This window comes from Lepidochelys kempii, chromosome 9, assembly GCF_965140285.1.
Source record: "Lepidochelys kempii isolate rLepKem1 chromosome 9, rLepKem1.hap1, whole genome shotgun sequence".
Taxonomy (NCBI): Eukaryota; Metazoa; Chordata; order Testudines; family Cheloniidae; genus Lepidochelys; species Lepidochelys kempii.
Window position 1 is genome coordinate 71,787,876 of NC_136388.1, and position 288,358 is coordinate 72,076,233.

Sequence of the window (288,358 nt, forward strand, 5' to 3'; positions counted from 1 at the left end):
CTGTCGTTTCTATTGTAAGTATTCAAATGGCTAAGTAATTGTGGGGAAATGCATGTATATTTTAGGCTATAAGAAAAATAGTATTGCTTAATAATATGACTTTGAAGATACATTATAGGCACTTGTATATAGTCCAAACAGATACATATGCAAGAAGCATGGTGTGTTGTTCTGTTTTGGCCCAATTCATCCCTGTGTTACCAGAGTACAACTCCAGAAAATTAGAGGTAAAAATCAATGGGAGATGCAAAATGAAACCAAGGGCAGGATTGGACGAAGTTTATATTCCATTACCTATGACAAGTATTTAGTTTCATAGAATATCAGGGTTGGAAGGGACCTCAGGAGGTCATCTAGTCCAAACCCCTGCTCAAAGCAGGACCAATACCCAACTAAATCATCCCAGCCAGGGCTTTGTCAAGCCTGACCTTAAAAACTTCTAAGGAAGGAGATTCCACCACCTCCCTAGGTAATGTATTCCAGTGTTTCACCACCCTCCTAGTGAAAAAGTTTTTTCCTAATATCCAGCCTAAACCTCCTCCACTGCAACTTTGTGGTGTTTTTTTTTTTTTTTTTTTTTTCCTGAAGAAATTCCTATTTTACTTTGAAAAGAAAATAACTAGGCTAGTTTGCTGCTCTGGAGGTGAAAGTAGATTTGAACATATGTGGTACTTTTTATATCCAAGTATTTAAGAAGTTTTAAACCATGGCATTCTACCATATCACACGAACAGCACCAGTTGTAATCAATAGGATACATTTATCTGGATTTAAAAACTTGTCAACTTTGCCTTAAATGGAACACACAAACTTTTCTATTTGCAACCTATTAATCCCTATATTTATAGCAGGGAATCTGACCGCTATTGAGGTAACATTATTTATGGCAAAAATGGCAAGTTTTTGAGGGTGACCACATACTGGTTTTTTTTTTAATTCTAAAAAGTGATACATCAAATGGTACTACATTATATATCAACAAATCCACCAGTTTATTTTCATATACTTGATGAAATCCTGGTTCTATTAAAGTCAGTGGAAGTCTTGCCATTGACTTGAACGGCACCAGGATTTTTCCCACTGTAAGTAGATAAATTGTTTTCCCCCTTGTTGTCAGCAGCTATCCCTCAATATGAGGATGTCTGCCAGTGGGGAGGGTGATGAGACTCTCATTGATGAGACTTAAGATGGCTGAGGAATCCAAAACATGCTCTACAGGTTTTTCCACATTATGACGGGGTTGCTTGGAGAGCGCACAACAGCTGGCTGGGATGCTGTACACTTTCCTTTCTCCTGTGCCATTTCTCAGCCTCTTGAGCAAGGCAATTCTCTTCAAGACGGGCTGAGGCTTGATGTATGTTGCAATGCCATTGCAATCTATTGTCAACCAGCTCTTCCCAATTCAAGGGGTCAGTGCCTCTCTTGAGATATACTTTCAGGGTGTCCTTGTAGCATCCCCCAGATTCCTGTTATGATAACTAAGTTGAGAAAAGGCTTGCTTGAGAAGACAAGTATCAGCTATCTGCACACAATGAACTGTTTCATATTTGCCGGGGGGGGGGGAGGGAACAGCTGTACTGTTGTTGCTCAGACTTTTTGAAATAAAAATTTGAAAGTTCAAAAATGTTATCACTGATATCAAGAGGTAATAATGGAAACTACTGGGTAACCTTAACTACAGAATAAATCTGGCTTATATTGCCATCTATGAACATTTTAATGCTTTTCCGGACTAGATCTACATAACTTTTGAGGTTTGTGTCTTATGAATATGAAAATGAGATGGAAATAGTTCCTTAATTATCAGGATATAAGGTAGTGGTATTACTTAAAATGTCACTTTAAGACACAGTAGTCACTATTAACCATTGTAGTTGTTGGATTTGTTAATTACACATAATTAGTCACAGTTAATATTTAACCTATTCTACCTAGCCAAGGTATTTCACGGAATTCATCAGTAGCCTTTACAATCAACAGGAGATCATAGTGAAAACAGTAGCAGGTGAGAATGAGTGGCTTCCCATTGGGCAAAGTGCAAAACAATGCTGTATTTTTGTCCAAAAACTTTTTCAGTGTATATACCAAACATATTATGAGAATAGGCCTTCATGTCTTTGACAAAGTGGGTGGAGCTGGTATATACATTAGTGGATATCTCTTAACTGACCTCAGAAAGGCCAATATGACGCTACTTTGCCACACCACTGACGTAATGCAACAAATGTTGCAGTTTGTTAAAACAGGTAGGGAGGAATATGGATTATCTTTAAATGATAACAAAACACATGTACATTGATACAATTAATAAAAATAAGATGCAAGAGGACATTATAGAAACAGTCCAGATGTAGAGGCATTAGATGAATTCAGTTATCTGGGATCTTAAGAAATCAGAAGACTGTGGTTGAGTGGGAGATTACTAGCTTCCCTTATGAAAGTTGGGGGGAAATGTGTGATCTCTAAACGTGTGACCTTTTGAGATGGAGTGCTGGTGAAGACCCTTGCATATCTCCTAGACAGAAAAGTAGATGAATGCTTGTTAGAAATATATGGGAGAAAAGCGGACCCTGCTGTTGAAAATCAACAGACACAAACATGTACTAGAGATGGAAATAACCTCAAGAAATGTATCATGGAAAGAATGGGGACAGGTCCTTGTAGCAGGGGACAGTCATCAAAGAGATTGATGGAGGATATGCAGCAGATCACTAAGAGGTCAGCTGCTGAGTGTTTAAAGCTAGCAATGGATAGAGAAGGCTTCCAAAATTATATTTTGTCTTCAGTGTTCAGACATGAATAAATGGATTTTACTTCCTTAATCATTTTATCAAACCTGAATGAATGGTATACAGGAGCTAACTGAAGGTGTAACTCGGGGAATTATAGACCAGTCAGCTTAACTTTCATACTCTGAATGATAAAGAAGCAAACAATTAATTTGTAAGCACATGCATGAAAAAAGATATATCTAACAGTCAACATAGATTTATCAAGAACAAATCTTGTCAAACCAACCTAATATCCTTGTTTGACAGGGTGACAAACCTTGTGGATGAGGGGAAGCTGTGTATGTGATGATCTCCACTTTAGTAACAATTTTGATGCTCTCACATGACCTTCTCATAAACTAGAAAAATATACGTAAATGAAACTATAAGGTGGCTACACAACTCATTTGAAAAACATACTCAGAGTAGTTACCAATGGTTCATAGTTAAACTGGAAGGCCTATTGAGCGGGATCCTATTGGGATCTATCCTGGGTCCAGTTCTATTCATTATCTTCATCAATGATTTGGATAATGGAATAGAGAGTACTCATATACAGCTTGTGGTTGATACCAAGCAGGGAGGGATTTCAAGCATGTGAGAGGATAGGACTGGAATTCAAAATGATCTTAACAAACTGAAGTGACGTGAAGTAAATAGGATTAAATCCAATAAGGACAAATGCAAAGTACTATACTTTGTGAAACTGATTATTCCTTCCTAATACAAAAAGGGGAAATGACTGCCTAGGAAGGAGTATTGCAGAAGAGGATCTGTGGGTTGCAGTGCATCACAAATTAAATGAGTCAACAATGTGATACTGTTGCAGTAAAAGCAAACACAATTCTGGGATGTATTAGTAAGAGCGTTGTAAGCAAGACATGAGGTAATTCTTCCACATAGCACTGATAAGGGCTTATTTGTATTATTGTGTCCATTTCTGGGCACCACACATGGAGAAAGAGGTGGACAAATTGAAGAAAGTCCATAAGAGAGCAACAAGAATGATTAAATGTCTAAAAAAAAAAAAAGAGCTATCAGGAAAGATTGGGGGGGGGGGTTGTATAGTCTGGAGAAGAGAAGGAACAGAACAGTTTTCAAGTACATAAAAAGCATTACAAAGAGGAGGACATGACCACTGAGGACAGGACAAGAAATAATGGGTTTAAATTGTAACCCAGGGAGGAAGATTTAGGTCAGACATTAGGAAAAATTTCCTGGTTAGTAAGGGTAGTTAGATAAACACTAGATTAAATTACCTCTATCACTGGAAGCTTTTAAAAACCGGTTATACACCTCTTAGGGATGATCTAGGTAATACTTAATCCTGCCTCAGAGCAGGGCACTGGACTAGATAATGTATTGATATCCCTTCCAGTCTTATGTTTCTATGATTCTGTGTTAAAATCTTTATAGGCAAGATTTCTTTACTCTTGAAACTTTGTGAAATCACATAATTAATTTTGAACAATGACCCAGGTGAGAAGCTATATTTTTAGGACATAAAATATGAAGTGTTGAGTACATTGCCAGACATCTCTGTCCTCTATCCAACAAGCTGACATCTTTGTGCAGAAGCATTAGGTTTCTGGAAACTACCTTGCACTTAATGTACTTTTGGAGACTACAAAGGATGTAACATGAGATCCTGTTGTGAGAGCTCAAATTGCTGGCATAACAGCTCAAATGTAAACATTTAACTTCTACTTTTTATATTGAAATATGTCAAAAAAATCCTGAAGCTGTCCAAATTACTGAGAACATTGGACATTTAAGCAACAGAAAGTCAACTTCATCCGATGAAGTGAGCTGTAGCTCACAAAAGCTTATGCTCAAATATATTGGTTAGTCTCTAAGGTGCACTAGTACTCCTTGGTTTTTTTTTGCGAATACAGACTAACATGGCTGCTACTCTGAAACTCACTTCAGTCCATCCAATGAGATGAAAGCTGAGTTATTCAGGATCAAATAAACTAGAAGAGTTTAAAGTTGGTGTGACACTGCGTGTATAATGACATGACATAATGTACAGTTTACCGCTTTAACTGGAATTAACCCTTTAAACAAAGCACTGTTTATAAATAAGTTTATTAACAAAAAGAAAATAGGATTTAAGTGAGATCAAGTACAAGATATAGAGATTGCATTGATCACAAGCAAATAAAAGTGAAATCATGTATCTAAAAGTTTACAACTTAATCTAGAAAGTTACAGGTTTTGTTCAAAATGGTTTCTCCCACCATGCCGTGGCTGACTTTCCCTCAGGACCTTCTACAAAAGTACAAGATGCTGGCTTCCTTCGTCTTCCTAGGTGAAAGACGTTAGCTTCTCCCTTATATTCAGTTCTCAAAAACTTCAACCCTCCCTTAATTGAACGACCCAACTTTCTCAGCTTGAAAGAGCTCTGGCCTCTTGTGTCCGTCTAGTGATGGGTGCCAAAGATGGCTTCTCTCCTTGTTGAAGACATTAACGTTCAATGACCTTGTTTCAAGAAGCAGGATGACCTCATACTATTCTTTCTCTCCTGGAGTCTTCCCATTTCTGCTGATTCCTATGCAAATGGGGCTGGCATTGATTTTGGTCACACCTTGCTTAATTTATTTAGCTGCCTTCCCTCCTGTCTCCATCTACCTGTGTAAGGGAAATCCTGTGTCTCCCTTTCTTTGGTCACAGACTGTGAAGCATAATATCAATAAACATTTGTCATTTTAATACATACAATACACAATGATATCACCATTGTCACAGGTTTCCATAAAAGACCTCTCTATGTACACTTTTTATAATATTGTATACAGTCAGTTGATTCAATTGCTTATCATTTGTGGTTCAGGCTTCCAGTTTTTGCCAAGTTTTACTAGTCTATAATGTATTCTTTGAAAAGTAAAACCCAGACCAAGCATCTCTCTTCTGCTGGGAATAGACACCATGCTGTCTACTCCCCTATTTGTTTGCTTGATAGCTTTGTTTGCCTAATGTGCAAATAGACTTTCATTGTCTTTGCCTGATGACCAGCGTCCTCAAAGAAGAAAATACACATTCCTTTGTCTAGGGCAGACCTGTTTGCCAACTGCCCCTGATGTGGCTGACTTAACCACATTTTAGTTGTCATTCTAACATATTTCTAGAACTCTTAATGCACACCACATACATACATACATACATACATACATACATACATACATACATACATACATACATACATACATACATCATGCAGGATTATTAATGATCAGGAAGTTATTAATTTTTCCATGACATAACCCCTTTTAGACACAGATTATAACCATAGTGAGTTGTGGTACATTGAATTGGTCAGGCGAAATGAAACTCATTACCTGATATCAGTAAACCACCTGCCCTCTGGCACTGGCATGCTCTTAGGGTTACACCACCCCTGTTACAAAGCTGAAGGAGGGTTATCCCCTGGCTGATCCAGAGACAGCAGGTCAGAGCCATTTTTCCTGGACAAGGCATCTGCTATGATATTTATTTTCTTCTTTGTATAGGAGAAACTTGTTTTATCTTTTTCTGTTTAGCCTCCCGGACATAATATGAAAGTATCCATAATTTCACCTACAGAGTTGTTACATGCACTTCAGAGCGACACGACTGACCAGTGTGGTGGTGGTTTTCAAACTATATATTATATGTCACCTTTTTAAATAAATATGACACCAGTGTCAGAGAGGTATAATGAGCATGCCAGGTCTGACCAGAGTTGCTGGCACATCTTAGTGAATCACAAATGCGTCTGTGTGTCAAAACTATATTATGGAAAAACCTAGTGGTGTGGCAATCTTTATTACACAGTCTAGATCTTTTGTTCAAAGCATAAACTAATGCACATTTTTATACTGAGGAGATGGGGTGTCAACAATTCATTAATTACAAGCCTAGCGTATTATAATTTATGGGAATAAGAGTTTATCTTTTCAGAGCCACAAAGTGCTACTGAGGGGCTACTGGCAAAGAGACAGCACTGGTGCATGAATTGTAAATTTGCAGAAAAAGGACAGGATTGTGTACTACACATGTTCATTATAGTCTTTATTGGGTGGGAGAAGAGAAGGCAAATATGAATTGATGCTATATGTACTTGGAAAATACAGTTTAGAACCTTGTCTTTTCTTTTAACCTTATCTCTAGTGTTGTGGCACTTTTGGGAGATGCAGTAACTGGTCAGTGAGTTGTGTATTTCAGATGCTTGAAGAATATTTTAATGCCTCTTCTTAAGTTCCCATATTTCATTTTTTTGAATTCCCAACTGCTTAAATAGGTCTACTTTTTCCCAAATAGTTGAATAGTATTGCAAATACAGAGAGTTGAGATCAGGTCTCCCTGAAAAAAGCTTTATTTCCATTATAACAGAATACATGCATTTGGTTTTATTACTCAAGCAATAAAAATGCTAATGATAAACTGCTGTGGGATGCTTATCTAGGTAAAACATGCTATCCTTTTGTTTTAAGTGTATATCTGTTGTTTTGGGGGGCATCAAAGGAACTAGAGCATGTGGAGTGTTAAATAAAGCTGACATACAACTTGCAGCATACGTCTTAAAATTCCAGGCCTTCCTACAGAAATGTTAAAAAGAGGGTGGTGGGGTTTTTTTGTTTTTGCTGTTTGTTAGCATGACAAAAGTCTAAGTCAATATGAAGTTGTTGAAACAAGAATATACCAAGTTGCTGATATTTATGTTCACTTTCAAAGCATTGTCAGAGTGCTCGTTTCTGAAATTTTGAAATTTGAAATGAAAATCATCATTTAATCAGTTAGAACTATTTTCTTTTCTTTTACAAGAAAGGCTTTTGGAAAGACTTTGAACTATTCTTCCTTTTTTGTTCTAAACTAGAATATAAACTGTCTAACAGTAAGTTACAAATAATTGCCATCAAACAACCTGAAAATAAATTATCTCAAGGTGATTGATCCTGCTTTGATGAAGTCTGTTCTCAACACTTCCACTGATATATGCTGTAATTAATCTAATTTAGGACCTGAAGTAGAAGGTTGGAGGATATTTTACACTGTATAGGAGTATTTGTAACTGTAGTCAATACTATCAGTTCTTGCTTATTGTTTTGTTAATGGTGGAAACCTTATAAGTCTGGCTGCAATTCTGCAGTACATACCTATTTAGCAAAATATTTAATATGTGCCTAATAGCTTTAATGAATAGGTGGGGACTTAAGCAGTTACTTAAATGCCTTCCTGAGGGAAAATGTTGCCATTATTGTAATATAAGGGAGATATTACATTTTATTATTTTGTTTTTAAATTTCTGCTTCCAGTGGTCAGTGTCCAAACTTAGTTATGATTATAAATTTCCTTTTAATCTCAATATACAGGAATCTGTTACCTCCAAGATATAGAGCTAAAGACTGCCATCCGTACATTCACAACCTCTCACTGATAGCAATGAGAGTTCAATCTGTGGATCACAAATGCTGTATAATAGAAACTATGATGTGAAGTGGTCGTGTGAAACTGATCTTCCTATTGTAAATTCTAAAATTGTCACTGTCTTATATATAGTTTAATAGAGGAATAGATGAAATATAAACAACCAAAAAGTGAGTTAGTCTCCCAAAATTTAGGAGTAAATTAATGAGGAATAAATAGATTTCATGGGAGGATGGGGGCAGAGAAAGAGGGAGTGACTTTGGCTAATTAAAATTAAAACTATTACTCTATGGACTTTTGCTTTAATTGGGGATTTTTTTATTGTAGGAGCATATGACTGTATTATGATATACACTTACATTAGCATTCTACAGTAGTGTTGTAGAAGTTTCAGAGCACAATAAGTAAAATGTGCAGTGTCTGTGGTTGAGTTTTAGACTGTCTGCTTGCTAAGATCCAGGAAAGGATGCAGAGTTCAGAATTGCTCTCTGTGTAATAGACTCATAGTTTCTTGGTTTTGAAACCCAGCAGTGAGTCTCTGGTTTGTTTTGTAGGTGAGTGGGGGTTGGGAAGGTTATATTTCATTCCGAAAGGGCGGTTTAGCTACATGGCTTAAATATGCAGAGGTTCATCCATTGTTTCAAATCTTGGTGTGAATGCCTCAACTAATCAGCAGCCTCTCCTTTTTGAGAAAGTTATTGGCAGTGCCGTGATAGTACCAAGTACATCTGGATTGGATAGGCTGCTTTGAATTCTCTTATTTCATAGCACTAGAACAGTCTGACTTAATGGAGCTGTTTTTTTTTCCCCTTGGTAACAAAGACTACAAGAAATGTTCTTTGTGGATTTCTGATCTCCGATCTCCAACCTCTTTTGATAACTCTGTGGTCCATGTTTGAAGATGCAGTACCTGGTGTGGATGGGCGGGCTGCTCTTAAATGGTTGTGTTCATTCTTGAAGGGAGTAGAAAGGTTGAACTTCCAGGACAGCTACAGATACTTCCATCCTTTTATCTGGGTTCTACTTTTAATGGAATGTAGCACAGTTCTTTCTTTCTATCCCGTCCCTCCCCCACAAGCCCACCCACTGCTATTCAGTATTGATACTTAGCTGGTGGAGGTGGATTATATTAAATGCATAGGCCATGGTATCATCATTATGGCTGTGCACCTTGTTCTTTATCAAAATGTTATGGGCTTTATTATCAAAATTATCTAGCTGACATTTTTATTTGGATCATAGGGGTAGAAGAGATCACAAGGATGAGAGATGCTGGTCAAAACTCCACCCTGACAAAACTGAGGGTGATGCTTGTGGTTAGAGAAAAGTGTTATGAGAGTTTGTTTCAATGAAATGCTCATATGTGCAATATTTGCAGGTGAAATAGTTCTAGAAATAAAAATGTCTCTGTTTCAAATGAAAATATACAATTGCCTTCAGTTTTTCTGGATAATAAATAACAAGGTTTGAAATCTAGAATCCTCTGTTCATTGGCTGAGCCTTAGTCGGGGGCGGGGCTCTCAAGGAGGCCAGGGCTTTATAAAACAGTGAGCAAGTGACATGGGGCAGCTAACAGGGAGTTTCAAGAGGGAGTTGGGAAGGGGGCAAGGTACACTTGCCATTCTTAAAATCTTTACACTAAACTATAATCAATCATTCTTGATTTTAAACAAACCCCTATCTTTAACTTACGTAAATGCAGGCAGAAGCCCAGCAGCAGAGTGGGGGCTATCCTGTTTGTTCATTCAGTGTAACATGTGGACAAGGGGGATCCAGTGGACACAGCGTACTTAGATTTCCTGAAAGCCTTTGTCCCTCACGAAAGGCTCTTACATAAATTAAGTTGTCATGGGATAAGAGCGAAGATCGTTTCATGGATTGAGAACTGGGTAAAAGACAAGGAACAAAGGGTAGGAATAAATGGTAAATGTTCAGAATGGAGAGGGGTAACTAGTGGTGTTCCCCAATGGTCAGTCCTAGGACCAATCCTATTCAACCTATTCATAAATGATCTGGAGAAAGAGGTAAACAGTGAGGTGGCAAAGTTTGCAGATGATAATAAACTGCTCAAGATAGTTAAGACCAAAGCAGACTGTGAAGAACTTCAAAAAGATCTCACAAAACTGAGTGATTGGGCAATAAAATGGCAAATGAAATTTAACATGGATAAATGTAAAATAATGCACATTGGAAAAAATAACCCCAACTATACATACATACAATATGATGGGGGCTAATTTAGCTACAACAAATCAGGAGAAAGATCTTGGAGTCATTGTGGATAGTTCTCTGAAGACATCCACGCAGTGTGCAGCAGTGGTCGAAAAAGCAAACTGGATGTTAAGAATCATTTAAAAAGGGATAGAGAATAAGACCGAGAATATCTTATTGCCCTTATATAAATCCATGGTACATCCACATCCAGAATACTGCGTACAGATGTGGTCCCCTTGTCTCAAAAAAAGATATACTGGCATGAGAAAAGGTTCAGAAAAGGGCAACTAAAATGATTAGGGGGTTGGAACTGGTCCCATATGAGGAGAGATTAAAGAGGCTAGGACTTTTCAGCTTGGAAAAGAGAAGATTAAAGGGAAATATGATAGAGGTATATAAAATCATGAGTGGTGTGGAGAAAGTGAATAAGGAAAAGCTATTTACTTGTTCCCATAATATAAGAACTAGGGGTCACCAAATGAAATTAATGGGCAGCAGGTTTAAAACAAATAAAAGGAAGTTCTTCTTCACTCAGTGCACGGTCAACCTGTGGAACTCCTTGCCTGAGGAGGTTGTGAAGGCTAGGACTATAACAGGGTTTAAAAGAGAACTGGATAAATTCATGGAGGTTAAATCCATTGATGGGTATTAGCCAGGATGGGTAAGGAATGGTGTCCCTAGCCTCTGTTTGTTAGAGGGTGGAGATGGATGGCAGGAGAGAGATCGTTGGCCGCTGTCGGCAGACAGGATACTGGACTGGATGGCCCAGTGTGACAATTTTTATGTTCTAATTCACTTTCTTTGGTCTTGGACGTGGAATTTACCAGCCTCAGTTATCCATATCATCTTACATTGAAGATATTCAACAATGAAGTGATACAGAAACTGCAGCTGTTAGAGAATATATTCATGCTTGTTTGCTGGCTCCTGGGACAGAAGTGTGGGAATCAGAAATGCTCACTCTTGGTGATTTACGTTGGCAGATAGTATGCTATGTAGTACAATTCAGGGGCTAGATATTCATATATAAAGCCCTTTAAAATAATCTTAAATATGAAAACTAACACACTCTCTCCCCTGACTCTACCTGGCTGTTATGGTTGTCCAGGACAGGTTTTCTCCTGATGCCCATATTCAGTCAGAATTGGGCTGCAGTTAGGTCTGTCTTTGTGGAAAATCCTTTTCTGTGGAACTTAATCACGGAGAAAATCAGCCAAGTATAACACATACATGACTTAGTGTACATGGGTACCTGGTATTTTATACAATAACTACTTATATATAATAAAAGGTGGGAAAAGATTAAATATTTGTTCCCTTCCTCCACTAATTCAGGAAAAAATGGTTTGGTATTTAATGTTAATGCTAACAAATCCATAACATTATGTTTCATCTTTGATTATGAAAGCTATGAAGTAAACAATGACTATATTGTCAGAGCCCAATCTCCCGTTGTTATGCACACAAGTGCTTGTGCATGCTTGTAAACGAACAGTTGTATGTTCAACCTTTACATTAACACCCATCCGCAATCATAAGTTAAACTATTCAAAGGACTCACAGAGATGTTAGATGGGGCTTAAAGAGTGAGTATTAGCCTAGATAAATTTAAAGTTAATCCAGCAACTGAATAGATCTCCCATAGAGGAGGAATAGCAAGTGATGCAAAATAGCTCTTACAAACCCCAAATCAGAGCATAGAAACAATGTTAGAATGAAACAATTAAGCTCTTTCAGAGAGTTAAAAGAGGAGGAAGAAAATATTGAATTTAAGGTCAGAAAACCTGAAACAAAGCAAACCTAGGGGGTATCAAAATGTTTGTATGAAACCCTGACAACAGAAAAGGGTGTTTTTCAGCTTTGTTGCCTGGACTGTAATTTTTGGCAAATTAACCGTTTTCTTACAGTAAGAGATTAGAAGCAAGTGTGAAGTGATTAGGCTGTTGTTCTTTATAAAAAATCTGAATATTTTCAATTGTCATCCACTTCAATCACACACACATTTTATACAAATAGCAAAAATTGTTCCGAAACAATGATTAGTGGTGAGCATTTGGATATTATCCCTGCACAAACATAGATTCTACAATATTTTTTTTTTCTTTAAATATCTAGTATTTAAACCCATTTTACAGCCAAATTTCCTCTTGCTTCCAAAACTGTCTCCGGGGATGTATTGTCTTGTGATATGCCTCATTAGGTTGTCAGGTCCATTCACATCACATTAATTGATGTGATGGCTCGTATGACTGAACTGATAAATGTTTTCCCCATAAATAAGTCTCTGCATTTTAAAAGGGTGTGTTTTTTTTTGTGTGTGTGTGCTCAGTCAGTTTATTTTGAAGTAAGAAACAGAAGCATTGAAAGAAAAATAACAAGTAACTGTGTCAAGGTGTATTGAAGAAGCCACCAACTAGTACCTTTAGGCTAGATCCTCATGAGCCCTACATCACCCACACAAGGGAGTTAAATGGGCTGAAGATCACTGTTACTCTCTTGCATTGACTGTCTCTACCATGGGTAGCAGTACTAGAGGGAAATCCTAAGGGGACATCGTAACTGGATCTTAACCCAGTATACTGCATCTGTCACAAAGATTTGATATAATTATAGGGTAGACGCCAAATACAATGCAAGTCCTGATTTTCAGTGGGAGTTGTAGATACTCAGCAACTTAGGCCACAAAAATAAAAATTCCAGCCAGCTAAGTACACATCAGCCAACACCACCCAAAACTCTCACAAGGGCACATTTTAAAACTTCTTTGGCAAACTTCCTACCCCCACAAAATGATCAACCTACATTTAGTACAAACAATGCAGGAAAATAAGAGGCAACTAGTGGCAAAAACTGGAGGAGACTGAAAAATGGTGAATAGGCCAACTGAAATAAATGCCACTTGCAAGCAGTGTAGATGAAATAAATGCAACTTACGAGCAGTATAGATGGATAAAGTAGTGTCTTGTGCACGAGTTTCCAACTGGTTTGGACCTAAAACGATACATTAATACTTTACTCAGGATTAATCCAAAGGTTTGAGAACTTGGGCTGAGTGTTAAGTTTGTAACAAAAGCTGGAAACAATTGATTGGTGGCATTGCATTTGTAATGAAAGTTCTATACAGTATAGGTCAACAATGTTGAGTTAACCTCTAGTTACTACTGTCATAGATCAAAAACTGATCCAGGGAAAGAACCACGCAGCCACCTATGCAGGGTTCCCCATATACTTGAGAGAAGTATTCTAACCAGTCTGCTACTGAACACGTCTGTTATTGCCCCCACCCCCAGCAAATTTATTCTAGTTCCTGACTGATCTCATTGCTAACATTTTTTTCCAATTATCCAAGTTAACACTTTTTTTAAGTCTGAACAAGAACAATTTTTAGAATCAAAAACAAATGGGGTTTCATAGGATTCCTCAATTAACTCCAGAGGAAAAAAAAAATCATAATATATCCCCTTAAATATTTTTTCTTGAGAATTGGGAGCTGCACTGAGTTTTCTTTAGCTGCGTCTGTTTAAAATTACTGCAGTGTATATTGTCTCTGTGCCTTTAGTTGGAAGTTAGTTGTTCGCTTCCTTCAACTTCTTGTGGTACCACAGTCATGTCATACATACACAAATAGAAGAAATTCAGAAATTGAAGGATTTTATTATGAAATTTAGTAGTATCTGTGTGTAGACATCAGTTTTAATTTTACTACAAGTTGCACTAATAACTGTACTTCACTATTCAAGAAAGCCAAAGTTGCTGCTGACATAAAATTTGACATTACACTTAATTTACTCGGGAGAGACTCTATTGCAGGGGTTGGCAAACTTTTTGGCCTGAGGGCCACACTGGGTTTTGGAAATTGTATGGAGGACTGGTTAGGGGAGGCTGTGCCTCCCCAAACAGCCATGTGTGGCCCTCCCCAGGACTCTTGCCCCAACCAATCCCCCCTCCTTCCTGACTGCCCCCCTGGGATCCTTGCCCCCATTCAGTCCCCCTGTTCCCTGCTCTCTGACAGCCCTGACCCCATCCACACCCAGGCCCCCTGACCAACTCCCCTGCCCTCTATCAAACCCCTCCCCCGCCCCCTTACTGCACTGCCTGGTGCACCGGTGGCTGGGGCGCTACAGCCTTGCTGCCCAGAGCACCAGGACAGGCAGCCGTGCCGCCCGGCTGGAGCCAGCCAAGGCACCGTGCACACAGAGCACCGGGTCAGGCCATGGCTCTGCAGCTGTGCTGCCCCAGGAGCTTGCCACCCAGAGCATTGCGCCGGCAGTGCAGTGAGCTGAAGCTGCTGGGGAGAGGGAACTGTGTGGAAGGGGCCGGGGGCTAACCTCCCAGGCTAGGAGTTCAGGGACCGGGTAGGAGGATCCCATGGGCTATTGTTTGCCCACCTCTGCTCAGTTGGCTTGAATGAGGTTGGGATAAGACCCAGAGTCTCCATGTGGATCACAGAGAGGAGGGGGAGATAGGAGCAAATATAGTCCTAGGAAGAGGGGTAAAATAGGAATTCCTGAAAGTGAAAGGGTATATATTGCTTCTGTTTGTTCAAAGTAGTGACAATAGCCAGCCATAGTATCAATGTGTTTCTGGTGTCCAAAACCACATGCCCAACAAATATTAAGAATTCAGAAGGGTGATTCACATGTTCTGAGTACAGAATTTGAGGAATATGGACAAAATTCTGCCCTCAGTTACTAATATCTACACATTTTATCAGTCGTGTCTCCCTCTCTCTATGCATATGTTTAAACCTTTCATATCTGAGAACAAGTGGCTAGCTACAAAAGGGTTATTTTCTCTGACTGTTTATAGGTAATGAGATTTCAGAAAAGAGAGGCTCAGATAAGGGATCTAGCTGGCCAGATGTGAGGGAGCTCAACAGAGGGCAGGAGATGAGGCGTGGAGTACAGTGGAATGGCTGAAGACTTTGTGTATTTCCACATATGCAACTGTATGGAAGGAGGTGTGACAAGGATGAATGCAGAGAGCTGAAGCCAGCACATTGTTCTTCTTTATCTCTGTAATAAATACAATTATGAAGCCTTTAAATACTCTGTTTCAGGTGGGAATGCTTCCCTCAAAGCACCCTTCCCCGCAGAAGCTTCAACTCATTTGGTTCCTCTTTGCTCAGCCAGCCAATGTAGTTCTGAAAATCTTTCTAAACACTTTTAAAATAGTTCTTCTGTTACATCGTTGGCAGACTTGCATGATGGCGTTATGATTTTAAAGGTTGCATAAGCATTCATTGGGAATAGTCTGCATGATTCACTAGTGATCTTGCAAATATTACAATTAGAAAGCACTTAAATGAGTCGTGATCTAGCTGTAATCCAGGATGAGCACTGTAATGTGTGAAATTCTGCATTGGCTTACTTGGAGTATTATATCCTTGCAAGAGGGAGGAGGAGGACAGAAATAGTTCCACAAAAAGGTTCAAAGCAAAGGTTCAAAGCTTGGCTCTGATTGATTCATCTCAGTTTATTCTGCATTGCCCCTGAAACAATACTGTAAAAAGAGCTTAAGAACAAAGGGAAAGTCGCAGAAAATTATCCAGGTCACTTCTTTTGCTTTTTCTATTCCTCGTTAGGTGAGAAAACACAAAACATTATTAGGATATCTCACTGTTCATTATGAACTCATGAATAGAATAATTTCCTTATTCACACATCTCTACAAATTACCTGCTTGATTTCCTGTCATCTAAAACTACAAATGTGCTTAACAAAGAAAATAATGGAATCATAATAATTACTGCAGCCATTACTGTAATCTGCAAAGTTTATTGGTTTAATTGAAAGCTGATTACTTCAAAGGGAAAGGCCTGGGTTGCATCAACCAGAAAGTATAGGGGAAAAGTACTTGGCAACTTCATGTTCAAAACTTCAAAGTAAAGTTTAAACAGAAGGTAGAACCATTTATATATTTATTCAGTTTGTTTATATATGTTGTTTATACTTGGTTTATATATTTTTCCATAACCTTTGTGTTGTTTTGCCAGTATTATTCTAAGCTTTCTTAAAAGAATTGGCAAAAACAACAAAAAAGTTACGAAAAAAATGACCTAATTCTGCCTTCATCTGCAGATATGGGGCTTCCATTTAGTCTATAGGAATCCTAAATGCATATATCATGACTGAATACAGCCTACAATATGCAAAGACGTCACCCTCCAAGGTCCTGAGTAATCTGCCCCAATCCAATATAGCACTGAAGCCTGTGCTTAACATTAAGCACATGAAAAGTCCAATGCACTTAAGTGATTTGCTGATGACCAGAGGTTCAGCAGTGCAGGATCAAGCTCTAAATGCAGAAGTATGAACTCTTTTAAAAAAAAAATACTATCTTCCTGTATTTTTAGTAATTTAGAAGGACAGGTGTCCATAGACATCAATGTTTGTCCTGAACTTGTACTTTGAAAGCCAAAATACTGTCCTTCATAAACCTATTAAAACAATGCACACCTTTCCGAGTTAAAGCTTTTGTTAGCATTTCCATTGTGTAGATCTAGTTCCTGGGAACTACAACAGCAATGGCCATTTGCCTGAGACTTAAACTTTGTTAGGTCTCAACCACCTGAGCCAATTGCTGATTGAGTTGATATTGCAGCACTGTCTGGCTAGTTGCAGTCCTCCTGAGTTAAGGGTTCTTGGTGAATACTGACTAGAGCTGGGCAAGTAACTGACTTTTTTTTTTTTTTTAATTTGTCCACAGAAACCAAACATATGAGGGGGAGGGATATTGTTTTGATCAACCTGAAACACACACTTTTTTGGATCTCTTGACAAAGCTACATTAAAAAAAAATCATTTAGGTTAGAAAACCAATATTTTGTTGCGGGGGGGCGGGTTAAAATGTGGTGGTGTGGGTTTTTAGATAAAATTGAGGGAAATTCCAAAATGAAATGTTAATTTTTGGTTCAAAAAAAAATCATGTTGGAAATGACCAAACAAATCTCTTTGCCTTCTCCTTGCCCAGTTTCTGCAAAATGTACCTCCCTCCCTTATAGATGAATGATTGCAAGTGTCAAAATCAATTTCTTTTGGTACAAGGGATTATGTGGTATACCTCAGATTATTTTATTGTTATGCAGATTGTCAGGGTAAATGAGTATTTTTGACTACAAGAACAGATGGTGTGGTAAATTTTAAGGCTTGTTTTTTCACATGATCGTTATTCTAGGTCACTTCTACTGAAGTTAGTTTATAGGATTGGAATTATGGGATACTGGGAGATGGGGTAATGCTTTTTCTTGTGAATTAGGCATCAAGCCACTTTTCCATGCTGAAGAAAATGGAAGCTGCAGGCATGCCTGAGTTCTCGTTGCAAGGTCTAGGGTTTCCTGTTGCAGAACTCTGCAAGGAGGTTGCAGGCTTGTTCTAGGAATTGCATGAGCCTAGGAGAGCCTTGTGTTTCAGCAAAGTGTTTAAGCTTTAAGTCGTTAGAATGTTCAGGATCTGAAAAAGGCAAGAAATGATAGGCCACTGACAGTTTATGGTAGCTGTTGCTTCATATCATTCACTGCTGTCACACTTAAAAAAACATTCAGTTCTATAGCAATTAGGAAGTAAGAGGCAGACTTCTCCCCCGCCCCTTCCCTCAACCTGTGAAAATATTTTTCACCCTGTATGCACAATACAAGAGTGTTGATCCCCTGTTTTTTTCTGCTAGGGACTTGTAAAAGAGTTAGTGTAGTATGCACTTGGCAGCAGCAAAGGAAAGAGTGGGGAGTATTCTTTCAGTAAGGGTGTGTTGGGTGGGTGAGCAATTTCATTACTATACAGTCAAAAAGCTACGGAGCTAGATGCAGAATTCCTCTGCTTCCCCAAAATAGAGCTAATGTTAAACATTGTTTCTACCTTTTTAAGGACAGTATGAGTGTGGGGCTTCATCTTTGAATATTTACTTATTAAGGACCAGATTATGTATGTTAATGTTTCATTGTAACTTTGCCTTTAAAAATGTAAATCCCACAACAACCAACTTAAGTAACACTAAAAGTCCTAATTAAACCACCAGAAATATGAAGCTGAGTTTTTGGAAAATACACTCTTCTCTATCTATGGTCCTCCTCTGCTTGCCCTTTCCTATACAGAGTCTCTTAGATGAACTACAGAACACCACATACATCAGCTTTCATATCAAACTACGTGTCATCTCTAGTAGAGACACTACAAGGTATTGAGGTGGTGTGGTGTCTGCTATAAAGTAAAGGAGGATGTTGTGGGTGGGGGGAGGGTGCAGGGGAATAACCTGGATAAAAATAAATTAAACCAACGCTGTGAATGAGTTATGAGTTAACCAGAATTTTGCTCAGTAGAGCCCTTGTCAATGTTGTTTATATCAATTTCTAGAGAAAAATGTAATAAAATGAACACTCTCTAAGAATAAAAAAGAACATTACGTACCCCTCAGGCAATCAAAATTCCCCGACTTTCTCCAACAGAGTTCTTTAGAGCTCACATTGACAATAAAGTTAAACAATTCTTTGATCAGATTTATCAATTTTGATTCCTTACAGCATTGTGATTTAATGTTCTGCAAATTCAGTTGCACAGAATTGCATCACAGTTTGGTACTACTTCCATAAATGCAAACATAGCATCCCTGTAGCTGGGTCAACTGGAAATAAGAGTGCAAAATATATATATAGAGAGAGAGAGAGAGAGAGAGAGACTAACTGACACATTCTGGTGGGCTCTAATGAACGTAAAATAATGAATACACTTTCTGCTTATGTTCCAATTGGACTTCTGCAATGTAACATCAGAGTCTAAGAGAAATATGTAATGGTTTTTAAGGGAAGAGGTATCAATATGGCCCAGTCCTACAGTTAATTTCTATGCACAAATAATAGATGGACATTTTTAGTCTGAATTAACAGTATTTTAGATTGTAAATGACAAAGTGGAATGTGGAAAAAGATATATAATGGCAGCCTAATTCTGTACTCGGAAATATAAAGCAGAAGATTTCTTTATTCATTCCTCCCTCTTGTCCCATTCTGTGGAACATTCCAGATAATCACTGTTATCTTCCACGAAGCAGTGAGGCAAAGCATAATGAAAGGTGGAGGAAAGATAAGGGTGGGCCACATCCCCAAAGGTAGGGTTACCACATGTTCCGATTTTCAATGGACAGTACTGAAATTACATGTACTATGTCTAATTGAGACTGTTCACGTCCTAATCGTGATTAAAAGGAGCTTGATGAGGTTTCAAAACCCTGCTGTGCAGGCATGGGGTTAGGGTAGATTTGAGGATCAGCTCATTGGTCAGTAATGACCGCTAAATGGTGGAATGCATAGGGTGGTGGGAGACCTTGCCTCCTTCACTGTCACATGATGGTAAAGGGTGGTGTTTCCCTGAGGGTGGGAAGTGGGAAAGCAAGAGAACAGAATGGGAGGCTCAAAAGGGGCAGAATGTGGGGGAATTTAATTCGCTAGCACTGTCAAGCTAATGTCTGTACTAGCAGGACATCCAAAACATTTTTTTATTAAAGTTTAGGGTTATAGGCATATTTCTCTTTCTCTTTGCTCCTGGGTGGCTAGTTTCCCTTTGACATTTGTCTTGTTCTCCCTCTTTTGCAGCAGAAGGTTCCTTTTGAATTCCATCAGTGAGCCACACTGCCCCCATCTTAGCTTTTATTTATTTGGGTTTCCATTACTGGGACGCTTAGCTGAGTGAGAGTTAATAGATTCTGTCCCTTTAATCCTTACTTGCCTGCTGCCTGAGATAACAACATGATGTCGAAAAACACTTACATTCTGGTTGCTTCCTGCACAGACATTGTGTCTTTGACTGTATGTGGCTGCCCTTCCTGTTTCTCAGACCTATCCAGTGTCTAGGCATGCTATTCCTGTAACACCCTGTGTCAAGCTGGAAAGTGGTTTCTTCAGAGTGAGATGATGCTGAGGAACTGATCCTGAAGGGTGACTATTGCATAGAAGGGGTGGGAATAATTTTCCTGCAAGGAAATTCTGAATTATTTTCATAGAATCATAGAAGATTAGGGTTGGAAGAGACCTCAGGAAGTCATCAAGTCCAGTCCCTTGCTCAAAGCAGGACCAACCCGAACTAAATCATCCCAGTCAGGGCTTTTTCAAGCCAGGCCTTAAAAACCTCTAAGAATAGCGATTCCACCAACTCCCTGGGTAACCCATTCCAGTGCTTCACCACCCTCCGAGTGAAATAGTTTTTCCTAATATCTAACCTAGACCTCCCCCACTGCCACTTGAAACCATTGCTTCTTGTTCTGTCATCTGCCACCACTGAGACCAGCCTAACTCCATCCTCTTTGGAACCCTCATTCATGTAGTTGAAGGCTGCTATCAAATCCCCCCTCGCTCTTCTCTTCTGCAGACTAAATAAGCCCAGTTCCCTCAGCCTCTCCTCATAAGTCATGTGCCCTCCACTGGACTTGCTCCAGTTTTTCCACATCCTTTCTGTAGCGGGCGGCACAAAACTGGGCACAATACTCCAGATGTGGCCTCACCATGCCGAATAGAGGGGAACAATCACTTCCCTCGATCTGCTGGCAATGCTCCTACTAATGCAGCCCAATATGTTGTTAGCCTTCTTGGCAACAAGGGCATGCTGTTGACTCATATCCAGCTTCTCGTCCACTGTAATCCCCTGCTCCTTTTCTGCAAAACTACTGCTTAGCCAGTCAATCACCAGCCTGTAGCAAAAAGAAAAGGAGTACTTGTGGCACCTTAGAGACTAACCAATTTATTTGAGCATGAGCTTTCGTGAGCTACAGCTCACTTCATCGGATGCATGCCGTGGAAACTGCAGCAGACTTTATTTATACACAGAGAATATGAAAAAAATACCTCCTCCCACCCCACTGTCCTGCTGGTAATCACTTTAGATAAGCTATTACCAGCAGGACAGTGGGGTGGGAGGAGGTATTTTTTTCATATTCTCTGTGTATAAATAAAGTCTGCTGCAGTTTCCACGGCATGCATCCGATGAAGTGAGCTGTAGCTCACGAAAGCTCATGCTCAAATAAATTGGTTAGTCTCTAAGGTGCCACAAGTACTCCTTTTCTTTTTGCGAATACAGACTAACACGGCTGTTACTCTGAAACCAGCCTGTAGCAGTGCATGGGATTCTTCGGTCTTAAGTGCAGGACTCTGCATTTGTCCTTGTTGAACCTCACCAGATTTCTTTTATCCCAGTTCTCCAATTTGTTTAAGTCACCCTGGACCCTATTCCTACCCTCCAGCATATCTATCTCTCCTCACAGCTTAGTGTCATCCATAAACTTGCTGAGGGTGCAATCCATCCCATCATCTAGATCATTCATGAAGATGTTGAACAAAACCAGCCCCAGGACAGACCTCTGGAGAACTTCACTTGATACCGGCTGCCAACTAGACATCAAACTGTTGATCACTACCCATTGAGCCCGATGGTCTAGCCAGCTTTCTATCCACATTATAGTCCATTTATCCAATCTATACTTTTTTTAACTTGCTGGCAAGAATACTGTGAGAGACCATATCAAAAGCTTTGCTAAAGTCAAGATATATCATGTTCCCGCTTTCCCAATAGCCACAGAGCCAGTTATCTCATCATAGAATGGAATCAGGTTGGTGAGGCATGACTTGCCCTTGGTGAATCCATGTTGATTGTTCCTGATCACCTTCCTCTCCTCCAAGTGCTTCTAAATGGATTCCTTGAGGACCTGCTCTGTGACTTTTCCAGGGACTGAGGTGAGGCTGATCAGTCTGTAGTTCCCCAGATTCTCCTTCTTCCCTTTTTTAAAGATGGGCACTATATTTGCCTTTTTCCAATCCTCCGGGATCTCCCCCAATTGCCATAAGTTTTCAAAGATAATGTCCAGTGGCTCTGCAATCATATCCGCCAACTCCCTCAGCACCCTTGGATGCATTAGATCTGGACCCATGGACTTGTTCATGTCCAGCTTTTCTAAATAGTCCTTAACCTGTTCTTTTACCACTGAGGGCAGTTTGCCTCCTCCCCATACTGTGTTGCCAGTGCAGCAGTCTGGGAGCTGACCTTGTCTGTGAACACCAATGCTAAAAAAGCATTGAGTACTTCTGCTTTTTCCACATCATCTGTCACTAGGTTGCCGCCTCCATTCAGTAAAGGTCCCACACTTTCCCTAACCACCTTTTTGTTGCTTACATACCTGTAGAAATCCTTCTTGTTACCTTTCACGCCCCTTGCTAGCTGCAACTCCACTTGTGTTTTGGCCTTCCTGATTACACCCCTGCATGCTCAAGCAATATTTTTATACTCCTCCCTAGTCATCTGTCAAAGTTTCCACTTCTGGTAAGCTTCCTTTTTGTGTTTTAAGCTCACCAAAGATTTCTCTGTTAAGCCAAGCTGGTCGCCTGCCATATTTGCTATTCTTTCTGCACATTGGGTAGTTTGTTCCTGTGCCCTCAATAAAGCTTCTTTAAAATACAGCCAGCTCTCCTGGACTCCTTTCTCCCTCATATTAGCCTCCCAAGGGAGCCCATCCGTTCCCTGAGGGAGTCAAAGTCTGCTTTTCTGAAGTCCAGGGTCCGTATTCTGCAGCTCTCCTTCCTTCCTTCTTCCTTTTGTCAGGATCCTGAACTCAACCATCTCATGGTCACTGCTGTCCAGGTTGCCATCCACTTCTACTTTCCCTACCAATTCATACCTGTTTGTGAGCAGCAGATCAAGAGGACCACAGCCCCAGTTGATTCCTCCAGCACTTGCACCAGGAAGTTGTCCCCAACACACTCCAAAAACTTCCTGGATTGTTTGTGTACTGCTGTATTGCTCTCTCAGCAGATGTCAGGGTGATTTGAAGTCCCCCATGAGAAACAGGGCCTGTGATCTGGGAACTTCTGTTAATTGTCCTAATTTTCTGTTCAGAACCCTGGAAACTCTAATCTCTAGGTGCTGGCCATGTTAACCATACTTCCCTTGAGTTGGGAACATGTTGTTCCTCATTGATGGGGTAAAGGGAGGCCCTGAGAGCTCATATAACTATCTTGGAGTCTCTCGGGATTGCATATCACGGGGCCAAGGACAAGAATGCTTGAGAGTCTGTGGTGAGTCAGATGTTAGTATTGCAGTCTTGTAAGATATTTTGAATCCAAATACCCTTCCTCCCAGAAGCACTGAGTGTAGCCTCTGTCGGAGGTCTATTTCTATGTTGTGCCCCCCCCCTTCCCCCCCCGGTACAACAGAAAAAGAATGGGAATTTGGCTTCTCAAAAAACTGCAGGCCTGACCCAAAAATAATTACAGGTGCCTGATAGTGATCTTAAAGTTGGGATTTCATTTTAAAATAGGCTTAAAAGGTTTTCTAAAAGGGGGTGGCCAATTCATGTGAAATGTCACACAGGGATAATTTTTCTGCCCTTAAAAATTCTGTGTAGTTTTAGTTTGATTTCTATCATATCCTTTTGATAGGAAGGGTTTGGATTTGGACTTGGCTGAATTTTTTCTCCTCCGCAGTCCTGTTTTTCATTGTTGGCTGATTATCGCTTTAAAAAAGCATTCTGTCCGCACAAAAGCAATGTGTGTGACAACTGGTGTAGGGTTTTTAATGTTGGATCTAGAAGCACTTTAGTCATTACTCTCATTAAAACTGAAAGATTATGCAATGTGTAAGCAAACTTGATTGATGGAGGCTGGATACAAACTAACCTGGTTGCATGGGTGCCCCAATCAACCTAGTAGTTGGGGGTGGGGCAGGGTTGATGCTAGGTGCATGAAAGCTTGAATGATGGGGAAGTGTATAAGCCAACCTAATTGATGGGGGGCAGGGCTCACAGAGACTTTTTTTCCCTCAGGAAACTATGGTTGACTGTCAGATTTCATCTTATAACAGAGGACTTGTGCATGGCTTCTAACAGAATGGTTTCCCATTACACTATTATTCCCATTGATTGGCTCTGCTGACTTTCATCACCAATTAAGCATTACAAAAACCCCTATGAAATTACTACATTAAAAAGTTAAGATTGCTACACTAACATGTTTGACAAAAATCCTCAGAGGCAAGGAAATGAAAAGTTAAGCCACCAAACAGTACATTCCATTAAATTACATCTCTGTTCATCAGCACATTCCTTTCTATTACCACAACACTATACACTGCCAACTTAACTCTGCTGCTGCCCCCTCCCCAGGGACTTCTGCCGTACATCACCCCCTTCAACAACGCATCTTCACACAACATTTTAACCAAATGACCCTGCACCAAACATCACAGCTGCTTCGGGGGGGGGGGGGGGAGAGAATAAACTGGCAAAGAGCAGAAAGATTAATACGTGGGAGAGAGAATATTTATGGTGCATGATCTGTGGTGTACAGTAGCTGTGGTAATAAGGTGTGTGCTTGTAGATGGTTGGAGGAATAGATATGTACTGTTAAGTGGGTTAACTTTCAAAGTCTTGCTTTTATAGACTTGTGAATGATATGTTGTATGTAGCAACCCAAACTACTTCAACATGTTTATGCGTTAATATAAATTAATATTACCTAACGTACCTATTTTACCAGCAAAGAGAGCAATTCAAAAGACCAATATTAACTACCATATGTACATTCTAGGATCTCATTGATTAAGATTGAGGTGTAGTTTTAAAAAGTGTTTCTAAAATACTGTTGTGTACTCTATTTTTCCTTCACTGTAGTAGGTGTCATATTAGTTTGTTTATATAAAATATACTCTCCTAATTTTTTAACCATCAATAATGTACATTAGCAGTGCAAAATTTTAGGTTGGTTAGAAACTAAGGGCTTGCTTTCACTACCTAAGTTATGCTACTGCAGCTACCTTGTCAAGGTTCCTCCCCCACTCTGAACTCTAGGGTACAGATGTGGGGACCTGCATGAAAAACCTCCTAAGCTTATCTTTACCAGCTTAGGTCAAAACTTCCCCAAGGTACAAAATATTCCACCCGTTGTCCTTGGATTGGCCGCTACCACCACCAAACTAATACTGGTTACTGGGGAAGAGCTGTTTGGACGCGTCTTTCCCCCCAAAATACTTCCCAAAACCTTGCACCCCACTTCCTGGGCAAGATTTGCTAAAAAGCCTCACCAATTTGCCTAGGTGACTGCAGACCCAGACCCTTGGATCTTAAGAACAATGAACAATCCTCCCAACACTGGCACCCCCCATTTCCTGGGAAATGTTGGATAAAAAGCCTCACCAATTTGCATAGGTGACCACAGACCCAAACCCTTGGATCTGAGAACAATGAAAAAGCATTCAGTTTTCTTACAAGAAGACTTTTAATAGAAATAAAGTAAATAGAAATAAAGAAATCCCCCCCTGTAAAATCAGGATGATAGTTATCTTACAGGGTAATTAGATTAAAAAAACATAGAGAACCCCTCTAGGCAAAACCTTAAGTTACAAAAAAGATACACAGACAGAAATAGTTATTCTATTCAGCACAATTCTTTTCTCAGCCATTTAAAGAAATCATAATCTAACACATACCTAGCTAGATTACTTACTAAAAGTTCTAAGACTCCATTCCTGGTCTATCCCCGGCAGAAAACCAGCATATAGACAGACACACAGACCCTTTGTTTCTCTCCCTCCTCTCAGCTTTTGAAAGTATCTTGTCTCCTCATTGGTCATTTTGGTCAGGTGCCAGCGAGGTTACCTTTAGCTTCTTAACCCTTTACAGGTGAGAGGAGCTTTCCCCTGGCCAGGAGGGATTTCAAAGGGGTTTACCCTTCCCTTTATATTTGACATACCTGAATTACGTAGCTGGAGTCTATGTAGCTTAGGTCGACTTACCCTGGTGTCTTCACTGCACTGTGTCGATGGGCGATGCTCTTCAGTCAGCTTCCCTTACTCTTCTCTGGGAGCTAGAGTACCGGGTTCGACTGGAGAGCACCCTGCAGCAGCATTGATCTCCCCAAAGTGAAGACCTGCCCGAGGATGTGTAGAGTATATATGGGGAAATATAACACCTTTTCTCTGAGACAGAATCTTCCGTATAGAAATCTATATGTAGCTATATAAATAAAATAGGCTTTTTTGATAGGTGTTCTCTGAAATAGTTACACCTTTCTCCCCTCCTCTCTGAAAAAAAGTTGCTAAAATATCGCCAGGCTTTTAGGAGGTGTGGGGAAATACTAATGAAATATGTAGTTGGTAGTCTGCCAAAAACGACCTGAGACTTTAATGTAGTAATACATGTATTGTTGTTGTTTCATAATTCTATATTTTTAAATAATAAAAAAAAATTGACAGAATTTTGGAGAGTGAAAACTAAGAGGGAGTGAAATCATGCGGGAAGAAGGTATACTGCAATGCAACATAACAAGTAAGTGTGCACATGCACACTCGGGTAAAAAGGAGGGCATATAAACTAAGCTGCTCAAGACAGACTGTTCAAAGTGGCTTTTATGGAAACTGCCTCATTGTGAGCTCATATTCATTCTGAATCAAATCATTTTAATAACTTTTCAGGTTTTTCTCATGATTTTTATCAGCTAGAAAGTAAAGAGGACCCATCACTATTAATCCTAAAAGACTGAGGATAGAAACTGTTAAATCAATCATTCCAGTTTGGTACACTCGATCATGCAATCCAGCCCATTATATGTATGAGGAAACCTATCCCTCTGATCATTCCGTGTCTATCACTTTCCATGCAGTTCTTCAGTTCCATACCGTCTAAAACACATTTTCTTTCTGATGAAGTAGAGAGATCTTATCTTCTGAAAAAACCTCAGACTCAATTTAGCTGCAATATAACTGAGGACTCTTATATTTTGCAGAGGCTACTCTGCCACCCTCTGGGCGCTAAAGGTTGAACTGTTCAACCTGTTTCCTTGATTTTTTTTTTTTTTTTTTGGGAAGTGAATTAAACTAAACTGAAGTAAATCCATTTTACTTCTGAAAGTGTGTCTGCACAGGAGTTTCATATAGTTCAATTAATCCACTTTAACACTTTTTAGTTAAAATTCAGATGAACGTCCCTAAGTCTCTCTTGTAGACAAGCCCTTACAAATATTACAATTTTAAGCTTTTAAAGATAACTTCAGTTATTGCTAATGATTTTGGTGGAAGTGTAATCTGTTTTGGAAGCAACAGCCATGGGTTGCTATTTAGGTCAGACCACTTAGAACTTGTATACGTAATACAGTCTACGGGAGTGTGATTTCTAAAGTGCAGTAATATGCTGCACATTAATTGGGCCATATAGACCCTGCTGGTGCACCCTAAAGGTCCCCCAGTGTGCTTTAATGTAGTACTGTTTCAAATAGCACTACATGAAAGTGAAACAGCAGGATCTATATGGACCAATTAATGCACAACACTTTACATCATACCCCTGTAGAGCACATTACCCCACCATGTAGACAAGCTTTGAGGATTATGATAATTTTCTATCATTCAGCTGTCACCCATTTGGAATATATTGCGGAAACTGAATCAAGAGCTGATGTAGCCAGACATCTGGGTGTTCTTAAGGAGATATACAGGTTTGTGGGCCTGTGGGTTCTGCCTGTCAACTTAATTGTGACTGAAATGTCTCATATTTTTCAAGGAGAGGGCTGTTGAATCAGGTCTGCCTGCCTGCCTGTCTGTCACTGTGGTGGGGGAAGCTAAAAAGGTTTATTCTCAAATTGCTAGAAATGAAAGACAATCTGAACCCTCAATTGTCAATTTATTCATAGATTCATAGATATTTAGGCCAGAAGGGACCATTATGATCATCTAGTCTGACCTCCTGCACAATGCAGGCCACAGAATTTCACCCACCACTCCTAAAAAAGACCTCACACCTATATCTGTGGTATTGAAGTCCTCAAATTGTAGTTTGAAGACCTCAAGGAGCAGAGAATCCTCCAGCAAGTGACCCGTGCCCCATGCTACAGAGGAAGGCGAAAAACCTCCAGGGCCTTCCAATCTGCCCTGGAGGAAAATTCCTTCCCGACCCCAAATATGGCGATCAGCTAAACCCTGAGCATATGGGCAAGATTCATCAGCCAGATACTACAGAAAATTCTTTCCCGGGTAACTTGGATCTTACCCCATCTAAAAACCCATCACAGGCCATTGGGCCTATTTACCATGAATATTTAATTACCAAAACCATGTTATCCCATCATACCATCTCCTCCATAAACTTATCGAGTTTAATCTTAAAGCAAGATAGATCTTTTGCCCCCACTACTTCCCTCGGAAGGCTATTCCAAAACTTCACTCCTCTGATGGTTAGAAACCTTCGTCTAATTTCTAATCTAAATTTCCTAGTGGCCAGTTTATATCCATTTGTTCTTGTGTCCACACTGGTACTGAGTTTAAATAATTCCTCTCCCTCTCTGGTATTTATCCCTCTGATATATTTATAGAGAGCAATCATATCTCCCCTCAACCTTCTTTTAGTTAGGCTAAACAAGCCAAGCTCCCTGAGTCTCCTTTCATAAGACAAGTTTTCCATTCCTCGGATCATCCTAGTAGCCCTTCTCTGTACCTGTTCCAGTTTAAATTCATCCTTCTTAAACATGGGAGACCAGAACTGCACACAGTATTCCAGGTGAGGTCTCACCAGTGCCTTATATAACGGTACTAAAACCTCCTTATCCCTACTGGAAATACCTCTCCTGATGCATCCCAAGACGACATTAGCTTTTTTCACAGCCATATCACATTGGCAGCTCATAGTCATCCTATGATCAACCAATACTCCAAGGTCCTTTTCCTCCTCCGTTACTTCTAGTTGATGCGTCCCTAGCTTATAACTAAAATTCTTGTTATTAATCCCTAAATGCATGACCTTACACTTCTCACTATTAAATTTCATCCTATTCCTATTACTCCAGTTTACAAGGTCATCCAGATCCTCCTGTAGGGTATCCCTGTCCTTCTCTAAATTAGCAATACCTCCCAGCTTTGTATCATCTGCAAACTTTATTAGCACACTCCCACTTTTTGTGCCCAGGTCAGTAATAAAAAAGATTAAATAAGATTGGTCCCAAAACTGATCCTTGAGGAACTCCACTGGTAACCTCCCTCCAACTTGACAGTTCACCTTTCAGTAGGACCCGTTGTAGTCTCCCCTTTAACCAATTCCCTATCCACCTTTCAATTTTCCTATTGATGCCCATCTTATCCAATTTAACTAATAATTCCCCATGTGGCACAGTATCAAATGCCTTACTAAAATCTAAGTAAATTAGATCCACTGTGTTTCCTTTATCTAAAAAATCTGTTACTCTCTCAAAGGAGGAGATCAGGTTGGTTTGGCACGATCTACCTTTTGTAAAACCATGTTGTATTTTGTCCCATTTACCATTGACTTCAATGTCCTTAACTACCTTCTCCTTCAAAATTTTTTCCAAGACCTTGCATACTAAGGATGGCGAATTTAAACGGGTAAATAATTTTGTATATTTAGCAGTAGAAGAGGCTAGAAAATGGACATCTCCTTCCCACAAAAATATTTCATGCTTTTACAAACTGAGAACATGGAACTTCCACAATCTATCAAAACAATCCCATGTGTATGTATGGAATAAAGCATGATCCCTGACCTGATGCAGATTCAAGTGAATGAGAAGTATGCAGTTGCTTTCCAGACTATTTCCTGTTGCCTTGAAGGTATACCAGAAACAAAACATTTTGATACAGTCAAAGTTAGCACTCTACATCAACAACAGACACCACTAATGGACTAGAGCTCTTCTGTACAATTTAGAGCTGCATTTCAAACAAGGAAGACTGTCATAAATATAAAGGGAAGGGTAATCACCTTTAAAATCCCTCCTGGCCAGAGGAAAAACCCTTTCACCTGTAAAGAGTTAAGAAGCTAGGATAACCTCGCTGGCACTTGACCAACGAGGAGACAAGATACTTTCAAAAGCTGGGAGGAGGGAGAAAAACAAAGGGTCTCTGTCTGCGTGATGCTTTTGCCACGGACAGAACAGGAATGGAGTCTTAGAACTTAGTAAGTAATCTAGCTAGATATGCGTTAGATTATGATTTCTTTAAATGGCTGAGAAAATTAAGCTGAGCTGAATAGAATCAATATTCCTGTCTGTGTGTCTTTTTTGTAACTTAAGGTTTTGCCTAGAGGGATTCTCTATGTTTTGAATCTAATTACCCTGTAAGGTATTTACCATCCTGATTTTACAGAGGTGATTCCTTTTTACTGTTTCTTCTATTAAAATGGTTCTTTTCAAGAACTGAATGTTTTTTTCATTGTTCTAAGATCCAAGGGTTTGGGTCTGTGGTCACCTATGCAAATTGGTGAGGATTTTTACCAAACCTTCCCCAGGAAGTCGGGTGAAAGGGTTGGGAGGATTTTGGGAAGAAAGACGTTTCCAAACAACGCTTTCCCAATAAACCCAGATAAATGTTTGGTGGTGGCAGTGGAAGTCCAAGGGAAAAGGGTAAAATAGTTTGTACCTTGGGGAAATTTTAACCTAAGCTGGTAAAAGTAAGCTTAGGAGGATGCATCCGATGAAGTGAGCTGTAGCTCATGAAAGCTTATGCTCAAATTGGTTAACCTCTAAGGTGCCACAAGTACTCCTTTTTCTTTTTATTTAGGAGCTCTTACTGCTCCCGTTCACTTTCAATTTTGCATAAATCTTGTTTCTTGTAAAATATGTACAGTCTAGAATTCCCAACAAGTGAATAGCTGCTGCCCTGAAGAATGAGTATTTAATTGTTCCTTATAACTTCTCTTGGATACTATTCTGCATTATATCCCTTTCTACATTTTATTACCACACCTGGGAGCATCTTGCACAGCAAGCCATTGATTCTGCCAAAATACCTGAAAATAATCAGGAAACCTGATATGTGATACCTGAAAAACGGCAGATGAATTGTTCTGCTCTCTGAAATCAATAAGCATGAAAAACTTATTTTGAATTAATAGCCCTCCACACAAACACCTCTCACTATTACTTGTCCTTATTTTCTATCTTTGTAGTTTTCAGAATTTAACATCTTTAGAGATGCCTGTTTTCAAATCGCAACTAGTTGTTGATATTCTTGTTGTGTGGTATTTCCTTTTGTTTTAAGTCTTATCCCTGGTCTACACTGGGGGATGGGGATCGATCTAAGTTACACAACTTCAGCTACATGAATAACGTAGCTGAAGTCGATGTACTAGATCGACTTACCGTGGTTTCTTCACTGCGGTGAGCTGACTGCTGCTGCTCCCCTGTCAACTCTGCCTGTGCCTCTCGCAGTGCTGGAGTACAGGAGTTGATGGGACAGTGCTCGGGGATTGATTTATTGCATCTAGACCCGCGATCCGGTGGGTAGAGAAGACATACCCTTAGTCTTTACTGAAAGCTTTTAGCAGTTAAAGTCAATGACTATTAATCTTGTATCCATTTTTCATGTGACGGTTTTGTGAGCAGAACTGTCTTTGAGCCAAGGCATCACTTCTAAACTTTTAGTTTTACAGAAACCAAAATAGTCTATTGAGGGAATATCCAGACTGTGTTTGCACTTAGGAATGGATGTGGGTTTTGCCGCGGGTGGTTAGCTGTACAAATGACTAACTATATAAGTGTCCATGAACAGGAGAGCTAAGAAAGTCCCCATTTATTAATTCTCAGTTGCCTTTATCTGTACAATATGTACACAAGCTTAAATTGTGACTGAAGAGTGTTTCCCAGATAAGTCTGGAAAGTGGCTAAACCTGTTTCTCAAAGACAAAGGGCAAGTGATGACCTAAGCAGGCATCAGCAAAGCTGATGGCCCATCACCTATCAAGTGCCCATTCTTTGGCAAGAAAGGGGGACGGGCACAAAAGATTTACATCTTAGCAAAGAAGCAGCATGATATCTCCTTCCTCCACCAGACCCCCTGTCTCTTGGGCCTTATCTGGATTTTTTTTTCCCAAAGAGGGGCTGGAACTATAAAAAGTAGGGGTGAACACTCCAAGACACCCCTCTTTCTCTCCCTGCTAATCTCATTCTCCGCACCTGAGAAGACAAAGGAAATACCCATTGAATTCTGGGGGAGGAATCCTGACATGAAGTTTGGTCAGTAATGCTTCTGGAAGCATGTGGTGAGAAACTTTGCTTTAAATCTTCTATAGTTTGTTAGGCACTGAAAAGCATTTTATCTTGTAACTGTTTCTGACTCTTAGGCCTCATTTCTTGTACTGACTGGAGGGTGTGGCTTGCATGCTGGAAAACTGTTGAAGTGGCCCAAGTGGGAGTTACTTCAGCAAAGCATTACAAGGCACCCAAGGTTGTGAGGTGGGGGGTAACACACATCCTTCTCAGGTGTCTGGTATAGTTAAATGACTTCTCTTGACATCATGCTATGACCAGCTTAGAACATAGTAAAAGAGAGAATATCATTGCATTACAGTTACATTCTAGGAATAGCAAAAATCACAGTTTATTGCCATGTCCCTGTCAGAGAAATATAACTGTTTCCCTTTTAAGGTAAGTCAATGCACATATTTACAAATAGTCCCACTTTAGGATTAGCCCAGAATTCATTAAGGTTCCATGGTTTGGTATATGACACTGGGTTCTTCTGTCTCAATTATTTTGATCAGCAGGGAGATGACCAATTACTATTTGGGATTTCCTCACTCTGTTATGTAAGCCTCCTGGATTTAAAGAGAAATGCCTAATATTTAACCTGCTAACCTTAGGTTAACCTCCGTAGTGGTTAACATTCTGAAATATGCTCTGTTCAGCATGTGCGAGTAAGCATTTAAATAAGAACAGTGTGAGTTAGGTAAAACAGATTTATGAGAAAATGTTAAAAGCTGATGTGTGCAGCGGATAACAGTTGAATTATTTAGTTATCCTAAGCCTTTGGGGGAACCCTGAGCAATTTTTGTCCAACTACTTGATTAGCATAAAATAAATAACTCTGACTTAAATAGATCAAGTCTAGTATCCATGCAGCAACAGGAACGACCAAGAGCTATATAAAGAAGTACAAATATGACCATGTTCTATTTTGAAGCATACAATTATTAAATATAGAAGTTGGATATGTAAAAGTCGACTTGGTTATCCAGTGTATTTCTCTGACTGTGGAAGACTTTTCCCTGTTGTAAGCTCACTAGCTCTGTTTTTTCAATGATGATTGAATATAACCCATGTTAACATAATGTGGTGCTGTGTCACCCTATAGTGGTTGGGCCATGCATGTAGGTTTGCGAAATGCTACAGTTTTTAGCTAACAAACTTGAGTAGTTTAGCCTAGGAAGTAGTGGTTCATGCTTTTGGAATCAGAGCTTCCAGTTTGAATCCCTGCTGCCTATGACCCTCCTAAGGGGCATGATGTTATACTTGCATATGGAAAACAAGTGGGAGACTCTTCAACAGTCTGAGGAAGAAACATGTCCCTCTTGCTGATTTCCCTTGGTAGTTATACCAATTTAAATGCTTTTTCAAGTTTCACCCCCCCAACTGCATGACTGGTAAACCCCATGTACCATCATAAATTATTCTTTTCTCTTTTAGTTGCTTTTATTATTGAGTAAGGCAAGTAGGAATTGCCTGCTGGGGTTTTTCCTTTTAAATAGCTGTACCCTGTAACTGTGTTCCTCCTATGCCCCCATCACAGCTGTTGCTTAGCCAAACTCTACAGGTGGGTATAATAATTTGTAATTGTTCCTGTATATTTTTTTCCTAATCAGTGAATCCTTTATCACTTCTCTAAGAAACTTCTCTAATTTATCCATAAAATTGTGGTAATGAAGCACACACTACTGAACACATCATTCCTAGATGTGGCCACCTCAGAGTCGTATAGAGAGGAGCTATTTGATTTATAAATCACTGACATTGAATTTGTTTGGATTGGTTTAGCTTTTTAAAAATAAATATGCTTATAAAAACAGAACAATGGAAGGGAATGTATTTTCATATTGTGCCTTATATTCATTGTCTCCCTAACTACTTTATGATGAGAATATTTCTTCTTAACATGTTTGAGCTGTTTAAAACTCAGCAGTTTGTTTTTGATGCTTCATGTAAACTTTGGTTTCAGTTCTCTTGGGTTCTACTCCTCTGGTGTTTTCTTAAAGGGCTGAATTTGAAGAATCCAAAAAGTCATTTGAACCTATCAAGTTTTGCGTGATTTCACATAAACCACAAACAGAATTAAAACTGGCTGCAGATTTCTTCCACAAACCTTAGTGGCTCTTTTTGAAGAACCTCAGCCCTGGTCTACACGAGGAGTTTAGGTCAAATTTAGCAGTGTTACATCAATTTAACCCTGCACCTGCCCACACAATGAAGCCATTTTTGTCGACTTAATGGGCTCTTAAAATCAATTTTGTATTCCTCCCTGACTAGAGGATTAGTGCTGAAATCGACATCACTGGGTCGAATTTGGGGTAATGTGGACACAATTCGATGGTATTGGCCTCCGGGAGCTATCCCAGAGTGTTCCATTGTGACCGCTTTGGACAGCACTCTCAACTCAGATGCACTGGCCAGGTAGACAGGAAAAGCCCCAGGAACTTCTGAATTTCATTTCCTGTTTGGCCAGTGTGGCAAGCTGATCTGCACAGGTGACCGTGCAGATCTCATCAGCAGAGGTGACCATGGAGTCCCAGAATCACAAAAGAGCTCCAGCATGGACCAAACGGGAGGTACTGGATCTGATCGCTGTATGGGGAAACGAATCCGTGCTATCAGAACTCTGTTCCAAAAGATGAAATGCCAAATTATTTGAAAAAATCTCCAAGGGCATGAAGAACAGAGGCTATAACAGGGACCCGCAGCAGTTAAAGAACTCAGGCAAGTGCACCAAAAAAACAGAGGCAGACGGTCACTCTGGGTTAGAGCCCCAAACATGCAACTTCTATGATGAGCTGCATGCAATTCTAGGTGGTGCCCCTACAACTACCCCACACCTGTATGTGGACTCCTGCAAGGGAGTCTCACACAATAGGGATGAGGATTTTGGGGACCAGGAAAATAGTACACACCAGGCAAGCGGAAAAACCATTCTCCCCAACAGCCAGGAACCGTTTATCACCCTGGAGCCAATACCCTCCCAACCCAGGCTCCTGGACCTTGAAGGCGGAGAAGGCACCTCTGGTGAGTGTACCTTTGTAAATATAATACACGGTTTATAAGCAAGCATGTTTAAAGATTGATTTGCCCTGAAGACTTGGGATGCATTCGCGGCCAATACAACTACAGAAAAAGTCTGTTAACGTGTCTGGGGATGGAGCTGAAATCCTCCAGGGACATCTCCATGAACCTCTCCTGGATGTACTCCCAAAGGCTTTGCAAAAGGTTTCTGGGGAGGGCAGCCTTATTGCGTCCTCCATGACAGGACACTTTACCACAGCAGGCCAGTAGCATATAGTCTGGAATCATTGCATAAGAAAGCATGGCAGCGTGTGGTCCCGGTGTTTGCTGGCATTCAAGCAACATGCATTCTTTATCTCTCTGTGTTATCCTTGGGAGAGTGATAAATAATTCATGGTCACCTGGTTGAAATAGGGGAATTTTATTAAGGGGACATTCAGAGGTGGCCGTTCCTGCTGGGCTGTTTGCCTGTGGCTGGAAAGAAATCATCCCCGCTGTTAGCCACGCGGTGGGGGGAGGGGTGAAGCGATCATCCCAGAGAATTGGGTGTGTGTGTGCGGGGGGTTAGGGTGCCTGTGTACGGCTTCATGAGCCATGGTATTAAGGGGTAGGCTGGGTCCCCAAGGATAGCTATAGGCATTTCAACATCCCCAACATTACTTTCTAGACCAGAAAATAAAGTCCCTTGCTGCAGCTGCTCATACAGACCAGAGTTCCTGAAGATGCGAGCTTCATGTACCTTTTCCGGCCATCCCACATTGATGTTGGTGAACTGTCCCTTGTGATCCACCAGTGCTTGCAACACCATTGAAAAGTACCTCCTTGCGGTTTATGTGCTGGCTGTCTTGGTGCTCCAGTCCCAAGATAGGGATATGGGTTCCGTCTATTGCCCCACCACAGTTAGGGAATCTCATTGCAGCAAAGCCATCCACTATGACCTGCACATTTCCAAGAGTCACTACCCTTGCTAGCAGCAGCTCAGTGATTGTGTTGGCTACTTGCATCACAGCAGCCCCCACAGTAGATTTGCCCACTCCAAATTGATTCCTGACTGACCGGTAGCTGTCTGGTGTTGCAAGCTTCCAGAGGGCTATCTCCACTCACTTGTGAACTGTGAGGGCTTCTCTCATCTTGGTATACTTGCGCTTTGGGGCAGGGGAAAGCAAGTCACAAAGTTCCATGAAAGTGCCCTTACGCCTGTGAAAGTTTCGCAGTCACTGGGAATCATCCCAGATCCGCAACACTCTGCAGTCCCACCAGTCTGTGGTTGTTTCCTGGGCCCAGAATCAGCATTCCATGGCATGAGCCTGCCCCATTGCCACCAGGATGGCCAAATTGCCGGGGCCCGTACTTTGAGAGAAGTCTGTGTCCATGTCCTCATCACACTCGTCACTGCGCCGCCGTCTCCTCCTCGCCTGCTTTTGCAGGTTCTGGTTCCACATATACTGCATGATGATGCGCGAGGTGTTTACAATGCTTATAACTGCGACGGTGATCTGAGCAGGCTCCATGCTTGCCGTGGTATGGCATCGGCAGGAGAGTAGAGTGACAGGGGAAGCTGTGGTTGGATGACCAGTTTTGCAGACTTACTGCACCATCTGCTGCCAGGACACAACAGCTGAGCGGGCGGCACACTTGCCATGGTATGGTGAGACAAGAGCAGCTGAGCAGAGTTGCAGTGGAAGTGGCCCTGTGAGACCAGCAAGAGAGCAGAGTGGCAGTGGAAGCGGTGGATGATGACGGTCATGTAGAGGACCTGCAAGGTGGATCCATAGCAGCAGGAGAGCAGAGTGGCAGCAGAAGTGGTCGTTCGATGATGATGGTTTGCAACCCTACTGCACCGTCTGCTGAAAGCAGTATGGCGCCTGCACGGAAAAAAGGCACGAAACGATTGTCTGTCTGCCATTGCTTTCACGGAGGGAGGGGCGACTGACGACATGTACCCGAAACCATCTGTGACAATGTGTTTGCCCCATCAGGCATTGGGAGCTTAACCCAGAATTCCAATGGGCGGCAGAGACTGCAGGAACTGTGGGATAGCTACTCACAGTGCAACGCTCCGAAAGTCGACGCTAGCCTCGGTACTGTGGACACACTCTGCCAACTTAATGCGCTTAGTGGGGACACACACAACTGACTATAAAATCGCTTTCTAAAAAATCGACTTCTATAAATTCGACCTAATTCTGTAGTGTAGACCCTCAGTTATGTTTGGAGTGTGTAAACAAATCTCAAAACCAGATATTTTGTTTTCAGTCTTCCAAACTACAGTTGTGTGCAGTTCTAATTAATGACACAATGTTTCTGGCTTCTGAAACACAACAGAAGATCTTGTTAAGGTATCGCTTATAAATACATAAAATTGAAGACTGCAAAAACGCATGTTCTGTAAAAGATGTGGTTAGGGTGCACTAGGGTCTTGCCAAAAATGCTGTAGACTGTGCTTGACAGCTGATATTTAAGCTAAAAGTGTAAAAATTACTTGATCCATGAGATAAATAACATTGCTGAACAGAATATGTACTGAACACGGACACTGTAGACATTAATGACAAGGAAATAGGAACGCATCTTTTGCCTGCCCATTAAAAATGTTTGTGATATGCTGCTTTACGAGACTGCATTGTTAATTTTTCTAGGTAGGTCTGGGTAAACCAATAACATGATTCTTTTTCCAGGTTCGTGCTGACACACATTCTTGTCCCCGCTTTTGAGCAAGGTCAAGTGTGCTTGCCATTGATTTAATTTTGTATAAATTAAACCTTGTTCATAATGCTAAGACGTATAGTTACTTTCACACACACACACAACTGATGGTAGCTTGGGTTTAAATGCCTTCTTTTCGGCAGCTACTTATTGATGCTACAAAATATGTAAGGAGATATCAATATACAAGATAGGATTTTGTTTTTCTTTAATTTTAATATTTAAAACTCAAGAGACTCCCATTAAAAAGGAGAGGGGACAGATAGAGATCAGGATTGAAAACCATCAAGGTACCTTGTTTATATACTAGACCCCTTAAAATGCTCACCATGATCTGAGTTTATTCCCCTTTACAGCTTTATATATGCCCTTTTACAGCTTTATGGAAGAAATATATGCTCAACTCTGATGTATCTCTAGAATCACAAATAGAGATGTGATGTGTCAAACTAACATAGTACTCAGAGCTAAGTTAAATACAATAAAAATGTGTTCAGAAACATGCTACCTCAATCAAACATGTGATTGATTCTGTTTATGCAGTTGCCCCAAATCACAAATATGCAAATTTGTTTGCACAATAGTTTGGAAAGTGGTGGCTGTTAGCATGAATACCTCTATTTGCTTCTTGCCATGGGTATTTGTGCTATTCATTGTTCCCTTGTATAAATAGTTTGCAATATAGGACCAAAAACAATGCTGGGGGGCGGTGGTTGTTTAGTAACGTAGTGGCACACGGTGGCCCAACTCAGGATGCAAGTTTCGTGATTGACTTGAATGGGGTCAGGATTTCACCTTCCCAACTCCTCCTAGCTTAGTGTAAACGTGTCATTTATGTGCCCATTACATAATAAGAATAGCACAAACTTGAAGCGAACAACCCATGGGCTGGAAATTTTGATATAATTGACCAAACAGTTCTGACTAACAAATACACGTTAGCAAAATGTCAGAATTTGTTAATGAAAAAAATGGGCTACATTTGAAGGGACTATTCATTTCAAATAATTTGACCAACAGGGCTGCCCAGAAAGCACCCAACCAGAGGGTTCCAACCTGACACGCAGGGTCATAGCACCAATCCAGGGTTGCCAACTTTCTTCTCACAAATCTGAACGCTCTTGCCCCACCCTGCCTCCCACCCCTGCTCACTCCATTCCCCCCACTCTTAGTCACTCGTTCTCCTCACCCTCCCTCACTTGCTCATTTTAACCGAGCTGGCTCAGGGGGTTGGGGTGCGGGAGGGGGTGAGGGCTCTGGCTGGCAGTGTGGGCTCTGGTATGGGGCCAGGGATGAAGGGTATGGGGCTCTGGTCTTGGGAGGGGGTGGGCTCTGGGGTGTGGCTAGGCATGAGACCTTTGGGGTGCATGAAGGGACTCTGGGCTAGGATTGAGGGATTTGGAGGGCAGAAGGGCAATCAGGGAAGGGGGTTCGGGCACAGGAGGGGGTCATGGGTGCATTCTCTGGGTGGTACTTACCTCAAGCAGCTCCCGGAAGCAGCGGCATGTCCCTACACAGAGTAGTGGACAGGCGGCTCTGTACGCTGCCCCATCAGCGCCCATTGGCCACAGTTCCCAGCCAATGGGAACTGCAGAGCCGGTGCCTGTGGCGGGGGCAGCATATGGAGCCCCTGGCTGCACCCTCTGCATCGGAGCTGGAGGGGGTACAAGCCGCTGCTTCTGACAGCTGTGCAGAGCCATGGCAGGCAGAGAGCCTGCCTTAGCCCTGCTGCACTGCCGACCGGACTTTTAACAGCCGGTCAGCGGTGCTGACTGGAGCCACCAGGTTCCCTTTTCGACCAGATGTTTCAGTTGAAAACTGGACACTTGGCAACCATACACCACTCAGGTTTGACATGGTTGCTCCAAGGACAGGAGTCACCATTCTGGGGAGAGTGCAGACAGCGTTCTCAAACAGTGCCCACTCCCTCTGTTTTTGCACGTTGGTTTTGGTAAAAGGATGGGGTGGGGCTCATTTTCAAAGTTTGCCCTGCCCTGTCCCCCCCCCCCCCCGCCCCAAACCTTTGTGCAACCCTGTTGACCAGTTTGTAGTCCCACAAGTAACCTTTAGGATAAATGCAAGAAAATTCACCACTGTCTTCTATATGATTTGCCTGTTCTGTGTGCGCATGCAGTATGTTGGCTTTGTGTCAAATATTGAGTTGGTGGCTGAAACTCAAGCCTAGCTTTACAAATTCTCTTGACCCTTGGTATCTTTTTAAAAATACTGTAAATCAGAGTTAGCAAACTGAGTAACACATACATTAGAAAACAAAAAATAGCAGAGCTATTCAGTGACCTCTTTTCCAGTAGCTACCCTTTATCCTCTTGGCAATTTGATTTCCAAACACATTTCTGGATTTATTTTAGCAGACAAATAGCAGAGTCTGCAGTAAACCAAAGAAATGCCCATTATTTCATGTTTCATGTTCTCTGTGTGTGTACATATATCTTCCTACTGTATTTTCCACTGCATGCATCCAGTGAAGTGGGTTTTAGCCCACAAAAGTTTATGCTCAAATAAATTTGTTAGTCTCTAAGGTGCCACAAGTACTCCTATTCTTTTTGCAGATACAGACAAACATCACTGCTACTCTGAAACCTGTCAAAGAAACAAAGGGACTGGTTGTTCCAAACTTCACCAAATAATCTAATCAACCAACCAGCCTAAAATAAACCTTTTTTTGTGGAAATGCTCCAGTTGAAAAAGACAAAGATAGATATTCAAAATAGCAGCAATGGCAAGAAAAGGCATCCCCACTCTATGGCTCATAAGAGACATGTCTGTGATTACAATGTAGCTAAGCAAAATATGCATAATGCATGGTGTGTGGTAGATCACAGCTCAGTTAAATAGTCCCAAGACTGGTTTGATTAGTGAGGTACTTAGTTTAGGAGCTACTTGTAATGCTAAAGAAATGCCACAATGATTCATGTGAATTAAAACAAAAAACATGTACAAATCTCTAGAAACCCAGTTGTTTCTTTAAGTTTTATTGAATTTGTTCCTCTACCAAAGTAGAATTAAAATGACTGTGCTATGCACAGGGGTCTGTCAGCATGGAGTATACCTGGTTCTTTCCTTTCAAGTCTGACTCAAATTAGTAGCTTTAGAAGAGTGGAAATAGGTCTTTGCCCTCTGGGGTCAGTTGTTAAGGTGTCACTATGAGGAAATAAGGGCATCTGTCACAGTAGCAAAATAGCGCTGCTTATGTCAATCACTGCCCTGCACTTTAAGCCAGAGAGGGGTTTCGCTGGCTGGCTGGCGGGGAGAAGAGGTCAATGCTTTCTGGCTTGGCAGAGGAGAGGAGACATAAAACTGCTGGAAGAGCAGTCAGTGTGCTGGATGACTCACCACCTACAAAAGAAAAGGAGGACTTGTGGTACCTTAGAGACTAACCGATTTATTTGAGCATAAGCTTTTGTGAGCTACAGCTCACTTCATCGAATGCATTCAGTGGGGTCAGCCTGGGCCTGGCCACCCTCATTCACTCGTAACAGGCTGGGCAGCAGTCTCCGGTGCATGGCTTGCTGCAGGACCACGTGCAGTCAAATGTTGAGCGGGGATAGTGGGGGGTGGAGGAACCCCTTCCCATTTCAGAACATAAAAACAGGCAGGAATTGCGCACGGTGGCAGGGGGGAGTGGGCAAAGGTTCCCTGCTCCATAGAAACCCCGCATGGAAGCAATCCGGATGATCAGTGGGGGATAGGGTGGGGAAACACCTTCCCTCACTGCAGGGCGTAAAAGTAGGCAGTAGTTTGGGACATGACAGCAGTGGGGGAGCAGGCACTGGTTCCCTGCTCCATAGATCCCATGTGGAATCATGGTGAACAGGAACAGCAAGGGGGGAGCAGCCCCTTCCCCAATTCAGGCAATAGGAACAGGGTTTAGTTGGGACAGGGTGGCAAGGGGCAGCAGAAACCCCATGGAAGGCAGAAGGGAGGGGCCAAAAAATAGTGCTCAATCCACTCCCACATAGAGCCAGACAGTGTCAGGTGGGCAAAGGCAGGAACCTCCCCCGCCGCCACACACTCCAAGTCACTACAGGAGGGACAAAGAGGGCACTGGAACCAGCATAATTTCTCAAATAGCCCATATAATGGAGGGGGGGGGGAACCTCCCACTCTCTGGGAAAGCGGTGGTTGGGATGCACTGGGGAATAAGAAGTGCATAAGGGGCTACAAGCCGTTCCCTGTTTCAATCAAGAATGCAGAAGGGGCAAAAGCTATTAAGCAGTTTCAGCATGACTCCGGGGGAATCAAAAAGGGAAAGGAGGGGGGGTGCACAAAAGGGAAGATTTCTTTCTCCTTTCCCTCTAGCTTCAGTGGAGTGGGGTAGCAATAGCAGAACAGATTCACAAAGGGAGGTAGCATTCTTTATAGGGGGTATAGGTACACGAAAGAAAAGGAGGGGGGAGTGGGCCCCTCTCATAGCAGTTGCAATGTACATGAACGTTTAGGAAATTATGGTGCAGTTTTTCCCTGCGGTAGTCAGAACACAACAGGATGGAGGAATTTCCATCACTCCCCCTCACCCAGTTAGTTTCATTACCACAGGAACCCAGAAAGCAATCAAATCACACACAGAGTGGACCCAGTGCAGTTGGTTGGCCCCAGGGCAAGCCAGCGGCAGAGTCCATACAGTAAGGGCAAGTGCCTTTGTGGGAGGCTGGGGTAGTGCGCTGGAAATGGGAGCACCGGGTGCAGCATTTGCTCACCCAAGGGCATTGGATTGTCACAGACAGCCTATCGGACTTGGGGAAGTGGGGGCTCCAGGTACAGTTCTCGCTCACCCAACTGTGCTAGCAGCATCTGATGGGGGGCCAGTTAACATGTAGCTGATAGGATTAATTAAAAGTATTGTGTATGAGGTGGTTTCCACAGCACTACTGGCTGTGCAAAGCAGAAAAGGTCACGCAGATCCAGGACATCCCACTCAGGTGATTTCAGGAGGGGATTGCCATCCACAAACCCAGACAAATGCTGTTTATGGAGCAGGAAGGCCAGTCAGCAATGTGGCCCATTACAGAGGAACAGGTGCTGCTGTACATGCTGTCATGGGCAACCAGTCAGCTGGCATCCTCCACAATTTTGAATAGTCATTTGGCCATTATATCTGTCAGTAGGCTAAATGGCTACCCAGATCCTTGTGGCGGTTTCTTAGTTCGAAGGTTTTTGGCGGCATGGTCACGTAGTGGTGGACCCAGGGAGGATTCCTGTTGTCCCATCAGGGTTTCCATGCTCAGGGGCCTCCTTCACATCCTTGGTGTCATATGTAATAGTGCACAGGAGGTCCCTATTCAGGGCAATATTCTTGACAGCAATTTTTGGTGCTTTCAGGATCAGTGAGCTAGTGCCTGGGTCCATCAGGGATTCTACAGGAAAGGCTTTGGAATTTCGTGATGTAAACTGGCACAAGCATGCAGTGGTATTACACTTGTGAAGGTCAAAGACTGATCAAGTTGATCAGGGTGCATTTGTTACGCTATGGGAGTGTGGTGAGCCTGGGGTCTGCCTCGTTCGGGCTTTGAGGGCCGACATGGCAATACGGTGGAAGGGAGAGATCCCCCTTTTTGTACATGGAGATGGGAATCCCCTCATGGCATATCAATTGATTACCATGTTGAGATGGGAGCTAATGAGGTTGGGGCTGCCAGCCCATGAATTTGGTTTGCACTCATTCAGAATAGCAGTGGCTATGGCAGCAGTGTAGATAGGTATGGAAGCAGAGGCTATTCAGGCAATCGGGCACTGGCAGTCTTGAACGTATGCAAGACCGCTGGTCGAAAATTAACATTAATCGGTTGTGTTCTCATTTCAGATATGGGACAGCCAGGCGATACACACGAAGGTGTGGATCTGTGGGCACATTATTGTGTTTTGGGTGCATAGGCATGCATCCAGGTTGCCCGAGGGCTCCCAGCTGGGATTTGGTGGTAAAGCATTACTCAGTTGGCACGCACAGAGGGGCATGTTATGGGATCAACTGATACCACTGTTGCATGCTGTGCGGGCGCATCAGCGGCCACCAGATATATTGGTGATACGCCTGGCAGAAAATGATCTGGGAACACTTAAAGGGGGGGGATTAATGCTTCGAACTAGGAGGGACCTGATGCAGATCCTGGCAGTTTTTCCAGGCGTTAACATTGTCTGGTCAGATATGCTTCAGCGCAGGGTCTGGTAGGGAGACATGAACCCTGCCAGGGTAGACAAAACCAGGAAGTATGTGAACAGGGAAGTAGCCAAATTCTTGTTACTCTTGGAGGGCCCAGTAATTTCACATCCTGGGATATTCTATGGGGCACCGGAGTTATTTCGGGAGGATGGGGTGCGGATGTTCAGTGCAGGTACTCCATAAATTAAGGCATAAAAGAATGGAAAAATGGCTTAGAAAAGGAATTAAGGAGAGGTGCTTGATAATTGAGCAAGCTGGGGGCAGTTGGGGACTCCTCTGATTGATGAAGCAGGGAGCCAACCCCCTCATCATTATAACCCACCTTAACCTCTCCTACGAGGGTGGGTGGTTGGTAAGTCCCCGGAAAGGGAATTGCTGGAGGGACCTGGATGAAAAGTGGAGGGGGGGAAGAGCTGGTGGAAGCCCCTCCTTCCCCAATGGCTGGAATTGGTAGGATCCCGGCAAGGAAATTGCTGGAGGGACCTGAATGGAAAGCAGGGGAGCCGGTGGAAGCCCATCCCCCGCCCCACCAAAAAAAAATGGCTGGAATTGTAGGGTCCCAGCAGTAGATCTGCTGGAGGGACATAAATTTTGCAGCTGCACTCCATATTTTGTCTGCCGGGTTAGTCCCAGACATCCATCTAATAATAAAGTTGCAGCCTGATTAAACCCATGTCTACTGTCTCCTGTCATTCTTTCGGCATAGCCAGACAACAGTCTTTATCTACAAATGATAGCAATTATGTAAATATTGTCAGTGCTTAAGTATCTAAAGGTAACAGTTTTTCATCCCACCTGCCATCATTTGGCACCAATAAAAATGAAAGCTCTCCTATTTTAGACTTAGTTGGGTACAACCCACAGCTGCTGCACTTCAGTGTTGCTAAAACTCCAGTAATCTTGTCCATAAACAGTGTTTTTACTTTATATAATATTTGCCTGGGCAAAAACTGTGAGGTGAAAGGAGTCACACCACACAATTGCCTTTTTATTTTTGTCCCCATAAATGGAGGTCTGTACAATAAGACTAGCAGCTTTTCTCCCCCCCCCCCCCAATATGTAACAGTGCTTATACTGGAAATTTGAGCTCTATATTTAAAAACTATGCTTCAGACTAAAGTAATCAGATGTTTGAGATCCACCCGATTCCTTCTGCAACTTTTTCCAGGTTCAATGAGCATTCAGAAAAATGACTTTGGGGGGAGTGGGAGTGGGAGAAGGGGTGAGGGGAAACACTTGGTTCATTACTTCACCAATAAACCCAGCAGACAGCAAGATCACCTAGTACTCAACTGAGATTCTCAGTTAGTGGTATGGCAATGGGAAAAGTGTGGAATTCACATGTAACACTGCATAATATACATGACTTTATCCCTGATCCTGCAAACCTTTAGGCAAGTACATAATTTTACTTGCATGAATAATCTCATGGACTTAAACTGGGACCTGACTGGCTTTCAGTTTTCATGTGAGTTAGTCTGGTTTGCCTTTATTTCTTTGACTTGGTGGGCTACTGACGTAAGTGAAGTTATGAGTGTCTAAGTGTTTGGTCTTACTGGCTTTTCTAAGCACTGCAGAAAAATTAATGCATTCATCCTTACAACACTTCTTTGGGGAAAGGAAGTATTATTGCCACTATACAGATGGGGGATTGAGATGCAAAGTAAATAACAAAGCCAGGAATAGAACAAAAATCTCCTGAGTCTCAGAATAGTATCATAAGCACTTTGGTCCTAATTCTGCTATCAGACCTGCATGGACAGACCTTTTCACCCATGTAGATATGATTGCAGGATCTGGGCCTTAAATATGAAGACATGTCTGTGTCTCAAAGAGCTTGCAATCTGTTTGTATAGCTCCTTGCCCCACTGGTGTGCCCGATCCTAGTCAAGGACTCTGGCACTATAGTGCCATAAATAAGTTTTCCCCAAAGCTGTCTTGTCATGTTTGCAGCCTGTACAAAACCTTGCCCACAAATTACTGAATTGGCCAATATTTATTTCTTGGAAGACAGATTTTAATTAACTTGACTCATCCTAAATCTAAGCACCAGCAGAAGTAGATCAGTACTTTTTGCATTCTGACCACATTCCAGCTGTACAAAATTAACCATGCAGAGGTCAGTGGATTGTTAAAGTGCCATCCTGTTTCATTATCTTTGTGTTTATTGGTGTTTTCCAATGGCTGTTTGAAAGGAAGGCAATGGTGGAGGAAAGGAGGAAGTAGTGTGAGAGAAAAATGCCATCATCCAAACAGGAAGGAGTTGAATAGCTTTGCCAGATGCTCAACTCTAGTTCAATTTGTAAATGACATTTAATGCTTTAAAAAGAAAATGCATTCAGATATGGTGTGTAAAATCAATATGATTATTATGAGAAATAAAATGGCTATACTTGAGGCAGTAAAAGGTGTTTTGTTTTGTTTTTTTAAGGATTTCAGTAAAAACTTAATGGGATTACAGGAATAATAAATGACCACACAATTTAATCACTTTGTAAGTTGCAAGAGTGATCTTTGAATAAAGATCATATCACTAATTCAGCCATGTCAGCTATTGTTGGGAAATTAAAGTGGTGCTGATTCAGAAATTTATCAATTACTCTTTTTTTTTTCTTTCCTGCATATGAAATCTCAACATGCCTTTGTTACTGGTACACCTAGATCAACAGTTATAGTTTGTTCTATGGTGGGGATGGGCTTCAGAGCCTGACCTGCAACTTCAAAACACTGGCCACACAGTTATTTCGAGAGAGATTGTATGAGCCCCACTAGCCCAAGTCTGTCAACCCAGGCTGGGAGGCTCCCTTCCACAGGCTTTGTAGACATAGCCTGAGGGAAAAATTATAGCTGCTTCACCAACACAGCGGGCAGTGATGATTTGGATGCTATGCATAAGGCAGTACAAGGTGTGTTTTGGGAGTGTGTATGGATGTGTGTGGTGCACCTGGCAGCACTTGTGGTACCACTAGAGGTATGTCCGGGTAAGACCATGGTGCCCTGGGATAATTGTGCCGCATGGAGTACAAGCTACATCTGTTGCCTGCGTGAAGAGAAAAATGGTGAATTTGAAAGAAAAATGGTGCATGCCTAATTCAAAATAGGGTGCATATTCTTCTTCCTGGTATTTATTGTGCTTCTTGGGATGCTTGCCTGCAAAGGTGGTGATGTATTAAGGGGAGATATGTGTGCAGTACCCAACTAGTCCCAACTCTTGCTTTTGATCCTGGTCCAGCAGACACCATTAGGCCAGTCACCTTTGTCCTGGCCCTTTAAACCTGCATTAGCAAATGGCTATACACTGTCGGCTTCATTGAACTAGACGGATTATACAGGGGCCACTGTCACATGGATTCATTTAAGCCAAATGCCTAAAGACATTTTCAGCATAATATACATTCTTCTAACGCCAGCCAGCCATATTTCCTTTTTTACATCTGATCTGCCACACCAAAAAAGGATGCTTATTATGGTCATCTGTCATTCTGAGTATACCTCTCAACCTTCTTTTTTTTTTTTTTTTTTTTTTTTTCAAAAATTTGATACCATAGACTTGTCAATTTTATTTTTTCCCCAGCAATAGCTTTTCGTTTTAGGTTGGAATGAGGACTGCATATGAAGACCCAGTATTCTTGTTTCATCTTTCAGGGTGGCTATTCATTAGCAGCAGTAGCATATTAGTTAGAAGCAGCAGATTTGGTGTATGTGAGGGAAGGGTTATTACAAATAACAAGGGCTTAGGAACATCAACCAATAGAGATTATGCTGGAGCATAATCAAAACCTTTCCTTGAATGCAGCATTTCTTCTACAGAGCCTAAACTGTGCAGGGTAAGATAATATCAAGTGAAGTATACAAGAGAGGGACCCTTGAACATCTCCCACATTAAGTAGTAATAATCCCAAACCAGGGTTTGCTTGTTTTAAAAAATATACGTATTTGAAATGCATACGCGATCATCTGAAATTCATGTTCAATCATAGGAAAGTATGATTTAGTGTTAGAACACAGGACTGAGACATGAGTCCAGAGCTTCTGTTCTTGGTTCAGCCATAGACTAGTCAGAGAGTATACGGCCTATCCAGTGCCTTTAAAACTTCTGTGTTGTGTTTGGAGGGCGGGGGTTTACCTGCTATGAAATGATTGTTCTACCCCAGTTTTACTGCAAATGGAAACACTGTTTAGTATTAATTTAAACAAATATAATCTTTTCTGTTTATAATTGTTTGTGTACCAGTAGTGCTGTGTTCCCCTTCTAGCTACATGCTTATGCTACGATCTTGTTTACGTTCCTATATAAGAAGTGTGTGTCTTACAGAGAAAACAACTTCTCCAAGTGAATTGCTGCTCTTTTGCAATGATTTCAATTGACAGCTTGAGAGCAGGACCAGAGCAAAGCACTGGGTGATTTCAGTAGCTTCTCTTACACCCAGCTGAAGCAATCAAAGAAACTCAGCATAAAAGAGCAAGGCTTGTCAGACACAAGCTAATATATAAACAGAAATCTATACCTCTGTTTTTTTTTATAGAAACTGCAGGCTTGCAAATCAGATTTGTCAAATATTATGCTCCCATTCTTTTTTTTAAGGGGGACCACTACTTGTAGTCAGTATCTCACAGCAATCTCTTTTCTTCTGATGATCTTCCCTGGTTACATTTTATGGTTTTGATCTTCTAATCAGCTTCTTAAATGTTTGATTAAAATTAAAAAGGACACCAAGAGATGGCCATAGCCAGAGATGGGACACTGGATGGGGGGTGCTAGTGCTCTGAGGTGGTACTGAGAAGCCTCTCTCAGGTACTTGTCTGGCTGGTTATTGTTCATATGCTCAGAGTCTAACCATAATTGCCTTATGTAGAGTTGGGAAGCAATTTCCCCACAGATCAGATGGACAGGGTTCTCCTTCCTCTCCTGTGTGGAGGTTGGGTCACTTTCCAAGATGCCCCTGCCCTGTGGACCTACCCAGCCATCACACCCCTTTACCATGAGCTGGCTGGCCAAATTGCAGCCAGTTCGGTTTCATACTGTGCCAAGAAACAATCTGTACACACTCGTGCTCCACACTCCATGTCCTCACCCTCGTGTCCTGCCCTGACACGAAGTGTCGGGACCTCCTGCGATTTCTCGAGGGTGAGGAGCCCTGGTGGGCCAGCCTATATTCCACCCTGGTCCCGAGGCCTGCCAGGGACATCAGCTGGCGGCTCCTTCATGTACTTGGCGTGGTTCACTCCCCTCCCAGACACCTGCCCCTTTTGAGGTGTGAGGGAGACCCTGGCACATGTATATCTGGAGTGCGCCAGGTTGCAGCCCCTATTCCAGCTCCTCCTAGATACGTTATTACATTTTTGGTTGCACTTTTCCCCTCACCTTCTAATCTATGCGCTCCCTATCCGTGACCGCACAAAGTCGCGGGATCTCCTTGTCAACCTTCCCTTAGCCCTGACCAAAATGGCCATCTACAAAACCTGGGAGAGGAGGTTGGCAGATGGGGTTTCCTGCGACTGTGGCGCCTATTTCCTCTCCTCAGTCCAGTCACACATCTGGGCAGAGTTCCTCTGGGCGGCATTCCCTGGCTCCCTTGACACCTTCAAGGAGCAGTGGGAGCTGTCCGAGGTCCTCTGCTCGATGTCCTCGTCAGGTTCCCTTCGTTTAGCCCTGTGACCTTATTCCTGTTCCTGTTATATCTTTAGTTGCCCCCCACAATCATTTGGAATCCCGGATATGTGGATCCTCCCCTTAGGCTGGGAGAGGTCCTTTAGCAGTGGGCTTCTGCCTTCCCGTTTCTTGGCTCCCAGCAGGACTTTCCAAGACCAGTTCCCTGCCATTGCTGGGGCTTCAGGCATTGGTGCATCTTGCTCCCTCCTGTTCTCTGCCTGTGGCACACAATACTTCAGTCTCCTAATGGATGTAATACTTTGGTCTAATTGCAGCAGCTGTATGGATGACAGGGTAGTGTTGGTGGCCTGTGATATACAGGAGGTCAGACTGGATGGTCTGGTGGTCCCTTCTCACCTTAAACTATATAATTATATAGGACAAATGCTTGTTAATAGTAAAATGTGAGCAATGGTACAATAGTGTGCAAATGGGAAGCAGAATGGCCTAGTGGTTAAAGAAACAGAGTCCTGGGTTCTATTGTCAACCCAACCACTCTTTAATGCTAGACCCATCTTTGCCTTACCTATAAATAATAGTACTTCCTCTTTTGAAAGTGTTTTTACGTCCTCAGATGCAAAGACCTAGAGGATGATAAAGTAGCATTGGCACTGTAACATTGCCCATATTCAGTAAGACTGTCATTTCGACCCTGTCCGTCAGTCAGCATTTTCGTATGTTCGTACCTGCAGTACTAGCGATGCATTCTGCTATGATTGAAATGACTTGTACCTTCAAAAGATAAACTTGCGTCATTATCTACAGTGTTATTTTTAACCAATCCTTCTCATTTAAAAACAAGCACACGACCACAGTAGGTGTGGCAATGACCCTAATCATTGCAGTGCACACTAGTATTGCTTTAATTACATTCATTACTCCATGCTTTCATAGTGGTTTATGTCGGTTTTGGTGCTCTTATTCCCAGATGTCAACCCTGAAGCCGTAGGCAGCTCACTATTCACATTGGTTTGTGAACGGGGCGGGGGAAAGCAACCCAGAACTGCTTCAGAATTTCAGGTGGGCAGGGACTCCTAAAGAGAGGGTGCTGTCTGCCGGCATCTGGCGGTGAGCAAGGGGAAATGACTGAATGGGCCAAGCCTTGCATTTCTGTTACTTGACAGTTTGTGGCATTTGGGTCAAAATTCAGTTACATTTTGAGTTTGAGATAATAAAGTGCTATTATACCTCTCAGGAAATGAAAGGACAAAAGAACTGCAATAAATGTGTCTGGATTTCAGGCGAGGGTGTTACCCTGGCCAAATCCTCTTCCATCCCTGGATTGTGAAGATGGATCTGCCCAAACTCCAGACTCCTCCAGCCCGGGGCCACAAAGAGTCAATAGCGTTGCAAAGGACGGGGAGGAGTGAAGTGGCTATTGTAGGAGCACATTCCTTATTGGATACTCACACCACAAGCAGAGGACTGATTTTGCCAAGGCATTCTAGGATGTGAGTCTTACTTTATATAGTCAGATATTGTTGATTGACTATTGCAGGCTTTTCCAAACTTCTTATGTGTTCCATTGCTACTCCAAACAGTGTAAACTCTTCCAGTGTGTGCTGCCTGCTGCAACATATACCTAAGGTCTTTGGTCAGCCAGCAAGTGATAAGTGGGGAGGAGTTCTATTTGCAGCCATGGAGCTCCAACAGACTAATTAGGCTTCTCCAGCAGCTTTGTACTCAAGGGGGCACTGGGCTGGAATGCTGCCCAGCTGGTCTGCAAGTCCACAGAAGGAGTCATCATCCACACTTTACCCATGCAACACTAGGCAAGATTTAATCCTTAATCAACCATTTCAGAGGACAGCATCAGTACTATCATAGTTTAATTATAACCTTGTTTTAGAAAAAGTTCACAAACCCCTTGAGTTCTTTTTGGTTGGACAATGCAAATAAAAGGAAGAAAAAATCAATCTAATGTAGTTGATGGTTTAGTGTGCATATTATTTAATCACGGTTACTGCATAAATCATAGAATTTGTGGAGAAATTGGCTGAAGGGTATCCATAAATGGATTTTTCCAGGATTAAACGTGGTCATCTCAAAATACTTGTTAGCAATAGCATTTATTGTTTGATTTGGTATAATCAAGATATTTTACTGCAAAATTGCCTACAATTCTTCTCTATATTCACAAGAAGCTTTTTGTTAACAGATTCAGATACTCCTGGCATGCTATGCTCTTCAGGTCTGCAAAAGCCCTTCATGAGTGCTTCATAAAGTGCTCCATAACTAGCTGGAATCACCTTATTTTCATGAGACAATCTCCGACTGGGCACAGGCTAAAAAGAATCTGTTCAAGCCATGGGTTTCTGGAGTAATTTCTTGACATAATAGTAAATGGCAATATCCGTTTTTTTTATATGGTTTGCAACTTTCCTTTTCCAACCCTCGGCAGCTGTGTGATTTAGATACTTCTTGATATTCAAAGCCATGGCTGCAAGTAGTAGCAGCTGCCTTTTCTCAAAATAGTTTATAAGATAAATGTTTTGTTTTTCTTTATTTCACATTTAAGGTTCTCTCTGTGGTGTTAGTATACTTACTTAGAATGGCCAGTGTTCTTCTGAAAGGTGTTCTCTTGATTCTGTCAGTTATCAGACCTGCTTACTATCATCTCTGAGGCAATGAGAGCTCCACACACACTTTTGAGGGCAGAATTTGGCTGTGGTAGGGTGTTGGAAAGTATGGGGATCTTTTGAAAATAATAAGTTTCAAAAGCTATTAAAAGATATAACTATAGTAATACAATGGTATCATATAAAATACAGATAATCAATTTACTGTTTGCTTGTGCTCTGTAGTCTACATCTCTGGCCCCTGATTGGGTCCTTGGGTATTGACACACCGCAATTAGTAATTAATAATAAATGTCAAGAAAAAATGATTCACATATAAGCCCTACGTTGAGTAAAGACAAGAGACCTGAGACATTAAACCTAGTAAGTTTACAAAGGTTTAAGGAAAGTGAAAACTTATGAAATATGTATTCCTATCCACCAAAAGAAGAGGCAATGTAGAAGTGTGTCAACCAAAATTGCAATTATATGTCCTGGGGAATAACGTTATCACAAATTCTTTCTGCCTGTGAAATGAAATAATACGCATAATTAGATGTTTAGGTAGCCAGAAAATAACAATCATATGCAAACACACACCTTACGTGGAGAAGGAGACTAGCTAATTGGGTCTTGGATCCAACAAACTTTGAGAGAAAACTAAACCCTTTGTTTCAGTCAGTCCTTAAGATCAGTTGTGTGGTCAGCAGGATATGCAGAACAAGGGTCACTATCTTCCCTTGCTGAATTGTATAAGGTATGATTTGCCTCCTAATTTAGAGATTTTTTTTTTGTCCCTTTCATTACTTAACTAAGGCCAACTCCTTAGACACGTTGAACCTCTGCAAGCCCCACTGAAATTGGTTGACTTCCATTGAAGTCAATAGAGAGATGTGGGTCCTCAGCACTTTTCATGGTCCCGTCTGTACTGAGAGATGTTTTTTGTCCCATACTTCCAAGCACATTTTGGTTTATCAGAAAAATACACACATTAGTATATAATGCACTGTATTTCCTTCCAGCAATAATATATATATGATGAGGTGCTAAACATTAGAGCTACTCTTTGAGTACCAGGCAAAGAATGTTATGTGATTAGCTGTGCTCTTTTCATGGTGTCTCTTGGGTATTCCTTCAAGTCTCTTTGTTTAAATCTCCTGTTGTTGAATACACTCTCTCTACTTTGCCCTGTGTGAATATTGTAGTTTTAGCATGGCTGAGGTTTTTTTGTTTTGGTTTGTTTTTTTTTACTACTCAGCCATCACACTGCCTTGTTTTGATAAATATCCTGAAGATCCCAAGTGTCCACTGTCTTCCCTAGGCTGACACTTCTATGGAACTGAATGTGACTTCATGCATATGCTCAATATCGATGTAAAAGTGTGTGTGTATCTATTTATCTATCTATTGGGACTGTTTGCTGGCAGATGGTGGCAGACAGAAGTGTTGATATGTCTGGCACTTCCTTCTTGTTGTTGTGACTGGTAGCATGAATGAATGCTAAGGAAGAATAACACGGCATGAATGTTTTCTTGTCAAACTGCTACCAACAGAAGCATTTGTTTACTTTGGGCAGGGGAAGGACAATGCTGATGGTGTGGTATTCAATTTGCTTTTTTAAAATCTTTTAGACTTTTTGCAGTAGTCACTGCTTCCTGCTGCTACTCTTATCTTGAGCTCTTTGTCTCCATAAAGAAACAGATTCCATGTGCAATTTTGCATGTCCATAACATGCTTGAGGATGAAAATTCAGCTGTCATGTCTGTGAACTGATGACCAAAATCTCCAAAATACCATATAATTAAAAAAACATTTTACAAATCTATAATAGTGTCTTACCTCACTATACATGATTAGGAAAAAGGACTTGGTCTCTAGCCTTTCTGAGATGAGTGGTAGCAGAATTAAAACTGCACTGATAAGAACATCTATAGAAATAGCTTCCTTCATCTGAGAGAGAAAAAAACTTGTTCTGTATGCAAATTAAGTTTTGTAAACCTCAGTGAAACAGACGACAGCAGATATTGACTTGAGGTTTCTCATCTTAGTCTATAACCATCAACCACCAGGCTCACAATCTAAATCTGATTTCTCTGCCAGTGTTTCCTCACCAGCAAACCACTATGGAGGATATCCAATGTACCATGCAGACTTCCTCCATTGCAAATTCTTGTTTTGTCCTTTCTGTTGTCTCGTTTTGCTTAACAGCACTACTTCCCTTCATTGACTCTTGACTTCATTAAATGCTGGGTTTGGAGAGAGAGAACTTTCATAAACAAATGAAAAAGGAACCATACAAGCTCTGTTAGGACCAGAAGTGCCAGTGAAACACAGCTATAGTTGTTGTTCATAGTTGAAAACACAAATTAGACACAGATTTGGGATGCTAATGAGTCTTTCAAGGCTTCCACATCCTAACTTTCTATCTGCTTTTTCCACAGAAATTTGGGTTAAATTTGCATTAAAGAGTTTGGTTAAATATATGCTCTAGAATTTTGCTGTGTAACTGTTCGATTTTTTTTATTTTTCTAATCTTCAGCAGAGCAAGAAGTACATAAAGTGTAAAAGGTATTAGGTGTCACCAATGTTCAGGGAAAAACTTGGAAAACTATAAAATACTCTGTAGTCATGTAGGCCACAAATCTAAAATCAAAACTTTTTTATCTTGTGTTATATCTAGTTTCTTTGTAGATGAATACCAGTTGCATTTGGCTACTTTTTGGTCATGAAAATGGCTTTCATGAGAGTAGATGAGTTGTTCCATTTTTTTCTTTTGATATATTGCACTTGTTTGTCAGTGAAACTTATTTTATTTTTGAAACATCTTTGATACCGTATTGTAGAGAAGTGAACAATATCCATTGTTGCTATGTATGTAAACATTTAAGGTAAAACATTTTAATTGCCTCGAATCATTAAAATGAAATTTTGGTTGCAAAACTTCATGAAACAACATGGACTATTGTTGTCATTTTTCATTATCAAGTTCTAATTTATCTAACCAAATACGCAGGAAATATATAAGTAAGAAACTTCATGCAAAAGTCTTGATGTTTTGAATTTGTGTGTATAAAATGCAGGTTTGTGCAGAGGGTGGGGCTCTCATTTAAGGATCTCGCAAAAGGGAGAAGTGGCTTTGCTGTTTCTTGTGGCACCATAAGCTTCTTCAGCCAAGACTTGTGTGGAGTCAGGGACCTATGTCCCTGTGTGGACATAGGTCCCTGACTCCAGGGTGGCTGAGCAGAGCAGAGCAGGTGCCCTATACTCGCTATCATTGGGATGTTTATCCTGTAAAGTTAACACAGTGTAAACGCGTATTAACCTGTCTTCCAGAGTTCCCTCTGCTTCACCCTGCAACACCTCTCAAAGGGGTTTGGGGGGCTATGCTGTCAGGGATCCAAAGTCAGAAAAGGGGGCCTTGAAGAGAGTGTGAAGGCATAGACCCTCCTTGCAATTTGTTTTGAGGCAATCCATCAAACCCCTAAGAACTGTGCCTTCTGGGACATGAACCAGGGATGGGGGATCAAACCCTGCTTCCCTCTCCAAATGAAACAACCCGGGGAAACTTAGTGAACCTCCAGGTGCATTCTGTTATGTCTCTTTATGGAAGATGGAGAGCAATACTATTGCAGTGGTTCCATGTTAATGCAATATGAAGAATGAGCCATTAAAAATGGGAAGCTATAGAAGCCAAGGCCAGAAGGGACCATTCTGATCGTCTAGTCTGACCTCCTGTAGTAACAGTGGCCACAGAACTTCCCCCAAAATAATTCCTAAAGCAGATCTTTTAGGAAAACATTCAATCTTGATTTAAACATAGTGAGTGATGGAGGGGATTCTACCCACTACTACCACTACATGGACCAGACCCTAAAGTGAAATGAGGCACGCACTTTTTGCCAGTGGGTTTCACAGATATTTGGTGACAGTAGAGGAATGATGAGACTCAAGAATCCTGAGTTCTATTCCAGGTTCTGAGAGGACTGTACTCTACTGGCCATAGATCCTTCTGTACCTAGCTCCTCCAGCTTTTTCTTGTCCCTGTACTCTGCTCAGCTCCTCATCCAAATCCCAGTCTCCTTCTTGTCCCTCCCCACCATCCAATTACTGCTAGGCTTTGAGGAAAGGATGCTTAATCCTGTCTGTACCACCTTTCTGCTACCTTGAGGAATCCTAAATAGGATTTCCCTTCAGATAGCTTTAGAAGGGAAATGAGCTTATTTCTGAAACCAAGAAGAAAGTAGGAAATGTTCTGTTGGAGTCACAAATTGCTACCCCTTTCCACCCCCTCAAGGCAAAAAATGTTATTTGTGTGGCAGTCTTGAGCATAAATAACCACATCAAGTAAACTACATTTTTATTTTTTCTCTCTCAAAACTCTTAAAGCTTGTTCTCTGTATCTGAGATGAACCCCTCTAGTCTCAAATTAAACAAAAATATAGTATGAGGGCTTTGCCAGTATCCTTTGTGATTAGCTGTTTAAGCCGGTCAGTAAAAAGAAAATGTAACATTTTTAACATGGTAACAAACTCTAAAGAAGTCATTTCACTCCGTCCATGCTCTCTCTCTCTCTCGCAAGTTGTACAGAAGAATAGTGTAGCACAGCTCAGCACTGCAGAACAAGATTTCATAGAGCCCTTTCCAGACTAAAATGGTCTTCCTGGGTCTCCTTAAAACAAAAACCCCCACCTGCTACGTAAAGGTGCGGAGAAGTAAGCACTCATAAAATCACCAAGTTAAGGTTACTTTGGTAACGCTGTCAGCCACTTGGCACACATGTAGCATTTTCTGTTACTTTTTTCTTTTGTAAACTATACATTTTAGTAGATTATGCTTGGTTAGTCACTTATGCCATAAAATATATAGTCTGTGCCCAAATTACTGTTGCCAGTTTGTTTTGGAATTGCCAGACTTGTGCTGCTTTGCTTGCTTACTCATATTTGATGTTGCAGTAACAGTAGTTTCATTTGCTTATAAATATTTATACTATATGTTTAACTAGAATGCCTTCAGTCATATTGAAACAACTATGCTCTCGAGTATTTTTATTAAGATTTTTATGATTTCCTATGCATATTTTGTTTAAAAATGTGAAAAATTCTTAAAGCCATGAAGTCATGTAAAATTTATTTCACTATAATCCCACTATTTCAGAATATTTTCTTTTAAAAATAATAGTTTAAATAACGCACAATTTGGAGACAAATCATACCATGGTTGTGACTTACATTTTGTGGAATGATGAGGTGTGGCAATTTTAACAGAAAATCACAGCTTTACCTAGTAAATTGAAAATCCTGCAGGAAGACAAGATAGAGTAGTAAATAGCAGTGCTGCAATATATCCTTTCTATGAAACTAGAAACCATGGGATAAGTAATGCAGGCTCACAATGGTGAAAAACAGGTTTATGCACTCGGACAAATGTTTCAGTGAAAATGTCTTTGAGCCAAACAGTTCTAAACCCAGTTTTAATTGTATTGTGCACTGAAGACTGACAATGCACCTGTTATGGACTTTTAGCACATTGTGCTAAAGTATATTGCCAACTGTAGGATGACTACTAGTGATAATATATTCGAACAAATTTAGTAGTCTTTGCAAATATCCAACAGCCTTGAGAACAATGACATTTTATGACCTAAAGTAGAGATTCAATGCTGAACTATATAGCAGTGATTCTGTCACAAGCTGAACAAATGGCTTATACAAACTTCATGCTAATGGAAGTAACAGTGTTTTGCTAGTCATGGAGCTGGCAAAAAAGTAATGTTTAATTTGATGGTGAAAATATTTTCACACATTTCTTCTTAGCAAAACCCACACATCCTATTTTTCAAATTCTCTGCAAAGCTAAGACACTATGCCAAGTTAGAGACCAAAGTAAATATCAATGACCAAATTATAAAACTACAAAGAGAAGTCTTAACCACCATCACAAAGCTCAGTTTCTCGGTTTGGTCCATGGACCACTGATGGGCTGCAGAGATTTGGCTGGTCATATAGTGCTGGTTGTTTTTGTTTCTAGCAGCTAACTTTCATAAAAGAAACCTAAAATACAATATATACTCTTCCACATAAGCTGTAGTTTATAGTGGTCACAGAGGTGCTATGCAATAACAAATAGGGGGAGTCATGAATGAGAAGTTAGATGGTCCATGTGATAACTTTATTAAAATGTGATGCACACTATGAAAAAATTCCATAGTCCTGGCACAACACGTTCCACCCTAACAACGTACTGGGCAAAAGAAGTGCAACTGAATATTCTTTACCAAGGACTAATTTTTCCTGAACTCTTTCCATTTCATGACAACTTACCATTTCAGTATATTTAAAATATATCTAAGGTAGCTGGCGACAATATAATGAAAGATTAATGCTCAGTGAGAAAATGTCATCCATATAAAACAAAGGTAAAAAAGGAACGATCACTTTTGAGACTTTAGTAAATCAAATTAATCAAAGGTCAGGTTTCAGAAACTCTGACTACAGATCTAGATCTCATCAGACACTGAGGGTAAAGTTAAAAAGAGAATGAAATAAGGAGTAACATATTACTGATGTAACTTGTTTTTTGTAGAAATTGCTCATAAAAAACATGTAACAGGAAAAAAAGGTTGTGCCATCTTGTGTTATACTAGAGCTATGGCCATTTGACTGCTGAAGCTGCAAAAGACAGTATAGACCCTGTGATTGTAGAAAATATGGAACACAGAGTTAAAATATTTCCCCGCAAAATCCAGTGTCTTCAGAATTTTCAATATGTGTAGAGGATATTTTAACAGTGGTATGCTGGATGGTGTACTTTTCTTTACTATTAATATCACTTTTTTTCTAACTGAAGGTATCTAGCAATTCAAATATTGCCCCATGCAACAAATCTATTTTACTGTTGTGAGAGTGGTTTTGTGGTTAATTAACTTTCATCAATTTTATTATTCAGTGGGTGTGAAAAATTAGCATAAGGGAGAAGGCTAAAAGATTATAGTGTACAAGGAATAGCAACTAACAGGAAAGTTAAATGATTTCTGTGGTAGATACCAACTTGAATCCATCTTTACCCTAGGTATTAGTATAAGCCCAATACTGCAAGGCCCACTGAATCACAACTTTAGCCATTGACATAGGAGTAGATGTGTAGCACATCTCCATTCTTTTCTATAATCAATTGACAGCAATTTTGGATGAAAGTGACTTTCTTTAGGACTTGAGGTAGAATGATCACTCTCTCCTTTCTTTGTTCTTGTGCTAGCTATCAGCTGGTTGAAGTGTTGCCTCATCCTTGATCACTCACCCCTGAATAGCTCATTATTCTGTGCTTGGGAGCTCATTACAGCATCAGATCCATAATAAAATATTGTACCTGCCCTGAAGAGCTTGCAGCTGCATGAGACACTGTAAACCGAGAACCCTACTGAAAGCATTATTGCTAATGATTACTTTGACTTAGTTTTTAATGAGTTTGCAGTGCTTTATGGTGAGCCTGATCTTGCATTCCTTTTACATGACTGACTATATAGCTATATAAAGGATTGTGTCCAGTAGTTATAGCAGTAACACTATGAAGTAGCTTATTTTTAGCAAAAGTGTGAGCTTTAATACTCCAGCTATGTATTTATGTCGTGAGCCAGACTTTTTCTGTTACTTACCAATTAAATATTTTTTTCATTCCTGCCAATTTTTCTGCTGATTTAATGAAACACAAAGTACAGACGAGTATTTGTAGGCAATTTCCTTTTAATAAATCTTCCTTCAACTAATTAGTCTCAGGAACAATCAAGAACAGTGCAATAACTTAAAGTGAACAACATGGCAAGGACTCTAGATAAGAGTAGTATACAATGTTCTTCCAATTCCCAGAAACTTAGGTCTTTATTTGTCAATAGGAAATGAATGCCCACAACAATATTTGGTTTTAATTCATTAAAAGTTTCCTTCACTGACACAGGGCAAAAAGGTTGACTTTTCCCAGGCACCAAACCCAACACTGATCAGCTCTTTTCTTATTCAACACCCATATGGAGAAGAAATGTGAGGGTCATGTTTTAGAACTATGTAGGCCACATTTTGTCCCAGAGACAGCACTTTGAGCATTTCTGGTCTAGTAGAAGCAAATGGGATTATAACGGATGAGAAATGTATGTAGATAATTTTAGCTCATCATGGTATATAGCAGCAGCAGATTCACATGGCTATGATGTAGCCATGGTGGTGTGTAGAATAGACTTCCATCTTGAATGGTCCCTTACAAGTCTCCTTCCCTTGGCAAGAGTCCATCTGGAAGGATTTAGGCTTCTTAAATCCCTGAAAGTTGCAACTTCCAAATTCATTGATGGCCACCCTCACTCTCTTCCTTCAACCTCTGCTGTATAAACCTTTTGTAAAAGCATACCTTATTCTGCACATTGGACGTGACCCCCACTATTGCAGATGTCTTGTTCTGAACTGGTACAAGACTGCAACTTGCCAGGATCATCTAAGTGTCTAATCTGTGATAAAATCAAAACAATGGCTGTTAGGAATACACTGTAACTTTTGAGACTGGAAACTGTATTTTTCTCTCCTCATCCATTTTTAACAGCCATGTTTCTGCTCCATATTACAGGTTTGTCATTACCGCCTCATTGAATATGCATGTCTTAGTTGTCACACAGACATCCCATCGCCCAAACAGAGGCTTTAGAAGATGCTGAAATGTTATAGACACAAGACCTATTGAAACAGGGGACTTCTTTGGTTATAAAGCCACGTCCAGTCAACTGACTAACTAGATACATAAACTATTCACCCATTCAAATAAGTATAAAAACCAGCTTGTGTGTGTTTGAGTATATTATTATTATTTGATGTGCTTTTTAGCTTAATCTATCTGTGGACATTTTGCTATGAAACCTTTGGAGACTTAGTTCACTAATTTCACTGAAAAGAGTTGGTGATTTTATTAATTTGTTTCTTCATGTGTGTTCAATATATTCATCAGATCAGCATTGCATCAGAAGGCACAACTTGCATTTTCCTAAAACTTGTGATAGTCTCTCCTTGTATTTCCATGAAGCTGTCTGAGATTTGCCAAAACAATTTGGATTACAGATAGTAACCTGAAGAACTACTTATAGATTATTCATAAAATGTTTCCTCTTCTGTAGATCTTTGGCTCCAACCCAATTTAAGTGTTTAATACTCATTTTAATGTTAATGGAAATACAAAAAACAAACCAAAAACCTGTCAAAGAATGTGTTCTCCAGGGGCGTCCAGCTGATACCCTGGGATGGAGTGGATAAATCTACAGTGGCAAAGGTTAATGGTCTATCTTGGAGACATCAACTGAAGCCACACCTCCCTTACAATGACATGCAACAACTTCAAGCCTGGAGGAAAGGCCCACAAGATGGAGATATTAAAAATGGAGGTAACCAACTTCTAAACTGGGTTGCCCTGCAATAGTTTTCTTTTCCCTAATGTTCCCTTGAATTTTCCTAATTAACATTTTATCTTGATTCAGTTATTTTATTTTTTACTGCAGTTTTGTCTAACTTGTTGTTGGCCTTTAAAAATGAATACATGCATAGCAGAAAATGAGTAAAGCCAGATGGGAGTGAAGATACAAGAACCTTTTTTAACAGAGTAAATACTCCCAACGTATTGTAATTTTGCAAAGAGGAAGTTTGTGAACATATCATAGAATTCTGAAGCTTTAGGGATTCAGTCTTTCATCCACTAAATTTTATTACTCTGAGGGCATTAACTTTGTGAAGAGTTTGGTATATGAAAGAGTTGTCATTCTGACAACCTTGAGACAAAAGAGGAAAATACCCAAGAATTTCTGATAAAAGAACATGAAGACATTTGATGTAGATAAATAACACATGCATATTCATATGTAAAGTTTTACAAGTTTGACAAGATAGCAATGAAAATAAATAACTGAATCAAGATAAGATGTTAATTAGGAAAAGGAAAACAAAACTTCGAAACTTGAACCAGGGAATATTTTAGTAGAAGATATCAGCCCTATTGGAAAAGGTTCTGCATCTTGTCCTTAGTTAAGATTAAGTAAAATATCTATAAGAGTTGCTGGGTTTTGCCATGATAGGAAACAAATACCATTGTTTGAGGAGTGAATATTTCCCCCTTCCATCTAAAATTGTGTTTTACTGAGGGCAATATTAATGAATGTCTACCATACCTTACCAAACCAGTTGTCTTCAAATTAAACTCATGTACAAGGTCAATGTTCCTGCATTACTATTACAGTTACTTTTTTTTTAAAGTTCCATTAGAAATAGAATTCCAAATTGTTTTCAAAGTCCGTAAATCCTTAAAGACTAGTCGACAGGAAGACGGGATCAATACTGCTATATAAATACCTGTGTTTGAAAATTCTACAACACATTCCGGTAGTTGGAATCAGATAGTCTTATCTGTCCTTGTTACATGCCAAGTGATTCACTACTGTAAATATAAATAACTTGTAATTAATAGCACCAATTTAAAATAGTCATTATAGCTTTAAGCTTTACATCTTTAGAGTGTGATCCTGCATAACTTTCATATGAAAGCAATTTAAATGTGGGATGCAACAACAACCATTCGTCCCAGCAGGTGAATTAGAACCATCATAAACTTTAATCTATTTTGAAAGCTAGTTCTGCACTTAGCAGTTGGTGAAGCACAAAGAGCTGCAGTGGCATACGTTCTCATCATTTACATTGCTGCAACAGACTATTTATATGCACATCAAATTGAATGTATTCATTTCTATACCGTAACAGATTTTAGCATATGGCAAATAACATTTTGATGTGATACAACCCTCCTTCTCTCCCTCCAAACCCCATAATTTCTGATGAGGTACAGTAGATCCTGTTTTTCAAAATCTGTAAGATTGGTGGACATCTCATTGACCTTAGGCTTTAAACTAAATGTCTTTGTTCTATCTCAGTCTCTAGTGATCGAGTTGCTTCACAGAAGCCACCCGTTATATAGTTTGCCATAATTTAGCATCTTTAGTAGTCCTTGATCAGGAGCCTAAAAGACTAACCCACAGTAGCATGGAAATCAAATTGCCTTTTCATGCTACTCACGTTCTCCTGCACATATAATAATCAAACTTTGGGGAGAAAAAGTGGTAAATTGCCTTGTGCCAAGTTACTGCAGTTTGTCAGTTTCAGTTGCCTTTTTTTTCTTTAGAACCAATTGCTTCCAATTATTATATCTCATTATGACAAAGTATTCCAGAATTGTTACTAGATACCATGGCAGTCCTGACTCAATTAAACTGTATGAAGAAGGATCTTCGCTTAATACTCCAATAAGTTGAGCTTCTTCAGCACAGCCAATAATCCTTTATAATAGAGAACACGTTGTAATTTACTGTCATGTAGGACCATATTCTCTTTTACACCACTGAAGTCAGTGTTGCACAATTGTAACTAGAGAATTTGGCTTATTAAATATAAAGAAATTTTCTCACATTAGTGCAGTAGAAAGTTACTTGTAGCTTTGTTGCACAGTGTCTTTAATATATTTATTAAAAAGATATTTTACAGCAATTTATTATGATTTATATGATGTATATGATTTTCCACATTAATATTTTCATTAAATAAATATGATCTAGAACATGTTTGCTTGAGTCCTGTATGAAAACAGAAAGCCAGAGACCAGAAGCTTCTTTTTAGGACTATGAAATCAAGTATGTTATCAAAGTGGGCATGAAGTCTGAACCACCAAATCTTTTAAAACCATGCATGAAACTATGCTAAGTACTGTCGAGCTTATCATCCTGGCACATCACGGCCTGCTACACAAACAAAATCCATTTTGAAAGCTTTTCAGAGCTTATTTTCTCAACAGCAAGACTCTTCATTCGATAATACCTTGGAGAGGTACGCCCTACATTCCCCAACAACTGTGCACTTATCCCTGTCGTTCTCTCAGACCTTATGGACTTCATTGAGTGTCAGTTGTTGCTGCTATATTGGTAACACCAACAGTAAGCTAAGCTTGCTATTATGCAAAAGAAAGCACAGGCACCATAAAACACACATCATTTTAAATACTGTGCTCAGGTAAGATCTATTACTTAGTTGCCCATTTGGATTGAGGGGATTTTTGTCCTTTCTTCCTCCTTGAATGCACTTATTGAGAAAATTAATGTTCTCTTGTCCTCAACCAATTCCAAAAGGTACACAGTCAATTAAAAAAAATCACACTTCTGTCTGATTTTTTATAACCTATTCTTGTAGTTATTGACGCTTTGCTATAACTGAAAGGGATTGAAGAGAGACAATTTCTTTATTTTCAGTTTAGTTACTTTGTACATTTGAAAGTACTTTGTGTAGTCAGTTTCGCTGCTTTACTCTCTCTCTATAAAACAGTCTTAACGGCTCATGTGGGTTTTTGCAGACAGCAAAAGGAAAGGAAAACAGTTAAAGTGGGAAATGTTGGCTGTACTTCCTCAAAATAATTGGTAGGAGGACTTAGGAACAAGTGTAGACAGATACTAAGTAAATTTGAGAAGATTTAATATCATTTTTTTAAAATTGAGTAAATATCTAGTTGTATCTCTTTACATTCTCTAGTGGCTGATATCAAAAGCAGGAACAAGATTATATGACCGCTTTTCTTCCCCTCTCTAACCCCAAGGCAATATTTTAGTATGCAAAATACCTTGTATCATCCATTAGTTGTACAGTACCATGGTCCAGAAGAAAACAGAAGATACTCTGGAGTTATCTCTCTAAATATATGATTCACATTCCCAGTCAGAGCTTCCTTAGCTTGAACTAACTCAAAAAACAGAACTCTGAAACCATTGTTTCAATTAACCAATGGTAATAAATCTTAGTACTTGGGTCCAAATTCCAGAATGGTCATCACCTTCACAGAAAGTCAATATACTTAATAAGACACAAGGAGTTCACCAGTCTGGAATGGACTATGCCTAGGAGCACCCTGGGTTATCTCTGGGCAGGCTCATTGAGAATTCTTCAATTTCCTGGGTGTTACGAAGAAATTGAACCATGTTCAGATTTAAGACTAGATAGGGATCTCCTAGTGTCTTTGGTACTCAGCAGAGAGTGGACTTCTATATAGCACTTCCTCTTTGATACTCCTAAGACAGCATTGCTGTCTGGAAGATTACATATAGCCTAGGCCAGTGGTTCTCAAACTAGGGCCACCGCTTGTTCAGGGAAAGCCCCTGGCGGGCTGGGCCAGTTTGTTTATCTGCCGCGTCCGCAGGTTCGGCTGATCATGGCTCCCACTGGCTGTGGTTCGCCTCTCCAGGCCAATGGGGGCCGCGGGAAGGGCAGCCAGCACATCCCTCGGCCCGCACCACTTCCCGCAGCCCCCATTGGCCTGGAGCGGCAAACTGCAGCCAGTGGGAGCCACGATCAGCCAAACCTGTGAACGCAGCAGGTAAACAAACCAGCCCAGCCCCCCAGGGGCTTTTCCTGAACAAGCGGCGGCCCTAGTTCAAGAACCACTGGCCTACGTCATTGCCCTTTATTGAGTCTGGCCTAGTATCAGACTTTTATACCCAGTTTGCTTGAAGGAGAGCTCAGTGGGTTTGCAGATCTGTGGAACAGTATCAAAGGGAAAAACTGAGTTCCCATTTATATTTGGAAGGGCTACTAGCAGAAACTTGACACGGTAAAACCAATATGTTCATATCTTTGTTTTGTTTTGCCATGAGTGATGTGCAAAAGAAGCTATTACCAACAGATATGCTGTCATTTACACCCAAGATGGACCACCCTTAAGAACTTTCCTATACACCCCATGGGGAAACTCTGTTCTCCACTAACTACACCAGTGGTAAAGGTGAAATAAGTTATTGATGAAGATTAATGTATGAAAGGGACTGTTGATATTATAAAGTAGAACTCTGAAATGTCAGACCGTGAAACTTTTGCAAATTACACGATGGAACTATACCACTAAAAGTTTATTTTTTGGTATTCTTTCAGATTGCTATGGGAATAGTAAATATTCTGAACTAGCTTTTGTCCCCAGATAATTTTAATGTAAGTATTATGGGTACATCTTTCCTGACAATTTTCCCTTTTTACTTTTGTTTTTTAACTGAAGGGATATAATATGTGTTCAGTGTCATTTGGGGCATAGGAAAAGATGTTAGTTAATTTTAGCCTACCAAGAGTTTGTTTTATCATGTGCAGTCCTTTAGAATAGTTTGCATGCCAATTACAATCACACTAGTATTTCACAGCCCTTAATACAATGATTTCCTTAATATTTGTTTGGGTGGGAAAAACACCAAGTGTGTTTTCGAAATGAATGTATCATCTAAGGTCCTATTGAGTCATTGCACCCTGGGCCCTGATGTTCTTCCCCAATAGGACTTCCTGGAAAGAAAAGTTTCTGGAGTTGTAGCAGATTTTTGTTTTAATTTTAGATGGTGACAAGTTGAGGTTCTGTAGTTAACAAAACCATTTGTATTTCAGTTGATTTAATGCTATTAGTTCCAGAATGTTGAGTAGTGTTAAGAAAATGAAGTTTGCCTTGTCCATTCTTGAACTGGCATATACTGATTTGTTTTTAGTGCTGACATTAGAGTTTTGTTCCAATTACCCTTGTTCAAAATAATTGTCCGAATACTTATGGTACATAGGCAAGTTTCTTTCCTTAATCTTTGACTTCTTGCTTAGCTTCTCAAACTGTTGTTGGGAGAATTCTATTCCTTTCCATGCTGTGTCATACCACAATGATAACCTGCTTAGTCTCCTTCAGGCATGCCAAGTCTCAAGGTTTCGCTGTGTGACACATGGATTCCATGTCATTCACACAGTCACTCACTGAAACCAGTATCCGTGACCTTCTGCTCTGTTCCTTAAAAGACCTCTGGACCGTTACGGTCTGTGTTTTCCCCAACTGCTCTTCTGCTCCTGCGTGTGAGATAAGCCACCAGGGCAACAGAGTGGCAAGGGAAAAAGAGAACAGACTGGCACATTGCAACAACAGCCTTTGGTGAATCAGCTGGCAGGCAGAAGTCTTAAAAAAAAAAATCACACAAGCAATGAAGGATGCATAAAAGTCATGGACAAGCAAAATGAGTTTGGGGATCCACTTGCAATGTTCCTAAAGGATGCTTCTCTTATAAAGAACTTGTGATATTTTGTCAAAACCAAGAAAACAGCATTTTTGCTTTTCAAACTTTATCCTTCTCATCAACCCTGTGCAGTAAAAATCTTCAGTCTCTAGGTCTGTTAATCTAGAGGGAATACATTTTTAAGTGGGCCTCAAATATCCATATAAGTATTGTATGTACACATGTACATTCCCCCACGCACAATCATGTAGGGATAGTTGAGGTCCACCTAAAAATGCTCGCTTTCTCTTTACCTTTTTCTTCTTTTTGTCATCTTAAATGTATAATGGTACTCCATATTCTGGCACTACTTCTGGTTGCCATTTAATGAAAAAAAACCTACATGAAACCACTTAAACAGTCTCCCTCTGTCCCTACAAATGGATCCCACCTTCAAGTATAATGATCCCATAGTAATAAATAATGGTGCCCAACCCTCATCCTCTCCACTTGCCAAATACACTGCAAAGGCAAACTTTCTTGGCTATCTGGAAAGTTAACACATTTTCGCTCTAGTGGACCACATCTGAGGAAGCACATTTGAGTGCTGAGTCACGTTCTGGAGAATGCCCTGCTGGCAGCTTCAATGCCTCTGTTGACCATGGCTGCAGTATTACATCATCTGAAGGAATGCAGTGTCTCAGACAACCGGATCCAAACCATTTGTGGCTTTGAAGGTCAATTCCACCACTTTGATATTCACACAGAAGACTATAAATAACCAGTGAAGCTCAAAAAAGAGATCTTGGAGTCATTGTGGATAGTTCTCTGAAAACATCCAGTCAATGTGCAGCGACAGTCAAAAAAGCAAATAGAATGTTGGGAATCATTAAGAAAGGGATAGATAATAATACAGAAAATATCATATTGCCTTTATATAAATCCATGGTACGCCCACATCTTGAATACTGCATGTAGATGTGGTCACCCCATCTCAAAAAAGATATATTTGAATTGGAAAAGGTTCAGAAAAGGGCAACAACAATGATTAGGGGTATGAAATGGCTTCTGTATGAGAATAAGAATTAATAAGACTGGGACTTTTCAGCTTGGAAAAGAGATGGCTAAGGGGAAATATGATTGAGGTCTATAAAATTGTGACTGGTGTAGAGAAAGTAGATAAGGAAATGCTTACTACTTCTCATAACACAAGAACTAGGGCTCACCAAATGAAATTAGTAGGCAGCAGGTTTAAAACAAATAAAAAGAAGTATTTCTTCACACAATGCAGCATCAACTTGTGGAACTCCTTGCCAGAGGATGTTGTGAAGTCCAAGACCATAACGGGTTTCAGAAAAGGACTAGATACATTCATGGAGGATAGATCCATCAATGGCTATTAGCCAGGATGGGCAGGAATGGTGTCCCTAGCCTCTGTTTGTCAGAAGCTGGGAATGAGCGAAAGGGGATGGATCACTTGATAACTACCTGTTCTGTTTATTCCCTCTGCTGCACCTGGCACTGGCCACTGTCAGAAGACAGGATACTGGGCAAGATGGACCTTTGGTCTGACCCAGTGGGGCCATTCTTATGTTAAGCACCTGAGTTTTGTCATTTAATAATGGGGCTGTGCATTCGGATTAGCTTCAGCTTCTGAATATTCTGAAGGTATAACCCCAAGTACAGTACACTGTAGCCGTCAATTCTCAAGACATGGATGCCCATAGTAAGACTTGCATCCACAACAAATGGTCACAGTTACTTTATGATTGAGGGCATATTAGATGCATCTGGTTTTTTTTTCTATTTGTGCTACCGAGGCATCCAGTTGCAAGCTTGGCTCTGATAAATTGTGAACCTGATACACCAAAAAGCTGTATGCTATCTATTAGAGGGGTTGGTTTAACTAGCCAAATCTTCTGGTGGTGTCTCACATGCTAATATTATCTTCATCTTGTCTGGACTGAGCCGTTCTACAAAATCCTCTATTCCACTCCACCAGTGGGGCCAGCTGTAATGGAACTGTGCCAGTGGATATCACCTTCGTGGTACACACACTGTAAGCCAACTCTTCTTAGCAGCCACATACATACACACATTAAACAACTGGGGGGACAGAGCAGAACCTTACAATGACGTGCAAAAGAGACTTTGGAGTTTCAAGTCATCAGAAAATAGGTTATGATTAAAAAAGCATGCCTGTGGTGTTTAAATACAAGATACAGCTGATCATTCAGTGATCCTTGTAGCACTAATTGTTTTCCTTCTATCACTACCAAATGTTTGGGGCTTTTAATGCCTAACTACAGAAGGATGTACCTGAATCACTAAAAAAATGGACTGGAATACATCTGATTTATGTACTGTTCTCTACTAATGCTTACAGTGAGATGGCTGTTCCAGGTTATACAGGTATATCTGTTCAAGCATATCTAGGAAGATATGAAACTTATGTATTGCTTGCTGACTCTTTGGATCTGATAAACACACAATTGAGGGCCCAGTTTGCATGCATTATTAACAGGATCAGTAACTGTAGTTCAAAAAGGAACGCTTGTTTTTTTAAAAAATCTGTCTCTTCTATTTTATATAATAATATTCATAACTTGGTGATTTTAGATCTACTCCTCTTTCCCAGTCTTCCAAATTAGTGATACACTCAAAAAAAAACCTCAGGAAGATTCTTCAGACACCTTTTAATCAAGAAATATTGTAAACTATCAGATGATGATTAAAGGTGAACACCAGATCCACCAAAACAAAGGAGCCCCGAATTTGCTTGTGAATTTGCTAGAAGTGTTCAGTGACACCATTTCCAAAGCCTGCCTATATACCTCTGTGTGTGTGTACCACTGGAGTTCTAAAATGAGTACTTATGTTGCAGTACAGGACTCTTTAGTATTACTTTTTCAAATTTAATTTCTAAATTGTCACTCTTGTTCCTGATTGACTACCAATATTTCCCCCACACCTCAAGAAATTTAGAAAACCAGTTACATGGTTTCCATCTCTCTATTTTTGTTAGTTACAATATGGAAACAGTTATCACTGACTCCAGAGATTCTCTGTTTACTACAAAAGTCTTTAGTCCTGGCTTTCCTGCTTCCTTTCTTTGAGAAACCTAAGTCATATATCATTTTGGCCTGGTTTTTATTCCACTTTTGTGTTTGAATTTTTAAACGATCTGCTGTAGTGTGACCATAAAGCTTTTTATAGTTTCACTTACCTGCCCCAGGAAAATTTATCGTAGTCTTGAGAATATGACCTTCAGATTCTCTCATGAATACTGAGGCAAACTACTTATTTAATTCAAGCTCTCCGCAAAATTGAATTCAGCTGTCACTATCTTCTTGGAGTTCTTGAACTCCAATCTTCTTGCTGGCCTGCCTTCTTGATATGTGTTACTTGGGACCTAATTTTATAGAAAAATACATGCTTAAGTGCAAAGGCAAAATGTGTGTGAAAATGCACATCTATTTTGCATCTAGTCACTGAACATGTAAACACAGTACTTTTGCATACAGATTAGGTGCACAATTAAGTTTTTAAATTACAAATGTGCAATACAATTTCTGAAAATGGTTCTCTCATTGTTATGGTATAATCATATTTGCCATTCACTGCTTTTCCTTATGTTTTCACTTTTTAAAACTCATTTTGTCCCCATAAGTTGTTTACAAAAGCATTTATTTTTATATATATATGTCCATTCATTCATAATTGTTGAAATGATATAGCTATGAGATGTGCACATGCTGTGATGACTGCATCTATTTGCTTTTCATTATTCCCATTGAGACAGTCACCTTAGTTCAAATGGTATTCTTTTTGAACCACGATGGATGATGTAACTACAATAAATTGGGGGAGAATGCAGATTTTTTCAAGAAGAGAGTCAGAAAAGTTTGTGGAAACTAGGCTGACAGAATTAGGGGATTTTTTTAAAAATGATACATGCAGCGTCCACCTTTCTATGCCACTGGGCTGGGATCTTGCCTGACCTCTGTTGCTAGAAAAAAACAAATGGTTCCTTTAAAGGTGAAAGTGTCCTCCATACACAAGGCAGATTTATATATAACAGTTTTAACGAACGTGTGCCCACAAGGAAAGTTGCACTGGTTTAAATAAATCACTTTAACACACCCTTAGTTAAACTGGTGCAGCTCTTAGATTTAAAGAAAGGCATAAAACTCTTGTTTACATTAGACAAAGTTGTGGGTCATTGGGTGCCAGTCAGATGAGCTGATGCCTTTGTTCCCCCAGTTTGACTTCAGTTATTGTTAATAAGGAGAGAGAGAGACTGAGTCAGCAAGATCAAAAGTCTAAATACGTCTGAACTTACATTTAGCAGGCAGACTGCACAGAAGAAAAACTAGAAGTAGTACTGTTGGACCTCTTTCACACACATTTTGCACACCTATTTTGCACACACATTTTGCAGCACATATCTCTAGTGGGGAATCACTATGTATTCCCTTGAACATCTGTACTCTGCTGTAGAAGTGTTTGCCTATTTGAACAAGGTAGGCCCTTGGGTACTAGTCTGTGCAGTAGTGAAATTAACCATAGCTATGCTGCTGAGCACAGTATCTGGCCCATATGTATGCATTTCTAGTGGAAACTTTAATCTGTTCTGCATATAGATTTAGGAATAGCTCTATTTTTATTTTAGAGGATGTTTGTGGGAATCTCAACTGCATAACTAAATGGTTGTACAGTAAAGTTGATATTTACCCCTCTGTAGAGAACCTTAATGCAATAAAGAGGTTCATAGACCTAGTGAATTTTACTCAAGATAAATTTCTTACATCTGTCTTCCCTCCCAAAGAAAGCTAGTTGTTATATATATTTTATCAGTAGCACCCTTTCCTTCTTTAAAGTTTAGATTGTAACTTCACTGGTGCTAAAACATTAATGAAATACATTGCTACATTTATTTTCCAAGTAAAATAGACATTTTTATTAAGAGTAGATTTTTTTTTCCATTGGGATGAAAGATGATCTATGGGCACTGTATGTTTAGACAACATAACACTGCCATCTTCATCTTGGTTTTTTGATAACTTTCATCAGTGTCTCTTATTGCCCTGTGGAGTATGTAAAATTGTCTCAACACTTCCCTTCCCCCCTCAGAAAAAATTAGGTAGTACATTTTTAATTAAAGTTTCCTTGACATTTTAAGGACACTGAATATCTTTGTCATTTACACAACTGATAACAAAGTAATCCAATTTTCTGGACTCCCACAAATTATCCCTTCAAAGAATACAGCTCTGGCTTCCCATGTTTTAAATAAGCATTACCCTTAGCCTAGCAACCACTGTCAATTACTAATCTTTTATTATTGGCTCCAGGGAAAGATTATAAGAAAAGCTGAAATATAGCTGACAGTTTGGTTATCGCATCTGGAGTAAATGAAAAGCATGGCCTGAATCCATCAGGGAAGATTAGGTAAATGTGAGAAAATTACTGATGTCCTTTTACACATGTAAATTCAAGCTGGTTCAAAAATCGAGGTATCTAACTTTTTATGGCCCCCTTCTATTGCTTATTTCACATAGGAGTAATATAGGAGATGATAAAAGTAAAGGGAATAATTCCTTCCCATCGGTGAAACAATTGTAATAACATTGCTTTACTACTCACCTCAAGAGAGACATGAAAATGCCAAGAGTATGTAAACTGTAGTTACTCTTGACACATGACAAAGGGAATGGTTTAAAGGGGTGCTGCTCATGTTTCTTAAAATGTGGTTAAATGAAATAATTAGACATGATGGGAAAACTCTTAATGTTTATATGGTTTTGACTGTTGAATCATTCTATATGTTGAATTATTTCCACAATTATTTAGTAAAATGGCATATGGTATTTTTGTACATGAAACAAAAATGTTTGCAAAATGTCATAAGTAGAAAATCCGATCTCTTGAACTGCACACATAAATAATGCTTAAATTGTTTGGGGAAAAAAATCTTTCACGTTTTGGGTCTAGATTTCTAGCTAGCAGCTGTGAAAGTTTAACAGTACGATGGCTCACCAACACATTGATCTGGCACGTGCTGTCTCAGAGTACGATTAAATTAATGGTGGGAACACCAGTAAATGTAACCCCGAGGAACATATCCTATGCACCAGTCACTCTTACTGTTCTTATCAACACAATTACAAATTTAAGTACTAGAAAAAAATGTACAGCCAAGTAATGACATGGCTACTAAGACGGTCAATCTGTTTCTTCACTTCACCAGGTGGGTATTGCAGTTTTAAGAATGCTTGATAGAGATTCTGTAGGTGTTTGTCTCTGACTGAGGGATTGGAGCAAATGCGATTGTATCTTAGAGGTTGGCTGTAGACAATGCGTTCTTAAAACTGCAATACCCACCTGGTGAAGTGAAGAAACAGACTGACAGAGAAGTCACCTACTACAAGGCAGGCCCAACAAAGAAAGTAACAGAACATCACTAGCTGTCACCTACAGCCCCCAACTAAAACCTCTCCAGAGCATCCTCAAGGATCTACAACCCATCCTGAAGAATGATCCCTCACTCTCACAGACCTTGGGAGACAGGCCAGTCCTCCCTTACAGACAGCCCCCCAACCTGAAGCAAATACTCACCAGCAACTACACACCACACAACAAAACCACCAACCTAGGAACCAAACCCTGCTACAGACCCCAGTGCCAACTCTGTCCACATATCTATTCAAGGGACACCATCGTAGGACCTAACCACATCAGACACACCATCGAGGGCTCGTTCACCTGCACCTCTACCAATATGATATATGCCATCATGTGCTAACAATGCCCCTCTGACATGTGCATTGGCCAAATCAGACAGTCTCTACGCAAAAGATCTGACATCAGGAATCATAACATTCAAAAACCAGTAGGAGAACATCTCAATCTCTTTGGTCACTCAATAACAGACCTAAAAGTGGCAATTCTTCAACAAAAAAAACCTTCAAAAACAGACTCCAACTTGAAACTGCAGAACTGGAATTAATTTGCAAACTGGATATCATCAGATTAGGCCTGAATAGAGACTGGGAGTGGTTGGGTCATTACAAAACCTAAACTTAATTTCCCCAATACTAATTTCTTCCTACTGTTACTCTCACCTTCTTGTCAACTGTCTGTAATGGACCACTCTCTTCCCACTTCAAGTTATTTTTCCTCCTTTGGTATCCTGCTGTTAATTGATTTATCTTGTTAGACTGACCTCACACTTAGTAAAGCAACCCCCATACTTTCATATATTTATACCTGCTCCTGTATTTTCACTCCATGCATCTGATGAAGTGGGTTTTAACCCACAAAAGCTTATGCCCAAATAAATGTGTTAGTCTTTAAGGTGTCACAAGGACTCCTTGCTATTTTTGCTGATACAGACTAACATGGCTACCACTCTAAAACCTATCAGCATTAACCTATGTCCCTACTGTGATGTTATATTAAACTTGCTGTGGTACCATAATAAAGGCATTGTCTTTGTTTTTAATAACAGATATTTCAAAAATACTTATTAATTAGTGTGCATTTTCTTGATTTTGATATACATACTTAAATTCTGTCAGGACCATGGATTTGTGTGGGGGGGAGAGACGAAACCCACAAAGAACATAAATAAATAAATTACTTTGAGCTGTAGCACAGCTGTAATGAGTTCTTTTGTTGTATACAATTTTTTAAGGGATAATAAAATCAAATTATTTTTTAACAACTGATATACATCAGAGGGAATTGTCTATTGCATTATCTCCCAATTTAATAAACTTCAAAAGTTTAGATGACATGACTTCAGTTATGCTTACAAAAAGACATACTGTAGAGTTAATGTATGTCATCTTTCTGTCTAAGCATTGTAGCTGAGTAGGAATCAAATATGAATGACGGAAACTTTGATCCAAGAGGAATCCAATTCAAGAAATTCCCCAAATGGATTTAGATCCTTTCTAAAAGCTTATCTTTCTGATTTTTTTTTCCAGAACTTAAAAGAACATTAAGTTGATAATAAGACCTGCAGATTCTGTCTGTCAAAGATGAATGTATATCAGAATCCCTGTATAACCTGAACTGCTGAGGTTATTCCAGTATTTTATGAAAGATGTACTTAAATAACAGCTAAAACGTATTCATTTCTGATATTTATCTCCCATGTATTCATCATGAATCAAAGCCTCGTGCATTTCATGGGTTTTGTTCTTGATTTTTTAGGTAAATAAATATTCTTTAACTGGAGGGACTCTAAAGAAAAAGGGCTGTGATTCATATTTTTAAGCCTTTCAGAAACATCTTTATCTCAAAGGGATTTAGTGAGGCTTTTACATTACCTTGTCCTGCTTCTTAAATTTTCTGATAGACTAGTCTGAATTTGAGAGAAAATTAATGCAGCAAAGCTACAGTGTGTCCATTATCTTGCGGTCACAGGAGGTCCTAGCAGAAGACTGCATAATGATTCATTTTCTCTAACATAACCTTAACTTGAAGGTGGTAGATGCTTACAGAGAGTTTTCCTAAGTGTTGCTGAGCAGACTGAGTTTCATTTTAAATATTAAGAACAGACACTTCTTGTTGTTTTGGTAGGGAAGTAATGACTCATCATTTCACAGACATCGGTTGACTGTTCTGTGACTTTCACTTCAAAAAGCTCATGCTCTTGTAGGTTAGTTGTGTCAGTAGCTAACCAATTTTGAATCAGACACAATTATGTGAAAGACTGATGTCTGTAAAATAAATAAATCTTACATATCCCTGTGAGCTAGAAAGAGGTTTCAAGCAACATGGTTAAAAAAAGCCACAAATAGATTTAACAGTAATATGAATTGAAATAAGTTGGTGTACACACGTTATCTCTACACACATTTTTTCAAAGCTTAATAATCCTGGGTGCAAAACCAAACAAAGTCCAGAAAAAGAGTTAATATGTCAAGCTCACAAATGAGATGTGTGTGTGTAAAAGCCATTGTATTGTTGCAGTTAATGACCTGGGTTCTTTGATGCCATCTCTTCCTAGAAGAGAAGCACGTCAGTGGAAATTTACCTGTGTTTTAAACAAAGTATGATGTTTAGGTATGTAATCAGAAAGAGGCAAAAACAGGTGTAGTGACAAGCGGTGCACATTGGCATCTATAACCTCCGTAAAGCTGTCCAGACTCTGAGCAGCTCTAAATTACTTTCTGCTTAGTGGGACGTCTGCCAAGTCTCATCGCTCACTTTCTCTTTGATACCCAGATTAAGTGCCTTTAGTGTGACATTGAGGCATCCGTCTCTGGAGCAGACCGGTCTACCCAAGTTGTCTGTGACAGGCAGGCTTGTTTACTAGTTGATTACTATGACACTTTTTGGGGTTATCCAAGGAGTCTGGGGTGAATCACTGCAGAGCCATGTCTACAACCACCAGGGGGAAAGCCTCCCCAACTACTGGCAGTTGGCAACACAAGCACTCCATGTTCCAAAAACTCTGCTCTTTCCCTATGCAGGCTAGCAATCTACACACCTCACTTTGCTACATGTGAGTGCCCAGTCCCTTGTCTTCTGGACACCTGCAATATACACTGATCCACTGCCTCCATGGATGCAGTGCACCGCAGTTCACCACTCTTCCTAGCATAAGGCATTGTGACATTACCAGGGTACAACCTGAAAGCTGTGTCCCTTCAGTTCTCCAACTTGCGGTGCCTTTCACACTGCTTTGCTGTGAGAGCAACCTCTCCTGGTCAGCCAACACTTAGCCTCCATCATGTAAATCACCTCAGCTATACTGTATCAGTGTATAGCCAGTCACTCATGAATTACATTACAGATGAACACCAGCAAATTCCCAGTTCCAGACTTTCCCCCAGAAATGTGTGTCTTGTACTTCTCAGTACCCTCCTGGACAATACAAGCATATATAAAGTCTGTCATTTCTAAAATAGAAAATGATATGTATAAATCTTATCTCAAGTGGATTTTCCCAAACACTCCCATCCAAACACACTGGGTTTAGATAAAACAAGTTTGTTTAACTACAGAAAGATGGATTTTAAGTGATTACAAATAATGAGGCACAAAAGTAATAATTAGTTACAAGTGAATAAAAGGTAATATGCATTTAATACTGAACTTAACAAGCTACATTAATTCAAAGAAAAGGTTTCAGCCAGGACCTCTCCCCCGGTTCAATGTTGATTTCCTTGTCCTTCAGGTGTTTTTGATGTCATGAGTAGAGATGAAGGGAGAAATCATTTGGGGCATCTCTTACCCATTTTTATATCTTTTCCTCCTCTTTTGAGAATCCTTTCCAGCTAGGGTTCAGGAGACAGTCTGTGGGATGGGAACTGCCAGCTGTTTCTTTGCCAAGATGTATATTTCTTGCTCACACCCTTTTTCCCTGCCAAAGAATGGCCATTTAACCAGGTGATAGTCCATTTGATTTGTTGGTACCTGGATGAGATGTCAGTTTGCCTTTTGTCTTTGAGGAACTGGTTTGTGCCTGCTTTTCTAAACTTGGAATGTATCAGTAATGATATAAAGTAGAATCTTTATGTACAATGTTGCCACACATTTTACCAGGACAATAATGATCACAATAGGTTTTCAAATAACTCACAAGGAGCCGTGAGCGATGGGAGTGAAAACATCATTGAAATGCAGACAGTAAATGGTTCCATAGCAAAGTAGGCACAGAGCAGGAAGAGCCATTCCTGTAAACTGGCCTTGCATGCCACCTATGGTTCCTTTGGTGGAAGTGCCACCTGCCCATGGATATGTTCTCCTTCCACTCCCATCCTGCCGGGGCCTGGGAGCATCTAAACTCTGCAGCTGGATAAGAGAACAAAAGCATCCCAGTGGCAGCCAGGCTATTTGGCACATTTCACACTCAGTGCGGGATACAAAGGAGAGTATGATGGGGTATGTTCATGAGAAGAAATGGCCAGCTTTGACCATGCCCCATCCCCACAGCCGCTGAGATGCACCTCGCTGCTGCTGTTATGAATGACAGAATGGGGAAATTGGGGAGCTAAATAATATTATTTATGTTACAGTAACAAGCACACTTCACCTATCTGCCCTGCTGTTTCCCTTCTGGTTTACAGGCTGTGACCTACATATACCTAGTAGATAATAGACACAGTGGGGCCAGAAGTGTTTAGAAAAGGACAGAGCTGTGAAATATGGAAGATTAATCACAAAAAGGCAAAAAAAAAAAGTTAAAATAATGCTTCCTCCCACCCCCAAGTTGTATGCAACAATCCAGGAAGCAGTTTCCTTTCTCTCCTCCCTCTAACCTCTCGCACTGCTGGGACTGGGATGCATAAAAAGTCACTGCTGCTGACCCATGGGAGAAAGTTCAGCACAAGCAGAAACAAACAGTTTGTAAAAGGAAGAATATAAGGATACAGACTTTCAGATGTATGTGGTAAAACCACACTGAACTTTAATAACAGAAGTTGAGATACAGATTGAAAGAAAACCAAGCAAGGTACAGTGGCTTGGGAACATAAGATTACAGGTAAAAAAAGAACATAAAACACAAACTATGACCTATACTTGTTAACAGCTTACTTTCCTGTCTAATAAGATATTTCTCACTCAGTGGTCAATCCTTACAGCATTTGTCCAGTTCAGAAAGCTGGGATCTACTTTTCATGAGACAACCCCACTGGCAGACTCTCTCTTTTGTAACAGATAACAACTTGAGCCATTTCTTCTGCTCTTACAGTTACAGGCTACTGTCTCTTAACCCAGGGTCCCCTTCTTCAGAGAACTCCCCGGGTTCATTTGTCTTTGTCAGTGCTCAAGCGTCCACCTGATCCAGACAGTAAACAAAGTTCTGGCTCTGCAGATGTTAATTATTCTAATGTTGATTGCTAACTCTGAGACCCCACTTCATTTCAGGTGACCAATCTCACTTCAACAGTTTTGCAGCCTAACTTTTTGCATTCAATATATCTTAAACTATGAACATCTCACAATAAACTTGACAATACATTAATTCTTAGTTTTCAGCAGAGACTGTATACAACCCCCTTCAGTGAAATATTCAGAAAATGGCCAGGTAATACACCTGTCTGGGCATGTCTGTTTCACAGTTACTTTTTCCCTTTTATCCTGTAAATTCTTAGGTTCCACTGTATGGTTTGGCAGCTTTGCAGTATTCTGGCAATACAAAACACCTATAAACCAAATGTAATTGGCTAGTGTGTTCTCTATGAATGTATTGCTTTGGTGAATATGGTGAACTGGCTTTTAACAGTGTAATCTATTTTTTTTTTAATTTTGATATTGTATATCTTTAGAATCAGTACAATTCTTTTGAGTTTCTTGTTCAGTGTTTGAAATTTATAATAACTTTTTAAAACTAAGGAAAATCCTAAACAAAATAGTGTTAAGGTGGAGTGATGGTGTTGAGCAAGGTGTATCAGTAACTTAAAGGTTAAAGAATTTTTCACAGCAGTTGTAATTATTCCAAAAGGAAATATTATAAACCTAGGAATTCAGCTGATGTTACAGTTAAGGTATGGGAAGATAAGAAATAAACCATTAGGTCTCCAACATTATGCCCTATAGTGATTCCATGAGTGGAAAATATTTACATACTTTGTAATGTCTTTAAAAATAAGTTTAATCTAATGTGGGAGCATAACCATTGAAATGCCTTTAATTATAATTGCATGGTTATTGCATGTTATCACCAAAGAAGATTTATGCTCTGGAGCTTCTTGAGCCTATGAAGTTTGTCTTTATAAAAGTTTAAAAGAGAGAAAATCTGGCCAAAATCAGTGTTTTTAATGCTTTGTTCCCCACTCCCTCCCTTGACCCCCAAAGCATGTCATTTTCCAAAATTTTCCTCACTGAATTGCCTTCAAAATATAGTAATCTTTCATTTGGTCTTCCATATCACCCTACAAAAAATGAAGGTAAAATACCTTCATCTTAATTCTGAATGGGCTTCATAAATGGGGGGGTTCTAGTTTGATTGAGTTAATTTGAGTGTTTCTTCACATTGCCACATTTTTGTATGTATAGGTTTACTGAGTTTCTGTTCATAAGACTGTCTCTTTTCCATTACTTCAATATGGGCCTCATGCCATCTTACTTTGGAACATACAGTATTTTTATCCTGTATAAATGTATATTCTCAGGGCTGCCTATCTGGTGGTTTCTGCAGAACTCTGTCATTTTATTCAAATTTTACCACATTTAATGCTCTGACAGTTATTACAGAAACCTTCTGGGAAGCTTTCCAGACTCTCCTCTCTCCTTTCCTGTGTTGGAGGTCTGGAAGTTGACAGTATAAAGATTTATTTACATCTCAGACCATTGGTTAATGTAGTTTTCTAAGGGCTGCAAAATATTTTTTGTTGGCTGATTTAACGCAAAGGCAGATTTTGCAAGCAGCTGATTATTAGGAACTCAAGTCCATATTTGCCAAATTTAAATGCTAAGAAACCACTTATTCTTGTTACGGAAAGTGACCGCAATTTTATGTTCTGAATGCTGTTTTTAAATAGTTTCTTGAACGATTTGCAGTAAAACCCAACCTGTGTGTGATGGGCCAAAGAGGCCCCACAACCCATGATGGTGTTAAGGAGGCACAGTCTCCCCAGTGGTGGAAGAGTTAAGCCTGTTGGCCCTACCCCACTGAACCTGCAGCCAGTGTTAGGCATGGAGAGGGGAAATAAAAGGAAAGGGTGCTTAGCTTAGTTCAGGGCTGATGAGGAAGGAAGAGAGAGTTCTGTTTTTCTTTGTTAGGGAGAAGCCTGTTTGGAGTTCTGAGACTGAGCTCACTTGCCAATTGGATCAACCCACCTACATGAGACAACCAGATCCTGGGAGAGAATCGTTGAAAGCACACTGTGGTTTGGAAGCCAGGATAGAAGGGCAGGGCCCACTGAAGGTTTGTGGTGCAATCCTGGCTTTGAGGAGTTGTGTGTATTTTCATTCACAATTACTCTTTGAACTTCAATGCCTTGAAATGGGTAGGACTGAAAGGCACTTTGGGCAAATATCTACACTACCCCGCTACATCAGTGCAGCTGCACCACTGTAGTGCATCTGGTGAAGATGTGCTATGCCAACGGGACAATGCTCTCCTGTCAGCATAATTACTCAACCTCCATGAGAGGTGGAAGCTATGTCAGTGAGAGGGTGTGTCCCTCCAACAAAGCATGGTGTGGACACTGCTTTAAGTCAATGTAACTTACCGTTGCTCAGGGGAGTGTTGTTTTCACACGTAAGTTACATTGACTTAAGCAATAGTGGACACTAGCCCTTGGCTGGAGGGCCAAAAGACAGCTACCTTGACATCTCAAACAGAAATAGACCACAAACCTGCAGCAGGGTGAGTTATCCCCTGAAGGGTCACAGTGGGTATTGCCCCAGCAATACAGTTATTTCATGTAAAACTCTCCATGTCCAGGATTTGAGGAACATGAAACTTAACTGTGGTTCAACAAATCTTTCAGATCAGGATCCTGTGTTCCCAAAAGCTCGCTCACAGTAGGTCCTGGCCTTCTCACAGTAGCTTCAGAAATATTGTTGTTTCTCAGTCCACTGACTGTCTTTAAGACTTCATGATGCAGTTGATGGACCCTCCCTTCTCCATGATTCTAACTGGTCTATTCCTCACACACTGGCTGTTTTCATGGGGAAGATGAGGATAATATGTCACGCTTATACATACTCCCAAGCCAATATCTGTTGGATGGGTGTTTCCCCCTCCCCAAATGATGCCAACATTGGGAAGCACTTCAACCAGTTACCACCAAAAAACCTAGGATGGGGATAATACAGTCCATCCTCCCTATGAAACCAAAACTCATCTATGTTCACTTAGGGTCTCCAATTTTGTTAGTTTTCTGTGAACCCAGAACCTGAAGCAAACTTAATGCTGTACTAACCTATGCAAACTAGTAAGGTGTGCTGAAACTCACATGAATTGAAGACTGGAGCTTCACACAGTTCTATTTTCAACATAGAAGGAATTCCTGTTTCAGTAGTTCCTTTCCCTCAACAGGATTTTTTTTTTAACTCAGCAAATGATTCTGGGAATCGACCATCCTCCAGGGAAGTTTTCTCATCTTAACGGTAGCCACTTGAATATTCTTGATCCCAGGAGTGTCTCACTCTCTCTTTGAAACAGTTTATTAAATACCAGGTTTTCTGTTTTTTCATTTAGACTTTGCATTAAGTGATGACATCACAAATAGGGCTTCTAATAAATAAAAGATGACTAATAAATATTTATTTTACTGGCCTTTAAAATGTATGGACTTTTTTCAAACTGAAAAAAAATTCTCTCAAATTCTATTTCATTTCTAACACTCCTGTTTTTGCTCAACCTTCTTTTCTACCTCTGGTAATATCTTTGATGTTTCATGTCAGGTGATGGTATTATAGAACTCACAAAGAGGATGGCATTAAAAACAGAAAAGGAGGCTGAATCAACAGAGATTAGGGGAGATGAAGGGTAGCATACATTCCACTACCTTATCAGTATTAACAAAGTACCTTGCAAAAGCAAAATTAACTGGATATTTGTTAAGATGCAAATACAGTCCGATAAGAATAGCAAACAGGTGTCAGAGCTTATTGTGGGGAAAGGGCAGTAATATCATCCATGTAACCAGGATTGCTGGGGAAGGAAACAAAAGGGAGTCAGCCAAGGAAAGCAAGAAGGTACAAATGCAAAGTGGAGATTACTGAAGCAATCAGTCATGCCTAGTAGGCATAGCCCGGGTTGGTGTCAGTGCATAGCAATAGGAAGCACTTTGTTTCCCAGACATGCCCAGGAAACACTTCTATTATCTTCACCCCATTGTATGAAGTACGGCTTACTTTCCACTTGTGCCCAGTCTACTCCTCTGGCATGGAATGCCACAACTATGGCTCTATCTCTTAACCAGTACTTTTCATGCTTTCTCCCCACTTCCCCAGGGAGAAGTGTGGCACTGCAATTTTTTGTGGCTTTATGTGGACTGTGGAAGGTGAGAGAAGACTCCTTGGACAATCCTCTACATTTGTGTAAAGGTCAGGCAGAATCATTCCCTAAATGAAATCTTACTTGGTTTTTCATAGTTGATTCTGTGTTTTGTATATACACTTAGAGTGATAATAGATCTATAGCTAAAATCAATAAATTGAATATCCAAAATACATATGCATTACAATATATATATATTTAGTCACATGTTAGTGTAATTCATCTCACTTAATATGAACATAAATCTTTAAATCCTTACTTGTATTGACTCCTGTGGGAGTGGTGTTTGAGTAAGAATTGCATAAATTGGCTTTTAAGTTATTTGGCCATAAGTTACAAATGGATTTTTTAATATTTCTTGTATTATCATGTTCCATAGATAGTTGAATATGTTGCACTATTTAATCAAACTTCTCTCTTCTTGAAAATAAAGTTGTGAATCGCAACCAGACTTTTGTTTCTCTTTCTACATGACCAATAATGAAAAAGGGAAAAAAATTGCTATTAGACAGAACAGTGGAGACTGCAAATGCATTTTGCATAAGGGCACCAAATCATCATCACAAGGTAGCAACTTTTGGTCGCTATTAACATGAGTTGAATTTCAATCTGTATTATAGAAGCACAAGAAACTATATCCAATAACCAATTCCCTGAGCCACCTGGTTCCCTAATTAATTATTTAAAAATATTGAAATTGTAATGAATTAGGTAAAAGTAAGTGGAATTGAGTATGAAGAGTTACAGCTCATTTAATTTTAGATAAAACTATATATCTCAAAGGCAGGCTAAAGTACATTGAAATCTATTTTGCTTGTTACTCTATCAAATTATATATTGAAAGAAACGTAGAGACCAATGTCATACCCCATAAACATGTTGCCAAGTCAGTTTATGCTGATCAGAAGTATCACTAAACTTTTCAAAAACATCCTTTAAAAAAAAGTGTAAAAATAAACTTAAATAATCCCTGGTAACCCAAATCTAAGTATATAGTTTAACATTGCTAAGTATAGTCATTTACAGGCTCACCTTCCCTATTCCATTCCCTTCATACTCATTCTTTGAGAGATTTTTTTCATTACTCAGTTTTGAGTAAAATTTCATTTTATGAATGTCTGTAGGCTGAGGATATCTTGGTGGTTGTTGACTATTCATCTGTACAGTGCATGCATGTAGCATAGTAAATGTGGTATGCGGAGCATTAGTTTTATGCATATGTATCTTCTGTATTAACTGTGATCCTTCATCACACTAAGCTTTCCTGTCTCCCTGTAAACAAATAATAATCATGTGAGAGCCTGTATGAGTTATGATTGTTTTCCTTTTGAGTGGGATTAATTTAATAAATAGCAGTTGCTTTTATTTATGTTCACACCGGGAAATGCAATTAATGTTTATATCATGCTGATGTAATTATAAAGCTTCATTCATTTATTTTATTATAGTAAACTGCTGCTGAGGAGAGCTGCATGTAAGCCAGCGGCATTCAGATCAAATGAGGTGTTCCATAAATGGTGTGATGATGCTGGCTAGTCCCACCAAGCTAAATGCTACTTAATGTTTATCAAAGATTGCCATAGATTCAGAAGGCTGGGAAATACCTCTTAGAATGATCAGTCTGACCTCCGCATTTTGCAGGTATATTCCTTACCTCATTGCTGATGGCTTTCTAACCTCCAACAGCATCCTGTTACATTGTCCTCATCCAAGGGAGCTTAGAGAAGCTCCTCAACAAGTGTGCCAAAAGGTGTCCACTCCAGAGCTCGTGCATGGCATGCTACAGGGCAGAAACAATGAGCAGCTGCTCTCCGTGTCCTGCTACCCTAGGGAAACTTTCTAACTGAAAGCTGGTACTTTTCACAGAACCATTAACTCTCCCTCCACACCTCACTGCATCTATGTACTAGTTTGGGAAGGGCACAGGCACAGAAAGATAGCATTAGTATCACTCCCTCAAGTGATGCTGATGCGGTGGAGAGTGAAATACAAGAAGCACCATGGAAGTAGGGAGAAAAGCATGTGTAGTTGACCCTAAGCATTTGGAGATAGAAACTGGTTTCCACAGAGAGTCTAAGGGTGAACTAAATACCTCAGGCGCACCTCCTTGCCTTTACTCCCTAAGATTAGAAATGGATGCATAGGAAACTGTGGAAGAAAAGCTTGGAGGATTTTCCTGTAGTCTCCTTTTCTACGGAAGAAATCTCTCTGGCCCAGTGAATAAATAAAAACTGCTTGGGTGTTCACTAATACGGTATGAAATGGAAAATGTGAACAATTTTTACTGTTCATATTGTACTTTCATACTCTGTCTCCTTTAGTGCTAATTATACTAACATTTCTCCTCCTCCTCAGGAAATATGAAACATCTTAAATAGTTGAAAATGTTTGAATTTTGAAAAGTTCCATTAATTAATTGAAAATTTCTGCAAAGTAACTTGGTGTTCTGATCGATGTCAGAATATAGAGCTTGGCAGAGGACAAAGACAAATGTATTTGTCTTTTAGTTACCATGCTGATTGTGGTTTTATGAGGATATTAGAATTTGGGGGGGGAAAGTGAACTGGCATGGAAATGAATTTGATTTGGTCTGGTTTACTTACATATATAATGCTTAGTTAATGCACATTAATCAGGATGTTTAGTTGGAATTAGTTTAGTCCGGATGTTTAGTGGGCTTAGCTTGGTTCTAGTGGCTTAGCAAAGCTGTATTCTGATGTTTTACTGTGTCTTTAATCGTTGGTGTATGAATTGTGCCTTTTTTAGAGACTGTGCCTTGAAAATTATCTAACTGCAATGTTCTAGTCATTCATATGATAGATGTTACTATGTGGTAGCACAGATTGTTACCATATGAAACAAATCTCTGAATTACAGAGGGCAGGGAGAGGAAAAACATTAGAGACTTACTGACTGAGGGCTTTTCCACTTAGGTTCGGTCTACACTGCAAATAAAACGTGTCTCCTTAACTTGGGTTAGCTAACTTGCATTGGCTAACTCAGGTTAAAATAGCGGTGAAGGTGTAGAAACTTGGATGAACAGATCAAGTTCAACCCCAGGTTCCCCTATAGTCTTGCACTCGAGCTGCTAACCCACATTAGAAATTGAGTTGCTGTGTCATTAGTGCTATTTTAATCTAAGGGCTTGGGTGCACTTGCAAGTTAAAGAGTATTAAATTACCCCCAGGCACCCTAACTCCTGAGGTGTCCACACTGGCAAGGCACGTAGTGCGCCTGGACTCTGCAGCTGGAGCGCCCCTGGTAATCCACCTCCGCAAGAAGCGTAGAGCTTGCTGCACCCCGGCTGGAGCACTGCGGTGCCACCGTGGACACCCTAGTCTAGTGATACTCTCTGATTGGCCTGAAGGAAGTTTCTCACAATGCCTGTTCTAGCCACTCTGGTCATCACCTTGAAGTCTACTGCCCTGCCCTGCCCTCAGGTGACCAACCATCAGACCTGCCCTTTAAAGTCTCTGGGAATTTTGAAAGTCCCCTTCCTGTTTGCTCAGCTAGGCCTGGAGTGCTCTCAGCGCATCTTTCCAGGTGACCATGCCTCCACACTCCAGGAGATCCCCAGTATGGCGCAATGGCGAGGTACTGGACCTCAACAGTGTTTGAGGGGAGGAAGCTGTCCAGTCCTAGCTGCACTCCAGTCATAGGAATTATCATACCTACAGGCAGATATCAAGGGCCATGATAGAAAGGAGCCATGACTGGGATGCGCTGCAGTGCAGGATTAAAATGAAGGAGCTGAGGAATGCCTACCACAAAGCATGGGAGGCAAACCACCATTCCGGTGCTGCCCCCACGACCTGCCAGTTCTACAAAGAGCTGGATGAGATACTTGGGGCAACCCCACCTTCACTCCAAAGAGCACCATAGACACTTCAGAAGCTGTGGCAGCCCAGAGTGCAACAAGGCAGAAGGATGAAAGCAGGAGCAAGGGTGCTGAGGAGCAGGGGGCCCAGAGTCAGAGGACGGCACGGCATCCCTAGAATCATACAGCCAAGAGCTGTTTTCAAGGCAGAAGGAAGGTAGCCAGTATCAGCAGACAATGCTTGGGGAAGAACAAACAGCAAATGAGGTGCCTGGTAGGTGGCTTTTATTTTGAGAAGGGCGCTATTGGGTGCAGGCTGTTGGGGCAAGGAGGGTTGCAGAACGAAGGGTTAGGGCTGTGTGCATGCCTAGATGCGGAATAGGGCATTGATATACTATCTCACATCATGGTAATCGGCCTCAGAGATTTCATCGAAGGTCTCATGAAGAAGCTGGGCAATCCGCTTGTGCAGGTTCCTTGGCAGAGCTACTGTGCCCCTTGTCCCAGTAAGGCTAACATATCAACGCCACTGTGCCATGAGGAGTGGGGGGACCATTGCTGCACACAGACAAGCCGCATAAGGGCCAGGTCGGAAGCTAAATTGTTGCAGAAGACCCTCCCTTGCTTCCCAGGTCATCCTCAGCAGCGAGATATCTTCCAGGACAAGCCCATCCTGTGGAAAATGTGGGGACAGTGTTGAGTATAGGGCCCACCTGCAGCTGTTGGCTCTTCCCAAGACACAGGGCCCCAGAGGACAGTACGGCCCTGGAACAATCAGTCCCCCCGCCCCTGTGGTTACTTACCATTTTGGGGCTCTTGTGGGTTATGTGCACTCGTGTTGGGAAAGACAGTTTGTGCTATTTTGTGCTCTGGGCTTGTCTATAAGTTTGGCCGAATCAATGCTCTGTCTAGTGTTAACAATGCTGCCTCTGTTAAATGTTGCATTTTGGCTTTCCAGATGCAATGTTGAGATCGGAGCTGTCCTTGTTATCAAAGGCCAAAAGGCTGCAAAGACTCAGGAAGTGGCCGCAAAGAAGCAAGGAGGACCTCCTGCATGAAGTCATGCAGCAGTCCCTTACTGAAAATAAAAAATTACAGGAGTGGTGGGAGACCAAAAGGAGTGTCCCCCAGGAGAATGCAAATCGCCGGCAACAAACCACGGAGCGGCTCCTAAGTATTATGGAGCGCCAAGTGGACTCAATGCAGGGGCTCCTAGCTGTGTATATGGAGCAGATTCCATGCCCCCTCCCACCCGGCCCTGCAACCCTTTTCCCAAAACTTTTTCCCTTGCGCCCCCATGTCACCGCCAACCCACTTTCTCCAACATCTGGTTTCTTATCGCCACCATAAATGCAACACATTTATTGCAAACTACGACCCTTACCCACTGCACTCAACTCCCATCACCATGCACTTTAGCCAGCCTGAAGTGCAACACTCATTGCATGGCACTCCAGACAATATGGCTGAGTATGATAACAGAACATACACAAATCTGTGCTTGTTCTGTTCCCCACCCCACCCCCTTCTCTCCTCCCACACAGCACAAATGTGTCATGTCATGTGTGTTTCTCCAGCAGTTGTGATTCTTTTCAATAAATGATTTTTTTTTTTTTTTTTTGGTTTTGGAAACCACCTTGTTGCATAAAGTAAAAGACAGCATAGCCCAGGAAAGCAACAGGCACAGCTAGTTAAGTGCATCATATGTAACAAACACAAATGCCTGCTAGCATTGGAACCACTGCACTTCACTCTCGTGCAAGGCACCAAAAATTACTGGTGGCTTTCAGCATCGAATTGCTCCCTCAAGGCATCCCTAATCCTTACAGCCCCATGCTGGACCCCTCTAATAGCCCTGGTCTCTGGCTGTTCAAATTCAGCCTCCGGGCTTTCAACCTTTGCGGTCCATGTCTGAGTGAAGCTTTCACCCTTCCCTTCACAAATGTTATGGAGGATACAGCACGTGGCTAAAACCGTAGGGATGTTGTCATCGGCCAGGTTCAGCTTCCCATACAGACAGCGCCAGCGGCACTTTAAATGGCCAAAAGCACTCTCCACAGTCATTCTGCACCTTTTCAGACCAGCCTGCATTAATGTCTGTGAAACGTCCATGGTGAGCCACAAGCGCCTGGAGAACCATCGAGAAAACCCCTTCTGATTTATGTACTCAGAGGCTAGGTCATCTGGTTCCAGAATTAGAATATGCATGCCATGCATTGCCCCTCCGCTGTTAGGGAAACCCATTTCCATGCAAATCCATCCACAATGTCACACGTTGCCCAGAGTCACGGTTCTTCTTAGCAGCATGTGATTAAGGGCCCTGCACACTTGCATCAACATGATTCGAACGGTAGACTTGCCCACTCCGAACTGGTTAGCAACTGATCAGTAGCTGTCTGGAGTAGCCAGCTTCCAGATTGCAATAGCCCCGCGCTTCTCCACCGGCAGGGCAGCTCTCAATCTCATGTCCTTGCACCTCAGGGTTGGGGAGAGCTCAGCACACGGTCCCATAAAAGTGGCTTTCCTCATCCGAAAGTTCTGCTGCCACTGCTTATCATCCCAGACTTGGATGACAATGTGATCCCACCACTCAGTGCTTGTTTCCCGAGCATGTCCGTGAATGCCACAAGCAATCTCGTGTTGTATGCATTATGCGTGTCGACATCATCGTCGGACTCCTCACTGTCACTTTGTAACTTAAGGAGTAACTTGACTGCAATTCATGATGTGCTGGTGAGACCCATCAGCGTAATCCTCAGCACAGGTATTGCTGGTATGCAAAGCGATGCATCCCGGGGTATTGGGATAGGACCCAGGATGCCCCGCACCCCTTTCCCTTCCCACAAGCCTCAGTGCCAGAATGGGAAGAGGTGTTCTTTGGGATAGCTGCCCATGATGTGGCCACGCCACTGTGCTTGCAGCTGCCAGTGTGAACACATGGCAGTGCTTTCCCTGCTGCTGTCTCAGAGGACTGGTTTAATTCCTGGTGCTCTACATCTGCAAGTGTAGACAAGGCCTAAGTTAGCTAACATGGGTTAATTAATGTGATTCAAGAACACAACTTTTTTGGCAGTGTAAACGTACCATAAACCTGTTTTTACATAGATTTAAATCCATTGGCTTCAGTGGAATTAACCCCTATTTATACCACTGTGAAAGACTGAAATTAGCCTAGAGTCTAGATTCGGCCAAGCACCTACGTGTGTCCAATAAAGATAAATTTCCTGTTTTGAAATGTAGCTCAAAAATGTTAATTTAATTTACATCATCTTTGCACAAGAACACACAACACTTGTTCTATATGCTATGAAATAGTAATCTCTGGTAATTATTAGCAAACTTTTCTCACAACCTTAAATCCAATAGCAAGTTTCACGACCTCAGTTTTGCAGTTACTGGTAAAAAATGGTTGAACGGGTTCCAAGGTCAAAAGGGACTGTTGTGATAATAGAGTCCGATCTCCTGTATGGTACAGGCCATGAAACTACTGCAAAGGAATTCCTAGATTATATCTTTTAGAACAACATCCTATCTTGATTTTAAAATTCAGTGGTGGATAATCCATCATGACCCTTGGTAAAATGTTTCAATGGTTAATTACCCTCACTGATTAAAAATTTACTCCTTATTTCCAGTCTCAATTTGTCTAGCTTCAACTTCCAGTCATTCCAAAGTTATACCTTTGTCTGATAGAATGATGAGCCCATTATCAAATATTTGTTCCCATGTAGTTACTTATAGACAGGAATGAAGGCACCCCTTAACCTTATCTTTGTTAAGATAAATAGAGAGACTTAAGGAACTCAGTCACTATAAGGCATGCTTTCTAGTACTTTAATCATTCTGGAGGCTGTTCTCCTCTACAATTTATCATCATCATTCTTGAGCTGTGCACACTAAAACTGGACACAGTATTACAGAAGCTTTAACTAATCAAAAAGTAAAATAACCTCTCTACTCCTGCTTGAGATTTCCCTATGCATGCATCCAAGGATCATAATATTTATTTTGTCCACAATATTGCACTGAGAGCTCCAGTTTATCTGATAATCCACTGTAATCCACAAATCTGAATGAGATAATTTATTAGAGATTAATTTCTAAAGCATGCTTGCTTAAATGTGTTGGTATAGTGAGCTCTAAAAGATATAGATTTGAAGTATATCATTTGGGTTGAAAGCTATGGTCCTTCCATTTTTTTATTACATTTATTTGTATAAAGCCGAGATAAGATAATAGACCAGCAGAATTTAGCAAAGAGGGAAATTTGAATGTTCTGTGGCTTAGTGCCGTTGTCAAGGTTCCTCCCCCACTCTGAACTCTAGGGTACAGATGTGGGGACCTGCATGAAAAACCTCCTAAGCTTATCTTTACCAGCTTAGGTCAAAACTTCCCCAAGGTACAAAATATTACACCCGTTATCCTTGGACTGGCCGCTACCACCACCAAACTAATACTGGTTACTGGGGAAGAGCTGTTTGGACGCGTCCTTCCCCCCAAAATACTTCCCAAAACCTTGCACCCCACTTCCTGGACAAGGTTTGGTAAAAAGCCTCACCAATTTGCATAGGTGACCACAGACCCAAACCCTTGGATCTGAGAACAATGAAAAAGCATTCAGTGTTTTACAAGAAGACTTTTAATAAAAAATAGAAGTAAATAGAAATAAAGAAATCCCCCCTGTAAAATCAGGATGGTAGATATCTTACAGGGTAATTAGATTCAAAAACATAGAGAATCCCTCTAGGCAAAAACTTAAGTTACAAAAAAGATACATAGACAGAAATAGTTATTCTATTCAGCACAATTCTTTTCTCAGCCATTTAAAGAAATCATAATCTAACACATACCTAGCTAGATTACTTACTAAAAGTTCTAAGACTCCATTCCTGGTCTATCCCCGGCCAAGACGACTACAGACAGACACAGACCCTTTGTTTCTCTCCCTCCTCCCAGCTTTTGAAAGTATCTTGTCTCCTCATTGGTCATTTTGGTCAGGTGCCAGCGAGGTTACCTTTAGCTTCTTAACCCTTTACAGGTGAGAGGAGCTTTCCCCTGGCCAGAAGGGATTTCAAAGGGGTTTACCCTTCCCTTTATATTTATGACAGCCGTGCATTATTCCATAGACCTTGTGACGACATTGCTTCAGCTTGTTCCGTTAGTACCCTTGGATGAATTTCATCAGGCCATGCCAACTTGAATACATCTAAGTTATCTAAATATTCTTTAACCTGTTCTTTTCCTATTTTGACTTGTGCTCCTTCTCCCTTGTTGCTAATGTTAATTGTGTCGAGTAACTGGTCGCGTAACCTTTTTTAGTGAAGGCTGAAGCAAAATACGCATTAAACACCTCCACCGTCTTGATATCATCCATCACTAACTCTTTCCTCTGTGTCTCTTGCTACTAAAGTATTTATAGAATCTCTTATTGCATTTTATGTCTATTGCTAGGCATGACTTAGCCTTAGCCTTTCTGATTTTGTCACTACCTGCTTATGCTGTTCTTCAGTAATCCTCCTTAGCAATTTGTCTGTTCCCACTTTTTGTAGGATTGTTTTCTGGTTTTCAGGTCATTAAAGGACTTCTAATGGAACCATATTGGCCTCTTATCAAGGAGCCAGAATGGGGCAGGCAGGAAATCATGGCCCCCTACCTTTTTACTGGTAGTAAGAGTGAGTGACCGGGACAGGGGGTAGAGAGGAGCAAGGAAGGTGGGGCTTTGGGGAGGAAAGGGGCGGGGCAGGGACAGGGCCTCAAGGAGGAGAGGTGGTGTGAAGGCAAGGGCTCGGGAGTGGTGCAGTGGGGGGACTCCTGTCGTCCCCCCATACAGGATAACTTGCTGTTGTGCCTTTAATAATGTCTCTAAGAAACTGCCAACTCTCCCAAACTATTTTTTTAACCTTTGATTTCTCTTCCTGTAAGACCTTACCTACCAGTTTTCTGAGTTTAAAGTTTGATTTTTTGAAGTCCATTTTTCTTATTTTGCCTCTTCCTTTTCTTAGAATCATTAAAACTATCTTTTCATGATAACTTTCACTCAAGTTGCCTTCAACCCTTAGATTCATGACCAATTCCCCACATCAGTCAGAATCAAGTCTAAAATGGCAGCCTCCCTGGTTATGTCTTCCTCTTTTTTTAAACAGAGTTGTCCCCAGTATATTCCAAGCACTGATAGAATACCAAATAACGAAACACAAAGTATTCAAACAGCTATATGAGCAGTTAAAGTCCCCCATTCCTACCAGGTCTTGTATTTTGGATATTTATATTTGTTTTAGAAATGACTCCTCCACCTCCTCTTCCTGATTTGGTGATCTATAGTAGACCCACAATCATGGTATTACACAGTTTTTCCTTCACCCAAAAACTTTCAATTGGTCAGCCTTCAACTGGTCTGCCTCTCATCTCCTTCTGTACCTCAGAATAAGTCCTATTGTAAAATGCAACACCTTCTCCCTTTCCCTCCGCCACTCCCGTTTGTCCTTCCTGAACTTGGTTATACCTTTGTATATGATATATGACTACTCTTTCTATATGAGTAGTCCAGTCATGAAATGCATCTCACCAAGTCTGTGGTGCCAATTACATCATATTTATTTTATGGGCTAATTATTCCAGTTCTTTATTCCCCATATTCTCTGCATTGGTGTATAGACATCTAAGCTGTTGAGCAGATTTGCCCAATGTTATCCCTCTTATTGGTCCTCTGCCTCATCGTAATTTCCCATTTGGCTCTAACTTCCAAGCCTCTATCAATCACCTTTTTAGTACTCATCTATGGTCTTTTGTTACCCACCCCCTTTGAACCTGGTTTGAAGACCTCCTCATTAAGTTGGTGAATCACTGATGCTCTGCCCCTCCTGGGTTAGGTGAACCCCTATCATAGAATCATAGAGCATTAGGGTTTGAAGAAACTCAAGGTCATCTAGTCCAATCCCCTGCTCAAAGCAGGACCAACACCAGCTAGATCATTCCAGCCAGGGCTTTGTCAAGCCAGGCCTTAAAAACCTCAGCCCTCCCTTCCCAGAACAGTATCCAAATGGTCAAGGAAGCCAGAGCTGTTCCACATGGTGAAGAATGTCCCACAATGTATTTGTGCTATAAATGCATTTTTATTCAATTACTCTACCTGTGAAGTATTTAACATGTATTGCAAACTAACTATGAAAAATAGGTTCATTGGCTTTAAATGTTACACAGAAACTACTATTCTGTTTTCTGCCACTTAACCTACACCAAAATTCACAAGGCTTTTGGAGAGAGCTCCCTTTTATGTATGAAGGCAAAAAAACAGTATTTATGATCTAAAGTCATGTTTAGCAAGCCAATAGATACATAAAATGTACTACAATCAATTAATTAGATTTTACTATAACTTTCTATATCTGGTATGAAGAATGAAAAATACTAATTGTTGAATCTCTATGTTGAGCTAATATAATTTATATTTTAAATTGTGTAATTTTTAATTGTCTCTTTAATTGTCTTTAGAAAATGTGTCCCTTCTGGGTCTTGTACAGGAATGATTTGGGTGAGAAAATTCTATGTATATTGGAAAGAATGGAGGGGAAAGCCTCATAGTGGTTTGTTTTGGTTTCTTTAAGGCAGCTGTTTGGTACTGCTCAGAAATTCAGAATGTCAGAGTGAGTCCTAAAGAGATGGATTAATTAGGGAGTTCAGGAAGGAAGATTAAAAGTGCATTAATTTATCACATGGCTCTTTCATTTATCATGAATATCACCAGCAGCATTTGCTCTCTGTGTGCCTGTCTTTAAAGTTTTGTATCTGACTCAGAATGAAAATTACACAAAGGAATCACATCAATGATCACACTGGTTGAAATGTGCCAGCTGTTGAATTAACCAACATGACACTACACAAGAATTTAGGAAATGAAAAATAAGTAATTGAAACTACTGGAAAAAAGTTTAATGCATTTAGCCAAACTGGAATTTGCCAATATGACATTTTGTGGTATAATCCAAAATAGTAAGGTGCTGTCGCTCCTGCCCTGCAACCATGGGTGCCTCACTATGCTATGCTGTTGTAGCTTCCAACTTGGGTTGCTTACAATCAGCATGCTGGTTACGCCCTGAATGTCTGTGCATATTTGCAGCCCTTGTCCAGCAACTCTGACCCCAGCAGTCCATCAGCACACACCAGTCATACTATGGCTTCCACTAGCCTTGGTTACCACTTGCAGGGTCACCACAACACACTCCTAGTCCCAGATTTCCCCCCAAAAAAGTGTGTAGAGGGCTGGACTATGCACCTATAATAGGTCCATTGTCCCTTTAAAGGGGTCAATGTATAACAGTCAGCTACCTTAAATGGAGGTACCCAAACAATTCACAACACTAGATTAGTTTTAATTAAAAAAATAAAACAAGATAATTTAACTACAAAGATTTTAAGTGAGTAGGATATTAAAGTTAGAAATGGTTAAAAGATTAATAAAGATAAAAGGCTTCCTAGTACTAAAACTTAACAAACTAGACTTGTTCAAGGTAAAGTCCCTACCCACATGTTCCCAGTAACATTGCTGACCAATTTCTCAGGCCAAGTATTCACAAAAATGCAGATTTGCCTTGTCTCTCTTTTGCTGTCTCAAGGACCTTATTTACTACATTCATGTAAACTGAGGTAAACACACATTCCCTTGTTTAAGATAAACCTGCTTAACCATTCCTGCTTAATCAGGGCTATGTGGATTTTAATATGTGCTACCAACATCCTTCCAGTGGAATTCATAACTTTACATACAATGTTGCTACTTACTTTTCCCCATGGTATTATTGACCAGTGAATTATTAGTTTCCAAATGATACCTTGCAAGGCATGTTATGAACAAAGGTTATTACAATAGTGTGTAGGATGCATTTGGTCACAGCTGGGAATGCCAGGACTAAAATTACTCTTTCCATAATGTTGTAGGATCTTTAATAAACCACAAGCTTTCTGGATTTCAGTTTTACATACCTTTCAAATATGATACCTCTAGCAGCATATACTAATACTTGCTTGGAACACTGATTCTGTATTGTCTTCTGCTGAATCTGCAATATTGTTTCCCATAGAAATCTTACTTTTTTTCTTTAAGTCCTTTAAGTATGGACCAAGCCTAATGTTGTTAGTCCTTTTGGACTGACTTGGCCAGTTTTCAACCTGTGTGCACACCCATCAGAGTGTTCACATTTGAAAGTTTGGCCTGTTATTCTTATTACACTTTTCTGTACAAGATGGTATCAGAGAAGATGTAGTACTCTTGTGTAGCTCAATAATAGATGTACTTTTGATTAATAATTGCTTGCTGGATAGTTTACTACAGGCAAAATAGCTGAACTTGCAAATGTTGTTTATAATGTGCATTTAAAGAATTGTGGTTGTGAGAAGTCGGTTGTGGAACAGTATTTTTTTTCTGTATACAAGGAGAAGTGAGTAGGGAATAAAAAAGGTTGGTTTTTAAAAATAGTATTTGGCAACAATGTCTATGTAACCATGACAGTTTGATCGGGATTGCATATTTAATCTTTATTGAATTAATTGTGGAGTAATTTAATTGACAGAGGTCTCATCATTCACTCTTGCAGTTCAAAGTGTGTTGTGTAGCCACAGCTCAAATCATAATCCTGCAAAGTGGTGAGCATCCACAACTTCTGGTGAAGTAAAAGCGTTTAGGATGCTCAGAGTCTCAAAGGGTTGGATGCTAAAATCGGTAGTCGGTTCATGACCTGATTAGGATTCCTTACTCTCTTAAGAAACACTCTTATAATGGCCTTTTTTGTCTTAACCATGATTAACAGACTTCAAATATTTCCTAATAATGTTATCTTGAGAGACTCTGGAAGATAAATAAATGAATTATTTACAGACTGCAAACTTAATTTTTACATGGTTACAAAATTATCCCCAAAGTGATTCTTTTTATAGTAGTGAATCTAGGCAGAATTGTTGAAATAGGTAACTGTTGTGACATCTTGTTCTTCATTACTTTAATTAATACTCGAAAAGCCTTGGTGTATTACTTTAGTCCTGTAGAAGCTCACTATTTTCATCATATTGATCACTGTATCTTGTCCTGAAACCACACTCTGGTCATCTCTGTTACATTGCCTTCTCTAGCCTCTCCATCCCTCCAGTCTATTGAAAAGGCAGCAGCTAAAGTCATTTCCTTTTCCACCACACAGATGTGATAGCCTCTGCTCCTTGAGTCCCCTCACTAATTTCCTGTGCATCTTGTACCCACCTTTTAACGTCTTGCATGTCTCCTCATCATCCCAGGTTAGATTTTTTTCCCTTGCTTTTTTCCTCCCCTAAGTATGGGTTACATCCACCTTTTTCGCAAGTGAATGGGAGCGTCTCCATTTATTTCCATGGTATTTGGATCACTTTTAGTTTCTAAGTTCTTCCAGGCATGCCTTACTCTGTATTTTCCAAATAAATGACTAGTGCCATATACATTTACAAAAACCAACAAACGGAAACCACTACCCACCGCCACCCACACAAAGCAAGGCATAGCCTAAACGTAATGAGGCAAATTAAAAATTTGGTTTCTCTCTGTTTTTTCAATTTCCTCATGGGGATTGATGCTGACTCTTCCCAGAGTTAACATGCTTCATTGTGCCCCGCTATAAACACCAGCACACATGTATCTTGCCTTGATGTTTGACTTACTCAGTTAGCTCTCTCGTTTGTTTAATCTAAACTGATATTTCACCTGTTTTGATATATAACCTGCCTTGATGTTTGACTTTTTCTGATGCTAACTTGCTCTGATGTTTAACCTGATCCAGTGTTCTGATTTGATCCATTGATTAACCTGAACTGATGTGTAACTCAGCCCAGTGTGCAGATGATCTGATACTGACAGGATACAAAATTGACAAGACTCAGTGTTGACAGCATCAGAATAATTATAGACTGCTGTTGAGAATATCATATTTAAAAGTACAGCCTTTTAAAGTCAGAATTCTAATCAAATCTCACACACTATCATTAATTTTATGGCAAAGAATACTAAAATTTCATAGTAGCATCTTCATTTCAGAATTTTGGTCATTTAAATTTTTATTAATTGTTTTGTCTTATTTCTTGACCACAGTATTATTGAATTCATAAGTTAGTAGTGGTAAAGATACCTTAATCAAAATGGTTTGTATAATTATGATATCACTTCTGTTCCTACTGAAGTCAATGGAGTACAATGAAACACTATGTGAAGAAAAGAACAATTCCTGAAATACTTGGCATTTTTTCTGAAAATGTATTCATTTGAGAACATAAGAATAGTCATACTGGGTCAGACCAAAGGTCCATCTACTCCAGTATCCTGTCTTCTGATAGTGGCCAATGCCAGGTGCTTCAGAGGGAATGAACAGAATTCCCATTGTTTCATGTTCTCTGTGTGTATAAATCTCCCCACTGTATTTTCCACTGAATACATCCGATGAAGTGAGCTGTAGCTCACAAAAGCTTATGCTCAAATAAATTTGTTAGTCTCTAAGGTGCCACAAGTACTTCTTTTCTTTGAACAGAATGGGTAATCATCAAGTGATCCATCCCATCACCCATTTCCAGCTTCTGCCAAACAGAGGCTAGGAACACCAACCTGGCTAATGGCCATTGATGGACCTATCCTTCATGAACTTATCTAGTTCTTTTTTGAACCCTGTTATAGTATTGGCCTTCGCAACATCAGCTGACACAGAGAGCCACAGGCTGACTGTGCATTGTATGAAGAAATACGTGCTTTTGTTTGTTTTAAACCTGCTGCCTATTAATTTCATTTTGTGACCCCTAGTTCTTATGTTGTGAAAAGGAGTAAATAGCACTTCCTTATTTACTTTCTCCACACCAGTTACGATTTTATAGACCTCTATCATATCGCCCCTTATTCGTCTCTTTTCCAAGCTGAAAATTCCCAGTCATCTTAATCTCTCCTCATATGAAAGCTGTTCCATACCCTAATCACTTTTGTTGCCCTTTTCTATATGTTTTCCATTTCCAATATATCTTTTTTGAGATGAGGTGATAAGACCTGCATGCAGTATTCAAGATGTGGGCATACCATGGGTTTATATAGAGACAATATGATATTTTCTATCCCTTTCCTAACGATTCCCAACATTGTTAGCTTTTTTTGACTGCTGCTGCACATTGAGTGGATGTTTTCAGAGAACTATTCACAATGGCTTCAAGGTCACTTTCTTGTGTGGTAACAACTAATTTGGACTCCATCATTTTATCTGTATAGCAGGATTATGTTTTCTTCTGTGCATTATTTTGCATTTATCAACATTGAATTTCATCTGCCATGTTGTTGCCCAGTCACCCAGTTTTGTGAGATCCCTTTGTCACTCTTCGCTATCTGCTTTAGATTTAACTATCTTAAGTAATTTTGTATCATCTGCAAATTTTGCCACCTCACTGTATACTCTTTTTTCAGATCATTTATTTTCCAGATAGCAAGCCACACACTTTTCTTCCAGTGTTGTAAGTTGTATTGGTTGAATTCCGGGGTTATTTTTGAAGGTGAGAGAAAATCAGATGTGCAATTCTGTTAAACCATCTACAGAGCTAGTCATCAGTAAACACTGAGTCCTCTAAGGTGGTATTTATCTGGATCACATACAGTGCAACAGCTTTTTGCACAGACAAAACAAAACTTGTTTTAGTTAAATGTCTGAGGTAACTAAAAAAATGTCATTTCTCCATAGTTGTCCCTTACATATATTTGGTTTACCTTCCCCTAGAAAGATCTTACTTTTTATCTCAGATTTTATATTCAGGTGGATTATTCTGTATGGTAAGTATTAAAACACTTCTGCAGCGATGAATACATGTCTATCTTCTACTTACTGGCACATCTGAATAAGACTCTACACTTTAAAAAAGTATTTCTCTTTTGAATGATGTCTTGCTCCTAAATAACTAACCCTTTCTGATTGGGGTGTCACACTCCCACTGAACACTTAATAACTGAAGGGATATCTCTCTTGAGGTTTGTATTTCAACAAGAAAGTCTCTCGCTAATTTAAATTAGACTTTTGAGGTTCAGAAGCTTGTATTTTCGTATTTAAAGGATCCTGGGTTAGACATATTCCTATTTTTCAACACTAATGGGGCAGTCTTGATTCAAGAGTTCTGTGACAGGGCGAAGTTGGAAATACTGCATTTTTCTAAAAACTTCTTGATAGTTTGGAAGAAACCCATTTTAATTAGGATTGTCTTCCAAAATGTATCTTTCCAGGGATGGTGCTTTTAAGATTCAAGACTTTGGCTTGTGTGAGTTTTTTGCTAATGAATTCTTATTTGGGAAGAACCTCTGAAGACTGTGCGATTGCTTTTCAGTGGTATATAATGCTAATGCTTTTATTTTATATATCTGCTTTTGGCTTCATGAAAACATAGCACAGTTTTCCATTCTGTTTTATCAAAAAGCAGCATGTGTGCATGTGCACTTATGATCTCCCTAACTCTTCACAGGAAAGTTTATTTTTATTACGTAGTTCTCAAGGTATATTAGAAGACTTTGTAAGGCCATATAATTCATGTTGTCCACAGTAGAGCTCACAGATGTCAATAAGAATTGTGTTAGTTAATTGGGGGTAGTGAATGTCTTAAATGTGAGCTAATGCTATGATAGCATGGCAAGTTCAGATTGGGATTTTTATTCTCACTCATTCTCTTGAGTGAAATAACAAAACACCCTTACTTTTCTATAGAATTTGAATTTTAAAAGTGACTGTCCATATGTCAACTATTAGTTAGGCACCCCGACAGTTGATCTTTCTGGCTTCTTGGTAAGCTGAGAATTCTGCCCCTTAAATCTTTCTTGTGACATGGACAGTATAGTACTTCAGATACAAAATGCCTTCTCCTGCTCCTATTCAAGTCAGTGGCAAAATTTTCCATCAACTTCAGTGAGAAGTTGGACACACAGAAGGGTATATGTATATAGCATTATATACATCTTTGATAAAAGAGGTCTGAGTCCCTGCTCTGTAATGACTCAAATGATACTAAAGGAGTAACACACACACTTTTTTAAAACATTTTTACTTCAGGGAAAAAACGCAACATGAAATTGCAAACACATGAGCAGTATCATTAGATCAAGAGAGTCTATAAATTAAATGACAACAGCCAAGCATAATCTTAAAACATCAAGGGAAATACATATGTAAAGTGTGGCCAGATAACATACACAGTTAAACATAGCAAATTCAGCTGGAAGAGGATATCTATATAACATCCCAAAGGGATTTCACTTTTTCACATAAACAAGATGTAATAATAATGAAGAGGAAAAGTAAGCACAAAAAAAAATTAAAATAAAAACGAGTCCAGTGGCACCTTGAAGACTAACAGATTTATTTGGGCATCCACCCTGATTGAACTGGCCCTGTCAACACTGGTTCTTCACTTGTGACGTAACTCCCATCTCTTCACATGTCAGTATAATAATGCCTTCATCTGTAATTTTCACTCCATGCATTTAAAGTAGGATTTTTACCCATGAAAGCTTATGCCCAAATAAATCTGTTAGTCTTTAAGGTGCCACCAGACTCCTTGTTGTTTTTGTGGATACAGACAAACACATGATAAAAAAAATAAATAAAAGGACCCTGATCATGTTGGAGCACTAGAAGAATGAATCCTTCTTGAAGTCTTTTGAAAATGGCTAGATTTCTTCGTATCTGAGAATTTCAAACTAGACTGATCGATTCACATTTCAGTACTGCTTTGCCCAGCACATCAAGTATTGTGATAAGTTTTCTTGACCGAACAAAACAAAAAAGGAGGTGGTGCAGTTCTGTAGTAATTTCTGCAATAGAGAGATTGGCCACTCCTAACCCAAAGGAATGTAAGAAAGAGTTAAATGGGATCAGTGTATCGCATCCAATTTTAGCTTCTTTCTTAATATTTTTGAAATGAAGGCAAGCCTTCACCTATGCTTCATATTGTATATTAGTTATAGCTCCTAATTTTCAGTCTAGTCATTCTGTGTCACAACCTCTTATAAAGGGTAAGAAAATACCAGAAGAAAGATCTTTTGAAAACTTATCATCCAATCCTTTGAAGTCCTAAATATGAAAAGCTCAAATGAAAGAGGTAATGTGGCTGATTGTTAGTCTGAAAATTACAAAGGAAAGTCTTCTCTTTTGAAAGATCTGGAAGTCCATTGACGTATTTCCCCCCTAATAGCTTGCAGTTTTCTCTTGGTCTCGCTAAGCAAATATCTTTTTAAGAGAGGTTTCAGAGTAACAGCCGTGTTAGTCTGTATTCACAAAAAGAAAAGGAGTACTTGTGGCACCTTAGAGACTAACCAATTTATTTGAGCATGAGCTTTCGTGAGCTACAGCTCACTTCATCACTTTTCTTTTTAAGAGAGATGCTGGATTATGCATTGCATCGGCTCAGCTTAATCTTTGTAATCATTAACAGGAAAAAATAAGTTAAGCATTGATGCATTCCTCGGGACATAATCACTTACAAATAAAGTATTTAATAACATGGAAGTCAAGTTTATGGAAAGGTAGAAAAATACAGAAATACATTGAGTTTACACAATCGCTTAAGTAAATGTGTACACACAAAATATCACGTTACATATTCTGCAAACCACCTGCACAAAGTTATTAGGGAAATAAAACTTTTTTCTTTAGTTGTCATGCTTAATCAAAGATAGAAGACGGTAGAAGTAGGGGTATAATTCGAGCAAGTCAGTCTGTTCCTTCCAATTGTACCTCATCTTAGCTCAAATTTATTTCCATGTTGTATAAAACTGTTTAAGCACATTTTAATAATTATTTATAATTTATTTTTTATTTGCACCTGTCCATCACTTAAGTTTGGGCCCTGGTAATTTGAGAAGTATGAGTTAGGAATTGGAAGAAGATGAATAACTTCGCATATAGAATTTTTGAGTTGCTGTGGCTACTCAACTTTTCTTTCTATGTAAACAGACTCCTACAGAAGCAGAGATACAAGCAAAATTTCTGAATATTTGCTATGAGGTGTGGGGTATTGTTCTTTGTTCTTTTTTTCAAGCTGTTGATTCAAAGTATGTTACACTGGAAAGGCTAAAACAAATGGTGTACAAACAAGAGTTCAGTTAGGATTAATTGCCTATTGAACATGAAATAGTGAATTAGAAGGGGATATCAGGAAAAATAAAACTAAGAAGGTTGAGAGGTTTCTGGGGCACAAATGAGTTAGGCATCCAAGCCTCATGGACTGCCAATAGGAGCTGAGTCTTTATCTACTTTTTGTGCCTTTTCATAATTGCCCCAGCTCATGAATTAGGAGATGAGAGAGAATTGAAAAAAGAATTGAAAAATTCCCCTCATAAGGGAATTTTATGGCTTTAGAGTGGATCCAGAGCCCATCCCACAAAAGACCCTCAGTGCATAATGGTGTTGTCCAACTCCTATTCAAGCCCTGTGCCTGATAAATCCACCCTTAGGCATGAGTATTTGCTGAATTAGAAATATCTTGCTTGCCAGTAATTGCAATAATTACTCTTAGTAGAGATTTGCTGAGAACTTTTATATTCTGTCAAACAGATGTGTTGAAAAGCCTGTGGGAAGGTCAGCTCTTTGCCTACTCACCCCAGATAGATTGTGCAACACAGTCCATTTCCAAAGGCAAAGCTTAGGCCCTCAGTATATAACATACAAAAATATCATAAAATAATGTTAAAGTTAGTCAAACACCATTGCTAACAAAAATCAATCATGTAAAAATAATTTTAGTAGGTTGACAGTAATTTCATTATGAATCATTTGGTTGCTATTATAAAAGCCAGCGCTAGCTAATAGGCACCATGGATCTTTAAAATAAGGAAAACTTGTTTTCTATGACACTGTTGTAAAATGCTGACTTGAAAATAGTAACCACTATACTTTCAAATGCATGGCATATTTGTTTTCTAAAGTTGCTCTCATTTGTTGGGGATAAGGATTAAAAGAGAGATTTTGTTTGTATTTATTCTCAGTCCAGTAGGTACTGTTTATATGGGATTGTTTATATTGTAAATAGAAGGATTATAATATTTAGATGCAATGCATTTAAAAAAAATCAACATAAAAGCTTGTCATTACTATAGTTGAACAGACCAGCTAATTAAATACTGTCCAAATCTTAGTTGCCAGGGTTGTGGAAGAAAAGAATAATTATACAGTAGGCTGATTTCTTATGTAAAAATATGACCAAAAATCAAGTAATTATGCTGTTGAAAGAGAGATGGAAATAGATGTTGTTTTTGTTTTTATTGGGGTCGGAGGTATACAGGAAAACCATAACTATGGAACAGGTTTGCCCAGTACTAAAACGAATTCCCTGAATTGATGAGGAAGAAATAGAAAATATAGTCAAACGGTGAGTTTGACCAATAAAAAGCTATCCAAATGGAGAAGAGCAGATGCTCCTGCTTTAGAACTTCAGTTCATAAAATAAATTAAACCAAAGCATGTCAAAAATGTTGGGTGACAGGTGACTTCAGCACAATGAATGATCTTTAACCTTCTGCACTGCTATGTTGCTTTGGAGATTAATTTCCCTGACATACTACTTTTACTGTGCATCTAATTTACATGCATATTAGTCAGTGAAAATATGGATATTACACACACCAGTGACCAACTGTTTGAATCATTACCTTTTTCCAAACCCCATCTTGGACTTCAGAATCATGGATCAAGGCATAAGTATCCCAATCACAAGAAGCTCCCATTCCAAAGCTCTGAAAAGCAAGTCCTTCAGGACTTTCCATATTGGCTCCCGTATTGGCTGATATCATAACTGCCCATCATATGTTTCCTTGTTGCTCAGCAATCATGTTCCTGAAATGGAAATGGTAACTATTCTCCCATCCCATTAACCTCGTTAGGTACTCAGAGAAAGTCAATTTACTTCAGGTGGCTTGGCTGATCTGTATATTACAGCAGGGGTGCTTAACCTAGCCCCATTCTTGCCTTCTGCTAACTTGTCTCAACTCTTTCAAGTTCTGATGTGTGTGTCAAATTAGAGAGAACATGTGTCCGTCACACTCTACCTCCCCTTAAAACATCTCTGACTTCCCACTGCCATCACTGGAATGACCCTTGTGACCCAGCTGGTTTAAAGCAACCAGTCACTGGGGGAAGAAGAAGAAGAAGAGTTGATAAAATAAATGAGGAAGAGGAGAAGCTATGATGATCGTTTACTATGGCTGTTCCCAGTCCAGGAATGGAAAGGAGAAAGGTAAGAGGAGCCCTTGTCAAGGTGCTGTGTCAGGGATACAGCCAACAGTGGCCTTGGTCTGCAATTTTAAATGAGCAAAAATACAGTTTGTGTAAAGAGCATATCAGAGCCACATAAATAATCTGTTATCCAATTCATATAGATCATGTAAACATCAGGAAATTGTGCCAGGTATCTATACGTGGCACAAGTGTTACCAAGGTGAAATAAAAATACCACTTGCAGAAAATTGGTCAAAATAGAGTCGGATTTGTGAAACATATTTATTTATAGGATGTGTAAAAGGGTTTTTTTGTGCAAGAAGAATGTTAAAGGAGATGTACTTTAAAAATGAATGACATTTAAAAGTTGTAAAAATTTTATCTGTGGAATAGAAGAGATGGAACTATTTCTGGGTGAGGTATTTAAAGCAAAGCAATAGAGTGAAAGATAATCAGTTAATCTCGGCACAGTTAAAAAAAATCAGAAGCAATGATATAAACGAGAAATGATAGCTCTGCATTCAGGTGTTTCTCTCTTTCATTAAGATTTCTAATTTATATATTCCTGTTAATGTCTTTAGAGATTTAGAGAAAATAAAGCGAGTATTGTGCTACTGTAGGAACCTGTAGGTTGTCTTCCTACAGGAAACATTGGGGTATTTGTGATTGGATAGGGTCTCTATGGGTATGTCTACACTACGGAATAAGGTCGAATTTATAGACATCGTTTTTTTAGAAATCGGTTTTATATATTCGAGTGTGAGTGTCCCCACAGAAAATGCTCTAAGTGCATTAACTCGGCAGAGTGCTTCCGCAGTACCAAGGCAAGCATCCAATTCCGGAGTGTTGCACTGTGGGTAGCTATCCCACAGTTCCCGTCCCACAGTTCCCGCAGTCTCCGCTGCCCATTGGAATTCAGGGTTGAGATCCCAATGCCCGATGGGGCTAAAACACTGTCACGGGTGGTTCTGGGTACATATCATCAGGCTCCCGTTCCCTCCCTCCCTCCGTGAAAGAAAGGGCAGACAATCTTTTCGCGCCTTTTTTCCTGAGTTACCTGTGCAGACGCCATACCACGGCAAGCATGGAGCCCGCTCAGGTAACCGTAACCCTATGTCTCCTGGGTGCTGGCAGATGCGGTACTGCATTGCTACACAGCAGCAGCAACCCATTGCCTTCTGGCAGCAGACAGTGCAATATGACTGGTAGCTGTAATCGTCATGCCCAAGGTGCTCCTGGCCACGTCGGCCAGGAGCGCCGGGGCAGACACGGGCGCAGGGACTAAATTTGGAGTGACTTGAGCAGGTCATTCTCTTTAGTCCTGCAGTCAGTCCTATTGAACCGTCTTATGGTGAGCAGGCCGGCGATACGGATTGCTAGCAGTCGTACTGTACCATCTTCTGCCGGGCAGGCAAGAGATGAGGATGGATAGCAGTCATATAGCACCATCTTCTGCCGAGCAGCCATGAGATGTGGATGGCATGCAGTCCTTCTGCACCATCTGCTGCCAGCCAAAGATGTAAAAGATAGATGGAGTGTATCAAAACAAGAAATAGACAAGATTTGTTTTGTACTCATTTGCTTCCCTCACCCCTCCCCCGTCTAGGGGTCTCATTTCTCTAGGTCACACTGCAGTCACTCACAGAGAAGGTGCATCAAGGTAAATCTAGCCATGTATCAATCAGAGGCCAGACTAACCTCCTTGTTCCAATAAGAACAACTTAGGTGCACCATTTCTTATTGGAACCCTCTGTGAAGTCCTGTCTGAAATACTCATTGATGTAAAGCCACCCCCTTTGTTGATTTTAGCTCCCTGAAGCCAACCCTGTAAGCCATGTCGTCAGTCGCCCCTCCCTCCGTCAGAGCAACGGCAGACAATCGTTTCGCACCTTTTTTCTGTGCGGATGCCATACCAAGGCAAGCATGGAGGCTGCTCAGCTCACTTTGGCAATTAGGAACACATTAAACACCAAACGCATTATCCAGCAGTATATGCAGCACCAGAACCTGGCAGAGCGATACCAGGCGAGGAGGCGACATCAGCGCGGTCACGTGAGTGATCAGGACATGGACACAGATTTCTCTGAAAGCATGGGACCTGCCAATGCATGCATCATGGTGCTAATGGGGCAGGTTCATGCTGTGGAATGCTGATTCTGGGCTCGGGAAAAAAGCACAGACTGGTGGGACCACATAGTGTTGCAGGTCTGGGATGATTCCCAGTGACTGCGAAACTTTCGCATGCATAAGGGTACTTTCATGGAACTTTGTGACTTGCTTTCCCCTGCCGTGAAGTGCATGAATACCAAGATGAGAGCAGCCCTCACAGTTGAGAAGCGAGTGGCGATAGCCAAGTGGAAGCTTGCAACCCCAGACAGCTACCGGTCAGTTGGGAATCAGTTTGGAGTGGGCAAGTCTACTGTTGGGGCTGCTGTGATGCAAGTAGCCCACGCAATCAAAGATCTGCTGATATCAAGGGTAGTGACCCTGGGAAATGTGCAGGTCATAGTGGATGGCTTTGCTGCAATGGGATTCCCTAAGTGTGGTGGGGCCATAGACGGAACCTATCCCATATCCCTATCTTGGCACCGGAGCACCAAGCCGGCGAGTACATAAACCGCAAGGGGTACTTTTCAATAGTGCTGCAAGCCCTGGTGGATCACAAGGGACATTTCACCAACATCAACGTGGGATGGCTGGGAAAGGTACATGACACTCGCATCTTCAGGAACTCTGGTCTGTTTCAAAAGCTGCAGGAAGGGACTTTATTCCCAGACCAGAAAATAACTGTTGGGGACGTTGAAATGCCTGTATGTATCCTTGGGGACCCAGCCTTCCCCTTAATGCCATGGCTCATGAAGCCGTACACAGGCAGCCTGGACAGTAGTCAGGAGCTGTTCAACTACAAGCAAGTGCAGAATGGTGGTAGAATGTGCATTTGGACGTTTAAAGGTGCGCTGGCGCAGTTTACTGACTCGCTTAGACCTCAGCAAAACCAATATTCCCACTGTTATTACTGCTTGCTCTGTGCTCCACAAGATCCGTGAGAAGAAGGGGGAGACGTTTATGGCAGGGTGGGAGGTTGAGGCAAATCGCCTGGCTGCTGGTTATGCGCAGCCAGACACCAGGGTGTTTAAAGCACAGGAGGGCGCGGTATGCATCAGAGAAGCTTTGAAAACCAGTTTCATGACTGGCCAGGCTACGGTGTGAAAGTTCTGTTTGTTTCTCCTTGATGAAACCCCCCACCCCTTGGTTCACTCTACTTCCCTGCAAGCTAACCACCCTCCCCTCCTCCCTTCGATCACCGCTTGCAGATGCAATAAAGTCATTGTTGCTTCACATTCATGCATTCTTTATTCATTCATCACACAAATAGGGGGATGACTACCAAGGTAGCCCAGGAGGGGTGGTGGAGGAGGGAAGGAAAATGTCACACAGCACTTTAAAAGTTTACAACTTTAAAATTTATTGTATGCCAGCCTTCTTTTTTTTGGGGCAATCCTCTGTGGTGGAGTGACTGGTTGGCCGGTGGCCCCCCCACGGCCTTCTTGGGTGTCTGGGTGAGGAGGCTATGGAACTTGGGGAGGAGGGCAATTGGTTACACAGGGGCTGTAGTGGCAGTCTGTGCTCCAGCTGCCTTTGCTGCAGCTCAACCATACACTGGAGCATACTGGTTTGGTTCTCCAGCAGCCTCAGCATTGAATCCTGCCTCCTCTCGTCATGCTGCCGCCACATTTGAGCTTCAGCCCTGTCTTCAGCCCGCCACTTACTCTCTTCAGCCCGCCACCTCTCCTCCCGGTCATTTTGTGCTTTCCTGCACTCTGACATTATTTGCCTCCACGCATTCATCTGTGCTCTGTCAGTGTGGGAGGACAGCATGAGCTCAGAGAACATTTCATCACAAGTGTGTTTTTTTTCTTTCTAATCTTCACTAGCTTCTGGGAAGGAGAAGATCCTGTGATCATTGAAACACATGCAGCTGGTGGAGAAAAAAAAAGGGACAGCGGTATTTAAAAAGACACATTTTATAAAACAGTGGCTACACTCTTTCAGGGTAAACCTTGCTGTTAACATTACATATATAGCACATGTGCTTTCGTTACAAGGTCGTATTTTGCCTCCCCCCACCGCGTGGCTACCCCCTCAACCCTCCCCCCTCCCCGTGGCTGACAGCGGGGAACATTTCTGTTCAGCCACAGGCAAACAGCTCAGCAGGAACGGGCTCCTCTGAATGTCCCCTGAAGAAAAGCACCCTATTTCAACCAGGAGGCCATGAATGATATCTCACTCTCCTGAGGATAACACAGAGAGATAAAGAACGGATGTTGTTTGAACGCCAGCAAACATACACTGCAATGCTTTGTTGTACAATGATTCCCGAGTACGTGTTACTGGCCTGGAGTGGTAAAGTGGAGTGGACGCAATAAGGCTGCCCTCCCCAGAAACCTTTTGCAAAGGCTTTGGGAGTACGTCCAGGAGAGCTGCGAATGCCAGGGCAAATTAATCCTTTCACATGCTTTCTTTTAAACCATGTATAGTATTTTAAAAGGTACACTCACCGGAAGTCCTTCCTCTCCCCAGACAGCGATCAGATCCCGTACCTCCCGTTCAGTCCATGCTGGAGCTCTTTTGCGATTCTGGGACTCCATCATGGTCACCTGTGCTGATGAGCTCTGCATGGTCACCTGCAGCTTGCCACGCTGGCCAAACAGGAAATGAGATTCAAAAGTTCGCGGTTCTTTTCCTGTCTATCTGGCCAGTGCATCTGAGTTGAGAGTGCTGTCCAGAGCGGTCACAATGGAGCACTCTGGGATAGCTCCTGGAGGCCAGTACCGTCGAATTGTGTCCACAGTACCCCAAATTTGACCCGGCAAGGCCGATTTAAGCGCTAATCCACTTGTCAGGGGTGGAGTACGGAAATCGAACTAAAGGGCTTCATCGTGTGGACGGGTGCAGGTTTACATCGATTTAACGCTGCTAAATTCGACCTAAAGACCTAGTGTAGACCAGGGCTAGAAAGAATAAGTGACTTAATGAGGTCACAGAGGAAGTATGTAGTAAAGCTGGGACTTGAACTGATATCTCCCAAGTACCAATTGCCTGAATCACAGTACCAACCTTCCTCTCAGTCATTCCTCTACTCCTTAATCATATGTTGCTCCGTATGTTCTTCCTCTGCCCAGATAAACCTGTGTAATGAGAAAAGCTAGTTACAGATTTCATGGAGAGAAGTGGGACTGTTTGTTCTTATGTGGTCTAAGCTAAACCATAATGAAAGTTTTGACAAGGATTCCCCCTGGACTGAGCTGTACTGGGGATGGAAAAGCCCTATAGCTGGTCAAGGCCATAAGTGGTCCTATGTTGCTCCCTGCCTGGAAGCTCCACCATGTGGGTGTGGTGAGGGCAAGAAGATTTCTGAGGGTGGAGTTTGTGCAATGGTGACTCTGGAGATTCTGTGCTGCTGGAAAGCAGTGTGTGGGCAGCTCTCATGAGGCTGCCCTAAATCAGAGCAGCCACTGGCCCATGCAGCAACTCAGCATTTGGAGGGCACATGGGTGGCTTGAAGCCTCCAATAGACACAGCAGAGAATCACAGCATACATTTGCTTCATGGAGTACAGAAATCGATTTTAAGACCCCTTTAAGTCGAACTAAAGGGCTTCATCGTGTGGACCTGTGCAGGTTTACATCGATTTAACGCTGCTAAATTCGACCTAAAGTCCTAGTGTAGACCAGGGCTATGTTGGGTTTGAAATGATTCAAACCCCTTTCTATAGCCAGAATAAAGGGTGTGGTGGTAGTCCCGGCATTTTCAGAGTAGCTGTTTTCGGCATCTGTGATTGGTTATTTCCCCCAGCACAAGTTAGGTGTGATAACTCAAGTCAGGCTTTGCATCTGTCAATTAACTTCAGAGAAGAAGGATCTCTATGGGAGAGAATGGAAGAGGACCAAAGTTTCCAGAAAATCTAGGTGGCATTTTTTTTACTTTTCTCCTCTGGCATTCTGCTGAAATGAGCTACGTATGAGACCTCTTCTCTGAAGTGTGCTGAGGGAAGTCAAATCTTCCTGTTGTTGGTGATGGTTGTAAGATTATTGAAAAAGATCAGGTGAAAAAATCTCTAGTTTCAACCTTCACCCAAGTAGCTAGTTGCTCAGTACTCCCTAAGCCATTTTAGTCTGGGTACTGACCTTGACACAACAAAAAGACACTGCTGACTATCAGGGATCTTTCATGTGTCCCTATTTCCATCCCATGTGATCAATCCAGAACTGCCTTACCCAGTGTCTTGAGAACAGTCTGGCCAGGTTTCAATCTGAGGAAGATTGAGATGGCAATGATGGAGTGGGGAAATAACTAGAAGAGATGGTGAGGATTGTATCTGTTGCTTGCACTCTAGGGTCAGATCAAGTAGAAACAATGGTCTGGATGACCTTTTTCTATCTGTGTCTGGGTGGCAGGAGGCAACCTCTTGTTACCATCATCTATTTCTCTGTCTCACTAAGATGAGACCATTGCAATGAGCTCAGTGTTTGCTGATGCAGAATATGATGGCCTGTTTATTAAGCAACGTGTTTCACCATATCCAGTTAGCTTCTGGGTGGATTGTAAGCTGTTCATATTGATCAAAATGCATTGTGATCTAACTCTTTGGAATTCTATCAGGTGTATAATCTGGAGATCGCCCATTCTCCATGAAGGTTCCTAAACTTTGTAAACTGCTCCAAATTCATTCTAAAATATTTCAAGTCTGTTGGTCTTTGGGGCTTGCTGCAAAAATCGTATTTTTTTCCAAGGGTTTTGGGTAGGGAAAAATGTGACTAGATGACCACGAACTTAGCATAGACAATAAAGGGGAAGGATGGCCAATCAGGATAAGTAAAGATCATGTCACAGATCTTCTGACTAATTTGAATGAATTCAAATCAGCAGGGCCTGATGCTATTCATCACAGGGTGCTGCAGGGATTAGTTGAAGAAATCTCTGAGCCATTTACAATTATTGTTAATTATATTTGCAAATTGATGGATGACAGGAGAGGTCCTCGCAGACTGGAGAAACGGCTACAGTAATGCCCATATTTTAAAAAGGAGAAAACGGAGAAGCTGGAGAAATATAGACCAGTCAGCCTGACCTAGATAACTGGGAAGCTACTACAGCAATGTATAAAACATTCAATTTGCAAATACCTGGAGGATGAAGAGGTAATCGCTAGCACCCATCATGGATTTACTAAGAACAAATCCTGTCCAATGAGCTTGATTGCCTTCTTTGACAGGGTAAGAATTGGTTTGGTGGATGGGGGGAATGCGGTGGACATAATATACCTGGATTTTAGCAAGGCTTTTGACCCAGTCCACGTGATATTCTGATAAGTAAACTGGAGAAATTTGGGCTTGGTGGAACTACCATTAAATGGATACATAATTGGTTAATTGATCGCAAACAAAGAGTAGCTATTAATGGAATGATGTCAGATTGGAAGGAGGTCTCAAGTAGGGTTCTACAGGGTTCTGTTCTGGGTATGGTGTTACTTAACATCTTAATTAATGATCTGGATGTAGGAATAGAGAGCATACTGATCAAATTCGCAGATGACACAAAGCTGGGAGGGTGTTGCCAACACTTTGAAGGACAGAGCTAAAATTCAAAAGGATCTTGATAAATTGGAGAACTGGGCTATAGACGACAAAATGAATTCAACAAAGACAAATATAAGGTGCTTTACTTAGGGAAGAAAAACCAAATCCACAAATCCACAATGGGGTGATAACTGGCTTGGCAGCAGCACTGCTAAGAAGGATCTGAGAGTTGTGGTGAATCACTACCTCAACATGAGTCAACACTGTGATGCTGCTGAAAAAAATCAAATGCAATTTTGGGTTGCATTAACAAAAGAATAGCATGCAAATCTACTTGGTGCTGTTTAGGCATCAGCGGGAGTAGTGTGTCCATTTTAGTCACCAATGTATAGAAAGGATGTAGAAAAATTTGAAAGGATCCAGAGGCAAGCAACAAAGATGATCAAAGAGATGGAATGCAAATCATATGAGCAAAGGCTGAAGCAACTGGGTATGGTTTTAGTTGGGAAAATAGCAAATTAAGTGGGGACATGAGAGAAGTCTTCAAATACTTGAAAGGCTGCCATAAGAAAGACGGAGAGAAGTTGCTCTCTTGCCACAAAGGGCAGGACAAGAGGCATTGGGTTCAAACAATAGCATAGCAGATTTAGATTAAATCTCAACATGGGTAGCACGTGCACCCCCTCTTCAGGAAGGCTAACTCCCCACTCTGCCTGAGACCCCACCTCCACTGCACCCATTTCCCCCATTCTCCCTGGCCAGCCCACTAGGGCAGCGCCTAACCCCCGGTTGTCCAAAGGAGCTCTGATCTCTACCACTGCCTGGCCCCAGGGCTGCGGCAGGGAGCGTTAGGGGAGGTTTGGGTAGGCTTAGCCTCCCCCAGCCTCCATTACCCGACACCCATGAATCTCATGAAAAGCTTCTGAACTGTAAGAACAGTAGGACAATGGAACAGAATGCCTAGGGAGGTTGTGGAAGCTCCTTCAGTGGAGGTTTTCAAAAGGAGGCTGGAAAGCCATCTGCCTTGGACTGTTTAGACATAACAAATCCTGCATCTTGGCAGAGGGTTAGACTAGATGACTCCTGCAGTCCCTTGTAAGCCCATAGTTCTAAGATTGGATGATAGTATTGTGAGAGTCATGAGTGTTGAGACTAGTGAGATTTTTGTTTTTCTTCTAGGTCCACATTAGCTACGGGGTTGGCAGAAATTGCTAGATTTGTAATCTATAAAAATTGTTTTAAAACACTTATCAAGGGCACCCGTAGCCTGGGATAGGCACAGTCATCTATTTTTTAACAAACTGGAAGAAAAATGTGAGATCATTCGGCTGTAACTTCAATGAATTTAGGTTCAAATGTGCAATCCAAAGTGTTTCCAATATTTTTGCTGTAAGTGATATTTCTGACAGTAGCATTTCTGAGAATAAAGCATAGTCCTTTGTGATTTGTTTAGTCATTGTCCATGATAAAAAGTAATTGTATAAAGTATTTACAAACCACAAGGCAACTTAGTGTGCTTTAAGCCATTTGTGAGGTTTCCATTGAAAACAGTAGTTGTAAACTGTCTCATATGATGTATTTTTTGGCTACTGTGACAAGGCAGTATGAACAAGATTGAAAATGTATAAAAGACTGTCTTGTCTTTTTGCATTACAAAAGGCTCACATTTGAAGCTTGGATTCTGAAGGTTTGTGACATATAAATCGTGCCTCAGCACTGTAAAAGCATATATGCTTCTAATTTTTCTGCAATTAATATATCATTCTCCAACTAACTATACAATCACTTCGAAATGGGTTTAATCTAATTTCAGGCATAGTTTACTTTTAATTATCTGCTTAAGTCCATATTGAGAGTGGCTGATAAAGCACCCTTATTTTCTTATCTCAAAGATTGGCCTTATTAAGAAAAACATGTTGTTCAGAATGAAAATGTGGATTATACATTCACTATATTTCATGTGGTAGAGTTTAGGAGACCTTAGTTTAACTTTTGGTATCTTTATACATTTGTGTCTTTACAGAGTAAGAACATTCTGCTTTTAAATCCTATATGCTGTTCATGAATGTTACTTTTTCTGTTTAAATAAGAACTTTCCACTACTATGCATATTTTATTTACATATTCACTAAAGAACAGTTTCATTACAGAAGGCACAAATCCTTTTACCCTTTTTCATTGTCATGCTTTTTTTGTAGCTGAGGAATTTTCTTTTCTGTTAATAGCTTTAAAAGTGTGTACTTTCTACCATAATAAGTGTGTTTATGAGAGAGCTTGTGGACACCCATGCTTTAAAAAGGCAACAGTTTCAATTTCTGGGAACCTTGGCAGCTAATTAAAACAACAATTCATACTGGATAATTACCTATCTTCGTAAGAGAAAAATGTCTTTGGTTTCTCTCTCCCTAGCGTGTTTTCCAAAACCAGGACACATTGTGTTTTATTTTTTTCTATTACTTTTAAATGCCAGCAAACCATGCATTTTGGGTAGTCTCTTCTTGATTTGTAAAAGCGGCAAAGAGTCCTGTGGCAACTTATAGACTAACGGACATATTGGAGCATGAGCTTTCATGGGTGAATACCCACTTCATCAGATGCATGTAGTGGAAATTTCCAGAGGCAGGTATAAATATGCAAGCAAGAATCAGGCTAGGGATAACAAGGTTAGTTCAATCAGGGAGGATGAGGCCCTCTTCTAGCAGTTGTGGTATGAACACCAAGGGAGGAGAAACTGCTTTTGTAGCTGGCTAGCCAGTCACAGTCTTTGTTTAATCCTGAGCTGATGGTGTCAGATTTGCAAATGAACTGATGCTCAGCAGTTTCTCTTTGAAGTCTGGTCCTGAAGATTTTTTGCTGCAGGATGGCTTCCTTTAAATCTGCTATTGTGTGTCCAGGGAGGTTGATGTGTTCTCCTACATGTTTTTGTATATTGCCATTCCTAATATCTGATTTGTGTCCATTTATCCTTTTATGTAGGGACTGTCCAGTTTGGCCGATGTACAGAGCAGAGGGGCATTGCTGGCACATGATGGCATATATTACATTGGTGGACATGCAGGTGAATGAACTGGTGATGGTGTGGCTGATCTGGTTAGGTTCTGTGATGGTGTCGCTGGTGTAGATAGGTGGGCAGAGTTGGCATCGAGGTTTGTTGCATGGATTGGTTCCTGAGTTAGTTACTATGGTGCAGTGTGTAGTTGCTGGTGAGAATATGCTTCAGGTTGGCTAGTTGTCTGTGGGCGAGGACTGGCCTGCCTCCCCGAGGACTGGCCTGCCTCCCAAGGCCTGTGAAAGTGAGGGATCATTGTCCAGGATGGGTTGTAGATCACTGATGATGCGTTGGAGCGGTTTTAGCTGAGGACTGTATGTGATGGCCAGTGAAGTTCTGTTGGTTTCTTTCTTGGGCGTATCTTGCAGCAGGAGGCTTCTGGGTACATGTCTGGCTCTGTTGATCTTCTTGATTTGTACACACAACTGCAATTAAAGTCATGCATGCACATCAAGGGATTATACTGTTTCATGTGAATTTTTGGATACTAAGTTATTTTTAGGTTATTCATTTCAGTGCTCACTTGTGATTCAGTATAATCCCAGAAGTAGTTTTCTTCAATGCATTTAAAAAAAAATACATTCCTAACTCACAAAATAGCACTGAAAGGCGAACAGAGCAACAGTGTGCAAATGACTAATTTAAAATTTTGGAAATACAAGAGCCAATGAACTTGTTGAAATGATGTTCTCAAAACTATGCTGTTTTCATGTGGTTGTTCTTGAATATATTTTTTGTGTGAATGAACTGAGCCATAGATTTAAAGTAGACTTTTGTGGTCTAATATTCCATTATTATGTTCCCTTACAATAGTCATTGTCACAATGGTGTCTCAGGTTTCTCATTTGATATCTGTGCTTCAGGTTACTTTCTCGATACTGTATAACTTTCACCTGAAGATATTCAAGCCCTTTACTCACATTATGTCCCAACATTTCAGGAAGGCAGGTATAGTAGGTGTTAGCCCCATTTTACAGATGGGGGAACTGAGGCACAGCGGGGTTAAAGTGATTTGTCTAAAGTCACACAGCAAGTCAATGGCAGATCAGGGAACAGAATCCATTGTCATGGCAGCTGGCTCCTTGTTTACTTCCTAATTTGAAAATTAAAATGCTGCCCTTATTTTAACCTCTCCAGATTCCTAGAAGGAAAATAAAGAAAAAAAGTTTGAGCAGTGAAAAAGTAACTAAGATTTTGTGTAAAATGAAGCAAAAGGAATAACTGGAAAGTCAGAATTTAAACAAGTCAGTGGATCTGTATAATCAGATGTTCAGGAAACTAGTCGATGAATTTGCTGAACGCAAGAATTATTTCTGAGAAGTTGAGTAGAAAGTAGGGTGATATGGGAGGACTGGAAAAAAGCAAATGTGGAACTAATGTTCAAAAGAGGAATATTCCTGGCAATTACCCAGGAGGTCTATAGTAACATAATAAAAGAAGTTTTCATTCAAAACTGTAAAGAATAAATCTTGCTGGACAAATGCCTTTGTTTGTTGTTGTTGTTGTTTGTTGTTGTTTTTGTTTGTTTGGGGTTTTTTTGTATAGTTTGTTTCTCTCTGTTCTATATATGTGAGGAGTTTATACAGTGTCTTCTTAAACCTTATTTAAAACATTCAAATTGGAATGACTTTGAAAATTTGCCTGGAATGAAAATTGCTGAAGAAATCTAGGGATGTTGTGAGCCTTAACTTTAGTTTGTAGAGGTTTTTAAAATCTTCAGATGGAAAACATCTTGTAAGTGAGTACCATTGTGAGTTGTGGTGGAGGTGTTTTTATTATTGTTTTACTATTAAAAACTAATTATGAACAGTTTTCTTATTAGGCTGTGTGTGATAGGTTGGCCCTTCCCTTCTGAGATGCCACCTGATGTACTGGGCTGGGCCTCTCCTGCTCCACCAGCCTGGGTTCCCACTCCCTGTTTTGCTACATTAGGCTCTCCGGCCTCTTGCAGCACACACACAGAGGTAGGGCCACAACCCAGCTGCACCCACAGACTGAAGTCAGCTCTGTGTGAGAGGACTCCCCCAGCACTCATGAGCACACCCCTTTTGGGAGATAAAACCAAAATAATACTGTTTTGCACTATATAGAAAAATCTGCACAGCGCAAGCTCATAAAAATCTGCCCTCTTCCTCAACGTGAAGAGAGATGTGCACGACTTCTTGCCCCCTTTCCCCCCCATTAGAAATTACATAAACTGGGTTTAATAAAAAATAAAATAAGTTTTAACCACTTAAAATCTACCTTTTGTAGTTAATAAAGGGATAGCAAACAGAACAAAGCAGATTACATTTGTAAATAAACAAAAGCCACAAACTGAGCTTAACACACTAGATAGGTAGGATACAAATTAGCAAATTCTCACCCTGAGTGATAAACAGGCTGGCAGATTCTTAATGCACAAGTTGCCTTGGCTTTCCCAGGTTTTCTTACACAGGCTAAAAATCCTTCCAACCTGGGACCATCACTTCCTACAGTTCAGTCTTTGTTCCTCTGGTGATTTCAAGTGTGGTGTTGTAGGGAGAGTGAGGACCCTCATGTTGTCATTGTCCCTCTTTTATATCTTCCTCCCACTTGCTGGAAAGCTTCTTTTGCTGTGACCTGGGTCAAACAGTTCCCATTGTGTAGAGCTATCTCTGAGAGGTTTCTATTGCACACAGTTCCTGGGGTAATCCTTATGCTTGTGTGCATTTCTTCAATAAGCCACTAACGTTGTTTGGCCTCATCCAACGCAGCACATTTGAAATACAGAGACATGGTCAATACTCCCAGCTTCAGATAAAAACAAAGATATATGCATACATTCAGTGAATTATAACCTGACCAATGATATTTTACAAGACCCATCTAGCATAAAGTATATCTTAGTTTCCCACATTCATATCATAACCATATTTCCATGAAAAATATGGGGTGTAACATGTCACTGTGATCCCACAAAGATGCATGTGCTCAATCTTGTGCATTTAAATGGGACTACTATCGTGTTTAAAGTTAAGCACATGTGTAAGTTTTTTCAGAATCAGTGTCATCTTGAATTTTGTTGGGAGACGTCTAATGGGTATTTCGAGGATAAATGTCTGTGGGTATCTTATTCAAGTTCAGTAAAGAACAAGAAGAGAAGCTAAAGAGCTGGTTAAAGAAATTCTCCAGTATTATTGCACTGGCAGAAGTTGAGAACACTGGTGAGGGCTAAAAGTAGTTTTGATACAAAGGGCCCAATCTTGAATTCCTTTTGCACCCTGTATTTTTCTAATATTTTACAATTCAGCTTTTCCATGGTAAGAAGGGCTGCTAGTACACATTCAAACTTTTGAATTGCTATATATTATATAACGTATAAATATTTAAACATTGGTAAAAACATGGCCGAAGTAAAGCAAAAATGGACTTTTGCCATAAAATACTTGACAAAAACAGATCAAACTACTGTATGAGTCTATTTCATCCTTGCTGGAGAGAGGATTTTGTCTTTTTTTTTATCAGAGAAGGGGATTTTTTTTTTAAATCAAGCTAACGAGCTCACAAAATATGATGGTTAATGTCATTAAAAAAAAAAAGGAGGCCTAAAAAGACAACCAGGTCTTATAAAGACATTTTGTTCTGAGTTAGGGAGCATTACTGGTATATTAAATGAAATGAGAATGGAGATTTTTATCATTTTAATTTAGTATTTTAGTGATCATATTTAAAATTAAAATATTTTCTCCAATATTAGTATTGTACTTAATTAAATAGTCTTACAGTTCAATAGGCCAATGTTTCATCAAATATTGAATGTCAATTAAAGTTAGATTCATTATCACAGAGGATTTTTTAAAAGTCCTTGTTATTGTTTCATATATATTTCTTATAATGATTAACCATAAATAAGTTTTTCTTTTAAATGTTATTAAAATAGTATGTTTCTAAATGTAAAATCTGCAGATTTTTTATTTTTCAAGGACTAAAATAATGTACCTTTACTTGTCTTACTGGAAACTGATGAAAAATTCTTTCCAGATTCCTTCCTTCTCTTCCTTTGTAATTCACACTCATAAGCAAGTGTGCATATATGCACACACACAAAAACTTACCAGCACAAACTTGTTTGATTGCAATGAAAACTCCTCTCTGAATAGGAGTCTTCTGTAGTTTTCCAGTCTGTTTAACCTTTAATGCTACCTGGATCATCTGTATTACCATGTTTTGCTAGGCAGGCTATAAACGAGGTAGTAATTTCACTTTATAGGCTACAATCATTTGAGTAGTTTGAACGTACCAACTTAGATAGAAGGTGTGTTATGGAACAAAATGAAGAATAAGAACTAGCCTACTAAAATGGATGTACATAAACACAAAGAACACAGAAAATAAGCAAGAAGGAGTAGAAGTAATCCCAGATGACAGTGATTATGATTTGCTGGGCATAAATGAAACCTGGTGGGAGTATTCCCATAAATGGAATGCCAATACAAATGAGGATGAATACCTAAAGGAGAACTAAAAAAGGGAAGAATAAATTAGTGGGGTTAGTATTATGATAAACAACACTTCAGCTTGCTGGCACTGAAAATTCAACTACAAAGAGTGTGATGGCAAAGTTCTTTGAGTTAAAGGTATGAGGAGTGAAAAAGAAAAGAAAATATGGGTGGGCATCTGCTTCAGACCACCAGAGCAGTGAAAATGAAATGTTTTAGTTGTGGAGTTATCTGAACCTTCATAATACTACACTCAGTTTGTTTTTTAAACAAGGACTCTGCTACAGTAGATCAATAAAAGGGATAGTTGAGAAACTGTTAACACACAACTCACAATCCAAATTACAAGCGTCCTTAGGGTATTAAGGAACTTTGGAAAAATGTAACATAAAAACCCAAACAACAACAAACAAAAACACACCACTCCAACCCACAATAACAAACCCAGCTGTACAGCTGAAAACTACTTTACAAAAAGCCAAGTATAACTCGGAAGGTAAATTAAGATTGGAGCAAAGCAAATTAAGTGACAGTTTTCAAAAGAAGATTGAAGAGTGAGCCTGGTAATTATCTTCACTGTAGATACAAATTTTCATATACATCTAAGTGATTCAGGAGCCTACCACTCATTTTGAATATTGACGTAGGCACGTGGGATCCTAAATCTTACTGATTTTTTCAGGTCACTTTTGAAAATGGAATCGAGGACACTATTCCTTAGGCATTTTTGAATATTTTAATCGACTGACTATGATTGTGTGGCTAAATCAAACAGTAATTCATTTCTGTTATGCCTGTGTTAACTTTCACTTGCATTACATATTGTTCAGCATAATACAAAAGCCAGTTTATATTAATCCTATCTAAAGAAGTGTAGATTTCAGATGGCAGTTATCAAGCAAATGCTGACAAAAGTGCTGATTGACTCAAGCCTCGACTTGTCCTATCTTGGCAAAAGAAGTCTAAGGAGGCTCATCTGAATCTACTGGATTTGCATATCAAGTATATACAAAATACTATCCACAGAAGTGTGAGATGCCCGTTGACAAGTTGACAGTCATGCAAGGAGTATATTCACATTTCAGTGGCAAAAGAACAGACCGGTTCCAGTGTTTGAACAAGGTTCAGAGAGTGCAGGTTGCCTGAAGTATTTATTCCGTAGCTTTAAATGGTCAAAGTTAGCATTATTTATATGAAAATACGTATTCCTAAATAGACATTGTGGTATGTGTCCTTTAAAAAAGTTAGTATATTTTTGAACTATCAGCATATCCCAGTACAGATTGATGCTAGCATTGTATATTACTCATTTATATGTTTTTATATATAAATTCAGGCATTATGGTAACAAAAAAGAAATGAGAAGTTTAGTTAAACCATTTTGCTAATGAGAGAATATATTCCCTTGAGAGAAGAATTATTGTAATATATTCTAGCAGGATGTTTGACAACTGCCTTCCCAATAAGTGGAATTGACAGAAAATACACTGCAAAAGGATTATTGGCAGAAGCATGTAAAATGAGAGATTTGGCAGAAACTTTAACACCACAAATATGCATCACTCATGGGAAAACAATTCTATCTGAAAACAAGCTGTCTCTGTAAACAGGCTTATATCCATAACAAACATCTAGAAAGTGTACTTATAATTACATCAAAGAAAAATTGTATGAACTAAAAGTATGAAAATAAGTATTTTATGAAAGTCTGTTTCAGATTATTAATCTAGTTGCAAACTGTAAATCAATATTCTTAATTCTCACGTTTGTTTGTTTAATTGCTGTATTAACCAATCACTTTGGTTCTGTAGCCTCATAACAGGTGTTCATTATAAAAACTGAATACATTAAGATGATGACATTGTTCAAACACTTTGATAATTCATTTGTATTAAAATCATAAGACTCTGTTGACATTTCCCTAGGGTGCATTTGGTGAGGTTAAGCAGGATAAATGTCAGCTAGTAATGCTGTTAAAATAAAGCCCTTGCAGAGAACCTGCATATTATTTCTCTGCTTTGTGAACCTTAACAGCAACTTTAAGAACTACGCTTTCTTTTTAAATGATGCATTGTACCTCAAGGAGTAAAGTAGAGTCCTGGAATTGTAACTCTTAAATTAACTCACTCATTGTATCAAGAATGAAATAGGTCATAGATGTGGAGAAGACTTAAAGGAAGATGCATAACAAATCTACAAAATTATGTTGTAATAAAATGGAAATACACAATATTTAAATGTAATGGCCTTGTGTGAGATGTAATGTAAGCAAAGACTGCAATGAAATAACACAAATGTTCGAAACCAGGGAAGTGAACATTTCCCCAACCAGCATCCAAACAGAAATCTCAAACATAGTGCATGCTCTTCGCAGCACACATCCACAATATCACAAAAATTGCTCTAGCATCCAACCACAGACAAACTGCATCCTTAATTCTGATTCATGGTGGCCCATGTGGGGATCAGGCTTTGTGTGTTGTATGTATGTGTCACTTGTTTACAAGCCGTTATTAATCAGAAGTAGTTCAAGCTTTGTTAAAGTGTGGTTATTAGGCATTGTTAATTGTTTGTGACAAGTACTGAAAGTTAGATAAATGAAAGTGCTGTCTGTTACTTAACGATGCAACTTTTCTAGAGAGACCTTAATTGTGGCTTAAGGCCCTGACTCATTGCCCAAAGGGAATGTTTCCATTCACTTCAATGGGCTTTGGAATAGGGCCACTATAATGAATTTAAATAATTCCACTCTTTTATAGCAATTGATAAATCCCACTGCTAATCATAGAATATCAGGGTTGGAAGGGACCTCAGGAGGTCTTCTAGTCCAAGCCCCTGCTCAAAGCAGGACCAATCCCCAACTAAATCATCCCAGCCAGGGCTTTGTCAAGCCTGACCTTAAAAATATCTAAGGAAGGAGATTCCACCACCTCCCTAGGTAACGCATTCCAGTGTTTTACCACCCTCCTAGTGAAAAAGTTTTTCCTAATATCCAACCTAAACCTTCCCCACTGCAACTTGAGACCATTACTCCTTGTTCTGTCATCAGCTACCATTGAGAACAGTCTAGATCCATCCTCTTTGGAACCCCCTTTCAGGTAGTTGAAAGCAGCTATCAAATCCCCCCTCATTCTTCTCTTCCACAGACTAAACAATCCCAGTTCCCTCAGCCTCTCCTCATAACTCATGTGTTCCAGTCCCCTAATCATTTTTGTTGCCCTCCACTGGACTCTTTCCAATTTTTCCACATCCTTCTTGTAGTGTGGGGCCCAAAACTGGGCACAGTATTCCAGATGAGGCCTCACCAATGTCGAATAGAGGGGAACGATCACGTCCCTCGATCTGCTGGCAATGCCCCTACTTATAATCCCAAAATGCCATTGGCCTTCTTGGCAACAATGCACACTGTTGACTCATATCCAGCTGCTCGTCCACTGTAACCCCTAGGCCCTTTTCTGCAGAACTGCTGCTGAGCCATTCGGTCCCTAGTCTGTAGCAGTGCATGGGATTCTTCCGTCCTAAGTGCAGTACTCTGCACTTGTCCTTGTTGAACCTCATCAGATTTCTTTTGGCCCAATCCTCTAATTTGTCTAGGGCCCGCTGTATCCTATCCCAACCCTCCAGCGTATTTACCTCTCCTCCCAGTTTAGTGTCATCTGCAAACTTGTTGAGGGTGCAATCCACACCATCCTCCAGATCATTTAAGAAATGTTGAAAAATAATATGTAGAAAATAAAGAATGAAAGAGCCAAGGGAAAGGTTAACCAGATGATTTTTAAGGTCTTAGATATTGTTACTCATATAACCTGAATCTGAGTGGTAAATGCATTCTTCAAAAAGTAATTGGGTATATCCAATTTAAGGATAAATTGAAACATTTCAAATTAACATTGGTTGGATTATACAGTGCAATTAACTAAAATTGTTGGGGATTTTTCAAAAATTAACAAGATATTGTTTTACACTGAGCTTCTAAATAAGAGTTTGAAGTCATAGTATGTCATATGAAACTAGATATTACTAATTTTATGCTGTTTATACATTCCACCTATGCACAAGGTTTATTTTTAATATATTGATATGAACTATCAAAAATCAAGAATTTTTCCAGTGGTCTAGGTCTTTATAGTGTATATGACTGTATTGCACATACAGGAAATTTCCCTGGATAAAAGTTTTTTTAAAAAATGAAAAATATATATATAATACCCTCTCCCTGGGAGCTCAATTCACTTCTATATACAAACAAAAGTCAGGCTAGAAAATTCTTTTTCTGTTTACATGTACAGCCATACAGGGTTTTACAGACTGAGGTTAGAGATGTTTAATATAGGATCCTTTTTGTTGTTAGAAAGTAAGTCTCTCATTCCTTGTTTGCTTCTTTTCCTTTCTCTGTTCAAGTCGGGAAAATCTCTCCCCTTTTTGACAGTTCTATTCCTTGATTAACTTGATTGTCCACCTTTATTACCTGTCCTATGTGATGTCCCCAAAGACATCATCCTACTTATCCCAAGAGGCATAATTAAACTGTGAAAGATGTCACTGAGGATTTAACACATTTGTATAATTACCTCAGCCTTGTGTCTGTCATGACTCACATCAGATATGATTGTTTGATCTAACTTATTTTGAAAGGCTAATCTGAATTGTCAACTCCAACCTCCAGACAAAAAGACAATTTGAATCAGTATTAATTACCTGGAAAAAACAGGGATGATTTTGTTGCTGCTGTTTCACAAGTCACTGTTCCTTAGTTCAAAGAGATTTGGGGCTCATCTTGATTAAGAAAGAGTCTAACTGGCCACTTTCACTTCTGATATTTCTCGGATCAAAGCATGAGTTGCACTTAAAGATTAACTTGATTTGTCCAAACTTGTAAGCCTGTGGTTAGTTGGCTTTTAGGAGCTTTTTGCATCACTGCTGCATCAAAGTGACTTTGAGACACCATTAGAGTGGTGTTTGGGAAGTGTTATTCGGCGGGGAAGAATTGTTGAACATAGTAGTAATAAGAAAGTTTCCTATAATTCTAGTATACTTATTACATTCCTGTGCTAGTGTTCCAGTTCCATGTCCTACTTAAATCAGATGACAGGCTTCAACATTTCAAAAGTGCAGGCCTAAGCCCAAGGATAGAAGAGTAAGCAAGTCTGGAAATATATGAGAGCTGTTGATGATATGATGATATGTGCAGTTTTGAGGAGGGGGATAGCACTAGAAGAGTGGTAAATTTTTTTGAAAGCACTGGTCTCATTTTCAAAAGACACTATATCTACTTCAAAAGACACTAAATTAAATCTCATTAACTTTCAATAAGGTTTAAACTCGTTGGGCTTTGGAAAAAAATAACCATGTCTAAAAGACAAACTGGAGACAGATGCCTATGAAGAAGGTTTCTAAAGGTAAATTGGTGGCTGAGTTAGGCACGATAGCCAAAACTTTCAAACATGGAACCTAAAGTTAAGATTCAAAATCCACATATAGGTGCCCATGAGTGGGAATTTTTAAAAATGCCTAGGTGATTTAGGAGCATAAGTCCCTTTGACATCAACTTTGATTATATTCAGTGGGACTAAGTCCCTTAGGTACTCTCGTAAATTCCACCTATGGGTGTCTAAATTTAGACTTAAGGCCTGCCTGTAGGCTCCTACTGTTGAAAATGTTGGCCTATGTCTGAAGTGTGGTGGCTGTGATTAGGTCTTTATTTTTAGGAATTTAAAATAAGGCCTGCTAAGTTTAATGCTGCCAAGTGCCACACATTTTGCAGGTCTGTCACACATTCCCATACAATTTATAAAACATCCAGAGAGCGACTAAGACAATACCTGGTAGGCTAGGAGAAGGTGCATTGAGCTAATAGGTGAGAACCCATGAGTTCTATGCCTTGTTCTTCTACTGCTTGCTCTTTGTGTCTGTGCATTTCACAATCCTTATTAACCAAGGCCTTAATCCCCAGAGGGTCTACAAGATCATTCTCTTCTCCCAAAGTCAGAATAGAACCCAGGAATCCAATATTCTAGTACTAGTTCACAAATAGTTCCTCTCAGTGGGCTGCTCTTCATAGAGGAGGAAGATGAGTCATGAGGGGGAGAAATATGACAGTGTGAGGATCATGGCATAATTGCTGAAATTTTATTTGTATTTGGTTTAATGGGAGCTTTCCCTTCAAGAATGAAATGAACACACAATAGAGTTTGTTGGAAGAAGGCTGAGAGCAGTGTGTGTGTGCACAAAGAGCAGAATACCATCCCTCTTTGCTATGCAAAGGTCAGAACTTATTTATCTTGACAGAAAGCAAGCTTCACTCTTGAAGGAGTAATGCCAGTACTTGGGTATATGTGTAATATGTGCAAAGGAAAAAAAAAAACCCTCTGGCCCGGGGGGACTTTAATTTGGAAGATGTATGCTGGAGGTCCCATGCAGCCAGTAATAAAACATCATTGAAGTTTATAAAAGGTATAGATAATTTTCTAATATAAAAGTCATTGCACCCAACACAGGATGACTCCATTTTAGACCTCATTATGATGAATTCATCACTGCTCTGGAAGTTAGTAGTTGTTTAGATACCAGTGATCATGACTATCTTACATTCAGGATGGGCAAACCGTCCAATTTGTGTGTGTGTGTAAAAATTAAGTTTCCAAATGTCTAACTTCCAAAGTTTGACAGCTTTGGGAAGTGTAGCCAATTGTTAAGGGAAGACAGGGAAATATCCATGGTTGGCAGGGCTAAAGACAATCAGTAGGCCCAAATAACTTGCACCCAACGATCCAAAAACTGTTGCCTGAGGAGATATCTGGCTTGCTGATGTTCACTTTTCATAAATCTTGACATTTCCCAAAACTGGAAGAGTGCTAATATTGTAACAATATTCAAAAAGAGTTGGTAGGACAACCCGGGTAATTAAGGGCCACTTAGTCTGACATCAGTCCCAGGGAAAATAATGGAAAAGCTGTTATGGGATTAAATTAATAAATAATTAAAAGATCGGAATATAATTAATGCTGGTCAACATGGGTTTACCAGAAAATAAGTGGTGTCAAACATACCTGATTTTATTCTTTGAGTATATTATAAGTTTGGCTGCTAAAGGTAACTGGAGATGTAATACATTTCTGCAAGGCATTTGTACCATATGAGATTCTGATTTAAAAAATAGCATTCTATAATATCAATAAAGCACATTATGTGGATTATGACCTGTCAGATCTCAAAGTAGTTGTCAGTGGTGAATCATCTTTGAATGGGGGAGTTACTAGGATGGGGTTTTGCAGGATCGGCAGGCCTGATGCTATCTGACATTTTCGTCAATGATCTGTAAGTAAACATAAAATCATTGCTGATAAAATTTGTGGACAGAAAAATTGGCAAAATAGTGAATGATGATGAGGCCAGGGCAGTAGTACAGAGGGATTTGGATTGCCTGGCAAGCTGCGCCCATTCAAACACAATGTCTTTTAATATAGTCAAATGCAAACTTTCATACCTGGGCATGAGGAATGCGCCATACCTACAGAATGAAGGATTGTATCCTGGAAAGCAATGACTCTGAAAAGGATGTAGGGATCGTAGTGGACAAGTAATTCAACATAAGCTCCCAGTGCAATGCTGTGACAAACAAAGATAATTCAATCCTTGGTTGTATAAACAGGAATAATGAGTGGGAGGTAATTTTTCCTCTGTATATGGCATTAGAAAGACCAGTTTAAGAATACTGTGTACAGTTCCAGTTTCCACATTTTAAAAGATGTTGACTAATTGGAGAGGATGTAGAAAAGAGTCACAAAAATTATTTGTGGGCTGGGGAAATCGTCTACTAGTGAGATACTTAAAGAGCTCAATCCATTTAGTACCAGGGTTTTCTCCCCATGACCATACTAATACATGAATCTTGAGTCTCTTTTGATACGTTAAAGGGTGCTTTAACCAAGCAGAGAAAATACGTACTGCTGGCTGGAAGCTGAACCTGGACAAATACAAATTTGGTATAAGGCATACGTTTTTAACAGTGATGGTGACTAACCACTAGAAGAAACTAGCAAGGGAACTGGTAGATTCCCTATCTTTCCATGTCTTCAGATCAGATGTGTTTCTGGAAGTTATGCCACTCAAGTTATTGGGCTCAACACAGGGGCAATTGAGTGAAATGAAATGGCTTGTGGTGTAAAGGAGGTCAGACATACATGAGCTAATGGTCCCTTTTGGCCTTACACTCTAGCACTCAATGATTCACATTAATAGGCTGGACGCAAGTAATTGCTAATGAGCTTCAGAACCTTTTGTCTGTAGGTCAGCAGTATGAATCTAGCCTAATTCAGCATTGATTAACTTGTTCCCCTCTACTGCATTTTTGGTGGATGTCAGTACCAGCTCCCATGTCATGAAGTCACTATTATGCTTTGCACTAATTAGCAGGCTCAGCAGAGAGGACAAGAACTGCATGAACCATGGAGACTCAAAATTGCCCATTACTCCTAAAGAAAATTCACTTCCCCCAACAGATCAGGGGTGAGACTGGCTGGCAGGGCAGGGTGTATGGGAAGCTTGTCTTGCTGCTGTTGCTGCTTCCCTATATATAAACAGAAGGCTTCATTCACCAGGGCCACACAGGCGCTATATCACATTTTTTAAAGACAGAGTTTATTGTGCAAGCTAATTGGTAACTATATAAATAAACACGTTTAAATAATTTACATAAGATGTCACGCATGGACCTGAACAAAACTTAGTTCTGGGTAAGCTTGTATTGTAATATCATTGCCGCTTTGTATTCCCTCCCAATAATTTTTCCCTTTATTATTATTAAATTTGATGGAGTCTGGGATTTTCATTATTGCCCAGGAAAACAAATGTTTTTGGCTGTGGATGGTGGTTGATTGCTCTCATGGTGTTCTGACCAGTGCTTGAGTCAATGTTTTTACCCCGCTTGAGTCAGAACTATGTTCCAGTATCAGAATTCAAGGCTTTTACTTTTGGCTTCCCCTTTACTTGCCTTAGATGTAAAAAATACTCAGACCAACTTACACTATGTAAAGTAACTACTGAATTCGTTGCACAGTATATCTGGCTAACCCTGATATGTGGTGTAAGGATAAAAAAACAAATACACACACACACACACACACACACACACACAACAACCTAACACTGAAGAAAAGAAACACTCCAATACTCCTAATCTGTAGGATACTTAAGAAAAAACACTTAGTGTTTCTTTGTTTTTGTTTTATTGCTCACTGTAGTCTTTCAGTTACTTGGATTAGAGTGTAGAGCCATAACAACAAAGCATATCACCAAGAAAAAAGGCACTGTTTCTGAGACAGTTATGAGAAGAAAGCACACTTGAAGGATTGCTTTGAAGCACTCTCTTTGTACCTGAGTGTTGAGGCTGTTTTGGCCAAAAGAAAAAAAAAAGGCACATGGATCATGTTTTATAGTACTTTGCTCTTTCTTTCCCTGCTAGTAGAAAACGTTTAGCGTTTGTAGCTCCACATTTCATGGCAAACACTATAATACAGCAGTGCTATTAAAACCAAACTAAACCAAACCAAACCAAACCCTCCCCTCTTCTCCACACAATTCTTTGAGAGGCAGGGAATAAGCACTACATCATACCATCTCTAGATGGTAAGGTTCATTGCACAGTTAAATTGGATGTTTAAAAAACTATAAAAGACAATGGGCAAGAGTGAGAAACTGGCTGATATTCCTGCTCTCTACATATTAGGAGGTTCCCCGGCTCATCTGCGTTGCTCAAATTCCATGGTAATGGCACGTGTAAAGACCTGAATAGACTAAAACTGCATAGAGTGCAAGTGTGATGCTCACTATCATGAGAGAGACCTGGGAAGCATAAGCTAAACCATTGCGGAGTGAGCCATTGCCTTGCTCACATAAGACTAGCCAATTTTATTTGGTATAGTTAAATGTATTTGACAGACTGGTCACTATCTGGCAATCTGGCACCCTTAAAATCTTTACAGTTTTGCTTCCTGTTGCTAGTTAATTATGCTGTTCTATTCTTGGTGTAGCATATATTTAGTACAAGGGCATAGTGAATATCACAATAATTGGATGTGGCTATCCAAAGCTAAAAACTTTCAATGGGATTTTGGTTCCTAAGTGCCTAAATTGCTTTCTAAAATATTAGGCTTCCTTAATCAGTTAGATATTGAAATGCTGAGCACAACGATGCCTAAATATCTTTACAAATCTGGGCCTAAGTGACCTGTTCTGAAAACACTTTTTAAAATGACAGGTTTCAGAGTAACAGCCGTGTTAGTCTGTATTCACAAAAAGAAAAGGAGTACTTGTGACACCTTAGAGACTAACCAATTTATTTGAGCTTGAGCTTTCGTGAGCTACAGCTCACTTCATCGGATGCATACTGTGGAAACTGCAGAAGATATTATATGCTCAAATAAATTGGTTAGTCTCTAAGGTGCCACAAGTACTCCTTTACTTTTTAAAATGTTACCCTTGATCTCTCGGTCCTTTGATCACCCTCACAAGTAAAGGGGGATAATAACACTTCTGTATTAAGATTGTTGAGAAATTTAATTTATTAATATTCTTAGAGATGGATAGAAGGTGTAAAAGAAGGGGGAAAGGAGTATTTATTATTTTAATAGATAAACCTTTCTCAGAGGTGGTAGAGATTTACGAAGAATCAGACTTGACAGGAAATTCCTAATCCAGTTCATTGGATATGAAAATGCCTTGTATGCAAGAATCTACAGTTAGCACATTGTCTACATAAATAACATTCTTGCATCAAGAAGAGGGCATTAATGACATTATAGGTCTTGCTGCTGTATAGTAATGAGTTTTCTTTATTCCTGGTTTATTGGTAGGGACATCATACAGTAATTCCACCTGTCTCATTTCAGTTCAAGCAAGGTAAAAAATATGAAGGCTATCGCCTCCCTTGGGCTGTGACACAGAGTTAAAACAAATCTGAGTGTTTCTCATTAGGGCTTTCACTATTTTTGTCATTTAGATAATTTTCTCCTTATTTATGTTCTTGCTTCTCAATGTGTAGACATATCTGTGGATGATCAGTACAATAAAAGGGAGGTCATGCATAACTAATTTGATTAATTTCTTGCAAGAGAACGCTAACAGGGTTGAAAAAGTAAACATAATCTACTTGGATTTAAAGATGACTTTTGATAGGTTGCTGTCTGAAAGTTTTGTATATGTGGCTGAATAGTGTCATCAACGTGAGAACTCTGGTGGAGCCATGAGACAAACTGCACATCATGGTTGCCTTTTATATTTGCTTCCAGAAAGGAGAGAGCCCCTGCACTTATGCTGAGCCTTTAAAAGCGCTATTTACAAGTTTCAATTCTATTGGTAATGTAAAAGTATATTTTGAAATAAAAAGTATACTTTCGGAAAGGTTTGAAAGTGTCACTATGACTTGCTTAGTTATGATCAGGGAACTCCCTGCCTGTTTCTATTCAACACACAGATCACCGAGGCATCTGTATAATAAATAAATAATTAATAGCAAAGAATAAATATTAAAATTTTAAAAGATGATCCTGAGGAGCAGATACAAAATGTTAGTTGTAGTTAATTGACAAGCTATAATGAAAGTTACTGACATATGTGGGTCTTCCATACTTTTAAACTGGTGGAACTTGATGGTATTGATCGTGAAATTCTAATTCGAGAGTAGTGATAAATTGATAGAGATTGGGTACGGCAGTTACAAATTGGAGCCAAGATTGGTGCAAGGCAGTGTTTCCTCTACACTTTAGTGGCATGAAGACAGGAAATAAAACATGGCATATTATGTAGAAGGAATGATCAATAACAAAGTTAAGTGATTTGGTTTAGCTAAAATGATTAGTGAGAAAAAATGGGGTGTAAGATGGGAAATGAGTCAATTATTTAAGAATAGAAAAACTGTGTGTGAACTGGTGCAGGTTAGGGCCAGTTGAATGTTCAGTTTAGGGAAGAGAAACTGGCTTTTCCATGACAAGTCTGATGTGTGGAAAAATAAAGTTCATTGCTTTTCACTGGTAAAACTTCCTCTGTAGACTATTTTAAAAAAATCTAGATGTCTTTACGAAAGTATATTCCCACTGAAAACAACCCGTTAAAATCACTGTTGCTATTCACTGAAGACAATCTGAAAAGTTTCTAAATTATTAATTCAAAAGCTATTCATTTCATTCTAACGTTTTGAATTCATCAGTCATTTGGGAGGGGAGGGGAACCTGTTAGTTTAGACTGCTCTTAAAGAAATCTGAATGAGAGGATTTATGTGATATGCAAGTGCTTTTGACATTAAAATTTAATTGCTTTGTTTATTTTAACATTTTATTGGGGATATTTTTAGAGTGTGGATTAGTCCCAGGAAGAAAATATTATTGATTTTAGTATGGATAGAAATGAGAACTGAGATTTACAGGGCATGTACAATTAGGAAAAATGCATCCGTTAAAATGCCTCCCACCTACAAGTACCCAGGGGTTCAGGATTCCTTGCTACACCAACAAGCCAACCCTACTATAAATGACCCCATTTCAGGAAGGTATTAAAAATAAAGTGCCATTATTTTCCCCAGTTGTTGTTCCTATGTTGCAACAATTGTATTCTTCCAGGTCCAAGAAGGAGACTGTATGTTTCAAATGACAGCCAAGTCATAATCTTGGATGGGACTCACTGAAGATTTAGAATGTTTTAACTATATGTAAATACAGGATTTTCCGAACATTTGTCTTTCACAAAAATGTCTTTATACTTTAGCTGACTGCTTTATAGAGTCTAAAATAGACTGTTCCAAGCTATGGCAAGATTTGTCTCAGTATTCTCCAGTGCAAAATCTAAATCTTTCCTCAAGGAAATTAATCTTCTGAAGATAAGATGATTTACAAAAGACTTGATTTGTTTTCAATGAAAATAGTGTACATTAGGAATGCAGACTTGATTTGATCTGCAGATTTTTAATCCAGAGGGGATCTTAAAAGTTCAATGATTTTTTCCAAAACAAAAAGTGGAACAAAGGTGCAAAATTTCCCATTCTTCCAAGTCTTGTTTCTCAGTGGTCAGAATGAAATACTTTGAAAAAGATGTTTTAACTGTTCAGTCATGGAACCCTGGAAAGCCTGTATGGATTTTAATTCCAATTAAAAACATATTTTCTTTGTAAAGTTTATTTTGGATCTTGAAAATCATAGAAAGGTCTGTCTGATAAAGATGGAATGCAGTTTCACAGTAAATACAAAGCCTTAATATTAAATTAATATGGGTTTATCTGTTGTGATGTGGAACACAAACCTGTTTTAATTGCAAAAGTCTAATTTCTGTGGGACTATGTAATCATTACTCTGAATCTGATACATGGTTCTGATATATGGAGTCTGATATTTTGAACTTGATCAAGTAACTCATGAAAACTAAAAAGGGAAACATTTTAGAACTATTCTAAGTCCTTAAAGTAGTTCACTGTGTAAGGACTTCCTTTCAGTAGACAAATTTCAAGTATCTGCATGATGTGACAGTGTGCAATGTCTTGCCTGCCAAACCTGTAGGAGCATAAGAAGCTTCAACATTCATAATTTGGTTGACAGTGAGGGCTGCTACATTTACTACGAACCCGGGTCATGAAGCATTATAAAACACGTCATCTACAGTGAAGCAGGAGAAATTTGTATTCTTCCTTGATTTACAGAAATGCAGAAAAATTCAAGGTTTATTATACAAAATTTTAAATTTCCCCTTTTCCTTTTTCACAGAAAAAACTACCCAATCCCATGATTTATATAGCCTCCTAAAACAGAAGTAAAATACTTTTCAGGGTAGCCTAATATCCTACCTGGTAATCTTGGGCAAATTTGGTGGTATAGTCCGACATGTTTCAGCTGGGATCACAGGCCACTGCCAGTCCCCATAAAGACTTTTTCCTTGTGCTTCTGGCAAATGGAGTATCTAGGAGTAAAAGAGCAACCCAGTATTTGTCAAGGAATTAAAGATCAGTTAGGTAAGATCCAGAGACCAAATGTTTTCCTTATTCATAAAAAAATGCAGATGGAAATGAACAAGTCAAAGGCATCTGCTGCCATGCGTGATGCAGGGCCACAGGGATGCAGAATGAGCCAAAAAAATGGAAGAGGTCAGGATCTTTGGGAAAACAAAGTCTTGACTCAGGGTCCCCATCCAGATTTGGAGGGGGGGCTCCCTGTGTCACCTGTTGCCCCCTGCTATCTATGGCAGCCAAATGAGTCTGTTTGCAATGTTGCAGGCTCGTGGATGCATCTAATCCCTGAAGAGCATGCCACAAGCATTAACGGTATTGGATATTACATCAGTTTCCCTAGAGCAGTGGTTTTCAACCTTTTTTCATTTGCAGACCCCAAAAATTTTGAATGGATGTGCGGACCCCTTTGGAAATCTTAGACATGATCTGTGGACCACACGTTGAAAACCACTGTTCTATGGTAATGACAACCTTTCGCGGATCCCTTAGGCATAATCTGCAGACCCCCAGGAACACAGGTTGAAAACTGCTACCCTAGAAGGGATGTCAAACTCATTGAATGGTGTGAGATGAATTACTGTGGGCCGGGGAAAAACATCAGTGGCAAGAAATCTATTTAGCAGTCATCACACGCTGCAGAGTGTGTCACTTTAACTAGTGACATAAAATATTGCATTTAAGATTACTTCTCCCCCCCACCAAGGCCACATATTTTATGCAACCTCCCTTACTCTGTCTGTGCATTCCTAATATGATCAGTACCACTTCCCATCTTTTGTGCATTTTTTTCCTCTAACCATTTCACTTCCCCAGTGCATTTGGCCCCTTCTTTCTCTCACAGCTCCTCCCCATCTTTTTCACATACCTCATAGGGTAGTTCCCCACCCCCCCCCACCCCATATTCTGCCCCTTTGGGCATTTGCCTCTCCTCCCTCAGGCTTTCTTAGGCACTTTGCTTCTCCCGCTTGGATGTTAGATCTCCACTCGACCTCCCCCATAACAATCTCTTTTGGACACTTTGCACCTCCCCCCCTCCCGGCACATTGGGCCCCCTCTCTTTTCCATTCCACCCACACTGGCCTGCCTCTCTCTGTTCCTGCTACCTGTCCATTGGCACGGTGAGCTCCACCTTTTTGACTCCTGGTTGATTCTCTGGGATGCTGCTGATTGGTTTATTAATTATTATTATTTTATTTATTATTTGGTGTGGGGAAGGAGGGAGGAAGGCAGGGCAAAATTCCTTTCCTGCTTTTTAAGAAAAAAATCAACTAATTTTTCATAAGATAGGCACCTAAAGTGTGTTTCACCATGCATATTTAGGCAAGCCATAGTCAGCCTGACACCTATATTACATCGAGCATGTGTGTGTTCACAATGCTGCATGGTGAGTTTCTATTTTTGTAAATGCAAAAGGCGGGAGCTGGGGTAGAATTTGTGAGAGTGGAAGTAATGTTGTGTTCCTGGCTATTAAATTTAAGCAGGCTAGTTTTGAGGTTTGGCCATTTCTCTTAATTATATTGCTCATTTAAATCTTGTAAATACGTTTTTTTTTCTTTTTTAGGGTGTAGCAAAAATAATTCTAGCAGAATATATTAAATGTAATTTGTGTTTTGAAGACTCTTTAATTTTTGGTCTGTATTACCAGCATTAGGTTGCTACCAATTTATCCTTAAACCCTGTCTCCCCCTGTCATAAATATAAAGGGAAGGGTAACCACCTTTCTGTATACAGTGCTATAAAATCCCTCCTGGTCAGAGGCAAGACCCTTTCACCTGTGAAGGGTTAAGAAGCTAAAATAATCTCGCTGGCACCTGACCCAAAATGACCAATGAGGGGACAAGATACTTTCAACTCTGGAGGAGGGGGGAAACAAAGGGTTCTGTCTGTCTGTGTGATGCTTTTGCTGGGAACAGATCAGAAATGCAAGCCTTCCAACTCCTGTTAAGTTAGTAAGTAGTCTAGCTAGAACATGCGTTAGATTTTCTTTTGTTTAATGGCTGTTAAAATAAGCTGTGCTGGAGGGAATGTATATTCCTGTTTTTGTGTCTTTTTGTAACTTAAGGTTTTGCCTAGAGGGATTCTCTGTGTTTTGAATCTGATTACCCTGTAATCAGATTTTACAGAGGTGATTCTTTTACCTTTACTTTAATTAAAATTCTTCTTTTAAGAACCTGATTGATTTTTCATTGTCCTTAAGATCCAAGGGTTTGGGTCTGTGTTCACCTGTACCAATTGGTGAGGATTATTATCAAGCCTTCCTCAGGAAATGGGGTATAGGGCTTGGGGGGATATTTTGGGGGCAGACATCTCCAAGTGGTCTCTTTCCCTGTTATTTGTTTAAAATGCTTGGTGGTGGCAGCATACTGTTGAAGGACAAGGCAACGTTTGTACCTTGGGGAAGTTTTTAACCTAAGCTGGTAAGAATAAGCTTAGGGGGGTCTTCAGTGCAGGTCCCCACATCTGTACCCTAGAGTTCAGAGTGGGGAAGGAACCTTGACACCCCCTAATATTACTTTGTGTTACATTTGTAAGTTGTATAGGTTGTAGTTTTAATTAGAAAAACAGGAAAGCACAAAAAGCTAATATTGTATTCTTTTGTTTGACTTCTCTTGTTCATATGTATTAGATGTTTGCACATTTCCTAGCTTTGAGCAATGTAAGCTATAATTGGGACCTAAAGTTGGAACATGTCTTTGGTTACTGTTTTGTTAGTTCCTTTCATTTTCCTGTCAAAATTGTATCTTCTCATATGTTGCTGATGAGGTGAAAGAAAAGCCAAAGGTAACCTACTTCAGCTCTTTTTGCTTTTAGCAACTAGCCTCCATCTTTAATTCTGTTTTCTGCAATGAAGGCTACCTGAAAAGTATGCACGCTATTTTTCCTTGTCCTTTTCACATGGGCTACTTATGAGTTCAGTGCAAAATGCAAGTTCTCTTTAGGATGTTCGATTGAAATGTACCATTAATTTACCATGTATGAAGCCTTGATAACTCTTAAATGTTCCTTTGTGTGTGCATGTGCGTGTGTGTGTTTGTAGTGAGGTTTTTAATGTGGTTGGGGGCTAGGAAAGGATGAGTTCTTAATGGAAGCAAATAAGTAGGAAAGACAAATGTATGGAGAAGGCAAAGAAGGGACATTAAATGGATGAGGTAGGGAGAGAAGGATAGAGGCTAGTGAGAGTAGGGTGTAATCAGGAGAACAGTGAATGAGAGGGAGAGGGAAGGTCAGAGCATACAGTCACTGTCCGGAGTGTATTTTATCATTATGTAAGGATGTGCATGTGGCTGCCGAGAACAAAGGTCATACTTCAGTTTGGAAGGCAAAGTTCTGGACTGTGGGGAGCTGCAGGCTGCAGTCAACATCAGGCTCTAGTTGCATGGGTGTCATGCTAGCTATGCAATGTTTAAATAAAAGTAATAAGTGTTAAATGCATGCTCTCCATGCTTTAATAAGGAGAACAAGCTACTGATGTCATATTTTAACTATTAGTTTTTTAAAACATGTATCTGAGTACTCAGGAAATAGCTTCATTGTACACACACTGAAGTGCTGCCTACTTTTTAATTGAAAAGGGGTCATTTAATGCAGATTTTCAAAGGGGCTGTGCTCCTACTATTTTCATTGAGGCCAATAGTGGATTTGGATGTCACATTTCCTAGCGACTGGTTTCAGAGTAGCAGCCATGTTAGTCTGTATCCGCAAAAAGAAAAGGAGGACTTGTGGCACCTTAGAGACTAACAAATTTATTTGAGCATAAGCTTTCGTGAGCTACAGCTCACTTCATCGGATGCATTCAGTGGAAAATACAGTGGGGAGATTTATATACACAGAGAACATGAAACAATGGGTGTTACCATACACACTGTAATGAGAGTGATCAGGTTAGGTGAGCTATTACCAGCAGGAGAGTGGGGGGGGGGGGAGTGTCCCTTCCTTGCTGCCCACCTCAGCTGCAGAGAGGGGAACCCAGCCCTCTGTGCTCTGGATCCCCTGGGGTGTCTTAAGCTTTTGGAGTCTGAATGGAGTCTAGCCGCTGTGCCAGACTCAGGGTACCTAGACACACTGGGTGTAGACCTTCTACCTGGGAATCACCTTCCAAATATTGAAACCTGCTGTCCAGCCACTTAGACTCTCTGCTGACCTTTCAATACTTAAACACACATCTTTCCCAGAGCTTCACCCCAAAAGTTGGAACTTCTGATTACAGTTTAACACCCTCATTTTAATCTGGTGCAACATGGGTTTCTCACCCAGTCCTGCTTTGAGTCCTTTTATAGGCATCTGCCAGTGTCACCTGCATTGTTTGTTCTTCTGGTAACTTTCCATTACTTCCAAACACCCTCCCTTCAGACAAGAGGAGGAAGTGTCTTCTCCCAGGTAGAACAAACCATTGTCCCAGGGTATTTGATTTTGAATAGAGGATCATTGAGTGATAATCACTCAGAATTGTCTCTGTCTCTGTCCTGGCAGAGACGAGGTACAACCCTGCTAATTCATGAGCGGTCCACCTACAAATAGGCTTTCCATGACACAAGTAATTTCATGATACAATTTCATAAAATCCAAAATTCAGAAGTCATACAGAAAGAACACTCAATTTGTCACAGTGGGTACACAAGAACTCTGAAAATCAATCCATTTGGTGTAACTAATTAAGTACATTTTAAATCACCCATCTCTCCTTACCCATTTTGTGCTGGCACTTTTCACATTCACAAAATATCCTCTGTAAAAAGGGTTACTTGTACATTGATATCATTAGGACATGAACGTGGTTCTGTTATTATGATAAAAGCTCCCCTGGCTTCAGGGCTTGCAACAATTTGCATTTTTATTCCGTGCTGTGTGATTTTTGGCAGGCTTTTTGGCTCACTTTTTGTCATGAAACTAACAGGAGAACACCAAAAAGAAAAGGAGTACTTGTGGCACCTTAGAGACTAACCAATTTATTTGAGCATAAGCTTTTGTGAGCTACAGCTCACTTCATCGGATGCAGGAGAACACCAGTTAGCGTGGTAACTTTTACAAATGAGCTTTATGGGGGTTACTTATTCGAGTTCAAGGTTGTGTTTCTTCAAACTATAGCAAAATGACTGCAAAAAAATAAATAAATTAGATATAGGTAATTACCAGTGAGTTTTATGTCTACACAATGTTTTGTCTTCATCTCTACTCATATTTCTGCTACTCATCGGATATTTTAGATCCTAATTTACAATACATGTTAAATTTGGCATGTAATTAAATACATGGAAAGATCCATGTGAGCATCTATTTATGTGATCTGGTTTGACATGAATTTGTGCCTTGGAGGGGAGTTTTAAAATAAGCTTTCTATTTTATAATGTGAGACATGTCTTCACTTGAGACTGCAAAAGGCTGAACAAATCTTGGAGTTAGTGACACATTTGTGACCAACTATTTTACTTGAAGTACTGATGAAAAACAGTCACATTTACTACAAAAATTTTATGCTTTTTGAAAATGCCATCAAGCATAATATTATAAAGAGCCTTCATGTGTTTGCTGCTGGATGGACACTGGCTCTGGAAATGCAACACCGGATGAGAATTAGTATGAAAGTAAAAAGCAATCTTGTTAGCAGGTATAGACAAATGATGACGTAGGAGAGTTACAGATGACTGTTCATTGTGTGTGGGGAAACTAGATTAAGGTCTAGTCATGCAAACACTTTGTCAGGTAAATAGTCTCTTTGAACTTATTCTGTCCTTGCACAAGTTTTACATTAGTTTAACTCCAGGGTGGATTCTCTTGATATACACTGGTATAAGTGAAAGGAAAATGAGGCCCAAAGAGATTACACATGCAAGAAAAGTTACACATGTGTGTAAAGCATTTGAAGGATTGGGCCTGAAGAGAGACACATACATTCATTTTAGTTACCAGCAAATATGAGCAAAATATGTGTAATTACAGTCATGTTTTGGTGAGGTAAAATAGGAAGATTGAAAAATACCATGCAAATGCATCTGAATAACTTGTTACTGAGGCCTTAAAGAGAATTCCACCAAATGAACAGTGAAAAATGAGGTGTTCCAAATGATCATAGAATATCAGGGTTGGAAAGGACCTCAGGAGGTCATCTAGTCCAACCCCCTGCTCAAAGCAGGAACAATGATTCTGAAATACCCTTAATGGCTTCCACTTAATATGTTTACATCAGTAATACAAGTTTATATCTTATTCTCCTAACTCCAGACATAGAAATAATACATGCAAACAAATAGGATGAACACAGTAGATTATAAGCTATGTAATGATATCTTACAAGAGACCTTTTGCATAAGGCATATTCCAGTTACATCATATGCACACTCATAAGCATATTTTCATAAAGCTTATGGAGTGCAACATCACAGTAGGTTTTTTGTTGGGTCTGAAAGTTCCATCATTTAAAACAAACAAAAACCACTCTTCAACTCTTTTTGTAGGATATATCTTGCAGTTTAGCATTGTGCAAGTAAATGAAGATAATTACATTTCCTTGATGTGATCAATAAAATGAAATTGGAAGGTTATATAATGTATGAGAATATTGCAAATAGAATACTTTTAAATTCACAAGGTTTTTTAAAGTTTTAGAATGAAGACGTAGAAAAGTAAAAAATTGAGGTATTTAACAATAACACATTAGGGAAAAATAAGACAATTTGTGTCTTCACCAAAATCTCTTCACTTTGATATGTAATGTATATTGAAGGCCAGAATCTCTGACTGGCTGCTATAACAGTACCTTTTGAAAACCCTTTTTTCTACATGGAAGTCCTTATATGCTGTGGAAGAATGCTCACATATGGACTCTATATATCCAAATAAGTCTCTTTGTCATGCTAATATTTTGCTAGGAGTTGAAATTAAGAAATATTTATCTTCTCCTTTCACTCCCTGCATCCTGAATAACCCCATTATAACCCTGTAGCGAGGAGGTGTGGCCCCGCTCAGAGGTGGACACAGAGGGAGCACCGCAAACTGCCTGTGTAGAGCTAGGAGAGCCACACCCTGCACACCAGAAGCAGAGGGGCAGGACAGAAAGGAGAAATATAAAAGATTGGCCCAGCAGCTCAGTTAAGGAGGAGCTGCCAGAGGAAACAAATGCTTTTTCCCTGCTGCTGGAGTGGAGCACCAAGGAGAACCGCTGTTGCCCTGGGGGGACTGAGCGTCCAGGGAGCCCTGACATTCTTGACATGGAGGAACTGCTACCATTACCCCTGGCAGTGTACCCAGGAGAGACTGAGTCCAACCTCTGGACACAGGTACGCCCAAGGGGGACAGAAGGAAGCAATCCAGGGGAACCAGGCAGTAGTGTGGTGGAGAGCAAACCTGGAACCAAGCCAGTGTGTTGCGAGCAGATCCCTACTGACACAGTAGTGGACTTTTCTGCCACTGATAGGGCCCTGGGTTGGGACGTGTTGGAGTTGTGTGGGCCCACGTTCCCCCTGCCACCGCACCCCTGAGGTGGCAGTACTCCCCCTCCGTAGGCCAGGGGGCCTGTGCTCCCCAGCACAACCCCTTGCCTGAGCCCCATAGACTGCATCTGTTGCTCACCCAAAACCTGAGCCCGATAGACTGCGTGTGGTGCTCAACCCCTTACCTGAGCCCCAGGGACTGCTTGTGGTGCTGAACCCCTTGCCTGAGCCCCAGAGACTGGGTTGGTACAACAACTCTGCCTGATTTCAGTCCAGAGCCCTAACTGGTGGCGGCCCCATCCTGCCTAAGGGCTGGGTGAATAGATAGCTGCAGCCTGCCAAGGTCACCAGCCAGAGCCCATGCTGTGTATGGCCCACTTGAAGGACGGGCCCCCTTGCGAATGTCTAATTCACCCGCTCTTGTTCTGCTTTTAGAAGGCTGTAGCACACCCAAATTGTGAGGAGGAATGATCCACCCCAGATGCAGATGCGAAGGGACGGCCCCATCAGCTTACAAACCCCAGTTCTGCAAGTATTTAAGCACTTGTCTAGTTTAATCATATAAATAGTTCTATCAGGTGGGACTTATACTTAGGCAATCATTTAAGCACCTTTGCTAAATTGGGACATGTAACTTTACAGCTGTATTCCACAATATGTAGTGCTTTTCTCAAAAAAATATAAATTATCAAACTTTGCAGGAAAGGTATTGGCGAGAACATGAATTTAATTACAATAAATAGTTATATACACAGGATATACCTAGCTAGTAAAGGTTTTAAAATGAGAAAACTACTATATTAAAGTGTAAAATGAATGATGTGAATAATCTTACTGGGGCTAAAACATAGCAGTGAACAAGAAATAGAAATTTGTTAAGATGTGAATCCAAAAAGACTGTGTGGATTGTACTCAATGTTTGATTAAAAGCTAAGATGAAAACAGAACAGGGTTAATGGATAAAACGGTAGTAGTCTATTTAAAAAAAAAAGCAGTTTGTGTTCTAGGGATTAGTCATGTGATATAAAGAATGTCTGTATAGTAATCCCTTTTATTAGTTTTCATTACTATACTTATTAATGCTCAATGGGATATGGAACTGCTAACTTCTAGGCTGTTGATTGAATATAGCCCAATGGAGTGATGACTGAAAGTTCTGGTTTGGAACTTTTTTTTTACCATTTGATGATTCAGGTTTGTCAGATATGAACAGAATTTTTTTTTCAAAGCTTAATATTGAAATGTCTTAAATATGTTGCAAAATTTCCAACTGTCTTATTTGTCTTTGTCTTTCAGAGATCATTCTAGTCATTCATTGGTTGTATAGTTTGCTGCCTCTTAATTTAATTTCATTAGCATTTTGAAAGAAAGGGCTATTTTTGCCTAAAACCTGAAAAAATATGGAAAAAAAAAAGCTGAGGGCCATCTTTGTTCAAACTATAAGGCCGCTTTTGCTTTTTTAAAAAAAAAATCTGTTCAGTACCTAAAAACAAGTGTATATTTTTCCTTTTAAAAGTGTATGTGAATAAAATTGTTCATGATACATAGACCACTTGAATTCTCAGTAGTTTACTTTTAATTGAAATGGTCTCAAAAGCTTCTACATGAAAATCATGTTCTTTCTGGTAAAGTTTGAATGAGCTTTGTGAGATGGTCTATTTAACCAACCCTGACAATCCTCAATCTTTTGTAGAGTAAGTTTTAAAAACTCTGGTGTGTGAAAACCAGATTAGAAAATATGGAGATTTTTAATTTCTGGAGTAAAAGTAGAAAATATACTTGGGATCAGATCCAAAGTCCAATGAAGCATATAAGAGTCCCATTGACTTTAACAAACCTGGGATCAGGCACATGGATTGTAAATTCTTTAGGGTAGGGAGCATCTTTTTGTTATGTATTTTTATCGGCCCCCTAGCTGCTATCATAATGTAAATAATAGTAAGAATAATACAATATAATGTCAGTGCAATGGATATTGAGTGCAAAGGATCCAGAAATATACTGAATACTGGTAGTGTCAGCTAATTTCAAAAGAGAGACTTTGACATTATTAAAAAATGAGATTCTTCAGGTATAAAACATTGCTTCTAAATAAGTCAGCAAAGCACAACATTAACAATGTTGGAGAGGAAGAATGAATACGGTATGTTTGTCAATATCTAGACTCTGTTAAAGGGACTCATAGGTTTTCTGTGAAACCATGAGAGCTACAGACTTTTTTTTTAAAATGAAAGTTGATTCCCACCTTCTTTCAGGAGCTGGCACCTTAAATAAGTAAATATTGTGAGATTTTCAATACAATTGTGAGAGCTAGCAACACTGTTTCCGGCCCCATGTCTGGGGCTTTCAGAGATGGTGGACATATGCAGAGTAGCTGTTGCTGTACAAGGATGAGGGTGTGGCTTCAGATGCCAAACACCATCCTCCACTTTTGGAACGCAGGTCTTGGACTGCAGGGAGCAATAGGCTTTGGTTGCTGTTGGGTTAGTTATGTAATGTTTTAATAAAAATTAAATTTAATAAAAATTAAAGACATACTCTCTATGCTTTTGAAAAGAACAACCAAGGGAGGAAGGCCCACTTTGCCCCCGGCGCTATAAGGCAAAGGTCAGGGCAGACTCTGGGACAAAGGACTATATATAACCATTTAGCCTGAGGAGGAAAACTACTACCCTGGTGTGTCTCAGTCTTGCAACAATAAGACTGAAGGTTGTGGTCTGTGGACAAGTAAGGACATATTTTGCTTTTGGATTATTGCTTTTCCCAGAAGAATTTATGCCTTGTCCAGAGAAAGAAATGGCATCAAGTCTCTCAACTACCCCAATCAGTGGGGAGACTGAGGGAAGTCCACATCCCAACTCTGGAAATTCTTGATGCCAATCCATACGGCTAAATGGAGTATGGATTTAGCCGTATGGAGTGGAAATCTATCAACTGCATGAAAAAACTTGTACAGATACAGACAGACATCATCTTCCTTTCCAAATGCAAACAGATTGGCATCAAGTCCTTTTGGTACGATGTCCATGTGCATGAGGATGTTGCCCATGACTTTTAAGTTGACTGTGTGTGTTCCATTTAAGATGTTTTTGTTATAAATAACTCTGTATTTTGTTATACTTTAAAGAACTTTCAAAAATAACCTTATACTTAACTCTTTATTTTGCTGGAATCTTGCATTTTCCTTCACGTGTCAATGTCAACTAAGGAAGTCCATTTCAAAAGAGCTTTAGTGCTGTAATGTTTGGTTGCAAACACTGTAACAACTGTTTATTTAAATAGAAACAGGGTTTTTGTTTGTTAAAATTAAAATAAATTATTCTAGAAACCTATTATTAAAAAACAAGTTGTTTTTAAAATAAAAACCTACATTTTGAGCCAAACTTTAGTTGACAGTTCCACGAGATATTTATGGATCAATTGAGTAGGTCTGTCTTTTAAGTGGTTAAAATGCATAAGAATATACTAGCATTAAATTTAGTGTGCTTTAATCCATGATGTATGACTAAATTATCCTGATGAAACAATTTATCTCAGACATACACTAACCTGACCTCAACCCAGCATTAGTGTCCAACAAATGAAAATCTGCAATCTTGGTACAGGTTTAAAACAGAAGGGCAGGAGATAATTCCTAGCAAAATGTGTTTCTCAATGTATTTTGAGTAACTGTCTAGACTTCAAATGCTGAGAAGAAAGAAATGCAGAAAATTGTGGTAATATATAAAATGTAGCATACTAATTCTTTTAAAATAATACCACAGTAATGCCTTTCCTATAGGCTGTCCACAGGATAATGTTAGATGTCAGATACAAAGTAGAAACAAGGATTAATGCATACTTGATCACAGGAAATACTAAGTCTTGAATATGTGCTGAATACAAATTCAAAGTAAAAGCCAAGTAAAGGATTTTGAAAATAAAGTGGACATTCCATTTTGATTTTTACTGAAGCAGAACATAAAATCTCAGTAGCAGGAAGTAATTTGCTTATCATTTTTCAAATGCTGCTGAGAACTGAAATTTTTGAAGAAAAAAGTTTGTTTAATATAGGAACAGTTTAAATATCCAAGTAAAATTCAGACTTTTTTATTTGAATATATCCCTTTTTCTGACCATTCATTTTGTAGATTAAGAACTGCATCACTATAATCTATTTCCAAAGTTCAGAATATGGCAATTATGTGGAGAGACACGCAATAAATTATGTGGACATGGAAACAATAGTGTGGTTAAATGCAGAAGCCACAACTTTATTTAAATCTATTACCTATTCTGGGTAACCACCCCAGACTTCACAGCAGGGTTGTTCCAGTGTGGTTCTCAATGGACACCACTGTCCACAAAGGACTATTAGCCTGAGGCTGGATGTGAAGGCCATGCCCCCTGTACACCATCAGGCCTGCCCAGGGACCCTGACTGGAAGCCAGAATTCCAACCTTCTCCCCTGCTCCACACCAAAGTTAGGAGAGACAAGAAGTGAGGAGCCACAAGCTGCATTGGGCAGAACATTTGCCCTCCACAGACAATGGCTGTACTCAGCACCAATGCTCAGGCAGCTCAGAGGTTACAGAGACCTCCCTCAGACCCTTTTTAAATCCACCAACCATACTGGAACCCACCAAAGTTGTGACAATTGTAACTTAAACCCCCAAACCAGGGCTCTGCGGTGCAGGTTAGTAGGTGAAAAACCAACACTGCAGTTTGCCGATTTTGGCATATAGGGGGGAAAAATCCCTTCCAGACCCCAGATGCAGCAATCGGTCTAGTCTTAACAGCATATTAGTTGAAGGGTGGGACCAAAGCAGGGAACTCACAGTGGCTACCCTATGTAAGTAGCAAACAATACCAATGCTGCTCCTTCTCCAGCACCTCCAAAGAGGAGCCAATCCCTTGGCCCCAGCACCACCAAGCTTGACAAATGACAGCAGCAGTGGGTGGGACATGCTCTGGAGCTCAGGCTTGGATGAATCATGTGACAAATCTCTTGCTCCACACTGTACAGCATAAGGAATGTGTGGAAGGGGAATGAGAAGGAGGCCTCCTATAAGCTGAAGGCATGTTGGGAGTGGGAGGGGAAAGCAGAGGGAGCACATGGCGCACTGACCTAGATACTCCTGGTTGAGATCTCATCCTCCTATCCCGCACCAGAAAGTGTTTTAATTGCTCCTGGCCCCATCAAAACCCCACCACATCAAAGCTAGGTAGGCAAGCATTTGTGGCTCCTTACGTATTAAGGTTGTAAAACAAAAATGTTTTAAACAGTCAGAAAAATAACATTTATTTCCAGTGTAAATGTACCAAGGATGAACTTAGCCCAGGGTATTTATGGCCGTGCTGGTGAGTTCTGGATTTGGAAATGAGAAAGAAAAATGGTCTCTTGAGAGTCAGTTTGGTCTGAACATCCCATTCATTAGGAGGACCTGGTGCTACTGATAATCAGTGCAGTCTTCCAAGAAGTCTTTGTGTTCATGCAAACCTTTCTTCTGGGAGAAGTGGCCACTTTCAGAGGTCACTGGATATGATACTCAACTCTTATGGAAGCCTTGAGTGAAAAGCTGCACAGCCATTTCTGTGATTTGTATATCACAATTAAAACGGATGACTCCATGAAATGAGAGGGAGTAGAACTCTATCTGAAAGCTGTGGGCCTTGAGTGAATATAGCTGCCTTATCATTTTAGGGGCTCTGACCTGTACAGTGCTATGTGGACTTGGTTGTTGCCTCCCTACTGGAGTCGAAGTGTGGAGGGGAAGGATAGACTATCAGGGAGCAATGCCTTTTTTCCTCTTCTTAGGTTTCCCATGATTGCCATCAACCTTGTGGGGGGCACATGCCTCAGTGGAGCATGTCAGAGGGTAATGGTGTTTTTCGGGGAAATTCCATGTATGGCCATGGACCTCCTATATCTGGCTTCTTCAGTGCTTACAGTTGCTACTCTCACCTCCTTTCATCTGGTTTACTAGAAATTTTGTGGTGTGGCAGGTGCGTTTGGATAGATGGATCACATTGCAATTGACTTTGCCCCAGTCATCATGGCTACACCAAAGATTTTCAAATGGCCAACAAGTGTTTCTTTTCAGAGGGTTTATCATTATTATGTATCATTGATCAGTAAGGTGGGATTCCTACTCCAGGACCTGAACTATTTTTGAAATGTACAGGGTCCTCAAAATATATAGGTAAAAATGAACTAACTTCATCTTCTTTAGAAAATCCCATCAGTGTCCTCTCTTGTTCCCTTCAGCAGTCTGGACTAGTTTGTTCAGTCCAAGAGTCCAGTTTTCTAAAATTTCTTTAATTTGTTTTCCCCAACCTATCATTAGAATATTAGAATAGAGTAACTCGCCAAGAGGGTAAAGAGTCAAAGCAACTCCGTTAAATCAGTCAAATAATTCTTACAGATTATTTTTGCAATAATAGCCCAGCTGTAAGAGAGACTCATCATGTGCATCATTCTTTCAATGCTCTAGTTTGATTTTCACTGGGTTTTTTGGAAATTCAAAATGCTAACTGTTTTAGTCCTTTAAGGATGTTAATTTCTTCTTAGTCTTCACTAACTTAAACTATATTTTTATACAAACATAAAATGCCATCCATTGACTGGGTGTCTTTTCAATCTACTGTAGTACACAATTTCAAAGTACAATTCATATAATCAACATACAGTGCTCAAAGTACCATTGAATGTCAAATTTTCACCACTGTGACATTAGCCTCCAAATGATGTGCACAGTATACCCCGCTGTTACTACAAAGCTCACGTACATCCCTCAGTTACCTCAAATTCACTGGAGTGGTGTGGGGAGGAAAGGGAGTTGTGTATATAATAGTAAAAAATAAAGTAAGTAAAATAGAAGAAAACAGGTTAGGAGTCAACTTGTGCTTTGTCACACCAGTACAGCCTCTTTAGAGTCAGACCTTTAGTTGAGAGAAAATTTAAGCAGTGGATCTGGCGGTCAATGATGATTGTGTATCTTGAGACTATTGAGGGAAAACTAATTGAGGGACTATTGTGAATAAAGTAGGAAGCCAGAATTTTGTGCATGAATAAATAGTCTAACAGATTTTAAAGAATTTTTTTTACACATACTGGTATCAATGCCATTTTTTCCCCGTGATCTCCTTGCTTTGGGTATATTTATAAAGCTTGATGGGATTTGAAGTTATCGCACACCATGCCAAGAATAAGGCGGCTGATCCATAAATACCATACTGTAATATAAGTATCTGTGAGAATTCATAATCTACTTATTGTGTCTTTATAACACATAAGGAGCAATATAGATGTTGGCATACGCATCTTAATAGCAAAAAAAGTAGCGTTTGGCATCTTATTCTAATCTCTCAAAGCTTTGTGGATTTCCACTGTCTTAGCCAGCTGCTTATTTTTGTCTGTTACATCTCCAGAGTTACATTCAGATTCAGTAAAGCTGTCAGAGGACTGGTAATTACAAAATAAAGATGGTTATGGATCTAATGGCAAACTCTGAAAGATCCTGGAATTTTAAGTGCAACAGAACCCTTTCATACTTTCAGTATCTCTTGAATTTTAATAATTTAAGGTGTATATGCTGTATTAAGCCATCTCTCTTCTTCATGTGCATGACTGCTCTCTCTCTCTCTCTCTAAACCACTCTACTTGGTTGCAAATACTCATTTACTTTCCTCCACTGCCACATGGCTCCAATGGTCAGCTACTCTTTACAGACTAAATGTAGTATAATGAAATCCATCCTTCCTCTAAGACTACCTGCACTCCCAACCCCAACACCTGCACTGTCAAAGTTCATCTGTGTTCCTAGAAGAGCTTATTTCTGCTGACAACAATGCATTATTTTCTTGATTTTAGAGTAAGGAAATGAAAAGGCTATAGCTAAAACTTGCAGAAAACATGTGATTTGGAAAAAAAATAACTAACTTCTATAACCTACCATTTATAATAGTGAAGGATGATGGTCGTGTGATTGAGACGTTGGTCTGAGACTCAGGAGATATAGGTTCTATTTCTAGCTCTGTCTAGGGCTTGTCTACTTTACCTGCTGGATTGACGGGCAGCAATCGATCCCGCGGTGATTGATTTATTGTGTCTAGACGTGATAAATCGACCGCCGAGCGCTCTCCCTTTGACTCCAGTACTCCACCAGAGCAAGAAGCGGAAGCGGAGTTGAGGGGGGAGCATCAGCCATCAACTTACCACAGTGAAGACACCGCGGTAAGTAGATCTAAGTACGTCAGCTTCAGCTACGTTATTCATGTAGCTGAAGTTGCATAACTTAGATCTATCGATCTCCCCCCTAAGACCAGGCCTCAGGCTTATTATATGGCCTTAGACAAGTCATTTAGGGTCAGAATGACAGTGGCACAGGATCAGGTCTATAATCTCTCTGGGCCTGATCTCTCATGGTGCTGAGCACCCTCAACTCCCATTGATTTTAATGGTTGTTTTCATGGATGTTGGAATTATTCAGCACCTTACAGGATTAGGCCCTGTGTGCCTCGGTTCCCCATCTATGAAATGAAAAAAAATATTTGTTGTAAAGATGAATGTTAGTTTGTGAGCTGCACAATTACTAGGGTGCTAAGCATCATAGGACATTTGATATAATTAAAATTATCCTACAATGTAACTAAATTACAGACCTCAGGTATGTTAAAATAAAGGGGAAATTTCTACCATAACATTTGGGGGGAATTCTACAGAGATAGACAGATATAGTGCATATTTATGGTAAACTTTATTCTTTCCAGGTGTCTGGCTGCTGGGTCTTGATCACATGCTCAGGGTCTAACTGATGGTGTTATTTGGGGTCTGGAAGGAATTTTCCCTCAGGTCAAACTGTCAGAGACCCTGGGGGGTAGGGTGTTGCCTTCTCTGTAGCATGGGACACGGGTCACTTGCAGACTTAAACTGGTTTAAATGGTGGATTCTCTGCAACTTGTAGTCTTTGAAACATTATTTGAGGACTTTTGTAAATCAGCCAGAGGTGCGGATTTATTACATGAGTGAGTGACCGATGTTTTGTGGTGTGCAATGTGCAGGGGATCAGACCAGATGATCATGATGGTCCCCCTGGCCTTAACAATTGAGTCTATGAGAGTAGAAACCAAATAGTTACAAGTACAAGGAAAAATTCATTACGTATGCAGTGTAACTTTAACTTTAGTTGAACTGAGCCTATGTTTTGGAAGATGTTTAAGATGAAGTATAGCTAATAACCTCTATATTTACTAGCATTACTGTACTTTCATACTGTCTGCCTTTTTCTTCAAATCTATTTATAGCTAGAATGTTTTATGGATTCATTTTTGGGAGGTGAGGGAATTCACATGTGTTATGCTATACAAAGCACACGGGATCTTTTATAGGAGTGAAGGCAAATATGCCATATTTATTGAAAATACAACAGTTAGCATATGCTTTTCAGTCACACATACACATCATGCACACAGTCTTGCCAGTTGATGTTTTTATAGTTACCAGTCTGTTGTAGCTCGAGTCAATCAAATGGCCAGTTAGATTGAACATGAGTGAGGAGCTGGGTTCTGTTGGTCGTGATCCAATGCTCTGAGGTTTTGCAGGACTCAACCCAGAGTTCCATGGCAAAACACCCCATCTTTATAGTTATAAATTCCCATTTGAGTCCATGCATTTTGCAATGTCATCCTGTAATCATTAGTCCTTAAGTGGTGTTAATCTTGGGGTTTTCTGCTGTTATTTATTTGTTGTCTCACCTTCGGGGGTGCCTGCCTCACCTCTGAGGTCGTCAATGCTGCTACCATGTTTAGCATGGATACAATGGATATTTTCTGATTGTCTCCTGCTGTTTCCAAGTCTCTCACTTTTTCTTGACCATCTGGACATTTGTGATGGCTTTTACACCTTATCTTTTTCTGATGCATGCATTCCTCATTCACACAAACAATCTCTTACAGAGAAGACAGCAGTATTTGATATTCAGCAGAATACACTGTAAATTAAACTTCACTCAATCTTGTGATCAAAACAGTTTACATTGTGGCTCAGGCTTTAACATTCCTTTAATCTAATTAACATGGACACAATACAAGATCCTGTCTTTTACTCACTAAACCTTAAAACAAAGAAATGTATATTTAACTAGAGTGCCTAATTTGTAATACATATAGGAAACCATCGTAGACATTGTAACTTATCCTAAAACAAAAGGGTGACCATAATCAGTCATAAGGATTGTTCTAGTCCGTCCCTGCCTTAACATCAGTACAGACGCTGGCAGTCTGTCAGATGTTTTCCTACCAATGTCCCAGAGGGTCATTCCTTTCTGTTGTTCAAAAAGGGTGGCTGGCAGAATGAAATAAAAGTTTACATCAATTCTAATAGTACAATTATAAAATTTAGCCCTTACACATGGTCTGGTCTAGTTTATCTAGTATTACCAATAACTTTACCTGCTGTATTGAATGCTAAATCCAAGTAAATATTCAACCATAGGCAACTTAGGCACAGATTCTAGTAATTACAGGTTTTATTTTCCACATCTCACTTCATAGCATAAGAATTCTTCCAAAAGAGATCAATTCTTCCTCTAAATAATGACCTGTTGTCCTCGCACAAGTCAAAAATGCCCACTCTCTCCAAATGTTCTTTCCTCATTAATAGAGAATAATCAGCCCTCTCTTCTCTTGCTGCTATTTTTTGTCACTGGGGCTGTAGCCTGTTCTTGGCTACCAGGCTTCTATGGACTTTCACAAAGTTTAACAGAACTTGTGCCAAAATCAGATTTCTGTCTAATTCTATCACATTTCTAGGTTTTTGAAATTTCTGAATAAATTTCAGAATAAATGAGCTATCAGTCAATATCTGAATAGATTATCATGGTGTCATCTTGGATTTTTCATGTTATTTTTATTCATTTAATTATAAAATAAAGAGCCTACCACCCCTCAATGTGACATTTCTGTATTACCTAAGTTGAGAAAGTTCGTCTCCACTGTACCCTGTTCCATCAAGAACTAGCTTTAAATGAACATTAGAAAAAGATGTGGGCTTTAGGGGATGGTAAAACCTCATTAATCAGATGAATCAAATTATTACATTGTGCCTGAATTAAGAAAGCTGAAGCAGGGAGAGATTGTAGTTTTTAAACTGCTAAGCAGATGGTGTTCTTCATGTACCCACACTAGATAGCACTGGTTTTATTTTACATTTATTTACCATTGGGCAGCCCTATTGCTGCTGCTTTGGCTGTTGCACTGAGTGTTTTATGAGTTGTAAAACAATCTTCCTCTGTGTAGATATGTCCATAGCACCAACTTGTCATTAAAAAGTGTGTAGGCCTCTACCACAAAACTTCAACATGGGAGGGAAGGACCTATGCATAGAGGAATGCTTCCATATATGAGTCCTAGAACAATTATCTGGACCTCGTATCTGACCACCTTCTCTAGTGGCAAGAGGCTGACATTGCCCTGATTGACCACATCAGAGAAACAATGACAACACTGCCCTATAGTAAATCAGTGTTTTATAAGTCCTGCTGCCAGAGATTAAAAAAAAAGAAAAAGAAAAATGGTGTTTCTGAGTAAAGTCCTGTGATAAGTATTGTCTGGATACACCACAAGAAGGACAGAAGACACTTGTTATGGATTTTAATCAGGCTGCAACTTTATTATATAGATATCTGGGACAACCAGGCAGATAAAGAGTACAGCACAGGCAAATCCATATTTATTCAGATCAATTCTCCAGAGCTTCCACCAACCCCCCTTTGTTTCCATACAGGTTCCACAGCCAACCCATGGTTGGACCATGCCATCCACCACCCTCGTAAGAGGGTTAAGGTGGGCTATGAGAATGGGGGGAAGAGGGAAGGGTTGGCTCCCTGACGTACCAATCAGAGGAGTCCCAAACCCCGTCCCCCATTCTGTTCCTTTATCCAGTACCTCCTTTTAAGTCCCTTACCAGGTCATTCATCTGGTCACTGGGTGCCTTCCCTATGGAGTACCTGCACCAGAGATCCGCCACAAGGAGGCGCCAGCAATTTGCTTGGCTGCCTCCCCCCGCAACTCAGCCAAGTTCCCAGACATCTCCAAATGGTCTGTTGCCTAGCAGCCCTACTGGGGAGAAAGAACCCATTGTCCCATGTGTGATCATCAAGGGGCACCAGCAGATGCATTTTCCTTGACCTGGTACTGCAACAACCACCCTCCATGGAGGGCCATATAGGTGACCCACTCTCTGGATCTTTGAATTGACAAGACTCTTTAAGAGAAAACAAAATAAACAACTTGTAAGCCTGGAGCCAAAAATCTTAATTCAGCCAATCACATTATATTCCGAGGTTCCAGAGAGCCAGCAGCATCTGCTCGGTTCGCTGCTAGCCCCTGGTGCAAGCTCATGAAATCTGTCAAACTGGAAATGAGACAAGGCGTCTGCTATGCCATTATCCATGCCCAGCACGGATAGAAAGAGAAACAGAAGTTGAAGAGTAAACATTGTAGAACAAATGCCCTTACCAACTTCATAACCCTGTGCGATCTGGATGTTTGGCGATTGATAACCTGTACCACTGCCATGTTGTCGCACCAGAAGCACACCCTTTTATTCACCATCTCTGATCCCCAAATCATCACCACAACTAAAATGGGGGAAAATTCAAGGGTCATGTCATGCACAACCCCGTTTTGTGTCCAGGTGGCGGGCTATTTTGGTGCACACCATTTGCCTTAATAAAACACCCCAAAACCTGTGCCCCCTGCCGCATCTGAGTGGACTTTTAACTTCCCTTGAAATAACAATTCCTTCTTCCAGAATGATACCCCATTAAATCAACTCAGAAAACTTTCCTCACCCTCAAGTCTTCCTTCATCTCTCTAGTGACTCGTATGTAATGATGTGGCCTGGCTATGCTGGCTGTTGCCACTGCTCATCGAAACTGCTCATCATAATTAAACCAGGACATGCCCCCAAACTTATTGTGTGCCTGCCTAATTACGTCCATATATTTAACCACGGCAGGGATCCTCTCTGGGTAGGCCTGTACTACAGCACCCACATAGATAAGAAAGGCAGCCTCCCAATTTTCCCATGTTCTTGGCACCCTTGGCCTCTTGGGCAGCTCACTGTTTTGCTTTCCTTGCCCATGTTTACTGTCTGTCAACACCTCCCTGTGCAATAGGAATAATATGTCCACGTATTTGCCTCTCAGGATTTTATCTTTAGTTGTACTGAGTAGGTGAACTCCCATCGGGTCAGCCACCCCGGCACAACCATACTCAGGACTACATGGAGGGAGTTCCGCAGAGCCCTGCTCCCCCATAGACCTCCCAGGAGTCTCTGCTCTGTCCTATGAGATTACATGCCCCGTTGGCTGATGAGTTGCCATGTGCCCAGGGGGTTCATTCCCAACACAGGCTTCACTACCTTTGCCAGGGTCCTGCCCCTGTCCTGCTGCCCAAACTTGAGCCCATGCTGGGCCTACCCATCACCCTGTGAAGACCCCTCACAGCTAGGTGCCTGAAGCTTCTGCAGTAAATGCAAATTAGCTTACAGTAGCTGTGTAATACCATCAATGCCCCCACTGAAGGTGCCACCCTAGGTGGGTCTGCCCAGGCTTCTGGACCTCCCACTCCTGGGCCCAGACTATACCCCAATGTATACCCCAATAGGCTCACTCCTGTCCCTCTCAAGTGAACTCACTGAGGGACTGATTGAGCACAGTCCCTGCACCGCGCTGTGGCCCCTGCAACTGCTACCCCTTGCCAGGTTGGAAAGCCAGATACCACCTCTGTCACCCATCCCCCCCCAACCTCTGTCTTGTTCAGATCACACTCACCTCTGGGATCAGCATTACTCCCATCCCTTGTGTTCAGTGGAGGAGAACATCCTGGTTCTGGGTGAACTTATGCCCTTTAGAAGTGCTGAAATGCTGTGGAGAAAACCTCAGAAACAACTTCACAGACTACCCTATTAATCCCCACCACCAGCCTGCGTGGACACTTCCCCTCGGTCATTCCCCTCCCCCAGTCCATGAGGTTGGCCTGGGCTATGCTATGGGTTATTAAACACACCACCCTGGGCATTAGCAACCCCCTTACTGGTGCAATACTATCTGCCCCTGCTGCAATACTATCTCCCTTGGATCCTCTTCCAGCCCTCGGGCTCCATTGGGGCTGCCCTGTGTTGCAGCTGCTGCCTCTGCTTGTCCCCTTCCCAGCAAAGTCATTCTTAAAGGTAAGCATGGAAATTTCTCATCTAAATGCTACTGCTATTTAGCTAGTCTCATTGTAGAAATGATGAGTTGTTATAAAAATGTTAATATTTCAAAGGTCACACAGCCTTCCGAGGTGTCCATTGGTGCCTCCATGCATCAAAATTTAGTCTCCCAACGTGTTTTGGTTCAATGTCCCCTTATCAATACCTGCAAGTTCCTCACATTTTCAGCACCTTCCTATCCATTTCCAACTCACTACAAAATATCCTTCCTGCTCTTCAGTGTCCTATCCTTAGACATACTTATTACTATGAACTCATTTATTCCTTTTCTTTCATACAGACCATTGATGTGACTGTTTCACAAGTTCATGATCCTTTGTAAGTGCTGTATCTATTATAATTTTTGAAGAATATAGTTTATAAAAGAAAGATGAGCTTTCTCACTAGGATATGGATACATATCCTTGTTCGGCATTCTGATTCCTATTTCCCTAGTGTTCGCATTTGCAAAAAGAATTACTTTGGCTCACATTCGCTGCTCTATATGGATTATAATGTATTTTTTGTGTATATTGCTAAAGGCACAAGTAATTTTACTACATCTGACCCAATCTCGCAATATAACTCTGCCTTTCTTCCATAATGTATCTACCTCTTGATAATCTCTTATTAGAGAGTCATATTGCATGATTTCTCTGTATTAATCTATAGCATTTCCCTTAGCCATATAAGTTTTGAAAGGAAGCATGTAAAATTCTACTTTTTCGTCCATGTTGTATCATCTCATCACAACATTTAACCTTCACTCGTATTATCACACTGCAGTCATAATTGCATACTCTCTGCTCTATTATCTTGGCATCATTCAGTTTTTGTGTGATTTTAATATATTGTAGTGTGGGAAAGTAATATCACAAAAGCCCCCAAATGTTATCCATGTTTCCTCTACATGTGTTATAACACAGAGATAAAAAAGAAATCACCAAGGAAACTCTAGGCTTCAGAGACAATTTATTCTTTTAAGTCAGACCAAAGTTTAATTTAGATTAAAATCCTGGAAGACATAATTCCTCACGAAGTCAGTAATGTTCTTCTCATTACCTGGTAATGATAGTCTAATTCTATCAAAAGGAATTCTTAATAATATAGCTGCATGTCTGAAACTTAACAATTCAGAGTGAAGATGACACCATCCAAAAGCTTAAGAAAACATATTAACTGAAGCTTGAATAAATCACCAACAAAGAACATTGTCATTTTCTCAACTATTATTTCACTCTTTTAGCCCCTTTCTGATATGGCTTTTTTGCAAATAACTCAGATTTTAAGGCAACAGGCAGATATGTGATTAGAATGTCCATTCCCTGAGAGAGGACAGAAGAGGTCAAGCTTACACTGATTGGTCTCTGGCTTTTTTGCCTTGGCTTGATTTTTTTTTTTTTTTAATCTGTCATGTAGACTTAATTTTTCCTGTGTAGCTTTAATGCATTAAACCCTATCTTATTAAGGATAATACTAGAGCATTGATAGCTGTGGATGATGAAATATTGTCTTGAAAGGTACTGCTCTCAGTTGGCTGTGCTTTGTGAAGTATGTAAATGATCGCAATGCATATATTTTTAAGTAATGGTCATCAGTGGAAATGGTTTCAAAGACTTTACTTTGCATTCATGTTTAAGGTAGCTATTGTTTACTGCATGAGGTAATAGATGACAGACTGTGTTCACAAATTCTGTTCCTTTTTTTTTTTTTTGCCAAGTATGAGTGTACCAAGAGGCTGATGTGAACAGAAACATTTTTATTGTTATACCATGATGAAAAAGGATAACGCATTCTACAAGCACTGTTCATAGCAGTCGGTTTCTTAGATGGCAAAAGGACGACCAAAAGCACTTTTATTAGTGAGATTATTTATCAGCATTTACATTGAGAAAAGAATGTATAGCACAGAATAAATAAACTGATTACACATTCCTATAGAAAAGTTTTCACTTGGTATCTAAGTATATGCTGTTATTCAGCCCACAGGCGCCGACTTTCATTTTTCCGGGTAGGTGCTCCGCCTCTTCCCCCAAGGCCCACCCTCACTCAACCTCTTCACACTCCCTTCCCCTCTTCCTGCCCCCTCTATCCCCTCTCCCACAGCACCACCCACCTGCCATTAAACAGAAGATTGGCAGGGTCCACCAAACAGCTGATCAGTGGTGGCTGGTGGGTGTTGAGTACCCACTATTTTTTTTCCATGCGGACTTCAGCCCTGGAGCACCCATGGAGTCAGCACCGATGATTCAGCTGCCTATTCTGACATAGTGAAAGAACATATTTCTTACTCTCGCTATATGTGCAATTTACTGTCGTGATTTTTTCATCTCCTCTTACTTGTAGCATCACAAACATGATTAGGCAACAGTGCTAGCTTGCAAAAGCCTACCATCACTGCTTATATTTCCTTTGAATAGAAAACCTGAAGAACCTAAATTAAACTGAACAGAATTGAGTTTGGTGTATGAATATATAGAACAAAACTCAGCAGAAAGTTCTGACTCACCATGTATTTAGATTTTCGACATTGGTGAGGCCTCATCTGGAGTACTGTGTCCAGTTTTGGGCCCCACACTTCAAGAAGGATGTGGATAAATTGGAGAGAGTCCAGCGAAGGGCAACAAAAATGATTAGGGGACTGGAACACATGAGTTATGAGGAGAGGCTGAGGGAGCTGGGATTGTTTAGCCTGCAGAAGAGAAGAATGAGGGGGGATTTGATAGCTGCTTTCAACTACCTGAAAGGGGGTTCCAAAGAGGATGGCTCTAGACTGTTCTCAATGGTAGCAGATGACAGAACGAGGAGTAATGGTCTCAAGTTGCAGTGGGGAAGGTTTAGATTGGATATTAGGAAAAACTTTTTCACTAAGAGGGTGGTGAAACACTGGAATGCGTTACCTAGGGAGGTGGTAGAATCTCCTTCCTTAGAGGTTTTTAAGGTCAGGCTTGACAAAGCCCTGGCTGGGATGATTTAACTGGGAATTGGTCTTGCTTTGAGCAGGGGGTTGGACTAGATGACCTTCTGGGGTCCCTTCCAACCCTGATATTCTATGATTCTATGATTTATGAAAAAGTAAAATGGTGTGTCTTCCAGTCTTTGATATTTCTTTAAAACATACATTACATAAGGTGGGACTGGGCGAAATCAGGTAGGAACTCCAAAGTACAAAAGAAAGAACCAGTAAAATTTTTAAGCAAAGATCTTAAAACCTAACTCATATTTCTCCATCTTCTGACACCTTCCTTACCCTAAAACACCCTGTAAGAAGGTGGGATTTGTAGTATGCCTGGAAGTTCAGCAGATTTGGGCTATTTCAGATCAGATAGAAGTAGTTTCCAAAGTTGAGGGCCTCAGAATACACTGCTAGCTACAGCTAGCTACACCATGAAATAGAGGGAACTCCATTTACTCTGCTGATTGCAATTGCAGCAGCATTTCCCATGAGACAGGTAGTATCTCAGGTGAGCTGGGTCTTGAGGCTTTATAGGTCAAAGTCAACACCCTGAGTACCACTAGAAATCCACAGGCAGCCGGTGCAGATCTTTGGAGATCATAAATTAATTAATACCTTCATTGCTCACACTAAATTATTCCAGAGACTGTTACCTATTGAAGGTTTAATAACTGTTAGCTGTCACACAGCTGAATGTAGTATTTTTGTCTACACTTTGTGCTAAATTGTGTACAAACCAGCTAAAATAGTTGCTCACAGCAGTGTTCAGTTGCAACTAAAATCCATAATACCATAGTCTCTTCTGCATCATATGACTGCTAGTGGAGCATGTACAAGCATTTGCAGCTTGCATAATGATATAGCCAGATAAGCAAGCTGCTGATCTGCTTCCATGATATTTACTGCTTGCTGTTTTTTTGGTTGTTTCAGATCCTCACTAGTGATATTCCTTTTATAGTTACCATCAGATCTCATAAGGATTCAGTTTATTCACTTAAACAAAATGATGTTGTCATAAGATACAGTGAGGTTAACTCTCATGAGACGTTACAGTTGCTGGGTCTCCGCTACAAATTGAGTTTTGTTCCCAAATCCAATTTTAATTATGTAGTGTAGTTCACAAAAGATTGCAAAGTGCTGAACAGTTGTAAAGCTACAAACAGTAAAACACATTGAGAAACTGAAGTGCAGCAGAAATGGCCCTAGTTTAATAACATTTTTTAAAAGGGTGTTTTTAAACAAAGCAAGCAATCGTGGGGCAAGTAGGCTCAATTGTTCTGTTTTGTATCAGTATAAAAAGGGATCAATCTGATTCCTCACAGGAAACAGTTTAATTCTGGTAATGCTCATTTAGTTCAGGAAAATTGAATGGGAGAACAGGGAGCCTGGAAGCCTTAATTAAAACTATTAAAATATTTTAATACATTCCTGGGCAAACATTCAAAAGAAGGTAAAATAATACCATTGCAAAATCCATATGTTACCAAGTAAAGTGTTTTTTTTTCCCACAATCCGTCCATGGAAATAAAACAATCACACAAGTGTAGGATTGGAAGAGGCCTCAATAGTCATCTAGTCCAGGCCCCTGCACTCAAGACAGGGCTGTGTAATCACTACCGTCCCTGACAGGTGTTTGTCTAATCTGTTCTCAAAACCCCGCAATGACTGAGCTTCTAGATAATTTGTTCCTGTGCTTAACTACCATGACAGGAAGTTTTTCTTAATGTCCAGCCTAAACCTCCTTTGCTGCAATTTAAGCCCTCTGGACTTTCTCCAATTTGTCCACTCTTTCCTGAAATGTGGCACCCAGAACTGAACACAGTACTCCAGCTGAGGCCTTATTAGCACAGAGTAAAGTGGAAGAATTACTACTTCTCATATCTTGCTTACAGCACTCCTGCTACTACATCCCAGAATGATATTCGGTTTTTTGCAACTGTGTTACACTGTTGACTCAAATTAACTTGTAATCCACTATAAGCTTCAGAACCCTTTCTGACGTACTCCTTTCTAGGAAGTCATTTCCCATGTTGTATGTGTGCAACTGATTGTTCCTTCGTAAGTGGAGTACTTTGCATTTGTCCTTACTGAATTTCATCCTATTTACTTCAGACTGTTTCTCCAGTTGGTCCAGATCATTTTGAATATTAATCCTATTCTCCGAAAGCATGGGCAATCCCTCCCAGCTTGTGGTGTCATCTGTAATCTTTTATAAGTGAACTCTCTATGACATTCTCTAAATCATTGATGAAGCTATTGAACAGAACAGGCTCCGCGGAACCCCACTTGATATGCCCTTCCAGCTTAACTGTGAACCACTGAGAATTACTCTTTGGGAATGGTTTTTCAACCAGTTATACACCCATCTTATAATAGCTCCACCTAGGCTATATTTCCGTACTTTGTTTATGAGAAGGTCATATGAGACAGTATAAAAAGCCTTCCACATCTAGCATTAAAATGACCTGATATGAATTGTTCTTCAAAATCCTCACTTTTCTAATTGATGTTTGTAACTTTGACTTCATTTGTTTTCTTGAAATTTATTTTCACATTGATTATTTTCAAGGCTGTTGTATTTTGTTGTTGTTACTTTCTAAGACTGTTCTCATAAATAGCTTCCCACAGTGCCTATTTCAGTCATGACCACTTAACCTGAAAGTGGTCCAAATTCGTTGGATTTTTGGTCTCTTCTAAATCTGGAAAACTGTCCCAAACCTTGAAATTTTGGATTGATATAGAATTAAATCAAGAGGCAGGTTCAAATCCATGTCCTTGCTCCTAAAATTGGAATTTTTTATTAGATCTGACATTCTGGTTTTGGTCTGTCTTCAGATTCAACTGAAATTTTCTGGTTTGTTCAATAAACACTCCAGGAAAAAAAACTTTTAGTATAGTATAACTCTAGAAGCATCAGAGTTTTATTTCAACTCAGTGTTTGGTAATTACGTACCTCCCATGATCACTGTTTCAGCACTTATATGAGCTAACATTATCTGTGTGTAATCCAATGTTATCTTATTTGCTTTTTTATTTCCCTATAAATATATAATATTTTAGAGAAATCATTGTTTTAACTATATTGTTTAATCACCTTGTAGCAAAACCACTGCTGATGTTACCAGCTGGCAGACACCATTTCTTTTTTCACCAGTGCTGCCAGTTCCCCCATTCCCTTTCATTCTTTTAATTTTCGACAGCATTAATGTTTATGGAATGCACTACCCCGTCACTTTGGTTTTGTTCTACCCTAATCTTAGGTACCTTTATTTATTTCATAGTTCTAAATGAAGGAACACATTTGGAGTTCTACATCCTTGTTCATCCCTATGCTATATCTTTTCCTCTTTGATGAATTTATATATATAATGTATATTTACCTTATTACTACTGCTACTGTTTAGGTCAACAAAACATACTTGTTATCAGGCTTTCATTGGAATTTATACAGACTTCTTTTTTTAACTTAATTCTTCAAGGTGCAGAGCAGCTGCAATTCTCATTCATTTCAGTAATCTCATAGTGAATATCTTCATCTCTTCATCTGGATATTTGTCTGTGTCCAGCAGCTCACAAACATTCATGAATTTAGCTTAGCATCAACCCTGTGAGGTGGAGAAATATTATCATTTTACAGATGGGAATATTGAGCTACAGAAAGGTTAAGTGACTTAACCAAAGTTATACAGACATCAGTGGAAGGTCTGGGAAAGGAGTCTAGATCTGCTGAGTTCCAGATGCTGTCAGGTCAAATTTGGTCTTCCTGACCTAGGGTATTGTGTGTGTGTGTGTTAGAGTATGGGGGAAGAAGGATTATTTTATACTGTCTAGGGCTAGTGGAGTGGAACTTGAGACTTAATGGACTGAAGTGGGATATGTATTTTTCTAGTTTGGTTTTTCAGTTAAAATTGAGCCAACAGCTGCTATGTATCTAAACTATTTCTTACTGTCTGTAGCTGATGTGAAAGATTTCATTAATATATTTTGCATCCTAATCAGCCATCTCTTAAGTTTATTGGAAAATGATATTTGTCAAATAACTTACAGAATTAATAGTACAGGAGGGTATAATAAGGAATAATAGAACAACATTATAGAGAAAATGTAGGTTGAATATTAGGAAAAACTGACTGAGAGCTATTGGATTGTGAATCCATGGATACCTAATGGCATGATCACTTAAAGGGACATCATTAGCAGCAAGAGAGGTTGAGGTTGGATATTAAGAAAAACTTTCTAACTATACAAATAATTAAGAACTGCAATAGGATTCCAGGAGAGCTCATGAAGTCTCCATCGGGGAGTTTTATTAAAACTAGATAAACGCCTGTCGGGGTGGTCTAGGTGTACTCATGCCTGTCTCAGCAGAGGGGACTGGATTAGATGATATCTTGAGGTCCCTTCCAGCCCTATGTTTCTATGAGTTAATGATTTTTTTCAAAATGTATAAAATAACATATGTGAATATTGTATGACCACAGCTGGTTGACTCGGGACTGAATTTTGTGGTGACTCATGCTTTCACCCTTTGGAAATGGTCTTGCACTTGTTACTCTGAATTAACTCATATCGACGTAAAGTGCAGAACTAGGCCCTATAGATAATCTATCCAGCTCAGGGCTATTGTTGGGACAGTATATGGTACCTTGAACTGCTTCTGCCTATGCTGTACTGGATCTGTGAATAAATAGGTCTTTAGTTTGCAGGGCTGTTAATCTATTATATATATTGAACACTAAATTCACTTTAGAAAGAAAATAGAACATTTAAGTGGCAATACAGAGTACAATTGATTTTTTTCTGTAGCCCTGTGGAGAGGTAGAACCACATATTCTGTGATTCCGAAACTGTTTTCTCTCTAGTAGTTAAGAATCGGAATGTGTCTGGGATCTCCTTTTATATGATGGGGGAAGGACACTTGTGAACTTCAAGTGGGAATAAGGGGAATTACTACTTACCTTCTATACAGAAGAGATGCTGCTGTGTGCAGGGGAGTTCAGCTGTGACATGGAACATTGGTGAAAAAGGCCAATACTCTTCAGTCACCTGTGCTCCCTGTCAATGGCCAAAATCCTGTATCCCTTTCAGTCAGGGGTCAGGGCATGGTGCAGAGACCGCTTTTGTTGCTCTAGTGGATGAGCACCTGCTGTCAACAGACAAGGGACATATACCCAAGAACTCATCCTGCTGGATTTCTCTGCCATTAATCATTTCCATTGATTTTTGTTCTGTCTCCAAGAAGCTGAGGGGGGAGGAATTGGAAAGGCCCTAAAATGCCTCTGGTTTTTCTTCAGACCACACCCACAGGATCGTTACTGACAACCGTTCCATCAGCTCCAAAGTTCTTGCCTAGCTCTGTACCTCAATCAAATATGGACAGCACTGCCTGCCAGCTTTCTCAATACATAAATGAAATCAGCTACTGAGTAAAGAGGAGCTGGCTAGGGAAACTTTTTCTATAACATCCCCCACTTTTGTGGCTATCTACTCTGAGTGTTAAGTTTACTAAAACTGTAGGGTCTTTTTGCATTCTTCAGTGCTATCAGATGCCCAAATAGCTATGGACATGAGATTACACACCGTAATTAGCACAGACCCGACCACTACAACCCATGTGTTTGTGACCTCAAGGTTTGATTATTTCAACTCTTATCTAGGAAAGGGTATTGAAAAAGTTCCAAGTGGTGCAAAATGCAGCATTCTATCCACTTAGCAACACAGGTCATAGTAAATACATCACCCTGGTGCTCTGTTCTCTGCACTGGCTCCCTAATGAATGCAGAGTGCAGTTCAAATTCCCTTCTACAGGCTCAGGAGAAAAAGGGATTTTTTAAAAAAAAAAAATTAAATACATGGAAGGTATTCAGATCCTACTGTGAGGTGGAACTATATAACGTAAATAAGAGTATATTTTCAACAAGAGAAATCTGAATGTTGATTCTATCTAGAGTTCATGACATTTCCGTGGTTTTAAGGTTTTTTTGGCTTGGTTTAATAGTAGTATTTCATTTGTATAGAATACTGTGTTGAAAATAAAAAAAATACCTTCAGTGAATATTCTTACACTGTTCTGTACATGACCTTGGGGAAGAGCGGAAGTGAGGAGTAACAGAGCTCTTAAGATTGATAAACACAATATATTTTTAAAAATACAAAGAAGAGCTTTTCTTTTTCTTTTCCTTGGGGAAAAAAAACAGGAAATTTAAAACAAGCAATCAAAGTTAGTCCTGTGAATTTATCTTTAATTCAAACAGCAACTCTTGGATTTCAAATCTGATTTTGTTGATGATTGTTTTTTGTTTGAAAACATCCTTATGAAGTCAGTAAACACGAATGATCATTAATCCTGATGTATGGCTTTCTCAGTTCTGAAGTTGCAAACTTGTCTGAACGCATTGATTTATGTGATAAACGAACTCAATTTCTTGAGTGCAGAATTTGAGCTAGACTTTTCACAAACTTGGATTTCCCCTTTAAGTACCAAAGTTCATTAGGAGTTTGGGAAGGAAAATGGGAGCCAGGTGAAGCTAGCATCCGCAGACTATAATATTACAGAATTTGTCCTAATATGGCTACTTTTTAAATTTTTCAACAAAATCTGACATTTCTCTCTCAGATTTTCTAGTGCCATCTACCCCGATCATTTGTCCATACTGTTTTTGTTACTGTAGAGACAATGTTGAAACCGTTATTTTGTGTTTCAATTATAAGTTCAACACTATCCTTAAAAACAAACAAACCCCCCCTAAGTAAATGGAGCATGCACTATTGCTGCTGCATTTGGGCTTTGCTTAGCACGCAAGCCCATTCAAGATTTGGATTCTTGATTGTGGTAGTCTTAAATGACTTCGTACAATTATATGTCTAAACTTATTGGCTATCCTCACAGTAGTAAGTGACTGTTTTCTTGTGTAACCCATACTTAGTTTGCCAGCTCCTGGAGCTCCAGACTGAGCTTCTATGGGTATGTCTACACTGCAGCTGGGAGCAAGCCTCCTTGCCCAGTTCATAGACTTGTGCCAGTCTAGGACACTAGAATAGCTGTGTAGACATTGCTCTGATGTTGCGGCTCCGGCTGGAGCTCAGGCTCTCAAGCCCCCCTCACCCACTCAGGTTTGAGAACATGAGCTGCAATGTCTACACACTTATTTTTAGTGTGTTAGCACAAGCCCCACTAGCACAAGTTTCAGAGTGGTAGCCGTGTTAGTCTGTATCAGCAAAAACAACGAGGAGTCCTTGTGGCACCTTAGAGACTAACAAATTTATTTGGGCATAGGCTTTCGTGGGCTAAAACCCACTTCATCTGATGCATGGAGTGGAAAATACAGGAGCAGGTGTAAATACATGAAAAGATGTGAATTGCCTTACCAAGTGTGAGCTTAGTTTAACGAGACAATTCAGCTGACAGCAGGATACCAAGGGAGGAAAAATAACTTCTGAAGTGGAAATGAGAGTGGCCCATTTCAGACAGTTGACAAGAAGGTGTGAGTAACAGTTGGGGGAAATTAGTACTGGGGAAATTAGGTAGAATACCAGACCCAGGGGTATTCTATCTGCTACCCAAAATCCATAAACCTGGAAATCGTGGACACGCAATCATCTCAGGCATTGGCACCCTGACAGCAGGATTATCTGGCTATGTAGACTCTCTCCTCAGGCCCTACACTACCAGCACTCTCAGCGATCTTTGAGACACCACTAACTTCCTGAGGAAACTACAGTCCTTTGGTGATCTTCCAGAAAACACCATCCTAGCCACTATGGATGTAGACGTCCTCTACACCAACATTCCACACAAAGATGGATTACAAGCTGTCAGGAACAGTATCCCCGATACGATCACGGCAAACCTGGTGGCTGAACTTTGTGACTTTGTCCTCACCCACAACTATTTCACATTTGGGGACAATTTATACCTTCAAGTTAGTGGCATTGCTATGGGTACCTGCATGGCCCCACAGTATGCCAAATTTTTTATGGCTGACTTAGAACAACGCTTGCTCAGCACTCGTCCCCTAACGCCCCTACTCTGCTTGTGCTACATTGATCACATCTTCATCATCTGGACCCATGGGAAAGAAGCCCTTGAGGAATTCCACCAGATTTTCAACAATTTATACCTCACCATCAACCTCAGCCTGGACCAGTCCACACAAGAGATCCACTTCCTGGACACTACGGTGCTAATAAGCGATGGTCACTCAAACACCACCCTATACCAGAAACCTACTGACCACTATACTTACCTACATGCCTCCAGCTTTCATACTGACCACATTACACAATCCTTTGTCTACAGCCAAGCTCTAAGATACAACCTGATTTGCTCCGATCCCTTAGACAGAGACAAACATCTACAGGATCTCTATCAAGCATTCTTAAAACTACAATACCCACCTCCTGAAGTGAAGAAACAGATTGACAGAGCCAGAAGGGTACCCAGAAGTCACCTTCTGCAAGACAGGCCCAACAAAGAAAGTAACAGAACACCACTAGCCGTCACCTTCAGCCCCCAAATAAAACCTCTCCAGTTCATCATCAAGAATCATAGAATATCAGGGTTGGAAGGGACCTCAGGAGGTCATCTAGTCCAACCCCCTGTTCAAAGCAGGACCAATCCCCAATTTTTGCCCCAGATCCCTAAATGGCCCCCTCAAGGATTGAACTCACAACCCTGGGTTTAGCAGGCCAATGCTCAAACCACTGAGCTATCCCTCCCCGAGGATCTACAACCTATCCTGAAGGATGATCTCTTACTCTCACAGACCTTGGGAGACAGGCCAGTCCTCGCTTACAGAAACGCCCCCCAACCTGAAGCAAATACTCACCAGCAACTACATACCACACAACAAAAACACGAACCCAGGAACCTATCCCTGCAACAAACCCTGTTGCAACTCTGTCCAAGTATCTATTCAAGGGACACCGTCGTAGGACCTAACCACATCAGCCACACCATCAGGGGCTCTTTCACTTGCACGTCTACCAATGTGATATATGCCATCATGGGCTCCGCAATGCCACTCTGCCATGTACATTGGCCAAACTGGACAGTCTCTATGTAAAAGAATAAATGGACACAGCTCAGACGTCAAGAATTATAACATTCAAAAATCAGTTGGAGAACACTTCAACCTCACTGGACACTCAATGAGCCCTGGTCTACACTAGGACTTTAGGTCGAATTTAGCAGCTTTAAATCAATTTAAACCTGCACCTGTCCACACGATAAAGCCCTTCATTTCGACTTAAAGGGCTCTTAAAATCGATTTCCTTACTCCACCCCTGACAAGTGGATTAGCGCTTAAATCGGCCTTGCCGGGTCGAATTTGGGGTACTGTGGACACAATTCGACGGTATTGGCCTCCGGGAGCTATCCCAGAGTGCTCCATTGTGACTGCTCTGGACAGCACTCTCAACTCAGATGCACGATTGTTTGCCATTGCTCTGACACAGGGAGGGGCGACTGATGGCACGGCTTACAGGGTTGGCTTACAGGGAGCTAAAATCAACAAAGGGGGTGGCTTTACATCAAGTAGTGTTTCAGGCAGGACTTCACGGAGGGTTCCAATAAGAAATGGTGCACCTAAGTTACTGTTCTTATTGGAACAAGGAGGTTAGTCTGGCCTCTGATTGATACATGGCTAGATTTACCTCGCTGCACCTTCTCTGTGAGTGACCGCAGTGTGACCTGGAGGAATGAGTCCCCTAGATGGGGGGGCGGGGGGGGTTGCAAATGAGTACAAAACAAATCTGGTCTATTTCTTGTTTTGATACACTCCATCTATCTTTTACATCTTTGGCTGGCAGCAGACGGTGCAGAAGGACTGCATGCCATCCACATCTCATGGCTGCTCGGCAGAAGATGGTACAATAGGACTGCTAGCCATCCTCATCTCTTGCCTGCCCGGCAGAAGATGATGCAATAGGACTGCTAGCAATCCGTATCACCTGCCTGCTCACCATAAGATGGTTCAATAGGACTGACTGCAGGACTAAAGAGAATTACTGGATCAAGTCACTCCAAATTTAGTCCGTGCGCCCATGTCTGCCCAGGCGCTCCTGATCGACCTCACAGAGGTGACCAGGAGCACCTCGGACATGACGATGATGGCTACCAGTCCAATTGCACCGTCTGCTGCCACAAGGCAATGGGTTGCTGCTGCTGTGTAGCAATGTAGTACCGCGTCTGCCAGCACCCAGGAGACATACGGTGACAGTGAGCTGAGCAAGCTCCATGCTTGCCGTGGTATGGCGTCTGCACAGGTAACTCAGGGAAAAAAGATGCGAAACAATTGTCTGCCCTTGTTTTCATGGAGGGAGGGAGGGAACGGGGACCTGACGATATGTACCCAGAACCACCCGCGACAATGTTTTAGCCCCATCAGGCACTGGGATCTCAACCCAGAATTCCAGTGGGCAGCGGAGACTGCAGGAACTGTGGGATAGCTACCCACAGTGCAACACTCCGGAAGTCGACGCTTGCCTCGGTACTGTGGAAGCACTCCGCCGAGTTAATGCACTTAATGCACTTAGAGCATTTTCTGTGGGGACACACACACTTGAATATATAAAACCGATTTGTAAAAAAACGACTTCTATAAATTCGACCTAATTTCGTAGTGTAGACATACCCTAAGAGACCTAAAAGTGGCAATTCTTCAACAACAAAAACTTCTAAAGCAGACTCCAATGAGAAACTGCAGAACTGGAATTAATTTGCAAACTGGACACCATCAAATTAGGCCTGAATAAAGACTGGGGGTGGATGAGTCACTACAAGAACTAAAAAAAAACCTAATTTCCCCATGCTAATTTTCCCCTACTGAAACTCTCACCTTCTTGTTAATTGTTTGAAATGAGCCACCCTGATTACCACTACAAAAGTGATTTTTTCATCCTGTTGATAATAGCCCACTTTAATTGATTTGTCTCAACCCCCCACATAGTAAGGCAACTCCCATCTTTTCATGTATTGCTATATATATCTTTCTACTTTATTTTCTGCTCCATGCAGCTGATGAAGTGGGTTTTAGCCCACAGAAGCTTATGCCCAAATAAAAATGATTATACTGTTAACCTCACTCTTTACAATCGTCTGAGTATAGGCTGGGTGTAGTTCCATCATTCAATCAGGATTCAAATTAGAGTAGGGCAGTTTTTGCTTCCCTTCCCTATTTACAGAACTCATTGTTACTCAAAATTAGCCATTCATAGTCTTCTACTCTTCTTAAATTCAAATTAGCTTATCTTTCTTAAGCTGGCATTTGGTTAATGCTTTATTTTATGTTTTGTTTCTCTGTAAAGTGCAATGAGACATTGCTTATAAACATCACTATATAAGATTTTATTGTATTGTAAGATATGTAATTGAATTTCAGCAACTGGATAGGTTTTCAGAGAATGGATATAAATACTTGGCGCATGTGTGTGTTTACATGTGTAAAAACAGGAAACAGTGGAAAGAAAAGGCTCAATGGGTGATTTTCCTGTTCCTTATGGTTTTTCCATTTTTATTTGCTTGCTTGCTTTTGTGTTGAATGCTGAATTTGATATTAAGTTGCACAAAATGTTTCAGAATCATTAACATTTAACCATAGTGCTCAGTACCCTAACAGGAGGAATAAGAGATTAATGGATAAAGTAATGCACATTACATACTTTTACCTACAAGTGCAACATGAATAAAGTTGAGGTGGGGGAACCTATATGAAAATGCATGAGTTATTTTCCATAGAGCTGCAGGACATCAACAGAATACTAAAAAGGCTTTTGGTGGAAAGAACATGTCCTCCCAATCCCTTCTCAAGTGCCTGCATGTATGTCTTTACTCAAGAGTTACATTTTTACTTGTATTTTACAGTTAGGAAGTGCTCTTGCAGTGAAATATTTTCCACCTGCACTGAGGTTAGGAACAGACAGTGTATGTAATGCAATATTATGTATCATATTTTTAGAAGTATCTAGCTAGTAGTATTGGTGTGCAGACCCTTCTTACCAATAATCAAAATATTTTGTTTAAATAGAAAACAGAGGTTGATTTTCAGCAGAAAGAAGATATTGTACAGCCATCTATATCACTAATAAATATCTTTAGGTCTTTATTCTGAGTTTGCAACTTTATTTGGGTAAGAAGTACACATAACTGCATTGCCTTAGAAGCACACTCGCTCTTTGAGTCACAGATCCTTCTTTAGTTTCTTCATTGTTCTAAGGAATGTAATCCACTACTTGCTCAACCAGATGTCACTATCATCCCCACCTGCCATGTGGTCTCCACTCTACTGAACAGGGAGTGTCACTGTGGGTTGTGGCCAAAGCTCTACCTTTTCCCTTCCTCTGTGTGCCTTCCTGTGCAAGATAGGAGATTACTGGACCCACAAAGTCTGGTCTCCCTTTCCATCCTCTTTGCTGAGATCTGCAATGCTGGTAGCCCACACTGGGGACCAACAGATGAAGAACCTTGTGGTTCCTTCCTCCCTTACATGATGTGATAGGAACAAATCACAATCCTTTTCCGATTAATATGTGTAAATGTTGACCACTCTACAAAGAGGAATGCTTCTTAAGCTTTATAAATGTACTGGTTGATTTATGTCTCCTAATGGATTTCTATACTTTAGTCATTCTGGCCTATAATAATGATGTTCAGGATTTGTCTCAGTATGCTTATCACCATCACTTTACTTGCAGATGGTAAATGATACTGGATGCTACAAGACCGTTGTACATTAGATTTCTAGATATCTTTTAACAATGTTGACAATATTGGGTCAAATACAATAAAGATTTATTTATACATTTTATTCAAACCCTTTTGTATGTAACTGTCAAATAATCATTTATACTAGGAGTACAGATGCAGTCTGTACAACTGATATAAGTGAGAAAAATTGAGCATCTGTTTTCATTGCTAAACATTAAGATGTATAGTCCATCTTCCACATGCCTGTGTCACTCCCCATAACATTGCTCAAAGCTGTGTATCCCCAAGAGGCGAATTTTCTTCTGCCATACATTTTCGTCAGTTAAACAACCCCTGTTAGATAACTTTGCTCCCAGAGTTATTACAGGGTTTGAAAACATAGCTAAAGAGAAATTATGTGAAATTATAATGTAGAATTCTATTTTCTACTATGAGGGAACTTGTTGGTTACACAAAAAGAAATCAACCATTGTGTCATTTAGAAGTTTTTACAATTAAAAGTTTTATTCCTACAGGAACTGGAAGACAATTAAATGAAATGCTAACAACAAATTAAATGCTTTATAGGTCAGTCAACCCATTAGGTCTCTTTAGGGAAGCTTTTCTCATATAAAGCTTGCCATAACCTATTTGCATAATGATTCTATCTTAACTGTGCCTTCTGCTCTTTTATGGTGTGTTTATTCTAGTGCATGGCTGATATAGTAGAACTGCAAAGAATGTAGAAGCTGCTATTTGTGGCAGAAAAATGTTATAGAGTTCAGATACATGATATCGGGCAGTACCAAACCTGCAAACATGATTTAGCATAGAGAAACATAAAATTGCCGTGCTTGTGGTATCATAATTGTTTTGCCTACTGTACATTGTTAGCATCCATGTTCCCTTCAGATATCACAAACTAAGGAGTCTCGGGTTACATTCATATTTTGCCAGGCAACCTATAAGGAAAACCTGGAGCTGCTGGAAATAGTTCTAGGGATCTAGTATGAGGTGTTTTCTTCTCCATCTATACTGGGCCAATATTTCAACATGGTGCTAAGCAGCATTTCCAGGGACATATCCCCTAATAAGGGATTTGAAAGTTAAAACCCTGTGTACTTTTCATCAGTGGTGTTCTAGCTATGTTCAAATGTGGGTAATTATATCCTGCCAAGCTAAGTTCCCTCACAGTTGTAATCTTCACTTCCAGTTGTACAGTATTAGGCCTGTTGATAAATCATATAGTCCATGCTTGACCATACTTCGGTTCATTATGAAATAGATTCAAGAGACCAAAATATCAATGACAGTCCAGTTTATTGCAAAAAAATGATAACAGTATAGAATAAGAAGAACTGTTCAGAACAATACCAGTTTCTGGGAAGCCATCTCGTGCAGTGCTGTCAAATTCACCTCACACAGAAGGGGTGCTCCCAAAGTTACACATTTCAGCTAGCAGTATTTGTAGGCTTTTTCAAGTCACGAAATTCTGTATACAGGACTAAAATCCAGCCCATCAGTTTGTCCCAGTTCCTGAACTTGTTGCTCTGTACCTTTTCATATCTTTGCTTTGGTACTGGTCTGTGAAAATACTTCCCCAGTTTGTGCTGGGGCAGAATATGAATGTATATTGCTTTTGACAAGTTTTATATTTTCTAATGCCAACACTGACTTCAGCTTTACGAAGTGTTATGGGATACTTAGCATAAGTTTAAAGGGATTATAAATAAAAAGACGTAGCCTGAATTGGACTATATAACTGCTAGAACTATATATATACAATTGTGACAGTGCTGGGCAACAACACCTGAGCCAGCACTCTGGTCACTGTAACTCCAATAAAACACTACAGAATGGACGGGGTTAAGAAGAGCTGTGCCTAATTGGTGGGTGGAGGAGAGCTGGAAAGCTAAATTCTGCCATTAGGCAAAGGATACATACAAGCCCAGAAAGGAAGTAGGAGGAGGAGGAAAGCAGGCAGTAAGAGGAGAGGGAGGGAGAGATTGCTCTTCCCTGCTTGCTGCAGTAGTTGAGGGCTCCCTGAGACAGTAGGTGTATGGCTGTATATTGTACAAGGGTGATGGGAACTGACATTGTAATTAAACTGTACTGAGTGTTTTACCAGCATAAAGGTCTCTGAGCAGTTTGTAGACTTGAGTAGAACCAGGAGTGAGTGGGCCCTGCCACAACAATGTAATGTTTATTGCTGTTGTGTGCTTAATATATTAATGTATCATTTTGGGAGCTCAATAATATAATTAATACATATTTGTTTATATATATTAGCCCAGCATGTACTGATCAAAAACCCAATGTGCAGTCAAATGCAGCTACATTTCAGCCAAAAGATTGTTGCACGTGTTTGTTGAGTAAAGTGTGTATATCACATACGTGGGGCTAGTAGTACCACCTATTTTTAAGGTTGCCTGACAGTTCCCATTGTAAGACTCTGCTTTCAGTTACTTATAACTTTGCCAGTCTTTAATAATTTGGGCTGACATTTTCAAAGCCAGGTTTCTGCAACAGGCTGAATATTTTTTTGGAAAATTCCAGCCAAACTAGTTCTATAGCTTACCATAACACTGTCTGAAGACAGAATAATAATACTCCATACCCCCTTCCTTTCAAGGATCTTAAAGCATTTTAGAAATGGGAACCAGTTGTCATTCCTCTTCCATTTTGCAAATGGGGAAACTGAGAGACAGATCATTTTCAATTTCCTGAAGATTGTGTACCAACCCAACAGTTGAATATGGAACAGAACCTGACCTTGGACTCCATGCTGCAGCCAGCTCAAAACCAAACTGCTTTTTCCTTATATGACAAAAAGAAGTAACACTTCGTTCTGTCACAAGAGGAGTTCACGATAAATGTTTACAAAATTGTTTACTATTGGTCACTTAACTGCCCTTTGTACCTTCGGAAATACCATCCCTAATGGCTTTTTGGGAGGGAGGAATTGGGTTGGGGGAGGGTGGGAAGGGAAGGTTATTGGACATAAAACTGGTTTACACAACACTGCTAAAAGCTGCTGTAACTTCTACAAATGAAAACAAATGTAACTCCTCTGCAGGCTCATTGTCTAATCTAGCATTTTAAGGGTTTGCTCATGCATTTTGATGCTTCTCTAATATTCTTTCTATGCCTCAGCTCTCCACCTGTAAAATAGTATTCCTTAATCCCCTTCTGTCTGTGTCTATTCACACTGTTAGCTCTTCAAGAGAAAGTACTCTTACTACAGTTCTGTACAGCACCTAGCACAATGGAGCTTTGATCTCTTTGAGTGTCGTTAGGGGCCACTATAATACAAATGGTAAGTAATTTCGAAGGTTCTGGAGTTCCTATATGCTTTAGGGTATGTCTACGCTACGGAATAAGGTCGAATTTATAGAAGTCGTTTTTTTAGAAATTGGTTTTATATATTCGAGTGTGTGTGTCCCCACAGAAAATGCTCTAAGTGCATTAAGTGCATTAACTCGGCGGAGTGCTTCCACAGTACCGAGGCAAGCGTCGACTTCCGGAGTGTTGCACTGTGGGTGGCTATCCCACAGTTCCCGCAGTCTCTGCTGCCCATTGGAATTCTGGGTTGAGATCCCAGTGCCTGATGGGGCTAAAACATTGTCGTGGGTGGTTCTGGGTACATATCATCAGGCCTCCGTTCCCTCCCTCCCTCCAAGAAAGCAAGGGCAGATGATCGTTTTGCGCCTTTTTTCCTGAGTTAACTGTGCAGACGCCATACCACGGCAAGCATGGAGCCTGCTCAGATAACCATCACCCTATGTCTCCTGGGTGCTGGCAGACGTGGTACTGCATTGCTACACAGTAGCAGCAACCCATTGCCTTCTGGCAGCAGACGGTGCAATATGACTGGTAGCCGTCATTGTCATGACCAAGGTGCTCCTGGCCGCGTCAGCCAGGAGCGCCTGGGCAGACATGGGCGCAGGGACTAAACTTGGAGTGACTTGAGCAGGTCATTCTCTTTAGTCCTGTAGTCAGTCCTATTGAACCATCTTATGGTGAGCAGGCAGGCGATACGGATTCCTAGCAGTCGTACTGTACCATCTTCTGCCAGGCAGGCAAGAGATGAGGATGGCTAGAAGTCGTATTGCACCATCTTCTGCCGAGCAGCCATGAGATGTGGATGGCATGCAGTCCTTCTGCACTGTCTGCTCCAAGCCAAAGATGTAAAAGATAGATGGAGTGGATCAAAACAAGAAATAGACCCGATTTGTTTTGTACTCATTTGCTTCCCCCCTCCACGCCCCCTGTCTAGGGGACTCATTCCTCTAGGTCACACTGCGGTCACTCACAGAGAAGGTGCAGCGAGGTAAATCTAGCCATGTATCAATCAGAGGCCAGACTAACCTCCTTGTTCCAATAAGAACAATTACTTAGGTGCACCATTTCTTATTGGAACCCTCCGTGAAGTCCTGCCTGAAATACTCCTTGATGTAAAGCCACCCCCTTTGTTAATTTTAGCTCCCTGAAGCCAACCCTGTAAGCCATGTCGTCAGTTGCCCCTATCTCCGTCAGAGCAACGGCAGACAATCGTTCCGCACCTTTTTTCTGTGCGGATGCCATACCAAGGCAAGTATGCAGGCCGCTCAGCTCACTTTGGAATTAGGAGCACATTAAACACCACACACATTACCCAGCAGTATATGCAGCACCAGAACCTGGCAGAGCGATACCAGGCAAGGAGGCGACGTCAGCACGGTCACGTGAGTGATCATGACATGGACACAGATTTCTCTCAAAGCATGGGCGCTGCCAATGCATGCATCATGGTGCTAATGGGGCAGGTTCATGCTGTGGAATGCCAATTCTGGGCTTGGGAAACAAGCACAGACTGGTGGGACCGCATAGTGTTGCAGGTCTGGGATGATTCCCTGTGGCTGCGAAACTTTCGCATGCGTAAGGGCACTTTCATGGAACTTTGTGACTTGCTTTCCCCTGCCCTGAAGCGCATGAATACCAAGATGAGAGCAGCCCTCACAGTTGAGAAGCGAGTGGCGATAGCCCTGTGGAAGCTTGCAACGCCAGACATCTACCGGTCAGTTGGGAATCAATTTGGAGTGGGTAAATCTACTGTGGGGTCTGCTGTGATGCAAGTAGCCCACACAATCAAATATCTGCTGATATCAAGGATAGTGACCCTGGGAAATGTGCAGGCCATAGTGGATGGCTTTGCTGCAATGGGATTCCCTAACTGTGGTGGGGCCATAGATGGAACCCATATCCCTATCTTGGCACCGGAGCACCAAGCCGGTGAGTACATAAACCGCAAGGGTTACTTTTCAATAGTGCTGCAAGCCCTGGTGGAATACAAAGGACGTTTCGCCAACATCAACGTGGAATGGCCGGGAAAGGTACATGATGCTTGCGTCTTCAGGAACTCTGGTCTGTTTCAAAAGCTGCAGGAAGGGACTTTATTCTCAGACCAGAAAATAACTATTGGGACGTTGAAATGCCTATATGTATCCTTGGGGACCCAGCCTACCCCTTAATGCCATGGCTCATGAAGCCATACACAGGCAGCCTGGACAGTCGTCAGGAGCTGTTCAACTACAGGCTGAGCAAGTGCAGAATGGTGGTAGAATGTGCATTTGGACGTTTAAAGGCGCGCTGGCGCAGTTTACTGACTCACTTAGACCTCAGCAAAACCAATATTCCCACTGTTTTTACTGCTTGCTGTGTGCTCCACAATATCTGTGAGAGTAAGGGGGAGACGTTTATGGCGGGGTGGGAGGTTGAGGCAAATCGCCTGGCTGCTGGTTACGTGCAGCCAGACACCAGGGCAGTTAGAAGAGCACAGGAGGGCACGGTACGCATCAGAGAAGCTTTGAAAACCAGTTTCATGACTGGCCAGGCTACAGTGTGAAAGTTCTCTTTGTTTCTCCTTGATGAAACCCCCCACCCCTTGGTTCACTCTACTTCCCTACAAGCTAACCAGCCTTCCCTCCTCCCTTTAATCACTGATTGCAGAGGCAATAAAGTCATTGTTGCTTCACATTCATGCATTCTTTATTCATTCATCACACAAATAGGGGGATGACTACCAAGGTAGCCCAGGAGGGGTGGTGGAGGAGGGAAGGAAAATGCCACACAGCACTTTAAGCACAGCACTTTAAAAGTTTACAACTTTAAAATTTATTGAATGCCAGCCTTCTGTTTTTTGGGCAATCCTCTGTGGTGCAGTGGCTGGTTGGCCGGTGGCCCCCCCACCGCGTTCTTGGGCGTCTGGGTGTGGAGGCTATGGAAATTGGTGAGGAGGGCGGTTGGTTACACAGGGGCTGTAGTGGCAGTCTGTGCTCCAGCTGCCTTTGCTGCAGCTCAACCATACACTGGAGCATACTGGTTTGGTCCTCCAGCAGCCTCAGCATTGAATCCTGCCTCCTCTCATCACGGTGCCGCCACATTTGAGCTTCAGCCCTGTCTTCAGCCCACCACTTACTCTCTTCAGCCCGCCACCACTCCTCCCGGTCATTTTGTGCTTTCCTGCACTCTGACATTATTTGCCTCCACGCATTCGTCTGTACTCTGTCAGTGTGGGAGGACAGCATGAGGTCAGAGAACATTTCATCATGAGTGCGTTTTTTTTTCTTTCTAATCTTCCCTAGCTTCTGGGAAGGAGAAGATCCTGTGATCATTGAAACACATGCAGCTGGTGGAGAAAAAAAAAGGGACAGTGGTATTTAAAAAGACACATTTTATAAAACAGTGGCTACACTCTTTCAGGGTAAACCTTGCTGTTAACATTACATACATAGCACATGTGCTTTCATTACAAGGTCGCATTTTGCCTCCCCCCACCGCGTGGCTACCCCCTCAACCCTCCCCCCTCCCTGTGGCTAACAGCGGGGAACATTTCTGTTCAGCCACAGGCAAACAGCTCAGCAGGAACGGGCTCCTCAGAATGTCCCCTGAAAAAAAGCACCCTATTTCAACCAGGAGACCATGAATGATATCTCACTCTCCTGAGGATAGCACAGAGAGATAAAGAACGGATGTTGTTTGAACGCCAGCAAACATACACTGCAATGCTTTGTTGTACAATGATTCCCGAGTACGTGTTACTGGCCTGGAGTGGTAAAGTGGAGTGGACGCAATAAGGCTGCCCTCCCCAGAAACCTTTTGCAAAGGCTTTGGGAGTACATCCAGGAGAGCCGCGAATGCCAGGGCAAAGTAATCCTTTCACATGCTTGCTTTTAAACCATGTATAGTATTTTAAAAGGTACACTCACCGGAGGTCCCTTCTCCGCCTGCCGGGTCCAGGAGGCAGCCTTGGGTGGGTTCGGGGGGTACTGGCTCCAGGTCCAGGGTGAGAAACTGTTCCTGGCTGTCAGGAAAACTGGTTTCTCCGCTTGCTTGCTGGGAGCTATCTACAACCTCATCATCATCATCTTCTTCGTCCCCAAAACCTGCTTCCGTGTTGCCTCCATCTCCATTGAAGGAGTCAAACAACATGGCTGGGGTAGTGGTGGCTGAACCCCCTAAAATGGCATGCAGCTCATCATACAAGCAGCATGTTTGGGGCTCTGACCCGGAGCGGCCGCTCGCCCGTCTGGTTTTCTGGTAGGCTTGCCTCAGCTCCTTCAGTTTCACGCGGCACTGCTTCGGATCCCTGTTATGGCCTCTGTCCTTCATGCCCTGGGAGATTTTGACAAAGCTTTTGGCATTTCGAAAACTGGAACAGAGTTCTGATAGCACGGATTCCTCTCCCCATACAGCGATCAGATCCCGTACCTCCCATTCAGTCCATGCTGGAGCTCTTTTGCGATTCTGGGACTCCATCATGGTCACCTCTGCTGATGAGCTCTGTATGGTCACCTGCAGCTTGCCACGCTGGCCAAACAGGAAATGAGATTCAAAAGTTTGCGGTTCTTTTCCTGTCTACCTGGCCAGTGCATCTGAGTTGAGAGTGCTGTCCAGAGCGGTCACAATGGAGCACTCTGGGATAGCTCCCGGAGGCCAATACTGTTGAATTGTGTCCACAGTACCCCAAATTCAACCCGGCAAGGCCGATTTAAGCGCTAATCCACTTGTCAGGGGTGGAGTACGGAAATCGAACTAAAGGGCTTCATCGTGTGGACGGGTGCAGGTTTACATCGATTTAACGCTGCTAAATTCGACCTAAAGTCCTAGTGTAGACCAGGGCTAGAAAGAATAAGTGACTTAATGAGGTCACAGAGGAAGTATGTAGTAAAGCTGGGACTTGAACTGATATCTCCCAAGTACCAATTGCCTGAATCACAGTACCAACCTTCCTCTCAGTCATTCCTCTACTCCTTAATCATATGTTGCACCGTATGTTCTTCCTCTGCCCAGATAAACCTGTGTAATGAGAAAAGCTAGTTACAGATTTCATGGAGAGAAGTGGGACTGTTTGTTCTTTTGTGGTCTAAGCTAAACCATAATGAAAGTTTTGACAAGGATTCCCCCTGGACTGAGCTGTACTGGGGATGGAAAAGCCCTATAGCTGGTCAAGGCCATAAGTGGTCCTATGTTGCTCCCTGCTTGGAAGCTCCACCATGGGGGTGTGGTGAGGGCAAGAAGATTTCTGAGGGTGGAGTTTGTGCAAGTGGTGACTCTGGAGATTCTGTGCTGCTGGAAAGCAGTGTGTGGGCAGCTCTCATGAGGCTGCCCTAAATCAGAGCAGCCACTGGCCCATGCAGCAACTCAGCATTTGGAGGGCACATGGATAGCTTGAAGCCTCCAATAGACACAGCACAGAATCACAGAATACATTTGCTTCATGGAAATTGCTTTGGTTCACGTTCTAATACTTCACAAACTAGCTCACTCATTCAATTTCTGATGGCCCTTCAGAACATAGTGTTTCAAGGAACAAGAAGCAGTTTCAAGGCAATGATAAGTTCATACACATTAATACCCTGGGAGATACTTAGATCACTAACTCCCAAAGCCAGTAGGAGGCATGTACATCAACAAGATTTGTGTACGCTTAAATGTCTACCTTAAGGATTCAATGAAGGTGAGGGAGAGTAACTATCTTCAGCATGTATTACTGAATGTGACGTACTTCTGAATAAGTAGTCTTTATTCACATTAATAGCAAGGACATAGCAAATAGAACAGGGCAGGTGTCATGTAAGTATATACATGTATAAATGCTTCTGTTTCCAGTAAAGGTCATCAGCAAGAAGCAATGATTTTTAATTACTTTAGGTTTTTATTACCACTTTTAAAAAAAAGCTGTTTATATATGGCTGGTACCTTCCTATGTCTATATTATCTAAAAAATATCTTGGATACCAAAGAACATGATTTTCATAGTGAGAAAATGTTGGCATTGTTCATCTTAGTGATCCAATGTTTCAGTTTTAAATAAACAGAACTTCTCCACTATAAAATGTAGTAATAGGCAAAACACTGCGGACATGATAGTTGACTTTCTTACAAGGGTATTAATCTAGGACTTTTGGATAACTTGTATACAGCATATTTTAGTTTATACTAGCTAGTAAAAATCTCTCTTGTGAATTTACTGAACAATGGGGAGAAGGAAACACAGCACGAACAGCAGCAACAACCAAATTAGGAGTCCAATTTTCAAAAGTGCTCAGCACCCATAATAGGGTGACTTACTTTTTGAACAGATCTTTGCTTCTATTTAGGCATCTAGATGGAGTGGCCAGTGGCTCAGTCCTCGTCAGCTCATATTGTTTTAAAAATGTATTTTCTTTTTAGATGAGGATGTTAACCAACTTTTAAACAGTGTCCCTTTCATTTTTACATGTAAGGACAGTCTCAGATAAAATACTTGTCTTAAATATTGGTACATATGTAAATCTAAAGGTATTAATTTTACACAGTATTAAAATGTGTGAGTTAGTAATAAATAATTGAAAGTGAGAAAATTTGTATCCCCTGTACAACGTGTAGCTGACAAAACAACCGAGTAGTGCAGGGAGGGAAGCAGAGTGGGAGAAAGGAAGTCAAAGTAAAGCTGGCACCATATCCAGGGAAACTTTCCCATTAGCATCTTTAAAGTGACTGTTTGATTAAAAAGAAAAAATAAACACAGAATAATATAATAGCATTTTGAGATTATGATGTTCCATTCTTTGTCTTAAATACAGACTTGGTAAAGGATAATGAAAGGCTTTATCTGCATGAGTTAAAAAATTTTGTTTAAACTGAAATGTGCTATCATTTGGGTTGTTTTTACAGGCTTGTCAAATTTGCGTGCAGCATTGAAAGAGTTGTTCCAGAGTACATGGAGATGGAACAAGTTGAAAGGAAGGTGCTGACAGCTGAACTAGTAACGCTTGTGAGTGGTAAGTTCTGAAATAATAATTGATCACTACTGTTTCTTATAATGTTCTTGGCAAAATGTACAATAATTTTCAAGCTGTATTGATGCTTTGATTTATATCATACATTTGCATAAAAAAATATAAAAAGTAAATTGGAGAAATTTATTCTTTAATTCTCTTATAACAAATGGTACTAAAGTGAGGAAAATTCTGATGTAAATTTAGTTGTTTCTTGGTTCGTACTAATAACGTATGCAATCATGTATATGGAGGCTAGAATCATCCTGATTTTCAAAAAGACTTCATTACGAAGATCAGATAGAGGTTTTTGTGTGTTATAATTTCAAGGTTGTTTTTGTACTTTTTGCAAAAAACATTAATAGTTTGGCCTCGGGTCTGTTTCCAGTGATTTGATGTTGCCTGTAGTAGCTGCCAAACAGATAATTTTTTTTTAGCATTAATTAAATTTGTACTTTATTTTCTCTGTCATTTTTAAAAATAGAAGATCGAGTAACATTTTCACAAGTGCCTAACTCTCATTTTCAAAAGTGACTGAGGAGCCAAAGTTTAATTGATTTTCAGTGTCATGTAAGCTCCTGTGAGCCCACGTCCCCTTAACTTTCAAATTTTACCACAGCACCTTTCAACTCCAACTCCCTCATTCCTTCTTTGGTTGTTATAGAATCTTACAAAGGGAAAAACACGTGACTGAAATTCTCTTAAATGGCTTCAGATGTTCTTGTCTGAGGGAGAAGGAAGAGAGTCAATGTAAGTGGTCGCTTTCAAGTTTCAGGTTTTCTTGTTACTCCATCTTTTAAAAGTTCCTGACATGGATTTTTTAACATGCAGTGTTTGGGTTAATCCTAAACTCCAGCGGTGGTATATTTACAGTGGTAAAATAGAAGGAAGCAAAGGGAGAAAAATGAGTTGCTTTAATGTATAGGTTGATTTCAGAAAAAAAATTGAACTGCCCAGTAGATGAATAAGCAAAATGTTAACGAAGTGGGTAAAGTGTCTGAGCAAAATTCTTCTAGCCAAAGCACCTAAGGCTTTAGAGAAAGTTTCAGATGAAAGATGTATGACCAAGTGGATAGACTAACATGCAGCCTTTCTCTTTCGTTTCCTGTCTACATTACCAAGAGACAAGCAGATTTATTGTTCAGAGAGAAATTCCTATAATTGAACAACTGTTTGTGGCCTTGTCTTCACTGCTATTTTTAGCTTAAGCTATAACTCAAGTATTGCCCTCTAAGTTGACTTGCATCCACATACAAAAATCTTTAGGTGAAGTTAAGTGGGTGTTTTAAGCTTGAGGTAGCTTGCCATTTAGGGGGTGTGGGTTGATGCTCAAGGGCTGTGGAAGCTCAAGGTAGTAATGTAGTGGGGACTCAGCTATAGTCCACTCTACTGTATGGAGTCCCCAGTGACTTCCCAAAATTTCTGCCAAGGTGTTTTGGTTAGGTCTTTCCCTTCTACCGCCAGACTGGAAGTTATCCCCATTTATAATACACAGCTTTAATGGTCAGATCCTGCCTTGCATGTATCTCTCTGCACCTGGAGCATTTATTCCAGCTTTGCTATTGTATTTGGTGAGTCAGATGGTGACTGGATGGAAATCTTCCTCCTAGTGTGTGGCTATCTGGCCTGAGACTGATACCAAATTTCTTGTTCAGGTGCGGTGCATTCCCAGTTGGACTTATGGTATTGGGGCCCAAGTTTGGAAATCAGCATGTTTATGATGATATATCTAAAATATTGTCTGAGGAAGGTGGTCAACTGGGCTGTTCAACAGTGCTGTCCATCACTGGGGACTAGACTGGAACTCTCAGGCCAGTGAAACCCCAATGAGCTCACTGTCCTATGAGTAGTTTGACCAGGTGCTCTTTAGCACCCTTTGTATGGAGCTCTTCTATGCCCTGAACAGCTCAAGGGCTCCTGAGCAAGTTCTAGGGCGACCAACAAAGGAAGACCTGGAACTGAGGTCCCTACTGGCCACAGCAATCTTTAGTGAAGCAGAGCTGATGCTTAGCACTGGGGGCCACAGCACTCTGACCAGACCCAGGACTCTGGTTAGGGGAGACAGGAATGGGATGTGGATGAAGCGGCAGATGAATGAGCATTATCTCAACAAGTTAAGGACTTGATTCCCCATTGTTGATGTTCTGAGGAAGTGATATAAGATGCCTGTCATTGCATGTGTAGGGATGTAGAGGGTGCGCAAATGTCAGATTTAGCTTCTCTTCTGGATGTGGCAACCACAATTTACACTCACCCCGGTATCCATTTCCACCACCCCACCCATCTGCACTCAGAGGGTAAACTTCAGGTGCTGCCGCGTCCACCATTCCCTTCTGGGCGTGATATGCTGCAATATGTTGTCCCGTGAACACCATTTCCACCCAGGTGACAAGAAGTTTCAGAAAATGTTCCTGAAATACCCCATGAAAGTTTGTAAGGTGTGGCTCGGAATAATGCAGTGCTAAGAACCAAGGGAAATGTCCCCATAACGCAAACACCTTCACTCAAGTCAGTAGTGCAAGAGTGTGCACTCAGTGGCTCATGAGTGGTTTGAGTTAGCCTTTGCTCTAACTCAAGCTATGCTAGCTCAAGTGGAGCACCCTTCTGAGTGTACTTATGTTAAGAATACAATGAAGACAAGCCCTGTACCTACAGCTTTGAACAATCCCAGCACAATCTGTGTAATGGCCCCATCCTCACTTTACACTACCAAGATACATTGTGAGCATGCAATTTTTAGGTTTACATTGCCACTAGTATTGCTGACAGCAAATGCATCATTAACACAAAGTAAATAAGTAATGATATTTTCTTGTTTTCAATGTTCTGACTAGTTGCATTGGGCATAAGTTTTATATCATTACCAAATCACAAGATGCAGTGACAACAGTTGTCACAAATCTTTAGCAAAGAGTAGAAAATGAAATGCCTTTAAACAGAGCAAGGAAGGGTTTTCCTGTAAAAATGTGCATTAAATTACTATTGGAAATACACTTTTAAAGAACACCACACTGTGCCCAAGAAGGTAAATCATCATTATTTCATACTTCAAAATAATCTGAGCACTTCATATTCTCCAAAGTTTTAAGTGTTGGTTTATGGCCCCATTTTTGTTTATCCAACATCCAATACTTCTCTCTGCATTTCTCTTTTGCAGAAAATTCTTCAGACAACAGAGCTTCTGTTTAAATCATTGGTTAAACTTCAGTGTAATTTTATTTTTCATTGGAGTTCTCAGATAGAAAACAGTTGATAGTAAGACAATGGAAAAACCAAATGCACACTAGGAAATCTAGATTAGCACATAAAATACAAGCTGGGCATATTCTGCTGAATTCTGCATGTGCATTTAAAAATGTGCATTATGACTGTTCAAAAGTCAAAGAGAAGAAAACTTTTTGAAGAAATAAATGTGTCGGAGTTCGTAATGGAATGGATATAAAGATGGAACAAATATTCAGTGTGTGTTTGTTTGTTTTTTTAAAAAAACATTGCCTGTCTAACAAAGACATCTTACTCAGGTTAGCTCTAAACATGACACATTCGAGATAATGGTCAAGCATCACTATTTACATAAAGTATTCCCACTTCACTGCAAATTATTTGAAAATAAAAATGATTAGGTATAATTTTTAGTAGCTTAAAATGTAGGATTTTGTGACTGTAGTATATTGACTGTTTTAGACCAATATCTGTTAACATGAAAAATGTATAACAACTCATGTGAAGTTGGTAGGGTTCATTAAGCTATCAACAGTATCAGCACAGAATTGTGAGACCATCAATGACTTCCAAGTTAGGTCTAATAGTAGCTGCTGTTGATGACTATAAATACAGTTCATGCATGGAATATTTCATATCATTCTACAAGTATTTCCAAATGCTTGAATTTACTTAATTTGAGGTGAAAATGGCTGTTGACACCTTGAAGAATCTGAAGTTATGGCTAGTGTTATAAAGAGAATATTCTGCCAGAATTTGATTCACCATTATTGTTAACAGTTGGCATTCAAAACAGCACACAAAGATATCAGGCCAGACATACCAGAGTATATTGTAAAAACTCAGTGTTTCCCTCTGTAGATTTTTGTGATGTCTTACCAGGTTTAACACACTTCATTAATTAATACCCCTATACCAGATGTGTCCCTATTTAAAAGTCTAAAAACAACTCTGCAGTTGTCAGCTTATCATTTGCTAGGGATCCTACAGATGAGTTTATGGCAACCACTACACTGCTGCCTTCAAGGTTTATACTCAGTCATTGGTTACACAATGCAATATGTGTACTTACTTTGGGGTGCCCGCATCAGGGATGATGTTTGGGACTATCACTAGTAACAGAGCAAAAGGTGGTGTAATGCAGAGAGAGAGAGAGAGCTATCCAGTGAATGGCACCTAAGTTATATTTCAAAGCAGCAAACCGATGGGCAGTGTATGAAAAACTAAAATCCCTCCTTGTTTGCCAAGTGGTGTATGTCCCTGGTAAGCCTTTGGCTCCAAAAGGGGAAAAATCCTAGCAAGTGAGAAGGCACCTCCAAAGGAATGATTCCTTCCCGCCCCAATGCTGCAGAAATCACTGTTTTGTGAACATTTAAACCTCTAATTGCTAAGATTTTCACCCAAAGCTTTTTGATATAGTTAGGGGAAATATACACTAAATTGAACAGTCTGATAGAACATTTCTCCTAACAATTGATGAAATGATCAGATTGGTCACAGTGAAACCACATGATTGGCATGGTAGAGAATACCATGAAGAACATGTTTATTTATGAAATAAAGGATAATCTATTGGACCAAATCCTGTCCTTGGATATATCCTTGCAACGGCTATTGATGTGAATAGGAGTTGCATGAGTATAGCCAAAGGCAGAATTTGGCCCAGATGCAGTAATGCTTTTCATCCACCCCACCCCACCCCCTGTCCAAATCAGATTGTTTTACTGAATAGATGAATACAGCACCACTGAAGCAGTCATCTCTTAATACATGTGCATGTTAGTACAAATTAATGGTCCCCAGTACCCTTTTTAGAGTCTCATTTCATGAATCCATTATACTAATACAATTTATTCCATTTATTCTAGGTATCTTATTAGTTTTAGTATATGTGGCTTATCTAGATTCTCATATGCAACATTGTCATATCTTGACAAGGTTGTCAGTGTGTTTGAGAAGGATGAAGGGCTGAATCTTTCAGTTCCATAGTCTGTCTCCATATTAACAAAATAGATAATGGTTTAGTCTTAATGGATATCTGGTGCATAATGCACCTTGCAGAACATTGCTACAAATTTGTCACAATTCTGGATATCTCTGCCTTTAGGGAAGATGAGTTTTTAATTTTCCAGTCTTCATTTAAGAGTCTTGAGGAAACCAGCAAAGGGAAAATCATGAAGTATTATCAGCTTGTGTTCAGTTTCATCTTTCTACCGTTCAAACAAAATAACATAAGATCTTGCTGACAATCTTATAGGCATAATAATAAACCTGTTAGAGTTTTTTTCCCTTGGGACAATTTTTTTTCATGATCCATTAACCCTAGTGTCCCATGGAAAATAACTAAAGCATTTTTATGTGGCAGAATCAACTCTCATATAGTTGTCTTAAATAAGAGCTGCAAGAAGTAGCCACTACCAGCACGTGAAGTGGTCAAATTTCATAATGGGATAAGGTTTAGAGAAGCAATTATATGCACCTTTGATTGCTTTTTAGACAACGACATGCCCTCCAATCCCTTCCCCCATCTCAGCAACAAGGAAGGCTCGGGGGAAATGTTTGTTTGGACTGGCAGAGAAAAGACAACCTTGGGGCACCTGAAAGGGAAAGACTGGGAGCAGGTTTTGCAGCTCTGGAGCTTTTCCCTCATTCACCCACAATGCATCTGGAGAGGGAAGGAGGAGAGATTTCTCTGCCTCTTCCTGTTGCATTGGTTAGGTAGGTGTGTGTGGCTGGGGGGGAAGCAAGATCTGATCTTATGCTTCACCATACACTTTCCTGTATGCCTTCAGAGCATTTGGTAACCATTTTGCTGCAGTTGCTTCTCAACCCCTCTGCTCTTTAACTCTATATAGTTTGAACTGCATTTCGAAGATGCTGTGGTGCTGACCAATTGTCAGTTTCTGGAATCAGGAAAAAAATTTCCCTAAGGCAAACCAGACAAGATATCCTATAGTTTGTCTTTTTCACTTTCCTGGGGCGGGGGGGGGGGTGTCTGTTTTTAGGTTAGTATGGAGTAGGGAAGGGGATTTAAAAGTAATACATTTGAAAGTGCTGGTTGTGGTTTTTGTCAGCTTGTGACAAGGACAGCTCAGAGGCTCAAAGGGGCCAGCTGCTACAGGTGGTCATGAGTAAGAAAGATGATTGGTGGATCCTACTAGTTAGGAGGGAGAAAGAGAAATCCCCTTAGGTCTTCATAGACTGAGGCATACTTTGTGTGTCACTTTGTCACTTACAGCGAGAGAGTGGGATGATTCAGATAGAGGCTGAATCTTAGGGTTTAGGTGAAAGGAGAGAGAACTCTTAATATATTTATTTAGCATAGAGACTGTTTAATATTGCATTGGACCCAGGTAAATATTTTGGAGAAGAGCTATCTACCCTTTATTGAGAAAAGTTAATAAAGTTGAAACCTTCCACTTTAAAGATGTATCCCTGAGTCTGTGTTTTATTATCTTGCATGTGCTTATCAAGCTGGCTCTAGAGAAGGCAAGACTAACTGTAGCTGAGTCACAAAGTATAGAAACTACCTTGTAACTTTAACATCCTTGGGGGGAAAAACTTCAGAAAGGTCTGGGTATATTTAAATTTCAAAATTAGCTGTCACTTCTCATGGAGAAGAGCTTCCAGAACACGGATAGGTAAACAAAAACATCTGCTCATTTTGAAATGAGGGTGGGAAAAAATCAAACAAAATACTTGGATGTATAAAAATGGGATGGAAAAGAATACTGAAAATATCATATCAATGTCATTAGATAAATCAATCATACACCCTCACCTGGAATACGCTGTTCAGTTCTAGTCACCATGTGATATAACAGAAGTCAAAAAGACTCATGGGTGGCAAAAATGATTAGAGACAGAGTTTTGTATGAGAGGTTGAGACTTGGAGAGGAGAAGAATAAGAGAAAGTATGATACAAAATAATGAATGATTTAGATAAGCCAGATAGAGGATTCCTATTTACTTAGTAAAAGAAAAAAGGGACTTTCAGTGAAATTGAAGGGTAACAAACAAAAACTGATGAAAGGAAATAGTTTGTTTTAACACAGTATATAATTAACCTGTGACACTCACTGATTGAAGATATAATTTATACCAAGAGCTTAATGGGATTCAGCAAAGGATTTTAGATAGATAGATAGATCCATATATATATAGATAGATAGATAGTGACAGGTTCTGCTCTACCTCAGTGGGTCTTGCACTTATTGTCGGATTTGCTTGCCTTGGAGCTTCACGGCAGCCCTCAGCTTGGCCGTTTTTCTGAATTCACAGTCCAAGTCGACTCGTCCTGTGTCTGACCAGGAGTTGGGAGGATTTGGGGGGAACCCGGGCCCGCCCTCTACTCCGGGTTCCAGCCCAGGGCCCTGTGGAATGCAGCTGTCTAGAGTGCCTCCTGGAACAGCCGTGCAACAGCTCCAGCTCCCTGGGCTACTTCCCCATGGCCTCCTCCCAACACCTTCTTTATCCTCACCACAGGACCTTCCTCCTGGTGTCTGATAATGCTTGTACCCCTCAGTCCTCCAACAGTCCGCGTTCTCACTCTCAGCTCCTAGTGCCTCTTGCTCCCAGCTCCTCACACGCACACCACAAACTGAAGTGAGCTCCTTTTTAAACCCAGGTGCCCTGAATAGCCTGCCTTAATTGATTCTAGCAGCTTCTTGATTGGCTGTAGGTGTTCTAATCAGCCTGTCTTAATTGTCTCCAGAAGGTTCCTGATTGTTCTGGAACCTTCTCTGTTGGGAAACGGAACGTCTTTTGCTTGCTCCTCAGCTATCTGCTTTCTGTTCTTTCCTAAAGCCCCCTGGCCCGGATTTTTCTTACTTTTTGCCCCTGCCCTAGTCGCCCCCCCCCCCGACCGGGCCAGACGCTTTTTTGTTTTTTCTTTTCATTTTTTGTGTTTTTTTTTTCATTTACGTCCTTTGCCAGCACCCGCCCCCCCCCATGCCTGCTTTCAGGTGCAGCTACTTGCCTTAGCTGAGCCCCCGGAGGAGGGGGGGAAGATTGTCCATTTGCTGTCCGGAGGGGGGAGTGGAAACCCCCAGACCCAGCCGTTTTGCCAGCAGCTCGGACTTTACAACATTCTTAACATGCCGGAAGCCTTGGAACACAGCCAACGCAGCCGGAGAAGAAGATTTCAGCAGACAGAAGAAATAATTCAAGAGAGCTATAAATCATCGTGAAGGGGGTCGTAAGACTGAGTAATTTTCTGAATTATACTCTCGTGGCAGGGAGTTTGACTGTGGTTACTTGCGTTTGTGGCGGCACAGGGGGTGTGGCGTGGAGACTCCACCCCCGATCCATCGGTGCCCCTACCCCCCCATCGTTATTACAACTGTCATGGCCCCCCCGCCGTCTGTCCCTGCTGGCAACCTGCCATCTCCCTTCAGATCCAGCTGTTCGCTTTGAACTTTGCCTTCCGGACCGGACGTAACAGCCGACCAACCGAGACTCTTTGGACAAACGTGTCTGGGTCTGCACCCCCCCCACCCCGGACTGCTTATCCCACAACTTGCTCCTATTACTGGACCCCGATTTTGTTCCCTCCCTCCTCCTCGGCTTTCCTCCCCTTCCTGCCCGCAGCCTAGCGGAAGGAGGGGCTACTCGGCTTTCTCCCCTCCCCCTTCTCCTTCCGGTGTCTCCCTGTCTCTCCCTGCTCACAACAGCGGGGAACGAGAGGGGCGAGACTGCTTCAACAAAATTAGTTGTCCCTCCCCCACCACCACCCCTGCCCGACCCCCAAGGTCCCCCCACTGCCACTATTGTCAAGATACTTGCCACCCCCCCTGCTGGGGCACCGGTAGCAGGAGGCACCAGGGTGATTGCTGCTGCTGCTGCACCCACCGCCCACCCAGATTCTAGGAACCCCCCCCCCCCGGTTCGCCGGAAGGGCCAGGGCGGGTGGAAAGGAAAGGGCCCCGCTAAAACCATTGAGCCCTCCATGGCAGGGGCTGCCCCACTGCTGCGGCCTCGTCATCAACCGTGGCGCCCCTCCCTGCGTTTCCCTCCACCAGCTCTGTGATTGTCCCTCCCCCAGCCCCCAGGACGTATGCTCGGGCGGCAGCGGGCTCCCCCCTGCCTGCTGCCTCGTCATCTCGCCCCCCCCCCCGCCTCCGCCACCATCACCAGCGGCCGGGGCCCTTTCCCCGCCTTGACCAGGAAGCACGGCGTCCGTTGCCTCCTGGTTCCCGCCTCGCCCCACGTGGCGACATACGTGCAGGCGTTGGCGAAGGTGGTAGGACCCACGCCTATTGTGGTGGCCTCCAAGATGTATTGGAAGGTCGTTTTCTTCTTAGCCTCGGAGGATGCTGCCCAGGAGGCGGTAGAGAGGGGCCTGACGGTGGGTGGGGGGTTTGTCCCCCTAAAACCGTTAGAAGACCTGGGCGTTCGCCTCGTCCTTACCTCCGTTCCTCCCTTCTTACCCAATGCTGCCCTGTTACCCGCTCTTTCCACCCTGGGGAAACTTGTTTCTGTCATCAGCCCTCTCCCGTTGGGCTGCAAGGACCCCACCCTCCGTCACATTTTTTCGTTCCGCCGGCAAGTGCAGCTTCTACCACCGGCAGGGGCACGTGACGGAGAGGCGCTCGAGGGGTCCTTTCTAGTCCCCTACGAGGGAGCCCGCTATCGGGTCTTTTATTCTACCAGAGAGGCCCGGTGCTACCTCTGCCGTTCAGCGGGGCATGTCCGCAGAGACTGCCCTTTGGCCCGGGGGGAAGGGGCACCCGAAACCCCCGAGACCCGGCAGGACATTGGCCCCATCACTGCCGATGCCCCTGGCTGCCCAGCACCTGAAACCAACCCTCCTCCTACTTGACCATCGCTGCTCCCGTCCGGGCCCAAGAGATACCTTCCCTACAATGCCCGGGCGAGCAAGGGAGTTCCACCCTTGCTAGTACCAATCCAACAGAGCCTATGGAGGAGGGTGTGGCAAGGATATTACCGGGTATAGGAGAGGGCCCTCCCCAAGGAGAAATCCCCGCCCCTCATGTTGCCTCACCGCTACCTCCCCAAACCGCTAAACCATCGCTTCCGCCCCCCGACACGACCCCTGCTAACCAGCCCCCAGATGACGCTATGGAGGGCTGGACCCTAGTCCAGGGGAAGCGAGGAAGCGGAAGACTCAAGCTCCGCTGCATCCACCCGACGCGGAAGCCCCCCAGAAGACCAGGAAGGGAGGCACTGCCATCAAGCCTCCCGCCACGAGCGAGATCCATCTGCTGGTGTCGGGAGGGGAAGACGGACTGGCATTGGAGGGCAGAATCCCCGCTCCACGGGAGACCCTCTCCTCCGAGACTTCTGAGGACGCCCCTTCTGCCTGGACACTACCCGAACCCCCCGCGGACCCCGAGGCGACCGTTGAGGCGGGCCCTAGAGGAGAGGCCCCCGGGGTGGCAGGAGTTGGCCTCTCCCCCGTGTATGCGGAGATTGAGGCCCTAGATTTGACCCCGGTCACCCAGGGAGGGGATGATTTGCTGCCGGCTGGCCTCGAGCTGGGCAGCCTTACCTCAGCCTCCCTTTTCCCATGCTCCCTCCCCCTAATTGCCTTCCCGGGTGAGCACCCTGCAGAAGGTGGTCCCCCACCTGATGCCATGGCCGCTAAGACCACCATGGAGCCAGCACCTAGCATTATTGGGAGCCCCCCCCTTACCCCTTAACCCTTGACTCTGCTCAGGAGGCACTTTCCTTTAGCTGCTTGCCTCCTGCACCCCAGAGCCTTACCCCTGCCCCTGCCCAAGTTCCCTCCTCCTGCAATGTTAATGCCGCCCCTGGGGTTATTTCCTTTCCGCCTTTCGCAGATTCTCCCCAGGGAGCAGTCTTTGCACTTTCTAGCTGCGACCCATTAGGAGTGGCAATTTTTCCCCTGCCATCCCCCTCCACCCCAAGGCGCGAAATAAATTTAATAACCCCAGCATGTCAGATGCCCTGTCGGTGGTCTGCACCCTGTCTACCCGCCTTAGCGGACCACGAGGCTGTAATAAGAGGCCCATCAGGGAACACCTCGGGAATTGTAACCTCACCCCCCCATGAGCTGCGGCATGCGCTACGGAAGTTCCTAGAGCACACCCGTGGCGCCCGCGATAGGGCACAGCTGGCTCTTCAGCTATGGGGGGACTTTGATCAAATCCTCCAGGCCACAAGGGCCCTTATAAAGGAGGGCAGGGGGCAAGGAAGGCACGGTGCTGCGGCCTACGAGTGAGCCCGCAGCTTCCGACGCGATCTACTCACCCACGGGATGGGTCATGGGTTGCTGTGCAACCCGCCGGGGGCCCCGAACACCCCCGCCAATACGAGGCCCCCACCCCCCCAGCCCTCCGCATGACGCCTCTTATTATTGCAACCCTGAATACCAGGGGCTGTAGGATGGCTCTCCGCAGGTCCCAGGTGCTCTCTTACCTTCGGGAAGGGAGGTACTCTGTAGTTTTCCTGCAGGAGACCCATACGGACCCGGCCGCCGAGGACAGGTGGCGGCTGGAATGGGGGGACGGGGTATACTTTAGCCACTTCGCGACCTGGCAAGCTGGAGTGGCAACCCTGTTCTCCCGCAACCTACGGCCTGAGGTGCTAGGGGTCAATGAGGCCATGCCGGGCCACGTGCTGCACCTTCGAGTCCGTATGGAGGGGCTCGTGGTTAATCTTGTTAACATCTATGCCCCGCAACTGAGCTCCAGGCGGCCACAATTTTATCAGCAGGTGTCCGACTTTCTCGGCACCCTGGATTCGCACGAGTGCCTGGTCCTGGGAGGGGACTTTAACACCACCCTCGAGGAATGGGACTGCTCAGGGGCCGAACTGAGTTCGGCCACTGCGAATATTCTCCAAGGGATAGTTGACCATCACTCCCTAGTGGACGTCTGGCGTGACCATCACCCAGATGACACCTCCACGTTCACCTTTGTCCGGGTGGAGGCCCATCGGTCACACCACTCTCGGTTGGACCGTATTTACTTATCCCGTTTCCATCTTTCACAGGCCCACTCCTCCGCCATTCGGCCGGCCCCATTCTCCGATTATAATTTAGTCGCTATAACGGTCTCCCTCCGTGCAGAGAGACTGGGGCCAGCCTTTTGGCACTTTAATAACAGCCTGTTGGAGGACGAGAGCTTTGTGATGTCCTTCCTGGAGTTTTGGTTGGCCTGGCGAGAGCAGTGGCGTGCCTTTCCCTCGGTGCGGCGATGGTGGGATCTCGGGAAGGTGAGCGCCAAGCTCTTCTGCCGTGACTACACTCGGGGCACCAGCCGATGGCGAAATGTGACGATAGAGCAGTTGGAACGGGAGGTCTTAGAGATGGAGAGGCGCCTGACCGCCGATCCCGAGGACCCGTCCCTCTGCGGAGCGTGCCGGGAGAAGCGGGAGGAGCTCCGGGCCCTTGAGGACCACCGGGCCCGAGGTGCCTTCGTTCGGTCCCGCATCCGCCTCCTTCGGGAGATGGACCGTGGCTCCCGCTTCTTCTATGCCCTGGAGAAAACGAGGGGGGCCAAGAAACACGTCACCTGCCTTCTTGCGGAAGACGGCACCCCCCTCACGAATCCGGAGGAGATGTGTGGGAGGGCCGGTGACTTCTACACAAGCCTTTTCTCCCCGGACCTGACCGATCCTGACGCTTGCGAGGTGCTCTGGGAGGAACTCCCCACGGTCAGCATGGGCGACCGAGACCGACTAGAGCTGCCTCTCACCCTGGCCGAGTTCTCGGAAGCCCTCCGTCGCATGCCCACCAATAAATCTCCGGGCATGGACGGGCTGACCGTGGAGTTTTACCGCGCGTTCTGGGACATTCTCAGCCCAGACCTAGTCACCGTCTGGGCTGAGTCCTTGCAGAGCGGGGTCCTCCCTCTGTCATGCAGGTGAGCGGTGCTTGCTTTGCTGCTGAAGAAGGGGGACCTCCGCGATCTACGAAACTGGCGTCCCATCTCACTCCTTAGCACGGATTACAAAATCGTAGCGAAAGCAATCTCGCTGTGGCTAGGGTCCGTGATGGCAGACGTGATCCACCCAGACCAGACCTATACTGTCCCGGGTCGCAGCATTTTTGACAACCTCTTTCTAGTCCGAGACCTTTTGGAACTCGGGCGGAGAGATGGTCTATCGTTCGCCTTGATCAGGAGAAGGCGTTCGATAGAGTCGACCATGGGTACCTCCTGAGCACTCTGCAGGCGTTTGGATTTGGACCTCAGTTTGTGAGTTTTCTCCAGGTGCTGTATGCCTCCGCGGAGTGTTTGGTTCGGCTCAACTGGACCCTGACTGAACCGGTCCGCTTCGGGCGAGGAGTGCGGCAGGGGTGCCCCCTCTCGGGCCAGTTGTACGCTCTGGCGATCGAGCCTTTACTCTGTCTCCTCCGCAGGAGGATGACAGGGTTGGTGCTGCGGGAACCGGAGCTGCGGCTGATCCTGTCGGCGTACACCGATGACGTACTCCTCGTGGTCCAGGACCCGGGCGACTTGGCGCGAGTGGAGGCATGCCAAGCCATCTATTCGGCGGCCTCCTCCGCCCGAGTCAACTGGGTCAAGAGCTCTGGCTTGGCAGTGGGGGACTGGCGGCAGGTAAGCTCCCTCCCACCCGCACTTCAGACCATCCGGTGGAGTGCGGGTCCACTGCTCTATCTCGGCGTTTACCTTTCCGCCACGCATCCTTCCCCGCCGGAGAACTGGCAAAATTTAGAGGGTGGGGTGATAGAGCGGATCTGGAGATGGACGAGGCTTCTCCGATGTCTCTCCCTCCGAGGGAGAGCACTGGTGCTTAACCAACTAGTCCTGTCCACGCTCTGGTACCAGCTCAACACCCTGGCCCCGGCCCCCGGTTTCCTGACCCACCTCCGGAGATTGATTCTAGAGTTCTTCTGGTCAGGAATGCACTGGGCCCCTGTTGGAGTTCTTCATCTACCCCTGAAGGAAGGAGGGCAGGGCCTGAAGTGTCTGTACACTCAGGTCTGCGTTTTCCGCCTCCAGGCCCTGCAGAGGCTCTTTTATAGTGCACGTAGTTCGGCGTGGAGCATACTGGCGCACGCCTTCCTGCTCCGTTTCCAAGGGCTTCGATATGACCGGCAGCTTTTTTATCTTTCTCCGAGGGGTTTTCCGCGAGACCTCTCCGGGCTGCCGGTCTTCTACCAGGACCTCCTCCGGACCTGGAAACTGTTTCTAACAACCAGGTCCGTGGCGGCCACCGTGGGAGCAGATCTCCTCACGGAGCCCCTGCTACACAACCCCCAGCTCCGTGTGCAGGTGGCGGAGTCCCGCTCGGTGCGCCAGAGGTTGGTCCTGGCGGAAGTCACGAGGGTCGGAGACCTCCTGGACTACGACCGGAGAGACTGGCTGGATCCCCTGACGCTCGCTCGGCGCATGGGGCTCTCCAGCCTCCGTCCCCCCCGGCGCGTACTTCAGGAGGTGAAGGCCGCCTTGACCCCCGCTGCTCGGGCTTATGTTAGCCGAGCCTTGTGCGAGGGCGCACCCCGCCCATCCCTTACCCCAGGCCCGCCGGACCTTTCCATCGGGCCCCCACCCCGTAGATCCCAACAAATCCCTCACCCTTTCACTGCAAGCCGACTGCACGAACTGCAGCCGGTTAGCTTTCAAATTGCACCACGGAAATACTTATATACACTTACGCTTCACACCCTTCACGCCCACACCCTGGTGTCCTGCCCCGAAACAAAGTGGCGAGATCTCCTGCCACCTTTGGAGGGTGAGCAACCTCGGTGGGCCAGTCTGTATTCCACCTTGGTCCCAAGGCCAGTCGGGGACATCAGTTGGCGGCTCCTTCACGGAGCTGTGAGCACGGGTGTGTTTCTGACACGGTTTACCCCCATTCCGGACACTTGTCCTTTTTGTAATGTGAGGGAAACCCTGGCGCACGTGTATTTAGAGTGTGCCAGATTGCAGCCCCTTTTCCGGCTTCTCACAAATATTCTATTACGCTTCTGGCTTCATTTTTCCCCCCACCTTTTTATCTATACACTTCCCATCCGTGGCCCCACAAAGTTGCGGGATCCTCTGGTCAACTTCCTCCTAGCTTTGGCTAAAACAGCCATTTATAAAACCAGAGAGAGGAGGTTGGCCCATGAAACGTCCTGCGATTGTGGGGCCGTTTTCCGATCCTCAGTACATTCACGTATCCGGGCGGAGTTCCTCTGGGCGGCGTCCACCGACTCCCTTGACGCCTTCGAGGAGCGGTGGGCGCTGTCTGGGGTTCTCTGCTCGGTGACCCCGTCTGGTTCCCTCCGTCTGACCCTTTGATTGAGGGGAAGAGCGAGAGACGCCAGCCGCAGCCGTTGCCGCTGTGGATACCATCATTCCTGCCATCTAGGAGGGGTCCTATAATACATGGGTGTCTAACCCCCCCTCCCTAAACTGCCCACCCCACAGCCGTGCCCATCTTACCGGGCACTCTCAGGAGAGGGAGGATCGGTGACACTGGGCGCGGCACTGGGTAACTCGAGGGGGTGGAAGACCGCGAGTGTCGAGGAAGCCCCCCCGCTCTAGGCCACCAGGTAACTCAGGAGGGTGGAAGACCACGAGTGTCAAGGAAGCCCTCCCGCTCTGGGCCCAGGCTAGCCTGAACACTTCTCCCTCCTGAAAGCTGCTGTGTTATACCTTCTGATTGCGTTGTTTTGTTGCATAGTTGTTTTGTTTCCTTTGGTAATTCTGTAAGCGTTACCAATAAACTTTCTTTCTGTTTCAAAAAAAAAAAAAACTTCCCTGTTACCTTACCCAGGGAAAAGGGACCTACTTAGAATGGGGCTAACATATCTGCCTTCTATTACTCTCCGATAGCCATCTGGCCCAACCCTGTCACAATATATAATGAATACATTGGCAGTTGCATTACATATGAGCTTTGTTTCCTTTTTTCTGGCAATACCCCTAATCTACCATCAAATGAGCAATGACGTCAACAGGCGTGTATCCTTTCTTGAATCTCCCCTTGCTGTAAATAAGTGTATCCAGGTAACCCACCAGCTGCAACATTGATCTTAACAAAGCATTAACTCTTGGGCTCCAGTTATCCAGTGTCAGGTAGGGAAGGGATTCATGGCATGCCCTCTCTGGAGGTCTGTCTCTGTCTCTACCACTGGGCTGTGTGTATATGAGAAAAAGATCACTTGTCTGTAGGATAACACTCTCTCTCGTCACCAGGGACCAGTTCCTTTCTCCATGGTGGTTGCAAGACAGGTGTCCTCCAGTATCCATGGCCATCCCCTGAAAAGTGTCCTGTATTACAGGCAGCAACTTCATGGCTGCTGCACACATATCTTGGGCTTTTCCCCCTCTTGGTTAGGAATCACATATTATTCAGTATTCTTAACTACCTCATTTTCCCTACTTTTGGTTGAGTTCTTAGCCACAACACACTCAACTGTGCCTCAGTTTCCCAAATTTTGGCAGGGATCTCAGCCAAAGACTCTACTACCTCCTTGCAGCTGTTAACCTGGGAATGAGAGGGGGCATAGGCTGGAGGGACATGGTTTATTATTACACTTCCCCAGTTCTGCAGAGGTCAATGGTTTACTGGCATTTCACCTGCTGAGGTGATGCTTTCTCCCCCAGTTACCTTCTTTCCCAGTCCCTAAAGGAGAGGGGGGATCCTTAAAGGTGCCAGTACCCTTTTTTCTGCCAGACAAAGCCCCCACAACCTTAAAGGTTGTGGGGGGATGCATTCTCCACAACAACAACATGACCAAACAATTATTATACTGTCAGGAAAAAAAAGAGAGACCTTTAGAGAAACAAGTTAAAAAGAACTTGAGACCCTTTTTTATAAGTAATGGAACTCCTGGTCATTAATTCCTCCTATATCAGATTTTGACAGAAAATGTAAAGCTCATTATTATTATTCAAAATAAGCCACTATAAACATTGGGAGTAAGCCAGAAAGTTTCATCTTAGCTAACTAAAGGTCATGCTTCATCAACTAGTATTTTCAAAGACTTGGTAGAGATAAGAAGGAAGCATAATAAAGATATAAATAACTCTCCGCAGTGTATGAAAAACAACCCACTGCTGGAGAAGAATAATTTACAAACAAGTAGAGGAAAAAGCGTTTTCTTGAATTTTTTTTTAATTATTTTATTTTGTGTGTGTGTGTGTGTGTGTGTGAAAATACAGTTTTGTGGGTGTTCTTTGTGGAAGTGGTGGGGGGAACAGAAGAATGGAACTTATGGCGAGTTCATTAAGAGTATGTCTACACTGCAATTGAAAACCCATAGCTGGCCCATACAAGCTGACTCGGGCAAAGAGTCTGTTTAATTGTGGTGTAGACATTTGGTCTCCAGGATCTTGTGAGGTGGGAGCACCTTAGATCAAGACCTTTGAGCCTGAGTCAGCTGCCATGGGCCAGCCATAGGTTTCTAAGTGCACCCTAGATATACCCTAAGACATTTACGGTGGTGTTAGGATTAAGTAAAGGACGGCTGTGTATCTCCATGGTGTGATTGTATCTTGCTCATTTTATAGATCCCCATTCCTGGTGAGCTACATTAATCAGATGTCCCTCCAGCTTTTCTTCATTATGGTTAAGCAGCCAAAATACTGAAATTGTTTGGAATTGTGGAGATGACCATTGTAGCAGCTAAAATAAATTACTGCAACATGGGAGCCTTATGGGATGTGAGAGATTGCTAAATCACTATTACAGCAATTAGAATAGGTTTTACAAGCAATTTTGTTTTAAAATTACATATTTTGAAGAATATTAAACATGAACACATCATGTGGGGGCTAAACTGTAAAGGATTGAATTTTGTTTGTCAGGGCTGAGAAGGAAGGATCCTTCATGTTACTTAATATCAGAGCTGGGATTAGAATTTATTGAACAAAATCACTAGTTCTAATCCCAGCTCTGACTTTGAACCACAGCACCTAGTTCCAGGGAGCTGAACTGGTATTTGTTTTGATTTGGGTCAAGGTTGGGTTCTGTTGTGTTCAGGGCATTTGGGTTCAGTTCAGGTTCAAGCCGCGCTCCCGCCCCCCGCCCCTCCCAAAGTTTGATTACCATTTTGAAACCGTTCAAATCAAATTTCAGTCTTAGTGAAGTGAATTCAACAAAGCGAGTTGAAAGTTAGTTTAAACTATTTTGATTTTTGACCATTTATTTATTTTTTTTAACTTTAACTTTTCATGGGTTTTCTAGAGCTTTTGTGTAATGAGAAAACAATTATTCTGTGAACAATTTGGGTGAACTAATATTTGCTCTGTCATATTACACCACTGTGGTAAAGGATAAATTTAACTTTGAGGTATGGGTCCTGCCATAAATGGGGCATCTATAATGAGGAGCTGCTCTCGGGGGCAGGCCTGTCTAAGGGGAAGAAGGGCAAGGGGGGCCATTACCTTTTCCTTGAGCTTGAAGAGTTATTGTTAACTTCTGGAACCAGGGAGCATTCCACCTCTTCTCTCCCCAGGGAGCAGTCTTAGAGATGGTTCATCTATCTCTGAGACACCCTGCTGCCTCATGTGTAGGGCCTTGCCAAATTCACGGTCTATTTTGGTCAATTTCAGAGTCAGAAGATTTTTTAAATCATAAATTTCATTTCAGCTCTTTGAATCTGAAATTTCACGATGTTGTAATTGTAGGGGTCCTGACTCAAAAAGGCGTTGTGGAGGGATCGCAAGGTCATTTTAAGGGGTTGTAGTACTGCTGCCCTTACTTCTGCCCTGCTGCTGGCGGCAGCATTGCCTCCAGAGCTGGGCAGCTGGAGAGCAACAGCTGCTGGCCCGGAGCCCAGCTCTGAAGGCAAAGCCACCGCCGCCAGCAGCAGCAGCGCAGAAATAAGGATGGCATTCTATGGTATTGCCTCCCTAATTTATGCACTGCTGCCTGTAGTGCTGGACTCTCAGTCAGCAGCTGCCATTCTCTGGACGCTCAGCTCTGAAGACAGCAATGCCGAAGTAAGGGTGGCATGATATGATATTGCCACCCTTACTTCTATGCTGCTGGTGGCGGGCTGCTGGCTTCAGAGCCGGACACCTGGCCAACAGCCACAGCTCTCCAGCCACCCAGCTCTGAGGGCAGCACAGAAGTGAGAGTGGCAATACTGCAACCCCACTAAAATTACCGTGTGACCCCCACCCCCAGCCCCCCACAACTCCCTTTTGGGTCAGGACCCCCACTTTATGAAGTGGTCTCCCCCGTGAAATCTGTATATTATAGGGTAAATGCACACAAAAGACCAGAATTCACGGTGGGGAGACCAGATTCACGGTCCATGATGCATTTTTCATGGCCATGAATTTGGTAGGTCCATACTCATGTGCTCTGCAGGCAGCTCCTAATCTTCCCTTCTCCCTCCCTGCTCTTGTGGGCTGGCTTCCTCCTACCCTCCTCCTCCTTTTACTCAGGCATGTCCTTCTGGTAGCTATCCCATGCCTGTTTGTTATGTTTTGTTTTATAATGAAAATAAGATCACTGTAGTTTTGAAATATTGAGTTTTTTAAAAAGCCAGACCTTTATTTTACCCAATAACCTGATATTTTCCCCAGTTCAGTTCTGGTTCTGTAAGTAAGACAAAATTATTATACAGGTGCCATTCCAGTTCAAGTAAAAAATATCAGTCTGAACTGCTTTTCCAGTTCCAGCTCAACTCCCTGTCCAATTCTGCAAGAGAGAAATCCTGACCTCACCTGCTTTTTGCTGTAGACCCCATTTCAGTATATGAATCAAGTCTGTGGCTGTCATGGTTCTTCATGAAACATTTTCCCCTATGTTGCCCCAGTATTTAAGGGAATATATCTCGGGAACACTTACTAGGATAGTTCAGAAGGCAAATAGAGGACTGGATGTTTGTCTTGCAAGCCCCAACACTAGCGAATCTTTTCAGACTGTTGTCTGAGAGGTCCAGCCACCACTTCTGCTTTCTCCAATTGCTGAATTTCCTGTTAATCCAGAACCACAATACATTTCAGATAACTATTAGAAATAACACCCCCAGTGCTGATTTAGTGAGAATTACACTGACCACATGTTTTTTTCACCTATGCCATCTTTTTTTAAACACCGTGGTCCAAATTCTGTCTTCACAATAAGCACACAATTCCCATTCTTTTCTGTAGGAGCTGGGCACATGTATTGGCCCAGTCTCTGGAGAGGTTATTACTTTATGTGCCAATGATCTTCATTCATACTTTGTCCAAAGCACTTCCAAAGATGTATTATGACAAAGGAAAATTGTAGCTGGACATAATCCAATTTGTTGTTGCTTGAGAGTAAAAACGAGAAAACATTAACCATAGAAAGGACAATGATTTTTCTCCATAGTTCTCATGACCTGAGGGAATGGGAAAAAAAAAAACATCTGGAGTTATCTATGAATCCAGACTTGCAAACCTGAAAGCTCCTGTGTTGGTTCATTACACCCATTATCTGTCTTCATTCCCTGGCCTTTTTCAACTGAATCATTCAATATTCCTTCTGGACTCCTGTTATGCTCTGCTTCATTAACTGCTAATGAGTTGAGATGCAATACAACATATCTTTTTTTCTGTTTTCCTACACAGGTTCTTTCCATCTTCCTGTATTTGTTCCTTATATTTACTAGGGCGTCTTTTAAGAAAAAGCTCCATAGTTCACTGAGATTGTTTGTTCTAATGTTAGCTGTAATAGATTTAATTATCTCCTTCCTTTTTTTAGATAATTTGTGGTGGAAAAGGAAAATTCTCTGATACTGTTTCAGTCATAATGACCTTCTCCTCTTAGTCCCTATCATCTCTTTGGTATGCCTTTATAGAGTTGTAATGGAAAGAGACATGGTCTAGTGATCTGAGAATGGGACTGGAAGCCAAGAACACCTGTGTTCTAATCCCATTTCTGACATTGACCACTGCTAGAGATAACTTACCTTCCATGAAAAAGGAGTTGTGGGAATTAATTAAAGTTTGTGCTGTGTTTTAACAATGCAAAACACAAAGTAATACTTCATACAAATTGTTGAGAGTAGACAAGTACCTTGGACAGTAAAATACATAATTATCTACATTTTAAAAAGATGTAAAGGTTAAATCATTCTAAATGACCATGAGTTTCAGAAGTTCTCAATGTTGTTCTCAATATTTGTCGTCAATATGTCTGTCAATAGTAAATTGTCTCTAAACTGCAGTTTGAACATTTGAGGTTGGATAACATTCAGTTATTTATTTTTTAATGTTTCTTAGCAGAGCAACCAAGAAGAAAAGTTTCATAACCATACACCATATTTAAAATACAATTGATATTGGACAACATTGATTTATGGTGTAACTTACTTCTCCATTGTTGTGCACCTTGTGTTGTCATTTACAACTATGCAAAAGAGGTCTAGAACAGCCCCTTCTCTTGACTTTGCACACGTGTAAATGACTACAAAATGAGCAAAGCAATGGAGAATTAGGCCCAGTGACATCAGTGGATATATTCCAGGGATGAGTTTGGTCCTTCTTTTTTCCTCCACTTTTAAATCTCAGCAGAGTACTAAACATAACAGGGCTGGAGAGTTTGACTTGACTTTGTCTGGGTACAACTAACTTAATTCCCCACCATTACAAGACCTTTGGAATTTGGTGCACCTCAGTCCCTCCTATTCTCCGCCTATAACATGGAATAGTTTTGTCTCTTGAGGGCTGTAATACTTTGGTCTAATTTTGATTGTTGGATTTAGCGTGCAGGTGTTGGTGCCCTGTGATATACAGGAGGTCAGACTAGAATGATCTGGTGGTCCCTTCTGTCCTTAAACTCCGACTCTAGAACTTGTTTTGAGGTTTGTTTGTTTTTTGTTCATTAAAATGTAATTTCTTACCTGTATAATATTTGAAGAAAGTCCTTTAGTGATGCTAGATAGCCTCCATTAGATCCTGGTCTAACCCATTCTACATCTTTATCTGCATTTAGAAAGGTAATTGACAGATTTTGCCAGTTTATTCCTAAAATTATTTTACTCCAGATTAAATATCGCATTAACAGAAACCAGCCCCTCTATCAAAGTACTGTTCTTTGTGTATGAAATGGCAGTGTAGCCACATCAGTCTCAGGATATTAGAGAGACAAGCTGGGTGAGGTAATATCTTCTATTGGACCAACTTCTGTTGGTGAGAGAGACAAGCTTTCAAGCGTACACAGAGTGCTTCTGACCTGAAATGCTCTGTGTAAGGAGATCCAGTAGATGTGCTCTGAGCATGCCTAAACCTGCAGACGACAAATGATTATGTCAGCAATGGTCTTAGAACCTTTAGGCCAATGGTTAGAGCAGTCTGCTGAGATGTGGAAGACCCAGGTTCATATCCCCACTCTGCTTCAAGACAAGTTCAAATACCTGTTCCACATCAGACAGGGTGGGGATTTAAATATCCTGGAAAGTGTTCTAACCACTGGGATAAAGGTTATATCCTCCCTCCCCTGTTTTTTGTGAGAAACCACTTACCTGGTTTAGATGCTGAAATCCAGGAAAGGATTCACAGCTGTGAGTGGAGGTGCATCTTTCCAGACCAACTAAGACCCTTTGTGTGGGACTTAGGCCATATCCCTCTCCTTAACATTTCCTGTTGTCTAGCATAGGCATCTCCCTGTTCAGTATGCTGGCTTTTGTGAATCCCATTCTCAGGTGTCTAACACTCCACATGCATTATTTAGGAAGCCTGGGTGACTGGTTCAGGATTGTGAATTCCACTAGCTAGCAGGGCACCTGGAAGTCCCCCTTGTGAATCCAACCCCTAGTGGCATTTTCAAATCATCAAGGTGCCAATGAGCATCTTTAGGCACTTAAACACATTTTAAAATCTGGACATAAGAGGCTTGATCTTCAAAAATACCCAGTAACTCCTACTTCTGAAAATGTGTCTTAGTCTATCTTATCTGAATATAATAGATGCATTTTTACATTGTATAAGTTACATTTGTATTTATACGTTGCGCAGATTTCTGCAATTGGAAAGAAATTCACAGACTGAAGAATTTCCTCTCAGACCATGCTACTGTGATGCATTAGACGACTGCAGTGTTCCCTACATGGATACACTTTAAATAAGCTTGGAAACTGAAACTGCTCACCTTTTAACCAGGGGCTTTTACCATTAGTCCATGACATCAGTGCACCAAAATCTTCACTAGCTGTTTGTGGGTTTTCAGTAGAGTTTACGGTGTTTTGACTTATAAAGACCTAAATGGCTTGTGACTCATCTATTTTCCTGTACCCTGAAGAGACACTCAAGTGAAAACATTTAAGTTTAATCCCCCATGGTTTATAAGAGAAAAGGGGTTTTCTCTGGGAACTCTTGAATTTAGAGATGAACTCCCCTTGATCTTAAATATTCCATATCTTTTGGAGCATTCCATCTTTTGGGTGATCATTTGGGAAAAAACTGAGGTGTATGGTTTTATGGTATTTGAGACTTTTCTGGCAGCTGTAATGGGCACCTGTCTTTGGGTGACTACTTTTTGGTGTTGGGTGGCATGTGCTTCTACATCTGCTACTGCTTTTTTTGTTTTTAGTATAGATTGTAATTTTAATGATCAGGTAGCCCACCTACAGCCTGAAATCAGAATTTATGTTTTGAGAGTTGAAATTGCATTATAATAAAATTAATATCAAGAAACTTTCCCCGGTTTACAATATCAGCTATGAAATAACATGCTAAGAAAAACCACTTAAATATGCAAGAGTGTAAAACATCTCAGTCCATAAATATTTATTCTGTTTATGCTATACTCACAAATGCCATGCTAGAAAAGGCTTTCTAAAATTATACCTTAACTTTTATAGAAGGCACTACAAAATCATAGATATCAACAGCTCCAAATATTTACTGTCCTGATAATGTTCAGTGATATTAATAGCATGGAAAAGATGAGATTGGAAGGGTTCTAGTAATAGCAGGAGGTAATAGTTTTAGACTTCAATATTCTGAAACTTGCTTATTGCAGTCTATGCTTTTCCCATCTGAGGATTGCATTGGCAGTCTGTTTAGAGAATGAGACCCTTGCCTAACTTGCATAAAACTGAAAACATGGCATGCAATCTCTCCATTATTGCAGAAGAGGAGACAGTGGAGGCTATAGGTCCCTGCATGAAATACTTTGACTAAATATAGCCAGATGTTATGGACTGGGATGTTGGCGGTCTGGCCTAGTAGTCAGAGCAGGAGTCAGCTGCAGTGGGTGGAGCAGGCATGTAGGTTGGGGAACAAAGCCAGTTACCAGAGTAGGGATCCATCCAGAGTAAGAACCAGGAATCGAAGCTGAGGGTGAGAGTCAAGGTTAGATAGCAAATGCTAGAGCCAATGGTTAAGCGAGAGTCGGGGTCAGACTGGGTTTGGAGGCTGGGGTTGGAGCCATTGATGACTGGAGGTGAGATGTAAGGGCAGGAATCTCAAGAAAGGCAAGGATCAAGAATGGAGCAGGAGCAAGGTGTGAACAGGAGCAAAGGCAATAGTGAGGCAGGAGCCAGGAGTGGAGCAGGAATCAGATATGGGGTTGAGTGCAGGAGACAGGCACAACAAGTAATCATCTCATTGCTCAGACAAATTTCTTGTGCCTCCTCCTGGCTTAAATAACGTGGAGCTGGGCAATCTTCTAATCAGGGCTCTCACGGGTAATGCCTTGGTTGAGGCTATAGTCCTAGTAGCTTCTCAACTCACCAGCTGTCTGGGGACTCCCAGGCCTGGGCTCAAGACCCAGGACATCACACCAGATGCTTCTCAGATGAAGATGGACTATTATCTGCTGAGACCTGTAGTCTTTGCCAACTGTGTAATGTATGGTTTCTTTGTATTATAGATGTAGTTTGCATTGAAGAACCCTCTGGGACACATTTTGGCAAGCCAGGCAGAGTATTAAGATTTATAATTCATGCTTAAAAAAGGGAAAACAGCTTAAGATACTCCCACAGACATCTTCAATAGTATGTGTGTATATATATCTCTATATTCTCTCTATATATCTCTCTGCATATTTTATAAAAGCTTCTAGAGGTGCTACAAAGGAAGTACTGTGCTTGTTATTACAAAAGCAAGCAGTCATCATGCATTCAGCTGGGGTTTCTGAATTATTAGCAGTGCTTCCAGAAACTGAATGCAGAGTTTCACAATCCTTCTAACTTCTAAACTTGAGCAAATATTGAAAAGAATTTGACAATACGGGGTTTACCGTTTAGGAGATATCAGTTCTTCTTCGAGTGCTTGTTTATGTCCATTCCACATTAGGTGTGCATGCACGAGTGTCAGAAACTTTTTCCTTTAGCAGCTCCCATCGTGCTGGCGGGGCCCCCCGAGTGGTGCCACTGCGCCGTGCATATATACCCCCGCCTACCCGACCCCCTTCAGTCCTCCTTACCATCCGTAGCGGCTTTGGAACAACCTCTCTTTCTTTCTCAGAGAAGAGCAGTCCCTTAGCCTTTAGAGTAGCTGTTATCAGTTCATTAGAATACCTATTGTGGACACAAAAGTCATTAGGTGCTTGGAGGCCTCCAGCACCCACCACGGGGCATGCTGCAGGCCCACGGCTTCAAGGCTTGCGCCACATGTCACAAACCTATGCCAGTTAGTGACCCCCACGACTCATGTCTACGTTGCCTGGGGGACGGACATCAAACTGAACGGTGTAGGATTTGCAAGCCGTTTAAGCCAAGGACAAGGAAAGAAAGAGACTTTCATCTAAAGCAACTGTTGATGGAGGCCGCATTGCAGCCGCCGGGCCCAGAGCGCCTTACGCTGGCTTAGGCTTCCTCGGTGCGTAGTGCCCTGGAGCCGTCGAGAGACCCAGCACCTGCTAAGAACCATAAACTGTCGGCCCCAGAGCACCAGGCTAGGCCCTGGCACCGCTCATCCTCCCCGGTGTGGCCCCTGGTGCGGCTGAAAGGAAGGCACGGTCGTTCCCCACACAGGAAGCCGGCGCCTCCCAAGGCCCCAAGCGTTGATAAGAACAGGAAGGCCGTGTTACCGGCGCTGACACCGGTGGTCCTGGCAGCACAAGCCCCACCGAGCCCAGACCTAAGTGAGCTCAGTGTGGACAACGGGCTTGAGGGCATAACGGATCAGCCCTCTACGCCTGACACCTTTGAGGCTGCAAAGGACCTCATTGAGCTGTTGGCGGCAAGCCCCCTCCTGTATGGGGAGAACCCTCCGGCACCCGTGTCTCGGGTGCTGTTGAGGGGTAAGCCGGCAATGGTGTGCAGCTCGAGGACACTGTCCCGGCACCGGTCCCGGAGTTGGTCCTGGTTGAGCTCTGTCTCCGTGGATTCAGTTGCCAGCAGCCCAGAAGGAGGTTGCAGCACTTGCAGCGGGTCTGCGCGAAGAAGCACCGGAAAGGGCACGCCACTCTCTGGCACCACCCAAAGACCAGCACTGGGAGGAGTTGAGATGGCCCTCGCAGACGGTCCTGGTCCAAATCCCGGTCCCGGTCCTAGGGATACCATTACCGCTTCTGCTCCCACTCAGCCAGGAGCCGCTCGTTCTGCCGCCGGCGCAGATCGTTGGTACCGCCATGGACTTCGCGATCGGCATCACTGCAGTCCGGAGTCGACTCCGGCAGCTATAGCTATCCGCACCGGTCCCCAGACAGCAGGGACCCCAGGGGAGCTGGTAACCCCAATGGGGGCCGCCAGGCCATTGGCCCTTCTGGTCCCCCTGGGCCTATCAGGAGCACCAAGGGGCCCCGTCCAGGGCAAGGTACTCGGTGCAGCGGTCCCAGTCCCCACACCGAAGCCAGATGGTGCCAAAGGCTACAGCATCCAGGCCTCCAGCATCCCCCCCGCATAAACCGGAGAGACTGGCACCGAGCCCGGTGCTGTCCCATGGACTCTCTCCCCGGCCTGAGCCAGAGGCCCCTCCCATGGGAGAAGGGGAGCAGGAGGACCAACCAGAGGGGGTTGAGCAGCGGCTAACCTCCTCATCTTCCCCCGATGAGGCAGAGGTGGGTACAGAGGTGTCTGGCCCTCTGCCGATAGACCATAGAGCCCACCAGGAATTGCTGCGCAGGGTCGTCCAAAACTTGGGGTTGCAGGCCGAGGAGGCAGTTGAGCAGGAGGGACCCATGGTGGACATTTTGAGCCCCGAAGATTCATCCAGAATAGTGCTCCCACTCATTGAGACCATTCAGTCCAACTATAAGACTATATGGCAGACCCCGGCCTCCAGCACCCCATCGGCCAAAGGATTGGAGTGTAAATACTTTGCCCCATCTAAGAGCTATGAGTTCCAGTTCTGCCATCTGAGTCCATGCTCCCTAGTGATCTCAGCGGTAAACAAAAGGGAGTGCCATGGACAGTAGGCCCCAGCCCCTAAGACCAAGGAGACAAAACTCCAGGACCTTTTCGATGACTGGCTCCTTGCAGGCCGACCCGAGGCAGAAGTACGGGGCCATGTGGAGGTGGCCCTGAGATTGTTCCACGAGCTGGGGCTCCTGGTCAACATCCCCAAGTCCACACTCATACTCATGCAGAGAGTGGAATTCATAGGGGCGGTCTTGGACGTGGTGCAGGCCAGGGCAAGCCTTCCGGTATCCCAATTCCAGGCTATCCAGCGAGCGGTGGCCTCCCTGCACCAGTTTCCAATGAGAATGGCCAGGTGCTGCCTGTGACTGCTGGGCCATGTTACAGTATGCACGCACGTGGTCAGGCATGCCAGACTGAGACTCAGGACTCTGCAGGCATGGCTTGCTTGGGTGTACCCCCCCAGGCAGGGACCCCCTGGACTTGGTAGTGGCAGCCCCAAAGGACGTGCTGGACTCCCTGCTGTGGTGGCAGTCCCATCCTGTGGTTTGCGAAGGCATCCCCTTGGCCGCCCCACAACCGGACCTGACGCTGGTGACGGACGCGTCAGAAAATGGATGGGGGGCTCACCTGGGGGACCTCATGATGCAGAGGTTGTGGTCTGGAGCAGAGCATATCACCATATCAATGTGAAGGAGCTCAGGGTGGTTTGTCTCACTTGCCAGACCTTTCATACCACTCTAAGTGGTCACAGCATGACAGTTCTGACAGACCACACTACTGCCATGTTTTATATAAACAAACAGGGCAGGGCTCATTCCTTGCCACTCTGTCATGAGGCTCTCCACCTCTGGGACCTTTGCATAGCTCATGCAATTCACCTCGAGGTGTCCTATCTCCTGGGGGGTACGAAACAAGCTGGCAGACTCCCTCAGCAGGTCGTACCACATGCACAAGTGGACGCTCAGGGCAGACATCGTGCTTTTGCTCTTCCGCAGGTGGGGGTTTCCCCGGGTAGACCTGTTTGCCACCACAGCCAACGCCCAGTGCCCGCGGTTCTGTTCGTTCCAGGGCCACAGCCCGGGCTCGCTCGCGGATACGTTTGCGATCCCATGGAGAAGGGGCATGACGTATGCCTTCCCCCTTCTCCCTTTGGTGCACAAAGTCCTACTCAAGGTACACCGCCGCCCTGTCCCTGTCATCTTCATTGTTCCAGCCTGGGCCCGCCAGGACTGGCACACATCGCTCCTAGAGCTGTCGGTGGAGGACCCAGTAGTCCTGCTCTGTCAAGGTTCCTTCCCCACTCTGAACTCTAGGGTACAGATGTGGGGACATGCATGAAAAACCCCCTAAGCTTATTTTTACCAGCTTTGGTTAAAACTTCCCCAAGGTACAAACTATTTTACCTTTTGCCCCGGACTTTATTGCTGCCACCACCAAGCGTCTAACAAATATATAACAGGGAAAGAGCCCGCTTGGAAATGTCTTTCCCCCCAAAAAATCCTCCCAAACCCTACACCCCCTTTCCTGGGGAAGGCTTGATAAAAATCCTCACCAATTTGCATAGGTGAACACAGACCCAAACCCTTGGATCTTAAGAACAATGAAAAAGCAATCAGGATTTTAAAAGAAGAATTTTAATTGAAGAAAAAGTAAAAGAATCACCTCTGTAAAATCAGGATGGTAAATACCTTACAGGATAATCAGATTCAAAACATAGAGAATCCCTCTAGGCAAAACCTTAAGTTACAAAAAGACACAAAAACAGGAATATCCATTCCATTCAGCAACTTATTTTATCAGCCATTTAAACAAAACAGAATCTAATGCATATCTAACTAAATTGCTTATTAGCCCTTTACAGGAGTTCTGACCTGCATTCCTGCTCTGGTCGTGGTAAAAGCAACACACAGACCGAGAGAACCTTTGTTTCTCCCCCCCCCCTCCAGCTTTGAAAGTATCTTGTCTCCTCATTGGTCATTTTGGTCAGGTGCCAGCGAGGTTATCCTAGCTTCTTAACCCTTTACAGGTGAAAGGGTTTTTCCTCTGGCCAGGAGGGATTTAAAGGTGTTTACTCTTCCCTTTATATTTATGACATGCCCCTACACCGGGACCTCATTACACAGGATGGCAGGCGGCTTCCCCACCCCGACCTAAAGTCACTGCACCTGACGGCATGGAGGGTCTGTGTCTAAACGCCCTGGAGAGCCAGTGCTCCTTTCCAGTGCACCAGATTCTGCTTGGCAGTAGAAAGCCCTCTACCAGGGCAGCCTATATGGCCAATTAGAAAAGATTCTCGTGTTGGTGTGAACCCCGACAGGCGCAGCTGTGCTAGGCCCCAGTGCAGGCCATCCTGGAGTACCTCCTGCATCTCAAGCAGCAAGGGCTAGCCCCTCACTCAGAGTGCACCTGGCGGCCACCTCTGCCTTCCATCAGGGGTTCTCGGGGAGGCTCGGTGTTTTCCCACCCAATGGTGGGACGGTTCCTTAAAGGGTTGGAGAGGGTGTTCCCGTACTCCCACCCACCAGTCCCTCCATGGAACCTTAACCTGGTCCTCTCTAAACTCATGGGACCCCCTTTCGAGCCCCTCACTTCCTGTTCCCTCCTCCACCTTTCCTGGAAGGTGGCATTTCTGGTTGCCGTTACCTCAGCCAGAAGGGTGTCCGAACTGAGGGTCCTCACCTCTTAGCCACCATATACAGTATTTCACAAGGACAAGGTGCAGCTCTGGCCGCACCCCAAGTTCCTCCCTAAGGTGGTCTCTCAATTCCATTTGGGCCAGGACATTTGTCTGCTGGTGTTCTTTCCAAAACCCCATACGGACCCGAGTCACCGCAGCTTGCACACCCTGGATGTGCATCAAGCGCTGGCGTTCTATTTGGAGCGCACCAAGCCCTTTCGCAAATCTGTGCAGCTGTTTGTGGCTGTGGCCAAGAGGATGAAAGGCCTCCCAGTGTCGGTGCAGTGGATTTCGTCTTGGATTACAAGTTGCATCCGGGTGTGCTATGAGCTTTCAGGTTTTCCGGCCCCGGCAGTCACTGCGCACTCGACCAGGGCGCAAGCGACTTCCACAGCATTCCTGGCACAGGTCCCTATCCAGGAGATCTGCAGAGCAGCCATCTGGTCCTCGGTGCACACCTTCACAACCCGCTACGCGGTCAACCAGCAGACCAGAGAAGATGAGGCGATTGGCAGAGCGGTCTTCCGAGCAGTTGTTCCATGACTCCTACCCTCCTCCAGAGGTAAGCTTGTGATTCACCTAATGTGGAATGGACGTGAACAAGCACTCGAAGAACAAAAACCGGTTACTTACTTTCTCGTAACTGTTGTTCTTCGAGATGTGTTGTTCACGTCCATTCCACCACCCACCCTCCTCCCCTTCTGTCGGAGTCGCCGGCAAGAAGGAACTGGAGGGGGTTGGGCCGGGGGGGGGGTAAATATGCATGGCATAGTGGCACCACTCTGGGGGCCCCGCTGGCCCGATGGGAACCGCTAAGGGAAAAAGTTTCTGATGCTTGTGCACACGGCACGCACACACCTAATGTGGAATGGATGTGAACAACACATCTTGAAGAACAACAGTTACGAGAAAGTAAGTAACCATTTTTTATACCTTAAAACCACATTGTGCATATAAATGAAGTTGAGCCGCTTAAATGTTAGACAAACAATTGTTAGATGCCACACTGAATGGCCAGATAAAAATTAGGCAGAGATGTATTCCATGAGCAAGGGTTTATTTTTGTTTCGCTGAAAGTGGAGAAATGCTTTGAAATCAATTAATAATAATAATAGGTGAGATAAACAGTAGAAAAGTGTTGTAAGGGCCTATTTTTTACGATCCATTGTCAATTTGAATGTTAGACAAGAAAGTAAAAGTATTTCTAAGTCATTTATAAATCAAAATAATTAAATATAAAATATCCTATTTTTAACTTGCACTGTTGTGCCCAGGTATTGGTAGATATCTGAAGAGTGTGTATGTGTATAACTGGATGTACAAAAGTCAGCTAAGGTTAAGGATATTGTGACTCCTTATTCTGTAGATTCTTTTTAGCCAATTTCTTCTAGTGACGTCTCCAATGCAGAGGTTGTGGACCATCATCTTCCATGTTTTGTAATCATAGAATCATAGAATATCAGGGTTGGAAGGGACCTCAGTAGGTCATCTAGTCTCACCCTCTGCTCATAGCAGGGCCAATCCCCAATTTTTGCCCCAGATACCTAAATGGCCCCCTCAAGGATTGAACTCACAACCCTGGATTTAGCAGGCAAATGTTCAGACCACTGAGCTATCCCTCCCCCCCGTGCCAGAGGGTAGACCTGAACCAGGGTCTTCATCATTCCAGGCAAGTACCCAAACCACCAGGCTAGAGAAGGCTTCTTGACAGAGTTGTAAGACTTTCACTCTCCTTTGGATACAAGTTCATCTGGCAATATTTCTGATGTAATTGGCTCTCTTTCTTCCTCTTCCTGGTTTGCCTGTGACCTTGCCCTGGTAGTATGAGTGCTGGAAGACAGATGCTCTGCAATTAGCAAGGTATGTGTCCACAGAAAGATGTTTTTACCTTTGGTCTCAAGAAATTGTGTTCTTCTTAAATGCATCCATTCATTCATCTTTGCTTGTAGTTTCGGTTATCCAAATAATGTTTTAACATTCTTCTGTAACACAAAAACTCAAATGCTCAGTCTTCTCGGTGTCCTTTTTAAGTGTCCAGCTCTCACATCCGTACATGATAGTTATCCACATGTGGCACTTAATCATTCTAGTATGGATGTGCCATTTTAACATTCAACAACACAAATCTTTGGAAGTTGTTAAATACATTTTTATAAGCTGTATCCTTCTCTTGATTTCTTTGTCATATCTTCCATCTGATGATATTAGACTCCGTAAATAGGTGAATCTATACACTTGTTCCACAACTTGATCATCATAGTATAGGTTCTTCCCTTGTTTGCCAGTCACTATGTTTATTTATCATCATACTTTTTGTCTTTCTAGCGCTGATTGATAGTATTCTTTGCTGCCATTGGTCACAGCGATAAGGTATGTTCTTAACATCTTTAGTCAAAGCAATTAATACTACATTATCAGCATATCTTACATTGATGTATTGGACATTGACCTGTATGCTTTGGTTGGTGTCTTCTAAATTTTGCCTTGATATACTTTTTACATATGCATTAAATAGTTGCGGAGATACAATGCGTTTTCGATTGTATACCTTTCTTGAAACTGCATTACTCAGATAGCTCATAGTTTGTTAGGATTGCTGCTTCCTGTCCCCAATACAGTCTTTTTATTGATTTTATATCTTGAGTTAATATTACATTATTTAAGAATATATATCTTCTCAGACTCTACAAAACAAGTATAAATTCCCCTTTGTATTTCTATTGCACATTCTCATAAGATCTTCAGGGCAAAGATTGCTTCCCTCATGTCTACTCCTTAGAGAAAACCAAACTAACTTCTGCTATTTTTTGTTTCAAGAGGTTGTTGTATCCATGTGCCAACAGTTTTCAACAAAACTTAGCAGGTTCATAGTTAGATGTTATTCACATTCTCTACTGGTATTAATCTTCAGGAAAGGAATGAAGTCTGGCCTCTTTAAATCCTCTAAAAGTTCTCCTATTAAAAAGTTTTAGCAGGTAAGGTTTTGAATCTTCATTCAGGGGTTGTCACATTTGAATCACAGCACTATCATCTCCAGCTGATTGAATGCTTTTTCTAGTTTACAAATTATATATGTGGTGCCTTTTCTTCTCCTCTTTCGATGTCTATATCTTCCAGTTTTTCAGAATTCTCAAAAAGATTCTTCATATAGTCCTTCCATCTTTCTTGGTTGATGTTGGTTTTGTAGCTCACCCTGCCATCCTTAGATTTAATGCAGCTAATTCCTTTTCTTGACTTTTGTCTCATGGTTCTTTTTACAGAGAAATGTATTTCTTTGTAGGTGTTTCTGGTTCAATATTAATTCATTACAAAGCATATTTGTTCTAGTCATTTCTTTTATGGCCATGGATGAGTGACAAAATTGTAATCTTAAATGCAAGAAGGGAATGCAAAAATAAGAGAAATGTACCTTGTAGTATTCTCCTTTCTCCTATAACAACAGAAGAACAGCCATAAAGGGTGATACCAAAGGTCCATCTAGCCCAGTATCCTGTCTTCCGACAGTGGCCAGAAAAGGTAATCATCAAGTGATCCATTCCCTGTCACTCATTCCCAGCCTCTGACAAACAGAGGCGAGGGACACCATCTCTGCCCGTCCTGACTCATAGCCATTGATGGACCTATCCTCCATGAATTTATCTAGTTCTTTTTTGAACCCTGTTATAGTTTTGGCTTTCACAACATCCTCTGACAAAGAGTTCCATGGGTTGACTGTGAGCTGTGGGAAGAAATAATTCCTTTTGTTTGTTTTAAACTTGCTGCCTATTAATTTCATTTGGTGACACCTAGTTCTTGTGTTATGAGAATGAGTAAATAACACTTCCTTATTTACTTTCTCCACACCAGTCATGATTTTATAGACCTCAATCATGTCCCCCCTTAGTCGTCTCTTTTCCAAGCTGAAACGTCTCAGTCTTATTAATCCTCAATGGAAGCTAATCATTTTTGTTGCCCTTTTCTGAACCTTTTCCAATGCCAATATATCTTTTTTTGAGATGGGGTGATCACATCTGCACGCAATACTCAAGATGTGGGCGTACCATGGATTTATATAGCGGCAATATGATATTTTCTGTCTTATTATCTATCCCTTTCTTAATTATTCCCAACATTCTGCTTGCTTTTTTGACTGTCGCTGCACATTGAGTGGATGTTTTCAGAGAACTATCCACAATGACTCCAAGATCTTTTTCTTGAGTGGTAACAGCTAATTTAGATCCCATCATTGTATATGTATGGTTGGGATTATGTTTTCCAATGTGCATTACTTTGCATTTATCAATATTGAATTTCATCTGCCATTTTGTTGCCTAGTCACCCAGTTTTGAGAGATCCTTTTGTGGCTCTTCACAGCCTGCTTGGGACTTAACTATCTTGAGTAGTTTTGTATCATCTGCAAATTTTGCCACCTCACTGTTTACCCCCTTTTCCAGATCATTTATGAATATGTTGAATAGGACTGGTTCCAGTACAGATCCCTGGGGGACACCACTATTTATCTCTCTCCATTATGAAAACTGACCATTTATTCCTACCCTTCCCCCCCCCATCTTTTAACCAGTTATCAATCCATGAGAGGACCCATGACAGCTTACTTTGCTTAAGAGCCTTCAGTGAGGGATCTTGTCAAAGGCTTTCTGAAAATCTAAGTACACTATATCCACTGGATCCCCCTTGTCCACATGCTGGTTGACCCCCTCAAAGAATTCTAGTAGTTTGGTGAAGCATGATTTCCCTTTACAAAAACCATGTTGACTCTTCCCCAACAAATTATGTTCATCTATGTATCTGACAATATTGTTTTTTTACTATAGTTTCAACCAGTTTGCCCAGTACTGAAGTCAGGCTTACAGGCCTGTAATTGCCAGGATCACCTCTGGAGCCCTTTTTAAAAATTGGCATCACATTAGCTATCCTCCAGTCGTTTAGTTCAGAAGCTTATCTTTGCATTCTCTTCTTGTGTTTAAGATTACAATTTTGTCAGTCATCCATAGTTGCTTACCATTATGTCCTGTCTCTCCTGGATCCAGTGTAGTAGCCTTATGTACTGTTGTCTTAAACTTTTCTACTTATCCTATACAGTGGTTTCATTGTTGTATTTGTGTGAAACACCAAGACTTTGAAGTATATTCCAAGCATTTATGTTGATACGGACATACTCTAACAACAATCTGTAGTCTTTTTTATCTTTTAGGTAGTTTAGTTAGTTTAAGTTTTAGTCTCAGCTTCACGGCAAGCAGATTGGGATGGCTCGTGCAGGTAGCTAAAGGAAACATTCTGGTATCTAAAACTGCCGCACAAAACATTTTTATATTACTTTAGAAAGCTGGATGTAAATGTAATATACATCTGAATGTTATGGGGTTATACAAGTGGTTTTGATAAATGTGGCCTTGGGAAAATGTAGGAGTCCTCAGTGTACTGGACATACTTGGGATACAGAACCTCATTTCTGATTAATGAGATTTTGAGGTACTAGAGTATATCAGGTTTGGATATATGTAGACTAGGTGTGTCTCTTACCAGTTATCAAGGTTCCTCCCCCACTCTGAACTCTAGGGTACAGATGTGGGGACCTGCATGAAAAAAACCTCCTAAGCTTATCTTTACCAGCTTAGGTCAAAACTTCCCCAAGGTACAAAATATTCCCCCCGTTGTCCTTGGACTGGCCGCTACCACCACCAAACTAATACTGGTTACTGGGGAAGAGCTGTTTGGACGCGTCTTTCCCCCCAAAATACTTCCCAAAACCCTGCACCCCACTTCCTGGACAAGGTTTGGTAAAAAGCCTCACCAATTTGCATAGGTGACCACAGACCCAAACCCTTGGATCTGAGAACAATGGAAAAGCATTCCGTTTTTTACAAGAAGACTTTTAATAAAAAAATAGAAGTAAATAAAAATAAAGAAATCCCCCCTGTAAATTCAGGATGGTAGATCTCTTACAGGGTAATTAGATTCAAAAACATAGAGAACCCCTCTAGGCAAAACCTTAAGTTACAAAAAAGATACATAGACAGAAATAGTTATTCTATTCAGCACAATTCTTTTCTCAGCCATTTAAAGAAATCATAATCTAACACATACCTAGCTAGATTACTTACTAAAAGTTCTAAGGCTCCATTCCTGGTCTATCCCTGGCAGAAACCAGCATACAGACAGACACAGACCCTTTGTTTCTCTCTCTCCTCCCAGCTTTTGAAAGTATCTTGTCTCCTCATTGGTCATTTTGGTCAGGTGCCAGCGAGGTTACCTTTAGCTTCTTAACCCTTTACAGATGAGAGGAGCTTTCCCCTGGCCAGGAGGGATTTCAAAGGGGTTTACCCTTCCCTTTATATTTATGACACCAGTATTAGTGTACCCTTCCTCAGAAGCAAAAAAACAGATCCTCTGGCCTGGCACCACAAAAGCCTTCCCAGCTACACATTTACTGTTTTTGTTATCTAACTTTGGTATTTAATTACTTTCTAGACTGCTTAACAATTTTCAGTGATTTTACAGCTTTAGTGGAAGCTATATATCAATCCTTTCTAACAAGATAAAATTTCTGCAGTAATAGGTCTTTTGGGTGGAAGTATGGATGGAAGTGCAGAATAATGAGATGAACAGAAATCCATGCTATGGTCATAAACTGAAATATGCAGAAACAATTGTTACCACTGAAATTCTAAAACCACTTGAATCCAAATGACAGAAGATATTGTATAACAGTGCGTGCTACTGTTCTTGGTAAACTGAAAAAATTAAAGTCACTGTCACTCTTCACAAAAACTAAAGCAATCAAAAATCTGTGGAAAGATAAATCTCTATGGATCATTTGGTCTCAAAAGGAAAATCCTATAATAGCAATTGATGGAAATGCATAAAATGGAAGATAAAAATGTGGATGCACTGTTATATTAGGCACTGTTTTGTGAATAAAAATCTAAGTTGTTGTGAAACTACACAAATAATTTCCTATTAAATACAGCAGTTAATCAGGGTGATGACAGTACAAGAAAATGAAACAGATGCCTTTAATAAAAGCAACGGATTTCCCAGAATATATGGTCTCCCTAATGTTCATTAACCTTAACATACTTTTGAAATGTTAGCTCATGAACACATGGGTACTGCCCATACAAAGAACATATGCCAAAATAATTAAATTGTCTAACTTTAAACAGAAAAGTCAATGGCATTCAGAAACAGTCATTTAAATAACCCCTTTTGTGCTGTGACATACGGCACACCTATTCAATTAGTGAATTTCAAGCAAGATGGTTAATTGTAAGAATTTAAGGAAAGGATAGAAAACATGTCCAAAGCTAAATAGTTACTACTCTATTGGATGCAAGTTTGTACTCTATAAGACAAGTTACTGCTGTGATTAGATATTGCAAATATAATGGTGGGGTCAGTCAGCACTGTATATGCTGCCATATCTTAGCACAAAGGGTGAGATAGAAATGGGAATGACAGTCTGTGCTCTGAACTGCTCGGTATTGTCAGTTCAAATTGTCTCTTTAGGGTCAGATTCAGAAGTGATGTAAATGATGCTGTAAGTCACATGTTGGTAAGCAATTGTAAAGGAAAGCTGGTATAACTTTATGCCAAGCCAGAGTCAAAACAAGTTGTAAGATCAGGCACCTTTCCATACTTTGTCTTATACCTCCCTAAACCTCCTTTCTGATTGCTTTTCTTGACACAACCCTGCCCTTCGATTCCTTGGTAAATAGATGGCTCCTATTTACACTCAGTGGGCTAGATCCTCATCTGTAGTTAAGTTAGACTTGATGCAGCTGAAATGGGGGATGGTGGCTCAGTGCCAGGGGTGCTGGAATGACTTCTATGGTGGGAGTCTTCAGAGCCATTGAACAAAACTGTAAACCCTGTTTATAATGGAAACCACCTTAAGCCAGGGGATGCAGCAGCACCACTAGTTCCAGCAGCTATCCTTGGCTACCCTTGCATTTCTCTGATTCTGGGGCAAGGCTTATTTCTGAAATAATTGACTAGATATATGACTGCTGTAATATAAGCCTAGTTGTCCATGGGCACATACATCCCTTTTCTCCCCTTCACTCTATCAGAGATCAAGATGAGGTTGACAAAGAGTGCTATACCAACATTACACTACTCAGGGATTCTCTTTACACAAAGGGGATAAATCCTCAGAGGACTGATTAATCCAGTTTTCTAGCTGCTTTGCTCTATCGGAGAAATGGATGGGCCAATGAGTAACTTGGACTGCCATTTGTGTTACCATGGAATTTGGACTTTACCGCTTGGTCCCTGCATGTTTGAACTTCCAAAGTTTTTAAGATTCCCTCTGAAGCCCTAACTTTGTTCCTGATATCCCCCAATAAGCTCTGTTATCACCCCTTCCAGCAGCAGGGGGATTTTCAGGGAATGCTATGCCATGCCAGCCTTTCATATTGTTTAGACATCTGCATGGGGGCTGCACAGGCCTTCCCCGCACAGCAGAAGAGAGATTTGGGTTTGTCTTTTTCTCTGTGGGTCCCTGCTGCTACTGTGCTTTGTTCTAGAGTTTGTATGTCAGCTTTGCCACTGAGTGACTGACTGGTGCATGCATTTTGACTAGCATGGGGACTGTCTTAACCAAAGTCAGAGGAATAAATAATCATAATTTGTGTCATAACTTAACACTACATAATGTGTAAAAAAGAAAATCTGAAAGAGGGGAAAAAGCTACTGTGCAAAAAGGTGTTAGGCACATGCTAAAAATATGGTAGTGACTTTTTTTTTCAAAATTGATTCTTTTAAGTAGGAAAATAAAAGTGAAAACCATTTTAAACTGCATACATTCTTCCATTTTCTCTGAAATGCAAATTGGAGAGTAAGGGCAGACTATATTAACAAGCTAGATTTTATAATGTAACTGACCCCTTACTATATTAGTGCTAGTAGATTCTGGTATAATGATTTCTCAGCTCTGGTAAAACTGCAACAACTACAATAGTAAAGCTTTAGCTAATTGGGAACAACAGTTCACCTTTAGTACCAGTCTATTTGAAATAATAATCAGCTTTGAATGCATGTCACTAGGTTTTAATGGTATTTTTGGAAAGTATGTTACTCATAAACATAATTATGCACAAAAACCGTGCAAACCTGGGAATCTGAAGAATATAAAGGTAATTACTGAATATACTGTGTAACATGTACGACATAAGGAGTATCTTTGAATAGCTACCCACTGAATATCGGTAAAAAGTTCTTAAAATTTATTTACAGAAAAGATTTATATCATGTATATAATTTTAATCAAGATACCTTTGCACAGCTTTGGTACTGCTGTGTCAGTCTTTGCTTTGGATTTGATTGGGAAAACTGATGTTTTTGTGAATGTACACGACTATTGGCAAATGTTTGGTACTGAGAAATGTTTCATCTCATTTGCTAACACTTTTTCACTGCAAAATATGATGACGTTTTGGCCCTGTGCAGTTTGTACATTTCCATAACTTTCCTATCAAATCCCAGTTTCTGGTGAAATACCAGTTATGTGCAAAGGATTGGTGTCTCAGACTTATATTTCATGAAAATTGAAAGATATATTTTTAAATGGTTTCCTATCTAATCAACACAGTGAGAATTTTTCCATGTAGGTTAATAAATTGCCCTGCTAATGACCGAGTAACTCAAAAGAAGATAACTTTACTTTACTTTAGAAATCCCTACATCTTGCCTTGGGTGTCTTTGCTGTGGCAGACCTTAGAGTTTGGAACTCCCCTCCTCCTTCACCTCTATTTGCCATAGTGCATCACGCCTCACTATTCAGAATTGTATTCACAATTTTATTCCACATACTTCCAGCTGGAAATTCCTACTTCAGCCTTCATAATTACCTTCTCCCTCACCCCTTACATCCCTTCTATTTTGATTAGACGCTCCAGATATTTTTTGTTTCCAGAAGGATGTTCATTATTTTGTGTGCCTCTGTATTTGAATGGTTTATATTTGCACATTGCCTCCAAACACTACAACCAGGAAATACTTGTAAACGTTAAATATATGTAGGATATTATACACATAACAATGTGTGTATGGTTTAAAGGATATCTGCTTAAATAATGGGTGATCATAGTTCACTTGTAGCTTTAACACCTTCCCAAACAAATGTCAATAAAATATCTAAGAAATCATACATTCAACAATTTTAAGGCTGCAAGGAACCAATCTCATCTAGTATGACCATGCAACTTCACCCAGCACAGCTGAGCCTAGATACCTTTTGGAGTTGCAATGTATATTAAATCGTTATCCCTTTCTTTCTTTTTCTTTTTCTTTTTTTTTTTTTTTAAGTTCAACAACAACAAAAATTTCCATCCCAGGTAGCACTACTGCTTGGTTAGTTTTATTAAACAGACAACCAATGTAGTGAACCAGTAGGTACAAAGTTGGATCCATGAATTCAGGATCCAGGCACTCTTGTAATAGGGCACATGACAAAGCATGACACATGTTGCTTGTTATGCATAATGAGGTGGAAACATACAGTGGGGTTTGTATAAAAGCTTTGCTTATATATAACTTAAAGTTGTAATTCAAAACAATATTTGTGTAGAAATGGGTGACTAACTCCAGTGTTGATGGAAATGGTTCTTTATGGAATTTTAAAAAGACCACTTCAGTATAGTTCTTCAATAAACATTGCAGAAGAAGGTATAAAAATATATGAGGAAGGGTGTCCAGAAAAATAGTTTACCGTATCAATGTTGACCTTCGAACACTGACCTGATTTTGGTAACCTATATCTAGTAGCTTCTTCTTAAAGAAATGCTATTATGCAAGTAGATGAACGTAAAATGTGTTGATGTCAGACTTTACAATATGCTTGAGGCCTAGCAGTTGGCATTTAGCATAATAAGTTGTTAGCATAAGGGTGAGAGTTATGATTAGCTTATTAGTGATTTAGATTATCTTATTAGTGACATCTTTAGGGGAGGTATATTTCTAAGTAACATATGGTCTATATGCTAAGCAGTAACACAAGTAGAAGTAAACAAAAGATTAAGTACAGTAGGCTTTGCTGTTTGAATTAAGGTTTAAGTGTTAGCATAAATCCTGTTGAGGCGTAGAGACCTCTTTTGACTTAAACGTAGGTTAAATACTTATGCTTATGCTATGAAATTTAGCAATATGTGCTTTGGCATGACCAAATAAACCACAAAATAATAAGTACACTGCATATTTGCAGAAATAAGTTTAAAATAGTAGATTTTTATGTACTTTTGCAATAAGGTAACCATAGAGCTAAACACATTGACACCTGGAGGTGAAAATAATGTACTCAAATGGATTGTTTAACCACTGAAAGTATAATTATGGTCCCCTGGAATACCAAATATGGGCAAGGGCCTGAGATGTAATCAAATATATCCCAGGTGTGGGGGTAGGGGGTAAGGAAAAAGAGTTATAAAAGGTTGTCAGTCCCAGCCCTAGTTGGGACACAGGGATGATCAAATGGTAGAAGCCTAAGTACAAACAAGCCCTCTTGTGGTGATTTCAACAGGAAAGATAGAAGAAAAAGTGAGCATTCTCTGATACTGTAAATATGTCAGCCCTGGGAATTGTTATATCCTGTACCAGCCATACAGCTGTAAATATGCACTATTAAGGGGAGTCATCTTGTTATACTTAGGTTGTTCTATTTCATTTTCTGGTTCGGTTATAGTTGTTTATATTAAATAAAACCCAGAGAATATTTGTGTCCCAACAATTTAATCATCTTAATTATTCAGATGATCACTTAAAATTAAAGAATCTGTTATTAATAACACGTACATTTTGCACCTCAGATTACTTGACGCCTACAGCAGGAATTAGTAAAGGAGGTATAATCATTAAGTTAGCAGGAAACTCGCCTTTCTCAGAAGACAACACACTTACGAACATAAAAACGGCCATACTGGATCAGACCAATGGTCCATCTATCTCAGTATCCTGTCTTCTGACAATGGCCATTTCCAGGTGCTTCAGGTAATCAGAACACTACAGACCCTTGGGGGACATCACTTTTTACCCCTCTCCATTCTGAAAACATTCTGAACATTTATTCCTATCCTTTGTTTCCTATCTTTAACCAGTTACTGATCCATCAGAGGACCATCTTTCTTATCCCATGACAGCTTACTTTGCTTAAGCGCCTTTGATGAGGGATCTTTTCAAAGGCTTTCTGAAAATCTAAGTACACTACATCCACTGGATGACCCTGTGACATTTCACTCCATATTATTTATGGAAATATACTTATGATATGGATATGACACAACTGAGATATACTTTATGCAAGAGGATTCATGTAAGGTATCATTGGAAAGGTTATGATTTACTGAATGTGTTTATCCAATTTTTATGCATATATCATTTTTGTATCTGAAGCTGGGAATACTGACCATGTCTCTGTATTTCAAATGTGCTACATTGGATGAGGCCAAACAATGTTAGTGGCTTATTGAAGAAATGCACAAAAGTATAAGGATTACCCCAGGAACTGTGTGCAATAGAAACCTCTGAGAGAGAGCTCTGCACCATGGGAACTGTTTTACCCATGTCACAGCAAAAAAGCTTTTCAGCAGGTTGGGGGAAGATATAAAAGAAGGACAATGACAATATAAGGGGTCCTCTCTCCCTACAACAACACATCTGAAAATGCCTGAGGACCAAAGACTGAACTGTGAGAAGTCATAGTCCCAGGCTAAGACCTTTAGGGTTGAGAAAACCTGGGAAAGCCAAGGCAACTTGTACCTTAATAATCCGCCAGCCTGTTTATCACTCAGGGTGAGAATTTGCTAATTTTTATCCTACCTATTTAGTGTGTTAAACTCAGTTTGTGGCTTTTGTTTATTTACTAAGGTAATCTGTTCTGTTCTGTTTGCTCTCCCTTTATTAACTACAAAAGGTAGATTTTAAGTGGTTAAACTTATTTTGTTAATTACATAAACTGGGTTTAATAATATCTAATGGGGGAGAGGGGAGCAAGAAGTCGTGCACATCTCTCTTCACGTTGAGGAAGAGGAAAGATTGTATGAGCTTGTGCTGTGCAGATTTTTCTATTCAGTCCAAGACAGTATTATTTTGGGTGTAGCTCCCAAAAGGGGTGTGCATGTGTCTTGCCCTGCCTGATCTGGATGGCTTCAGACCCTTATAGGTACAGTGTCAAGATTCCTTCTCCAGTCACCAATCATTGCCAGAACCCACAGGTGTGTCTATGTATCTGTTGGACCTTTCTGAATCTTTAAAGGGGACATGCCCGATGGGAGGGTCGGCTGACCACCCATGGCAGAATATCCCCATCAAAACATTATTCAGTGAATAATTTACTTTGCAGATATGCCATCTGTGGGACTAACTTTGAAGCTTGGGCATTTGTGAAGCACGTGGACAGTAGAGGTAAATATCTCCTTCCTCATGTATATGGCAATACTTGGCTTTGGATTCCTGTGCTTTCTATGTGAGCAAAACTCCTACTGATGTCAACAAGAAAACTTCACCTGGAAGTAAAGGGCAGAGCATCACAGTTTAATACCAATATATGGATCTGAGGGGTAGATTTTCCCCCTGTGCTGTGTGCACATGTGGGCGAAAGCAGCAATGGAGGCACTGTGCTGCTATCAGCACACCCAAAATAGTGAGCCTCCTGCAGGTAGTGTGCACAGGCAAGCCGTTTCTAGCGAGACTCTTACAAAATGGGATACTTCCGGAAATGAGATCTGCACTGACCAATCAACCTCATCATCTAAATTACACTCTTGTAAATATTGCTTGCAGGATGTATTCCCTATAACAATACCTAATCAGTACTTCACAGTCAGCTTCCCGTAATCATATATAGCTTCAAATGTTCAGTTGGGAAATCAGGTACAACATGCCCATGCACCTCTGAATACTGTGTAAAAGTCACCTTCACATTTTTAAACTCGCCCACTGCTATCCTGCAGCTTTTCTGATCCTCTCAGATTTCTATAGCTCAGTAAACAGTCACTTCATTGTCTTGAATATCACATAGAATGTTTCATTTGTAGCCCCAAGAGGAATTCTTTTGCCATCAGTTCAGGATGATCCTTGATGGGTAATAATTGCTAAAACCTACTCACTGTCACATCCCATCCCATCCCACCCACACTGACTCATCGTAAAATAAACACACAAACAAACTGTCATGAGGTGAAGGGGAGAAAAACAAAACATTTGGTTGTATCATTATTTAAAAGCATCATAGATTAGTGTTCAAAAAGAAAAGTTTTCATTTTTTCTGTCCTACTTTTTAACGATAAATATGTTACCCAAGTTACCTCCTCTAACCTATATTTTCTGTATAGAGTCTAATTCTCAAGCTCCACTCAGATGTGAAATGGGGATTTCAAGTCATTTCCTCCTTCTTGTCAGTTCACATACTTCTCTCAACGGAATATAATAGTGTTTTCTAGTGTCTCTCCAACACACTGATAGCAAATTCTTAGAATAACCTTGTAAAAGATAGACATCTGCTAGTTTCCTTCGTTGATGATTCCAGACCTGCCCTTCTACCCCTTTTCTGCCTATGGCCTGCCTCTGGTAAATTGGAGGATTGAAATCATGCTATCCAGATGGCCTGTAGGAGCCTGTCTCCAGCTGGCTGGCACACAAGGCCAAAAACTTTATCCTACCTTCTGAGAAGTCTGCAGTGTTCAAGAATAACCATCCTCCACTACTCTGATGGAGATGCATTTAAACCTCTCAAAACAGTGTTGGATAAAGATATCAGATCCTCAGAAAAGGGCGGAGATGGATGTTAAAGACAAGTAGTCATTTATTTATTTTCTGTTGTAAAATTGGACAGACTTTTCATCAATGCACATTCTTGTGATTTAAGTTAGCAAGATGGAGGCTGGGTATTTCTTCATTGAGTGTTTGTAATTTGTAACTGAAGGTTAAATTGATATCTGTGGCTGTATAAACAAATATTGGAGTTAATGCTATATGTTTGTTAATATTAAGTCTCTAGCACCATGTCACTCTTTCTACAGTTCATTCCTATGCAGTAAAATAGCAAAAACTTCTGAATTTTTTTCAAGTTTGTATTTAATCAATACATGATGCTTACACGTCATGCACAAGCCAGATGCATGACCACCTGTTGATCCTGAAGGTTTCCATAGAACTTCCATGATGAGTAGGGCCTAATGAGGCTATAAGTAGTTCATTACAATTGGTCGGTGTTACCCAGTATTATTAAATTAATGGACGGACTGTGCAAATTCATAGGATTAAATATTTTCTTTTCATATGCAAAAGTGAATACCTCTCTCAGTATGTTTTCCAGGAAGTGTATAATTCCAAAAGAGAGCACAGACAGCAAAAGGCATGCAGCATAAAATATGCATTGGTTAAGGAAGAGGAAAAAATCAATAAGAAGGTCTTATAAATTCTGTTTGCCTTGGTGCATCAATGACTTGCAGTACTTGCCATAAAATTAAGTGTTTTATTTGACAATTTACTCTCTTATAAGGTCTAGCAAGTACACATTTATTTATGAAATAATTGGCAGTGCTGTATGCTGCCAATAGAAACTTGGGAGCATTATGGTGGAAACTGTGCTAGCTTGTGAATGGTATAGATTCCTTCCTAAGGTTTTGAGTGCCTTCTTTTGGTTCATGTATAAAGTTAAGATATGTGTGGACAGATAATGTCAATATGGGAATAAATAAGTATGAGAGAACTAGAACAGGGCATAATCCTAAAAAATAACTATTCATTTTCTTAAAGGAGCTATCAGTTCTTAGAACAATTTCTCTAAAATCACATTTAGTTTCTATAGAATTCTGTGGGTTTCATTTCACCTACCCTCTTAAATTCTATAGTGCTTTTCTCTGAGTGTATAATTGTACCTTTCCAGAGTTATGAATTTTTATATCATCTTTAGCTCTCATTTCTGAAAGGGAATTTTTCATCTTTATTGTAAGTAGTAGTTGTAGACACAAATTTCAGACAATGCTCTTAATATTTCAAATCCAAGGTTAGTGTTACCGGGGAACACAAGCCAATCAATGGCAGCCTCCTACTAAAAGAAGGCAACTTTTAGGAGAGTGATCCTCAATATGTAGGTGCGGGGTAGGTCTACTGTGGCCATGCTGTTACCACCAGTTACAGTGAAGAAAATACTAGTAACGTAACCTCCTTTCCTCTGGATGGGACAGAAGAACATTGTGCATTACATTTCATTTCATATTTCACCAGAGGAGTGTGCTTAAATTGTATGTTTGCTATTACTTACAGGTAGTGTTTAAGGAAAGTCACTGCTTGAGACTGTGCACACATCAACATCATAGGTGCTATGAGGTAGAATAAAGTAAAAATAAAATAACAGCTGTCAAGGTTCCTCCCTCACTCTGAACTCTAGGGTACAGATGTGGGGACCTGCATGAAAAACCTCCTAAGCTTATCTTTACCAGCTTAGGTCAAAACTTCCCCAAGGTACAAAATATTCCACCCGTCGTCCTTGGATTGGCCGCTACCACCACCAAACTAATGCTGGTTACTGGGGAAGAGCTGTTTGGATGCGTCTTTCCCCCCAAAATACTTCCCAAAACCTTGCACTCCACTTCCTGGACAAGGTTTGGTAAAAAGCCTCACCAATTTGCCTAGGTGACTACAGACCCAAAACCTTGGATCTGAGAACAATGAAAAAGCATTCAGTTTCTTACAAGAAGACTTTTAATAAAAATAGAAGTAAATAGAAATAAAGAAATCCCCCCTGTAAAATCAGGATGGTAGATATCTTACAGGATAATTAGATTCAAAAACATAGAGAACCCCTCTAGGCAAAACCTTAAGTTACAAAAAAGATACACAGACAGAAATAGTTATTCTATTCAGCACAATTCTTTTCTCAGCCATTTAAAGAAATCATAATCTAACACATACCTAGCTAGATTACTTACTAAAAGTTCTAAGACTCCATTCCTGGTCCATCCCTGGTAAAGACCAGCATATAGACAGACACACAGACCCTTTGTTTCTCTCCCTCCTCCCAGCTTTTGAAAGTATCTTGTCTCCTCATTGGTCATTTTGGTCAGGTGCCAGCGAGGTTACCTTTAGCTTCTTAACCCTTTACAGGTGAGAGGAGCTTTCCCCTGGCCAGGAGGGATTTCAAAGGGTTTTACCCTTCCCTTTATATTTATGACAACAGCAAAACCAAAAAGAAAGTGGAAGTCTTAGATTTATGCTCCTCTAAATTTCTTCTAGCCCTTTTAGCCAATTTTCTGACTGAAAAGCAAGGCCTTGCCCCCTTTGAGTAATGTCTTTATATGACCCACCCAAGGCCTCAGGGGTGAATAACAGTACAGATGGTCTCACATGGTGGTCTGGATATCCCAGTTATTTTAATTATAAACTAATCTACAATGTCAGACTGTCAATGTCATCTGTGTCACTACCAACGCTTTACATCATATTGCCAACAGCACTAGCCCTGTTATTGTGGATGTTTACCTCTGATGGCCTTGATATCTTGTTATTGAGGAGTTAGAAGAGGCAGTACTAAAGGCAAGATCTATTTTGAAAAACAATTGAATAGTTTCAGTCATAATGTCCACATTTCTCTATCTGTAGGAAACTGCTGCTTTGAAAGGTTCAGACTTGAACCAATCTACAGAAAGTGTGTATCGGCAATCAGTAATTTCAGTAGTGTCATATCAGTTTTCAATAAGGAATTCAGTAACTTATCAAACGCTATTTGTTAAAATCCAAAACAAGAAAATTAGATGTTGGAAATCTAGTTCTTTACTACAATTATAGCAGCCCTGAGATTAATTGAGAATTTAATTATTTATACTTTTTTTTCTTTTTAGGGGCCTGTTTGTTCACTAGTTTGTACAAGTACTTTGTATAATACTGCCATCTGGGTAAATTTTTCCTCTCCTTGTGCTGACCTTGCACTTTGAATCCTCTCTTGTCTCAACAATGGTTGTTGACTTTCAATGCTGCTGAGAGAAGCAGCATCTTGCCTTTTCAAAAGCACCACTTTAGCCTGAAGCAATTGTTGTGCTAACATTTATTTTTAAAAAGAAAAATTCTGCTCAGTCAACCTTCAGTCCATTTTAATTTTCAATGTAATATATAAACTGAAGCACTTTCCCCCTTTCCTGTTCACACCTCTAAACAAGCAAATAACATGTGTACACATTGTGGGCCAAATTTTGCCAACTTTCCACATGTTGAGAAGTACCATTTGTCACATAGCTCCTTTGACTTCAATAGGATTTTTCATGGAGTGAGATTCTATGCAATGTGAGTAAGGGTATCCGAATCTGGCAGTGTACAAGGTTAATTACAAGGGAAAAGGGGGGGAGGAGCAAAAAACTAGCATCATAATGGATCCCCAAAACCTTTCTTACATTTAAAAACAAAGTCACAGTAGTAGTAATATATTTGGCTCTATCAGTCTTTTGCTGAGATCAATACAAAGCCCAAGCTTCGCTGAAACTGGAATAAGTTAAGTGACTGGAAAATCCTGAGGGTATCGGAGAACAATTGGCTTAGTAACTTGCAAAGCCATCGGAACATGTGGGTGGAAATGACTGACAAAATTAATAAAACTATTTAAATCTAGAGGTCAAACAATTGTCTGATTAGGACATAATGATAAAATTCAAGCTATCAAAAGTATGAAAATCACTGACCAAAGAAAAAAATTACAAAAGAATGTAATTGTCATAGCTAGTCTTAAAAAGATAGAGCTTAATGAAAAGATTTCTTCTAAGACATTTGTTGACTTTTTAAAATGTTGGCTAAAGGGCTTATTATATAAATATGATGCATTTTAATGAGACTGTACAATTTCTTGTTGCAATGTTACCTCTTAGATATATAGGTATTGATATATACACACACACAAACACAAGCATACACATTAATTTCAAGGTTGAAGCAAGTCTCGCTTCCCAGTTCCACTGGTTATTTGCAAAGATTATAGACTATACTTAATATACCATACAAGTAGTTTGATTAATAAACTCAGTCCCTTAGGTGGTATTGTATCCAAATGTAATTTGATATCAGTTCATCAGTAATTCGGTTCCTAGGCTATTTCATTACATTAATTGGTTAGTATTGATTATAAGAAGTGCTTTTCAGAATTTGAGTGATTCCTTTTGGTTGAACACCCGTGATTTGCACATTTCTTTTCTAGAATTCCAGATGTGTTCTTCTCTTTAAAGGGAAATAATCAACCTTTCATAAGATTTGCCTTGCAACACCTATTATTACACACTCTCACAAGGTGGTTTATTTGGATGCTAAAAGAAGGGGTGACATGTCTGACATGACTGGAATGTAACTTCACTTGATTATGCGTAGAGGCAACTTCTTGAGATTCCTGTTTAATTGTTACTCCAGTCCAGACAATAGAACCAACTCTTCCTTTGAATATACTCCTGCAAGCCTGACTCAGCAACATATATTGGTATAGTTCTGCCCTACGGTATAGTGACAAAATCCCAAATCCCATATCCCAAAATCGCATGGATCAGGTTTGCATGAGTATGTTCGAAGGAAGAATTGGTTCCATTGTCTGGATTGGAGAACTCTTTAAGTGTTACAGAAAAATGCCTAGAAATTATGCTATATTTATTATATCATATGCCTAGAGAAAACACAGGTTAACCATTTCTATTTTTGTTCATATGACTTATCTGTTAGAATAATTGTTTATGATTAATCTAAACTTTTCCCCCCGTGCACAGTGTGTTCTCAGCATATGCCATGAGCCGAATTCTCCTCTGACTTGAATAAGTATCAATCTACTGACTTTAATGGATTTATACCACTGTCATTGAGAGTAGGATCGGGCCCTGTATTTGGGTTTTTGGTGCTTTCTTGCTTAGATAACAGAAGCTGAGGATTTTGAGACTGTATTTATTGTACGGAGTTTACTTTGGTTCTCTTGTGTGTCCAATATATCCCAGCCTGACTAAATGACCACTATAACTATTAAATTTTACATTAACATCTTCAGTTTTCCACCTATGCTGAAGTTACTGGTGCAGAAAGGCTGCCACGTTTCACCTTACAGGTGGGTGCACTTTGATTGTTGTGATGTGATTCTACTGTGCAGTCTTTTGAGATTCTCTCTGGATAAACAGCTCTATATAAATGCAAATATGCATTCATCCATATTTTTGATCTAGGGAAAAAAGTAATTTGAAGATGACCTTAAAGTGAATACTTGCTTAGAAGTTACTTATTTTTTATTTTGCCCTGCTGTACTTTCATTACAGAGAGTAGTCACCTTCAAACACAACTATTTTTCTTTTGAAGACTAAGAAAGGCCATCTGTATCTCATTTAAAAGAACTAAACTGATAGTACATTTCTAGCACAAACTGTTAGGATACAAAGTGTGAAAACAGAGTGCTACCTCACTGGAAAGTTGGTCCAACTTAGATCTATGAGCAGTTGCTATTTTAAAGTTTAATATGTCCCTCAAATGTCAAGTCTTTAAATGAAAAATATTATCTGTCCTTTACCAATATAGCTGTGCCTCTTAAGCCTTCTCAGAAGTCATTTAAGCTGATATGAGTTTTAATAGTAACAAAAGACTAAGATGTACCTGTGCTGCTTAGAGCCATAATATTTTCAAACAACAATAGTACTGAAATGACAAGTAATGTACAGTTTAGTCATGTCAAGCAGTGTGGGTTTATTTGAAGTTGACAAATCATAAACTGTCTCTTGATAGCCCTTTTAATGTACATTTAATGTACACTGAAATAACATGAAGGGATAATAAATTCCTTCCTGAATTAAGACTTCAAGGATTATACAGAACTTTCCTGTTGTTAATGTTAACGTTGCAGGGGAAGCTATATTAGACTCGTCCAGCTGTACTGAAAGAAGGACAGGAGACACTTGATATGGATTTAATCAGGACACAACTTTATTGTTAGATGTCTGGAACTACCCGGCAGATAAAAGTGTACAGTGCGGGTAACCCCTGTTTATTCTGTAATTACACTGGGGGCTTCTACCAGCCCTCCTCCCCCTCTTTTCCATTCAAGATCCTCCAGCACATCTATTGCTGGGACCTTACCATACCTGGGGGGCTTTTACCAGCTCCCCCTCTTTTTCCATCCAGGTTCCTCTAGCAAATCCATTGCCAGGACCTTACCATCCACCCCCCCTCGTAAGAGGGGTAAGGTGAGATATAAGAAAGGGGGGTTGGCTCCCTGCCATTCCAACCATAGGAACCCCAAACCCACACCATTCTGTTCCTTTAACCAACACCTCTTTTTTAAGTCCTTTACTAGGCCATTTATCTGGTCACTGGATGCCTTCACTATGGAGTACCTGCACTGGACGTCTGCCCCACACTTACCAAATAAGTTGTGACATATAGCCTACCATACCTTTTGCACGCACCATAATAAGGGTTCCCTAACACCCGCTGTGGGGAAGGCAAAAAACCCCCACTCCGTCAAAGTCAATATGGTGGTGAGGGAAAAAGTTCCTTCTCATCCCCCCTAAAAAGGAGCAACTAACACAATGCCCACAGCATGTTCAAAACCCAACTGATAATCACACCTCAAGGGGAAGGAGGATGGGTGCTGTCTGGCCTGCTGTGTGGAGAAAGGGGTTTACTCATTTTGCTCTACTTTAAAGGTTTAACTAGGTGAACTGATAATTTCTGGACTAAACCTGTGAAGAAGGAGAACAGGAAATATTTCCTTTAAAAATTCTATTCTGCAACTGTAGCTGTAGTCAGACTCAAGTAATATTTGGTGGGGGGAGAGGAATACCAATAGAGGGTACTTATATTTGCAGTACCTCTAGGCTAGGATTCTCAAAAGAGCATAAGTGAGTTAGGCACTGAAATCACTTTTGAAATGTGCTTAGGCTTTTTTAAAAATCACAGACTAAGCTATTAGTTATTGGACACTTTTTAAAGAATATGACTAGACCAGGGGCTTGGCATTTCATAGAACCAGTTATTGAATTGTAGAGGGTTGCATTTATGAAATTAATTGGCATAACAGTACAATTATTTAATTCATCTCTGTTTTGTGGTTACTTTTGTTACTCATTTTCTAGAATATGTGCATTGAACAGAACCCTTGGGGAAGTGTTAGGAGTGAACAGCCACAGCCCAGGCAGGGCTATCAGTAGGGGCAATATAGCCACCCAGCTCATAGTGCAAGGGAAGAGGGAATTATCTGACAACATGGAGGGGTAGACTCTGCATGGATGCCTTGCAACAGCCGATAGAGATAAAAACAGATATGAATTTAAAATATATGCAACTCATCTGTATTTGAAATATATACCAACAATGAACTGAAAGTATTTACATATGCAAACACTGTGTCTCATAGTCTATGCATATGCAATACCCAAGTTTTTAAAAGGCTTTCATACTAATGCACAAAATGTACCAGTGGCTCTTAAAATTATTAGAAATGTTTTTTGAATATTTTTTTCCCTGTAACATACAATTCAACTTTAACTATCTAGCTTAAAGGCCAAGCATACTGTTTTTAATCACAAATTAAAATCCAAGCCATTAAGATTCTTCCAGTTTTACACAATAATCTTTAATCATTAAAATTTAGTTCATTGCTTTTAGTTACTAGGAGTGTGTTTTCAATACCTAATCAGCATAGATACTTAGCCTTTCGCTGGTTCTGAATAAGTAAAAACTCTTTTCTTTCTCCAAGGATGTGTCTTAACAACCACATCCTCCTGGTTCCTTGGGGTACATAAGGAGAAAAAAATCAAACTTTCTTTTCTAATTAACATAATGAATTTAGTCTAAATTAACAAAGGGATGGTCATACAGCTGTGACTGAGGGAATAAGCCAAATATGTCAATTCAGATAAAAAAGCAAGCAATCTGTGTTCAGCACAGAATTTCAGATTAATTGTCAGCGCGATAATTATGTGACTGTAATTAATGTTTCGACTCTGAAGTCACTTGAGTAACATATATGGGCATATACAGAGTGATAGCATTGTCAACATTTGTGCAAGTACTGGAATTTTAAGAGTGCTGTTACATATAATTAAGTCCGCAAGCTGCCTGCTTATCAGCTAAATAAAATGATTAATGGTTATAACCCTGATAAATTTTTGACAGTCATCTCTTGTGATTGTAACAAGCTTATTTTATGGAATCCAGAGTTTTGATTGCATGTTGTTTTGGCAGCTTTGTCTTTGCTGTACCCTTGCCACCTAAACTTTTTCTCTATGTTCAATTTACTACGAAAACTGAGAAGACAGTCTTTAAAAGTGCGTTTTGACCATTATATTGTGTGCTCATTCAATTACTTTTTTTCTAAACTGTGAAGTTTGGCAACTCTGATCTGTATTTCATGTGTAAGTAGTGGAGGTATAAAGGTTTTCTAGTACATAGGTATTTACAAGTCATTCCTAAATTGGTAAACCTAGACTAGAATGTCAGTTCCACTGAATAATAAATTATAGTTAAGTTTATATAAATTATTAAAAACTATCAAAGGTCTGACCTTGTTGAGGTCAATGGCTAAGCTTCCGTTGGCTTCAGTGGAAGCAGTATCAAGCTTATTATTTAAGAACACCACAGCTGAAAAGATAATATATATTTATGTATTTTTCTTAGTGCTTTTCCTGCCACACGCACTGAGGAATTTAGCCTAGTTGTTGTGCCCATTTCTACCAGTGTGAAGACTCTCAGTATAAGTTACTCAAGCTTGTACCTTATGACAATTACCTACCACCTAGTGTATTGCTTATTGTATATTATTTATTAAGCTTCACATATTTTGAATGTCGTATATCAAAATTCAGCTCAGTGGGCATTGTACATGGGCATAAGATCATTCCACAAGGATTCAGGATCAGATTCTAAATCTAGATCAAAGCCACAGCTAAACCCCTCCAAAGTGTGTTTTGTCTTTTGATCTGGTTCTATATTTTGCAATTTGCTTCTATTTTTACTTAAAATTATTTGTCTAGGAGAACGTTAGTATTCAATTATTTTTAAGTCTATTATACCACTAAAGAGTTTTTTAACTATGTGAGCAATGAAGACTGGAGAATAATAGCTAGTCTCAGAGAAGAACTTAATTCAGCTGGAGTTATAAATGTATAACGTAAATTTGGAGAGGAAGAAGGGGAGATGTTTTAAAATTATAATTAAACTAATAAAAAAGAAAAGACATTAGAAGACAATGTGACAGACTATTGTGGATAGTGCATTATTGTGAATTTTCCAGTGTCTGATGTGAAGGAACTGTTTATAAGGTGAGAGGAGGATCAGTATGCAAAAGATGTTAGTGTTGCTGTTTTGTTAATGGATGGTAAATAAACTGAAGGTTAGTCTCTAGCTACATAAGTAGCTCAAATTTAATGGGTGGGTGATAGAATTCTCAGCATAGTACAGTCTGCAGTTATGTGGTTCATTTTACCTATGTTGAAGGTATATAGTGTGCAGGCATAGGATTGTTACATGGATTTGAGTTCAAGGTAGTTTAATACTCTTATAAGCTACACTGTATTCCAAACCTGTGCCAGACAATATAGCTTCCACGAGGTATACTTGCAAACATTTTAATATGTGCATAGGACTTTACAAATATCAAATTCATTACCTCATGAAAAAGTGTATTGTGCTTCATTAAGCAATCTATGATTCTCAAATATTAGTAAACAGTTTCAAAATTAACCACCTGAACTTCTTGAAAATTGTCATGGCATTAGTCCTCACCAAGACCAACATTATCAAATCAAATTTGGTGATTCTAGACCAAGCAATTTTTGAGATGATATGCACAAAAGTTTGTTTATTTACTTTAGAAATGGAAAAATCTCTGATTTGATTCAAACTGTTAAAGCTCATAACTTTGCAGTCAAGTTTACCTGTGACAAAGAGCTGCACATGAGAAAATGCCGAGAATGGTTTGAGTTTTATAACACTGTGGGAGAAGGGATCAAAACTGAACTTTGCGTATTGTGTTACTAATTGCAACGTTAATTGTGAAAATAAACTCTTTTCTCCATAATATGCAAAGTACAGAACTAAAAATAAATTATGGGATGATGTACTGGAACATGAAAAATGCTGTCATCTGACAGAATGTAGCTTTTTAAAAGATTGCACCTTTTTAAAATTTGCTATGTTTCTGTTTCTGTCATGTTTTCAACTAATAAGCATAAAAAGTGAGAACAGCATGAAGTGTGGCCTAGAAAAAAATATCAATGTCTCATCTTTAAAATCCATATAATATTTGAAATTACTGTCACATCTTTTTTTAAGGTGACATAGTTTAAGTTAAACAACAAAGGTGGCATGAATATTACAGCTACAGAGTTTAGTAGTATAAACACTCAAGTAAATAACTTTCACTACTTGGTAATTATTTTTAGGGCTTTCAGTTAGCACTGACCTGCCGCAGTCCCCTTACTGGAGCAGTATGATGTCCACAAACTCAGCCAGGCCAATGCCTTCTGAACATCCTTGATACATAGCTCATGCTGGACAGTTCTCCAAAGCAGACCAGACTTTGCAGAGATTGTATCCACAATGGAATGCAGCACTCCTTGCTTCCCTGGCAATGGTGCATCATGTCACTGGGCCATCATTGGTTCTTGTTATCAAGAAGGTGCACATATGTGCCAAGTGCCGTTTTGCTATGTGTTCCATTCTTCTTCTGGAACAGTTTGGATCACACATCTTCCTCACAAGCAGAGCTGTCAGGCATATTGGAGATAGCACTTAACCTTTCTTAGGATCTATGTGAATAAGAAGGGCCAGGCTTTTTTCATGATGTTTCACTCACCTGTTTTATTGTTTCTCTCTTCAGCTCACCCATTTTAATTTTTTTTTTTTTAATGTTAGGGATATTGTGCCTGTGTTAAGGTACCGAACCACCAGGCATTCCAGTGGACTGGGATAACACCAAGTAGTTTCATCCTATAGTGCAAGATGTTTTGTATAACACCCAAATCTTACCATTCTAGTTGACCTTTTTGTGGGTAATTCATCTGGCTGAAATAACTTCATTCCCATAGAAGAAATTAATGACATTATACTGATGTGATATGTCTAGCTCATCCTGTGCATGTGGAGGGGATCTTTCAGCCACACCACAGTGAAGAGATGCAAGAAGATAAGATTATTGTACAAATGATGGGGCAACGTGGAGCAGATTGTTTGACGTGGTTCACATCTCTTCGGCATGTGGGTATCCCATTGAAGTACCACGCTAAACTATCCTTACAGACTCTGGTACTAAGTCTGTACCATTATCACTTGCTACAGTCCCTCAGTACTATTTTTTGACTTTGTTTTTATTGGTTTTATATACACAGAAACACACAATGAAACTAAACATATAAGTACATTCGCAAGACAGAAATAGCATATAAATAATGAAATTCAGTATTCATTATTTGCAAAATCTGGGCAGGAAAAACAGCAACAAACATGAATCCATAGAGGTCATGCAGAGCATGAATTGTTAATGACTAAATAGAGAAATAAGGGAGAACATAACCTATGAGTATAATGGATTAATACATACTAAAACTATGCAATAGTTTCTTGTGTGACCAGATAGAAACACTTTGAAAAATATGAGGCTATTAGACAAAGCCATTTCTTCCATCAATGCAATAATAGAGAGCTCACTAAGCCAGTCTATGTATCAGGGAAGAATTGCAGATTTCCATTTTCTCAAACTAACTCTTTTGGCCACTAAAATAGTTACTACAATCTGTTTCTTAATGTTAACTGGTAATACCAACTCATCCAGCACCCCTAAAATACACAAACTTGCAGAAGGGAAGACAGAAACACTTGAAGGTTTTTTTTTGAGACAGCACTGAATATGGTGTTCCAGAACTCATGCATTCTTTGACAGGTGTAGAGGATGTGTGAAAGGCTGGCATGTGGCCGTTTGCATCTCCAGCATTTGCTGAGTGTTGCCGATCTAGCCTTAAACATTCTGGAGTCCAGTATTACCTGTTTAATATCTTGTTCTGGAAGAATCGCATGGATAAAGAACTTGAAGTAGCTTTCCAATTAAGCCAGCTATCATTCCAGGTTTCTGTACTAATAGTAAGGCTAAGTTCTTTTTCCCATGTTTGTTTGAGATTGACATTGAGAGGGTAATGGAAAGCATTAAGCCCTTTATAAGTAATTCCTACAAAGTGACTTTTGTTCTCACATTTCTTAACATGTTCTACAGGTGAGAGAGTTGAAACAGATCAATTGTCCCTGATCCTTGAATAAATCCTTGAGCATAGTCGCTGAAAGAAGGAATTGAGAGACAGCGCTTGTTGACATAGGGTACACATGTAATAGGAATCAAATCTATCATCTTGTATTATATCTTTAATTGTTGTTAATCCTTTTTCTGGGTATCTTGTTTAGCACTTGAGAGATCTAATAGGATGTCCTTGGGCAGGTGGAAAAAAAACATGCTATTCTATACATTGTCTTCCATTTAGAGGTTGAACAGAGGTAAAATGGGATTAGGAAAGTAATATATGAAAATGACTACAAGGGGTGTAAGAGTTGATACAATCATGAGCCACAGTATAAATCCCTAAGAAGCAAGACAACAAAATTAAACACTAACATTGAAAACCAAGGAACAAAAACCTATTCATATATATTATTATTTATTAGTAGAACTGGTTGGGAGTTGACTGTTGTAATGTTTTTTTTACTGAAAATGCAGTTTCTGTACAATCTTGTCTAAATTTGTTTCATTTTGCGTCAGTCCCACATTAAACTTCATTTCCATACAGTGGCATGTGAACGCTCAGAAGTTGTAGTCCAGAGGCCTGACATTGCTACATTTTTTTCTCATTTGAGACAGGCAGTAGTTAGACTGTGTGTTCTAAAATTTGAAACCAGTAAAGCTGGGCTTAGGGAGAAAAATGAAGGACCATGTGAGCCATGGATTAACGTTGATGAGTGCTGATATATATGGTGTTGCAGATTAAACTCTCTGGAGTCTCCGTGTACTCATTCACCTACACAGATCAAACATACAAACGTGTGTGTGTATATATACGTGCATGCACGCACACACAATTTTCTTGGAGTATCAAACTATAATGATGATGTTTAATTTCAGTAGTGCACAGCTGTTGAATGAAATTTTGGGATTCCGAAAGTTGTTAAATCATTAAATAAATATTCAGCAATTACAGTGTCGCAATGCTGGTGAGCAATTTATTTTGCAATGTGAAATACTAATGAAAAAATAATTTTATATTTTTTCTGTCAGTTGGACACAAAAGGAAAGTGCTTCATATACCGGGCTGCTTCAGTTATGTTTCAGTTCAATTAAGAGGCTCGACCGAAGTAAAGATAATTCCAACAATTTTGAACTCATAACCTCTCAAGCTAACCATAGCAAAACAGATAGCAGTGTCACAGTCAAGCTCCATAAATATAAAATGTATGACTAAATGTCAAATGTTATGCATAGCTCAGTGAAGCAAATTAAGATAAATGCAGTTCAGTTGTGTTAGCTTTATACTGCAGCTCTGCTGTCACTGTGTTGTTTCTGTTTTGTTATGATAAAGAATTAGAGCAGTTGTGCAACTTTACCCTCCATATCGAGGCACATATTTCATGGACTTTTCAATGTTACTCACCACTGTCTTATATCTCATGAATATACATATGCTGTGGGAAGTTGAAAGTGTAGGTACTAATCCATCATCCACTGTTTGCTTGCAATATCGCTACAATTATATTTGCAGGATTGTTTTATGTTGTAGCTAATTTCTAAAAATATCTCATGGTCCGGCACATAAATGTCTAATATAAGGGTAGCTGTACATAGATTGTGCAGTGGAAGCAAATAGGAAAAAACAAGGTTTTGTACAAAGTAGTCTTTATGATTCTCGTTACGTTTGAGATCTATTTTGACTTGTCAGCCAAAAGGTATAGTGACCTTTATTTGTAACTATTCAGATCTATACAAGTAAAATATGGTACTGTAAACAACTACAGTGTATGATTCTGAAGTCCTTAGGCAACTGAGTATCTCTGTTGACTGCTCATATGGCTTGGGGCTTTGGCCGGAGCTAAGCCTGCTGGGAAGATACCTGAATGAATTATCCAGTCGAGACCAGCCCCTTAACCCAAAGCCAAACTGAATCCCCTCGAGATCCTTTCATGGGCCTCCTGTCCCAGTGCACCCCCACATGGAGCATGTGAAGTTTTTGGAGGGGCTGTGGGGCTGATTATGCTCACTCTAGGCCATGATTGGTCACTTCATGGAGGCCAGCAGTTCCATCATAATCTTCCTGCCCAAATAGGAGGTATGTGTACTTCTCAGGCCAGGGTTGTTAGTATTTGATACCATTTTCTTTTTCCCCATCTGCTCTGTGTTTCTGGTATTACAAATTTGAGTTGCAGGATATCTTGATTTGTTTAGGTGTTGTCTGATCATTGTTTGGGATCTGAAAGGATACTTCCCACAAGGAAGAACTGGCATGTAGGTTGTTCACCTTTCAGGAGGGGGGTCTGAATTTGGAGTTTAGACAAACATTGGTCAGGAATGGTCTAGGTATACTTAATCCTGCCTCAGCATGGGGGGCAGGGAGAGGGAGCGGAGAACAAGGAGAGGAGAAGGGAATGGATTAGATGAGCTCTTGAGGTCCCTTTCATCTTTACTTTTCTATAATTTCTAGTTTTATATTAGTCGTGACTTTGGCAGATATTCAGTGCGGTTTGCATATTAGCAAATACTAGTTTTGTGATACCCTGAACTCAGTTGGTGAGTAAATGGGTATTGGGTAGGAGGAGATTTAGGCAGCTGGGACCAGATGCCTTTATCAATTCCTGAAGGGTAGCCAACCCTCCTTTCACCCCAGGTATTTTGCAGTATTAAATTGAATTGAGGAGTCAATAGGCCTTCTCCTGGCCCTCTGTATAAAGTTTGAATTTCACTCTGGAACAATTGCCAAGTCTAAGTTAAATCAGCACCCAGGCCCATTAGGTCTGATGGAGGTAAATAAAGTTAGTTTTTGCTTTAGCCATTCTCTAGTTTGGTCGTATTTGCTTCTTGTCCTCTCTGTGTGTTTTTTTTCCATCTATCCATTACTTTTTTGCATCCCCCCCACTCAGTCATTTTAGCGTCCAAATGTATATTGTCCACCTTGGACATATGGCTTCGAAGGGTGAAGGAAATCTGGGACAGGTTTCTTTTTTGTCATCAACAGTAAGGGGCTAAATCAAAAGTAATCCTACCTCCGTGATTTGTTCTCATATGAAATGTAAGTTGAAAGTTATTAGAATTCAGGCTATTTAACAGAAAGCGTAAGGCATGACTTTAAAGTTGGAGGCATTTGCACAAAATGTTATGAAAATAAATTAAACTTGGCCTTCTTTCTCTAGATTATAAAGCATTGTTGTTAAGACTTTTTTTTTTCAAATTGTGTTTGTGTGTGAACATGAGTCAAGGGAGATTCATATTTGATGTAATGCTACAGTCTGCGGAACTGCTCAGTGATGTCAGAAACCAGAGGTCCTTCCTATCATGAATTTGTTTAAAATTAAGGAAATCTGCTTGTCACTAGTCTTTAAGTACCAAGATCCTTTTTTTTTGTGATCATGCAATTCAGATTTCATGACAGACTAAAGCTTGACTAAAATGTGCATCTGCACATGGTGGTCAGAAACCAGCAGTCTTGCAAGTCTTCTATGGATACTAGTAAACAGAGGTGAATTGGAGAAATAGCATTTCATACAGAATATGACAGGTTTCAGAGTAACAGCTGTGTTAGTCTGTATTCGCAAAAAGAAAAGGAGTACTTGTGGCACCTTAGAGACTAACCAATTTATTTGAGCATGAGCTTTCGTGAGCTACAGAATATGAACCACTTGATTAAAATGCCCTGGCTTACTTGAACTTAGAAGGTGCTGATGGTCACAAAGACAGCTTTCAAAACATATTGGATACTTTCAAATAAATTGTCTTTTGAAATTCAAATTTCATGTTATATTAGAGTTGAATACATAAACAAGTGTTCAAATAAAATTAATTCTGTGTTCATTTGGAGGCATGTAGTTAACACAGTTGTTCTTTACCACTACACCCTCCTAGTCATTTATTTGGCAATATTTATTGATGTGTTTGTGCTGCTTCTTCATTTTCTGATTTTAGCAGCTACATGGAGAGTAAGAGGCTTTTTGCAAAGCCCTGACTTAACTCGAATAGGCAAGGGGAGCACACAGCAGCAACTCAGCTGGTCCCAACCCCATTTACCCAGCAGAGCAGTGGCAGGCAGCATCAAATGAATTTGGACTTCTCCCTACTTTTGGGTCCAAGGTCCACCCCTGCTAATGATGGGAAGAGGGTATTTTTATGATTTCATTCAAAATCTGTGCAAATACAAATGGTGCTCAATTTTCATGTTTTCTAACTAGATAACATACATATTTCTCTCATCTGTGTTCTCGCAATGACTCCCACCATCCCGAAAACCAAAGCAGCACTTTTTCCTGCCTCTGTTTTAAAATAAATAAAATAAATATATATATATATATATATGGAATTAAAGTTATCTGATACTTTTTTATTTCTCTCCTTAAGTTTTTTTTCCAAAGAAAACATGTAGTAGCATCCTTGGTGGCCTGGGTGGCTTAGCAGTTAGCACCCACCCAGTAATGGGGTGGGAGTTGGGGATCCCGGCCCACCCACTCCAACCCAGGGCCCTAGGAGTATCAGCAGCATTTAGTCTCTGAGGGGCCCTCTGAGATACTCTCCTACCACTGCTTTCCTTACTCAGCTTCTGATTCCTAAGAAGGTAAAAAGAAAAACAAAACAAAACAAACCGTCAGCCTCAACCATGCTCAACATACAGTCCTAATCCCTCAGAGAGGCTTCTCTGTCCCTTTTGTCAAAAACCTTCAGGTTAGGTCTGTCTTCCTTCCCAGCCTCTCCCCTTCTGAGCTACTCCCTTTTCAATCCTGTTTTATAGTTGGAGCCCAGTGTGGCGTTTGCATACCCCATCACAAAAGAGCTTTCCTTTTAAAAAGACATTTTAGCACACAAAGAAGTTTATCATGTGAATCAAGCTACCTAGGAGCACAAACAGCATTGTAACTTGCTCTTCCCAAGTCATGCAGCAAAGGTAAAGGGAAGTAAGAAAATTGCCTTCAGAACATGGAATAAGCAAAGAATAAAATACCATGTGCCCAAACTCCTAAGGCCTGGGTGGTAGAAAGTTTGCCAGATCCTCTCATCTGTTAGTTTTTTTTAGTGGGCTTTGAACAAAACTGGAGAAAAGGCTCCCACAAAAAAATGAAATAGTTGGAAAAATGCCTGTTGGTTTTGTTTCACATAATATCTTTGTATGCAGACTAATCCATGCATAATTGTAATGCAATGCCCATGTACCCATTTACTTTAATCTCTTAAAACAATATGTCCAATCAACAGCTCACAATCACATAGCACACGATTATGCAAGGACAATATTAGATTAGCAACAGATTAAGGGTATTATCAATTCATTTTGAAATAATGCACATGATGATGTCTGTTTGCCTTGTGGTAATGAATATGATATTAAAACTGGCAAGGACAGCCATCAACTCCTCCTTACACAAAATACCTATTGAGAATAAATCCAGTTCAATTTCCAAACAGCCATAAATGCCTGAGAGGTGCTTATGGGGGGAGGGAAGGAGAGCTGGCATCTGGACAGTGTGGACACATTCATGCTTTGGGGGTGGGAATTAAGGGACTTCAAGTTCTGCCTGAGGTCAGTCTGTCCCCAGAACAATGCTGGAGTGGTAAGGGGTGCTGCACATCTCCATCCTAGAAAGTAGCCAACGGTGTTCCCCCTCCCGCATGCCAGTCTGTCTGGTCAACTTCCCTAGTAACTCCCCCAGAGCAAGTGGGTGACTTTTATTAGTAGTATGACTGTAGCCTACCGTGGTGGCTCCCAAACTTTTACTAAAGGAACCCACCAACTGGATTTTATTTTGTTTTTTTTCCCAACCCACATTACATATATGCACCTTCCACCCTAGTCCTGTAACTCTAATCCTGGTGCAGTGTAGATGGGAGGCACTGGGACTTTGGTGAGCGATCCCTTCCTGCACTTACCTTGTGATTGGGCTCAGCTCCTCACTTCGGGTGTTGTGACCTGACACACAGGGTCATAATGCCTCCCAGATTTGGCCCAGACGCTCCTTCATCTGGATGGGGTGTCTGGGCAAAACTTGAGAGGCACTGTGACCCCATGTGCTAGGTTTCAGTGCCCAGAGTGGGGATCTGGGCCCAGCCACATGTGACAGGAGCTGCCACTGCAGGGTGAGTCTGGGGCAGGCTTGCTTTCCAAAGCACCAGCCTGTGAGAAATGTCTGTCTGTCTAGGCCAGGCCCCAAAGATGAGTTAATCAGGCCCTGGAAAGGGAAATTCTTCCAGAAACTTCCTGTGACCCACTGGTGGATGAGGACCCATTGTCTGGGAAACATTTGGCCTATAAAATCCTATCAAATTCCAAGGTGATCTGACTAATCACCAGCAAAGCAGGATTGTTCAAATTCATTGTCCTATCCAGTTTTAAAGAATTAAAGTGCATTTCTTTAAGAATAGTGAGAAGAATTTAATGTGCCTCTTCAGAACGTTTTAGTGATAGGACAACACTGATTGGATTAGGTCCAGTATTAATCATTTCTGCACATGTGTGGTTAAGATTAGGAACGTCTCTATAAACTTTAATGCAGAGAGCTATGGGAAAAATAAATAGTGTTTCTTCCCCCCCCACCACCCCCTCAATTTCTAGTTTTACAAATGTGGAGCAGTGAATATATGATGATTACAAAAAGTGTTGTTCTAGAGGACTAGTACTATGGTACTTGCTCAGGCAATAGTGATGCAGGATTGTGTGTGTTCTGTTTCCTAGTGGCTAGAGCTCTGGGTGGGAACTCAGGAGTCTTGGGTTCTATTCCTACTACCTCCTTGCTGGGTGACCTTGAGCAAGTCATGTCACCTTTCTGTGCCTCAGTTTTCCCGACAATAAAATGGGGATAATGCTACTTGCTTTCCTTTTGTAAAGTGTGTTGATATCTATTGATGAAAAGCCCTACATAAATAGTAGGTGGTATATTATTTTGGCACTGCAGGTGAGGGCAATTACTTGAACTAGTAGTCTACAATCACCATATAAACAGAAAAGAAGACAGACAAAGAAATACAGTATAAATATTTTTTTTAAAAAAAGAACAAGCCTCTATATTTGTGGTGTTGTGTTTTTAAGTGGCCAAAACCAGAATTTGTAAGGTTTTTCCCTTAAAAACATAAGAAATCTTTAAAAAGAAAAAAAGAAATAAAATTGAACAAGAAATCTCCAGATGGACTTTAAATATGCTAAATATTTAAATACCAGGCACTAATGTTATTATTCTAATAACATCTTGAAATGAAAAAGATAGTCTTGTTTTTTTTTAAAGCTGTTAACTTTCATGGTGCTTAAACTGAACATGTTTTTATATACAAAGATGCATAACATCTTATGTTCAGCAACTGCTGAAACGTCCAAGTTTAAAGAAACAAACCCTGAATTAGTGAAATCACCAGGAGCTCTTTCCTTTATCTTCTTACTATAATTTTATAGAGTGGGTGTTTAGAGTCTATCTGAAATAAAATCAACATATGCAAGTTAATATGCTGATATAACAAGTAGTTTCCATACAGAATAGTATGTTAAATTGAGTGACTGTTAAGGTTGTAGTCAGAGTTTGCCTTCAAAAGTCAGAAATGGTAAAGATAAAGTTGCACAGAAAATCTTAAGACTGACTCAGAGTGTATAAACATTCTCACCGGTTTTGATCACATGATTAACTAAATACAATTTCTCAAATAACTCAATAGAAAATCAGATTTTTTTACCCACTTGAATAGGTCCTTCCATTTTTTTAATTATTGTTCTTTATTTACGATATTATTATTCTCATACAATTCCTTTTTCAAGTCTTATTTCTAGAACTTTGCAAAACAATTTCACCTTTGAAATTTGAACATCTTGATCTAAATCTGTCAGTTTACTTTTATAGGGGAAAAACAGGTGCAAAGTCAGTGATTTTAGAGACATATGTTAGATGGAACAGTAAAGCTTAGATGCTAAATGTGTTTGAGTGTCGAAATAGTTCATGTGTGTTTAACTTGTGCTAATCTGAATATGAGTTTGGCTCTCTGCAGTGTTTACAAAGAGTACTTGAGATTTTTTTAGTTTCTAGCATATTCTGACTGCAAATGTGGAGACAGGATAACCTGCCAGTTTTGTATACTACAGAAAACACAGTGTTGATACTTAGAAGTAGGGTTATTCTATCATTTCTCCAGTGCACCAAAATATGTCTTCTCTCATTGGTCTCACGTACTATACATAATTTTAGAGAATTCTTTGTGCAATACTTACCACCAATTTTTATTTTTCTGTTTTCATAAACTGACTTGATATTTTTGTATTCTTTTTATGGTATAAGATGAATATCCCATTGCTATTTATTGGATTTATCATTTTGCACAAGTGACTTCTCTCCAAGCCTATTCTAAATAATACATTCCGCTTAACATTCATTTGGGGTTTTTTTTCCATCCATCTTTAGAGCCAAACCAGCTGCTTGATGTTTGTTAGCATTCTCTGTCATCACTGCATTCAGTTTGTCACAGTAGATTTTCCCATCTGGTGGCCAAACTAAAACTGTGCCTCTAAGCCTACATAAATGTATTAGGCAATAGGAAGACAGATTCAACAACATGCTGTGTATTAGTACTACTATTGCAGTAGTGAACAATTTCTTTCCTGAGGATAAAGTCACTATGGTGCACTGGGGGTTGTGCAGGTTATTCTTTATTGCACTGTATATCTTTTTTGTGTAGGGGAACAACTTCCTGACATTTTACACATTTAAACCAGATGATCTCCTGATGAAATGCAAGTATGATGAATGTAATAAAAAAGAATTCATAATTTGGAAGGACAAACCAGCCATATTCTTTCAATGTGTTTTCCCACCTAATGTATTTTGTTTAATGATATTTATTTGTATAGTCCCATATCATGCACACAATTATATGTTAGGTCAATGGCAAGATGTGCCAAACTACAATTAAGGTCTTTGTTATGCCTTGGCTTTTAAAATTGTATCAGAGCTACTAAGAATAGTGATAGAATGAAATCATTAAATATAATATACAAAATTCTAGAAAAGGTTAAAAATTATAACTGAGCATTCAAAAAGACACCTGTGTTCTGGAAATAATAGGAAGATAAAGGTAAAATTTTGGATATCAATTTCTGAAATTATAGGTTGAGACTGCTGATTATTGGGATCAGTTCAGAGCATTCTTCTTCATACTCACAGGATATTTTTTACATACTGGGTGTTAAACAATTGATTTGCCACATCATATTCTGAGGGGGCAAATGTGTATCTCCAGTCTGTGGCTATACCTTTTCTCTTCCTTCATTCATATGATATATTTAGAATCTCATTGCTGAAGATTAAAATATCTTTAGCTACTGTAGGTCTGGAAATAAATGTATCTATACCAATAAAAAGTCCAATTTCTTAAACAGTTTCACCTTAGAAATAACAAATTATTTTGGTAAGGAACAAATTAAGACAGTCAATGGGCCATATCTTGATTACTGAGGAAAATTCTCCTGCTTTGGAATTACTTCAGCAGGAATTAACCTGAGTAACAAATGAGTGGTGTTTATCTCTGTGCAGAGGGCCAACATTAGGCCAGTGCACCACTAAAGTCCCACTTCAGCACAGTTTTAAATGCTTATCTGGCACATAAGTGCTGCATAGACCTTGTGCTGACACTTTTCATAAGGAAGGATCATTGCATCAAACCTGCCCCTTCCTTTAATCCTGAAAGTATTTTCTTTTATATGGATTAAAGGTGTGCCTAACACTTTACCACTGGAGAAAATATAATAATTCCTGCCCCAAAGAAGCTTACAGGGACAGATTGTGCCTTGCATTTCAGGTAGTTCCATTAATTCCAATCAAACTACTGGTGGGCAAAGGTAGTACTTATTGTAACTAAGGTGGCAGGATCTCAGATAATGACTGCACCTGTAAGTGCAGGTGGCAGGGGCATTATCCAGCTTCCCAGGGGGAGAAGGAATAACATTATATGGGTGCGGGGACTTAAAGCTGCTGCAAAAGGGAGAGTGGGTCAGCATGGCATCACTGACTCATCCCCAGGGACCAGAATGGCTGGGGAATTCAAAAGGGGCAAGCCTGCCAGGAGAACCCCCTTTTTCCTGGACCAGGAGGAGGAGCACCCACCTTCCCTCCCCTTGAGGTGTCAAAAATACCTAGTTTGATCAGGACCTGCTGTGGGCATGTGCTAGCCGCTTCTTTCTAGGGAGCTGGGAAGGAATTTCCCCCTCACCACCAGATTCACCTAGATTGTGTGTGTACGCATGGGGGGCGGGGTCTCCTCCCCACAGTGGGTTCCGGGAGGGCTTTGTAAAGGTGAATAGAGAAGGGTGTTAGGCTATGATGTTGCAACTCATTATGTAAGTGTGGGGCAGATGTTCAGTGCAGGTTGTTGGATCATATTAAAGTAGTTCTGTATTAAAATCACAAATGAGTTTGATTCCCCATAGTTTAAATTCCAGGGTATTACTAATTAAGAGGTCTCTTGGTTTTTGGTACTGTTTCTCTCCCTCTGTGTGTGAAACTTGCAAGCTGCTAATTGCGTTAATACATTCTAAGACAGAGTCTGTTCTTCAAAGCAATATTCTGTAACAACAGAAACAGCACCCAGAGACTCCCCACCCTTTTGTTGTATTAGCAATTGTGATTAAAATAGAGATAGAGGATGTATGTGGATGGATGCTTGGTGTGGATAATAACTGAATGATCAGGGAGGTGCCAGCCTAAGAATCCAGCGTCCATTGGCTGAAGAAGGCGTCTAGTGGAAATAACCAGAGGACCCCCGGAGGGCAGACTGGAATCCACCCAACAGCCTCAAGAATGGGAGAACCAAAGAACAAGATAACATCTAGCAGCACGGAGCCGTCAGGAATGTGCTGTCTGCTGATTGATTCAGCAACAGCATGATGAAGCAATTCCCACAGACTGGCCTAGGAATAAATTCCTATAAAAATAGACTCTAGAAAGTGAAAACTTTGGGGGGGTCTGATTCTGCAAACCAACTTCCAGGAGCATCAGATGAGTATCGACAAGGCCCTGCTCCCTCCTCATGTCCAGGCCACCTGGCCAGTGGCTTGGCATGAGCAACTCTAAGGCTGGTAACTATGATAACAACCTTGCAGAACCTGTGTGTGTGTGTTTGTATGAATGAATGTGTGAATAAATATGAGATTGAATGTAATGTTATAGCTATAACTAACTGCTTACTATGATTCTTTCTATATTCACAATAAATGTGGTATTTTGCTTTTCTCCCTTTTAATAAGATCCTGCTGGTTTTTAATTTATTGGTATAACAAGGTACTCCATAGGGAAGGGATACAGTGACTGGATAAATGGCTTGATTAAAGGAGTGGAACAGCGTGGGAAATTTGGGGCTCCTGTGACTGGTATGGCGGGGAGCCAACGCCTCTTTCTTATAGCCCATCTTAACCCTCTTTTTTGGGGGGGAGAGTAGTAAGGTCCCAACAATGGGTTAGCTGGAGGACCTGAATGGAAAAAGAGAAGGGGGCTGGTGGAAGCAGTAAATATTGAATGAACATGGAGTTACCTGCACCGTACACTTTTATCTGCTGGGTAGTCCCAGATATCTAATAATAAAGTTGCAGCCTGATTAAAACCATATCTGATGTCTCCTGCCCTTCTTTCAGTATAGCCAGACAAAGAGCAACAAAATGACAAGACCATGGGTAGCAGCGAGGCAAGTGGAATGGAAAAGGCAGGGTAGGGATTGGGAGAAGAAAACTAATTTTGGTGAGACATAGATTTTGCAAAAAGAGTAGGCTCTAATAAATGGTACATTATATTTGTCTAATTTTTATCTGAATTCACAAACTCTGCATATACTCTCATATAGTTTATGATCACAAAGGCCTTCACAGAGCTCCTAGAATTTCAAAATTTTGCATCTCTAAGTCCACATTTTTGCATCCAACAAATATAAATGACAGACAAATAGTACTCCTTGAAATACAGTGTGTAAACCAAGTCTGATGTTTTAGATCAAGGTGTTCTCAAGATGCTGTGGCAAACCAAAAAGACAGAAGAGGTTTCAAACAGGTTAAATAAAAAAAACCCACCATATACGTGAAAAGTTCTGTTCTGTTTTTATATACATTGACTGATGTTTTTTGAAGCACAGCCAGCAGAGAGAAATAGTGAGCTACAATAGGTCTCTTTGTATGTAAGGTACTTTTTTAAATGGATCAAAAGAAACTTTTCCTTGGATGTGGGGCTACTGCCAAGAATGCTGTGAAAAAACAAAAATGATAGTCAACAAAAGGTATTTTCTATTATGAGAGTACCCGCTAAGAAAAATGTACTCTGGTCAGGACTGTTCTGCACGGTTTAGAGTAAATTGGAAGGCACATAAACAAAATTTCCCCATAGTTTCCTGGGTGGGAGGAGGGGGAATGCACCTACTTTATCTTTTCTAGATTCATCACAGTGAAGGAAACAGTCTGAATCATTAATATTTCAAGTGGTTTATCTTTTCATGGATTATTCTAACACTTTCCCTTTAATTTATAAAAATAAGAAGTAATCTTCTATACAAATTTCTTCTTTCACTATTTAAGTGTTCATCTCTCCTGTGTTACAGGGAGAAAATGATATTACTTACAATTTTCCAAGTATTTGGAAGGAACTTATTTTCAAATATTTAGTTATAAAATATAATTATTGGTAATTTTCCAAGTCCATAAGTATTCCATTACTGGCTTGGGGTCTTAAAGGGGTTATTTAAAATTTTATTTTCAGTGCGGTCAGGAATGCATCTATGCAAAGACCTCCAACGTACTCTACTCCTTTGTTCCATTTAGATCATTAAGTCACAGCTGAAATATTTAGTACATTTGACCCAATTCATTTATGACAGAATAAGTTTGATATTTTAATAAATACAGGAAATTCCTTTATTTGAAAGACATGCAAGTTCACATCAAAATCTAGGAAAATCAGAACTGGAGTGGGATATTCCTGTTTAGTGGACATTTCCAGATTTCACATATTTGGAGCATTACCTGTACTGCAAGACAAGGATGTTCAAAATCACCTATGGGAGATGGGCAACAAACCTCATATTGCCATTCAATGGGAAGTGGGTGTCTAACTCCCTTACAGTCCTTGAAAATGTCAGTCTAAAATGTATGCAATCATAAATCTAATTGCACATTCTTCTTTAGGATCCGGTGTAAGTGATGTAAAAAACCTAGCTAGATTTTAACTTTCCATTGCAAGCTAGATGCACTGGTAGTGCAGGAAAAATCTGCTTTTGATTTAAACTGAACCAGTCTAATACAGGAGATGAGAGAATATATAGGGGACATCATATAATTTTTGGTGTAATTTTAGAATTAACTGGACTTTTAAAAAAAGGACAAAATAATCTTAAATTGCATCTTTCAAATTTACAAACAAATAATTCCCATTAGATCAAAAATAGTTTTGTATAAAGGTATTTGTATTGCACATTTATTATATAATAAAGTCATTACTGAGCTGTCAATTCAATGATTTTCATAGTGATTTTCTCCTCTCTCCGTAACACTAAAGATTAACAAAAGCTATTTGACCCATTCAGAAATGTCAGGAAGAGGATGCTTTGCTCATATTTGTTTCTTACTGACTAACGCTGTTGAGCTCAGGACATATTTATATGCTACAATAGTTTTTTTTAATCCTTCCCTTAAAATGTGAAAACATGTCTTGCCAATAGGTTAACTCTGGTATGGTTTGCTGTGCTAGTAGGAGCCTACAGAGTGCAGTGTATAAGGTCTGCAGGAATATTGTAGTATGCAAGTAGCAAATAAGGCAATCTTTTCTCTTGTGAGTCTGTGTCAGACTGTGGAAGGAGAATATATGGAGCACTAACAATCATCTCTGACTGCTACTTTTGTTAGCTGATTTAAGTTCAATGTGTTATTACAGCTAGTTAGCTGCCCCAAGCAGGAAAAATTTGTGAAGGACTGTGACAGGCTAAAATCAGATACGTGCAGAAAAAAAAACACACATCAAAGAATCAGAGACTGTGTTCCCTATAGAAGCAGCATGGAATCCAAAGGTTTCAATCCACAGATTAGATTAAGTGGAGGGACTGTATCTCCACTCGGAATCCTGTGGAATGGCAAATTATTTTCGATATAAGGAAAGAAGCTTGCTCAATACCTAAAGTAAGAAGATGGTGTTTTCCTTTTTTCTTCTTAGTGACTAGTTTTTAATATTTTCTGAAACTTCCCTTATACTTCCTTTAATTCAGGAGAAAGGCTGGTGTTGTATAAATTGTGAACAGAGAGATTTGGGTAAAAGAAAAGTACTAAAACTCAGGACCCTAAGTTAGGTGGAGGTGTGTCAAGAGGGAAGCAGACACATAGCATATCCAGTGTTAGGTCAGAATAGGAATTTGATTCAAGTATGATCCACAGAAGGATATTCCTTGCCTAGTTTATGACTGCCTAGAAATCAATGCCTGTACACTTGCAGAAACAGGAAGCTCACAGAGGGATCAGGCCTGAAAAGAGAGAGACCACAAACTGTATAAGTGAATACACTGGACAAGATGAGCTTTTTTTTCATCATTTGTTGCTGATTCTTGCTATTTTTAGCAAGTTCCGCAATAGTTGTTTTTCTTTATAGCTCAGGTTCGTGGATTCATGTGATTCCATGAGAATCTCTGCTTTTATTTAAAAACAGGAAAAGAAGTTTCTTGACCTTATTGCTGTCGAGAAAACATTGAAAAATGAGAGTCCTAAAAGTTGCACGCAGGCTAAAAACATTTTTTTTTTTAAATTGTGATTTTAGGGGAGCCCAACTCACGATATTTTAATACCTGTGGTTGGCAGTACTGCATACCTGCACACTGTAGATTGTAAAACTATTGGTATGGAATGCACAGGGGCCCAGACTCCCCCAAACGTATAGCTGGAATAAGTGTATATAATTCCCATTAAGGACTTTGTGCCTAGTTCAGTAACAGTGTAAAGTGAGCATAAAATGGATGTAAATGGCAAGTTCATATAACCTTTCATCTAGTTGACATTCTGCTGGGTTTTCAAAATGGACATAGCTTGTATGATAAAATGGATATAACTTATCTGTGAGGGAGTAGGCGTGTAGCAAGAAAAGCAACTTATAGGAGAGTGTAAATTAAAATAGCGGGAGATCAGATTTAATTTCCAACACTCCAAGAGCCAAAGTCAATCCTGGCATAAAGCATGGGTAGCTCCAATTGATTTAAATGGGAATTGCATCCATTTACGCCTGAATGGATTTTTTCCATTACAGAATACCAAATTGATGTAATTTACACTCAGGCTTCATCCCCACTGAATGACAGATTTATCTGTGTTATGTTATTTTTGCCACTTACACTTGGGTTTCTAACCAGCTTACACCACCATCTTTGTCACCACTGACTCTGACCAATGTTCAAGTAGCTGACAATTCTGTATAAAATACAGATTTTTCTGATGAGAAGACACTTGGTGCATCAATAAAACTTCCATGTTTGCAACTGATCCCTGGATTTGCCACAGCAAAGTGACATGGATCTTTCCCTGCTCCCTGTGCATTCATTTAACTCAAATTCACACCTGCATACAATTTACTAAATAAAAGGAATAGTAGGAGACATCTCATCTAATCCAAAAAGACATAATTCACTTGTGGCTACAGTATGCAAGCAGAATGAGTTACTCATCTTACTTCAGTGAAGATTCCACATGGGAGCAACATTTTTCTCAGCACTATATAGTGTGGGAAAAATTTAGATGGGAATGTTTGCATCTCCAATAGCAGACACATTCTGTTAATTTGGCCTCGAACAATCTTCCTCTGGAGTCCAAAAATCATTCAACCTATGTTCTGCATGAAGTGAAGGCAGGGGAGAGATGATGTCAATATCACAGTTTCCCAGTTAGCCTGTTTTGTTTTTGTTTTTTCTTCAGCAAGGGTCTCTTCCAGCTTCCATCTCTGTTTTAACTTGGGGCACATTGAGTAGTTTTATAAAACATTCCATTGTATTTGGAGTATGGTTTAAATATATCATCGAAACATTCTATAACAATGTCCAGAACAGTACAGGAATCAGGTATGGGTATATGTCAATGTAAATGGAATATGACACATGTTAAAGGGGAAACTAACACCTTTTTTTCTTCTATTCAGTCAAAGTACAGCACATTTGCAGAATTAATCCATATCCTTTATCTAATACTAAGAAGGGCTAATAGTTTGAAAACAGAAGAGTTAGAGGAAAATAGATCTCTCTTCAGAATTAACTTGCACAAAATTTCAGATTATATTGACTACAGATATGTCTCCTGTTGCTCTTAATAAGATGATGATATGTGCAGCAGTGTATAATGCACTCCATTTTATAAACAATTCCACTGCTATTGATAGATCTTTTCATTATACCCATATAAATGATTGTGTGACAAATAAAATTTAAATCAGCTGGTATAAAACTGAAATGCAAGAATACAAAATTGTAACACTGATATAATAAAATATTAACTTAAATCTATGAAAGTGTTGTTTAACTAGATATTTTAGAGCAATTTCTAATTGTCTGTCTTCCGTTTTCATGTACAGTTTCATAGTAAGTACAGTTTTTCATTGTCATTGCTTCTAATGAACATGATGTTAGGTCATGTCCCTACGGTGATAATTAGATGATGAAAGCATGAGTTGGGTGCCAATGTGACCACACAAGCTTTCCTTACTGAGCTGTAGTTCATGCTCTTCCATCTTTATGAACTCTCTTCTTATTTTCAAGTGAGGAATTGGTCAAATACAGCACTATGTGTTGAAATCAGTCAGACTAGATGAGGCTTCATTTGGTTCAATGTCAATAACTTGCTCTTTTGGTCAAGTTCCATCACTTTCTACTAATAAATATTTCACTATCCCTATGTTACAGTGAGTAATTCCCTGGGCAGCAGAATATTGGTGACGTTTAAATGAAAGGGTTGCACAACATTGTGAAGTTCCAGTGACAAAACATCATGTCAGCAGCAGCTTCAGATTCACATTGGAAAAATGGCAGCAGGATGTGGCCTTAAAGCATAAAAGAGGGTGGGTTTTTTTTGTTTTGTTTTTGGAGGGGGGGGAGGGATGTAATCAAATAAAGACATATATTAAAATGCAACAAAATTGGTCCACTACCCTAATCTTGTTTAATGAAACAATCAATTGGAAAAGTCAAGTTTAAATAAATGAAACTGTACTTAAAAATCTGCCATGGCTAACACATTAGTAAATTTCACAGCATTACAACAGAAGCTTGCCTAGCCAGCCTACAGCTTTCTGTGAAGAATAACAAGTAGCAGCCTCAGGCTTACTGTTGTTGAACTCAGCTCTACCTCATTTCTAGAATGCCTCGTTATAAAATTGAACTAACCTGTACAATAGAGCAGGTACGAACAGAGGACTACCTGGTATCCAACCTCTGGCTATTGCTAATGTATGATGCTTCAGAGGAAGGCAAAAATCCCATAATACATCTATACACCTAGCCAAATGTATAGAGGCAAACATAAGGTAAAATGCCTTCCTGGCCCCTGCAGTGATGGGCTTATGTCCTGTATCATGAGATTAAATTTAAACTTCTCTTAACTTCACATATTATTATTATTAATGGTCAATTATTCAGCCCATATTAAAGTTCATCTGCACTATTTTATTCTGTCCTTCTGTTGCACTGTATGAAGAATTATTGCCTTGTCTGAGTTATATATTTATTAACTATAAATCTCAGCGGGTGACCCACTGGTTTTCCTGTTACGAGAGGAGCTTCTGGGGGAATCTTGTGAAATATTCACTCACTGAGTTAAAAGGGTGGTGTTTAGAGTTCTGCTCGAGTGACACCAAAACTAGACAGTGTTAAATCACTTCTGCTGGAGTTCATGCATCATAAAAATAATCTATAGTCTCTTTGTCCCTTTAGAAAGGGTGTACTATATAGCAGACATTTGGAGAAAAAGAATTCCTGGTGCGGGGAGACTCCCAGGCTTCATCCACCCTGTCCACAATATGCAAGGATTTCATTCTGCTGTCTATTTCAAGTTACACTAGTAATTGAGTAAGAGGCCTTATCTTTAATAAACTTAATTTTTCTGGATCAAGTAAACAATTCTAGCAACTGCACTTCTTAGCAGTTTGTTTGCCATGGGATTATTGCCTTATGGTTACGGTAAAACCTTTTCTATTAAATAGTTACAGACACAAGGTTCCACAGTCCCTTATCTTTCCTCTCTGCCTTGCATCGAACCCTGGGATATGGAGTTTATTGCAGGATAGGAGAAAAATGTTTGCAGAAGCCCCTTGTTAAAATATTGGTGGCACATCCCTAACAGGATGAAGGAGGAGGACTTTCAGGTTTCACTCAAACCTCAGTTGTTTTGAATAGCTTAATCAAGTCCCCTCTACCTCTCTTCCTTCTCTCATAAATGCTTCGCTACAGCCACATATACCACTTTGTGCTGTGATCCTTTTTTTTGTTGTTGTTGAAGATTCAAAGCACCCATTTTAATTTCTCTAACAAAATCTGTCACTTTTATTAAACAAAATAGAGGCTTCCACAGAATTACAGAGAAAAAAATGCTCTCCTCGGATTCCAGAGAGATCAGAAGCTGCTCTTCTAGACACAAGTCTCCAGACAAATCCATATTCCAATTAGGATTCAGGGCCGAGCAGTTTAGAAGAAAAAAACTTGCCCTGTGTTTAACCATAGGCACTAATAGCCAGTGGGAACACAGCAGGCACATGGAGTTATAATTAAGGCATGTGGCGTATTACAGAACCCATTTATGCCTGTTTGTTGCTTCATTATACAACTGATACCCACTCTACATCACTAGCTGTGCAAGAACAGGTCAGGTCATAGTTTCAAAGACACACTTTTATGGAAAACTTAAGTGCTGCAGGTAGTGGGGTTAGTGGTTTAGTATGTAGTGCATTTCCCTTTAAGACAAGTACTGAATTGGTGCCACTCAGCATGCTATAAGTAGGAGTTATGCTGCTTGAGTCTCTCAAATGAGATATAAAACCAGTGTCCTAACCTCGTGTGGTTATTAAAGGAGCCCATAAGAGTTGTTACATTAACTACAGTTTTGTCATCATATTCGAACTCAGGTCATACATTTTGTTTATATAAATGTCCCCTACAATATGAAACAGTGGCACTTTTCATTTTACGCCCTAAATCTTTGGCTCATGGTGCTGTATGCTGTTCAACAGCTGCTGTGTTTTAGCCCAAAACTGGCTGAATTTTCTGGGTGGACGTGAGAGCCCCCTGATTTTTTGCCCAACCAAGGAGCCCTTGTGTCAGCCCCTCTGCTGTGGGGTTGGCCATTAAGTCGAGTGTGTGAATGTGAAAAGTGACCATAACCTGTACCTTGTAACTAGCAATGGGAGCCCTCATCTACCTATCTATTGGAATGGTTTGTTAACGTTTCAGAAATATTGCTTGTATGACGTACAAAATATGGGTTATTTTGTTAATATTGATAAATTAGATAAGCTTAACTTTGTTATCCAAACAGGAAATGTACTGGGCTCTGGTCCATAAAAAAACCCGTAAAAACTAAGTGCCGTGTTTAAAATGATGGGGTTTACACTACAGGAAATCAGTTGTTGCTAATGTCTTAGTATTTGGTTTCCAAAATCACTTGGTAACTCAGGAAGTAGACAGTTCTGTTATTTTGTATTCCCTGTTCAGAACATGTGTGTGTGAATTTCCTCCAGATGGTAGCCACCCAGTCATGCGCTCTGAACATATTGTAAACTATTCACTTTTCTGTAAGCTGAAGACTTCTATCCAGTTTCTTTTCCCATTCCCTTCTTCTGATCAATGCCCAAAAGAAAATCCCATGCTATCCTTAGCTAGTCTCTTTCAGGGCAGACAGCCAAAAAAAGGCATTAGTCACAAAGATATCCAAAGGAAAACATGAAGGTATTAGAAGTATGTTGTACTAAAAAGTATATCTCACCTGATAATTCCATAATTCAGTCCATAATTCACTGTATTCCAAAACTCTAATTCAGCATTGGATATATGAGTAATTTCTAAAGTTCTCAGACTCGAAAAAAAAAAAAAGTTTTCCCCCACTTCATTATATTGTTTTGGTAGTGTGTTGATTTTTTTTTTTCCAGCTTGCTGCTGCTTCTAACATCACAGCATTGGAACGCTTCTGCAGCTGGTTCCTAAAAAGAAACCTATCCGAAATTCACATTTTGCCATCAGCTCAGAGCAATTGTTTTTGTCATTTCAGCTGCTTAAAGAGTTTCAGTATTTTATACAAAAGACCAAACTTTCCCATAAGAGTTGGATGCAAAATTCTAGTGTATTGTTTTTGGAGCTAACACAACTAGAATGATAAGCCTTCCAGTTTAAACAAATTTAGACTGTTGGTCAAGAGCACAGGAAGACTTAGTGAACTTAATGATTAGAAGGCTTAATGAACCATTTTGTTTTTCACTCTGCTCTTGGGAGTAGTCAGTACAGGGATCCTGAATATCTTGAGTCTCACAAGGAATGGGGATAGCTGTCTGTGGTATCATTTCCCTTGCTCAATGTGAGAGAAATTTCTGTGGGAATGTACTGCAGAAGAACCCTGGTCTGTGTATAACTCCTGACAAGGGGCCTGGAGGGAGCAAAGGTACTGAATGGGCAGCAGCTTGGGGAGACAGGTCATCAGCTGATTCACCTTATACTGTATTCTGATGACCACACTCCTTGCTACTTATGCAAGGTCGAAGGCTGTGTGTGTTTTGAACCCATTTGGAGTTTCCTGTCCCTATTGCTGAATCAGTACATGTAGGGGATGAGCTCTTTATACTTAGTTATTAATTGTTTTTTAATTGTTACCTATCTGTTTCTCACCTTCAGCATTGAAAACTGCTTTTTTAACACCCAATTAATTTCCTATTTCTGTTGCCTTATATATCTGAAGTATATGAAACATTTTAGTCCTATTTTTTAAAAAAAAAATCTCACAATCAGGCATATTAATAAACATTTTGAAGACTGTTTTGATCAAAAGACCATGTTGAATTTTCTACAAAGAGAGTGTAAATTACACTTAACTAGTCCAGTTATATTTGAGACCAATTATAATTTATGGAATATTAATTTTAGTACAGTTCATAATATAGCTAGAAAAAACTTTGACATGAATATTAAACATAGGGTAGACATTAACAGTGATTTATCTTCTGTCAGTAATTTTAGACCATATTCTTGCTTGAATTGAAACATTGTTTTATTAAGACGAGCATAGTTTTAAGTACAACTTCTGCAGTCACTGTGTTGGTATTTTGGGAGAAAAGCTCAGAGCTACCAATGATTGGTATGTACAGGTCATACATTTTGAAAGTGCTAAAAAGGTATCATTGCAGGATGAAGTAAAACCTTAAATTGGACTCATGGTCAATATTTCAAACAAAGAAAATAAAATTTAACAATTGTGAATATTCTTTCATAAGGGTTCTGAGATTCTCATATTTCCTCTTAAAACACCTTACGTTGAAATAGTAGAGCTTAATCCTACAGTGAGCTGGAGGGTCAGGTGCCTGCTGCCAGCTGTCTGTCTATCATAAGTACTCATACGGCCCTGTAATGGGGTACACTCGCTGCTGTGGCTCCTCCATCTAATATGGGGATTAGCTCTCTCCTGACCTGGCGCCCCCTCCTTTGGTTGCATGGCCCATGATCAGTCAGTCTCTCTTTCTCTAGGTTCAGGGTGTTCCCTCTTCATGATATGATGGGAACCCCTAGTTCTAGCACCTATGCTTCCAGGTGCAGCCTGTAAGGTTAGTTGGCCTATTTTACTGGCTCAGGCCATATGTGGGGTAGACACCCCATCATAGGCCCATTACCATAGTATCTGAGTGTCTCTCAATCTTTAACGCATCCATTAATGTAATTAAAGCCAGCACATGAGAAATGCAGTAGCAAAACAATCAAACTCAACAAATAAATGAAAGTCAACATAATTGGTGAAGTTTCTACTGTATCAGGAAATACTCACTCTAATTATACATATATATATTTTAAAATCCCATGAATAAAGTATACAAAGCATGGAAAGAACTGTCCTGTGAGTCAGAAATTAACCAATAAATCAAAAGCACCATTAAAAAATAATGGAGATTCTTGATATAGAAGCTGAACACGGTTATAATTAATACAAGATAACTTTTTAAGTGTCACACAAAAAATACAGTGTAAAATAAAATAGTTGGTATGAAACAGTAAATCAATGTTAAAATATAAATTTTGACTTACAAATTTCTGAACTATGTACAACTAATATTTTGTTCCTTGTCTAAATTTAGACTTATGTTTAATTTATATTATGGTAGTGCTCAGAATTCCCAATCAGGATTGGCACCCTGCTGTGCTAGGCACTACAAACTTGGAGGTTAACAAGGTCAGTGCCCGACAGATCCCTTTATATAATGCTCCAGTTATGGTGAACAGCTCTACATGGGATCCAGTCAGTGGGGTTCCACATGGGTTCTCAGGTCTTCCTGTATGTTGAATTTGCAGCATCTGACCTCAGAAGATAGGCAACATAAAATGGGGTGGGGAGGAGACAAGGGAGACAGTCAAATATATGCAGTTGTATAACATGTCATAATTTTATATACATTTTCTATATGCCTATGGAAACCCCTCTATACATTTTCTTCGCCCATTTGTGTGCTTTTTCTAGCTGCCTGTGGGTATACTATGTGACTGGAATAAGCAGGTGGTTGATATTTCCATATTTGGCATGGTGGAGAGGATATGGCAATGCATTAGGAGGCAATAAGAAGTGAAAGGCAAAGTTGTGAAGGCTAAGAAGCTTGATCTCGATGTGATAGAGGAGAGGAGCCAGTGAAGTGACTCAAGAGGAGGTGATAAACAAGGAGGATGTTCAAGAAAACAGGTTAGAATATTGTTTAAATGTGGTGTCACCTAATTCATTCTAAAAGCAAAAATGAAAATTCCCAACAGAGATTTGCATAAGCACAAAAGACCTATCGTCTCTGGCAGGCATGACTTAGCTCTGTCCAAGAAGACAGTGGCTCCTTCAGAGGCCACACAATTTCTTCACGCAACCTTGAAGACACAGGCAAACGCCTATGGGAGCATTCACCTCAAGGGTAACTTCGGAAGAGCTGGAACAACAATATCAGCAAGTGCCCCACAGCTTCTGCTGGGTGAAAGACTTGTAACCAAGGACAGTAGAAATCACTGAGGCCCCCTCCACCCTGTCACTTTTTTTTTTTCTACACAGTAATTGCAGACCTGCTTCTTGTGCAGAACTCTGGTAGGCTGTAGGCATGGCAAAAAAAAATTCAGGGACTATTTGTGGGGGGTAAATTCAGACAGATCTCTTAAATATATGGCCTTACGCTCAACGTCATTTCCCTAGCTCAACTCACAGTACCCCCACTGCGGGGCAGTGAGAGTTTGGGCAACTTGGGCATGGAGGGGGGCGAGAAGGGGCAGACACAGAGCTCCTCGCATGAAGGTGGGAATGGGGAGAAGGGTGTCTTTAGGGGATGCCTGTTTTTTTACGAGAAAGTCCAGTTGAAAAGGGGACCTGACAGTGTCCGGTCAGATCTACTGACCAGACACCCAATATCCAGTTACGGCAGGTGGGCAGGCACCAAGTCATCACCCACGCCAGCCCCTACTTATCCAGGCCTGCCTCCTACCTGCATTGGGTGGGTGCAGCGATCAGCCCCGGCTCTGCAGGTGAGTCTCTCCCAACCTGGGCAGAGGTGGGGGAGAGAGATGAAGATCAACAAGCAAGAGGGGGCGGGGGAAAGAGGAGCCAACAGAGATGGGGTTTCAAGGGGAAGGAGCAAAGGGCAGGAGTGGGGCCTCGGGCGCAGGGACAGGGCCTCAGGGGGAAGGGACAGGGGCAGGGGCAGGTCCTCAGGGTGAAGGGGCCGGGCAGAGGAGGTTCCGCCACTCCTGCTGGAGTGTCTGGTTTTTAAATATTACCCTAGATGACTTAGGGGGCAGACAGGAAATAAGGGTTTACACCTAGGCCTTGCAATGGGGGGTGAGAAAATGGGGGACCTTGGAATGGGTGAAGGGTGGATTAGGGGAGCCACACAGAACTTGTAATGTGGAGAGCAGAATGGAGGAATTGGTGCACACTCAGAACCCAGCCATAGTGGACATAGTGGAAGACCCTACCAGTGCAGCGAAGGTGGACCCCACACAGCTCCTGGCATGGGGGAGGAGGAGGGGGATGGGGCACATAGAAACCCTATTGGGGGGAGATTGAGGGATATGGGGAGCATACAAACCCCTGGCAGAGGGGGAGATGCCTGCAGGGCATCCCTGAAATAGAGCAGGATAGGAAGGTGGCACGCAAGGAGCTTGTCGGGTGGAATGGAGGGATGCAAGCAGCCCCGGTATGTGCAGTATGTTCAGTCTACACAATTTACAAAGTGTGTGACTCCTAGACAACCAACATTTCAATCCTTGATAAGATGTCTCCGCTGTTTTCCAAAACATCTTTCTCTTTTTCATCCCTCACACACCCTTGCTCAAAAGGAATCCAGCTATGGGAGATATTATGCAAAGCTGTAAATTTTAACGAATCAGTCATGTTTTACATACCAGATAAATGTTTGTGACTATACAAATGGTCTGGTCATTGGATAAAGTTGATTGGTGCAAGATGATAACCTGATTCACTTGCTGACTTTATCATGTGGAAGAATGCAAAAGGATAAGGCCTATATCTCTACTATCTGGCCCTGTGCATAGTTATTTACAACAGTAACGTGTGTGTGTGTGTGTGTAATGCTACCATTTTGATTTAGTAGCATTTTACACAGGTTCTGTAGAGATGTAAGTAATTACACGGACAGTAGAAAATCAAGTCCTCATTGGCTGCAAGAAACAGGCCTGAAACCAAACCCTGGATCCAAAAATGTTGAAACTTTGGGGGAAGTTTGGATCTGAAGTTTGTGGCTCAGGCACATTTCCACTTTAGTTTCTGTGTACTAGCTGCTAATGTTGCTCTCTCTCTCTCTCCCAAGGTTACCTGTGATATGAACATTTCTGTTGGAATTTGCTGGGGTTTTAGAACTGTTTTTTTCTGCCACAGTTTGAATAGTATCTCTCCTTTCCCTTTCTTTGCTCCAATTTGAAGAAAAATGTATTTGGTGCAGGAGATGTAAAACCAAGTATTCTGTTCTTGTCTGCTCCTCACATCATCTTCACCCTTTTTTTCTCCAAACATTTTTTTCCAATTCCCCCTAAAACAAGACACATTTATTATTGTTGAGAGCACTCTCAAATGTTGACAAGAACTTGTGTGTTAAAACTGACTGATAAGGATGCAGTTTTATTACAGTTCAGTCTTTGTGAAGATACTCAGTGTTGAAGGGCTTAAAGTACAGGCAGCTCCAGAAATGGTCAATACTTAGTTTGGCCATTCCTGGTCACTAGCCTTTTCTTGCATCAGTAACTCTGTGTGTACGCTCAAAGACTGAGTAAACTAAGTCAAACCAAGGCTTCTCCTACTGACAGCTGCTCCTACCATCAGCGATAGTGTTTCTTCTTTCCCTGAGGAGCTCTTGGGGACCACACTACATCAGGTGAACTTTTGGCCGATACCTAAAATGTTCTGCAGGAGGGAACTTGTTCTCATTTTTTTTTAAAAAACACCGGGGTTTGAGAAATCATTGCCCTCCTGACCACTGCTGGGGGCTTTCTAGACACTTGCTCCTATGGTGATCCAGTTCCATTGGCAAAAATAGTGATCACACTGCAAGAATTCAATACCTATGACAGAAAGGCAAGAGCTAATGGTTGACCAAGGACAAGAAGAGTCAGTCAATTATCACCTAAGCTACATAAGTGGAAATGCAGGAAATATGCATTGCTATCATGGTAAAGATCATATAACTGCATGGAATGGAAGGAGGGGGAACCCACTTGTGTGTGACATAACAGTCTCTGACATTTTGCCAAATGATCCAGATAACATCTTACATCTTCAGGCTAGGGGAAAGAACTCTTAGCGGGTCATGCAAAGAAAGTAAAGGGAAGAAGGGAAATTATTTTAAATATGTCTGCTTTTTTTTTTGAGTTTTAGAAATAGCTGAAAGCCCTACCAGTTCTTTTTTTTGTGTGTGTGATTCTTTATTGTTATGCTGCATATTGATCTAGTGTAGTAATGCTGGTTTATACGGTGTGATTTATTTATTTAGTCATTTCTTACATTGAGAGGCTGAATCTGTCCTTTGTAATGTTTACTGCAGTCCACAATACCCAATTCCTAGTGGCAAATGTATTAAATCATTGTTACAGATAAAATGCACAGTCTAAATGTTGCAACACAACAAAGATGAAATTTGGCATTCTCTGCTTTTGTTAATCTACAGTCTATCAGTTCAGCGTATGAGAACAGACATTTCTTCACTGTTTAATCAACTATCTAAAGAAATTAAAACTAAAAGAAATTAGGGTGACTTATAGATTCAGAAAAGGCAGCAAGTTCAAGATGGTCCACATTATTTTTTTTAATTAAATGTAATTTGCTAAACCTAAAAAGACTAGAGGCTGGATCTTGAAAAGGGGATGAGGATTCTATAGAAATCGGTCTGTTGTTAAAGTTTACATTGCAGTATATAGGGGGAAAAAAAGAAGACCAAGTGTGTTAGATTTGGAAGGAAAAAATAAGGAAAATGGTGTGAGAATTGTAGGAAGCTAAAGAATAGCAAATTAATGACCAAAGAAAGATATATCGTGGTGAGTGACTATGTTAGATTTAGATTTTCGGACAAAAGTAATGAAGTCGAGGAGTACAACCAAACCAGTCAGAGGAAACCAGGTGTGAGCTTGTTTTTCAGATTTCATTCAGTACAGAAGATTGTTTCACGTAATCTTTAAAACGATGTATATAGAGACTTACCTTGTGGAGACTAAATTCTTTAGCTTTAAAAGGTTTATACAGCAGTGTCACAACCTTGGCTCTGAACATCTGAAGATTGCATTGTAATATACAGCATCCAATCATATAGGCGAATATGAGTAATAAAACCTAGGGCTCATAAACTGTCTCAGACTATGTACCTGTACTGCATTTTAATATGATCTCTCTACTTTCTGTATCATTAAATCTGACATACCAAATTTTTATTCCCTTTAGTCGTGTTGTTAGGATGACTGCCCACTAAATATAAACCTTAAGTGAAGATGACTTCACCTTGGTACTGTACTTTCTTTGCTTCAATTAACTTTAGTACTTACCCTGTTTCAATTAACTTTGCAGCATGTGTTGTAAAGGTCCTCTTATTAATGTGAGATATTCTTCTAAGGCAGGAAACATATTTGGAGGGTACACAATGGTGCAGAAATGCATTAAAGAAAATATCCATCTTTTGACAACTGGCAGCAGTTAAAGGTCCAATTAAATAATACAAACAAAGTTATATTATATACCACTTCTGGTTTAAAGAAGGGACTTAAAACCACTACTCTTCCAAAGAGTCTCTACAAAGACATCTCCTTGACGTCCTCTGTCTGTGTTGTTCCTATGTATCCTGTTTATCTGAATTGGACTGTAAACTCCTCAGGGCAAGGGCCATGTTTTTTTTTTCTGTGTTTGAAGTGCTGTATAAATATTAATATTCCTAGCACTCGCTCTTCCCTTTAGATATCTCTAAAGTGGATCTTTATTTGGATTTTGCATTCTAATGTGAACTGTCAGCTTGAGTGTCTGATCAGGAGGTCGGATTAAGCCTATTGACTTGAAGCAGGAGTCATTCAAGAAATCCACAATGAATGTGGAGATGTCAACCTGTAAATGAACCAAGCATGAGAAGATGAGAGAAAGGTGAAGGATAACCAGTTCATGAACTGAACCGATCCATATTTCCCTGAAACAAAACATGAAAAAATCTTGATAATTAATGAATGGGAATGATTTGATTTCCATGGAGAAACAGAACTCGGTCATCTTTTGTTTTATTTTTAATCACAGTGGTAAACAAGTATTATTAAGCTTTTCTCTTTGGTTTTTGTGTTCGTGTTTCAGCTCTGTCTTGTTCAGAACTGGTCTTTGGTCTTGCTTCCATTAGCTCAATACAAAATTTGACCAGGGTTTCTGGGTGTCCAACTTGAAAGACCTTTAAAAGGGGGATTTTCTGAATGTGATCTTCCCTCACTAAAAATCAGACCCCTTGTCATGTTTTGGGGCCCAAAAAACTGGAGGTACCCCAATTTACTACTCACTTTTTATGTTTCCTTGAAAGGGAGAAGAAGCAGGCATTATATCTCTTGGGTACTGACATGGGGAAATCACTTTATTAGTGCATTACAGTGAGCTAATTAATTCAGCAAACATATTGGCAGTTTTTCAGCAGAGGGAGGTGTAGTAATCTTTTAGTCCTTAACTAAAACTAAATACAGGCTAACATCACAACTTAAAACCTAGTCTAGATCTCTATGATGAGATTACTGGTTCTTATGATGAGATTACTGGTTCTGTGGATGAAGGGAAAGCAGTGGATGTATTGTTTCTTGACTTTAGCAAAGCATTTGACACGGTCTCCCATAGTATTCTTGTCACCAAGTTAAGGAAGTATGGGCTGGATGAATGCACTATAAGGTGGGTAGAAAGCTGGCTAGATTGTCGGGCTCAACGGGTAGTGATCAATGGCTCCATGTCTAGTTGGCAGCCGGTATCAAGTGGAGTGCCCCAAGGGTCCGTCCTGGGGCCGGTTTTATTCAATATCTTCATAAATGATCTGGAGGATGGTGTGGATTGCACTCTCAGCAAATTTGCGGATGATACTAAACTGGGAGGAGTGGTAGATACGCTGGAGGGGAGGGATAGGATACAGAAGGACCTAGACCAATTGGAAGATTGGGCCAAAAGGAATCTGATGAGGTTCAATAAGGATAAGTGCAGGGTCCTGCACTTAGGACGGAAGAACCCATCTTCTGAGGGAGCTGGGATTGTTTAGCCTGCAGAAGAGAAGAATGAGGGGGGATTTGATAGCTGCTTTCAACTACCTGAAAGGGGGTTCCAAAGAGGATGGCTCTAGACTGTTCTCAATGGTAGCAGATGACAGAACGAGAAGTAATGGTCTCAAGTTGCAGTGGGGGAGGTTTAGATTGGATATTAGGAAAAACTTTTTCACTAAGAGGGTGGTGAAACACTGGAATGAGTTACCTAGGGAGGTGGTAGAATCTCCTTCCTTAGAGGTTTTTAAGGTCAGGCTTGAGAAAGCCCTGGCTGGGATGATTTAACTGGGAATTGGTCCTGCTTTGAGCAGGGGGTTGGACTAGATGACCTTCTGGGGTCCCTTCCAACCCTGATATTCTATGATTCTATGATTCTAGAAGAGCCCCTATGAAAGAGAGAGGCCCCAGAGGGCAATCTGTCCCGCACAGTAAAAAGACTATAATTAAAATTAAAGGTTTCAGAGTGGTAGCCATGTTAGTCTGGAATTAATTTTCAAACTGGGCACCATTAAATTAGGCTTGAATAAAGACTGAGAGCGGATGAGTCATTACACAAACTAAAAACTATTTCCCCATGCTAATTTTTGCCCTACTGTTACTCACACCTTCTTGTCAACTGTTTGAAATGGGCCACCCTGATTATCACTACAAAAGTTTTTTTTTTCTCCTGCTGATAATAGCCCACCTTAATTGATGAGTCTCATTAGAGTTGGTATGGCAACACGCATTTTTTCATGTTCTCTCTCTCTATATATTTTCCACATGCAGTGGATTATATATATAATCTTCCTAGTGTATTTTCCGCTGCATGCATCCGATGAAGTAGGTTTTAGCCCACAAAAGCTTATGCCCTAATAAATTTGTTAGTCTCTAAGGTGCCACAAGTACTCCTCATTCCTTTTATTAAAATTAAAATGGCTGAATAACTGCTAAACATATGATTTTCAGTGAAAGGCCCTTTCCCATTTTTCAAGGAGGCATAAAACCATATGTAATTTTCGTATTATTTTAATTATTTTTTCCTAAAATCTCACACTTGTCATTGGATTATACTATACTTTGGCAGAATCCTCTCCTACCTTGCCTGTTCTGATATTTCCCCTTATAACTACAGTCTGCTTAAAAGCTATTACAAGAAATATATTGAGTCACAAGTAAATGCTCTAACAATAATGACGAGCTATTGAAGCAAAAATTACTTGAATTACTGAAGCATACTAGAGGCCTGAAAGATGTCCCACAGAAGCAAGGAGAAGCCCAATTTAACATTTTATAGTCTTAAAAGGGAAAGGTAGAATGTTGTGATGGAAAATGTAATAAAGTCACAGTGTTTAAGTCCAGAAGGGACCACTAGATCATCTAGCCTGACCTCCTGTGTATCAGACCACCAACACTACCCAACAAGCAAAATCCAACTTTGTTAGCCAATTGTTCAGTCTTCCCAAAACCTCATTAAGCAGTTTGTATCTTCCCAGATGTTTCCATGTTCTTGGTTTTCTTCAGGTTTGCGTACATGCCAAACTCATGTATATGAGGAGTGGGGGTCTTGTAAATGTAACATTTTGCAATTACAAATGTGTTAAGGGTTCCCTTGTAGCATTAAAGGCAAAAGGGAGATAAATAACTTAATTTTTCTTGCCAGCTGTTTTCTACAATACTATATGCAGATTGTATGATTTTACACCTGGGCCTGGTGGGTTTGGTGCAGTGTGTGTAAAAGATCATTTCTTTGTTCTTAGAAGCCTATTTTTCTCGAGTCTTGAAGATAATAAGGTGATAAGTAACAGCCAGCATGGATTTGTCAAGAACAAATCATATCAAACCAACCTGATAGCTTTCTTTGACAGGATAACAAACGTTATGGATGGGGGGAAGTGGTAGACATGGTATATCTTGACTTTAGTAAAGCCTTTGATACTGTCTCACATGACTGTCTCATAAACAAACTAGGGAAATGCAACCTAGATGGAACTACTAAAAGGTGGGTGCAAAACTGGTTTGAAAACTGTTCCCGGAGAGGTTTCAGAGTAGCAGCCATGTTAGTCTGTATTTGCAAAAAAAAAAAAAAAAGAGGAGTACTTGGGGCACCTTAGAGACTAACAAATTTATTTGAGCATAAGCTTTCCTGGAGAGTAGTTATCAGTGGTTCACAGTCATGCTGGAAGGGCATAATGAGTGGGGTCCTGCAGGGATCAGTTCTGGGTCAGGTTCTGTTCAATATCTTCATCAGTTATTTAGATAATGGCATAAAGAGTACACGTATAAAGTTTCTGGACAGTACCAAGCTGTGAGGGTTTGCAAATGCTTTGGAGGATAGGATTAAAATTCAAAATGATCTGGACAAACTGGAGAAATGGTCTGAAGTAAACAGGATGACATTCAATAAGGACAAATGCAAAGTACTCCATTTAGGAAGGAACAATCAGTTGCACACATATGAAATGTGAAATGACTGCCTATGAAGGAGTACTGTGGAAAAGGATCTGGGGGTCATAGTGGACCACAAGCTAAATATGAGTCAACAATGTAATACTGTTGCCTTCCCCCCCCCCCAAAAAAAAAAAAGGCGAACATCATTTTAGGATGTATTACAGGAGTGTTGTAAGCAAGACATGAGAAGTAATTCTTCCGCTCTACTCAGCACTGATCAGGCCTCAACTGGAGTATTGTGTCCAATTCTGGGCACCACATTTCAGAAAAGATGTGGACAAATTGGAGAAAATCCAGAAAAGAGCAATAAAAATAATTAAAGGTCTAGAAAACATGATCTACGAGGGAAGATTGAAAAAACTGGGTTTCTTTAGTCTGGAAAAGAGAAGACTGAGAGGGGACATAACAGTTTTCAAGTACATAAAAGGTTGTTACCAGGAGCAAGGAGAAGAATTATTCTTCTTAACCTTTGAGAATAGGATGAGAAGCAATGGTCTTAAACTGCAGCAAAGGAGGTTTAGTTTGGACATTAGGAAAAACTTCCTGTCAGGGTGGTTAAGTGCTGAAATAACTTGCCTAGGGAGGTTGTGGAATTTCCATCATTGGAGACTTTTAAGAGCACTTTAGATAAACACCTGTCAGGAATAGTCTAGATAATACTTAGTCCTTCCATGAGTGTAGAGGATTGGACTAGATGATCTCTTGAGGTTCCTTCCAGTCCTATGATCTGTGTGATTAACAGAATGTCTATGACACATTCTTTTCTTGAATCTGGGTCTTATCATGTAATGTCCTCCCATTTTCTTCCTCTCTGTGCAATAGAATTTGAAAAGAGAAGACAACACCAGTGAAAATAATGTCATGTGCAATATTATTTAGTATATTGTGTATAAAAAATTTGTTTGAAAGGAAGTGAAAAGGGAATGTAATCAAAGTTATACTGCTAATGAAAGGTTGAGTGAAATTTCTTAAACTAAACACAGTCTTCTGATTATTTAACACACAGCAGCTATGTTCCATCATCCAAGCCCCTGACTTTGCATTCTTGCTCCACACACTCAGGTTGCCCACCACTGATGTAGATATTTGTGTCCAGAATCCTAAGGATTAGGTGACATTGAGATTGCTGCACAGCATAAATATACTGGCACATATGCTCTTCTGGAACTGAAAAAAATTTCTTCTGTAAGGATAACTTTACCTCAGGTTATTTTCAAGTGGCTTGATTTGTAATATTTTCTTCCCTGGGCTTTCCTGTTTTAATAAGATGTATGGTAATGTACTAATAGCTTTGAAAAGTATTGTTACTCATGTCTAGACCCACCATAAATTTCAGCAGCATAAGGTGATATAATTGTGAGTGCGGGATTTGCCAAAGATTGATACAGTACACACAAGTTATTGAGGGGAATGGGAGAGAGTAATATTCATTCATTAGTATTCATTAAACTCATGCCAAATATGCTTTATGGGGACTTCATCACAACATTGCATCAGTTCTTTAAGCATTGTTGAATGGAGGAAAGGCACTTCATGAAGACTGAAAAGTTTGATAAGCAACAGGACAACTGTACAATTCATTGGAAATGTAACCTTGAAATAAAATTAAGCTACAAGAGCAGATTATTCAGGCATTCGTGTGTGCAGATGTTGTTGAAATACATAGGCTCTAAACTGCTGATTTATTCCTCACTAACATAACTTGCACTCGTACATAAAGTACACCTGTATATTTCCCTAAAATGAGCAACTCAGACAACTGTTTGCTTTTCTATGTCTCTGTTAGGAATGATGGATTAAAAAATAGGTCACCACTACAGTCCTACATTATCCACTTGCCAGAGGCAGAGAATCCTCCTGTGCAGCATAGTTTATTCTCTTCATAATCATCCTTCCTCCCTGGCTCCATGTAGATGTTCATGGTTTTCAGAGGGGATGACAGAGCAGGACAGGGTCCACTCTCCATGATCTCATCCCTAGAAATCTGGGTGAGAGTTTTATAGAGCTCAGAGTTCTATGTTCCTCTAGGCCCTGCTACTGAACAGCCACAGAGGAACCCAATTAGTGGGGTCATGGCTTCTAAGATTGGGAGGATATATGGCCCTCCAAATCCATGCCTCTGAATCCCCACCAGTGAAACTTCAGAGTTGTGTCCACTTCTGCTTAGCTCCAAATGTTTTTTTTTTTTCCTGGAGGAAAGAACGATCAAATTATCTACTAAAAAATATGCCTATCGCAATATGTGGTGTACCTCATCCAGTGAGTTAAATGCCCCAATAACAACTGAGTGGGGAAACCAAATAATCACTAGCTCGAGTGTTTTTGTCTTTTATCACCTGTAGGTGAACACTTTTCACAAAGGTCAGATATAGAGTGATCACGATCAGGCCTCTTCCTCAAAGGAAACCTGCACAACACTCTCAAAAGGTGAGCCTGGGAGCTTAAATTCATCACTTTGTTACACACTAAAAATCATGGTCTTAATAAAGGCACTGGTTTTATGGCTCATTACAACAATCTGTAGCCCTCTAACTTCCCTTTTTTTTTCCCTATCGCTTCAGGGGTGGTAATGGGCCACTTCACCTTGAATGGTCCCTTAGAATACGTGCTAACTTCTTTGCTAAACTATCTGTTTGATCTTGTATTTGGCTGTGACATTCTGAGTACCTTTCCCAGACCTGAAGAAGAAGTCTGTGTAGCTTGAAAGCTTGTTTCTGTTACCAATAGAAGTTGGTCCAATAAAAGGTATTACCTCACCTACCTCTAATTCCTCCAAAATACACATTTTCTGTTGTGGTGTAATAATAATCCCAGAGGTAGAATGTAAAATCCTTGATGGGTAGGCAAAACAGTTCTTCTGCCTCTAAATGTTTTTACATGTTATACACTAAAAATCATGGTCTTATAAAGGCACTGGTTTTATGGCTCATTACAACAATCTGTAGCCCTCTAACTTCCCTTTTTTTTTTTTCTTATCGCTACAGGGGTGGTAATGGGCCACTTCACCTTGAATGGTCCCTTAGAATACATGCTAACTTCTTTGCTAAACTATCTGTTTGATCTTGTATTTAGCTGTGACATTCTGAGTACCTTTCCCAGACCTGAAGAAGAAGTCTGTGTAGCTTGAAAGCTTGTTTCTGTTACCAATAGAAGCTGGTCCAATAAAAGGTATTACCTCACCTACTTCTAATTCCTCCAAAATACACATTTTCTGTTGTGGTGTAATAATAATCCCAGAAGTAGAATGTAAGAATCCTTGATGGGTAGGCAAAACAGTTCTTCTGCCTCTAAATGATTTTTTTTCCCTATAACTTTGAAGCTTGAGGGATTTGCAAAACTGCAAACTCAGTTTTGGTGTCCATTACATGGCCATACTTTAAGAATTCAAACACTGTCCAACCAATGGAACTAATCTCACAATGTGTTGTTTTTTTTTTAAATCTCTTCAGAGATTTTTATCGCTCTGCCATAGAGATAGTATATATTATCTTCTCAGCAACTAAAACATAGAGTGCAATTTTGATCACTTTCACCTTGAAGGGAGTTAGGCTTCAAAGCTACCTAGAATTAATTGGCCAATTTTTACCCAGAACCCACACAATTTGCAGGTTCAGGGGTCAGCCAAAGAAAAACTGATCATGTTATATCCTGATATAGCACATAACCTTACCATAGCTTCTCAGACTTAGAGTTAACCCAGTCTAGCCATAATGGTAGAATGAAAAAATCATGTCAACAGGCCTTTTAAATAAGATTTAAGAGAGAGATTTTTTCAAAGGCATAAATGGGAATGAGTTAGGTGTCCAACTCCCATTGAAAAGCAATGGGAGTTGGGTACTCAACTCCAGTTTGTATCTTTGCAAATCTACTTTAAAATCACTTACATCCTCTAAAGATATTTCTTCACTGCTAAAAAAGTTATCTTGCGGTAGAAAACACCTAACATACATTAGTTATCTTGCTGTAAAATCCTACTGGAGGCAGGGATCAAGTTTTTACCATGAGGTAGCAAAGTGAGGTCGACCATGGAGAAGGAATGTAACTGCATTAGGGTTTTGCAGTGAGATAACTAATGTGTGTTAGCTTTTACTCTGTACAAACAAACCCTTTTGGGCAGTAAAGGTACAGCCAAGTTAAGATTTCTCAATGCCTTACCTCAGTACCCCATCATCACAAGACTGCATCAATGGCATATCTTTTTGGTGAATGTGATTTAGGCTTTTCAATCTCTCGCATCTTCTATACCAGTGCCAAGGCTTGGGGTATGGTTCCTCCCAACCAAAAGATGGAAATGAGACATCAAGACTTCTGATTATGTCATGTCCACACACAAGGAGCTAGCCATCTTCTAGTCTTCAATTGTTTCTATGCCCAGCAGGTGGAGGCCACTGTCCCCAAAAGGCTGTTGCTATGAGAGAGAAAAAAAGAAAGATACATTGGAGGCCTTGGCAACACTTAATTTAAGGTTTCAGAGTAACAGCCGTGTTAGTCTGTATTCACAAAAAGAAAAGGAGTACTTGTGGCACCTTAGAGACTAACCAACTTATTTGAACATAAGCTTTCGTGAGCTACAGCTCATTTCATCGGATGCTCTCAGTCCCATGTGAGGGAGTCCCCTCCCCCACAATATGCTCTTTAGCTTCTTAGCTGCATTTAACATGGCAGTGCTGAGTTTCCCCTCATGCAGTGGGGGATTCCCACACACTTACCAGATGTCAACCATTGTTGACCCGAGCAAGGGGACTGGGGCCCAGCGTAGGAACAATATTTCACCCTAGCATTTTCCAACCCTTCCTAACTGACTACCTTTGCTGCACATGTGAAATTTTTCACATGACTCTGCTTAACTGTTAAAAGGCAATTTAAAAACTTAAATGTCTAAACAGAAATAAAGGCAGAGCACATTTGGCACCTAAAACCAAGCATGGAATAAAATAAGATTCAATACAACTGCTTACTTTTATGTATGTATAGTTTAAAAACAATCTTCACAATTTTTCAGTAAAATATACAACTCAGTTCTTTCAAATGTGTGTTACTTTTACTTTTACACTGTCCTGTCACTACATGGACTAAATATAATAGCAAACGCCTGTTTGTGGTGTGCATTCCGCAGAAGAGCCCTGTAAGATTTGTATCAAAGAATTCTACTCTAGAGGTTGTGTTCTTTTTGTAATTACAATTCTGTTGGAAAATTCTTGCATTATACAATGAAAATAGAACTTAAATCAGGAGTAAATATTTACATTAAAATATCCACCAAACTGTATAATTCAGTCTAAGAGTTGTGTCCCTTCCCCAAATCATTGCTTAAAAATGAAAATAGCAAACAAAACGAGAATCATCTATGAAGAGAAATAGCCTGCATGTAGTAGGTAAAGAGACAATACCTAAAGAGAACCCTGAATTCTGTCTATGACCCTGACATCAAAGTATACCTTGAGGTGTGTATGCACTAAATATATAATTTAATTTTAAAGAGAAATAAATTATACTAGTTTACATGTTATAATACTAGGATACAAAACAAAATACATATCTAAAATACTGGTATGCCTTCAGTTCATAGGCATTGCCAAGAAAGGTTATCACAGCATATTTAAACCTTAGCAGATCAGGTGACAGATATTTGCATTTAGTTTAGCTGATTTTGCAAGTTACTATGATTAATATATAACATATTTGAAAGAGTAGTTTTCATCCATATTGGAAAAACAACATCCTTTATTTATAGCAATCATCATTACTTTCAAAACGTGAAGCTTCTGAGAAGGATTCAAGCAATCTGGGCCACTAGAGGATTCCACAATTTTTCTATCCATACTGTAAGCCCAAGGTGAAGCTAATATATTCTAGTTTATAAAGCTCTATAATCTTAGGCAACTCTGACTTCATGTATATCAAGGTAACCCTAATGGATTTTACATATCCAACATATACTCTAATGATTGAAAGACCACCAACAACTCTTGAGTAGAGCAGCTACCCAAATTAACTTTTGGAAAACTTTATCTTGTGTTGTGCACTGAATGAAAGCATGCAAAGAGGATGCTTTCTGATCACTCTTTACATTAAAATTACTTACCAAATTTATGATCATGTTCTTCTTCCAAGACTTGTTCCCAACCTTCCTTCAAACCAGTGTTTGGGTGTCCCCGCCTGTTCAACAGTTTCTACTCATGAACATTGCCTGTTTTTAATGACACCACTATTTTCCACTTACAGGAGATATATTGTTTGGGGGGTTCTTTTGGTATGTTTTTATTGGTTCTAGCTTTCATAGTAAGATTTTTTTATATGTATGGAATTCAGTGTTGTCGCCAGCTATGTAGTGCACTGCTCTACATGCTCTACTGTACTGCACTGCTAACTGCTGGTGTGTTTGATACTGTTCCTCAATCCTACAGTTGGTTAATGTCCTCTGTTTCTGAAATAATAGTGTTTTTTCTTAGATTGAGGAAGGCACTGGCTTTGAACATATAACACTTATTTGGCTATCAGAGGTGACGTTTCCTTCACTGATAATTAGCATTAAAAGAAAACCCCTCTTGAATGGCTAACTCAGATGTTATGCAGCAAAGGAGGATAGTAGTAATACCCAGATCTTATGGTGTTCCCTCCAGTACTCAGACAGATCAGCAATGTAGTTATTGAGCTGTTTTCTCAAGTAGCTGAGGTCAAAGCTAGGGATTCTTGTTTCCAAATATGAGCACTCGAAGCTTCAACTTCAATTAGTTTTCATCAGAATTATCAGACTCCTCCACTGTTCCCTTTATAAGTTAGAAGAAGACTTTTTGTAAAATTGCTGGAGTTGATAGAGGAGTAAATGGGAAACATGGAAAACAGAAGTCTCAACCAAATGAAAGTGTATTATCTTCTCTGTTGTTATTCATTATCACTTGCTTTTCCTGTGCTATGGCTGATTATTTTGTACTTAGTGTAAGAGCCATCTGTGTACTAAGGAGACAGCTGTTACTCAAAGTGAGGACTAAGAAGAGTACTGAAGTGATAATGCTCGGTATTCATTGTACTGTAGACTGTTTAGCAGATTCCTTGTTTTTAGCAGTCTGTTAGCAAGCAATACACAAGATCTGTTGGGTTTGTTTGGGTTGGTTTTGGATTGGAAATTCCACTGTGTTGCTCCTCAAGTTACTGTGTGTTCTCAGAAAAAATTATAATAAAGCCAATGATTTAGTTGTAATGCATTTGTCACAGTGACAGGACAAGCTGTGCTTAAGATCCCTTTTAGTCCCTCTCAAGTGCACCACAAAGGTATATAGCATGTAGATCAGAGGGAAGGATAAAACAAAAAAAACTATATTATTATTACTTCTGTTACTGTAGTGCCGAGGAGCCCAGTATGCATATCTCCCCTTATGTAAACCTTAAGCTTTCCTTCCACGCTTTAGTAAGTTTCATTGAGCCCAATTACCTCCATCTTTGGGAGAGGAGATGGCCTGCTTGCTGTAAGTTTGGTCTCTTTCTCTGGCCTGGTCTACAGTGGTGGTGTAGAGTACATGTAGCTACGTGAAAAACAGGCTGCGTCCACACTGTGGTGTATTGCTCCATAAAGCAGCAGAAGGTTCTAGCAGGGGCAGAGGCAGGAGAGATAGTTAGGCTGGAGCCTTTCCCTACTGCCTCCCTTCTGCCAGAGCCCTTCCTGCTGCCAGAGTCTTTCACTGAAGTGGGGAAAAGCTCTAGAAGCTCCCTGTGGTGAAGTGCTCCAGCAGCAGGGAGCTATCAGAACCTTTTCTCGCTCCCTCCCCCTGCCAGAGCCTTTCCCTGCTGCCGGAGCCTTTTCCTGCTGTGGGGAATTTGCTGCTCTGGGGAGGCAATGGGACGCTATACTGCTAAAAATAGCAGAGTAGACACAGGAGACATTGCTTGTGCATTTAGAGAGCTGTGTAGGGTACATGCCCTAAGGTTCTGTACTCTACTCACCTAAGCAGTGCTTCGCCAGCTACATGACTTAAGCCAGGCTAGGGAGCTTGTAATGTACATACCGTAGGTCAGTGGATTTCAAACTGGGTTGCCACCCAGTACTGGGTCACAGAATGTAAGGCACTGGGTCATGTGGCTCTGGTGAGGAGTGCCGACTGGGCAGTTAAAAGTCCCATCGGCAGGGCTGCCCAGCTAAGGCAGGCTAGTGCCTACCTGTTCCGACACTGTGCTGCACCCCGGAAGCACCCAGCAGCAGGTCCGGTTCCTAGGTGTTGGGGGGAGCCACAGGGCTTGGCACACTGCCCCTGCGCCAAGTACTGGCTCTACACTCCCATTGGCCGGTCGCCAGCCTCCGCCTAGGAGCTGGACCTGCTGCTGGCTGCTTCTGGGGTGCAGCACGGTCCCCGCTGCCAGGACAGGCTGGAAGCCTGCCTCTGCACCCCGACTGCACCACTGACGAGGAGCCGCGGGAGGTAAGCCTGTGCCCCAGCCCCATGCTCCAATCCCCTGCCCCAGCCCTGATCCTCCCCTCAAACCAAGAGCCCCTTCTTGCACCCCAAACCTCCCATCTCTGGCCCCAGCCCAGAACCCTGACCCCCCTCCCATACCCCAACCCCCTGCCACAGCCCAGAACCCCCCCAAACCTGCACCCCAGAGCCTGCACCCCCAGTCCAGACCCCTGACCCCCTCCCACACCCCAAACTCCTCATCCCCAGCTCCACTGCGTCACGGACATCAACAATTTTCTTCAACTAGGTCGCCAGAAAAAAAGTTTGAAAACCACTGCTGTAGGTGCTGCCATGAGTATAGATGTAGCCTGCGTGCCTCTGTCAGCATCTAACCCTGGATAGCTGCTGACAACCCACTTAATCCCTCCTGCCTCTTCCCTCGGCCAGTATCTTCAAAGTTTTAGTATTTCTTTTATACCTAGGCTTAGGTCTGGAAAAAGTAACTTTTGGAAGCCTCATTGGAAATAGGCTGGGGGTATTCCTCTGTTAATTGTTCCCCCCCTTGTTTCTTCCTGGACTCTTGGTATTCTCTGCCCTGTACCTTATCTTTGCCATTCTTTTGTTTTCTGTTTGCTTCTCCACAGTCTCTTTGATTTAACTGGTTTCAGAGTAGCTCTATGATTTAACTCTATATAGTCAGGCACAGTTGTAAACTAGTAGGCAGAGGTGCATATAATACCCAGACCTTCCTCTTCTCCACAGCAATTGTAATACTTTGTACATGTAGAAATCAATTTTTTAACCCAAATCCAATAGAAGTGTCTGATTCTCCACTGCTTTCCCACTTGGGTAGTCATTTATGCATGTGGTGAGTGACGATAAAATGCTGCCACATCAGAATGGTGGCATTTTACATTCAATTTGCATGGATACACATTGCTAGATGAGGTAATAAAGAGTCTCAAGCTAGTGTGCTAGCAGGGTGGACATTCCAGCTCAGGCTCTCAAGCCCACCTGACACCTTAGGCTTCAAAGCCTGAGTTCCAGCTCAAGCCAGAACATCAGCAGTGCTATTTTTAGGTTGCTAGCTTGAGCATCCTATCACTAGTTTGAGTCCCACTAGTGCAAGTCAGTCTATCTGAGTTGGGAGGCTTGTTCCCAGATTCGGAGTAGACACACCCTTACAGCCTCTCTGTGCCTCAGGTTCTCATCTGTAAAATGGGGAGCCACCTGAAAAGGTGTTGAGGATAAATACATTTAAAAGATTTTGAGTTGCTCAGCTACTATAGTGATAAAGATAGACTGTTACCTTCTGACCTTTCTGACAAATACTCTTCTTGGGATGATATATGTGAGGAGGAGCAGCCTTCAAACTCCCTCAGATTTTATAGTTCTGCATGGAATGGATACTCTTTTATTCAGGTATGTAGGACCACCTGTATGATGCTTCCTAGCCTCTCCTTTCCATCTGGCATTAACCATTTGTTTCTACTTGGGCTATCCACATTCCCTAAGCGGCATAAACTTACACTTGAATGTTCTCCTAACTAGGAGGATGCAAGCCATGGAGAATGGCTGCTTGCTACCCACAGCTCCATGACATGCCCCACTGACTTGAATGAGATTTTGGGAAGCAAGGAATGCAGAACTGTACCTCAGATGTAATATCTCTGCACTCACATAACTCAAAAGATGGTAAACTAGTTTCATTTGAATTTTTAAACAATAGCTACTGGGCTGAGGCTTTGTATGTTAGTAAGAAAACGTCTGCAGCTCAATTACAGCCAGGAAAATATGTTCATAATGAGCTTCTTGTGTCAGTGTAATCGAAAGTAAAAGAGAGAACTTCCTTTGGGAAATAAGCCAGCCAACTAATAGCATAAACAAAGCCCTCCTACTTTATTTATGCTCTTCAATTTGGCAAGTGATGAGCACAGCTCAAAGACAGTTCCTGTAAACATTTACACTAATGAGTAACTTTACATATGTGGACAATCCTGTTGAGTTCAGTGTTGCTACTCACATATGTAACATTATGCACATGTGTAAGTATTTGCAGGATTGGAGCCAAAGTGTCTTCCTAAGAGAAAAAAATACCATGCATTCCTTTTGCTCAAATCACACTTTTTGCATTGAAACATCAGCCGTGCTTCTACTTTAACACTTTATCTGTTGTTATGAAGAAATTTAAATAAAGCAAGAGGGTTTTTTTACCTTCGTTTTTGTTGACTTATTTCCAACAGGACATTTTTCATTTCATTTTGGAGCATGGTGGTTTCCCTTAAAAAGTGTTCTCTTGCCTTAGTGACTAAAATAGTTTATATAAGATTTCCTATTTGTATTCTCTTTAGTAAGCCTGGGGAGTACAGCAAATACATCTGTGACATTATTTTGTTATCCAAGGCAAAGCTGGATATTTTTGATGGACAATCATTGTCAAACTCATTCAACATTTGGGGGCTCTTTTTTTCTTGTAAACTTCTGTTTAAATGCCACGACTGAATTGACTTGTGTTTATGAAGGACCTCAATTCACATGTTCCTATTTAAAAAAAAAAAAATCCTGCTTTGGAGTTTGGGGTCAGAGTTCTACATGAAACAATTCCCCCTCTCCCTTACTGAGATATTGAACACCAAATTTCAGCCGTAAGCAGGTTTTATATGAATAACAGCCCATGAAACTAGAGGTTGACACTGAAGGGAGCAGCTCCCATGTTGCTACAAATAGTGTTGCTGTTTCAGTGGCTGCTCAGTAGTAAAGCTGCAGAACACTTTCCATTACCGGGGCCTACAATACTGAACCCCTTCACACCCCCCCTCCCTTTTCCCCCCTTTGAATTGCAAGCTAACCCAAAAATCTTATTCATCCAATTCTAGTGAACACCAGCAGGTCATCCTTGGCCTTTAGATTTTACATTCCTATTAACTTAATAGAGGACAAGGAAGTTCACATCACTGAGTAATTGTTTCAGGCTGTCTTCAGACTCAGCAAAAATCACTGCCCCCAGTTACCCTCAATGCCCCAGATATCCTCAATGCACATTTGGAAGGCTGTCATAAATGTAAAGGGAAGGGTAAACCCCTTTGAAATCCCTCCTGGCCAGGGGAAAGCTCCTCTCACCTGTAAAGGGTTAAGAAGCTAAAGGTAACCTTGCTGGCACCTGACCAAAATGACCAACGAGGAGACAAGATACTTTCAAAAGCTGGGAGGAGGGAGAGAAACAAAGGGTCTGTGTCTGTCTGTATGCTGCCTTTGCCGGGGATAGACCAGGAATGGAGTCTTAGAACTTTTAGTAAGTAATCTAGCTAGGTATGTGTTAGATTATGATTTCTTTAAATGGCTGAGAAAAGAATTGTGCTGAATAGAATAACTATTTCTGTCTGTGTATCTTTTTTGTAACTTAAGGTTTTGCCTAGAGGGGTTCTCTATGTTTTTTTAATCTAATTACCCTGTAAGATATCTACCATCCTGATTTTACAGGGGGGATTTCTTTATTTCTATTTACTTCTATTTTTATTAAAAGTCTTCTTGTAAGAAAACTGAATGCTTTTTCATTGTTCTCAGATCCAAGGGTTTGGGTCTGTGGTCACCTATGCAAATTGGTGAGGCTTTTTATCCAACATTTCCCAGGAAAGGGGGGGTGCAAGTGTTGGGAGGATTGTTCATTGTTCTTAAGATCCAAGGGTCTGGGTCTGTAGTCACCTAGGCAAATTGGTGAGGCTTTTTACCAAACCTTGTCCAGGAAGTGGGGTGCAAGGTTTTGGGAAGTATTTTGGGGGGAAAGACGCATCCAAACAGCTCTTCCCCAGTAACCAGTATTAGTTTGGTGGTGGTAGCGGCCAATCCAAGGACGACGGGTGGAATATTTTGTACCTTGGAGAAGTTTTGACCTAAGCTGGTAAAGATAAGCTTAGGAGGTTTTTCATGCAGGTCCCCACATCTGTACCCTAGAGTTCAGAGTGGGGGAGGAACCTTGACAAAGGCATTCCTTGCAATTATTATGGCTAGAAATGTACTCTTTTCCATGCTACCATAGATTCTGCATAACTGTGCCCGATAAATATATCAAGGATGATGAATCTGTTAACATCCATATTTTGTGGATGTTTTATTAATGCGTTATTTTTGAATTGTGAGATAGGAAAAAATATATTTGAGCTTGTTTTTAAAAGGTGAGCTGTTCTCCCTCCCACCCCAAGAAGATAAGTCAAATTACTATCTTTGAAACTTCAAACTGGTAAAGAAAAAATGACTGTACTAGTGACTCAACTAAATTTGTCCCACTGATACAATCCATTAATGGTGAAGATAGAAGTCTTTGCCACAGGTGATTTTTCTCTTCCAAATTCTATATATTTCAATACGTTCTAGCATCAAATATGCCCTGTTACTGGAAAAAATGGTCTGTTAGCTCTGATGTGAGGTCCAGAAAAGTGAGAGTGCGTGTGTATAGAAGGTCTGACTCTTGGCCTTCAAAATGGTGGTCATAATTCTTTCTTCTCCTGTTCAGATTTGGGGTGACTTACATGCATGCTCTTTCTCTGATGCTATGGCCAAGTCATCCACTATATCCACTGCTATTTGAGGGTCTCTTTCTTTTTCTGTGAATACGCTATGGGGACATTTATTGAAAGTGTCTTGTTGGAGAGAAAAAAACCTAATTATAAAGTACCTTAGCATTAGGTTGAGTCATAAAAAAATATTTCATATAGAACACCAAGACTCTTTAGACCTGTCATTTAACAATATGCTACCTTACCTTTTCCAACACAATGGCATGAGTGGGAGCCTGTCCAAGCAGCCTTTGAATAGGGGGAATAGACCATTTTTAAAGTGACAGATCTAATTTAGAAAGAGAGTTTCAGTATTCTAAATGAAATCATTGTTTTACAAATGAGTTAATACAAAAGTACTCTGAAGTATCCAGTGTTTCTCCATAAATTACCTTGACCCAGAACTTGCAAAAGCAGAAAATCCATTCAAAGAAAATCAAGCTACAGCTTGACACAGCAGTGAAACAGAGTGGGGGTGTTTTAGTGTAAGGCCAAGAAACTTTCACTAGTGCTTTTATATTTAGGTTTGTCTATTGATGAGTTCTAAGTAATAACCAATGGACTTTATTCAGTTCTGTTTTTACCGGCCACTGCTGGTCCAACTTAGAGACAAGGGCTTCCAACAGTGGAAAGTGTACCTAAAATGGTATTGCAATGGTTCAAGATGCTCTCAGTCCCTCATCTGCTGTGGGACCCTTAGCCCATTGTTACAAAAGTGGGCAACACTGGCATGAAGGGCATGTGTCTGGGGAACATGCCAATTTCAACTCACCGAGTGCACCACCAACTCAAGCATGGATCATCCACAGAGTATACTTGTCCCCACAGTACAAGAGCATGCCATCTGAACTTTCCATATACCAGGGGACCAAGCAAGCCCAGTGTACTACAGGTAATATGCAGTAGTCTTTCCATTTCAGAGCTCTTAGTCAGGGAGAAGAGATGGGGTCCATTGGCCTTGATGATTCCCTTTCTCAGTGGTTGACAGTGGAGACAAGGAGAAGCCACCTGCTATAGTGTGGATGACCCCCCAAAACTTCACTTCTCCAGTGGTTAGTAGAGGCCCCCATCTATCCAAAAGGAAAAAACTGGTCCCAGAATCATCTCTCCTCCATAACTGCAGCTGATACCACTGGCTAACTCCTGTATTTTCCTGGTGTTGGTGTGTGTTTGGTGTTGAAGGAAAGGGGTTCTCTTGAGTCTGGATTAGTTCAATAATAAACCTTGAATAAGTCATTTTTTATTGTATTTATTGATTTAGCGGTTAGTAAAGATAGCACATACACAGAAAGGTATACAGTTACCAGCTGCTGCAGAAGATCTTTCCTGTAGTTCTCTGACAAACTGTGTCCAATCTTTCGATGGTGTTACTTCCCCCTGGTTTCTTAGGGTAACTATACCATTATTATTCTTCATTGTTTATCACTACAAGCTTTATTGATTTCCTCCTTTGGGAAATTTCTTCTTATCTTAAGTATCAGAGGGATAGCTGTGTTAGTCTGTATCCACAAAAACAACAAGTAGTCTGGTGGTACCTTAAAGACTAACCAGATTTATTTGGGCATAAGCTTTTGTGGGTAAAAAAATCTTACTTCTTCAGATGCATAGAGTGAAAATTACAGATACAGGCATAACTCCCTTCTTTTCATGTGCCAGTATATTTATGCCTGTATCTGTACTTTTCACTCCATGCATCTGAAGAAGTGACGTTTTTTACCCATGAAAGCTTATGCCCAAATAAATATGTTAGTCTTTAAGGTGCCACTGGACTCCTCCTCCTTATTTTAGGTTATTTTCTAAGTTCCTTGTTCCCTTGTAAGATTCCAAATGCCTTAACACCTTATGCTTAGTCATTGTTCATTCCCTTATTTTGGATAATATTATTCATTATACCTCTTGCACATATTTTGCAGTTTGAATTATTAAAATATCTATTTAAGCTATTTTAAAATATGCTAAAGGATTACTGCTTAGTAAAATTCCATTCAAATTTAGCTTCACTGCAAAGCATCATAAGACTCTTTCTCCCAGACAAGCCTTGGGTTGTTTCTTTGGTTTCTTAAGTGTCAATACGTCCATGAGACTGATTGTCTATAAGAGAGAAGTGGGTAAACAACAGCACTAATGCACATTGTCCTCCCTTGGAGGGAATCTTTGAAAAGTTTTTGTCTGAGGTGTGCATTATTTTTTCATCACAGCACTCTTGGCCTATGGAAATTCTTTAAGAACAGACTGAAGGATAGAGACAGGTTGAGGAGCTCCTCACCCCTATAGATGTGCATTCGAGGGACTAATCACCCTCCTCATTTGTGGCGGAGGTGAGCAGGAAAGGAAAATAGGACTTATCCCCCATACACACATACAACGGCTTGGGGAAAACTTTTCAAGGACATCCATGCACAGCTTCCCTGTCTCTGTGGCCTCCACCTCATTGAATTTCTGTACAGGATGAAGCTATCTAGCGAAGTTGGATTTCACTGCTTAACTTTCTTTAACATAAACATAATCTTCAACTTTTGAAAAGGCTAAAAAATGGGGAACATTTCTTTTTTTTATTCCTGTTCTCATATTTCCCATTTTAACTTGAGCCTATTGCACAGCTTCTTATGTTCTGTTTTTGGAGATAGTAAGGAAATATCAAAATACAGTATTCTTATAGCACCTTAGAATCATAGAATATCAGGGTTGGAAGGGACCTCAGGAGGTCATCTAGTCCAACCTCCTGCTCAAAGCAGGACCAATCCCCAACTAAATCATCCCAGCCAGGGCTTTGTCAAGCCTTACTTTAAAAACCGCTAAGGAAGGAGATTCCGCCACCTCCCTAGGTAACCCACTCCAGTGCTTCACCACCCTCCTAGTGATTTGTTCCCCCTAATATCCAACCTAAACCTTCCCCACTGCAACTTGAGACCATTACTCATTGTTCTGTCATTTGGTACCACTGAGAACAGTCGAGATCCATCCTCTTTGGAACACTCTTTCAGGTAGTTGAAAGCAGCTATCAAATCCCCCCGCATTCTTCTCTTCTGCAGACTAAATAATCCCAGTTCCCTCAGCTTCTCCTCATAAGTCATGTGCTCCAGCCCCCTAATCATTTTTGTTGCCCTCCACTGGACTCTTTCCAATTTTTCCACATCCTTCTCATAGTGTGGGGCCCAAAACTGGACACAGTACTCCAGATGATTCCTCACCAATGCCGAATAGAGGGGAATGATCACGTCCCTCGATCTGCTGGCAATGCTCCTACTTATACAGCCCAAAATGTCGTTAGCTTTCTTGGAAACAAAGGCACACTTGACTCATATCCAGCTGCTTGTCCACTGTAATCCCTAGGTCCTTTTCTGCAGAACTGCTGCCTAGTCACTTGATCCCTAGTCTGTAGCAGTACATGGGATTCTTCCTTCCTAAGTGCAGGACTCTGCCCTTGTCCTTGTTGAACCTCATCGGATTTCTTTTGGCCCAATCCTCTAATTTGTCTAGGTCCCCCTGTATCCTATCCCTACCCTCCAGCGTATCTACCTCTCCTCCCAGTTTAGTGTCATCTGCAAACTTGCTGAGGGTGCAATCCATGCCATCCTCCAGATCATTAATGAAGATATTGAACAAAACCAGTCCCAGGACTGACCCTTGGGGCACTCCGCTTGATACCGGCTGCCTACTAGCCATGGAGCCATTGATCATTACCTGTTGAGCCCAATGATCTAGCCAGCTTTCTATCCACCTTTATAGTCCATTCATCCAGTCTATATTTCTTTAAAAAAAGAAAAGGAGTACTTGTGGCACCTTAGAGACTAACAAATTTATTTGAGCATAAGCTTTCGTGAGCTACAGCTCACTTCCACTGAATGAATCCGATGAAGTGAGCTGTAGCTCACGAAAGCTTATGCTCAAATAAATTTGTTTGTCTCTAAGGTGCCACAAGTACTCCTTTCCTTTTTGTGAATACAGACTAACATGGCTGCTACTCTGAAACCTGTATTTCTTTAACTTTCTGGCAAGAATACTGTGGAAGACCGTATCAAAAGCTTTGCTAAAGTCAAGGAATAACATGTCCACTGTTTTCCCGTCATCCACAGAGCCACTTATCTCATCATAGAAGGCAGTTAGATGAGTCAGGCATGACCTGCCCTTGGTGAATCCATGCTGACTGTTCCTGATCACTTTCCTCTCCTCAAAGTGCTTCAAAATTGATTCCTTGAGGACCTGCTCCATGATTTTTCCAGGGACTGAGGTGAGGCTGAATGGCCTGTAGTTCCCCAGATCCTCCTCCTTCCCTTTTTTAAAGATGGGCACTACATTAGCCTTTTTCCAGTCATCTGGGACCTCGCCCAGTCGCCATGAGTTTTCAAAGATAATGTCCAGTGGCTTTGCAGTCACATCCACCAACTCCTTTAGCACCCTTGGATGCAGCGCATCCAGCCCCATGGACTTGTGCTCGTCCAGCTTTTCTAAATAATCCTGAACCACTTCTTTCTCCACAGAGGCTGGTCACC